Consider the following 236,852-nt stretch of genomic DNA (forward strand, 5'->3'; position numbering starts at 1 on the left):
TTTTTTTTGGTCGGAACTTTGAAAACATTTTTAAGTCTTCATTTTGCCTGTTCCTTGTTGGTGTCTTTCTTATGTCACTTGGTTTTATGTTCTGCCACAATGATCGAAATGACTTCGAAGCACCCAAATTACTTGTGTGGCAATTCAATGGATGACGAAAACATAGCACTAACCTGTGTGTTGTGCATTGAGCATTTGTTGCCTCCAATTGAGCTACTTATTGGCGTCCGTCTAGATTTCCAACAGCCGTTCTCCTTTCAATGCCTTATTCCTTTTGGTGATTCCCAAGCGTTAATCTTCGTTGTTCTCTTCTCCATCTTAAAATTGTCTAGACCATTATTGGGGGTGCCATTTGAGTAGAGCCAAAATCGAATAGTGTACTTCTCTGAACTTGAACTCAATATTTTGCATATAATTCAAACAAAATATGTAATCAACACTTCCCAATTCTCAAAAATAAACATAAAAGATTATATATATATATATATATATATATATATATATATGTATGGGTTTAGAAATATAATACTCGACCTCGACTCATAAGTATTTTTGAGTAGTTCATATTCGACTCGAATTCGGTAAATATCTAGCTCGAGTCAAGTAATTGATGGAGCTACTCGCCAGTTCGAGTCAAGTAGTTCGGCCAACTTGTAGTCCTAAACTAGTCTATATACTACGGAGTGTGATCTCGATCAATATGATTGACAAGTGGAATGCTTCTATGAAAAGAAAAAAATGGTTGAATTTCCGTGAGCAAAATAGGAATGCGAGACCACCTTACGAACCGCTCTTTGGCAACTAATATGTGTAAATCGAGGGTTATTTTATATCTTTATCTGTATATCTTAACTTAAGTAGTTGTACTACTTGATTTTTAATGATTTGAAGAATGCTTTCCGGGAATTCCCACTAGAAGAAAATATTTCAGCATCAATCTTTCTCTTGTTTCTACTCTCTCTTTTATATCACTTTGTCTACTTTCTTAAATCTACGACAAGTAGTAGGCGACATTTGCCAATTGCCATGAAAAGTACATCATTCGCTAATCCGGTGAAAATGCCAGATGATACACTACCATTTCAACCGGTAAAGGAACCATTCTGATTCTGCAAGGAGAATCACATTATACTCTTGTGCCTTCTTCGTTGCTGTTTCTTCCTAGATTTTATGGGCTCGAAACCCTATCAAAGTCGCCTTCTAAACGTTATTTTCTATTAAGCTCATAACATTGTTATTAACTCATTAATTCGCACCGAAAAGAGAGAGGGGGAAAATAAAATTTGTAAAATGTCTCTTTCTGATAATGGAAAACGCACTAAAATCAGATGCAGGCAGTTGGTTATTACTGACGTATGCTAGTCATTTGCGATCCAAATTCATTGATCCGGTTTTGTCACTACTTGCGTCCATAATGGTTTTTTTTTCTTCTTCTTTTTTTTTTTTTTTCCTTTTAAGAATGATAAGAATGAAGAAAGGAGGAGGAATTGGGTAGTGAAAATTGAAATCTCAATGTAAAACGAGAAAATAGGCTCCCTTGCAATGATGGAGCCAAGGGGCACAGAGGGGGGCCATGGCCCCCCCTAAATTTTGAAAATTTTAATTCATAATATATAAATATGTGTGTAAAATAAAATTGGCCTCCCCTAAATTTTTACAATTTTAGTTTATATTATGAGAGTTGAGATATATATATATATATATATATATGAATTAGTCATCTTTAAATTATTTTTTTTTCAGAAAAAGTTATTTATTTTTTATTGTACTAATTATTTAACTTTCAAAAATTAAACATATAATTTGATGTTCCGTAGTAAATTGACCCAATGTGATGTATTAGAATAAAAAGACCCAATTCATAATTGTTAAAAGCAAGAACTAGTACGTCTAAGAATAGAACTTCAATATTTTGAGTTCGACATTCCAAATCATCATGAATTGCAAGAATTATCTGGTATTCATGAGTTATGTCAAAACTTGGTGAAGACAAGAAAATCAGTGATATATCCTCTTATTGACAGATTTATTAGACTTGTTATTACTCTTCCTATATCAACTGCAACTATAGAGCGGGTATTTTCAATTATGAAAATAATCAAGACAAAGCTCCGAAACAAGATGCAAAATAATTTCTTGAATGATTGTTTAACTGTGTATATAGAAAAAGAAGTTGCTGAAAAATTTAGTAATGATTCAATCATAGATGAATTTAGTTCTATGAAAGAGCGTAGAGATTAATTTACTTCTAAGAAAAGATATTGAAATTTCAAATTATATTAACATAACTTTTATCTTTTTTCAATTGAAAATAGTTACATTTATATTATATGGTTATATATATATATATATATATATTGCATAGGTGATATATTGGAGAGCATCTTCTCATAATGTGCAAATTAGATGATTTGTGATGTTATAAGATATTTAATCAACAGTTATCTTTTTTGTTAATTTTTGTTATGACTATACCGCATATTTATGAATAGACATATCTTTATAATTAAATTTATTATTTGATATTTTTAGATGTCATATATTTAAATAAAAAAAATTATTTTTAACATAGTATATTAAAATAATTTTATTAGGAAAAAATTTTACCCCCCGCCCCTCCCTCCCTCCCACCCACCCAAAATCCTGGCTCCGTCACTGCTCCCTTGGTTGGGTTGGTCAGGGGCAACAACAGTGATCACCAAAAGTTTTCAGAATTCATCAAAGTCTTGCTATCATCATTTACTGTCCCTGCCAGAACTTTTATGACGTGAGCGTCTTCATATCTGATAATAGAGGCCAGCTAGTTTATTGTGTAAATTACTGCATAATTGCCAAGATTCTTTTGTCTCTTTCTTAGGCTAGAGGAATATCAATGCCAAAGAATATTCAAATACGTGCATATCCGTCGCCGATTCTATTGAAATAGGAAATACGATGTACATACATAACACGGATGATATATAGTTTAAGGATTAAAAATATATATATTTATTTATTTATATTGCCGTCATCCCCATATGTACACCAAAAAAGAAACGGCAAATGGTTTACACCTGCCGTTGAGTTCTCACATCAACGGAGTCAGTTCTCACATACCAACTTTTATAATAAAAAATAATAATAATTCATATTTACCACTTGAGCGATTGAGTTGACTTATATTAACAGTTATCGTAGAATTTAAATCGTGACATACAAGTTTTATCACCACATACATACATACAAGGCCATTTTCTATTACGTGTCTTTAGGCCACAAAATAAAAAGAGGGGATGGATTCACAATAAAAGTTAATTTTTTATACTCTATCAAGGTTGAATATATAATGCGCATGTAAAATTTGAATTTCAAATATCAATTTAAATTAATTATAATATATTTAGCGATGTCAAGCACATACGGTTTGATACACCAACATGGAGGTCGAGCACAAAATACCCCTAAAAAAGTCAAATTATAAAATGTCATGCGTTGCCCGAGTTAGAGCTGCAAAATCTGAAGCTCGTAACATCTATATATTCCCGTGTCCATCCATTCTCGGCTAGAGCGGTTAGTGTTTTGAATGCGGGAGGCATGATGACATATAATACCAAACAAGCAAAGGATTTCATGTCGTAAAACCTCAAAATTGCATGCAATCTAAAATCAACCGAAAAAGTAAAAAAAAAAAAAAAAAAAAACTAAAAAGAGTAGGCCTTATCCAGATCCAAACTGGTTGGATTGGACGGATTAATGTGGGACACCTGTCTTCAGCCTGCAGCACAAAAACAAAAATACACGGGGACATCTCCGTCCCACAAGGACCAATGGCTTAACACGACAGCATAGATATCCATTCAGGTTTCAAGAAAGATGGAACAACGTGACATTAACGATACTCATCGGATTTTTTTTGGGTTTGAATGAAATTGTTCACCTGTGACGATCGAGAGAGGCTGGACGCGATAATTGCACTGATGCTCATCTTTTCTTGTCTGTGGAAAAACCGTTCTTCTTTAACCTATTGTATTCATTCATGCCTATCTTCATCAAATGTGGGAGTTGACGACGGTACACATTCATTCAAAGTCCGGACGTGGAAGGATAGAAAACGTCTCATCACCAAGGTCCGTTAAGCTGGGGCTTGACTGTGAGAGACAAGTGTTGCAACATGAATGCGCAGTACACCGGGGCGTGCTCCCTTCAGTTGTCGGACGCCGCTGATTATTAATCACATCATCAAGCACCTATCACAAAAGGAAACGAAAGGGAGAAGGAGAGAAGACAAGTCAAAGCTCCTGTGACATGAAAGGGAGGATTAGTTTAATGCTAACCACGACGTACTACAAGCTACAATCACATTATATTTTAGTTGTCTTGAAAGCATCTCCTCTTAATTGTGTTGGGGTATGCAAGCAAAAGGCTCAATTACTTGTGCCATCGCTGTCTAATTTATAGATTGTTAACAATTGATGCGGCGATTTTGAACGAGTGTTAAACTCTTTTTTATTATTATTATTGAGAGGGGTTAAGCAGTTACATTCATGAAAGCAGATTTCTTACGGCGTCCCTTCGAGTTTATGCGCCCGAGTGAAGTCTGTATGGACATGTACCATCGTGGTTTCAGCATGGGATGACTGACTCTCCTAAAATAATCAATAATTAATCCACTTGTTGGTTGTAAACCCAAAATAACTGCTGTGGGTCGCGGTGGCGTGCGGCGACACGGTTAAGTTGCGTGCATAAAGTCCACACCGTAACATTAAATTAAAAGCCATTTGTTTTCCTGAATATGGATAGAGTCACCTCCTTTTGTGGGGCATTAGATGAGACCTTGAGATGTCGATGTCAAATCCTACCCCACCCCACTCGTTAACTTTTAGTTCAGGAATCTCCTTACTGCTGCTACGACCCGGCTCTCTGCAAGTACCAAAAAAATGGTGTAAGAATTGAAAGAATGGACGTGGCCCCTCGGGCGCAGATCGACCGGCTATGAGATAACCTCGTTAGGTCCCACGTCGTGTGATCGATTCTGGCTCTTCTATCGTCTCGTGTATTCTTGGAGGTGAAATATACGGGCGCAAAGAGAACACTCCCAGTGTTGAAAAAAAAAAAAAATTTTTTTTGAAAGAATGGACATGCGAGCGACGCCACAGTTGGAGAGAAGGGAATAAATGCCCAGACTTCATAAGCAGAAATGGGGGTGGAAGAACCTCCGGAAGCAATCAGAAAAGCTGCTCCGGGGAGACTGAACCCCAACTTGTTTTGTGTAATTCTTTTTTTTTTTTTTTTGGGGTCATGAGATGCTGAGGAAGTGTGAGATCAGTCCAATCAGACTTCTGATGAGACGTTTGTTTGTGGTAAGTTCATTCTCATGGGACTGTTTGAATCAGACGTCTCATGCGTGGGACGGTTCGTTTGTGATAGGTAATTCGTTGATGAATAGGACAAATTGTTTCGTGCTGATTGAAAGGGGAGAAGCCTGAATTGATTCTTCTTAATTGGAACGTCTCTAACGTCTTTTTCTTTTTTTTTTTTTCCAGTTGGGATATTCGGGCTACACCCAACTAATCCTCCAACCTCGAGGAGAGCGGATCCCACTGATCCTCAGAAAATTACGTTAAATTATTGAGTTCGAAATTAAATTCAGACCGTTTCACTCTAACGAGAACTACACGATTATCCGAGCCCGTCGGGGCTACGTCAGGAAGGTCTCTTACGTCTTTCATAGTAGGTTTTTTTAAGGTCACTGTAGTAGAAAAGAGGCTACTCGAATATTCGAGCACCACCGATGGTTCTCATCAATTCTCAGTATTAATCCAAACGGGCCTAAGATTTTCTTTTGCAAGTTTAGAGTCAAAGAATTCTACGGGACAACGAAAGAAGAAGCCGTGGAATATTCTGCCGTGTTATTCCATCCTTTGCATATCTCTCAATGGCGTCATCTATGAATCTACTCCGCTTTTAAGTCAGAGTTCAAATCCTGCCTATTCATCCAGGATGACAGGTATGTGGATGGCTCAATTGGGCTTGATTATTTGTCACTTTTTTGGGCCACAATAGCTTATGACTCAAATTAATGGGTTCATGATAGGCCACGCCCATCTATTCTCGCCTTGGCAATTGGTGCATTACGTTATTTTAAGAAAGGCAAAAAACAAAAAAATTGTCTCTTTCTTTCGTTTTAGATTCAACATTAACTTGACGTTGAACGCATAGGTTTTGCAGAATTTGATACTTGCCTAGGGGCCAAGCCACTGTAAGCTGACGCCATAGTGCCACTCTCCGTTCTAAATTGATAGGTATCTCTCGTTCAAGTTAATGCTTAACAGTACATTCTAATCTCTTCGTCCCATTGGAAATGTTACTTTTTTTGTCATTTTAGAATATTCCAAATCATTTGTCATGTTTGAAAAGTTAAAACATCTTTTAGCCTCTCTTTGCAATATAACCATTCTTTTTAATCATATACATGTTATCATTCAAATTTAAATTTTAAATTTGTGAGCGTAAAATCAAAAAGAGAAACACAAACATCACAATCAAATCACTATTATTAAAAAGTTGGATTCCCGAAACATGACTAAATAATTGTGACGGAGGAAGTACTAGTTTAAACAAAAGAACCCGAATCATATGTACTTATATTTTATGTCCTCGGATTAAGTCAAGACGGAGCATCGGACCTCAAAGTGTAATTGATACTACTATCTTTTTAGTGGAATGCGCGTTGCTGTTTCGCCTGTCCAAGCCCACTTTGATCTGCTCCTGATGTGCCACCACTTTGATAACTGGCCTGCTTAGTGTAGCGTTGGTGTTTTAACAAACGTTTGAGTCCATTTTGCTTTTGCCTATCATACAATCCTAAAACAAGACAGATTACCATCTTTGTAATGGGTTTAAGCTATCTTAAGGACAAGAAGGAAGACCCAACAAGTTCTGCAAAACCTAATTCATTATACTAATCCTTGCAACTTAATTCGTACGGGACCACGTCTCTGATAATATCAAGCAACAGTGATCAGCTATATAACTACAGCCCTCCCCTGACGAGTGTTTTATTTCTTTTCCCCCTTTCGTTAGGCTACTAGGTGCTAACCATGTATCCAACACTATTCCTAAATTCTCTATCACTACTAAATTCAAAGCAATGTATGATTCCAAAATTTCCACGAACACAATACTAATTTGATTAGTAGTATTTGCACGAAGAATAGTAGATCTAGAAAGATGGCTGGGCGTGTAAGAGCGGTAGAATTCTAACACTTAACTAACTCAGACCCGGTTTAATAACTCAGTTCAGCATATAAATTTAACGGATTCAGATCTTAATATATTCAAACCGTTTGATAACCAAAAATTGAACATCTAAATTAATTAACTCAGTTCAGCATATAAATTTAATGGATTCAGATCTTAATATATTGAGACCGTTTGATAACCAAAAATTGAACATCTAAATTAATTAAGTGGCACTAAATTTTCTAGACAAAATTTGCTCTCAAAATTAAGTGATAAGATATTCACTTATCACTGAATATGATAAACACTCAGATGTATTAGATTTAATACTTAGCAATTCATTAATTTAATGGATTCAAATTTCAAATTTTAATTTTATTAAACGCACCCTTACAATTCTAACACTTACTGACTTCCATATATATTCCATATATATATATATATATATATATATATATATATATATATATATATATATATGTATCAATTATATTTAAAAAAAAAAACAAATCTGTGGTCCCTTTAACAAACTATTTCCTTAATTTTTATTTATTAGTGAAAATAGTGATTTCATTTTTAAATGATTAAAATTAATATAGTATAATCTAAGGGCCCAAAACACTTACTTCACAAACCAGCAATGAATTAAACTTAGTTTGAAGGCATGATACTCAAAACGAACGGTAGAAGATAATGTAGGTTCGATAATCAGCCTTACAAATGGATTAATTGCAGCCAATGCATCTATTCCACTCAAACACGTTCTTGATATAGAAATCAATACTAATAGCGAGTAACAAAAAATCAACACATAATGATGTCGTTGGTGAAGTTAAGAGGACACGAAACGCGGTTTTGAAGATTAGTGGGGCTGTTAAGAAAAAAGAATGATGAGTAGGTAGATGGGGCTCTGATTGTGCTATCATTTTCTAATGATGTCAGTGTGTGTAACGGTCACCGCCTCAGCCTTCAGCATTCCATCCATCTGGCAACGGTAGATTCCCAAGCAGCTTCTGCTGCTACTGTTGAGTTGCAGACGCGACTCGTACGTATTGGCTGCCCGGTGAGAAAAGCAGAAAATAATCACGGCAAGACTTGAAAATCTCGGCTCTTGAATTGATCTTGTATCCAACAAGCCTCCATTTTCTTCAACGCATTGAGCACTCTTTTACTGGGTTTCAAACACGCATTACCGGAGCTTTTTTCTTTCTTTCTTTCTTTTTCAAACGGCATTGCTGGAGCTGGGATGTTCATATTTTTGCAAGTTTTTTTCCAATTTACACACTTTGTTGAAAGATCAAAAGGGGGCCCCTTTTGCTTTCATGACACCAAACATATCTGATATTCCAACAATTTGCAAACGAAGATCCACGTGGCATATAATGTAGGAGTATTTATGGTTGTCAAGTTGGATTAGCCCCAAATTTTTAATTTCTGTTTGGATTATTCAGTTTTTTAAAAACTAATTTTTTAAATACTATAAAATTTTTTTAAAAATATCCCAAAATATATTTTAAAAACTCTATTACTCTTAAATATTTCAAAATATTTTCTAAAAATATCCCAAAATATACTTTAAAAACTCTGCTACAGTAAACTTTTTTAAAAACATCCCCAAAAATAATTAATCCAAATGGATTGTTAATATTGACGAAGACTACTTCAAATGTTTAATAATGCATTTAACTAAAAAAAAAATTAAAAAAATAAAAAATAAAGCCTGGGCTGAGCTAGAATGAAGAAGTATCATGGCCAGAACCAGTTCACTTTGGTCAAAACCACAAGGAATATAAAATCAGGAATTCAGACTTCCTCTCTTCAAACGCGGCATGGGCCATGGACTTTACTTTGACTCCTAAGCAGAAAAGACAACACGAAAAGAAAAGCCCACAGCAATAGGCTCTCGTATAAATACCACCACCATTTCCTTCACTTTCCCTCTTTCTATCCAGGAGTCAAACAACCAAAGCAGCCTACAACAGAATCAGACCATACCGCAAAACCACATCATAGATTCGAACGTTGGAAGGAAAACAAAAGAATATGTCTTGCACCGTTGCTCTTTCAAACTCACCCGTTTTCTCCCCATCCGGTCGGGTTTCATCTTCTCTATTCTGCAAAACCTCTTCTGCTGCTGCTCCATCGGCGGAAACTATCAAAAACCCATCATCAACTTCGCCATCATCGCCTTTGCGAATACTCCGCCTGCAGAAGCCGCACCCGAGTCCAAGCGGGCTAATTGTGAATTCTTCGGATTTTTCGGCTTCGGGTTCGCCTTCGCCCTCGATTTTGAAGAGGAAGAGGCCCGCGAGGCTGGATATCCCTATGGTTTCAATGGGTTTTGGGAATGTTCCGCCAACCCCATCCGCGGCAGCGGGGAGGGATATGGATGTTGTGGAAGTGGAAGGGGATGGATACGTGGTGTATTGTAAGAAGGGGAAGAGAGAAGCCATGGAGGATCGTTTCTCAGCTGCAATCAATCTTCAAGGAGATTCCAAACAGGTACTGCTACTTAATTTTTTGCGAGTTTTAACTGTTTTTGGTTCTGCTCGTGGGACTTTCTTTTTTTTTTTTTTTGTTGCTAAAACTTGCTGAGTTTCTTATTACCACTTAACTTTATTTTGTTTACCTAAATGATGGGATTTTAGGATTATGGGATGAGGAAATAGCAGGAGCGTGATTACATCTTAGTTAAGTAGACTTTAATTAATGGCATTACAAATTTTGTTACAAAAGTGTTTTGACTTTAAACTATATACTCTGGATAGATAATCCTCGTACCTTAGACTTTAGTGGATGGATATCCAGCATCTGATGTTCGTACCTTAGGACTCTCACAATTTGTATTTGTTGATATTTGGAGAGATTAATTTGGTTCTCTATGCTTAAAGAATTCCATGACATTGAATTTGTAGGCTTGTTTTGGGATATTTGACGGGCATGGAGGTGCAAAAGCTGCTGAGTTTGCAGCAGAGAACTTGCAAAAGAACATTATGGATGAAATTGATAAGCGTGGAGATGCTGAAATTGAGGAGGCAGTTAAGAATGGTTATTTGAGAACTGATGATGAGTTTCTAAAGGAAGATGTTTGGGGTGGAACATGCTCGGTGACAGCACTGATCAGGAAAGGGAATTTAGTGATATCAAATGCTGGTGATTGTCGCGCTGTGCTGAGCAGAAAAGGCATTGCTGAGGCTCTTACTTCTGATCACCGGCCTTCAAGGGAAGATGAGAGAGACAGAATCGAGGCTCTGGTAATCAATCAACTTCGCGCTTTATTGTATTTGTTGATAACTTCTCGACCGTGATCAGTTTATTGTCAAATTCAGATGGCTAATGATCTTATGTCATGGTGCAATTTTGCAGGGTGGCTATGTGGATTGTAAGCATGGTGTTTGGAGAATTCATGGATCGCTATCTGTTTCTAGAGGTATTGGTGATCAGTACCTTAAACAATGGGTTATCGCAGAACCAGAGACGAGAATCCTCAGTGTAAAACCTGAGTTGGAATTCTTGATCCTTGCGTCTGATGGACTATGGGACAAGGTAAAACTAGTTACTTAGCATTATGAGAACTCTCTTTGTTGCGCAATAGTGTTGGTATTCGTTAAAGCATTTTGTGTCAAATAAAATGAGTCTTTCTCCTTATTTTGGCAGGTTAGTAATCAGGAGGCAGTAGACCTTGCCCGCCCTCTGTGCATTGACATAGAAAAGCCAGAGCCATTATCAGCTTGTAGAAAACTCGCTGACCTTTCCATTTCACGAGGTTCTGCTGATGATATTAGTGTCATGCTAATTCAGTTGGAGCAATTTCACTGACGAGGGCCCCTACGGTAGAATGAGAAATATCTAACAAATTCATCCTCTGATTCTTATTATTTATTTCTTGCTGGAGTTGCTGCTGTTTACTGGGTAGTAATGTTTGCTTAGACTTTAGAGAATAAAGAAAATTAATCTATGATGACGACAAGATTTGACGGGAAGAGCCCAATTTCGAGGCTTTTTTTCATCCAATTTTTTTGTTCTGTATATTAGACACTGTTAGAACACACTTCACATGACTGATGACTTTGATATGTACATGAAATTTATTGAGTACAGCTTGATGTAGAAATGATGAGGGAATCATGCACGCTGAGTGAGTTTGTCTTTTATTATTCTTTTATACCAATTTTCTTCTTCCCTGCCTTTGCTGGTGATCATGGGCGAGGGTCGAGATCAATTATGGTCAGGGTAACTGTTTATCTTTCGACTAAGAAATATGTTTCATTTTCTTTGCGCGTGAAAGTTCTGGCTAAAGCCTGGAATTTACAATTCTGAATGATCTCTTACATTTTAGTGTGATGGTTGAACATCACAAGCACAACTGGGGATCATTCCCAGTTTTAGACTCTATATTAATCGCTTGTTGCGTGCAACAAACTGCCTGCTAGGATTGTTGAGTGGCCTGTGTGTGTGCTCATTAGAAAAGCCGTTGTTTTGTTTCTGAAGATGAGGGAGGAGAGTTTGAGATGGGAAAAGTGGGTGCTTCGACAATGGTATTCACAAGGTGAAACCCGGATTCACTAGATACCATATTTCAGTGTAACCAAGTTGAAATGTGATTAACAAAGATGTAAAAATTTCGAGTTTGAATTCGAGTACAATACCAACTCTGTGATTAGAATTTTGCCCAACAGACTAAAATGTAGTAGTAGTTTGAGGAATTAAAAAAGTTACTGTAAAAGCACTATGTATGAATTCTATATACTCCCTCCGTGCCACTTTGATAGTCCTGTTTCTTTTTTCACACAGTTTAAGAAAAAGTAGTTAATTTTGTTGGAAAAGTAAATTTAGATTGCTATTTTCCTAAAATACCCTCACATTAAATATGATACAATTTTATGGGAACTTGAATTGATAGTAAAAAAAAGAATCAACTCTCATTAAATATGGTAAGTCTATAGTAACAACTACTTACGTTAAATAAGGGTATTTTAGAAAAATTAAAATACAACTACATTCTTCAATTGGAAAGTGAACTATAATTTGGGACAGATGAAAAAGAAATACAGGATTATTAAAGTGGGACGGAGGGAGTACTACATATGAAACGAATAATCATGCAAAAAATAGAACGTTAATTGAGCGAGCCGGAGTTAATGGGGATTGACTCCTGGGAAAACAACACAGATGCATTAATTTGTTTGCAGTTATTCTGCTTCTTGGTCCTCCATAACCTTTTCAAATAGGGCAAATTACACTTTTCCCCCTCTGTAGTTTAGTGTGTTTTACATAACCCCCTATGATTTCAAAAGTTATACATAATCCTCTCAGAGCTTGAATTAAAACATCAAAATAACGGAATTTGCAATTCATAATAAAGCCAACTAAAATGTCAAAAATACCTCTATGTAAAGTTGAAAATTATTTATTAACTACAAAGAGGTTATGTCTATATATTAAAAACCACAAGGAGGTTATATGGTAAAATATTAAACCATAAGAGAGATATATATATATATATATGGTAAAATATAAAACCATATTGGATTAGAGTGTCATGCATATTTCAAACTATGAGTGGGTTATATTTAGCTTTTAAAACTATAGAGAGATTATGTAAAAATTAGCTATACTACAGGGGGTAAAGTGTAATTTGGCCTTTCAAGTAAAGCGTGCAAGACTAAACTATTTGTCTTGATTTCTGGCCTTTCGGGCTCATCGATGTCTAGATCCGCAGTTGACCCGGTGAAGTTCTCGATGGTCAGTCTATGATGTTACTCTTTGACATCCAGTTCGATTTTCATTCATGGCTAGCTAATTAACCGCCAGAGGGATCATACGGTGCACATCAGAAAGGAAAATTTTCTTATTTCATTCACTGTAAGATGTCTTAATTTGTAGAATATTCATATTCGGACAGCCAACCCTTTCAATACTGAAAAATGCAGTTCAACCATCGAGGTGCTGGATTTTGAGCATGACCCACCAAGAAACTTACGCCGAATGCGCTCTACTTTCTGCCCTATAAAGTCTGATTTATTAATCTTTTGCACTTGCAACTGTTACAGGTAGAGTCCTGTGAATTATCCCATACATCTCTTCTAAAAGTGGAAATACAAGCTGTATTAGTACCCTCTTTTTCTGTTTCTTTTTCTTTTTCTTTTTTTGGGGGTGGGGTGGCGGTGTTGATGGGGGATGGAAGGAGTTTATCCGCGTACTGACAAGATAAAGATGAATCTTGAGTCACTTCACAAAAATTCAACGCGTTATGAAAATAGCAAACACTGTCTGAATTTGTCGATTGACTTGAATACCGAAAGACGTCCTATGTATGTATGTGTGTTGGTTGGTTCAAGCTTCTAGTAACATTTTGATTTTGTGCGTAAATGTCCTATATTTGATTTGGCATGGCATACCAAGGGAAAAAGGCTACGGTCTTTCAAAGAAAGAAGATTACCGATCTTAATTAATTAGTCAGGACGGCCATTTTGGAGGGCTGCGTACATGAGAACAGATACAGTTGCAGTATCCATGTCGATGCAGTGGTATCACGGGGTCGAATTGTTCAAATTAATAAAAAATAGAGAGATAATATCAAACATATGACGTGATATCAACATGTAGTGGTGCAACTCACAAGTTGTGTGCCTGTACCTAAGAATTTGACATGACCATGATTTGGTGCCTGCCTATGATTTCCCCACATCGCACGTTGTTTATAGCATCTTGTGGTGTAATTTGTTGGATATTCTTGGCAGGCAGGGACAACTTGGATGCCCTTTGGGTGGATTGTGTCCGCCTATATCACCAGACGAAATTTTTTCAAGCTCAAAAAAGAGAACAGAACAGACCAGAAGAAATATGGTTTCAACAAAAAAAAAAAAGGAAGCAAGAGAAAACGCAAAGAGAAAGAAGAGACTCTGAGTGCAAGGTAAAGTAATGTCGCAATTAGAAGAGCCAAAGCGAAAGATGAAAGCATGATTTAAGGAAACCAAGTCTTCTTATGAATCCCGCGGAATATCAGGAACAAGTCTTCTTGCATAATTGTAAATTGTTAAATTGAGACTTGTTATGTGACGCACTAATTCTGCCTTTAGGGACAATTGCATGATTAGCAGAAGGGATTGCGAGACAACTTCTTGATTAATGACGTAACCACCTTCCGACTTTAAATAAACAAATTTGAGTAATGACACGATGCATAGATATAAAACACCAAAAATGTATGATTATAAGCGGGAGTAGGGGTTGGTCTGCTTCTGCTTAAGATTCGGGGGACGCTTTGATCACGAAGATTTAGACATGTCGGACGATCTTATGGTTTGTGTACTTGGTGCTGTCTAGCCCTCTTGCGACACCGCACTAGTGCCCACAAAACTCCAGATTTCAGTCAAGACCCAAGCAAATATGCTGTTAATTGCCTTAACATGAGATTGTCTGCTTGCTGCCCCGTGAATTTTGATAGGCGGATGAATGAATAATTTATTTGATGAGAGCATTTTGAGATGCTGCTATTTCATTTCTTTAGTGCATGTATACGGTTGGTTGGGGATTGTCAGCCCTTCTAGCTAGACTTAAGACTTGGTACTTTTCAGTTTTAAATTTTGCTTGGGAAAGGCTTTTGTTGAAATATCTCGACTCTCTCGAGTTAGATATAAGCTTATTTATATATATGTATAAAAATTTTGTGAAGCAGCATAGGATCCTCTCGTGCTCTGCGGGTTGCTCTGTGAGTCCTCTTAGATTACTCGTTTCGGGTCGAATTTTCCGTTAACTCTCGTGCGTGCTTGTTCTAATTGTGTGCGTGAGTTTCTTACTATTTCGGTTAAAAAAAAAAAGCATAGGAGTCAGCATAGTTGTGGGCTGTATATAATAATATCCCAACTCACCTGGACCACCCACATAGAATTTGACCACAAATTCTGCAGTTCTTCATTTCTATTTTCTGGACAATTCACCAAATTTCGCTTTTATGCTTTTCTGTTTTCCCCTTTTGTTTTGTGCACTGAAATATGTGGCCCGCATTCATGCCAGCCGACCTTTTCCGGCACAGCAAGGCATCGTTCCCCGTTATCCAGTGTAGAACCCAATTCCGGTGTCTTTATCACTTGTCAGGATTCAAAGGATAGCTCTGTTTTTTTTTTTTTTAAATAATAATAATTATTTTGGGCTCCTTTATAAGTAGTGTTCCCTAAACGAGTTTGGACAGAGTCTATGTCGTTTCTCTTTTATGCTTCATAATGTGACCGCCAACATGAGCAAGGTTGGGGAGAGGAGGGACATCGTACCGAAGGCATACAATTTAAAAGATTCAACAATCATTAAAATTGTCCCCAGGAAAGAAGTTATTAATTCTGGACATTGACATTCTATTGCCATAGTCATAATTTTTTATTTTCATCACAATTTCAAATTAGAATAGCTAAAATATCCTTCATCAGGCACAAACAAGCGGTGAGTGCTAATGAGAAATTTTGCCGTATTATGGGAATGATATCTTCTTGTTATTAGCCCCGATGAACATTGATGATTGAGGCAAACAACAATAAAGGATTTGATCACCCGTGCCACCAGGTAAACCACCTCGTACGCCTCATTCCACACCTTGGTTCTATGATCTAACGAGTCACTATACCAGAATTTATTCCAAAGACAAACTTGCAGCGCTATAAATACTAGCTAATTCCGAAGATCATCGAAACTGCAGTGCCCATACCGTACTATGCTTTACAATCAGATTGGGAGCTGGAATGGAGTGGATTATTACCAGCGCATGCCAGGCAGGCCTTATCCTAACGTCTACCTAAAATTCTGGCTCCCAATTTACGGTAGCGTAGTAGTGTGTCATGTTGTGTGGTTGGCCAGTTAGTGCGTGACTGTGTGTGTTTCGAACTTTATTTAGGGGCGCGTCCTAATCTCATAAATAAATACGATACGCAATGGATATATACACACACAGAGAACAGAGAAGGGGAGGTGCAAAATAAGTATAGTGGTTTTATTATAGGCAGGGGCGGATTTACAGTGGGGGCACTGGGGGTACGGGCCCCCACTGCCCTCCTTAAATTCCTATAATACTCCTATAATTTTGATACAATTTTACTGGTGCCCCCAGAATTTTTTTAAAAAAATATGAAAGAATGGGTCACAAAATTTATATCATTCACTTTCCTCCTCTAAGGACCAAATATCAATTATATCAGTCATTACTTTTGGTCCCCACTCTCCAAGTTCCCTTTACTCGTGTGGTCCCCCATTTTACTTCACAACCCACGAACTCCTCTTCTTCCACACCCAACTAACTACTCTTTTTTTTTATTACTTCATCCAATCATCATTAATCATTTACTTCCTTTGTCCCCATTTCCCAATTTTCTTTTCCTCTTTTGCCTCTTGGTTGTCCCCACTGAAAATGGTCTCTGGTGTTGTTGACTACTTCAAACAGTGTTCCATTAAAGGAGTAGGCTTTTTGAAAACCAAGACCTGCTTTCTTCAGTTCAACCGCAAGAAACCAATCCTTGAAGCTGACTTCTTTCCAATTAAATAACGTGATACGGGGCACAAAGGAAGTAAATGGACCTAAGTCTGCCACAGTGCCACTGATTTGCAACTCTTTTCACCAATTTTGGGAAACCATTGAAATCAGGTTTTAAACAATTACTTCTTATTATTATTATTTTAAATTTGTTTGCAAATATATTTCTAGAGCATGGGATTATTACTGTTTTAGAGAAATTTGAAAATTGATTAGTTAATGTAATAACTAATAAATGGGTTATTTGATATTTGATAAATATTTTAACTTGTGAAATGGTGATCTTATAGATTTATAATTTATTTTTTATTTTCCATGATTAGTTTCTTATTTGGAGTTAATGTAATGATGAATAGAGGGCCATTTGACATATATTTTAACTTTTAAATTATTCTTATATGGATCCTGTTGTCTACTTAACTTGATTAGGTTCATATATTCTGATTAATGATTTGATATAGTAATGAATGAATAAGTTGTGATTTGATATAGTAATGATATGTTGTGATTAATGATTTAATAAATAACTTTAACTTGTAAAATAGTTCTTGGATAGATTATTAGATTTTATTGTACATTTAATATTTTAATTGGATTAGTATCTTATACATTGATTTTAATTTCTTTAGCTATGGAGAGATATTTCAAGAGGAAATCAATGGAAAAAGAGCCATCTAATAAAGAAGAAGCCAAGGATAATGAAGGTGCAAAAAATGACAATAAAAGAAGTTTTTAAATAAAATTATTATTACATTAATAATTTTGAGTTTGTCTTTTTATGTTTTTTCATGGAATATACGTATCAATTGTACTTGTTAGTGAATTTATTTATTTTTTGCTCAAAAAATTTAAAAAAAGAGTAGATAAAAAATTTTAGTATTATTTGTGCCCCCACTAAGATTTTTTTCTGGCTCCGCCCCTGATTATAGGGCCATGAAATTTCACTTGTCTGCGTGTGTGTTGAAAAGTTTGATACTACTACTATCTATCTATAATTGTAGAAAGAAATAGTTACAGATTATTGTGGCGGCTGGGTATGCACGTCTCGTCTCGTTCTGGTGGTTCAATTGCAGCACCGGCATATGTGCGCAAACGCAAAGCACGACATCCATAATCCATTTGGCATCTCCCCTCCGCAGCCTCTCGTTTCTCTTTTGCGGAGACGTGAACCTACCATTTTGCGCCACGTAAACCCGTTGTGGGTTCCGTTCGCCCCCCCTTAGTTCCCAAACCCAACCCCAACGAAACCTCAACAGATCGCTGTCTGCCCTTTCCCATGTCATGTGGTGGATTCGTACTTTTGGTGTTGGGGTCGCATTCGGATATCCATACAAACAGTAGCGACTGCGTACTACTACTTCCCATGATCCGCTGCGGCTGAGCTGCTGCCTAAACTACCCAAACCACCCCCCCGCCTATTATTGGTATTACTTACTAACCTCTAATGTACTAAAAGTAAGGTGGCCGTACCTAGAGCTGCAAACGAGCCGAGTCGAGTTGAATTTTGGACTAATCGAGTCGAGTCTCGACTAAATTTTACAAAACTCGAACTCGATCTCGAGCACGATAAGCCGGCAATTTAAAACTCGAGCTCGAAAAAAAATAAAAATATTTATTTTATTTTTTAAAAAATAAATAAAATAATATTTTTTTCTTAATAAATAATAAATTATTAAGGATATATATGTAATTTTACTATTAAAATAAGAAAATAAAAAATATATATATACTTAAAATAAAAAATTTAAAAAATATTATATATATATATATATATACTCTAGCTCGCAAGTTGGGTTTAATATTTTGAATTCGAGTTCGAGATCGATTTCGACTCGAGCTTGACTCGAGTCACTTGCGAGCCGCTCGATTCGTTTGCAGCCCTACCCATACCGGACCTTTCATACGCTTTTGGCTTTTTTTAAAAAAAAAAAAAAAAAAAAAGGAAGAAGAAGCCATAAGTAGTTTCTAACTCAACAATGCAGGAAAAATGTTTTAAGTTTCGGCTGCAAAATTCATTCATTCACACTTGAGATAACAATCCTTCAATTCTACTTTTTGAGCAGCACACACGCCAATTGCATGTTTCCGTCGTGTAGAATTTATATCGATCGACTTACAAAAAAAAAAAAAAAAAAAAGTAGAGTTTACGTTGAAAGTAAATCAAAGGTTAATTAAAGTCAAGAACAAGCGAAAATACTACCACCACAAAACTTGAGGAAGAATTAAGGATTAGTATGCGGGCGAAGAATATTCTTGGGCACCTAATAACGGAGCATGATCAATCGTTGAAGCTGGATGCGTGGGATTAGAACTTTACAATTAGTAGAATATTGACACCTAAGATATCCATAAATTTCTGGAGTCCAGGTCATCCATACAAAGAAGGTTGCAGTAACCTACCAGCCGCTGCAACCGATACAGTTATCGCCTGCCTTTTTGTTTTAGAAAGACCACACCAAACATATGTTTATTTTTTTAAAAAAATATATATATATACAGAAAGTAGCAGTAATAGTACCAAACTAAACCGAACGCAACTCCCAAAGGACAAAGACAATATGCCAAATCCTGCAATCAAACCACGTTTCCTAGACTGACTGGTTTCCCTTCCCTTCCCCTCCCCCACACAAAAACCAATTACGACTACATAAATCATCAAATCCTCTACAATAACAGCAGCATCGGATAAGGATAAAACCCAGTATCATAAACTCTCTTTCGCGTCAATTACCTCGTGTCTCCCTCTAGAAGTAGAACCCCGTTAATTCTTTACATACGCTAATCCCCAATTCGGACAGTATATATACCCCCTTTCAACTCGGGCCCCCTTCTTCTTCAAGAAACACAAGTGCTCTTTCCTTCTTCCCCCCGAGAGAAAAAACAAAACCACAACAAGTACAGTTCACCTTCCTTCCTTCCTTCCTTCCTTCCGTCCGTCCCTGCTCACATGGATAAAGTCAAAGTTCCAAACAGCTGGATGAGAACCGCCGTCATCGGCAGAGGCTCCTTCGGGACTGTCAGTCTTGCTGTCAACAAGTCCAACGGTGCCCTTTTTGCTGTCAAGTCCGTTGATACCAACTCTGCCTTGCCTTCCCAAATTGAGGCGTTGGAGAATGAAATTGGAATCCTCCGCTCGCTCTCTTCGCCTTACGTGGTGGAGTGCCTGGGTGATGACGTGACGGTGGAGGCGCCCAGTATGACGCCGCTTAGGAACCTGCACATGGAGTACTTGCCAGGTGGCACCGTAGCTGATGTGGCAAGATCATATACTCCCCGTGGCGGCGGGGCCGATGAATGGATTGTAAAGAATTACACCTTCTGCATCGTCTCCGGGTTGAAGTATCTTCACTCCCAAGGCATTGTGCATTGCGACGTGAAAGGTGACAATGTCTTGGTAGGTCCTGCTCCAGGCACCGCCAAGCTGGCCGACTTTGGATCGGCGATGGAAATCCGCCCCTGTAGGAAGGCGAGCATCACGCCGCGTGGGACTCCCCTGTGGATGGCGCCGGAGGCGGTTAGAGGGGAGTATCAGGGGCCGGAATCCGACGTCTGGTCCTTGGGCTGTACGGTCATCGAGATGGTGACCGGAAAACCCGCGTGGGAAGATAAAGGAGCGGCGGACACGCTCTGTAGAATCGGTTACTCGGACGAGTTGCCTCGGTTACCGACTCAGTTGTCGGAATTGTGTCGCGACTTTGTGGAAAAATGCTTGCGAAGAGACGTTAGTGAAAGATGGAGCTGCGATCAGCTGTTACAGCATCCGTTTCTATCAATGTGCTCACCGTCCTCCGATTTACCCACTTATTATTGGTCGCCGCGTTGCGTGCTGGATTGGTTCAAGTCAGATTCCGATGAAGAAGATGAGGAAGAAACACCGAGCAGCGGGAGTAGGATCAGTGACTCCGACGTGAGGGGTAGGCTTGGGAGATTGGCTGAAGGGAGAGGGGCAATTTGGGAATCGGATGGTTGGGTGGAGGTAAGGGGTTTAGCTAGCAGCAGTAGTACAGAAAGAGGAGAGGAGGTTTCGCTTCCGGTTTCGGAGGCGGGGCGTTGTGGCAGAGGGGGAGAAGGGACGAGTTCGGAATATGGGGAATTGATGCGGATGGAAATTTCGGGGGCAGAGGTGGGATATGGGGATTCCCTTGGGATTGGGGAATTCAGTAGAAGGACGAGCGGGGAATGTTTGGCAGATTCTGATTGCAGTGCCGTAGCAGAAGCACGAATTGATAGCCACCACGACGGCGTCGTTACGGACTCCGGACGGGTTGAGCGGCCTCAAGCTGGAGATTCAGATGGGGGATGCACATGTCCATTTTCAGCTTTACTTTGTTTATTTTTTTATTTTCAACCGACTCGACGACAGAATTTGTATCCAATTCCTTCATTCCGTGGCATATACGAGAAAGTTTTGCTACATTTGCTTTTGTGCAAGACAACAGCAGTGTATCATTTGAATTTTGTTAATTTTTACGAGTCACTCAAACTTCCCCGCCTCCCCAAAATTTATGAATACCCCGACTTACAACATGAAAGTAATAGCACCAACAAATCCGATTTGGTCCAGGCCGGTGGGTTTTTTGTTACACGTTCTCATGCATTTGCGTGCATCCTTCTTAAGAGTTCTCTTAATTAGTAGGGTATATACGTGTCAATATAATATATTAAAGTATGTGACATGAATTTTACACTTCATTTATGTGTGTGCTTCTTAAGAGCTCAACTTAATCAGGATATAAAGAAAACGGATGTCAACATATTATTAATGTATGTAACATGAATTTTACACCTGATCCAATGTGTAACAGAAGGCAAGTTGTTGTTGGGCTGACCAACTTTCTAACAAGGCAGGTATCAAGATTTCCTTTTCATCTTTTGGCCCTAATTCTCGTCCTAGTTTCTTGCATGTTATGGCAGCTGAATTTGCGAGTGAGACTCGTAATAGAATTAAGGCATGCTCTGCCATCAGCCTACCTCTTATTTGTTCGATTTCGTATCGTGTTTTTTTCGGCCCCGCTCCTTACTCCTTGGCCATAAAATAAAATTCACAATAATATTACATAGTTGACTTTCTTCTTATTTTACTTTTTTGGGTTGATCAAAATATTATAATGCCCCGTTTGGATTGGGATTTTCCTCAAAAAAAACTATTTCGTTTTCCGTGAACGCATTTCCCTATCACTTTTTTACCTCACATATATCAAATCGCTACAGTACAGAAAATTCAGAAAAAAAATTGCTGTTTGTTTTTGCTCGTTGCATCGCCAAGATAGAGGCAATGAAGTATGTTTTTTTACCAATAACGATACATTGTACTCTATCCTAATTTAGGGGGAGAGGGAGCCTAAGGAGGCTTGTGTTAAGGGCTAGTGGGTATATAGAGTCAACTAGATCAAGCGAGTACTATGGCACTACTCTTAAATTTTTTTTTCTGCAGGTGAGGTTTGAACCCTCACCGACAGTCGAAGGAGTGGCCACTGAGCTGCTGAGGCAACGGAGTATGTGAGTTAGAAGTTTCCAATTAAGATAGCTGCGAAACTCTGATAGAGTACAACTTTTTGGGTGCAATATGATTTGTCACGCTGATTGGATTATCAATTTGGAAAGAGGAGGACCCTGCAAACTTTTTTGCTTTAGCTTTTTTTGAGGGAGCGGTATCCAGACCTGACAAGGTCCGGCCGAGACTTATCTTGAGTAATTCTTAACGAACAAGAAAGAAGTTTCCCGCACGTAAAATTCTTGTCCAGCCCGCCGGTTAAATAAGCAAAGCAAAGCAACTTCCTCGAGGTAAAAGCAAACTTCACAAGCTCCAATTAGGTTGTAGCATGATCAATTTTATTAGCCCACAGATTGGATAATACCTCTAGATGGGTGTAGCGTGTAATCTTTCTAACTGTCTTTGACAAGTTTGCCTTCCAATTGCCTAGGAATAGAGATCAAACGACTGATAATTTAGTATCTCCAGCGAGGCTTTTCGAAAAGATGTGATTCTGTCTTCAATTGTCTCAAGCAAGTGATGCATGATTTTACATATAATTTATCTTCTTTTTTTTTTCAAGAATCAGATCACTCGTGATGTTGAGATTTACTGCACCTTTTGCGTCTTTAATTATAAATTGTGTACTCTGATTATATATATGTATGTATGTATATATACTTTCTGTGTAAATTAGATCAATGGTGGGCTTAAACTGAATTTTGGGGTAGGCAATCATGCACTAGCATTGCTCATTTTCACCCCAACAGGCCAGATTTTTTATTCCGCTATACAGTATTGGAGTTCTTGGCTTGATGGAGTATTTCTCCGGTTGTTGTGGCCGAATGAAGGGGGTTTGAATGAAAATTTAAGGTAAATCAAAAAAATATTCTAGGTTGTTTTATCTATTCTGTTTTATCCTCCTTTTCTGTGATTCAACTTACTCTGCATCTACATATTTTCTATTTTCGATAAAATGAAAACCAGATATTCACCCAGCAAATAACAGTAGTGTTGAAGACTTGAACTAAAGCATTTGATGTTTATCTCCTTACCTCGAAATCCCAGCTAATACCCTAAAACAACCAAATGGGATTTTACCTTCGTCGAGAACCTCATACCAAATTATGTCTTGGCATAATTAACATCTTACTTCTTGTGAAGTTGTGATTTGTCAGTTTTTTCTTGACTTAATTTTGCTTGTTAGCTTCTTTTGAGTGCGTAGTAAGATCTTCCCGTCTGTCCCCATTAGTCGAGTCCCCCCAAATCAAAATCTAAACGGATATGTTAAGCCACACCATGACAACGGAGTCCCTAATCGCTTGCCAACGTACCGCTGCATGATTGGTTGAACTTCTACTGTGTTTGGTTTGGATTAGTGCTTTATTCTTTATTAATGAAGAGATTGCTGATGGATTTTGGGAAGCAAAAAGAATCGTCTTCCCATTTGTTATTTTGTTTTCATTCGGATGACCTAAAAGTCCGGCTAATCCAAGGATTCTCATTCATTCCCTTCCTCTGTTCATCGAGTATAATAAACTAAGCTAATATATAAAAGGGATAATTTCATAAATCTCCCTTCAATTTTATGACAATTGTTGGAAGTACCCTCAAGATTTTAAAATTACATAGACCTCCCTTAGAAAATAGTTTGGGGCTCACTTTGCTGATGTGAGCAAAATGTCCCCATTGATAATCCTATTCTGCTCTTAGGTGATTTTTTTTCAATAGAAATAAAATTCCTCTGTAATTTTAAACTTAATACATTGACACGTACTGTAACAAAGCTATCCATCAATTTCATTTCTCTTCCCTCGGATTTTTAAAAAAAATTTCACATGGACAAAAGGAAAAAAAAAACCTTTGATACCAGTTGAGTAAGTAATAGATTTTTGTAAGAATATAGAAAATTTCTTCCAAATTACTACAATATCGAGTAAGACTAGATTGAAGTGATTTGAGTGGTTAGGACAACAAATAATCTATTGCTCTTGCTCTTCTTTTTTTTTTTTTTTAGCCGCCTGTCAACTTTGATTTCAAATATGCATTACTTTACTTCATGGAGATGTTAAATTAATTAATTTATGAAGGCCATTTTTGTCATTTTACATGATTAGAGGAGGTAGGTATAATTTTTTAAACACAGCAGGTATCATTTGTAATTATTATAAGTTTTAGGGGAGGTTTGTGCAATTATCTCAATATAAAAATCCAAACTGAGTTGTCTGAAGTTAGTACTGCAGATCTACCATATTACTGGTTCTACTACGCAGTCACCACCAATTCATTTAGATCGTAATTATGTAAAATAATAAAATGTCCTAAATCCCTTCCCGTCTGTTTTCTTTTCTTTTCTTTTTTTTTTCTCTCTATCTTTATCATAAACTCGATGAGTCGATGCTTGTCCCCAATTGGCGTCTAAAATGCAAGCTTTATATATGTCGAAGTTAAAGTGCCTGGTCATGTTATTAGACTCCTTTGTATATATAATTTTGTGAAATCCACTTGTTTGCATTCAAAGTTTCAAACCAGCATCAACAGCCACGATAAAAAATAAAAGGGAATTTACCTTGTCAAATTAAACTTTCTAAGTATCCATAAGATGCCAACTCCTACTATATCTTTTTCAAAATAATTATGGGACGGAAAATTTTGGAAAATGACTTATTACATCCCTTACTTTTCACAAAAATATTATTTTCATTCTTTACTTTTTAAATGAAATAAATACGTCTCTGATATTTAAAAATTGAAACTATTACATCCATGAACCCAACTTTCAATATGAATTAAACCATCCAATAATTCAGTAATAAATTTTAGAGATAGAATTAATGGATCACTAAGATAATTCTATCACGTTTACATGACATTCATTGAACCAAAAATGAAAAAAAAAATAAAACATTAAAAAAGACATTCCTATGTCTTGGAACAGTAGGGTTTCTTTTTTAGATAAATCTTTTCATGCACCATTAATGTATGCACTTGTGAATCTATATATATATATATATATATATATATATATATATATATATACCATACATACAAGTTTGGTATTTAAATTTAGATTGAAATGACGTGGTGGGTATTTAGACTCGTTAGTATATACAATGAAAGTATTGGAAAGATTAATTCTTCCTTTTTATGTTATAATTTTTTTTTTGGATTCATTAATTTTCCGGTGAATATTAATTTAAGTTAAACGAGTGATCTGTCAATTATACCCCAAAATATGTAATCACTTCAGTTGAGTTTAGGGATGTAATATGTTTAGTTTTTAAATGTCAAGAACGAATTCGTTTCTGTTTTAAAGTGAGAAAAGAAAATAATATTTTTGTTAAATACGAGGGATGAAATCGGTCATTTTTCCAAGAAATTGTTATCAGATTGGCTAGAGTTGTTATCTTTTAGCTGACTGCTTTTTGCAAATCAAATCAATTTATAAAAATGCCAAGTTAAAGGCCTACTCCAGCTTGAGAAATGCTCTCTCCTGAACTACTCCATCCATGAATTAGAACATTTAGCTCGTTATTGTTCAAAATCCACGGTTTAAGCCCGGAGCCCAATATCCATTAGGACCAGCGGCAAAGAGGGAAATTTCCGCTTTGGGCTCGTATGGTTCTGTTAGCGTCGGACGATGTGGGAATCGATTCCAAAAGAGATCGCCTTCGTAGATTGAACCAAAAAGAGAACGATATGTAATTCATGCAAAGGTGAATCGTTTATTTTATGTACACTTTCAAAATAGCAAGTTATGATGCATGTGTAGACGTAAAATGTCTATGCGGCGCAATCCAAGAATTCAAGGAGAAATGGGCATTACAGTGCAGAAATTTTGAAAGATGCGAATTTAATTTTCTTTTAAGAAATAATATATGCTAATTAACCCATGATATAAAGCGAGAGTTGAAAACCAAAAGCCGCAGGGATAACAATATGATTTTCTTCTATTTCCATCAACAACGTTGTTAAACTAAAATGTTTGGAAAGCCATTTTCCTTTAATTTTTTTTAAAATTTTCATGAATAGATGTTTCAATTACCTTTTTATCTTGCATATATAAAATAATTACAGTTTATTTTTAAAAAAACTTCAAAAAATACAGTTGAAATATGTGGTTATGCAATGACCCCATTCAAACTTTTTTCTGTTTCAAGTAAACTTTAGGATGGCTTCCTTTCATCTTCATCTATTTAATTTAAAATACTATACCAAAGCTTCAAGTTTTATTTCTCCATTTTATTCCTCAAATTAAAGTTGTTTACTTTCCTTTCATCGTTTTATCCTAAAATAAATAATACATTTTCCCCCTTTTGCTTTGTCTATTTTGAACGGAATAAGTTTCGTGACTCGCTCTTAAACATTTTCATATATACTCTGCTTTGCCTTAAAAAAAATCATTTCATAGTTCTCTAAAAAAATTGTGCATTTTTTCAAACATAGTTTTCGATCATCTTTTTATTTCACATATATTAAATTATTATAATATATTTCTTTTACAAAATGTCAAAAAATAGCAGTACAAACATCTATTTCCTATTTTATCCAATTCTTTTATATTTCCATTACAATCAGTACATAGGCATGGTGATTCATGAATTCTGAACGCTGTGGATTAGGAATGCAAACAAATCGAGCCACTCGCGAGAGGCTCGAGTCACTCGAGCCTTGATCAAACTCGAGGTCAAAATATTAAGTTCGTTAGCTCGCGAGCTCGAGTATATATATATATATATATATATATATATAATATTTTTTATTTTAAGTATATATATGTTTTTTTTTATTTTTTATTTTAATAGTAAAATTATATATATATCCTTAATATTTTATTATTTATTAAAAAATATTATTTTATTTATTTTTTAAAAAATAAAATAATTATATTTTATTTTTTTCGATTTCGAGATCGACTCGAATTGGGCAAGGCCCAACATTTCTTGATCAGATGGGTCGTTTAAAATATCATTGGCCCTAGTGCTTGGTAAAATTTTGTCAAGATTCGATTTGATTAGTTCAAAACTCGATTCGACTTGGTCCGTTTGCAGCCGTATTGTGAATACGTGAGATACGGGGAATATAATTGTTTATTTCGCATCCCACCGGCAGAAAGAAAAAAAAAAAGAAGAAGGGGTAATCCCCATTTTTTCAAGAATGACACCAGTTCAAGTATATACCACTGCTTCCGTTTCCAGTGCACCTCACTGACACGTAGATGCCGCTAAGGGGGAAAAAAAAAAGAGAAATTGCTCTGTATTTTACTAACGTCTAATTTAAAATAAAAAGAAAAGGTTCCATCGCCTGCGGCTCTCACTCTATCACTTCGCTGTTCCTCAAAGAAACCCTAAACCTCAACTCTAACCTCCACACTTCTCCACTTTCACTTCCTTACCGCCCACAAGCTTCATTTCAGGTAACATTTTCATCTGAAATGCTGGAAATTTGTTTTAGTTTTGGCGTATATGTATCATCAATTCATGCCTGATATTCCCTAGTTTTCTTCCCCATTTTATTTCTGTTGCAGAGCTTTTCGATTAACTATGTCGGACGACGAAAGGGAGGAGCGAGAGCTGGATCTCACCAGTCCTGAGGTCGTCACAAAATACAAAAGCGCCGCCGAAATTGTTAACAGTTAGTCCCCTACTATCTCTTCACTTATATGTGTACGGATATGCTTGAATTTGTTTTTCCGTGTGGATAGAAACTGTTGATGTTTAAATGGGTTAAATTCATTCTGAATTTTTCTCTTATTATTATCTTAGGTTAATAATTGATTGTGCGCTTAAAATATTTTACTTGTTAATGAATTTGAATTAATGCAGAGGCATTGCAGTTGGTATTGTCTGAGTGCAAGCCAGCAACAAAGATTGTTGATTTATGTGAAAAAGGGGATGCATTCATCAAAGAGTAGGGGATTTTTGTATATGCTTAGATATTCTTTGCTCTGTTTTAGTTAGCGTTTTATAAAAATGTTTGGCTGATGATTGACTATATGGGCTGTAGACAAACTGGGAATATGTATAAGAATGTAAAGAAGAAGATTGAACGAGGTGTTGCCTTTCCAACTTGCATTTCAGTGAACAATACTGTCTGTCATGTTTCCCCCCTGGCTAGCGATGAGGCCGTTTTGCAACAAGGTGACATAGTTAAGATGTAAGTGACGGTTTAAACCTAATTTCATTCTCTTGCTTTGTAGGGGAGTGGTTTCAGCTGGTATTACAAACATTTTTGTTCTTCGGTTTTATGTGACACTTGTAATTTGGCAAGAGAATGTGCATGGTGATTCATCTTTCCCTTTGATGGTTGCAGTGATATGGGGTGTCACATTGATGGGTTTATTGCTGTAGTGGCCCATACTCATGTACTCCAGGATGGGCCTGTTACTGGTAGAGCAGCTGATGTTATTGCAGCAGCAAATACAGCTGCTGAAGTGGCATTAAGGCTTGTTCGGCCAGGGAAGAAGGTAATAAGATGATTTACATTATTTTGTCTATTTGCCTTTGAGATGAACAAATGTGTTGTAATTTGACTTCCTGTGACTCCTATTTTAGTTAGATCTTCAATGCACTTGATAAATGTTTTCTTTTCATCCGCTCTTATCTGTGAAAGTTGATCTATAGTTCAAGTATATCTATAGTTCAAGTATACCACCATCTATATATTGATCAAATGTTTATGGCATGGTGTCATAAAGCATAAGTTGTTCAGTCATGGAAACACTAATTTGTCTACTTCTGCATTCATCTGCTGTGTCAATCACTTGGACATGATAAGTTGCTGCTTTTTTTTTTCCCTTTACTTTCCACTTCAAGTTGAGAAATGGAAGTTCGACATGTCTATTTTAGATGGGCATTGTGACAATTGGCAGTACCATGTGAGATTGTTGTAGTACTGTATACTTGCCAGATAATTGGCGACATGACCAATTGTAAATTTCCCTGCAAGTATTTTTTTTGGTTGCATTTAGATGAAAGAGGTGGGAGTTGGGTGGTGGGGTGAAATTGCTAGTTGGCATGTTCATGTTCATGATATATGGCGAACAGACAAAATTTTGTAACTGGAGAATAGAATTGTAACAGGGTTTTTGCTTTTAGAACATGTTAGGCAACATTGTTCACTGGTGATTTGAGTCCTTAAAATTTGAGAAGTTGGTTCTATCTTTTAACCTGTTCATAGTTTCCATGAGGAAGCATCTGTTACTTGCTGGCCCCATACATGGGTCACTTTGCATTCATTCATGCAGGAATGATGAAGTCTTTGAGTCACCTATGATTTTTTTTGGACCACCTATTGATTAATTCATACTGTCCTCCAGTATAGGCTGAAGTACATTTTCCGAACTTCCCATAAGTGCAACCAAATATTGCGGAATATCTGCCTAATTTGTGATGGGGCAATCTATTTTGGTGTATTCATGTCTATCAGCCATTTCTAGTGTTGTATGGCAGACAAGGGTTGGGATAGTTTACGGTTCATTATTTGTCGTGTATGAGGTTTCCTTTGACATATTTACCTTTTTTTTTTGTGGAAAATACAGAATCAAGAAGTAGCAGAAGCAATTCAAAAGGTTGCTGCAGCTTACGACTGCAGGATTGTTGAGGGTGTACTGAGTCACCAAATGAAGCAGTTTGTTATTGATGGTAATAAAGTTGTGCTGAATGTGTCCAGCCCTGAAATGAGAGTAGATGATGCGGAGTTTGAGGAGAATGAGGTTTATGCAATTGATATAGTTACTAGCACTGGTGATGGCAAAGTAAGTCTTATTTTGGATTTCATCCACAGATTTCTTAGATGATTTATCATCTTGTATTTACTTATTTGAGGTGTGACTTTGCAGCCAAAGCTGTTGGATGAGAAGCAAACAACTATCTATAAGAGAGCTGTGGACAAGAACTATAATTTGAAGATGAAAGCATCAAGATTTATTTTCAGTGAAATAAGTCAGAAATTCCCTATCATGCCATTCACTGCAAGGTTTGCCACCTCTGTTGTCTTGCAAGATTAGTTATGTAGAATAATAACTGCCTTCATTTTTTTTGTCAACTTTTTCTATGGTTTGCTTCTTACCCTTTTTTCCTTGAAAAGAGACTTGGAAGAGAAGAGGGCTAGGTTAGGGCTGGTTGAATGTGTCAACCATGATCTTCTGCAACCATATCCTGTTTTGCACGAGAAACCTGGTAAATACTCAACTGGAATCTACATGCTTTGTCCTTTCTTCTGTTCTCAAGTTTTTCATTTGCTGATTGCTATGAAAAGGCATGCTTGTTTTTACTTATTGGGGTTGCCATGCAGGTGACTTGGTTGCTCATATTAAGTTCACAGTTCTGCTCATGCCAAATGGATCAGATAGGATCACATCTCATTCTCTACAGGAGCTGAATCCCAAAAAGACAGTAGACAGTGATCCTGAAATTAAGGCCTGGTTATCCCTTCCAATTAAGACAAAGAAGAAAGGTGGTGGGAAGAAAAAGAAAGGTAAATTGAAACAGAACTTGGTAGAATTATTATATTGAGTAATTTAATCAAGGTGCTCTCTTATCCTAGAACAAGCACGGGCTTTTAAGAGTTTTAGCGAACTAGTAGTTCAAGAATATGAAAGAAATTATATCGTTGTTATGATTCTACCTTCCAGATTTCTTGGAGGGGTGGAAACCTTAATCAAAGGGTTATTGATAGTCTATGACATCTACAACTGTTATTTTAGGTAAGAAAGGAGACAAAGCAGAAGACTCAATGCAGACTGAACCAGTTGATGAAGCGGCAAATGGCGCATCTCAATAATGAGCTCCTGAGAGTGAGCTGCTGGTCTATTAACCAACCACCTGTTTCAAGTTTGAAGTTATTAAGCTGTTTCTGGGATTGAGCATATCAGCTAGTCGTTTTTCCCCTTGACTTGGGTGATGTAATACAAAATCATAGATAAAAGATATTTGTTATCCTTTCATTTTGACGCTTCACCATGGTCTCTGGTTTAAATTGAGCAGTTGGTTGTCGAGGAACGTAGCAGAGTTTTGCATCAGTTCAAACATAGGGCACTCTTTTATAATTTCCGTTGTTTTCTGCATGACTAGAACTGAGCAAGTTAGGATTGTAGTAGTTGACAGTTACCTTTGCCTCCTTGGAGAAGATGAAGAAATCCGTGAAAAATGTTTGTCTTGACATATTAATTGCTGATGTAGACTTAGACGCATCAGATCCTCAGGAAGATGATAGTCAGCTCAAGAGCACATTGCGTTTCTGGACATTTGAGTTAGGCTTGATTCTATGGCACGTGTGTGGACATGGAACTAATAAGGAGGGAGAGGGGGGCAAATGCTGTTAGTGCCAGAAAAACTTGAGTTGTTCGGCGGGGTGATAAAAACATTAAAGCTCAATTTTGGAGTTATGAACCTGTGACAAAAGATAGATCTGACAGAGTTATAAAGCATATAGAGAAGAAAGTGAGATTGGGTGACAGAGTTATAAAGTATATGGAGAAGAAAGTGAGATTGGGGAAGCAAGCAAAAAGGCGTTTTGCCCGTTTGCTTATGGTTGAAGTTGTTGCTGCAGACATCTTTTGTTTGTGAACGGTTAAAAGAGAAGTGGGTGGTGCTGTCAAGTGCCAAGGATCTGTAAGTGTCCGGCGATGTGTTGCACGATCAACATGACAACGGGTCTGTTTGGTAAAGGGCCGTTGGAAAAATGATAATAATTTGGGCTTTAGTCTACGATCCACGGGCTTTTAACTGCCTTCCACAACAGTTTCAAATATAGAGAGCTTCACGGCATTCTTTTTTTTTTTTTTTTTTTTAATTATTAATTTTATTTTTACGCTATCACAAATTAACTTAAGATTGCATGCGTGGCTTTGACGCAATAAACATTGCCACTTGCAACATTTTTAGTCCATATTTTTATCTTGTACGACTGAATTGAATTTCTTGAACCTTTAATTTGGCCTTCTTTGAATTGTTATGAAAAATATCAAATTATCTGAAGGCAATGAGGCTTAAATTGGCACACAATGATTTGGCAAGAATTAAGCACGGTTTTTCTATTTATGCACTTGTAGAAAATAAAATGAGAAAAGAAAAACATAAGTCTTCAACTTGTCCAGCACGTAAAGAAAGGAGAAGAAAATTCTAGAAAATTCCGTAGCTTTTTTCTTTTCCTTACCTATTTAGTAGTCCACCTTTAAAAAAAAAAACAGTTGAAAGCCACCACGACTTCGTAGTCCGTATACCTGTAGTGCTGCGTAAATCTCACGCCTTCTTCGCAGTTCCAATTCCCCAAACCAAAACCCTCTCTTCCAGCATTTCAATCCTCCTATCCCTCCGGCTACTATATAAACCCTCATACCTACTCCATCGCACCCCTTACAAATTTCCCAGTTCCCCACCCTCACCGCTCCATTGTCTCTCTTTCACGCCCAACACATACTTGCTTTCGAAGTTAATCAGCATTGGCATAGAGCTCGAATTTTCTCTCTCTCTCCAGAGCACTATTAAAATGGCGAGTAACGAGCCCGAGCACAGCAGAGAGGAGGAAGAGACCGCTGCCGCTGAGGACGAAGATACCGGAGCTCAGGTTGCCCCTATCGTCAAGCTTGAAGAGGTTTCCGTCACCACTGGCGAAGAAGATGAGGACGCCATCCTCGATCTGTACTTTCCTTTCCTTTCCTTTCTTTTTTTTTTTTTTTTTTTAAATCTTTTGCCTCTCGATCTGCTACAATTATGGGATTTATGTTAGAAAATTATAGGGTTTTTCATTTTTTCTTCAAATTGTTAATTAGGAAATCAAAGCTTTACCGATTTGATAAAGACGGAAATCAATGGAAGGAGAGAGGCGCTGGCTCTGTGAAGCTCTTGAAGCACAAAGAGACTGGAAAAGTTCGTCTCGTTATGCGTCAATCTAAGACTCTTAAGATCTGCGCTAATCATCTAGGTCCGTTTCTATTTCTTTTTTCTTTTTTTTTTTATAAAAATATTTGCAGTAGTTTACCTGATTAGTGTGTTATTAATTTTCTTTGGAAAATTGTGATCTGAAAAATTTTGTATTGATCTGCAGTTGGGCCGACCATGACAGTTCAGGAACATATTGGAAATGATAAGTCTTGTGTGTGGCATGCTGCGGATTTTGCAGATGGTGAACTTAAGGATGAGATGTTCTGCATTAGATTTGCATCTGTTGAGAGTAAGTATATGTCGCTGTTGATCAATGGATTTTTTTTGGGGGGGGGGACGTATCAATTGCTTAACATAGTTTGATGGTGATGTTATCTGCTTCATTTTCTACTTTTCTTTTTAGCATGCTGCGTGTTTTTATGTTGAGATCCATGCTTGTCCATTCTTTGTAGAATTAATAATATTTTCAGACATATGTAGTTTTTCTAATGTTTGAGATCATTTTATGCTTATTGCTGTGGCGATTTGATAGGTTCAAATTCTTTGCAGCATTTGGTTGTTTTTTGTTCCGAGCTGTTGGTTTTGTGTATCATTTGTATGCTATGTATTAGTAAAGTTTAGATATGATAGGCTTATTGCCTAGCTTAACTGTTAATGACAAGAATTGAGATATCTTGCCACATTTTGGTGGAGGGATCTTATGTCTTAGGATGGTTCAGGTTGGCTTTCCCATGAATTGTCTTCTGTTGAGTGTTTCTCTCTGATGTCATTGCTGTCGGCAGAAACCTGATAAAGGAGTCATGTAACACTTTCCTACACTTGAAGGGCAAATGTTTTGACTAAGGTTATCATTGAAGCATGCTTTTCTTTTTTGCCTATTAACATTAAATTTGCTACCATTGAAAACTTTTTGGCTTTTTAGGAACTAGTTGCTCTGAAGGTTAATGTCATTTAATGTGGCAGAATCATTGGGTTTTGATCTCATTAGATGCTTACTTTGTTGTAACCAATTTATTCCAAGGACGTGGCAGAGTGAAGGAAAGCATAACAACTGTAACTGACCCTTTTTCTGTTGCATGACCACTTGTTAATTAGTTTTCTATTTTCTAGGCAATGACTCGAGAAGAGTCAAAGACGAGAGTTCTTTTTTTTGGGGGGAGATATGAAGCTACATTACTAGTCATTGTGTTTTTGCAGAATTTCAGCTTTCTCTGCGTTACCCTTCACCACGTAATGCCCCACAAAAACATTCACCTGTCATTCTTTGTTTAATAATTTTCCCTTTTTGGTTGTTTTTATCCTTTCACTGGTTTCACGATTTGCAATTAGTGCTGGAAAAGGTAATTTTGCCAACATATGGATGACATGGACTCTTGTTTAGTTTATCTTCATAAACAAGTGCAAATGAAGAAGTGATCTATTTTTCTTTATAACCTACTGTGATAATGATTGGAAAATGCTGGAAAGCTTCAGTGTAGTGATCTGCTAGTTAATTTATAATAAAAGACAAACTGATGCTAAATAGAAGAGGAGATGCTTGTGTGTTTTGCATGATTTGTTATTTATATCTTGCCAGATTGGGACTCTCAATCTGGGAAGATGAAGTGTTTATACTTCCATTCGCTTCTTCTTGGTTACAGCTCTGTGAGAGTTTTCCGGTTGCCCATTAGCCACTAGGTATCATTTTATCATACATGGTTAATGACATACTTGACGAGGGACTAAAGACATTCATGGCTTTCCTTTCCCTCACTCTCCATCAGTAATTCTTTAGATGTTAAATATGTTAAAAATCAATTGATCACTCCTGATTATGTACTTATTATCCATTGATTTAGTCAACTTATTAAATCAGGAGAGGAAGTTTTGGGACCTTTTGGGCCAATACTTGAGAGTCGTGCCTTGTGATATTTCAAGTTGGTACTTGGTAGTACATTGATTATAGTGACGCAAGAGTAGTAGTTGTTCTACAATTGCTATGTTTCTATGGAGGATCAATTATTGTGGTTGGGTTGGTAGCTCTTGTTCTATTGCTTATGCAGTCGTTTGCTCCTCTGTTTAGATTGCAGAACCTTTATGGAAAGGGTTCAAGAAGTTGCTGAATCCCAAAGGAGTAAAGAGGAAGACAAAGATGCTTCTGCTGCTGCCGGAGTGCTTGAGAAGTTGAGTGTTGAAGACAAGGCAGGCAAAGAGAAAGCTGAAGAAAAACCCAAAGAGGAGACCAAAGAAAAGGCTCCTGCTGCAGGCAAGGAGAAGGTTTCGGAAAGTGAAGACAAGGAGACCGCTTCAACTTGAGAGAATACTGATGCCTTGAGTTCCCATTTCTGATTTGGTGAAGTTAAAACTCTCACTTCGGTCACCACCCATTCCATAGAATGTCTAGTCTGGAGAGGTCGGTGGAGTGTCAGATATGGGTGGCAATGGTGTGGGTCTTCTTGGTCAGGTGTAGAAGTCTGTCAATGGTTGGTTTAAATTCGAGTCCTCTTTATGTGGGGAGTCACATTGTTTCGATTTTGGTCTTGTGTGCGAATATAACTAGAGGTTTTGACCAGTGGTATTTATTTGCCTGGAGTAAGTTGTTTTGTTGATTTATATGCTTGATGTTACAAATTACAACGGCTTGCGCTGCCGAAAGAGTTTGGGGAAAAAAAATTTTCCATCTTGAATGCCTTATTCCTTCTATTATATCATTATATGTTTTGATTCCTAAACAAAGGCAGTTAGCTAGTAGTAGAAAGTTACCGTCCGAAGTATTTGCTGGTATTAGAAGAACTTGTGGCATGGCTGTGCATGCAGCCTTCCAAAGAATTCTTATCGAGCATTACGTAGACACTGGAATTCCCATAAGTATTGTGATCTAGTGATCGTTGCGAGAAGTGTAACAGCCTGAGTGGTTTGGGTAGTTCTAACGGGCTTGAATGTTCTTGTTGCGTATGGTGGTCAAAGCAGAGTCTTATCTTCGGCCGCTGGGGCAAACCAAAAGGATTGAAAGAGACCCAAAATGGTCCATTACTTGTGCTTTCTTTGCTCATTATAGCAAGGACAAAATAGCCAGCGAAGGAGGTTGATTCCCTTTCTTTTGAGGATTCCTGGGGCCAAATTTGGATCCTTGATGCGACTGCCGAAGTGAAGATCCGAACTGAGCTGGTTGAGCGTCCGACCTGCACGTGAGCGAGCTGCGGGGCTGAGTCCCCGGTAGCAACTCCGACGATCAAGTCAGAACTAGTTTGTAAGTAAAAAGAGTAGAGTCTGCACTATGAGTAGCGTACCTTGTGTTTCTTATGGGTGTGGTATTTATAGAACACCAGGTGGTAGTTTCCTGGTAGGACAAGGAGTCCTTATTGGAGAGGATAAGCCTCTAGGGCTCCACTACCCAGCTCTGGTAGACGAGGGCTCCGAAGCCCATCAGGCCCATCCGCCTGGGAGGCGGCGCTCGTCTGGTCCTGCAAGAGGACCTGACCCCTAGACCAGCCCATCACGTCAGGACTCTTGGGCCGAGCTGACGTGTATGCGGACCGGGCCGAGCTGACGTGTATGCGGACCGGGCCGATGTGCTCATGGGCTCCACTACACTAGCCCCCCCTCTAGTCTAGAGTCACCGAACAGGCGCGTGAATCTAGGCCGACTTTCAGAGCGTCGCGTCAGCTCAGTGCGGGCCCCTGTCAAGGAGTGGTGCAAGCAACCGTCGCGTCGGTTCGTGTCTGTCACCTCAACCGTCGCGTCGACTAGTTATGGCGGTTGGGAACGGTTCCCCATAAATAGTTCAAATAAATGCGCGCCCTCTCGTCTTCCCGTCCTGAGAATCGCCTATAAATAGGCCCCTTGGGCGTCATTTTCACTCCTCCTTCTTCGCTCTATCAGTTCGCTCCTTTCACTCCTAACTCGCTGCTTCAAACTTTTTTCTTTCAGAACACGTCGGGTCAATCTTCCTTAGGAGCCCAGGGTTAGTTCGGCCCTCCCTAAATCAGCTTTTCATCCGATCTCCTTCCATCAGTAAGTTTCCTTTTCCTTTTTATGTCTTCTTATAGTTCTGATAGCTCTGACGTTACCAGTTCGGCCCCTAGGCACAGAGCAGCTAGCCCCATACTCCTAGATAGCCCCTCTCCCGACCCCTCAAGTTCTTCTCCTTCCACTTCATCTGGGTCAGTAACCGCGCCTTCTCCCATACAATCTCCTGTCCAAATAATGAGCCCGGCCGAACAAACTGCCCAGCCTCTAGTTGAGGCTGCGGAACAGGCAGCTCCAGCTCAGATGGCCGCGGGGACCTCGGGAGGACCTAGTGGCGACTTTGGAGAGGTCGACACTATCCCCCCTGCCCTGGGACAGAAGGAAGTTGACGGGCTGGCCGAAAAATATGAAATTCCAGCCCAGTTTGAACCTAGGGCTGCCCTACCGGGGGAGGTCGCCAGCCGACCTCCTCCTGGCTTCGTGGCGATCTATAGGGACCAGCTGATGGCTGGTCTCCGCCTGCCTATTCCCAACTTCTTGTTCTTCATCCTCACCTTCTGGGGCATCCGCATAACTCAGGTCATCCCCAATGGTGTTCGCTCCATTATAGGCTTTTTCATCCTCTGCCGAGCACTAGAAATTCCCTTTTCCCACGACCTGTTCCAAGCCTTCTTCCAGATGAAGGTCAGCGGGAAGGTGCCCGGGTGGTTCTACTTCGCCCGTAGAAGTGGAGCAAAAACCCCCACCCGCGAGCTGTTCACGGGGGTACCTTCCTCCATCAAAGACTGGAAGCGTTACTTCTTTTTTGTGAAGAGCCTGGGCTTTCCCCCTCTGACCTGGAGGGCGGAGACTCAGGTTTCGGATCCACTTCCAGATCCGCTCCCTGTAGCCGAGCTCAGCCGCCTACTCAGCTCAGACGAGAAGCTGGAGGTGAAAGAGTTCAGCAATGCCCAACTCTGGGCGGCGGGGCTGATCCGAGCTAACCCCTCAGATCCCTCGCCAGAAAATAGGCCGCTCTCGCCAGACGAGCTGACCTCTTGTAAACGACCTGGCCCTCCTTTTCTTTCCTCTCTTTGTTTTATGCATCTACTGACCTTCTGGTCTTCTGCTTTTTGCAGTGAAGAGGTTTTCTTCCCTTCTAACCATCGGAGGAGCCAGCACTCCAGGTGCTACTACCCAGCCCTCCTCAGCCATTCCAACCAGCTCGGCACCATTTCCGACGCCTCAGCCAACTCCTGCTCAGTCCGCCAAGGCTGTCGAGGCTGGGAAGAAAAAGAAGAAGAAGACAACTGCCAAGAGGGCAAGAGTGGAGACGACCTCCTCCCCAGTTCAGGAAGAGAGGTCCACGCCCGAACCTGGTCAGGGCGGTCACTACGGCGTGAATACTGCCGAGGAGCAAGCCCGAGCTGACGCTCCTCCTAACCTGTGGCAACGCCAGAGTTCTACCCTGCTATTCGACCCACAGACGCGGCTGATCACGCACCAACACCCAATGCACTTCTGTCCTCAGTGGAAACTCTCCATAAACGACCGAGCTCAATTCCCAGAGGTGGCCAGGGAGCTCGCTCAGGGGGCCATCCTTCCAAGGGACCACAGCTTGGTCAAGGCCATGGAGGCGTCTGACCTCCTCGACTATTATTACACAGGCGCGGCCCAAGTGAACTTGGTTGGTTCCGAGCTGGCCAAGCGCTATGAGGGCCTCCTCCCCCTGATGAGCGAGACGAGGGCGGCCAATGAGAAACTGCTCAGCCAGAACGAAGCAGCTGTGGCAGAAGCTGAAGGTCTGAGGAAGCAGCTCGCCCAGGCTCACTCTAATTTTGAACTGGAGCTAAAGAAGAACTCCGACCTGACCTCTCAGCTGCATGGGGAGCAGAAGAGGAGCGCCGAGCTGTCTGCTCAGGTCGAGGCGGCTAGGACTGAGGGAGCCCAGGAGGGCGTGCGGGCCTTCCTCAGGTCGGAGGATTTTAGGGGCGACCTGGCCATCCTGAATACTCCCGTGCTGCATCATGGGTATTCTCAAGCCCTGGAGGAGGTGCAAAGGCTGGGTTTGCCTGGGTTTGATTTGGGCAAGTTTCCCAGCTACAACCCCCTGGCTGTGGAGCAGCTCGACCGCCTGGTGGAGGGTTACACGCATGGACGGAAGTTGGCCGACCTGGTTGCCGATCCTCAGCTGCCAGTAACCACTCCTGAAACCGATCAGGAGGAGGAAGAGGGCGAGAACTAGAGTAGGAACTTAGGATAGGATCTGAACTGTCAGTAGGCAGTTCGTTTTGTATGAGCTTTGCTCTTCCTCTGTGCAATTCCTTTTGTGCGAGCTTGGCTCCCCTTTGTACAGTTTTATTGAATGAAATGAAAAGGCCTTTCCCCTTGCTTCATTCTTAGTCTTATTTGCAAAAATCGTCACAAAGTGCATCAGGTCGGTCCAATACCGACCTGAGGAAACTACTCCCTAATGATGAAATAACTTTTTAGCCGAATACATTAATAACAAAAAGGTCTTGACCTTGGGACGAGCTGTCCTCTTAACGAAAAATCCTCAAGTTGGAATTGTGCCAGGTTCGCGGGAGCACTTCCCCGCTGAGGTGGGCTAACTTGCAGTGCCCAGCTCGATCCGCTTCTTTCACCACATAGGGACCTTCCCAATTTGGGTCCAGCTTGCTCGCGCCCAGAACCCGACTGACACTATTCTTTCGTAAGACCAGGTCCCCTGGTTTGAACGACAGAGGTCTCACCCTAGCATTGTAGTGCCGCGCGATCTGTCCTTTGTACTTGGCCATACGTATGGCTGCCTCCTCCCTTCTTCCTTCCAGCAGATCCAAATTAAGGCGCAGCTCATCTTCATTGTCCCGAGCTATGAAATTCTGAACCCTGCCCGATGGAATTCCTATCTCCGCAGGGATCACCGCCTCTGCTCCATAAGTTAGAGCAAAAGGAGTCTCCTGGGTAGCAGTTCGGGGAGTGGTTCGGTAAGCCCACAATATGGTTGGCAGCTCGTCCATCCACCCAGTTCGGGCGAATTCTATCCGTGTCTTCAAACCGTGCAGGATGGTTCTGTTGACGTTTTCGACCTGTCCATTGGCCTGAGGGTGGCCAACCGAGGTGAAGTGCTGCCGGATCCCGAGCTCCGAGCACCAGTCTTGAAGAGCGGTGTCAGCGAACTGACGCCCGTTGTCAGAAACCAGGACATGAGGTATTCCAAACCGGCAAACGATGTTTTTCCAAAGGAACTTCTGCACCGACCTGCTGCTAATGGTGGTAAGGGGCTCGGCCTCCACCCATTTGGTGAAATAATCCACTGCCACTACCACATGTTCATAACCCCCAGGAGCTCGGGGAAACGGACCCAACAGGTCGACTCCCCATTGGAAAAAAGGCCAAGGACTCTGAAGAGGGATCATCTCCTGAGTTGGGACGTGATGGATCGGCGCATGCAGCTGACAGGATTTGCACCGAGCTACCAGGTCGGCTGAATCCAAGAAGATGGTCGGCCAGTAATACCCAGACAGCATTCCCTTCTTGGCCAGAATCCTTGGGCCGACGTGGTTTCCACATATGCCCTCGTGCAGCTCCCGCAGGATGTAGTTTCCTTCCTCCGGAGTGATACACCTCAGCCAGGGGCGCAGGTAAGATTTCTTGTAGAGTACCCCATTCGAGAGCTCATATCCCCGCGACCTGAGGAGGACCCTCCGTGCCTCCGCCCGGCTTGGAGGGAGTTCTCCACTAGCCAAGTACCGCACGATGGGATCCATCCATGAGCCCAACACTTGAATAACAGCTGCCTCTACCTGGTCGTATGCCCGATTCCTGACAACCTCTACCAGGACTTCTTTGTTCAATGTACCGACCGAGGTGGAAGCCAGTTTGGACAGAGCATCCGCTCTCTTATTTTGGCTTCGCGAGACCTGCTTGAGTGTGAATACCTTGAACTGAGCTCTCAGCTCATGCACTTTGGCGACATACCTCCTTAAGGGCTCTTCCTTAACCTCATAACGTCCTCCTACCTGATTCACTATTAGCTGCGAGTCGCTGTAGACTTCTATTGACTCGGCCCCCAACTTCCGAGCTATCATCATCCCTGCGATTAGGGCCTCATATTCGGACTCGTTGTTAGAGGCCCTGAAATCAAACCTCAGGGCGTAGGCCAGCTCATCCCCCTTGGGGCTAGTCAAGAGAAGCCCTGCTCCACAGCCTTCCTTGCTTGAGGATCCATCCACGAAAAGCGTCCAGGTCGGGATGGTCCGATCGACCTTGCCCGTGACCTGTCCAGCATCAACAGCCTCTTTGACCTGCTCGGCCTTGGCTCCCTTTGTGGCCTGTGCGACCTCGGCAAGTCCCTCGGCCTGCTTGGCCTCGACTGCGTCTATGGTCTGTTCAGCCATGAAAGCCTTAGCACCCTTTGTGACCTCGGCAGCTTCTCCGACCTGTCCGGCCTCAGCCACGTCTTGGGTCGATTTGGTACCGGCGGCTTGTACGACCTCGACAGCTCCTCTGGCCTGTTCGGCCTTGGCTGCGCCTCTGGTCAGCTCGGCTGGCGACTGCTCTTGCCCAAAGGAGATTCCTTCAGCTATGAAATCTGCCAATGCTTGAGCCTTAATGGCCGTGCGGGGTTGGTAGCTAAGATCGTATTCAGACAACTCCACTGCCCACCTTACCATTCTTCCTGATGCATCAGGCTTTGAGAGAATTTGCTTGAGAGGCTGGTCGGTCATGACCACCACGGGGTGAGTTTGCAAGTAGGATCTGAGCTTCCGGGTCGCGTGCACCAGTGCCAAAACATACCGCTCAATTGAGGTGTACCTCGGCTCCGCCCCCTGCAAAGCCCGGCTGACATAGTATATGGGCTTCTGGATTTTGCCTTCTTCCCGAACTAGTACCGCACTGATCGCCTCCTCCCCAACTGCCAGATAGATGAATAAGACTTCTCCTTGTGCGGGAGAGGTCAAGGCTGGCAAGCGCGCGATGTGGGCCTTGAGCTCGTCAAATGCGCGCTGGCACTCTGGAGTCCACTCGAACTGGGGACCTCTCCGCAGGGCCCTGAAGAAGGGGGAACCTCGGACGGCTGACTTCGACAAGAACCTGTTCAGGGCCGCCATCCTGCCAGCTAGCCGTTGGACCTCTTTTACGTTTCGAGGAGGAGCCATGTCCATGATAGCTTTTACCTTGTCGGGATTAGCTCTTACCCCGTCCTTGGATATCATGTACCCCAGGAACTTGCCCGACCTGACCCCGAAGGTGCACTTCTTGGGGTTCAGCCGCATCCGCGAGCTCCGTAGAACGTCAAAGATCTCTCTGAGGTCCTTGATGAACTGATCCTGAGTTCGGCTTTTTACCAGCATGTCATCCACGTACACTTCCATATTTCGGCCGATCTGGTTTTTAAACAGCTTGTTGACCAGCCGTTGATAGGTCGCACCTGCATTTTTCAACCCAAATGGCATGGTGGTATAACAATACGTACCGTATTCGGTGATGAAGGCAGTCTTCTCCTGATCTTCCTCGTCCAGAGCTATCTGGTGATAACCTTTGAAAGCATCCAGAAAGCAGAAGATCTCGTACCCCGTGGTAGAGTCTACCAACTGGTCGATACGAGGGAGGGGGTAACAATCCTTCGGACAGGCCCTGTTCAGGTCGGTGAAGTCTACACACATCCTCCAGGCCTTATCCTCCTTTTTGACCAGCACGGGATTGGCCAACCAGGTCGGATAGTAGATCTCCTTCACAATTTTGGCCTCCAACAGCTTGCCTACCTCTTCTTTGACGACCTCATTGCGCTCGGGAGCGAAATTCCTCTTCTTTTGCTTCACTGGCCGGATGTTTGGATCAACGTGCAATCTGTGAACTGTCAGCTCGGGAGGGACTCCGGGCATGTCATCAGCACTCCACGCAAAAATCTCGGCATATTCCTCCAGCAGAGACTCCAGGGCTCTCCGTGTCAGCTCGCTCAGTCCAGCTCCGGTCTTTACCCCACGATCAGGTCGCTTGAGACAGATGGGCAGTTCGACCAGACTCTCATCCGTCTCCAACCTTTCCTCCTTTTCAGCAGGCTCCCAGGGCTCCAGACAGGTCGTCTGGGCCACCAGCTTCTCCTTGCCTTTGAGGGTTGCGATGTAACAGGCCCGAGCCACCTCCGGGTCCCCCAGCACCTCGGCCACCCCATCAGGCGTTGGGAACTTCATGCTAAGGTGCAGGGTCGAACAGACAGCCCGGAGTGCGTTTAAGGTAGGTCGTCCCAGTATCATATTGTAGGAGGACGGCTCCTTTACCACCGCGAAGTTCACCGGGACAGTTCGGCACTTGGGCGACTCCCCTACCGTGACCATGAGGGTTATCATTCCTTCTGGCCTGACTGGCGGACCTGCAAAACCTATCAAGGGAGTTCGAACGGGGATGAGCTGCTTGTCTTCCAGCTGCAACTCCTTGAAGGTTTTGTAATACAGCACATCGATGGCACTCCCATTGTCGATGTACACTTTCTTTACCTTGTAGTTACACATGATAACTTCTACCACAATTGCTTCATGGTTATTGGAGGCTAAGGGTACTGCGTCCTCTGGCCCATATATGATCTCCTCGTACACCTTTAATCGCTTATTCGAGCTCTCCCCGCTGGGAGGAGGCCGGTTGTTTCGCCGAGCAGTGTGGCTATCTCCTCCAGCAGGTCCCCCCGCAATGGTGTTGATCACTCCGGCTAGGTTCTGGACCCCCGGCTCCGGAGTACGATCACGGGGACCTCGAGGTCGGTCGTGCGAGCTAGTCGTCCGATCTCGCTTGAAACCTCCTTGCTTCTGATCTGCACGCCCGTCACGGACGAACTGCCCAAGATGACCTCTCCGTATCAGTTTCTCGATCTCCCTTTTGAGGTGCCGACAGTCCTCCGTGTCGTGCCCTACGTCCCTGTGGTACGCACAATACAAGCCCTGGTCGCGCTGAGCTTTATCACCCCCCAACGGCCGAGGAGGGCGAGAGATCCCTTGCTGCTCCATTACAGCCAGAACTCGAGCTCGGGGCGCGGTGAGCGAAGTCCAGGTCTTCTCTTTCTCCCATGGTTGGCTCCGAGGCAAGCGCTCGGGTATGTTCTTGCGGCCCTGACCTGTCCGTGACTCCCCCAGGTCGGAGCCCTTCCTGCGCTTGTCATCCCGCAGCCTTTCCTGGACGCCCTTCAACCGATTTGCTTCCTCGGCATTTGCCTTCTCATGAGCTCGGTCTAGCATCTCCCGGACGGACTTGGGAGGTCTCTCTACAAACTCCGTGTACAATTTCTGCTTGCGCAGCCCATTGACAAAGGCTGCCATCACCACCTTGTCATCTCGGTCACGCACCTGAAGGGATTCATTGTTGAAACGCACCATATATTCACGCAATGACTCCTCAGGCCTTTGATGAACAGTCATCAGGTGAGCCGTGGTTTTGGAATAAGCGCGAGAGGAGACGAACTGGGCCGCGAACAGCCGCGCGAGCTGACTGAACGACCGAACTGACTTGGGGGGCAAACCCTGGAACCACTGTCGGGCCTTTCCCTCCAAGAACATCGGGAAGGTCTTGCACCTAACTGCATCCGCAGCTGTCTGTAGGCGCATCTGAGTCAGGAACGCGAACAAGTGATCCTCCGGATCTGTGGTCGCGTCGTAGGATTTCATGGTTGGTATTTTGAACTTGGCAGGCAGAGGGTAATCTTCGATATCCGGTACGAAAGGAGAGGCAGTGTACCTATCCGCCTCCGGATCCAGCAGGAGATCCAGTTCATCCTGGACCTGATAATTCTCCTTCCTATGAGGGTCCTCCATCCGGGCAGGCCTCAGAACGGGCTCCGGATGGCTAGTTCGGGAATTCCTATGAGAGGGCTCTGGCACCGGGACCTGCTCGCGTGTAACTTCCCTTCGCGCCCTCTTCGACCTGGGGCTTCCAGATCGGGATTCCGAACTCCCTGTTCTGCCCGTTTTCCGCACCCGACGCTCCGGGCTGGGAGGGACCCCAGATTGTCCCTTCACTGCACCAGATTGTCCAGATTGTCCCTTCAAGTAGGTCACTATAGCCTCAAAAGTAGGCAAGTTCGCGGCAACCGACTGCACCAGTTGTTCCGGCGAGATCTGCGAGAGCTCGACCCTTGCCTCCCCTGTGTTGGCTTCCTGGTGAACTTGCTGGGGACCGCCCTGTGCGTTCCCCTCAGCACCATCCACATTCCTCTGAGATCTAGTCTTCGGCATGTTGTTCGCGAAAAAAGAGAATACTTGTTTCCCACAGACGGCGCCAATTGATGCGACTGCCGAAGTGAAGATCCGAACTGAGCTGGTTGAGCGTCCGACCTGCACGTGAGCGAGCTGCGGGGCTGAGTCCCCGGTAGCAACTCCGACGATCAAGTCAGAACTAGTTTGTAAGTAAAAAGAGTAGAGTCTGCACTATGAGTAGCGTACCTTGTGTTTCTTATGGGTGTGGTATTTATAGAACACCAGGTGGTAGTTTCCTGGTAGGACAAGGAGTCCTTATTGAAGAGGATAAGCCTCTAGGGCTCCACTACCCAGCTCTGGTAGACGAGGGCTCCGAAGCCCATCAGGCCCATCCGCCTGGGAGGCGGCGCTCGTCTGGTCCTGCAAGAGGACCTGACCCCTAGACCAGCCCATCACGTCAGGACTCTTGGGCCGAGCTGACGTGTATGCGGACCGGGCCGAAAGTCCAGCTTAACATTTAATGCAAGATAATCACTAGAAAGTACTATTTTATTCTGAGGTGGACAACAGTTATTAGGCAAGCAAAAGGCAAGAATTAGAATAGAGAAGCAATTCTAGAGCTAGCAGGTGCAGAACATATTATTCCAACTTGGCAATTTGGGTGCAAGAATTTGCAAAATGATAACTATTTTCCACAAGTGTTTTTTTGCAACTATATAGACTAAGTGTGAAAGCCGGGGATCCACGGCAGCGTGGTCGTCCTCCACGTGGCGAGAGGCAATTGGCTTTCTGGTGACGTGGCACGATGTGAGTGGTAGTCATATGTGCTTGGTTGCATCTGATTTTTTCTCCTCCTTCTTCGTCCCGTCTTTCCTTCCTTTCGCTTCTGTACTGTTTTTTCTTCCGCTTCCTTCTTCTCTATCCACTCATCAACTTCTTTTCTACCTACTTCAACTTGCTTCTTTTTCGCCACATATTGGTATTGTTTCCACTTCAAAATTTGCCTTTGTTACACTTGAGTTTTTCACTTATTTCTTTTTCATTCGTCTTTCCTTCCGTTTGTTTTTGCTACTGTGTTGCTTTCTGCCCACTTTTTTTTTTTTCCTTTTCGGCCATACACTCCCGCTGTTTCCACTCAAAAATTACTGTGCCTTCACAGTCCTTACACATCATTCCCACATTCTTTCTGTTATTTCCTTTCTGAGGATTAGGTGGCTGTGATGATGAAACCTGTTGCTTATCCTCCTTATTTCTCTATACAATCAGGTAATTGGTATGTTCATGCCTATTTCGCTGTTGTTGCTGCTCCTCATCGTTGCCGATTCCACGGTATCCGGTGAGCTCCCCTGCTCTTTTATGGACTCATTTTACTCTTTATTCCACATTTCCCCCTTTTCTCGTCTCGATCGATCTCTGGTTTTTATCGTTTACGTTGCCATATGGATATTTTGCTGTATACATGTTATTGTTTATCTTGACCTTGTGCTCTTTCTTTACTGCTTAGTTTCCTTTCGATTGCCTAAGTCACTTCCCTCGACGATTCTTTTCTGACAGGCTTGCTACATGTGCATTAATATAGCTAATTGCCTTTGTTTTGTCATAATTTGTGCATTTGCTTGCTTTGCTTTTGTTGTGATTTTTCCTTTGTTTCGGAGGCATTACTTGCTCTGCTCTATTTTCTCTTTTTGTATTTCACTTTTGTATTTCAAAGACTAGAACAATGGCTTTATGGAGCCTTGAGCCATCATGGTTATCTTACTTGGGAGGCTCGTATGAAAGTTTAGTGGCCTCTGTACAAGCGTAAGTCCATCTATAAATTTCTTCTTGTCTTTGAAGTTATTGTTAGGTTCCATTTTAAGTTCAAACGAGATATGCTTCTTGCATTCTTGCATATTAGCACGAGGCAATTGAGCCCAAAATAGCGCATCGAGATATAAAGTCAAGCAATATACTCATTGATGATGACTTCGATGCTAAATTATCTAATTTTGGTCTGGCTAAGTTGCTTGGTGCAGGAAAAGTCATATTACAACCAAAGTTATAGATTCCTTTGGATGGGTATTTATATCAGGCATCCAATCTCAATTGAACAAAGTCTTTTTTTCCTTACTGCTTTCTGTTTACAAGCTCTCTAATTAACCCAAACTTGGCTTTTCTTTTTCTAACATTCTCTATTTTTCCCCTTTTTTAACCCATATAGATATGTAGCATTTGAATATGCAAATAGTGGCCTCCTAAATAAGAAGTGTGATGTTTATAGCTTTGCGATTGTGCTTTTGGAAGCCATTACTGGAAGAGATCCTGTAGATTATGGTTGCTCTGCACCTGAGGTATGATAGATAGCAATGTTCGAATATATATACACATGTTTGTCTATAAATATCAAAAGTTTTGGCTGAAGAATTGGCATGCTTTTATTAATGAGTAAACTGGATTGTTTAAAATTAAAAATTCAGATAAAAATTGTCATGAATAATATGAAACTGCAATTCACAATTTTCAGCCATAATCAATCACAATCTGTACTTTATGTACTTTCCCTTCCTCTGTTTTCCAATGTTTTCTTGAACCTACAGTATCCAAGTTTGATATAGAAGTTTGAAAATACACATCATGATGATTGGTTCTGAGTATAGAAGATCTTCTCAGCATTATGAAAAAGATTCATATCTTTACTATCTTGATTTCCAGTCATTTGCTGTTTGAAATTGACCAATTACGAAGACATCTTGCCACTCATGTTGAAATTGACTCTATGTTTTGATTTAGATTTTATTTTCATAATTTCTACGTTCATATTAAAGCCTGAATCCTTTTCATCTAATAATCTGGTTGCAGGGTGTTCATCCATGCGATAAGAGAAGCATCAATCAGTATCAGTGTCTTTTTCTTGCAATAGATTTTTCACTGGCAAGTGTTTCAAATCTCTGCTACCAGTCATTTAGGGTGATATAGTGTTATCATTGGTCATGGACCAGATATTTCAAAAAGTTTTTTCCTTACATATGATTGGATCTTGAATCTTGATTTATGTTTAGATAGAAAGTGATGAGGATACTTTGTGGAAGGCAAATGTCAAGGAGACAAAAGAAGAAGTTGCAGGTAGAGGAATGAACTTCAAGAAATAGTAAACCACTTTATTGTTATTACATTAGAAGTTGAACTTTAATCACAACCACAAGTTTGTGTTCAAATGCATATAGGCTCGCACTTGTCATTTGTTGAAATAGATTGCAGTAGTTTCAGTTTTGAATAAGTAACCTCTGCTCAGGAGTACTTTAATAAAGTTTTTGATTTTTGGACATCTTGGTCCTTATTGCTTGGTGGCAAATGCATATGATAGAATGGGGCTTAGTCACAAGGTTGATTGGGAGTTAACCTTGGACTATGATGCAAAACATGGCTTCTCTTCCTCTCTCTCAACCATTGTTAATTCAAGGGAAGATTAAATACTCATATGCATATTTATGAGTCTTTATACAATATAGCTGCATATCAGTGAGTCATTGTACAATATATAGATATAGGTAGCCATAGTTATGCCATACTGTCTGTAACATATGTATTTAGATTGGTTATGCATAAAAACATGTGAAAGGTTCGACCCATCCACATGAATCATTTAGGAAGATTCTTGTGAATGAGATTGATTCTTTTCTGCATTACCTTCTCTAGAACACTCCTCTGAAAAACATATATCATGGATGCAGGTTATTGACATGAAGAGAGAGAGAGAGAGATGGCTGTTATTACTTATAGTGGATTCTTGTTTCATACACTATCCACATTTGGTAATGACTGTCACTCTTCAGTCAAGAAAGAAATCGCTCAGCAGTAAGTTCTCGTGCTATTAGTATCTATCTCCAAAAACTTTAAACTCCATTTGGATGATGTGCTATTGTTATATTTGATTGTATTTTGGCGCAAGTATTGATCAAAGCTTGTAAGCTGTGAAGCAAATCGGATAGTAGACTATTTAGCTAATGTATGGGATGCTAACAACAGGATATGTTTTATTATGATGTTATGCTCCACCATTTTTTAGTTGTAGCAAGATAGCTGTTTGGGGATTTTATTCTCGTTTTGTGTCTCGATATGATTGTATATTATTTTAAAGTTCCTTTATGCAAAAAAATTATGAAAACTGCAAAAGCTAAAACTGTAGCTTATTTTCACTATTAAATAAAATAACAAAAACTGCAAAGATATAGATGCACTTTTATGTAACTTTTTATATTTAATATCTGAATTTAGATAATTAAATATTTATGGACAAGATTGAAAATTAGACCGCGTGATACGCGGTGTCATCCTCCCAGTCTATTCTAAAGTTGTTAGTATTTCGTACGAAATGAAATCGAATCTCTGCTTTGGTGGGATCGTCATCGTATTATGGGAAAATAAACGAAAATGCGTTTCGGGCTTGATGTGACTGCAGTTGGGAAAGTACATGAATCCATGGCCGAAAGGATAATATATATATATAAATATAATATATATACTAGTATAATTAACAAAAACATTTCATCAGCTTCCAGAAGGGGAAGTTTCAGATTCCTCGAAGACAAAAACACGAGAAGAAGATACCTTTTTTTTTTTTTGTCAAGCACGAGAAGAAGATACTTGGAGGAATCTAACTGCAGTTTCCAAGGAATTCAATAAGATTTTTCACGTAAATTTGTCAGAAGAATATGCACATTTGGATGTTGAAGGAGGTCAGTATGAGAAAAGAAATGTGGCAGTTTATTTAGAGTGAAGTGACACGTGTATTCCAGGTGTCAAAAAAGTTAACGAGGAAGCACGCCTCAAAATGTGAAGCCAAGTGGTGTAACGAAAGGGAGAAGACATCTTACTTAAAGTCTTGAGGTCATGCACATACAATGGTAAACAAATACCAACCTACAACAACAAAAGGGTTTGGAATCTTGGCCGGATAAGATAAACACTGAGAAAAGCGAGCATAGGAGACGCGCCGCCGGGGGAAAAACCCCGTCCTTTCTTGTTTCGGAGCATTTGCCACCGGAGTCAACTTGAACTTGTCGGCAAATTGTTATCATCCAATTATTTACTATAATTGCGGACCCAAGCTTCTGCAGGTGTTGTCTAAGGAGTTCTAGTTGTTGGGTTTTAGGGACACTACGCGGCGGAAAAATAAAAAATTTTCCCTAAAACCATCCAGGAATCACCCTAGATTTTACGTATGATGTATAAAAAGTAGGGTTATAGGATTACCTTAATCCAAGCAGCGTCTCCCTGCAGCGTTGTTTGAGGATGGTCAGCCCTTGAGCAGTCCAATCGTCCTGCCTCTACTGATATCCACGCTAGAGCAACCCTGAGTCGTCTCACGAATTATGTATTGAAGAGTAAGAAAAAGTTGCTAGCCCTTCTTGCTCTTATTCGAAAAAAATATGTGACACTCACAGATTCTCCCTTTTTCTATTTGTTACCTTCACCCTCTCGTATCTGTATCTCAGCCAAAAAACTATTGGAGAGAGAGAGAGGGATACCTGATAATATATGATGATAAGTCTTCTTGTCTGATTCAAAATCAAAAGCCTAAGACTTCTCTTCACTCAAGACTCTATCTATCATCATCTGATAGATAAGAGATAACCATTTACTCTTATCTGCTCAAATAGGCCTGGGATTAATTTTCTTTTAAAATTAAACCCCAATAATTCACATAGTTTCAATCCAAGATTAAATCTCTATTGCGTGTGACCCAATAGGTTCCGAATGTATTGGTAATAATTATGGTTTAATAATTAGATAAAATAAACGACTTTATTTTATCATAACTTATAATAAATAATTAATCCATAATTATAAATCACGAGCGGTGTCTAGCAACACATCGTGATTGCCCAATTATTCAGAATTAGTCAAGGGAATTTGACCTAACCTTTCTGTGAAAAATTACCGTGTAATTATTATCCTTTCACCAAAGATATCCAATTAGTCAGGAATAAGGAATAGGTGCCAATTCCCTGATGACTAATTAAATTTTCTAGTTCCCGAAATTTACCCTTAATTAGGTTAAATTGAAGACATTCTTCAATTTACCTAACAGTCGACTTTAGGGTTAATTTCTCACTAGTGGCCATCCGGATATCAACTCCTTCTATCAGAGTGGTAAATCCTATCTTGATCACCCATTTTCTTTACGTGCTTCACACTACATCCAACTTCTACACTTTAAGCCATTCTCAAAGAGTAACAAGTAATTAGAGTCAAAATGTAGTGATTCCCACTCAAGATTCTATGGTGATCTCAAGTCGCAGGATCACTTACACAATTTTTCACTAGAGATACACCATTGGCACTAGATAGATATCCTAACGGGATCTCTAAACGGATCACTCCAATGCATTTGTACTTTTCAAATCATCTACACATTAGCCTAAGTATCTTCATACCATAGTTGATGAGAACAACCACTAATTACATTAATTAGAGGCTAACTGTGTACTAGTTTTACCGTACTAAAGATGTCCTATTTCATTAGTACAAAAACTAGGGAATTTTAATAATATTACTATAAATGCGATTGATATCTCATAGTCACCAACTCTTGTGACTATCATCACATTAGTAATATTATAAGGACTTATTGGTTGTATTTAATATTTAACAGATAAATAAGAAGTTATTAAAATACAAAACATATAATAAGGAATGTATAAAATAAAAACAAATACATTGTTTTAGGGCATACATTCCAACAATCTTCCACTTGCACTAAAACACATTATCCATGTTTTTCATCCCATAAGATAATACATGACTATCATGCTTCTTTTGAGGAAGAACTTTAGTAAGAGGATCAGCTATGTTATCCTCTGTGGAGACTCTCTCTATCTTTACATCATTCCTAGCAACGATTTCTCTAATCAAGTGAAATCTCCTAAGCACATGTTTGGGTCGCTGATGAGACCTAGGTTCCTTGGCTTGAGCTATAGCTCCATTGTTATCACAGTACAAAGTGACCGGATCAACAATGGTTGGAACCACACCAAGTTCAGTTACGAACTTCTTGATCCAAACTGCTTCCTTAGCTGCTTCCGCGGCCGCAATGTACTCAGCCTCTGTTGTAGAATCTGCTGTGGTGTCTTGTTTGGAACTCTTCCAACAGACAGCACCTCCATTAAGAGTAAAAATGAAGCCTGACTGTGATTTACAATCATCCTTATCTGATTGAAAACTCGCATCAGTATAGCCTTTGAGCTCTAACTCACCCTTTCCATATATTAAGAACAAATCTTTGGTCCTTCTTAAGTACTTAAGAATGTTCTTAACGGCTATCCAATGACCCTCACCTGGATTAGCTTGAAATCTGCTTGTGACACTCAGAGCATAGGAGACATCAGGTCTTGTACATAACATAGCATACATAATTGATCCAATTGCTGAAGCATATGGAACATTGTGCATCTTATCAGTCTCAACTTGTGTCTTTGGACACATGTTTTTAGAAAGGCTTATACCATGAGTCATAGGTAAATTACCCCTCTTAGACTGATCCATGCTAAACCTTTTTAGCACTTTCTCTATGTATGTAGATTGTGAAAGACCCAGTAGCCTTTTAGATCTATCTCTATAGATCTTAATGCCTAATATATAGGCCGTTTCTCCTAAATCTTTCATGGAAAAGTTCTTCGACAACCAACCCTTTACCGATTGTAACATCGGTATATTGTTTCCCATTATTAATATGTCATCTACATATAAAATAAGGAAAACAATTGAACTCCCACTAACTTTCTTATACACACAAGGTTCATCCGGATTCTTGAGAAATCCAAACTCTTTGATCGTCTCATCGAATCGGATATTCCAACTCCTAGATGCTTGCTTAAGTCCATAAATAGACTTTTGTAGCTTACATATTTGACTAGGATTTGGAGATGTAAAGCCTTCAAGTTGTGTCATATACACATCCTCATGCAATGTCCCGTTAAGGAACGCGGTCTTTACATCCATCTGCCAAATCTCATAGTCATGATATGCTGCTATGGCAAGCAATATCCGAATGGATTTAAGCATAGCTACTGGTGAGAAAGTTTCATCGTAATCGATTCCCTCTTTCTGCTTGTAGCCTTTGGCTACTAGTCTAGCTTTATAGGTAACCACATTACCATCCATGTCAGTCTTCTTCTTGAAGATCCATTTACACCCTACAGGTTTTATCCCTTCAGGTGGATCAACTAAGGTCCACACCTTATTGTCATACATGGAATTTATTTCGAAATTCATGGCTTCTAACCATTTAGAGGAGTCTGGATTACTCATTGCCTCTTGGTAGGTAGTAGGTTCGTCATCTTGAATGACTAGAACATCATTGCTATGGCTCACAAGAAATTGGTATCTCTTGGGAGTTGAGCGTGTTCTTACTGACCTACGAAGCCCTTGTGTATTAACAGCTTCAGTATCTACCCCATCATTATGTGGTTGAAGCTGTTCTTCATGAGATCGTTCAATGTTTGTTGGATGATCCTGAATTTCTTCAAGATCTATTCTACTCCCACTGCTTCTTTCTAGAATATATTCTTTCTCTAGAAAAATAACATGTTTTGAGACAAACACTTTTTGCTCAATTGGATTGTAGAAATAGTATCCTATAGACTCTCTTGGATACCCTACAAACAAACATTTGTCAGATCTAGGTTCAAGCTTGTCTGACTCTGCCCTCTTCACATAAGCTGGGCAGCCCCAAACCTTCATATAAGACAGATTTGGTTTCTTTCCTTTCCATATCTCATATGGTGTGGAGTCGACAACTTTAGTGGGTACTCTATTAAGAGTGTAAGAGGCTGCATCTAATGCAAATCCCCAAAACGATTTTGGGGCACTTGAGTGGCTCATCATAGAACGAACCATATCCAATAAGATTCGGTTTCTCCTTTCAGATACACCATTTAACTGTGGTGTACCTGGAGGAGTCCATTGTGGAACTATTCCATTATCCTTTAAATAAACTCCAAACTCGTCATTTAAGTATTCTCCACCACGATCAGATCGTAGTATCTTAATACTTTTATTGGTTTGTTTTTCTACTTCATTCTTGAATTCCCTAAACTTTTCAAAGGATTCAGATTTGTATTTCATTAAATACACGTAACCATATCTTGAATGGTCATCTGTGAAGGTGATGAAGTATGAAAAACCTCCTCTAGCAGTGATCGACGTTGGGCCGCATACATCAGTGTGTACTAGCCCAAGTAAATCACTGGCTCGTTCCCCTTTTCCAGTAAAGGGCATTTTGGTCATTTTACCAAGTAAACAAGCTTCGCATGTATCATATGATTCATAATCAAATGAATCCAAGTATCCGTGTTGGTATAACTTGGAGATGCGTTTTTCATTTACATGACCAAACCTACAGTGCCAGGTAGGTTTTATTTAGTTTATCTGTTTTCATTCTTTTTCCACTCACATTGAGAATTTGATGATCAAGATCTAGAATATATAAACCGTTATTCCAACTTTCAGAACCATAAAACACACCATTTTTAGAAAAAGAACAATATTTATTCTCCTGGGTTATCCGAAACCCATTTAAATCCAAACAAGAAATAGAAATGATGTTTGTAGTAAGTGCTGGAACACAATAACAATTCGATAATTCTAAAATCAATCCACTGGGTAAAGTGATATAATAAGTCCCTACAGCTAAAGCAACAACTTTTGCTCCATTGCCCACACGTAGGATGACTTCTCCTTTTCCCAGCTTTCTACTGTCCCTTAGACCCTGCATAGATGTGCAAATGTGAGAACCACATCCGGTATCTAATACCCAAGAGTCTGATTTGGAAGTAAACACATTAATCTCAATCATATATGTACCTGATGATGAAGCTTCAGCAAGCTTCTTTTGCTTCAGGCTCTCCAAGTATGACTTGCAGTTCCTTTTCCAATGTCCAGTTTGATTACAATGGAAGCAGGTTGCTTTGGACTGGTCCGCCTTTGCCTTTTTGGGCTTTTGGGTGGGCTTGTTCTTGAATTTCTTAAATCCCTTTTCTTGCCTCTTCCTCTTCTTAGATGAAGTAACGACAAGCACACCATTAGAGCCTTTTCCCTTTTTGATTTCTTTCTCAGCAGTTTTCAGCACATTCAACAATTGAGGCAAAGTGTGCTGCAGATTGTTCATCTGATAGTTCATAACAAACTGTGAGAAAGAATCTGGCAGAGATTGGAGCACTAAATCAACATTCAGCTCCTGATCCATCTTAAAACCTAATTCGGCCAATTTTTCAATTAGCCCAATTATTTTTAAGACATGCGGAGCAACAGGTGCTCCCTCTGCCATCTTGCACCTGAACAATTCTTTAGAGGTATCATATCTAACCGTCCTTGATTGTTGTTCAAACAACTCTCTCAGGTGTTGTACAATATCATACGTCCCCATGTTCATGTGCTGCTGCTGAAGCTGAGGAGTCATGGAAGCTATCATGATACATGAAGCTTCCCTATTGTCATCCTTATGTTTCTTATAAGTATTTCTAACAGCAGCAGGTGCAGTAGGTTCAGGCTCTTGAGGCATTGGACCATCAAGTACATACTCAATTTTCTCATGAGTGAGAACGATAAGGACGTTACGATGCCAATCAAGAAAGTTCGTGTCGTTGAGTTTGCAATCAGTAAGAATAGTGCGAAGGCTCAAATTGTTACTCATTCTACAACAAAATGAAAGATAGAATTTGTTAGAAAAATGTTTTGTTTAATAAAATCATAAAACTTCAAAATTATGATTTTATTTCCACTAATTTTTCAAATCAATTACCCTCTAAAATTGAATCAGGAATTTCTAAAATTCCATAGTGGCTAGGATCCTATCTTAAATTTATTTCGACCTTGAGTGTGTCCCAACAAATCGAAAATAATTATGAAAGGTAGGTACTTTTACCAATTACAACTTATTGTAATTCCTAGATCAGTTGGGTGTCAACTCTTGACGTTAAATCTCTATGGATCAACCCAACATTTGCCTCTAAAATTAATGATTTTGAGTGAATCCCAACAAATCATAATTTTAGTTAAATCAAACCCATCATTCTTGAGAACATTTCTCATAGTAAAAACACGTAGTAAGTAAGGCAGCCTTGGGTGAATCCCAACAAGCTAGCACTTAATAACTACTCTAGTTTCTTACTATAACGATGGAAGGCATTTTATTGATTTAATATTATCATTGAGGGATTTGTCTCTTTTTCCAAAAGTATTTTATAATTAAAAAATTTGGAAAAATTGCTCATTTGGTCTCATCAATAAACATGCATATAACCATATCAAACTTATACACATGAATTTAAATCGTGGATGGTTGTGGATATTCCTAAACTAATTTCCCCGGCCATCAGGGAAATTAGCATGATTCTAAAATCTTTAATACCGCGACGAACCCCTTCGTTGTAGTATGTCTCCTTTCTTCTTTTCAAAGTAACAATTTCTATATAAATAATATAAATTTTTATCATCTATTCCTATCTATTGTACATTACAAATAGTATAGAAGAAACCCCGAGTTACATTCGGGAGGAATTTAGATGAGAAAAGAAATTACAATTAGAAAATAAGAAAGGCAGGACACGCATGCCCTATTTTAAAATTAATTACAACCATTCAAACCTAGAATGATTGTAACCTTCCAAAAAACCACAATCATATTGCGCACTATATCCACAACCATCCACCATGCATTTTCACGATTTAAACAACTTTAAATAAAAGAAAAGCATGTAAAATAAGCAATCTCAATTCATGGATTAATTGGATTTAATTCCTAAGGTCCCAAACAAATTTTGGGTCCATGCATACGCAAGAAATATTGGTAAAATTAAATTTTATTAGGTCAACTTTATCCTCAACTAATTTGAGGAAAGAATGGGAAAATAATTCAAATTAATCAGATTAGTTCTAAATTAATTCCCAACCTAATAATATATGAAATAAATGATTCCATAATACATTTTAACAATTAAAATGGGATTTAATTCAGAAGATTGCCAAAAGTTCAAAACTTCAAGTTTTAGAAAAAAATATTTTAGTTTCCTAAACCACTCTTGCAATCGTTTTCTAGAATCACTGGCTACCACCACTGGCCACCATTTCTACTGTCACCATTACTGGGTTCTGCACTTATCACCAGTGGCAACGGCTCCCAGCAGTAGCTCCCAGGTGGTCGCAACAATGGAGCTCAGCTACAGCAGCAACCTGCTGCAACTTTTCCTTGCATAGGTTGCTGCTGCAATTTGCAGCAGTTTTGATGCATTCTCATGCCTTAAAAGCTCTTGGTTTGCTTACCTAGCAACCACCAAGAGCTATAGCAACTTTCCACTACCACCAAGGAAGCCTCCCATGGCCTCACATAGCAGCGGCAGCAAGCGGCAGCCTTTGGAAGATCGCTGGCAGCAATCACTCGCATGACCTTGCGGCTCCCATGGCCTGCTGCTGCTTTTGGTCGCCTGTTTGCTGGACAGCGGAGCTACCACCGCAACAGCCACCACCACTGGAGTCTCCACTGACCACCAGTGGCAGCGGCTCCTGGTAGCAGCCATCGGAGGTCATGGGCAGCAACCGTGAGGAGGCTGCTGTGCCCTGGCCGATGTCCACAGCAAATCTGCTGCGCTTTTGTCCCAGAGAGCTCATAGCTCTGTTACCCAGCAACCACCACCAGGCGTGCATCTCCTACTGCCACCATGGAAAAACCACCATGGTCTCTCATGGCAGCTGCAACTGGCGGCAGCCCTTGCAGCCGCAACATCGCAGCAGCCGCAGGTTTGTAGATGCAAACCTGCTATATCGTTTTTTTTTTTTTTTTTCAATGATCATCTTGCAACTTTTGCAGATGATAAACTTACATCCACAAGCGAGGCAAATCCACGGAAAGGAAAAAAAACATAATAGCTCCATCCGAGCTTCCATAAGAGCAGACGTACGTAGCTTCAAAAGCTTCGTAAGAAAACCTTTCCTTTTTTTTAAAAAAAAAAAAACAAAAAGAAAAACAATTCTCCAATAATTCCGCATATTCAATTAAATCCAATTAGGAATATTAATCCTATTAATCCATGAATCCAAAATTGCCTAAATCATACGTAAAATTCTTAGGGATGGCTCTGATACCACTGTTGGGTTTTAGGGACACTACGCGGCGGAAAAATAAAAAATTTTCCCTAAAACCATCCAGGAATCACCCTAGATTTTACGTATGATGTATAAAAAGTAGGGTTATAGGATTACCTTAATCCAAGCAGCGTCTCCCTGCAGCGTTGTTTGAGGATGGTCAGCCCTTGAGCAGTCCAATCGTCCTGCCTCTACTGATATCCACGCTAGAGCAACCCTGAGTCGTCTCACGAACTATGTATTGAATAACAAGAAAAAGTTGCTAGCCCTTCTTGCTCTTATTCGAAAAAAATATGTGACACTCACAGATTCTCCCTTTTTCTATTTGTTACCTTCACCCTCTCGTATCTGTATCTCAGCCAAAAAACTATTGGAGAGAGAGAGAGAGGGATACCTGATAATATATGATGATAAGTCTCCTTGTCTGATTCAAAATCAAAAGCCTAAGACTTCTCTTCACTCAAGACTCTATCTATCATCATCTGATAGATAAGAGATAACCATTTACTCTTATCTGCTCAAATAGGCCTGGGATTAATTTTCTTTTAAAATTAAACCCCAATAATTCACATAGTTTCAATCCAAGATTAAATCTCTATTGCGTGTGACCCAATAGGTCCCGAATGTATTGGTAATAATTATGGTTTAATAATTAGATAAAATAAACGACTTTATTTTATCATAACTTATAATAAATAATTAATCCATAATTATAAATCACGAGCGGTGTCTAGCAACACATCGTGATTGCCCAATTATTCAGAATTAGTCAAGGGAATTTGACCTAACCTTTCTGTGAAAAATTACCGTGTAATTATTATCCTTTCACCAAAGATATCCAATTAGTCAGGAATAAGGAATAGGTGCCAATTCCCTGATGACTAATTAAATTTTCTAGTTCCCGAAATTTACCCTTAATTAGGTTAAATTGAAGACATTCTTCAATTTACCTAACAGTCGACTTTAGGGTTAATTTCTCACTAGTGGCCATCCGGATATCAACTCCTTCTATCAGAGTGGTAAATCCTATCTTGATCACCCATTTTCTTTACGTGCTTCACACTACATCCAACTTCTACACTTTAAGCCACTCTCAAAGAGTAACAAGTAATTAGAGTCAAAATGTAGTGATTCCCACTCAAGATTCTATGGTGATCTCAAGTCGCAGGATCACTTACACAATTTTTCACTAGAGATACACCATTGGCACTAGATAGATATCCTAACGGGATCTCTAAACGGATCACTCCAATGCATTTGTACTTTTCAAATCATCTACACATTAGCCTAAGTATCTTCATACCATAGTTGATGAGAACAACCACTAATTACATTAATTAGAGGCTAACTGTGTACTAGTTTTACCGTACTAAAGATGTCCTATTTCATTAGTACAAAAACTAGGGAATTTTAATAATATTACTATAAATGCGATTGATATCTCATAGTCACCAACTCTTGTGACTATCATCACATTAGTAATATTATAAGGACTTATCGGTTGTATCTAATATTTAACAGATAAATAAGAAGTTATTAAAATACAAAATATATAATAAGAAATGTATAAAATAAAAACAAATACATTGTTTTAGGGCATACATTCCAACACTAGTCTCCTTCCCTAATTTCTACAAGTCATGGAAATAAATCGAGTAGTACTCTATTAGTTTTCAATAACGTGTCAATTGTTTGGTATCAGAAGCATTATTGTTCTCTATTAGGAAAAGTTCATAATGAAATGTGTACTTATGGGGTCATCATCATGATGAAATCGGAGTCGCTTTGTAGCATGATATTTACATGAAGAAGCGTAGGTGAAATCAAGAGAAAGATTAGGATTCCGAGAAGACGGGTGCCTACGAAATTTTCGTGAGAAGCTCAACTTGTTCGCTTAGAATTGGACATTCACATGGATTATTCACAGTTTCAATTTCAATCTCAGACAAATCGACAAGAATCCTAGGTTCCAGAAATATGCTCGAAAGACGTGCAAACTTCACAAAAACTTTCACTCTCATGAACTTCTCCAAATGGCCATCTTACCAATATCATCAAGATGAAATTTTTCGAAAACTATATGCCTAAAAGACTGCTAATTCAAACCCATGGGATCATCCTGCAGTAAACACTACTACTTACCAAAAATTTCCTCAATTATGATTATACTTAATTTTAGTTGACTTGACTAAGTTCTAAATTTTTTGACAGCCCAACAAAGTCCTAGTACACCTCTTGACCAATGGAGAAAAAAATGGAGATCCAAAAGTAGAAAGCAAGTAGTGCTGCATTAAGTACAAAGGATAAACGCAAGAAATGACCATGAGTGAGAGAGAGAGAGCATTTAATGCATTCTGCAACTTCTTGGCGTACACAGCATTTGCCTGTTTACCTGACTGACCGACCGACTGACTGACATTTGTATGTCCTCCACTCCCTACCTACATTCCCTGCTTCCTTCACTTCCTCACTCTTTTTATCTTTAGCAAGTCTTCTTCACTCTCTCTTCCTATCAGCTTTCCTGCTCTTCTGATTCATTCTCTTTAAATTGATTGCCCTTTCCCTTTCATTTGCTCACAACTCTTGAAAATTTCCTTATACAATCTTTTCTGAGTCCAGCTACCAATGAACTCACCACTCCACCAAGAATCTGTAGAGAATGGAAGTCCTAAGCAGGTAATACCAATTCCCCTGTTTTCTGAATTTGGCCATTTAATTCTTCCATTTGTAAGAGTCACTCCACCAATAACCAAAAGGGTTCACTACAATTTGCTGAGAATGACTTGTCATTGTCCACAGCATTGACGGAGGTCGGTGAATGACCCACTGTTAGATTTTCTAGTGGAAAGCCGACGATAAAGTGTGTAGCTTTTTTTTTGTTCTATGGCAAATTTTGCTGCAAGGACACAGCTTGCATCAATAATATTAGTAGGACAAGAATGTGATGATGCATTTTTGGTGCCTTAGAATTGGGGATGGGGCATTATGTATGTTCTGAGTGGTATTATGACCATTCTGCCTTTCCAAAAATGCAAGCTTTGCAAATAGAGTGTTTTTTGCCAGTTCAGCTGAAGTTGTCAATATAAGTGAAGTCAAGGCTGAATGAGTGAGGCCGGATATTATGGTTTTTTCATAGTACATTATATGGCTGGTGAGTTTTTTTTTTTTTCCCGCTTATATTTCCTTTAAATGATGATGCCCATATCAGATGAAGTGAATTACCTCAATCTTCAAGTACCAAGGAGTGAGGACGTGGAAGTTGCAATAAATTTCTGTTGGATTCGTGAATGATGGGGGATGACCATTTGAAAAACTAGAAATTTATCTCCTCTTTCCACTGGAAATTAATTCATGGACTTCATCAGAAGAGAAGGACATTGGCTTTCGTCTACAAAAGATTTTTTTTGCTTTTAAATTTGTGGGTTTAACATTTTTTGAACTTGGTCCAACCTTTTCTGTGTCCTGAATCAGAACTTGGAAAAGGCATCATGCATTTCTGCACTCACATTGGCTTATCAGAGCCTTGGAGTTGTTTATGGTGATCTCAGTACTTCTCCTCTCTATGTTTACAAGACCACATTTTCTGGAAAGCTTAGGGTTCATGAGGATGATGAGGAGATTTATGGGGTGCTGTCCTTCATCTTCTGGACGTTTACCCTTATTGCTCTTTGCAAATACATAATCATTGTCATGTCTGCTGATGATAATGGAGAAGGTATAGTTTGTCATCCTCTCTGGTCCTTTTTTATGAGATTCTTTAGAGATTCAAGTAAACAAAAAAACTTACTACAACCTAAAAATTTGGCTTACATAATCAAAGTAGTATCAATTATTTAGGAATCTGAATAAGAAACTTATTTACTAGAGAATTTTGTTCTTGAGCTATTACTGTCATGAACAAGTTCGAATGTGTTTTGCAACTAAAGCGTTATCCTATTCTCCTTTCCTATTGTTAGAGCTTCGAGACCATTTCAGTTGGATATTGTCCGTCTCGCATATTTCTATTAGCCCAAACATTTCCACGTTCCATTTTGTATATGCTTTGGAGGCCCAAGTGTCTGTACACTTTCATTTTGACCCTATAGAGATGATGCCTGCATTACCTTTTCGTGACTTTTTCTTTGGTGCAGGAGGCACTTTTGCATTATACTCTCTACTGTGCAGACATGCAAGACTTAGTGTTCTTCCCAATCAACAAGATTCGGATAAGAAATTGTCCTCTTACGCAACAGAAGGGTCAGCAGACACTTGGGATAGCGCTTTTTTGAAGTCTTTTGCTGAGAAGCACCAAAAGTTTCGGAATATACTCTTGATCTTTGTTCTTCTGGGGACTTGTATGGCCATTGGTGATGGCATATTTACTCCTGCAATATCAGGTAACTTGTTGTAGGCTCCAGAATACAGTCTCATAAGTTGTTAACTGGTGGAATTGGTAGTGAACAGACATTTTCTATATCCAACACCTGAAAGCGAACTGTAGCCTTAGATGTCTCAATATTACCCATCATCTTTTCCTACAGAATGTTGTTTCTTTTTTCAGATTGTAGCTATCGTAAATAAAGTTGTGATACATTTTTATTTTCAGTTCTTTCAGCTGTTTCGGGCGTTAAAATTAAAGCCTCAGAACTTCATGAGAGTGAGTCATTCTCAATATGTTAATTTGTAGATCTTTCTAGGGGTTCAATCAAATTTGAACTTTCTTTTTGTCCATTCTCACTACTCTATCTCGTGCAATATATTGATTCCAGATTATGTTGTGGTGATCTCCTGCGTCATTCTGGTGGTACTATTTTATATTCAACATCATGGAACAAGTAGGGTTGCTTTTTTATTTGCTCCAATTGTTATAGCATGGCTGCTCTGCATCAGCAGCATTGGTATGTATAACATAATCAGGTGGAACCCACACATATATCAAGCTCTATCTCCAATTTACATGTTGAAATTTCTAAAAGAAACAGGCTGGGAAGGTTGGGTGTCTTTAGGAGGAGTAGTTCTCTCAATTACAGGTATTCCCTTCACTCTTCTGATATACTCTTTCTGGTTGGAAAACTTCATTAAGACTTCACATTACTGAATTCTTTTCACAGGCGTGGAGACAATGTTTGCTGTCCTGGGCCATTTTTCGGCATTGTCAATTAAGGTAAACTATTAGTCTGAGGACTCTGCTTTCTGTGACTGCCAATTTGAGAACAAGAAGGCAATCATAACATTTTCTAATTTAAAATTTTGAATAAACCTGCAGGTGGCCTTTATATTTCTCGTATATCCATGTCTGATTCTTGCATATTTGGGTGAGGCTGCATATCTCTCTCAGCATCATCACGATATTGAAAGCAGCTTCTACAAAGCCATACCAGGCAAGATGTTTATGAGGGCTTCCATGTAACTGGCTATATTTCTCTGTTGTGTCTTCTAATTATGCTACTGATCTATGTACAGAACCCGTGTTTTGGCCAGTGTTTATAGTGGCCACATTAGCAGCAGTTGTGGGAAGTCAAGCAGTAATATCTGCTACCTTCTCCATTGTAAGCCAGTGCTGTGCGTTACATTGTTTTCCGCGTGTGAAGATTGTCCATACATCAAGTAAAATATATGGTCAGATCTACATTCCGGAAATCAATTGGATATTAATGTGCCTGTGTTTAATTGTGACAATCATATTGAGAGACACAAACAGGATCGGACATGCTTATGGTATAAACTTTGACCATAAATGCTTAAGTGTCACATGTAAACCATTTATGTCCAGACTGACCATAGTCTTTCATGTCCTTCCTCTGTGTTTTGGCAGGACTGTCGGTAACATCTGTTATGTTTATAACAACATGTTTGATGACCCTGGTGATGGTAATAGTATGGAAGCAAAAGGCTGTAGTGGCTGCTTCCTTCTTAGTAATTTTTGGGTCGATAGAGCTCCTGTACCTGTCAGCAGTCTTCTTTAAGGTCCTGGATGGTGGTTGGATTTCACTACTTCTGTCGTGGACTATCATGGCCACAATGTTCATCTGGAACTATGGATCCCTCAAGAAGCACCAGTTTGATTTGGAGAACAAGGTCTCAATGGACAGGATATTGGCTTCAGGACCTAGTCTCGGAATGGTTCGAGTTCCTGGGATTGGGCTTATTTACACCAATCTAGTGACAGGCATACCAGCCATTTTTGGGCACTTTGTGACAAACTTGCCTGCTTTTCATCAAGTGCTAGTTTTTGTATGCGTAAAGTCTGTTCAAGTTCCCTATATCAGGGAGAAGGAACGGTTTCTAGTAACCAGGATATATCCAGAAGACTATGGTATGTACAGGTGCGTCATCAGATACGGCTACAAAGACCTACAACAGGAAAACTATGATTTTGAGAACAGACTGGTGTCCGAAATTGTTAACTTCATAGAAACGGAAGGAGAAAATGAGCCAACACTAAGGATGCAAATTTGCACATGTTCTGGAAACTCTGATGATGAAGCCGTCGATGTTTCTGAGCAGATGCTCTCCTATCCAAATCAGGGAGAGACAACGATGCAGTCTAAAAATATCGGAGTGTTGATTTCACAAGATGGACATTGCAAAAGACCTCACCTGAAGGAGGAATCAGTACACATACTGAGAGCTAGGGAAGCTGGCATGGCTTACATCCTGGGGCATTCTTATGCCAGGGCAAAGAAATCATCTTCGATTTTCAAGAAAGTAGCCATTAACGTAATTTATGCTTTCTTAAGCAGGAATACTAGGCGACCTGAGGTGGTGCTGAATGTGCCTCCTACATCATTGTTGGAAGTGGGTATGATTTACCATGTCTAATTTCTGACAGAATCTGCAGAGAGAAGCGTCAGGATATGCTACATTGCGACTGACTTTTGTGATGGAAGCTGGTGAACAAACAAAATGTTACCCGAGTTGAAGTTTCCTCATCTATGATGAGCTTCAGGTTAAAAATTTAGCAGTGCTAAATGTACTCTGTATATACAAGTGCCAGAACATGATAAAAAAAGCAGTAGATATACATTTGAATACACAAATTTTCGTATCTTTTTGGGGTTTGACCACCGATTGTCAAAAAAGAAATAAAACTGATAATTCTCGTCATAAGGTTGGAAGCTCGGCCGCATAATTATATCCAAAATTTGTTGAGCGATTCAAAACTAAAACCACTGACCATATGGTCTTTTGTACTTCATTGTGCATAGTCTTGTATATCTCATTAGTGCAGGTGCCCATGTTTGCTCATAAAAAACAAACTAAACCCTTAATGGGTAAGATCTAAATTTAAATTTGGTGGTCCATTTTGGACAGAACCAGCAAATCTGGTTTATAAGCTATTCATCCATTATTAAAGACCTGAAGAAATCAATAATGATTTGTGTGCGTCAAATTGTTTCATGCGGTGATTCTCACTTCATGATCAGCCACAACCCCCCAACAAAAACACTTTGCACCAAAAAATTCGAAAAACATTATTTTGTGTGCCTTTCGAATTGCATAGCCAAAGGCCCCATCTCTTAACACAGATGACAGAGTTGTCATCATCAGGGCCAACGCAGACAAATGCAACAGTGAATTAGTAAAAAAGATCTAAAATGTCAGTCGCACTCATTTGGTTGGCTACATTCAATTCAATGTGGCTTTCAATTAAGAACAGACGAGCAGCGGCCGATTCCCTGCAAGATCTCAATAAATTAAACCCAAGAAACTCATTTGGTTGGTTGAACTTGAAAGTTCAAACTCGGAAACCCAAACAATTTCTTTGACTGATCAATTGTGACGGACGGCCGGAGCTTCCCTTGGACCCAAGGCAAGTAACACCTACTACTATTTATTTGATAAAAATCAGTGCTAGGAAGACTTTTTTGAGTCAAGGTCCTCAACACTCCCACTACGCGGACTTGGTAATCTGATCTGATACATTACATTACACGGCTGATTTTCTTTCCCAACAGCTGGGCATCACTTGGAGCAGCTGTCATGAATTCAAGCGAAGTAGCAGCACGTTTTCTTGCAGAAAGGACCTTGGTTCTTTCCCAGTATTATCAAGCGCATTCTTCTTTCAATATAAATTGACGACATTATAGCTACTTTCAAGTGGCATATGGTAACTTAAATTGCTTGATTTCTCCACTTAATCATGAGTTTTTTTTGATTATGTATTCTTCTTCAACCACCAAAGAAAGTGAGTGAGTGAGTGAACGTTAAAATCATTATAGATTCGGTCGGTGTAAATATAAGCCACAACTCCTCATTGATCGATTGAAGGGAATCAAATCAATGCAGATTTAAGTAAAAATTAAGTTAAGATTTGGGCGGTAGCCTGTAGGAAATAATAGGGGCTACACTTTTTCTTAATTTCCCCTCCCTCCGTCAGCATCAGTCACAATACACGCGCCCCTTTGTTTACCATGCTTTTCGACTTCTTCACCTAGCCAGCTTCACAAGCAAAGAATAACTCCCGATATTGAAGACTTCAAGTGGCAGACATGTCACAAATTTTTCCACATGGACTTTTGAAATGCAACCACACACACACACACAAAGAAAAAAGGAAAAAAGAAAAAAGACTACTGCTGTTCTTCCAAACAAATGATTTAGATCCCCCCCCCCCCAATCCATAGTTCATCGAGTTTTGTACGTGTGTCTAGACTTAAATCATGCGGTTGCTCTTTTGCAATCAAGAAAAAATTTCGTCGGTTGCACCCCGTTGAGGTTTAATTAATGATCCAGACTAATTATTGCTGACTCTTGCGAGTAAATCAAGTAGTAGAATTTAAACATCAGAATAATTTATACCCCCACGCGCGGTCGCGGTGTTGATCTCACTGTTGGAGTTTCATTGCCTCTCTACCCTCCCTCACAAGTCATGGCCAAGACCACATGAAATATTGGGCAGAGAAAAAGAAGAGCACATTGGGCAGGGAAAAAGGTTTAATTTCTTGGAGAGTGTAAGAGGAGCAAAAGACTAAAATACATCAACCGGTAACATCCGTTGAAAATTAAATGGCACCTAACTTGACAACTTAGAGAAAGCTACCACACAAATCTCTTTTCCTAATATTCCTGCAAACTCTTACAAAACCACTCCTGGGCTCAGCTCTCAATTAGACTAGGAAGTGAGCGGAATTGGTGCTTGCGTATCTGCAATGGCCCAGACGCCCTCCCAACACGACAGAATTCCTCTTTGAAGTATGAAGCATGCAGGGCTCAGCCGTAACAAACTGCAAGCTGTCCAGCCATCCCTGACAGACCAAGACAAGAAGATCAAGCTATCTGTATCTCCTGCTTCTCTAATCACGAGGGACACAGAAATGTTGGAGGAGATAATGCCGATGGATGGCGGCATCGCGAGGAAAGAACTTGAAGCTTCTCAGGTAAGGATCACTTTCCTGGAGAAGGAAAATTTGGAGCTGAGGCAAGAAGTAGCCCGCTTGCGAGCACAAGTGACTACGCTAAAAGCCCATGATGTCGAGAGAAAATCCATGCTCTGGAAGAAGTTGCAGAGTTCCACGGACGCCAAGACCACAGACAGATCTCAGCACAAGCAGACTTTCGCGGTGGAGAAGCCAGAGCCTAATCTCGCATTGGAGGAGAAGAAAGGCGCGAGAGAAGATCTCATAAAACCTGCAGCTCATAGAGAAAGACAAGCCAAATCAGTCAAATTAGCATTGCCGGGGCCAATACCTGAATCAAATGGAAATAGGTTGTTGCATGCCCCTGCAGCCGCGCCGCCCCCTCCCCCACCACCTCTACCATCAAAACTTCTTGGTAGATCAAAAACTCTCCGTCGCGCTCCAGAGGTGGTGGAATTCTACCGAGCGCTTATGAAAAGAGATGCCCAGAAGGAGAACAGAGCTGGTTCAACAGGACATCCGCCAATCCTGAGTCCGAAGAACATGATAGGAGAGATCGAAAATCGATCAACTTACCTCTTAAATGTGAGCGCAGTAATATCCATTTTCATCACCTTTTTATATCAGGAAGTTGGCATGACTCCTATTAACTGCACTTGAGCACAACTCAATTGGATTTTCATTGTTGTTTTATCAAAATTTACAAATCTTGATTTTTTTTCTCGAGGATTTTATTTTTTACTATACTACACGTCATGTCCTCGTGATGCAGATAAAATCAGATGTGGAAACGCATGGGGAACTAGTGAGTTTCTTGTCAAGGGAAGTGCAGGATGCAGCATTTGCAGATATTTCCGAAGTGGAATCATTTGTAAAATGGCTAGATGGGCAATTATCCTGCCTGGTCGATGAGAGGGCTGTTTTGAAGCATTTTCCGCAGTGGCCAGAAAGAAAAGCAGATGCACTGAGGGAAGCCGCTTGCAGCTACAGAGAAATGAAAAACCTGGAATCTGAAGTCTCGTCATACAAGGACAATCCAAAACAGCAGTTGACAGAGTCCCTGAGAAAAATGCAGGCATTGCAAGACAGGCGAGAATGTACACACGCTTGTGGTTACTACAATCTGCTAGTTTTTTAGATCCCTTGAAATTATAACATGTTTAAACTGATCCGAGCGCAGATTGGAGAAAAGCACTAACAACATTGAAAGGGTGAGAGAAGGCATGAGCAAGAAATACAGAGAATTGCACATTCCTTGGGCATGGATGCTGGATACAGGAGTGATTGGACAGGTAGGTGGAAACACCGGAGAGCTTCAGTGAAAAGCTTTTAGTAGGCACAGTAGTCATATTACTACTAATCTTTCTTCAGCTGATAATGACATTTCAACGGCTGAATAATAAAAATACAAAAATTACATACCGCCTAATTAAGACTAGCGAACTCCTGCCACTTGACTTGACAATCAGTAATTAATTAAAGACGACACGAAAGCCGTTTGCAATTTGCCCTTCTTTTAACCCCATTCCCATCGCTTTTCTCTAAGCCACGGGGCTTCTGAATCCTAATTTACAAAACATGTGATTATTAATGATTGATTGTTTAACAATATAGTCTGTATTCTTTGCAGCTAAAGTTCAGCTCAGTGGCGCTGGCAAGGCAGTACATGAAGAGGATAGCTAAGGAACTGGAAAGCAGTGGATCCGTCCAAGACGACGACCTACTAATCCAAGGGGTTCGCTTTGCCTATCGAGTTCACCAGGTGTGCGGGGCTGTCTGTTTAGTGTTTATATACCCATCCTTAACCTCCCAAGATTCCCATGGAATGGAACTTCCCCTTGCTAAACTTTTGCTGGGACTTTCTGATTGATTTTACCTTCCGCCACGTTCTATTCTACACTAACAATCAAAATCGTCCAGTTTGCAGGCGGTTTTGATGCAGATACTCTGCTCGCATTTGAAGAACTACGGAGATTTTGTACGACCGGCCCAACACAATAGTGAAATTACAAGCTTCTCTATAAATGCAGATTACAACCGAATGTCGCTAGATAATGCGAGATTTTTTGTGCAAGTGTGATCCATTTACAGAACGATTGAAAGCGCTGTATCACTACCATCTCGCAAGTGCAATCCATTTGCAGAATTACTACCACTGGTGCTACTCTCTCCGCTTAGAGACTTCACTAGGACCATGTAAAATATTGACGCGGAAGTTCTTAAACAAACGCTATTAAATTTTTTTTTATTTTTTGGTACCTCCTTATTATTATCTTCTTTGCTCCACCAAGCCCAAAAGTTTAATCGAATGATTTTGGCATTTACTCCGTATTCTGAACCAACAAATCATCGTACCCCTGCTACTAATTTTCTAGTGCTTCCCATCCGAAATAACATACTAGACGTATTTCCCATCCAAAAAGCTATATATGAGGATCCATGATGGCCTTGGAAAAACCAACCAACCAACCAAAAAACAATTTCTTCTACCATACGAGGAGAGATTCGCAGTAAATGTAGTATTGTTGGATGTCTATGTGATATGAAACTAGAAACTGGAAGATTTGCTCCATTTCAATGCTCATCTGCAAGCCACAATCACCAATGCATTACTATGAAATATTCCATGGACATTCAGACTTTAAAATGGACTACAATGGAGCTATCCAGTGCATTCATGTATGATGCAAAAACTGCGACTCAAGTTCTTTTAGCACCAGCATGGCAACATACATCAAAAATGTATTAGAGTACAACCCCCAACAAAAGTTACGACGAGTGCACCAAGGAAAATTAACTAAGCAGAAACTTTGATAGGGTGAGCTTTAGAAAACCAAAACGGCACACGCTGAACAATTTCCAGGCATCTTAGAACATCCAACTTCTCTCAGCTTTAGCAGAATAAAATGCCTCGTCAGAGGGCCATACATGCCCATAATTCAATGCCAGAAACCTAGAAGTATACAAATATTTCATCAACTTTTTCCTGGCAAAGGTCGTGTTTGCAGTTATAGATGTCTACTTTGATATCCTTCTAGGTATGATGAACTGCTTGATCACCTTCAAATGAATCCTATATATGCAACGGGCACAAGAATCAGGCCATAACCCTGACCTAAACAGAGAATTCCACCCAGTGGGATTGTGTCAAAATCCGTGAACACGGAAATGGTCTTCCTGGGAGTTGCATTACACCCCGGAAATTGCACTCAAAAGTTTTATTTCGTTTAGTTTGACCCCTGTCCAGATTAGCCAGTCAAGAGTCACAAGCATTCAACCCAATTGCAAACACACCACCGTCCAACCAAATCACAAAAAACTAAACAAAACTAATAAGCCGAAATCAACACGAAAATTGATCTGCCCAATATCACAAAACCACTTCCTAAGTCGGACTTTCACATAATAATCCCAGTTGCAGAATTACATCAAGTACCATAAAAACTAAAACTTGCAGTTTCAAGTTACAAGTTTAAGTCTCAACACATCATCATGACACAACACGATATCAATTAAAGAAAGATTAAAATTGCACGTTTATTTGTTGCGGGGTTACTTCGATCTCTGCCTCATCTTTCGGCGCTTTCTCTTCAACCTCCTCATCCGCTTCTTCTTCCACTGTATATGCAAAATAAAAATCACAACAAATCAATATCCTTCACTTCCCAGCTAAAAAATCAAACCAGCATATGAGCAATATAAATTAATGATGAGTTGATTAACAACCTTAGCTCTCATTGTTGCAGATTGACGAGGATTTCCTTACTTCTTCTTCCCCTTCCTTTTTTCTTCTTTTGCAGTCCAAACAATTTGCTGCGGCGGGGAGCAGAGTAAAATAATGAGGGGGTGGGGACGATGCGATAGGAGCTTATAAAGGAAACCCTAGACCAAAAACTGCGTATTAAGAGTAGTTTATGAATTGGGCGGCGAACTTGGGGTGGGTCCCTTGTAAGTGAAGTTTGGACCAAATCCGACTCTCGCTGTTTTGACGAAGCGATCCGAATACTTGAACCCGGCATCCAAAGCCTGTACGGGCTAATTACGTTTTTCCACGCCAATACTTTATATAAAATTATAAATTTTTTTTTTTCAGAGACGACAATTATTATATAACCTATTTATCCTGAACTACAGGAGAGAAAGAACCTAAAAAGCCTTTGTGTTAGGGACTAATAAATTACAGACCTTATTAGATCAAGAGAATGATTTGACATAATTCTTGAATTTTTTTTGCTGCAGGTGAGATATGAACCCCCACCTACAGCCCAAACAAGGTCTTAAGACCCACCTAAAATCAACCTTGGTGTTATTTTGCGCCCTATTTTTTTTTTTTGGGGTTCGAATGTTTTGCGCCGTAATGTGTCTGAGAAATTGGAGGTTACTCCTAATAAAAAACGTAGAAGAAATTTTGTGTGTTGCTTTGCGCGACCAAATATTAATTAATTCTCATTCATCAATCAAATGTATCCAGACGTTGTCCCCACACAATACAGGGAGTTATGGTTTTTGTTCATTTCTTATATTATCAAAACATTCCTTTTTTTTCCCCTAGGATCTCTCTTAAACAAAAAAAAAAAAAAAAAAAGAGAAATAGATCGAGAATGAGACAAGATTCTCAAGAACCATCAATTATTTTTATACCAGAGAATTCATGACTGAAGTCTTACGGTTCAAAATTTGCATAATGGATATTATAATTTGGAGGAACTTTAGAATTGTTATAGAACTATGTAGAGATATACGACGCTAATCTGAATTCACTAATGTGTGTGCAATTAATAGGAAAAATATTTATAAAATTTTTTATTATATTTATTGAAATCATTTTGAGTTCATTAGACGATAGCTTTAATGAGTAGTTTATTATGGGTGATGCTGAATAGAAAGATGTTTTCAACAATCATAGCAATTATCGTGAGTTTACAAAAGATGCGACAATAGTTATCATCTTTAACAATGTACGTGAAAGTTGTAAAATTGTTTGATCTTAACATGAAGGAACAATTTTGGTAAAATAAAAGGTAACAGCAAAAGTTTACACCAAACCAAACCCTAGCTCCTACTTTATAGAGTATTATTTGAAATAATTACTGTGCACTTTTTGTAATGTGATGTATGTGAAATAAAAAGGTAATTAAAAATATAAAAAGGTAAGTTGAGAAATGTGTTTATGATACAAACGAAATATTATTTGAGATATTTGTACTATCCAAACACTCCCGCTAATATTCATTGGTTTACTTATAAGGGATATAATCAAATTGAATTGAACTCAAATTTCGCTATACTCGAGTTTGAATTTAACCCCAATAATTACATTTCAACTTCAAGCTCAAACTCATTGAATTTTTTAATTTCATAACTTGAGCTCGTCTAGAGTCATTCGAACTCAAGTCGAGCAAATTGCAAATCCATACACAATTGTGTCAATTTGCACGTAATACTTTGGACTCAAATCTAAAACAACAATGAAGAGAGTGACGAAGAGATATGGGGAGAAGCAGTGATAATAAAGAGGCATTTAAGAGCTAGAGATGGGAGCAGAACAGTGATGATAGAGAGGTATTTAAGAGCTAGACATGGGAGTAGAAGAGTGAACAGGCACATGGAAAGATAATTGAGCCAGGGAAGGGGCAAAAGAGTGAGTGAGCAAGCAGATGGAAAGACAATTGAGGGATTTCTAGGGTGGTGACAACTCAAAATGATGGAATTAAAGTGAGAGAGAAGAGTTGAACATGATGAGTGGTGTGTGTACTACTTAAGGTTCTCAATGTAGCTTGAAAGTCAGCATGCCTTTTAAGTTGGACTGTGGATTTCCCTTAGGTAGCGTGTGTGTGTGTGTGTTATTTGCGGTTGTTGGTAGATAAGAAAAATCATGGAGTGGTAAAAGCCGTTGGTGAGCCTTTGACAATAGTCTTGGTGTTTTCCTTCCCCCTTTCCCTCTATCCCACATCGATTTTGAGTGGTGTGTGTGTGTACTATTTAAGGTTTTCAATGTAGCCTGAAAGTCAGCATGTCTTTTGGGTTGGGTTGTGGGTTTACCTTAGGTAGTGTGTGTGTGTGTTATTTGCGGTTGTTGGTGAGTTGAACATGAAAGTATATAATTTTGGAAAGGATTTACAAATAATTTTATAAATAAAAAAAATATATATATATATATATAAAATAAGCTGATATTTACAAAGTTCGATAAGAAGGATGAAAAAAAATTATAGCTAGAACTCGACTCAATTTCTTAATGATGATGCTCTACTTGAGATCAGTTTGTGTACGAGCCAACCCAAGAATGTCTTGAATGGAATGCCAAGTTAGTTGTGACTGCGTTGTAGGTGGGTTCACTTGCACATCCATTTTGTCATTGTCAGTGAATAAATTGCCCCATCTGGAGCGAGTAGTTGAAGGTTGAGTTCTTGACCATAATGGCTAGTTTGGATGGAACTTAAGATTTGAATAGAAAATATAAGAAAGGAAGGAAAAGTTGACTTGTCAATAGATTTTCGACAGATAGAAAAGAAAAATTCGAATGAAAAACGAAAAAAAATTATTGAAAGCCTACTAATACTTGTTAAATAATCATGTTGCCCTGTTAGAATGACTTCCTTTCTTTCACAATTTATTGTAAGTTTTCTCGTACTTTCCTTTCTGTCCTAAACTCACAAACCAGCTGAAAAGAGAAATGCAAAACGCAAAATAAAGGGAAAAAGAAAAGAAAAGAGGAGAGCGAAGAAATCAACGCCAAACCGTCGCTATCCTGTACCAATCCTTCATCATCCTATTCCCTTCTTATCGAAAACGCAACAGAACGCACGCTCGTCTCGCCTTTGCACTTTGCAGAGGAAACCAAACCAAAAAAAAAAAAAAAAAAAAACCAGCAAATTTTGCAGCCATATATAAACAGCTTGGAACTTTTCAATATCCTCATCTTTCAAATCTCAGATTCTCAATCCTCCTCCACCCTATCCACTATACCAACAGGCCCAACTCCAACGAGCAACAACAACAACTGGTAGCAGTGGTAGTTTCTTTACTTTGCATATTCCTATTCTCAGCTCAGAGCCAATACCAGTAATAAATTCAACGGTAGATGAAACCACCACCTCCGTAGTTGAATCCCTACAAATTTTTCACACCAGTAAGAATTAGAGAAGTAAAGAAGATAATGGGGACTGGTTCATCAAAAAACCCGGACTGCAGCAGCTCCCATGGCAGCGACGACAGGGAAGACCAAGGCGGGGGCCAGCTCTACGTCTCCCTTAAAATGGAGGAAAACAGTTACCTCCTCAAATCCGAACTCATTCCCCACGTCTACGGCTCCGTTCCCCTCGTCGGCTCCTGGGACCCCTCCAAAGCCGTAAGTCCTCCCCACTTCATCTATATTAGCATTAGTTAATTGAATCACCTAATGTTCAATCCATGCGTCGTCGTCGTCGTCGTCATCATCATCACCATCCTCATGAGTCGGTTAATCATTCCATTCTTTTATTTACTTCATAAGCTTGCGATGGAACGCGAATCCTCCTCAATGTGGGAATTGAGCTTCGTTGTCCCACCTAATCACGGTAACGCTTCTCTCCACCTCGTTAACTATCGGTTTGATTGGTTGATGAGTTCAGCTTAAATTGGTGATCAATTTTGTTGTAATGAAAATGTAGAGACATTGGATTTTAAGTTTCTGTTGAAGCCCAAGTACAGCAATTCGCCATGTGTAGTGGAGGAAGGTCCCAACAGGCTGTTAACAGGGGGAACATTACAAGGGGATGCAAGGTCTGCAGTGTTCCGCTTGAGTGGAGGTGAGGTTCTTCTTGAGTATAGGGTGTTTATAAAGGCCGACAGGGTTTCCCCATTTGATCTTGCGGCTAGTTGGAGGGCTTATCAGGAGAATCTTCAGCCTTCTACTGTTCGTGGTATACCGGATGTTAGTATGAATTCCGTACCAGAGTCGGGTACCGAGGTAAGAATGCAATTAAGAGTTCGTACAAATAGAATTTCTTTAACTACTTGCTGTTTAGTGGAGCTTTATAATTTTTATTTGACGCTGGATGAAATTAGTTCTGTATATGATTGTGTTGAGCTGAGATGTGGAAATTGTAATTTTGGAAAGCTTATGATCGATTCTTTCTCACAAATTTTATATAAAGAGTTCAGGAAGTTACATTATGTGCATTAAAAAAAGGGAAAAATATTCTCCCGAGGCATGTGCATTCTCTCCCTTTTTTTTTTTTTTTTGGGTGGGGATAAGAGTGCGTTCCTTTTATTGCCCAACTGAAGAAATGGGGTAGCAAACCTATTATTAACCTCCTCGGCAGGTAATTGAGAGATTTCCGGATTGACAAGAAATCAGATAGTAAATGGAATAAACAAGTGCCTGGTTGGAGAAACTACATAAAGCTCATCCTATATGTTTCGTTCAAGAAGGGAAGAATCTTGACTTTCCTGTCTTGAAAACAAGGTCAGAAAGATGGAAATTGATCAGCTAGCAATATGACTCCGGCTTTAAGTAGTTAGGGGACTGAAATCAGAGGCTAATAGATGTTTCTGATTAGCGCAAAGAGGACGGAAAGAGAATTATCTTTGTGTTTTTTTATTTTGTTTTGGGGGGCGGGGGTGGGGGAGGATGGAGTAAGTCTGAAATCATTCACATTATGAAAGATTGTGATGGTCAGTTTATTTTATTGCCTCCTGCAAGCTAGTCTGGTCCTATTGTCCTGTCCAAGATTGGCACAGAAAACACGAATGTGGTTAGGTTAATATCATTCGCATTAACTTCCAACCAGACTGTCAATAGCCCTTTTACATCCACCATTAGTGTTCCACCTTTATTAGGCAAGACTTGGAGATATCTCCTGGTAGTCTTTAATGTTTCTCAAGCAAAGTTGGCTTCTACTAGTCTTCTTAGTGATTGTTGGTTAAAATTGGTTCAAGTTGTAGGGTATCTGTGGAGCTATGTAGTTCTACTTTCTCTGCATTCAATAGATTGCTAGAATCTCAATTGGATGTTTGGTTGTTCTTCTGCTCAGAATTGTTCTTCAGCAAGTTTGGAGCTTGATCTTGAACACTATGTTGTCCCGGCTCCAACAACGTCTGCAAACTCTGGATTGCTTTATGCAGCTAATATGACAGAAACTCCTAGGTCACTGAGTCATGCTAACGCATTCTCCAAAGCAGCTGGTGGTGCATCGCATCCCGTCAGTATTGGTGTTCCCACTGAAAGACCAGCAACTATCAAGGTTAAAAATGATACCTGAACTTGTGATAAATCTCATCTCATCCTTCAAGTTCAGAGAATAGCATATTCTGCATCTGAAGTTAGAATATCACAAGCAGAAATTTAATTTAATTTAGAAAGTAGTTGGAATTTAGGTCTAAGTTTGAGTTGGAAATAGCCATTTTCCTGCAGAGTGTTACGCAATTTGAGTCACACGCTGCATCATTTACCATCATTAAATGACTCTTTTTCATCAGATGCTGCGTGTTCTTCATGTCTGACTCATGTGTCTAGGATCTCAGGTTTGGTTTTGAGTGACAGAAATATCTATGTTATTTCAGTCATGTTTTCAATACTTATACTTTTTGAAATTTGTTAATATTTGCATCTTAAAATTTTTTATGGCATTTATCCTATCATTTCATCAGGAGATGGAAGTCATTGTTCCAGACCCAACTATAGTGTATTCAAGTTCTGGCATTGTTGAATCGAAGTCAGTAGGAACATTGTCATCATTGCAGAAGCAAGATGGTCAAAGAGGACTATTTGTGGATAGGGGTGTAGGATCTCCAAGGCTAGTCAAATCACCTAGTTTAACTACTTTTACTGTTGATCAGAATGTTCATTCAGAAGCCAAGGTTTGTATACAGAGACCTTGTTTTCTCAGGAATATACGCTTGTCTTTCACTCATTGCTTGCTCTTTTGCTGGAAACTGTGGGTTTCATGATCTTGATACTTGCTGTGATTGTAGGACCCAATACCAGCAGCTGCAGGCGCTGTTGCTGCTGCAGCTGTAGCAGACCAGATGCTAGGTCCAAAGGAGGATAGACATCTAGCTATTGTCCTGGTACATCTTGAAAAATTAAATAAGGATGATTTATTTGTCTAGAAATTTAACTTATTGCTTAGAGCTTGATGATGAGGACCCATCTGACACTGAATTATTGTCAGCAGGCAACATTCATTTTAAACTTTTCATGATTCTATCAGTTAAATCTCAAAGTAAATAATCAGACAAGTCTTATGCTTATTTTTATTTATTTTTATATAGTTATTTATTTACGTATATTGTGGGTACTGCAGGTTGGCTTACCTGCTAGGGGCAAAACTTTTACGGCAGCTAAACTCACTAGATATCTTCGTTGGTTGGGTCATGACACCAAACACTTTAATGTGGGAAAGGTGATTAGTGCTGTCATCAATGCTGTTTCTCTTCTACCTGCAGACTTAAGGTAATTAAATAACTTGGTTTTGTTTGTAACAGTACCGAAGACTAAAGCTTGGGACTAATCAGGTAATGACAATTTTCTCAAGGAATAATTTTTTTTTGTTCAGAATGTAGTTCAGTTAAATATTAACAAGAATTAGCCTTAGCCAATAAAACAATTCATAAAATCTAATGAAGAATGCAATCACTTTAAATGGTTTACTGCCTTTGAAGAATATATGTGCTCATTCGATGATGCACTATCTAGCACTCTTTTGCACACAGTTCAGTTTTTATTTACTAGTTCATCTGGAATGCATTACTTGTGTTGCAAGCGTGAATGGAGAAAGCTGATATGTACTCCATGAATAATTCAAATACTGTAACGATTACATCTTGGCAGCAGTTTCATGTGAATAAGTTGAATCAATGTATTTTTGAGTGGAAAGAGGAACTTATTTTGTTCATCAAACTTTGGAAGTTCATGAGGTCAACCAGGCCAAATTACCCTGCAAATTTTCACATGTATTTGTTATCATTCTTCTGCAGTTTCTTGAATAAAGAATAGTGTTTGATACTTATTTAACTCTTCATCTTTTGTGAAGCTTCCACGTGCTTGCTTGTAAAAGTTTTAGGTTTTCCTGAATGGCAGTTTTAGGTTTTCTTGCTGAAATTAGTTGTCATGATTTATCAAAAGTAGTTATAATTGTTGCTCCCCTAACTTCAGTGGCTATTTTTGTTAATCCCATTCACCAAATCAGCACCTACTCTCTCCAGCTGCTCTTCTTCAATGATTTGCATACTTCCTTTTTACTGTTAGATGAATATCATTCCACATCCTCTTATTACTATAAGAATAGTTTATAATGACGCCTATGTTCTCTTCCAAAATTGATTCATGTAGTCTGCTGACTTCTTCCGAGGAGATAATCCAGAAGGCATAGAGGCGCGCAATGAGGTAAATATTTATAGGAGCATTTGCTGTTAGAAAATGCAAGTTTTGTTGGTGAGTTTAGCTTTAGCTTTTGTTGTAAATCTGATGCTACATTTGATAGTATCCTCAAATGGGGAAACTTGATTGTGTGAATAAGCATTACGATTTTGGATGAAGATGGAGTACCTTATCTATGAAAAATCATCATTGGCTACAATGTCTAAGTAGCTTGAGAATGTGATGTCATTGGCTGATGCTACTATGGGTTTTTTTCCTTGGATTTGCTCAATGCTTCTTCCTTCTATATGTCCTCTTCAAAGTCCACATCTTCATTATTACAATACACTATGCTATGGCATGGATGTCAGATACAGGCAAATCTGGCATGCAAATGAATTTGAAATTATATCAAACGTGGTTTGTAATCAGCCGTGTACTTCTATGAGTTGTGCTGTCACTCTCACTGATGGCATTTGGGTAATAGACCTCCAATTAAGACTAATCTATTGTGAAAGTTTGATCTCTTCTGATTGCTTTGATGTTTTTAGCTGCCTATATCTTAATTCATTGACTAAATTGACATTTTTGTCTGCTCATAGTTTTAATACATGACCTGCAACTAGGTAGCAGCTTTAGCTATGGAGGATATGATAGCTTGGATGCAAGAGGGTGGCCAAGTAAGTTGGGACTTTTTGTTGTAGCATTTATCTCTAGTTCTTATAAACTGGTCATTCTAATCAACTGTAGGTAGGGATATTTGATGCTACAAACAGTTCCAGGAAAAGACGGAATATGTTAATGAGAATGGCTGAAGGAAAATGCAAGGTATGTAACTAACTAGTTGCTTATTCAAGAAGCTCAAGTTTCACTTTTGTTTGTTTGGCGGAAATCCACTATCAGCACTGGTCTTCAACCTGAGGTGCGAGTGCATCAAGACTTGTAAATACACATTTTGCTTTCGGATGACCATCTTCTTCTTCTTATTAAATGATTGCCTTGCTGTTATCTGAGTGTCATTTTTGTCTTCAGCTGCCTGAACTCCTATAGTGTTACATGCCTGTAGTATGTCACATGTTTAGGCAGTTGGTTTGCTGTTTTAATAGCCTATTCTTTTTTTTTACTGCAGATTTTTTTTTTAGAGACAATATGCAATGATCGCCAGATAATTGAAAGAAATATCCGCCTCAAAATTCAACAGAGCCCTGACTATGCTGAAGAGTATGATGCTTAATTTTTAGTTAGTCTTAGTTTGGCAGATGTTATCATGACAGGATAATCAGTGTTATTTTGCAGACCAGATTTTGAAGCTGGATATCGGGATTTCAGAAGTCGACTTGACAATTACGAAAAAGTAGTTTCCTGAAGCATTCTTTTGGCGTTTAATCTTTAGTAATGGGATGTAATGGATCATATTGATTCTTTCAAGGTTTCCAGGTTTATGAAACTGTAGAAGAAGGTTCTTACATCAAAATGATTGACATGGTCAGTGGTCATGGTGGACAAATACAAGTGTGCAACCTCATCTCTGTCTTTATATTATTTATTTTAACATCGCCCTATTTTCTTTATAAAATTCTACTAACTCTATGTACACCCCAAAAAATAAAAGAGCCTTTCACATCAGTTGTTTACTTTTATAATGTACTCAACTAAATCTATTTACAGATAAATGGAAAAACAAAAATTCTGTTTTATGTCTTGTGTGCTGTGTATTACAGGCCAACAGAGAAACTTTCTAGTGATAACCGGAATCCATAACCCTTTTGCATCTTCTGAGAATAAATAAAAAGAGTAGGCAGCATGTGATAAGTATTATGATGGGTTTTGTGAATGAGTAACTTTAGAGACGGTATTGCGCTATAGACGCTGAAGTTTTAGGGTGTTATGGAGTGTAAATTTACTAGTCTAGGGAGGTAAGTCATCTGTCAACATATAGTGGATGTTGTAAGTGTCTATATTTGGAACTTTATAATTGACACCACTTTGAGAGAAAAGCATAATCATTAGCTTGATCTTACTTTATGTGCAATATTCGCACATCAAATATGAAATTTAAATGGTTACTGAAGCTGAATAGACAATTTTATTTTCAGGAAATGCACCTTGGTGATGGTATTTAATGGATTATCTGTGTAATGCTTTTTTTCCCCCTCTCCGAACTTGTATGATATTTACAATTCCGTGACGGAAAAGCTTCACTTGCACCAGTTATTGCAATATCTACTATTTGAAGGGGAATCAGAAATTGGAAGATTAACATGCATGAAGTGTTGAAGTTCATATGAGATCATTTCATATGTTTGACTTAATTATTTTTTAGAAGAAATGTCACGTTGACTTCTAATCTTATTTTGAAGTTCTTTTACATTTTTTAGATAGCAGTTCACAGTCCTTTCATGAACTTTTCATTATAAACTTTAGTAATAAGTTTTTATGCAGGTGAACAATATTAGTGGCTATCTTCCTGGGCGTATTGTCTTTTTCTTGGTATGTTGATATGAGTAGCATTATTTCTGTCTACAGAAACCTGTTAATTACATTATGTACTTGATAAATGTCTGTTTAAGCACGTCTGGCAGTTAAGTGTGCCAGGTCCTCTGTGTTATTTCATGGAAACACCTGAGTCCTTTAGATGTCATCCAGGTGAATACACACCTAACACCTCGTCCAATCTTGCTGACGAGGCATGGAGAAAGTCGAGACAATGTCAGGGGCAGGATTGGGGGTGATTCTGTTTTGAGGTTTGGCCTTATGCGTTCTTATTCATTTTCATACAAATACTAAGGATATATATAACTTGATTGACAATCTTCCATCAATATTATGTAGTCGTGTTTCTTTTTCTGTGAATGCAATCTCTTTACTTATATAAATTTATCCTGAGCTTGGAACAGCAAGTTTGGCTTGTATGAGTTTTTCTATGTGAAGAACTAGATGCTTTATGAGAAGACCGTTGGGTTAATAGATGAAAGTACAAGAGGATTTTGGCCCTGTCTGCCTCTAGGAATGAGTTCATGTGTAGAATAGGTCGAAAATGAACTCTGTAAAGCTTGAATTTCATTATTTGGGTGTTGAACCATATATAATGCTCTTGTACTGTTGCTTTTAATTAAATCTTAGATACAACATCCTCTGAGGCTGAAATTGTCCTAGCATGTTTACTTTGAGTTTTTGCGTCTCTTTAGAAATATCCCCACCTTCATGGGAACTATTCTTGGCAGCTTGACATTGAGAACTAATCTATTAAATTCTCATTGCTGTGTAATAGTGATACCATCATGTACTGCTTTTTCAACTAGAAGTTATGTTACTTTCTCATAAACAATAGCTGTCCCTAAATTGGCTGCTAGCGTAGGATTAAGAACCTTTTGTTATTATTGAAGTACATGTTAATCTTTGACCATAGTTGACATAATGTTCTAATAGTATGTTTCAAGTGTATATAGTATTTCAATCTTGTTAAAGGTTGCTCCTCCTGTAAGAACATTGGCGTTTGTGGACAAGGATTTTGTCTCTAGTCTGATATGATTGGATTGATTGCTTCACTGTTAAATATTCATGACGTCTTATTTTCTTCATGTGACAAATATGTTCTCATACCTGCTTTTTATGAACAGTGATACTGGAGAGGTTTATGCTAAGAAACTAGCTAATTTTGTGGAAAAGCGTCTGAAAAATGAAAGAGCGGCTTCTGTAAGTTCTGTTATTCCCCTTATATGTTGCTTCTAATTCAATGGAAGTTGAACCCTATCAATGCAGTTTTAAATCTGTTCTGCAATGAACATTCGATTTCTTTTTCCTTTATCGAGCTCTAACTTCATCGCTAGTACACTGTTGAAGTAGTTTTTTTGTGATTGACTTTTAAATGTTTCAATGTTTCTTGGGGCTCAGTCAGTAGAAGAAGGTGTTTGAAGCTTAATGTTGGCATGGTGATGTGACATGAGTATTGACACCGCATTTCTTTCTATTGTGGCTCAGATATGGACCAGCACATTGCAGAGAACAATTTTGACTGCTAATCCAATTGTTGGATTTCCCAAGGTTAGCATGTGTGTGGAAACCAAAAAAGGCAGTTTTCTCATCCTAGGAAGAACTGTGTTATGTAAAGAAGTTTGGTATATCATGATATTTTGCCTTGAGAGTTCTGCCAAGAGTTTTCTCATTTTTCCCATCTTTGTTTTAGATACAATGGCGTGCACTTGACGAGATAAATGCAGGTGTATGCGATGGGATGACATATGAAGAAATTAAGAAAAACATGCCCGACGAGTACGAGTATGCCTTCTGAGAATTTTATTTTTTTCTTAAAGTAACTCGTATACATAGAATTCAATAGCAGGTTGTGAAAATGCATAATCCGATTGGACATTTTAAACCATTTGTGTTTGATGTCTTGCTGACAAAGCTCTGTTCCTCGTGGGTGTTATGTAATAGACTGTTAGAAACAGAATTAGGGTCTTCTTCCTGCAAATAATGCCCAAGGACACAACTTTCTGGAACCGTATTTGCTCAAAATCTGTATCTTTTGTATGCTGAATTTTTATAAGGCTCATGGCATTCAATCAATTACAGGTCACGAAAAAAGGACAAGCTGAGATATAGATACCCTCGTGGCGAGTCTTACCTGGATGTTATACAAAGGTGTCACTCTCAAATTTAATGAGTCATCTGATTATTTAAAGCACTCAAAACTTGTTTTTATGCTAGTTCAGTTGACTCTCAACTCATTGCAGGCTAGAGCCTGTGATTATTGAGCTTGAACGACAACGGGCACCTGTTGTGGTGATATCTCACCAGGTTATACGTGGGGACATTAAGTTGCATAAACGCTTAAACATAGACTCGTCCTAAAAGCATCGACTTACTTTCTTTGTAAAATTCTATTGTAGGCGGTACTGAGAGCTTTGTATGCTTATTTTGCGGATAGACCATTGAAGGAAATTCCGCACATAGAGGTGCTTATGTTTATAAATATGATTCTATGCTTATCATAGAATCATGCAATAGCACTCATGAAATATTTTGCAAGATTGGTTTATATCTCAAGTTTTGCTGGTGAGGCTAGTACCTATACTTAGATTTGGAATTTAATTGGTTTTGCATTTTCAGGTGCCGCTTCACACAATTATAGAGATACAAATGGGAGTTAGTGGTGTCCAGGAGAAAAGATACAAGCTCATGTAAGTTTAGGTTCTATTAGGAAGTTCTTTGCCTGACTTTTGCTACTCATGATGCTTGGTCAAGGCTTCATTCCTTAAAACTCTTATTGGATGCGGATGCCTATAGCTTCAATTGTTTTTGAGCAGCGATTCAATTTTCTCAAATAGCGATACGGGTATAATCATGAATTTTGTCTTTGGACTACTAAAAAAAAATAAAGGGAAAGAAGAACTGTCCTTTGATTCCATTTCTCGTGCCGTGCTATGTTCTTCTATCCCCTGCTTATGGCTTTTGCTCGTACTTATTTCTAAATTAAGTCTTGGTTATATGATACTGCTAGAGATATCTTTTTCTTTTATACTTGTGTGTTTTTCACGAGCATATATATATATATATATATGTGAGGCCTACAGAGGTAAGAAAGGCGACCATAGGTGATGGGACTCGTTGCAGCATTGGACTAGGCGTAGAACCTCCCCCTCTCCTCTCCATCTTCCCAAAGAATTCAGCTACAAAGCTGGTCTATACATTTATATTAAACGAGGCAAATGAGTGGGCCAGGTTTCTGACCCAAAGTAAGAATGCGTAGAGAATTTAGGTTCGAATGGGCTGCTGCTTACTGTGTGCCGTATACCTGCTAGCAGAAGTTTGAAACTGTTTTGGGCTCGTTGAAAAAGTCATTGAAAAAAATGTGATCACGAAAAATATAAAAACTTTTCTGCAAAAACTCACGATCCAAAGTAAAAATTTTTCTGCAAGGTTGGTTCCCCCTTTTATTTTGGCCGGTTGATTTGATTGCACTGTGTCTCACCAATAAGCTTAGAAAGACACCGCCAACGAATCTGATTTCCTCAAATCCCCCGGTACAGTAGGAGCAATTCCTAACTGCAGCCGAAGGAGGAAACCTTTGGTCAACGACCCGAAATCCTAAATAGGTGGGACTTCGCCAGCTGTTCGTGTTCGATACGAGTAGTCTTTGCCTTTGACTGAGGTCAGAGGTCGCGAGGCCACCCGCACCAAAGTTGAGGCAAATCCGTCTTTGCCTAAAACATGCACCAAAACCTGGACGTAGCCACCAAGCGCGAGCAGTAGACTGTGGGTGAGAGGGAGGGATATAGGCTTGCCGCACATTAGGAAGGAAGGTATTAGGAGGGGGCGGAGGACGTCAAAAGTCGTTGGGCCTCCGCTCTTTGTTTTGCCCAATTCACAGGGGAGAACCCCTGAGCAGGGCCCCTGTTTCTGAAATTAACGATAGACACTAATAAGATAACACAAATTATTAGGCGCAACGCACATATCTTCTGTATTATAGACTACATGCATGGATTTGGGATCACCTCCGCGGGATAAAATGATATACTAATACTACTAGTAGGTGGGAATAATCCAGTTTTATATTGGCATGGTAGTAGTAGTATAACCAAAAGTACTGACCTGTGGCTGCCGTCGCCTTCACGAGACCTTTATTTCAGGTCCCTTTGCCATTTTTCATGCATCCGACTCCCTCTCTGGTCTCTAACCTCCTTGGTCTAAGGGTTCTCTTTTGACCTTGTGAACTGATCATATCAGAAAAAATACTAATTGTCCGACAGCAATCCAAGGGCACAGTCCCCCTTTTGTTTAATTCGTTCACCATAACTTTAAATTCACGCAAACGCGTACGTGATTCCATAATTGATAATGCTACTAGGAAGGAAAAGTTGGACGAGATCCCGTGCCCTTTTCCTAAATTCTTCCCGATAAACCCTCATTCATACTTTCCCCGGAAGCTCTACTGCGCACGTACCATAGAATATCACTCACATCGTTCACTCGGCCCTTTTTAACCTAAACCAGCATGTTCGATACGGCATCCACAAGGTCAAACTCCATTAGCAATCCGGTGAACAATTTAGTTCATGGCATCCTCTCCCACGACAGTAATGTCATGCTCGCCGCGGTCATCTCATTGCTTCTGGTGATTCTCTTTGTCTTACTGCTGCATGTGTATGCTAAATGGTTTCTAGTAAAAGCCCGTCAAAGGAGTAGAAGGTCTGTTTCGGTTCCACAAGTTTTAGGAGCTCGTTTTCATCACTTTCCTTCGATCCTGGTTGACACCACAGTTAATTCTGCTGCCTCCCCGACGATGGGTCTCGAATCTTCGGCCATTTCTTCCATACCGCTTTTTGTGTTCAGAGCTGATGACGACGACGACGACGAGCATAATAAGCATGGACGACTGAGTGAATGCGCTATCTGTTTGAGTTCGTTCGAAGATGAGGAAATGGGAAGGAAACTGCCCCGGTGCAGCCATGCGTTTCACGTCGAATGCATTGATATGTGGTTGCATTCTCATTCAACTTGCCCAATTTGTCGTTGCCCAGTACTGACGTTCGAGGATCGTAAATCTCCTGATCAGTCCAAATTGTTAGGGGACGGGGAGGCCGTTGATCGAGAAATAGCTGAAACAATAATATTGTTGGATGAAGTGGCCGCCGAAATGAGTGAAGACCAGACCTCATCAAGGTTGGAGATTATAGTCGAGGAGGTTCCTAATACAGAGAATGGAAATAATTGCAGGAAAGACATAAATTCCGTGTGCTCGACATCGTCGGCCCCCCAGTCAAACGCACATTTGGTCGTCGTCGGCGACTCCTTAAAGAGAATTATGAGCAGCAGGAGTAGATCTGAACGTCAGGTCCATCCCTCTGCCTCTGGGGGGGCCACTGAATTGGACTTGTGATGCAAGAAGTCTTTAAGGGTTCTATCCATGGGGATAGTGGTAATGATCGAGGAGGGCAATCGTATCCTACCTTTTGAAATGTTTTCCGTTTTGGGTTTGAACGAACGAGTCTGCTTCATAATGGTTCTTCTTGTCAATTTCTTGTTTCTTAATAATAATAAGGCACTGTTTGGATTGAAGGAAAGAGAATGAAAGGAAAGGAGAAAAAGAAAGAAGTGCAGAGGAAATCGGAGTTCATCCATATTATTTGAATCGCAGAAGGAAAGGAAAGACAATTATCACGAATTAGCTGCGTTTTTACTCATAATTTAAAAGTTTAATTTATAAACACATAATAGGTTTTTTCTCAGGAAATTTTATAGGAATAATTTTCATTAAATTTGGTGTATTTTTCCTTCGTTTTCCATCCACTCTTGGACAAAAAATAATTAGATTTTATCCCTTCCTCAAAAACCAATCCAGACATTAAAAACCTTATCCCTCCATTTCCGTCCAATTCTCTCGGAGCAAACACAGCCTCAGGCCAAATAAAATCCCAACATAACCCGTGGAGCTACAGGCATTGTTTATCAAGGTATGGCTCAAATTCAGGTGCAGCTATCAAGAAATTATTTGCGCCGTCAAATTAGTGTTCGAATATATTCCAGTTGCGTGCGTTGCGATACAGTAATTAATTTTCTGCTTCACAATCTGAATTAATCATCCGACACCGACACAGCGAGCTAACAATTGCAGTGATTCAATATATACGTACTTTAAACCGGGGAGGGAAGGCCAAATTGCCGGTGAAATTTTTCCGAGCTTGTGATTGGACCTAAATTAATGGGCTTTGTGGCCCACTATGCACATTGGGCTCAGAATCATTTAAAGTGGAGTATGGAATTAATTGGGTTACATACCGCATTTTCACCTAAAAAAAACACTACTATGTTGGATTACAAAAGGAATGAGCGGTTTTCTTACTGTTTTACTGAATGCAATAAATTTCATGCTAAAGTGAATTAGATGCCCCTTGCTTGATTTTTAGAGAACCAGTTTTGAAGATGGAAATAATTGGTATGCGTTTTCCACTTTGAGCAAATGTAATGACCGCTTCCGCTTCGATATGAGAGAGACTAACACCACAGGTTGGGTCATCGTGTGTACATAATATAACTTGTAAAGTTCTCCTTATGGTTACTTTTAACAGCATCTGATCATGAGATATGAAACTTTCAAAAATTATGATATCCTCCATCTAAGATAAACTCCTGTAAATTTTATTCATAGAAACAGAGATTTTTTTTTTTTAAAAAAAAAAAAAGAGTAAATTGAGAAGAAGAATTTTTTTTTTTTTTTTTTTAAAAAAAAAAGGAAGGCCATGCGTAGAATTTTTACATTTATGCAGCAATTAGTAGCGAAGCAGTGGTAGAAGAAGAAGAAGGACAGAGGTTGGATCGACAAAGAGGACAGCTTGCCTTGTTTTGCAGCCATTTATCAACGCATTCAGAATGGAAGACATGCATGCATCCGGGAATCACCTTTACCCTTTCATTTTCTTCGAACAAAGCCAAGCAGATTGAGCACTCGTTATTATATTCTCCAACCCTAGTACTGCTGCTGCTACCCACTGCACCTTCCAACTCAGAACTACTACTACTTACCATAGCAGTGGTACTGCGCAATGAGCTATGCAAGAAAACGGGCAAGCTATTGATTGTGGCTTCATCAAGTCCCTTGTTGTTGTTCTGAGCCATCGAAACGCCAATTATTCCCCCGACTCCGAGTACTGCAGTATAAGCACTGGTACTTGTGCGGCCGGACGACGATGAAAACTGGCGATGTTGGCGAATAAAATAGAAGAAAAAGATGGTGATGAGGATTGTGATGGACAAGGCTAGAATGGCGATGATGGCTAAGCTGTGATTGTGAAACTGCAGACTCAGGTTGAGGTCAGAGAGATACCAATTATGTGTACTAGAGGCCGGTTCTACATCGTCTTCCAAGGCCATAAATTAAAAACTCTCAACTTACTGCTACTAATCAACGAACTGGATGGAAGGAGGTTGGAAGCGTTTTTGAAAGAGAGATCAGATATGAAGAAGAACAAGTACTGGTGTAGTTACTGGGATGGACATGGAGAGATTTGAGTGAGTTATGGAAGTTATGGGGATCGAAGTATGGGGCGCCAGTACTCTTTAATTGTATATCACAGGCACAACCTCATCTTCTTTTGCTTGTTGATTGGTGAGATAGCATTTGTTATCAGTTGGCCAGTAATGGTTTCGAGTTTCAACTGCATGACAACTCACCATCCCAGGAAGCCAGTAACTTTGCCTGTAAGGACTTGGATGGGTAATCAGCCATTCGGCCCCAATTTTCTGTATCTTTTTCGACCCTTGAATATTTGGAAGCTTTTAGACAGAAAGCTCTTATATACTAGCCAGAAGAATTTTATAGACAGAAATGTTTTGAAAATTTTACATGGAATGCAACTTTTTAATTAGTACACGATTTATGGATTCATCCCTATATATCTTCGGGCTTGTTCTCAACTACTCTTCATCTTGTAAAAGCTGATTTTCTACAATTGATTCTTAAAAATTGGATTTCTGAGAACAACTCATGTGTTCTCATTTCTTGTTAAAAAAAAAATCTATTTAAATAAATGCATGGGTGTTCTAGAAAAAGTTGCAAAGCTTATTTTGATTATTTAATGACCAAATTGCTCTTATACGCTGCAGGGATAGACTTCAAGTGTTTTAGTGATTATCTTAAAATTTGATGATTTTTTTTTGTTAGCAAGCAAAAGTAGACCAAAATCAAAATTTCAAAACGACATAAGACTTGCTTCTAGTTATCAGCTTTTTTAGGCCAAATAGTGTAACATCATCAGAGCACAAAAGATTGTTGAGAATACCAAAAAAATAGTTTTTTGAAATTCAAAAGGTAAATTCATATCTGCGGAATCAATTGAGAATACAACCATTTTTTGTCTGCTTACGTGACTACCTACTAGTACAAATCAAGACTCAAGAGGGTACGTCAAAAAGTCATCGAGGCCAAATAGTCTAACATCAAAATCATACAAAATTATGCTAAACATTATAAGAATTACAATAATTGGATCAAATTGGACAGAATCAACTAGAGAGGTCCTTTTTTTTTTTTTTTTACCTAGGGGTGTCCGGGCCTTACGGGCCCAACTAATCCCTTAGGGTCCGAGGGAAGGCGTCCAACCTGAACTCCGAGCGAGGTATATTTGGGATTCAAACCGTGGTCGACATACATATTCTAAAGAGGGAGACCGAAACCAGTCGAGCTATCCTAGGAGGGGCAACTAGAGAGGTCCTGATCTATTAAAAAAGTAACTTAATGGGAAGGTAGAATTTTATGGGTACTGGTTACATAAGCCTTCTTACAATTAAGGACGCAAAAGTGTTTTGGTAGATAACTAATCCTGCACTTAAATATTACTACTGCACAACATCCTCCAGACATCACCCTGAGTAATGTTTGATTGGGCATGGAAGAGATCTGCCATAATGTAATTGAATCCCTCTCGCAACTGTGCTCTATGTCCCACAAAACTCCCATGACTTTATGAGGATTAACGAATTTAGTTTGGCTCTAGGTTAGTGATTCTGTTTCGTTTGACTCCTGCAAATCGTAGTATTGCCTAATAAAAAGGTGCTGAAAAATACCTAATAAAAAGGTGAAGGTAATTGATCAACTTTAAGTAGACATGTGTTTTACAATAGTTATGGTCAAGTTGTCAAATGATCAAAAGTAATACTAAACGACCTTGAAAGATTTCGCCCATTCACTCAACTGTATCAATAATTGCATACTGAAACGTCAGAGAAATTTATCTAACTTTTACCATGCTTTGATAATCATTTTTTAGCATAAATTTAGACTGTATTTCAGTTCAAAAAGTTCAATTCCAGTTAATGTTATTTTCCAGGAATTAATTTCGACCCGATGATAGAATTGGAGATCAAACAATTCGCCATGCATCTAATCAAGCCAAAAAAAATTGGAAAAAGAAAAAGAAGATGGACATTTAGAAGCTCAACCACGACCAGTTCTCAACCTTGGCAATATACATTGACATATTAGACATTTTAATTACACTCAAATTTCGCTATATATTAACTAAATGTGCATTGGATGTGTAAGCGACACCTAAGAAAATATTCACTATCAATGTTACACTTCATCATAGCTGCCGATCTCTCTCTCTCTCTCTCTCCTAATAGACATTACGATAATGTTATACAGCCCAATTCGAACCAATCGGTCGAACCAATTGAACCGTCAACCGGCCTTCACCGTCCAGTTCGACCATTGAACTGTTGACCCGAAATGGTTTTGTGAGAATCGGCTGGTTCAATATCCAACCTTAATTAAATCAATAATTTTGAATTTGGTCAACTAATTTCATTAATGACATTCCAAATTTAATATTTTACCAATTATCCATGCATAATTATCTCCAATTAATTGGGCAACAACAATCACTGCTTTATTCTACTCATTTCTCTTTCTCCTCCATATTTACATATTAACTCTTGTTTAACATTTATAACATATAATTGAATATATTAGTTTTTTTTAAAATCTTGAATGCATTTCATTTATTTGTTAATACCTTTTAAGTGTTTCAATTTTTATCATATAAACTAGTACTCATATAATTTAGAAAATTTAAAAATATATGAAATAATACTATTTAAAATCCTTTAACTAATAAAAGCTAGTTTTGAGTTTCAAACAAATAATATTACTTAGAATAATAGAATGAGAATTGAAGTGATTACATTTGACCATATGGCTTAAGTTTCTACAAATATTTGTTTATTTTTTAGATGTTTAATATTTATTAATAATATTTATGATATCACGAGTTAATAACGGTCAATTCAATGGTTGAACCAGTGATCTTTGACCCATTCGTTTTTCTGGGTCTATAAATGGTTTGGGTTTTCAAAACCTTGCATTACGACTACTAATCCGACTTCACTACTTTTAATTGTTACGAATACTCCATACAATAATGACTACGTTTGAAGTGGGGAATTTGACTAATGATTTCAAATCCTCCGAAATCCTTCTAATTATTTACATTATTTAGGGGGTATTTAGATTTATAAATTGTATATTATTCTTGTATCTAATATATACTATAATAATTGTTATATTGTGAATTCAAATACTTATTAAGCAATTCAAATAATCAACGATTTGGATGAATTTCAAATCATTCGTCAAATTCTTCAATCCAAATAAATGAAGCTGATTGATTTATGGACAAAATGTAAAAGTATCATAAGTAGTAGTTATATGCCCTTGTTAATTAACCTCAAGATGCACGTGCGTATGCAAAAGAAATTACTAGTTGAACAGCAAAACTCCCCGCGGGGCTAAGATCAGCTGCCATGCGCTCCAGCCCAACTAGGACGCGCCAAGTCTCCGAGTGGTTTTGCAGAGTCATGGCACGACTGGTTCAGCGGTGCAGGAGTCAAGAGACGATCGACAAAGGGGACATGTGGGCCGACTCCTTAGCCACTCGTCAACGCAATCGGAATGGAAAATATGGAGACAGCCGGGCATAACCTTAACCACATCTTCATCTTCATACAATCCTAAACATATGCAGCATTCGCTTTGTTTGAAATTATTATGATTAATGCTGGTGTCAATATACACGGACGATCGATGTGTAAACATTGGGAGGCTTTTAATGGTAGTGGCATCCAGGCCTACTGCTACCGGTGCTGCTGCCGGTATTGCAATTGCATGTTGGCCGATCATCGTCGGACCAGTAGCGCCTGTTGCTGCGACGACAGAACCGCGGCCCCAAGAGCACGCTAGACGGAACAGGGCACAAGCTAAAAAGACGCTGAAAATGAAGGTGAGAAGCACGAGCGCCACGGAATGGGCTTGGCCCCGGAGATCGATCAAGTACCTTTGAGAAGGTTCAACTTCTTGAAATTCCATGATCGATCATCAAGAAGAACAAGCTAGCTGTACAATTGATAATGCAGCGTAATGAAGTAATCTCCTAATGAGTGATTATGAGAACTATATAATTCAGGAATGGGAATTCGGCTTAATTGAGTGAGAGATCTGGACCTTAGTTAATTTATAGTACTAGTACTCTGTAGTTTGCGACAGGGTGCTAATGTTATTAACGTAATTTAACATGGTTTGCATGGATGGATTGCAAGGTGCTAATTGCTATTTCTGTGTTTGGGCCAAACTCTAGATGTCCCTTGGAGCCTGTCTACATTCCCAGACACGCATAATTTTTTCCACAGATTAGAAGAATTGGATAAGCTCAAGCTGGGGCTGGTCGCAAAATGCGAGTTAGCAAACTTAATGAAGCTCCTCTGGAATTCAGCCCCTTTGGCAAACAATCCAAAGTTGGAGGCCAGCAGCACATAGTTGGTGGAAGTGTTTGACATTTTTGCTTGGACAAAACTATGCAAAGCTGAGGATTACCTTGAATAGATGGATCATTAGGGTGGGCATTTGTCTCGTAAAGTACTAAGAAGCACAGATATTTCGATTAAGAACGTGAACTTCTTTGACTGATATCTGTCTTACATTTGTGGGATTATATTTGTAGATATTTTTCAAACATTGTCATTAACTAATTAATTGGTTTTTCTTTTCTTTTCCCCTTTAAATCAGTGGTAACAATTTGATAACTGCAACACTTACCCTTCAAAACGCAGATTTTCAATGTCTCACGCGTAAGGGGGGAAAATTCTGGGTTCAATTTTTGTTTAACCGTTTCAGTTTAGAGCACATCTTCAAATTTTGAGCCTTGTTGGCAGACAAGTTTTTTGCCAAGTTTGATTGCTACAAGTTTTTTAAAAACTTTAGTTACAATAATCTCAAAAAACTTGTCAAAGTTTTTAAACTATACACTTCAAAATATTAAAAAAAAACACATTTTAAAAAACTTTTACAGTAAAGTTTTAGACAAGCACTCAAAAAACTCACTTGCCAAACGGGTTTCAGCAATTGTTTCTCGGGTAAGTTTCTTACAAGAAGCCTTGCAAATTCCTCTTTCAAACATATCTATTAATAGAAAGAAAAAGAGAAAGGAATAGAACTAGTGAGAAACGTCCCGCATATATCTTGGATTGACAAACTGAATTAGACAGAGAAGACATAAATTTGAAGGTTGATAACAATAGTACAGAGGAAGAGAAACAAATAAATACTCCCTCCGTCCCACTTTGATAGTCCCGTTTTCTTTTTTCGTCTGTCCCAAATTGTAGTCCACTTTTCAATTGAAGAATGTAGTTGTATTTTAATTTTTCTAAAATACCCTTATTCAATATAAGTTGTTATTACTATAAATTTATCCCATTTAATAAGAGTTGATTCTTTTTTTACCGTCAATTCAAGTTCCCATAAAGTTGTACCATATTTAATGTAAGGGTATTTTAGGAAAATAGCAATTTAAATTTATTTTTCCAACAAAGTTAACTACTTTTTTTTAAACTGTGTGAAAAAAGAAATGGGACTATTAAAGTGGGACAGAGGAGTATTAGAAATGGAATTGAAAATTTCAAGAGAAAGAAATGATGAGAACCGGAAGAACGAATGGTCAAACAAAATTATTGATAACAATAGTAGATTTCAAGAGAAAGAAATAAATATTAGAGATGGAATTGAAATTTTCAAGAGAAAGAAATGATGAGACCCGGAAGAAAGAAGGTTATATAGTAAAAAAAAGTTAAAAGATGGTCCCGGCGGGGCTCGAACCCGCGACCTTCGGCTCATAAGACCAACGCTCTAACCAACTGAGCTACGGGACCTCGTTGTTGGCATCAGTTGTAATCATAGATGATATTCTGGGATCTGAGCATTACGAAATACAGCATAATCTACGAACGAAAAGTATATAATATTCCACGACTTAAAAAATGGGATGTAGCAATTATGGTGAATAACAATAAGGAAGAAGATGAAAATTTCTTCTACAGTTTGGATTGAAGTGAGCTGAATTGCATGTTTAAGATAATCGACCTGGTCATGCCAGATCTTTGCCTATTCATCCAATTTCCCATGAAATCTGCCTTGCTTCATACATCATTAAATCCAACTAATCGTCATAGCCCAAAAAGCAGAATTCGCATTTCAGCAGTGGACCGATTCCATGTTAGTTGTTGTGGCTTCTGTGTAGACATCCAACTCATACCCTGCGATTTGCTTTGTCTGATTCACTTTTTCTTTTTCCTTCGCCACCCAATTCACATGCTATGAAGGGAAGGAAAGAGTTTTTGAAGAAATGGACAATCGTTTATCGGTTTATGCAAATCCCACTTCAGATTCCACTGCCTCAACATCCAATACCAGTTCCGTGCATTTCCTTCATTTCCTCGGAGAAATACAAGCAGAGAATGTTGCACTCTCATAACTTTTCTCCATTTTGTTACTATTAGTTTCCTGTTTTTCTGCTGGGAGTTTTTCTAGTGTCTACCATTAAGATGTTCAGATTTATTTTTGGGTTCGCAAATTCAGAGATTCTACAGATGAAAATTGAGTCGACAGTTGAATCAATGCATGAGCAAAGAGGACATCGCGACTTAAATCAACCTACACTACGTTCATCAGAATTGGACAAGAAGCTGAAGTTAAGGGACGACCTAATTTACCAATCACAATCATCAGAAAGTATGCGCAACTCATATTGCTACTTTTACACAAGCTTTCAAGCCCAAAGTGCAAGGATTGACATTGAGGTGGAGCCAAGAAGAAGGGCAATAAAAGATGCCCTTTTCAAAAATAGCTGTGAATTCATCAATTTGTTATGAAAGAAATCCAGAGCTACGAGGTCTACAAGACCCATATATATAAGAATACCAGAAGACAGGGACCCCAACAAGCCCTCCAAAATCAATGCATTTGGACTAGTGTCGTCGTAACCTGTCACTGAGAACATAATCATGCCCAAAACTATTCCAATGGGTGTAGTCACTGCAAACATGAAGCACATGTAAGCAGTTGTTCCAATGCTGAATCCCGCCTGTACACAAGAAATGATTTCGTTAACTAGAGCGGATTTCTGGGCTGTAGAATAGCTTCAAACCATCTCAAACAATGCGTGATTATGCAGCAGATGACCAGCGTGCACCTATACACATATAATGTTTTCTGATGTTTTTCATCATTCATGTTTTTAGATTTACATCGAACAAAATCAAATACTAATCAATGTTCCAATAGAATGCTTTGATGAAAATCACACGTTAGTTCATCCAAAGGGGACAAAGAGACCAGCAGGCTTAGCCTTCATAGATGTGACTGACCATTATTAACTTTGGCTTCAAGAACCACATAAACTTCCAGTGCCAAATTGTACAAGAGGGGGGAAAAGAAGCCCTGAAAATAAAGTAGTTTGCAATTCTACAGAGATCCAATTTGATTTCTTCTAGAACAACATTTCAACAGACGGTAACTTTTCCTTCGGAAGTTGGTCTGAGATGAGACCGGGAAATTATTGATGTTGAGTTAGGGATAGCAAGGATCACTTGATTAGAGTCATCTTCCTGCATACTACTTAAAAGAACATTTGAAAAGCCTTACGAGAGGAAATGGCCTCACAAGAAAAGCAGTAAATTCTCTTCTGAGGTGGCTTGCCTGATAGGTATCTGATACATGTTTCCTGCCTCAGAAAGGAAGAAAGAGGTTTGAATGTGCTCCACTAAAGAACCTGGTAAGAGATGCAGTGGGTAGAATGCATTTGGTTGAGGCAAAGCGGAGAGAGGAAACCTTCTCAAGTTGAAAGCTTAAATAAGAAAGCAAGCATTCCCTTTGGAAAGAGAAAAAAGATTCTGCCCTGCAGGGGCAAGCTACTAACAGGAACAGAGTGCACATCGGTTTAAACTGAAGAGAGGTGAATTAATTTTCCAAGTTACAACGGATTACCGCACTTGGGATCCTCGGTGACATGTTTTCTATGCCAAGTCAATGCCACCAATAGTGTTGCGCCAAGTGTTTTGTTATTAATTACACTTTAATTTTTTAATAATTCAACTTGGTTTGATTTAATACAAATATAAATAATAACAAGACACTTGGCGCAATACTATTGGTGGCATTGGGTTGGCATAGAAAACATGTCACCGAGGATCCCAAGTGGGATTACCGAGGTGTTTATTTCAAGGCTTGAGCTTGGCCGTCACCAATGGGTTAAAAAGAGTACATTCAGTATTGGCTTTTCTTCCTTATTTTTGTGGAATAACAGTTTCCCCAAAAAAAAAAAAGGGTGAATGGAAAGTTCTGCTTTTACAGCTTAATGCACAGATCCGATCCTTGTCAAGAATCTATCCACTCAAGATATTAGCAAATTTTTTCAAGTTTCAGCTTCAATCAAACTAATATTGCGGTCGTAATATACTGTGAATTTGATGCGTCTGTTGCTGTTAATAACCTACACAACTACTGCTGACACTTCGTTCATCATATGTATCAGAATTGGCAGTCTTTACAACTTGCATTCATCTGAATCCTCAAGGTACTTGGCACATTTTTCAGCATAACAAAGGAGATGACAATTCTTCACAACAGTAGAATTATTAACTTGTTAGTTGTTACCCATGTGCAACTATGCAGATTCTAAACAATAAAAAAAAGACGATACCAACATAATTTCAGCCAGTCAAAAAATCAACAAGTAACAAAGATGAAGCAGTAAAAAAAATTACCTGAGCTATACAACCTCCGAGCCCCATCCCTTCAAAAATCTGGTGAAACGAGAGCGCAGCAATCAGCGGCCTAATAGTGCACTTGTTCTGAGACATCCCCATGGTCACCCCTATTATGACCGAGTGAAAGATTATCCCTATCTCCAGCACTTGCGACACCAATCTCTGCTTCAATTTCAGCAGCTCCTCCGCTTGCGCCTCCACATCCCGACCACCATCCTCACCCCCCACCTCCTCAACTGACGACTTCTTCCTTTCCAATTCCTCCCCGCTCATCCCAATCGGCGTATACTCAGCACTCTTGCTCAGCTCCAGCTCGCCTCCGTGTCCGTGGCCCTGATGACCCTCCACGTGTGAACTCGCTGTCAAGTCAACGAACAGCGCCGTCAAGGCCCCGATCAACGTTATGAGCCCCGAAAAGGGGAAATCTTTCCAAGGATGGCGGGAGGCCACCTGGCAATCAGCGAGCGCATCGAAGGCGTCGGGCAGAACATGGACGAGGGAGGTGGACAAAATGACACCCGCCGCAAAACACTTGATAATTAGCACCGCCTTGTCATAAGCGGGCTTTCCTTGGAACAACCGAGCCAGGAATACCGGTAGACTGATGCCTATGGCGCTAGTCAAGAAAATCACCACAATAGAGATGAGTTTGAGGTAAGCTGCTGCTTTTCCATCCCTGCAAGAACTAGCCCTGCCCGACTCCGCAGCGCACACAGCCATAGCCAATCAGCCCAGTTGAAATGTTGAATAGTAAACAGTAGCACTAGTATTCTCTATTCTGTAGTAAAATTTTGGGAGGTCCAGACTTCACTCACTCCAGTAAGAGACGCTCAAGACTCAGTCGTAACGAGTCACGGGTGGTGGGTGATAGGACAGAGTTTGTAAGTACCCTCCTAGGTACCAGGTGGCGATGACTTCAACCAGATGGGGTGCCGGGAAGGGGACGACGGGGAATTTAGAATTTAGTACTACTACGTCCTACTATACATGATATTGAAGGTTTGGAATGGTGCTGGGAGTCCACTAGTGAATCCCTTCTACCACGAGAAAAAAAAAAATTTCCACTAGTGAATTTGCCAAGGGAGCGTTGGCTGGGGCGGGGCATTGAATGTGGTGGGACTTCTATCATTGTTGTTAATGTATGTGGAGGATGATTAAACGCATTTTTTGAGATTTGTCATTTGTTTATAAAAACTTGAAAAAAAAAAATGAGGTAATTTGGCTGCATTAGCCGAACTTCAAGACTTTCTCTACGGTGAATCACATATTGACTTTGCGTTTTATGATGAGGATCTCAAGTGTCAAGTGTTGTTTCCCCATGCAAGTTTGCGGCCAAAAAAAAACAATTTTTTTTTTTGGAAAAAAATAAAGAGACTAGAAGTAAAATGTTGCAGGCAAAAATAGGCCAAGGGTTTAACTATCATAAACACCCCGTAACATGAAAGGATTATCTGTGTGCGATTTATACAACTGCAAACTTGATAGTACTACCTTTTGGAATTTAGTCTTTCCTTGATCTCATTTCTATATATACAAAAAAAAATTTTGTTAAAAATAGTTTTCATATTTTGTTAAATGAATTTTTTCGTCTTTCACTTTTAAAATGTTAATTTTTATCTTCCATACAAATTCAAGCTAGCAAATTTTCCACTCTTTCAAGGAAAAAATTAAAATTGGTTCACATCGAATCTGAATTTCTTTTAGAAGTAAAAAAAAAAAATAGACCGGACCATTTATTTAATAACAAATGGAATCTAAACTTTTTATTCCAAAAAAAAAAATGCATGTCACATGATGGATTTAAGGTAAAACAAGTGTTCAAAAATTTTGATCCTATCTTAAAAGTAAAGTTACTATCTTAAAAGTAAATGGTTGAAAAAACTTTATTTGACAAAATATGAGAAATGTTTTCAACAATTTTCCTTAGTTAAGAACTTCAAGCAATCCTAGTTCAAGTATAGGTGACCTCATTCTACATGATAGGGACAACTTTTACCTAACCTATCATTGTAGTTACTTGAGTATGATATGCTGTAATTTATGACGAATGAGCAGTTGAAAATTAATAGCAAGCGTGTAAAATTGAATTTGGGAATTTGCTGTTAGCACAAACAATTCCAAGAAGGTGTGAGTCATAAATGCCTAAATCCTATTGATGTTGGGCCTGGTGTGATTTTTAGATAGGATAATGTACATAATTCTGACTTTCATTACTTGTTCAAGTTGGTGTTAAAGTTTTGGGTTCAATGTTACACCTAAGACCCTGGATTAACAAGAAGTTGAGAAGAGGCAATGGACCTCATGCAGATTAAGCTCTCTCCAGGCCCAGATTGGCCTGCATTAAAAGGACTTATACTAGCCTTCTGAAATTCGCATGGATCAGAGATGTGTGAAAATCACTGAGCTCGCGGACGCACCACGCACTCTGGACTCTCTCGAATATGTCATGGACTTCAGTAGATACTTAAAGCGGAGGCGTTCGCAGCTAAAAGATATTGGCTCGTGGGCTGAGAGATGTTTGTTGCTCATTCACCGCCGCCACCACCATTGCCCTGAGTCTCAGGGCCTGAGAGTTGTTTGTGTCTAATCTTTTATGCAAGGCTGATTTATTAGTGCCAGCTACAGCCTATAGTAAAAGAAGAGGAACTTTTCTTTTTTCTTTTTTCTTCTTTTTCTTTTGTGTGTGTGTGTGTGTGAAGACAGGGACTATAGTAAGTTGTTTTGAGTGTTTAAATCTTCCGGGTTATGATTATTGTTAACATGATGATTTTCATTTTATGCCGCCATGATAAACTCATAAACACGATACATTCATTAAATAATTCTGTAACATTCTTACCACAGCAACAGAATCAGGGTAATTTAATGATCCTAAACACCTTCTAATCTTTTTTTTTTTTTGTCAATTATCATCCCTATTCCTACTTCTACTCTAACTACGGAGAGGCTCAATTGAGCCTACGAAGAACCGATGGGGATAGAATCACCACCGGACCAGACGGGTGCACTACGCACCCGTCTGGATTTGAAGTAGAGCCACAAGAGTGGCATTCCAAAGCCTTAAGGGTTTAGTGGTGGCTACCAGCCCAAGAGTTGGTGGTTAAACACCTTCTAATCTAATAAGGGTAAATTAATGACTCTTGCCATATCACTGATATTCCGATGTGTTCCGACGATCAGTTTTCTGCATGTGAAAGACAAGACATAGAAGTGTGGTTGTGCACTTGACATTCTGCCCTACTTGCTTCCAAAACATGAATGGACGTGTGAACTAAAATGAGAGAACTCTCTATTGCAGAGAGGCTCTGCAATTATTTTCTCGTACCCTTTTATGAGTCTGCATTGTGATTGCTCTGTCATCCTAATCAGTAGACTGTTTGGTACATACAACTGAGGATCCGTTCATACTACTTGTGATGCATATTTGACAAAAGGGGAGGGACGGGTTGAGTGTTTCAAAAAGAAAAAGAGGGAGTAGGAGTGATAAGTTCGGTATTCGAACCTTGCCACTGCCATGCCATTGACACTAAAAAGAATGCTTCTTTGAGACGTTGTGTGGCATTGGCAATTAATGTAGAGGTAAACATGCAGGGGAAAAAAAAATTCTTAGATTTCTGTTTTTGATTTTCATCTTTGGCTGTCATTATTTGCATTTTACATTATATAGTGTGGTACCCAATAAAAAAATTTTTTTTTTTTACAAAACCTGAAGTTTGAGCCTTCTGTTGTTGAGTTTTCACCGACAACTGCTGTCCTGTATGTTTCATCACATTCTATGAACACAACCTGTTGCTGCTGAACTTCAGATTCTTCATCGGGGATCTTTTTTTTTTTTTTTTTGGCCATTTCTAGTTTAATTCTACTAGTACTAAAGTATCCGCCATTTTGGGTGGATAAGATTTGCTAATTAGGCGATACAGTACCCTCATGATAACAAAAAGAAGGCGAAAGTGTGGATATATGTTCATCAGCAGTATTTTAGTAACATATTTATTCTTGCTTTTGTTTCAGACTACTCAAGTATCATAAGTTCATAAATTGGACTGCTATTTTCTATGGAAAAATTTTTATAAATATATCTTTTAATCATCTTTTCGCTTCACACACACGTCAAATAATGATTACTATACATTTTTTCCGGAGGAACCGACTTCTGCACAGAAGCCAAAATGGTCATTTTTTGGTGGGTTCTACTTCTACTTCTTCCATTGGATTCATCATGTTCAGTGTTTTGCATTTGGATTTTCCTTTTCAAATAATAATAGTCTCTCTCTCTATGTGGTGTACTCTCTGCAGTACATAATTTTTTTTTTTTCGGAGACGACAACTGTTATATAATCTAATTCATTCTACACTAAGGGGGAGGGAACGGATCTAAGAAGGTCCAGAAATAATCCAGAATGAACTAAATCATCATCGAACCAAATGGGTGCAATACTAAATTTTTTTTTGAAGCAAATCACTTAAACGTGACCAAGTTAGGCGGTGGCCACCAGCCCAAAAAGGCTGCACAGTACATCATTTGGAGAAGGAAAACCATCGCCAATCTGTTACCCCCGGGCCACCCGTACTTGACAGCCACCGAGTTAGTGCCTTTACTGCAACACCTTCATGATTGAATTACTTCGAGGAGTGAGATTGGGTTTACAAAATAATAATAATATTATATGAAAAAATATTTTGTCTTGTTAAGGAAGGGACTGTAGAGTTTTACTAGTTGATTCTTTCTCTGACAGAGATTACAAGTGAGAATAAATAAAAACATATAGCGACAGCGCGACACTAGTATTTAATATTAACATTGACATCCAAAAGCATGAGAAGAGGATCGTGAAAATGCTTATACCAATAATATATCATGATTAAAGGCGCTAATCACATCAACCATTGCAGATGATCAATGCTGCCCCACTGAGCCCAAAGGTGTTCCAAGTAACGACGAAAAGCTCCTTGGAGTCTGTCCGGTCCGGCCACCATAAGATGAGATGATGGTTCCAGGAGTCGGTCAGTGCAGCAAGCTTGCTTCGCATCCAGCCAATAAAATCAGCAGGGCCGATCAATAATTTATTCATCATCTATGTCACAATCGATTAGTACTATCATACTAATCATCATTAACATTTGTTAGCAAGTTCCTATCAAATGCACTTATTTAATGTCACGGCAAAAGGCAAATCATGGTAGTGAATTCTTTTTCTTTTTATTTTTTTATCTTTTTCCTTTAAACAAATCCACGCGGCCTCGCTCGCCCGCCTGCCTAGCTTCCTTGTTTGGCAGGCAATTCCCACTACTAGAAGTAGAGTCGGGATTTAAGCTTTTGCAATTTTGACCGGATTTTTCTAGACCCGATTGTTCTTGGGTGTCGTCAATATGCTTTTGGACGTTACTGCACAATTTGCAACGGATATTCTCGCACTCTTTTCTTTTTTGTTTTTACCAAAATTTATTATTGAGGTCGAGACCGAGACCCAAAAATGGGGGCGGATGATCTAAAAGTAGACATCTACTTTTTACCGGGATATGCATGATGAGGAATGATCAAATGAGACAAATGTGGAGCGAGACAAGTGACTGCATGATTAGTCCAACAACTCACGAGGCTGAGGACCTTCACTTGCCAACAAAGGACACGAAGAGGGAGGCACCCAATTAAGGAAATCTGTAAAGAGATACTCGGATCACAACTACGAAAGCAACAAGACAAAAGCTTCCACCACAGGTCAGAGACTGTTTAGAGACACAGCAGAGATGGATGGTCTTATCGGACACAGTACATACAAGACGTTTCGCAAATTTTGCCGTTTTGCCCAAATCCGAGAATTGCAACGCAGGGTGTTTGGGGAAAATTCTCCTCTCTTATAATAGTTATGGCTCAGACCTCTCTCGGGTCTACAAAAAGAGGATTTGACTTTGGTGGCGGGGCTTCATTGCCGAGGGTGGTTTTTGCGCCTTCATAAAATTTCAAGGCCTTTATGCACCATAAATCTTCAGGACAAGACAGTAACTTCCAATGCGGGATGTGAAGTTTCAGCTCATCGCTGCCTCCAACTTCCGTCACAATCACCTTGCACTCCTCCTTCCCATCAGACTCCCTAGCCAAATTGTGCACGAATCTGCAGAGCGTCCGGACCAGCTTCCCCGACGAAGGCCCTTCACGGTGAAATCCGTAAATGAAGTAAAACCCAAAGGGATTTTCGGAGAAATCAGGAAGTGACGGCACTCTAAAGCATGGGAGCACACTTTCCAGCATTCTTGAGCTCTTCGCATAAAACATGCAGGACAAGGTTGGTTTTCCTACCCTCAGCTTTATAACTTCCGTGCTTCTCCATACACTCATCATTGCCCAGCTATTTGGAATTCCTCCGTCCAATCCGAACCCCCCCCGGCTGGACGACTCGTGATCACCTCGACGAAAGTAGGCCACCCACGTGCCCAAGCTCAGCTTGTTTCTCAGTATTCTGTTGATGTCGTGGGGGAAGAATTCAGTCGAACTCATGAACTTTCGGTAAAGAAACTCGGCCTGGTCGATCTTTAACTTCATTATCTCAACACTTGATGATAAACGGAAGGAACGGTTGTACACCGGGTGGACGAGGATAGCTGGGGTTCTGAACTCGACGTAGCCGAGTTTATTGACGAAGAGGTTGATGGAGGCTTGGTTGTCTTTCTCCGTAGCCATGTATGCATACTCGACCTGATGGGTGACGAACCATTCCTCCATGTGATGCACAAGGCTTAGAGCTATCCCTTTTCGTCTGTGGCGCGGCGCCACCCTCAAGCCCAAGACATAGCCCACCTTGGCCAGATGATTCTTTGGAGACGTATGAAGCGTAACAACCTTTATGGAGCCTTGAATCACACCAACTATCTCATCGTTCAACTCGGCCACCTAATTAATTACCATGTCACGCAGATTAAGAAGTACGACTTGTTAGTATTGCGAAGAAGAAAGACGCACTGATCTGTCGCCACGAAGATCAATGCTATCACAAGTTGAAGGGGAGCAGCAACAAAAAAAAAAAAAAAAAAGATGATGAAAACGCACGCTGGAGAGGATAAAAAAAGAGAAAATTAAACGGTGTAGGTACCAGCATGTTGTACATCGGACTATTGCGGATTCTAGAGATGGGGTCTCCCATAGTATCCGTGAAGAGGAAAACATGTTCTGCTGGCCCTACCTCGCATCCTCTTTCAAGATCTTCGACCCTAACTTTATCAATTTCCCAGTCATAGCTTCTTATCTTAATCTTCTCAAATATTGCCATTATGAGATTTCTTTCACCTCAAAAATTAGACTCTCTGAGCCTCGAAGATCTCGCTATAAATGTGTGATCAGGCGGATGGATGCGTGGAGACTCGGACATTAACCTTAATCGTCGTTAGTAGATGAAAAGGAAAAAATGGGCTTTTTTGTTTATTAGAAGCCATACCGGAGACTAAATCAGACTGGATGGAGTGGGAATATATATACATACATACATATATATATATATATAAACATGTGTGCGTGTGCATTCGCTCTGGGCCCCCTTTCACTACAAACAACTACTACTGTGGGAAGCACAGATCTTGAAAATCATATAATTGTCATGATCAGCACGTAAGTAGTAACTCAATATTTACATGTACAAAATGGAATAGTCCTTTTCTATCGTTCATTGTTTAAAACGACGGGAATGTTTAGTCGCTGTCTTTACGTTTAAAAAAAAAAAAAAAAAAAAAGAGAGAGAGGAGGAGGAGGAAGTGGAGAAAGAAGAAGTTATTGGAGAATGAGAATGTTCCAATCTATAATCATCAACGTCCTCGGATCTACAATAGGCCTTAGGCAAATGATGATGCTACCCTATACATACAAAAGTTGATTACTTACAGAATCTGTATTTGTTTTTGTCCGCGAGCCTTTTCATCGCATCAGCGTCGCGATTTACTCTCCTGTACACGTTAAGATAACCTCAGGCTCACGACACGATGCGCGCCTAAGCAAAGCCTATGTATGCGTTATTAATTTTTTTATGTACTAACTCTAATCGGCACTACAATTGTAATCCACATTCTGATTAGTCACCGAATTTATTATTGTTTGTTATGGTGGGTAACTATTTTATTCTTCCGAGTCCGTCGCGTGCCCTGATACTCAGAACCTGGTCTGGTCCGGTCCGATACACTTTTTTTTTTTTAAATCCGTACCAACAGTCAGACCAAACCATAAATATCTTCGAATCTAATCATAGTAGTAGAGTTTGTTGCGATAAAATAAGAGGATAACTGATGGACAGGTAGCGGTGGTGAGATTAGCGGATGGAATTAACACATGCCTGGTCTAGAATCCAGATAACGTTTAACCCGATTATGTCTTTTTTTTTTGTCGGCAACAGTAAATATACTATAACCTAATTTAGCCTAATCTAGGGGGAAGGGGTAAGGAGAGACAGTCAACTAACACCAACCACATATTGTGACAAATTTGAGGGAGGCAGGGATAGAACTCCTGACCTCCAACGTCATCAAAGAAGATGATGACCACTGAACCAAATGATCAGTCGCGATTTATGTTTAACACATGCCTGGTCTAGATCATGTTTAACTCGAGTGGCGGCGAAGACGTGTAGACGCTATAGTCAAACTTTTGTTTTTGATAACTGAGAGCTCTGGTCTCACGAACCCTCTCCTTTACCAGTTGATCCAATCCTCTCCCGACCGTACGGCTAATCTAGCCGGGGTACCAACAAAATTAATTACAGTGGTGTGTTCTTTAGTTGTTGGATTGAAAAATTAACCTAGAAGGGTTTGGTTTTAGATTGCAAAGAATAGTAGTGCCGGGCGGCCGCTTTCAGTTGGCACTAATCTTCTTTAATTATTGTATTTGTGGGCGATAATGGATGGTCTTGGCTTGTCTTCAGCTTGGTCCCCCCTACCTCAAGAAACACTCAACTCAAGATTCGAAAGTGGAAGTCCACTGTTTCCATCGTCTTCATTTTACCCATATTGATTTTACCCATATCAATATATATATATATATATATATATATATATATATATATATATATATATATATATATATATATATATATATATTGATAAATTGATTTTACCCATATTACAAAATTAAGAATCACTTTTTGGAAATACTAACGAATTTTATATTTCTATTTGTTCGACTCTTTGCTAGTACTGCCAATGGGCCAGACTAATTCAAATCCGACCCGTCAATCAAAGAAAAAGCCCAATAAACCCAACCTTTCATTGAACTACGTTGAACCTGAATCTAAATATATATTATACCCAAATTAAATGTGAGGCGAATTTTGATCTTATTAGACTCAAACTCCATATAGGTTCAATCCTTTAATCTACACACACACACATATATATATATATATATATTACTACTTTATACTTTTGAATTTTGCGTCAAAATATATAAATACATATAAGAAATATCAAACATACAAAACTATGTCAAAAGATTCAAAATGACAAATCTTAGTACTAGTACATTGAGGACCTTTAAAGATTTATTGACGGTTGATTATGTTTCGTTACTATTTTCCATGTGCTTTGAACTCATTGGATATATTATTATTGACAAAAATTCTCGATTTATATATTTTTTATCGAAATGTTACTGATTTGTGTGTAGTTTTAATGTTGTAGTCCTATGGATGTTAAATTAGCTTTAGAACTTAATAGTTATAGTAATTAATTAATGAAATTAAGAAGTAATAAGTGAGTTTGGGCTAAGCTAAACTCAAATTATGCTCACAATTTGAATATTTTGTGAGTCAAATATGAGTTTCACATTTATCAATTCGAAACTCATAACTCGTATCCCTAAAATGATAGTACTAATTATATGAATCGAGCCTAAGTTTGTTAAAACCTGGGTCAGATCACTCAATTGACTGCTGTGTTTAAACCCTAGGCAGGGCTTGGAAGGGATGCCGGGATGGAATTGTTGTTTCTAATATTGCTGTCTTAATATCACAAGAAAACTCCTAAACCGATTTTCCTGCATTAAAGATGCAAGAATACGTTGAGGTGCCTTTTTCTTTTTCCTTTTAAATATTTTAGGTTCCAATGAATATCAAAAATTTTTTTTTTTGGGAGACTGTAAAACTTACCTGCTGTAATTTACATGTCATTCTCCTGTATTAAGAATTTCAATTTCAATAACTAATTAGAATATTTGGACGCCAACTCCTACACTCGAATTGTGATTCATGGATACTGTTATTCTAAGGAAACAGCCCTAATCAGTAAATTAAGGAAGAGTTTTCTACGTCTCTCGTTAAACTGTTTGTAGTTTTCGACCTTTTGAATCTTTAATTACTTCATACCATTGCAACCTGCACTATCAAACTTATTGCTCCTAAATAAGCAGATTTTTACACAGTAGTAACCACAATGCGGACTCATACGTCAGTTTTCTTTCTCGATCAAAAGGATATGATAATTGAACATTTGGTTATCATTTTCTTTTTGCCAAAAAACCATTTGGTTAAGCTTAGAAAGGTGGCATGGATTACTCACACTAAAGATCGATCCTTATTGTTTACTTATATAATAGCAGGAAATTGATTAGTGGATGGCATCTATAGTCTTTTCTTTTTTTTTTGGTAAATAAAGATACATTGAAGTAAAAGTCAAGTCTATGGCATCTATAGTCTATGCGTTCTTGAGGCTTGGCTTTTGGCAATCAAAGTAGACTCGATTGATTTGCTTATAAATCACATTTCAAGTTACCTCCCTTGTTCCCCCGAGTTGTGCGAATTTTTTTGTGACAGGGTCCTCTCTTTTTTTTTTTTTTTTTTTTTTGTGACAGAGGATCAGAATTATTAAATTTGGAAATTTGTTACACGTACGTACAAAAATGTGTGTGTAGAAAGGTACCATATTCTTGATTTTTAAGTCCAACGAAGTTTTGTTCATTCATTGGTGATAGAATCGGAGTCACTTCAAGATGGGATTGAATGAAATGTTGTTGGGAAGCATCTGCATCAGTCACGGGTGACATTATGTATGTATGGGTCTCAACTCTCATGCCAAATTCCAATGAGCGTTTGACGGAAAAATCTGAGTTCTAATTAGTTCCTAGCTTCATACAGCATTAATTAGCACTCAGCACTAATTTTGCGCCTACTAATCATAATCTCACGAACAACAAATGGGCTCTCTCGAATTCCTCCCTATCTGTCTCCATCTCGACTTTTTTCCTTTGCACTTTAACCCACTAATTACTTCCCAATTTCGACTGCCTAAAATTTTTTGTTTCTCCCCTCTCTCTTCTCTAATCAAAGCACACAAACACTGGGGATTGAAAGATGAACCAACCTACTCGACACTCGAATTGAGTTTAATTCGGTAAGGGTTCGACAGAATTCGGTTCGCCAACTGCTCAAACCAAACTTGAACATCATTTTATGTTCGTTAGACTGAAAAAAAAAATGAAATAAATTGTAACACTTGAACATTAAACTTGATTAAACTTGTTTACACCACCACCGATTGCAAAACCGTTGGTGGCCCCATTATTAGAGCGAAAAAGACACGTGCATTTACCAGTTACAGGCGTCCAAATTCCTCTTGTTGGACCCCCACCAGTAGTGGTCGACATTTTACTCAAGTGGGCACGGTGATTAAACCATCATGATTTCTCTTCCAAAGTTAAGAGAGTGCTCAACCAAATTAAGGAGAGACTACAGAAGCCTACAAATACAACCAGAAGCTGTCTTCTCGGTGTTTTTCACCTTTTCTCTCCACGCATGATGTTATTTCCTCGGGATGAATTCCTAAATAAATGTGGGACTCCAGAGTTTTACGTGGGGCGAATCTTTCAATTCGGTTGGAGTTTCTCCATTGGCTTCTAGCTTTTTCCATGTTTCTCTGCTGTTAACTCTCCACGTCTAATCTTATCTACCACTTTCAAGAAAAAGGGCTGCTTCTCCATTGCTTCCGCTCATTTCCTCGTATTTATCCAAGTGGAGCTCTTAAAATCTTTTAAAACTCGCAAGTGTTCTATAATGCAAACCCCATTGTGACAATACAACACAATAATACTTATAGATGTATTCTAAGGATCAAGCAACCACGTGCATATCAACTGACTCGCACTAGCAGATTTTTTTGGTTTGAAGGTAATAAATAATAATAACCCCATGAGCTTATGAAATTTATACCGTTAGATGAGCAACAAAACCAAGGGGATTATCCACAGTACCACAGCGAGGATATCCATTTTTTTTTCAGAAATTATTTTGCCAGTATCACGAACAGATTTTTCAATCTTTGTTCTATATCTTCAATTGTCTTTTTATCTCGCACATATTACATAACAAAAAAGTGTTATGGTATCACTTATTGAGTAAATTTTATATACACCGACGGTATATATATATATATACTATTACAGTTAGATATACGACACATATACAACATTTGAATTATGCATCATGCATCTATGTGTGAAAGTGTATACACCGTCAATCAATGTATAGAAGATTAATCCTTATTTTAAATGACTCTTTCGAATAATCTCGTGTCCAAACACACGACGTTGTGACCCAAGAATTCTAGTGGAAATACAAGAAGCAATCGGATAAATCTACAGCATCATCTACAGAGGAGGGAGGGACCTACATATGTTGTCGGGCAACTTTTTATTATTTTGACAAATTCTTTCGTATAACATGTAGTGATAAAATTTCTGATGATTGCAAGTGGATGTTTCCTAATTTCTTGGGCCACAAGAGCTGCTGCAGAGACTTGACTAACAGAGTCTGCAAGAATTTACCGGGTCACATGCAGAGCGCGGTATCGAGCCGCCGGAGGCGCGGCTTGTAAAAATTGGAGTGTTAAAATTTGTTTGTAAGTGGATGTTTCTAATTTCTTGGGCTACAATCTCGTTTGGACTGGCCACAGGGTTTTATATAGGGCACCTTATTCAGACACTGTACGTGGGGCTAGTGAAATTTGGCCTGGTATACTTTTCGGCCAACACTGGAAGTGATAATGGCCCAAATGCGCCTCCACTGTTTAATCCAATCCCTCGTAGGTCGTACTGAAGCGGCCCAATAATCATGATCCTTTACAAAACAAATCTTGATCGTCCAATGCAATAATCTTTTTGTTGAACACAAAAGGGTTTGTTTGGTTCATAGGATGACATTAGATTTACTAATCTATATCATTCCATGTTTAGTTGCGTTTCATGTATAGAATAATATATCTCACCTGGTCGAATTAATTCCCATATAGGAGAAAGAATAATCTCGTGCGAGAGGTGGTATGAGTTATTCCAAAATGAGTAAGAGATGGAATGATGATAATTGAAATTTATTTACCTCTACTAATAGAATAATGTTCTATTCTAACAACTGTATAGACCTACTCTCACGCTATAATGTTAACAATTGGAATTGGATTTTATTGAAGCCTACTAATAGAATAACGCTCTATTCTACCAAATGTATATGTCTACTCTCTCGCTATAATATTATCTAAATTTTGGATTAATTTGCTCCTATTAATCGTATAATAAAAATTCGAACAAATTTGCCCCTATTAATAAAAAATTAAATTTTGGACTAATTGGCTCGCATTAATGATATACCATAATTTTGGACTGATTCGTCCATATCATTAACAAAACTAAACTTTTTACTCATTTGCCCATATTAATGAAATAGCTCAAGTTTTGAATAATTTTGCGTCTACTAATAAAATATTTATGTTTTGATCTAATTTGTCCATTTTAATAAAAATAACTAAATTTTGGACTAAATTACCCTTATTATTAATAAATTAATTTTTTTTATTAATTTGGCCCAACTAAAATTTTGGACTGATTTATCCCTATTAAAAGCAAAAGTAAATTTTATACTATTTTGGCCCTCCTAATTAATTAGATAACCATATTTTATTGGTTAAATTTAATTCATAGAAGGTTAGACATGTAAATTGAGATTTGTGAAGCTATTTAATAAGGTCGAACTTAGCCCAAAAGCAAAAAACTTATACATTAGTACAAGCCTAAATCTCACACATGTGTGCTCTGCTCACGAATATCAAGCTCGTGTTCAAAACAATCAGCCTATACTCATATGTATACGTGTGTGTGTGTGTGTGTATTTTTTATAAGTTGAATTTGAGTTTACTAAAATCTGAAAACGTCTAATTATAGGCTTCTCACAAGGGACATTTTAGTTTATAAATGAGTAAAATCCCATATCATGCTATCTCAAACCAAACATAGGATAAGGATACTTTCTAAGACATTCCATTTAATATAAAACCAACCAAACACTTGGTAATAATATTACTCATTTGACGATAACTCTACTCTACTCTACTCAGGATGAATAATCTGAGGATAAGTAATCCACTCTCCTCCTCTAATCCGAAGACCAAATACATCCAAATATAATATACACACAAATTCATATACTACAAAAAATACAATTTAAATATCTCTTCTACCCATGTCTTAAAAATCTAGTCCGGTCAGTCAGTCTTCACGAAATGGATCTTTGCATGAGCAAGGAAAACATTTTGGAGATCGGATCTATTGATGTGATTATTTACATCACAATTTCAAAAAATAATTGTATTCGAGTAATCATTTGACACTTGTGATGATAACAGTGACACAACATGGAGAAGCATGGAGGGGCCAATCGGTCCTAATTGGCACGTGTGCGCACAATTATTCTTCTAATTTCAGGCTCCGAAAAAAAATGCGATTATTGCACATTTTGGAGATCGGATCTATTAAGGTGATAAATTACATCAAAATTTCAAAAATAAAAGTTTGTTCAAGTAATCAGTTGCTTAGACATACCGGCCCAGAAACAAGATTTGGTTGGAGTCTCCCAGAGCTGTTTCATGATTATTAAACAAGATTTGTCTATCTTGGTTCTTTTATTGTTGTCATAATCATCATCGTTATTTTTGTTATACTACTATAAGCATCCATATTTTATCATACCCCATTAAGTACTCTGAAAAACTTGGCAAAGACAATAGGACTTTTTTGTTTTGCGCAAACAAAATCAGTAAAAAATTTGTGTAAAAAAAAAAATCTTAAAAAGAAATTATATATATTTTTTAAGATGATAACAATTATGTAAGCTATTTTATCATAAACTACAGGGGATGAGAGAATTTAAAGAGACTTGTGTTAAAAACTAATAGGTACACAAATCTTACCGGATCAAATGGTACTTTGGCATCATTCTTAGAAAAAAAAAAATTTTTGTTGCAGGTGAAATTTGAATTCTCACTTACAATCCTGGAGAGCGGGACCTTTTTTTTTTTTTTTTTTTTTATAATCCGTGAGGGACTTAAAAAGAGGATACATGATGGTCCTGTAATTTTTGGTAACTAGGAGTAAGTATATAATAGTGAGAGGAGGGCTTGCCTCCTCAAGGCACCTGTCCTTAATTTCACGAGGACGAAGCTCATGTCCGCTCAAAGGTCACTTTCCAGCGTCCCAATCAAAGTGGTTCGTTCACCCCCTCCCCCTCCCCCAGCCTTTTAGTCTTTTTTCTTTTATGGTCGTCACTCAATTCTTCTTCCTCTCATTATACTCACCTCTGCTCCTCAGTCATCTCAATCAAATGTAACCTCGCACCTTTTTCCTTTTATACATTTTTTTTTTAAATTTCTTTGAATTATTCTGGGCTCTGGTAAAATAGCACCGTCTCTATTTTATTTTGAGTATGAAAAGATCATCATTAGTATCTTCAAAAGGTAGAAGCTTGAGGAGGGAGAATGGGAAGACGAACAATGAAGAAGTGGTTGTGATCGAGTGGGAGGTGAGGCCTGGTGGTCTGCTTGTTCAGAAGAGAGGAGCTGGTCCTGTAAGCTCTGCTGGTCCAATGATCAAGATCAAGGTTTCCCACGATTCTTATCACCACGATGTAACTGTTCCATCTCAGTCAACTTTCGGTAATTACGTACTGTTTTCGCCTGACCATCATTTGTTATTTTTAGTGTAGCTGTTCTTTCCTTTTAGTGTGGCGTTCCCGTGCATACGTGCTTCGTCCCTCGGTTCAATTTTTTTCTCATCTTTCTTTACTTACATTTTGAGAAAATTCTTACTTCCTTCCTTCAGCAGACTTTCATGAGCGTTCTTCATGATTTGAAATCTCATTTTCAGTATTGAAGTGTGGTGTTTTTAGCCAAAATTAAAAATTTTACTAGATTCTTTGCCCCCCGAAATTGTCCTTACTTTTTCCTCTGGGATCTTGAAATTAAGAAACCCAAGATTCTGTCCTTTTTTTTTTCTTCCTTTCCTTTGGTTGATAGGGGTTTTTTGGGGAAGTGATTATGTTTGCAATTCTTATTTCTGTATCTCTATATTGAATAAAAACTACGCGTGCTCTAATTGAAGGGGATCTAAAACGAATTCTTGCCAGTAAAACTGGCCTAGAGCCTATGGTGCAGAGGCTGTTGTTTAGAGGAAAAGAGAAAGATGATGATGAATGTCTGCATATAGCGGGCGTAGAAGACACGTCAAAAATAATACTTCTGGAGGATCCGGCGAGCAAAGAGAGAAAATTTGAGGAGATGAGGAAACACCAGGATCCAGACAAAGCATATGAAGCTGTTGCCAATGTTAGAGCAGAGGTCGATAAACTCTCTGACAAGGTCAGTGTTTATTTTTGTGCAGAAAACCTTTTGTTTTCATTTATAGAACTGAATTTCTGTGTGTTCTGTGCTTTAGGTTGTTGACCTGGAGAAAGCAGTGCAAAGTGGCAATGATATTGCGGAGAAGGAATTTGTAGTCTTGACAGAACTGCTGATGATTCAGTTGCTTAAACTGGATTCTATTGAGGCATATGGAAAAGCAAGAGAACAGAGGCGGATTGAGGTTAGTCGCAGCCTGCAATTGTGTTTCACTAATCAAGTTAATTAGCTTCTTTGGTTCCAATGGTCATTTATGGGGACATATCACTTAGATTTTGAATTTGCATGTCTTCCAGTGCTGATGAGTTGTCGCTATTTACTACTGCTACTTTCCAAGTTTCCTTTGGACACAATAATATGATCTTCCATAGCAGGGAGTTAAATTTACCTTTTGCTTAGTTCATCCAGCCTCGAAATAAAATAATTTCTCCCACGGGAATCTTTATTATCATCTGAAAGTTGCTTATCGCATTTTAATCGCTTACAGGTGCATCGCGTTCAAAGTTTTGTGGACAAGCTAGATAATTTGAAGGCAAGAAATTGTATTCCCTTCAGCAACTGTGGCAATGCTTCTTTTGTGACTGCCAAATGGGAGACCTTTCATTCTGGATTTGGAAGCCTTACTGCACCAAAACCCTTCCATCATTCGCCGAAAGTTTTTGAGGACTGGGAATCATTTGACTAACTCGAGAGATGGTTTCTATCCTTGAGTTCCCAGAGACGGAGTGAAGGCTGCTGCAACATTTTTCAGTCTGAAATCCGATCAGCATATCCTGTCACTTTTTGGTTCTTGTAAGATGCTATTTCCCAGGGATCATCTGCTAGACTGTTTCTTATTCTGTGAGATCATGAATTTTGCCATCCTACAATGTGTTCTTTAACTGGTCGGAGCCTGCTTGCCTTGTGCCAAAGACAGCTGCATTCTGTGCATACTTTTTTGCTAATGAACTACTGTAAACCAAGGTTGGAACTGTCGAGGCTTTTCTTTTAATTCACTTAGATCGTACTTGTACCAACATACAGTATATTATTTGGATAAAACAGAAACCAGATTCCGATGAGAATACCTAGTACGGATCCATGTGTCCTTCGCTAAACAAGATACACGAGCACAAAGAAGTGAGAATACCAATGTTGAATTGGTAAAGAGGAAAATAGAGACGAGCTAGGGATATTCTTCTGAGGACAGCTATGCAGCCTGTTAAACAGAGAAACTCTTTGCCTCTTTCATCCTGGACTCGATTAATACACATGGCGAGGACTGAGGAGGAATAATAACAACAAAAATAAAAGAAATAATACCAACAATAATATATTAGTCACATATCATAATAAAGAAATAATACCAACAATAATATATTAGTCGCATATCATAATAACGAGGGGTATCAAATTTCACTTTCTGAAAACTCACCCTTCTCAAGAGATAATAATAATAATAATAATATGACTCCTTATATCTTATTCCCTCCCTTTTTTTATAATTGACGTTTAAAGTTTTACACACCAATTAAGAAAAGTTTTTCATTGTTTAAATCTATACACTACTTTCCTTTTGTACCCTCATTAATTATCCAATTCACCCATATTTTCTCTCACTAGAGTATTAAATGGTACTGTTTTACTAAGCCAAAAGCAATGCAAACTAACTCCCACCAATTGTGAAAAGAGAGATAAAAGGGTAAAATTGTGAAAAAATAATTAATGCTGCATGGGGATAATAAAACGACAGATAAAAGTACTTAAGAGCAAATTTCTTAAACGTCAGTTATAAAAAAAGGGAGGGGGTATTTATAAACCAGACCGCCCCGATAGACAAGTCTTAACACCTTCTATTAATAAACAAGACACAAAAAATTTCCTAATCCTAATAGGAGTAAAATAGTAGTAGTAATTCTTAAACAGTAAAACTATTATAACTGACAATTATTAAAACCTTAACTTGACATCTTTCCTCTCTCTTCCTCTTAACTGTATGAAAATTATCAAGCCTTCCTAGTACTCTTCATATCTTAGGGAAGATAAATAGTTGGGCAGACAAACACATTTTGTGATTTTAATTCCTTGTCTACTACCTATTCATCGAGAATGATTGATGGCGTCTGTTCATAAATATGAGAGAGAGAGAGAGAGAGCAATAAAACGAGAAAGACGTGTCTACTGGTATGAATCAATGCGGTAACATTAAGAGGGAGTAATGCGGTGAATTGCAATCGGATCTTATTATTAAGTGGTAGTAATAATTACCAGTCGACCTTTCATGTTTCCTCTTCAGCGATAGAGGCGTGAGTTTTTTTTTGGCTAAAATAACACTTTTTCTAAAAAATATTTTCAATATAATTAACTTTTAAACTTTATTCCCATAATGATGTTATTATTGCCATCTAATTATCCTGATTTCTACGTTGGATAACAAGAAAGGAAAGTTTTGATCTAGTTTATAGTTTCCAGCATGAACTAAAATTTTTAATTTTTTCAAAACATAGAGGCACAAGAAGATTGCATAACTTTGATAATTTTCTTATAATTATTTAAAATAAATTCTACCATTATTGACCTTACTATGATTAGTCTCTACATTTTTCTTGAAATGTATCAAACCTATTGCATATATTTTTTCAAAAATTAAATTTCAAAATTTCAAAAATTGCAACAAAAATTGTAAGTAATAACAAGAAAAAGATACAAAAACTTCAAGGGTATCATACTTGTTTATATTATCCTTCCTACTCGTTGAAAAGAACTTTTACAAGATGTAATAAAACTAAAATTTTCAAATTTTCAATTGCAAACTAAAAATTGCTAGATTATTATATAAGTAATCAAAGGCAATGGCATCCCACTACTTGAAAAAAAGTCATGTTGTAAAGGGAAAAATGACAAAAACAAGCTTTTATTAAACTTTAAAAATGCAGTGAAATTCTGAACATCTATATCTTATGCAAAGAACTAAAAAACAATATATTTTGAACTAAAAAAAAAACTTAGTCATAGTGTAATTACAATAAATTTGCAATTGAAAAATGTCTTACAATCATTGCCAATTGCAAGCAAATTTGAAATATTTAAGCCAACACTCTTGAAGCTTCCTTAAATGTTCGCAAAGATGGAATGAATATACGAATGTCATTAGACAATCAACTAATCCTGTGTTCAGGCACTTCAATAATGCTAAGTTCAGACACATCATTGATCCTATCTCCAGAATAGTAAGCTCTATTTGATCACTGCAAGTCACATATGGAGAATGAGAAAAACAAAAAGGTATCACAAGTTAGAAGTAAAATAATAGAAAACTAAAATCCAAAAAACGTGCTTGGATGTTTTATGCTTAAATTGCAAGCTTAGAGTCTAGAGATGTGATCATGTGATAGAGATGCATTATATCTGAACATGCTCATGTATGTGGTGGAAATCAAACATATTGAGCATGAATCTATGTTGTTATGTAGTTTTTCTCCTAGACATTTTATCAAACACATGGTATGAGAAATCATTTGTTAGACAATTAATATTCAAAAATTTTTTGAACGCCATAGTAATGTTCCAAAACTACATAATAGAAAAGATAAGAGAATAATGTTTGTTTACCTTGATATTATCAAGGATGATAATGAAGTTTTGGATACTGTTAATATAAATATTAACTTCTCAAAATTATGTTTGACAAGGAAAAGATAATGAAATGAAAAAATATGGGAGAGAGAGAATTGGGAAAGATATTAGATGTAAAAAAGAAATAGAGTGTATTTCTATCTTTACTCTAACACATGTACAACCTATGTGGCAAAAAAAAGATCATAAAGGTAATAAATTTTAAAATTATGTTACTTTGGGTATATGTTTTAGAAGGTGAGTTTTTTGGCAATAAACTCTAGAGGCGTGGTTCCAAAGCTTGCGAGAAATTAATGCCTTTTCATTGTAGGTTAAAGGGCGTGATTTTTGGACAGAGCCTTAAAATAGAATTTAAACCGCCAAAACCCTCGTCATCGTCCTCAAAACCTCAAACAGCCCAAACGGAGGGAGCGGCGGAGTAACATTTAAATCTTAATCATGGGCAACCTCTCCGACGTCGTATACCCCGAACTCAAAGCTACCCAAAAGTTGTCCTCCACGGGGAACAACTTCCTCATTTGGAAGCTCAAACTCGCCTTCGTCCTCACCGACCATCAACTCCCCCACCTCCTCAGCCCAACCAGGGAGGACCCCAAATGGCACGACAAAAACGACGCCGCCAAGCTTCTCATCCTCAGGACTCTAGACAACGATCTCCTCCTTGAATTCTCCGACTACCCCACCCCTTCATCCATCATGGAAGCCCTCCTCCACCGCTTCGATAATAGGCTGAAAGCCTTCAGAATTCTCCTGCTAAGGCGCTACAGGGACCACCGGATGGCCGCGGACGCCCACATTTATCAGCATGTGTTCAGGATGCGGGCTATGGCGAAAGAACTCGAGTATGCAGGGATCAAGATTCCTGATGAGATGCAGGCTGTGGCTTTGTTGAATAGCCTGCCGGATGATTGGGATGATGATGTGGAACGGTTGGCAATCGGGTTGGATGGAGCTTCCACAGAAAAGTTGAGTTTTGATTGTGTGAGCCGGCGGTTGAGGATGGTTAGCGATGTTAGATCGTTGAAAAAGTTAAACAATGCGAAGAAGTTGAAGAACAAATTCAGGGGTAGTTGTTATAATTGTGGGAAACGAGGGCACCACCAATCAGATTGCCCTGAGCAAGGTATATAATTTATCTTGGTATGACTGTCAATTTTGTTTTAAAACTTACTTAACTCATGATGTAAATGAAATTTCTTTCGAGAATGAATAGAATGGCTTTGCAATCTATTTCTATCTTTGGTGTCGATTTAGTGCGCAATGGTTTTGGACTCGGAATGCAGTGCAATTTAGTGGAGTTTCTCTTACTTTTATATGGCTTTGTCGAGCTGCTTAATCTAGTCCTTTTAGTAGCTTTTTTGATAAAGTTGAAGTGCTTAATTGCTTCCAACCTATATATGATGGACTGGATGAAGATGGTTTAACTCCCTGAAAATTGAACTTGTGAATACACTTGATATAGCCAGAGATAAAGGAATAAATTATTTAGATAACCTGTTGTGATTGGATACATTCAGCCGAAATGAACCCCCTTTAATTTTCTTTGTACTTGTCCATGCTCGTTAACAGGGAATTTCCTTGTCTGCATCACCCAACTTCCTTAAGCTTGTATAGTAAGGTTATTGTGGATGTCTTCACCCCTTTGGAAGTCCTAGCCCTTCCTCTTTTTGCTGATATATAACTATTTTGGAGTCAATGACCTCTTAAAGTTGTTTTATTTATTTATTTTTTGGTGCTGTAAATTTGGCATTCTCACTCTCTCAATGCAGGTTCGTCCAAGCAGAAAAGTTCTTCTTCAGAGATTTTCACAATCCCTGGTGCATCTGCAACTCTATCTGAAATAATATATCCTCAATTGAAGACCTATTTAAAAATTAACTGCAAGGGATCAAGATTTTCTATGTGGAAGAGAGAACTTTTTGATGTCCTCGAAGATAACCAAGTTGAATATGTCCTCAAAGACCTAAAACCTTCTGAGCCTACAGATGCTGCATCTGAGGTTGATGCTCAGCTTTATGATAAGTGGCATGCAGATGATTTCACGTGTCGCCACCTTATCCTTGGAGCAATGGACGATGATGTCTTCCTTAGCTTCCATGACTATCCAACTGCCAAAGCTCTTCTATATTCTCTTGAAGCATTCTTTAATTCTCCTTCCACTGCTCAAAAGTTGGTTCTGCTCAAGAAGTATATGAACAATCATATGTCAGATGATACACTGATTATGGATCACATTTTAAAGATGGACTTGATGGCACATAAGCTGAAAATAGCTGGTGTCAACGTCCCTAATGAGATGCAATCTCTTGTTTTGCTGGACAGTTTACCAGAGTCATGGGGGGACACTCTAACATTGTTGAATATAAACATGACTTTGGATATGGAGAATGGTTTGAGCCTGGATAATGTAAGAAAGAGGGTGAGAGATGCTGGTCAGATGAAAGAACTGATGGCTCAAGCAGATGACTCATTGTTCGATGGCAATGGCAATAGAAATACAAAGAGGGTTTTCAGGGGCAAATGTTTTTCTTGTGGACGGCCAGGTCATTACCAATCTGATTGCCCTGACCAAGGTATGTGTCAGCAAATTCATAAAGAAGTTTAAATTAGACATTTATTTCTATAATCACTCACAAGGTGTGCTTGGCTTTGGCATTCTATGTCTGCATCATCTTAAGTTCTATGTGTACTGTTTGCCTGTTTCGTAGTTCAAGAAAATTACGTGGTGTTCTTGTGTAATTGAAAGAATAGGAATTGATCCATTATCTTGGAGTCTCTGCATAAGCTAGGAAGTAGTTGTTTGCTTCCATCTATGAAGGTTAGGCATTTGTGTTTATCTAATTTAAGTAGGAGAAGAATTCAAATCGAAGACTTCCATTCTTCATACTTTCAGAGATGAGTATTAGGAATTTTCTCTTTTCAGCATTTTATTCCCCCCACCACCACCCCCCCGGGCGCCCCGCCTCCCTTTTCCTTGGGTGGTCGGAGATTGGTTGTGAAGGGGGCCAGGAGATGGGATTGTACAGGCTCAAACTGTTGTCCTCGTCTTTCTAGAATTCAGTTGAGAGATTTTGATTGTGGATCCCATTTACGGTTTCAGAATTCAGAGTTAATTACATTTCCATCATTTGCTTTCGAAGTTTTTTTTTATGCTTGTTTGTGTCTCTGCTTCAGATATCACAGGCCAGTGGATCCCAGCACATTTTGCTATGTGCTTGAAACAACTTCTTATTTGGTCCTATTAATTTAAGAAACATCCAGTGCTTTTTAAGGTATACAGGCATGGTAGAATGTATATCCCCTGCCGAATTTGTGACTTTAGAACTAAAGCTCCATTTTTACCATTGCCTATGATGGCTTTTGAAACTAGTGCAGAACTTGAAAACTAGAATCTCCCAGAACATGTGTATTTCGTTTACAGATTGGTAGGGTTTCTGGTGAGAATTTTGCAGGCCATTTTACTTATTTCAATTTTATCTTGGAATATGATCATGTTTTAATCTCTACGTTCTTCTATTATGCATGAATTTCAGCCTTTGGCTTTGTCTTGCAATGTAGGTAAAAGGTGAAGTACATGGCTGGTAGATGTTCAAGTGCCCTGTAAATGAGAAAATCTACTCCTTCAGATTTTCTCTATCCTTTTCTTGTGCAGTACATTTCAAGAGATGATTTTGCAAGCAAATGAGAAAATGCAATAGTAGACAGTTTACACTAAGGGTATGTTTGGTTCCCCATGGAATTGGGGTTTAGAATTGGAATTGGGTCCTAAATTCCAAATCTGTTGTTTGGATACTGCTTCGCTCACAGAATTAGAATTGAATCTGAATTCTATAGAAACCTAATTCCATGAATTGAATTCTTTACCGGAACAAAAGAATTCTAATTCCAATTCCACAACTAAGCGGGTCATACGCGGATCTAGTATGGATCAAAAATTAAAATTGGGTCAAGGATATTGGCACCCCTCTCTTCCTATCTAACTCACCGTGTTTCCTCAGCTGCTAGTGCTCTGCTCTCCACCATCACTTCCACCTGCAACCCTAATATTATCGTATTAGAGAAGTGGACGGTAGAGAAAGGAGCCATTATGGCTAAATCTTTCTAGTCTTGAGATTCACTACTGTCAAAGATTAACCATGATTCCGGCCCGAGGGATTGAGGTTCATTGGTTCACTCAAAAAGTGTTGGCAATCCGTGAAGAATTTCAGAACAGGGTTCGAGGAGAGGATTTCGACAAAATCTGCCACAATATTCCTTCAGTAAGGATCCTTCCACCTCTAAATCGTATTTTGATACAGATATGTCTTGAACAAAAGCTTTAATTCTGGAAGCCTTTCATTCAGTGATGTATTTTTCTCCGCCTTCTTCTATTTCCCATTGTTTTTGTTTAACTCCATTTTATAGCTTCATATATCAGAATATATAGTGAGTACTACACTTTTTATCATTTACCTGCTCCTTCCTTCCTACTCGAATCCATGTTCTGAATACTGTGAGATCCAAGCTGCTTTTCGTATTTACTACTGCAGATGATGCCAAAGAATCTGTAAAGAAGGGAATTCGCTTGAGGTGAAAACCTTCTGAAGTTTTTTGACCATGGGCTTATTTTTTGCTTATCTCTGCTGCAGATTGCTGTTAGTTATCTTGATAATTGATATTTTAACCTTTCTGGTCAAGTTGTGCATTTCTTAATGATTGAAGGCCTGCTTTTGTTTCTGCTTCCTCTCACTAATTTGTTCTATTGTGACTGGAGTGGGTTTGAATTCAGTTAGTTAAATTGAGTCCAAGTTGCTTCCTCTCACTAATTGAATTGAGGGTTGATATCAAAGTGGGTGGCATATGATTCTAGGTAGTCAATGAATTGTTTCTTGGTGGCGTAATCAGGGTAATAATCAGGGAAGGGGAACTTATTAGCTATCCCGAATAACAAGACAGAAATGAAACCATATCCATTTTATCTTTCATATCCATTTCTGTTCAGGTGGACTCGTTCTAGTTTTGTTTGGCTCATTTCTTGTCTTGTTCATCAGATGTCTAATGACAAAAGAAGTTCCTTTGCACCTGTTTCTCTGGCTCAGTATATCTGATGCTGTCTTCCATACAAACAAAAACTTGGTCCTTAAATTAATCCAGGATCAATAGAATCTTCCCTTGTACTACTATTATATATCATTTGTCTAAATTATACTACTGCTTCATATGGATTGCTGGTGGTAGTATTTTAGCTTCACTCTGATGGATTTTCTGAAAAAGTTTAAATGAATCAGAAATAAGAAATTTTTGGGTTCAATTCCACCAGAATTTGGTTTATTTCTTGGTCGGAATTCTGAATTTTTACTGGATTGTTACTGGAAATGATGGAATTGATGACCCACCCCACTAGTTACAATATGATGTAGTTTTGCAGCATGATATTTATACCAGTTTTCTTCATTGAAAGTGGTACTGAATTCAAGAGAACCAATAGTGCAGCAAACTTTGGCTACCTGACAATAACTCCGTACAACCATATAAAAATGTTGATAGTTTTCTAGAAACTAATTAAGTTTCAGCTTTTGTTGGTGGCTGGAAGATTCTCCACAGGCTTTTGCTGATGAAGGTGGAGTTCTCCACAGGCTGCAGGAAGACTTGGCTTTTGGTGAAGGTGGTAGCGCAGAAGTTGTCCCCAAGGTGCTTGCATCTCCATGTAGGAGGAGGAGAGGTCTGCCTGACAAATTTGCTGCAACATATCAAAAAGATTAGTAGAGAAAATATAATTTCTGCACGTAGTCCCTTTGGATGATTATAGTTAAGTGGGGAACAATTTATAGCATTTCTTGGGATCTAATGGTTTTTTTTAAATTGCTTTGCATTCTTTCTCAAAATTAAGGAGCTTTTGTATAAGTGCTCTTCCTGTATTCTATTTAGCAAGTACTTGACTGTGTGTGAATAGGTCATCTGACAGTCTTAAGTTTTGTATTTTCCAACATCTCCTCCAAAGAAGCTGGTAAATATTAGTACAAAGGTTCGGTCGTGTATTTATCATATTGTGTTACAAAAACAAGAAGCCTCGGGAATTTGTCTTCATGATTGAGATCTATTCTACATTTTTTCATTTTGTGGTGCACAGTTCTTTATTCGGTAGAGTCATAAATTTTACCCTACTCGATTATCACCAAAAAAGTCAATTTGTATATTTTGTCTTCTTTTTCACTATTTTCTTGGGTCAGGTAATTTGTGAGTAATTAACTGTCCGGTATTCTACCATGTTTTAAGAAATATGCTAGTGTCATTGGGGATTTACTTTTACGGGGTTGAGGTCCAGTTTTGGTTGGATGCCAATATCTATACCATACGTTGAACAAAAGAAGGCAGTCAGATTGACATGTCTCGCTAATGCTGTGCTTAGCACAACCTACGTCTGGAAATGGTCACCAAAGAAATTGATACAAGAGTGGGAAAAAATAAATTATTAAAGGCGCAAATTGGTTTTTACTTTTAAATCTTTAGTAAAAATTAGCTAAATATAAAGAAAAAAAAGTATTATATAGAAAAAAGAAAAAAAAGAAAAATTTTATGTAAGTAAATGTTTCATGAAAACAATTCTAATTCCTAATGAATTCTTCTCTCATGCAAACAAAGGATTTGGAATTCCAAATAAATTCCGTATCAATTCTATGCATTTCCCAAACGAAAGAATTGGAATGACTTGGAATTCCAATTCATAGAATTCTAATTCTATAGAATTTCAATTCTAATTCAATTCTAATTCTATAAAACCAAACGCACCCTAAAAGGTTTCAGTCGAATGCAACTGTATTCTAGTCTCTAGTTGTCAAATTTGGTGTTGCTATGTGTGACTGTCAGAAATTTATACAGCAGACCCTGCACATCGGACATCCATTATTTCGCTTTTGCTCAATTTTTTGGTGGCATCCTTTGTCAAAGTGAATTTATAAATTTTAACCCGCCGTCTCGCTGTCTGGTTCCAGGAAACCTTCAAGGAAAAAGAAAGTTACTCCATTAGAAACAGTGATGTGTTACATTGGTAAATATTAGCTGTCAAAGTCAATGACAAATATGTAACATATCATTGATAAACCAAACAAAAAGTAGAGTTGTTAACACGTCAAGTCGAGTTTTTGGCTTTTGAGCTCAGCTCATTAAGTTGTCAAGCCGAATTTGAGTGTGGCTGGATTATTCAACAAGTCAAAAATTGTATTCAGACTCGATTTATTAAAAAAATTTCGACCTGTATGATACAAATGAATCAAGTTTGAGCTTGAGAAAGTTAAAATGTGTTTGAATATCTTATACAATATTAAATGGCTTTTGAGCTCAGCGCATTAAGTTGTCAAGCCGAATTTGAGTGTGACTGGATTATTCAACAAGTCAAAAATTGTATTCAGACTCGACTTATTAAAAAAATTTCGACCTGTATGATACAAATGAATCAACTTTGAGCTTGAGAAAGTTAAAATGTGTTTGAATATCTTATACAATATTAAAAAAATTAACCAATTTAATTAACCTATTAATTGAGAAAAATTTCTCAAAATGTAAGATGTTCGGTTCCAAAATTTTTTTTTTAAAGACTAAATCCTAAACAATCAAGAGAATCTAATTCTACATAATTATTAAGAAAAATTAGACACACTAAATTGAATAAATATATAAATGAGCCTAAATAAACATAAATGAACTATTTGTTATCTGGGTTTAGTTTAATTCATTTCGAAAATGAGCCTAATTTGATGTTTAACCTTGACTTGTTTAAATAAACGAATAAGTCGAACTCAAACCTATGCTAGCATAGCAAAATCAAGCTCATGTGCATCGCGGTTCGTTTAATAGCTCTAAACAAAAATAATAGTTAACCATCTTTCTTAACAAGAAGTTAATATGTGACACTGGTTTACCGCAATAAACTTTTAACGGGACATTCGCTTTTGAATTTTTATGCCCGGGCGTTTACAAGTCACGATATCCTCCATTAAATTATCGGTGTTTCAACTCCACATCAATCCGTTGTAGTCTAGATGGTTAGGATATTCGGCTCTCACCCGAAAGACCCGGGTTCGAGTCCCGGCAACGGAATTTTTGCGTTTTTTTTGCGTTTTCGACACGATCGAATCAAGCTTCAAGACTTCAACTAAACACACAGTATAGGATTGTATTAAGCGCCTCTTAGAGCTACCTGAGACGCACCCGAAAGCTAGAAAGTAGCAAAATCAGCTGCAGCAGCTAGAAGGAGAGGAATACATGCTCATTATAAGTAGATGCTTATATCTCATTCCAATCAAATATAGTGGCTTGCCATATGTTAATTAGACAGTGGGGGTTTGTCGAAAGACAAAAACCAGCCGTTTCTTGAAGTATTCCTCAAATTCCTAAGAGGAACGGCTATAGGCCTACAAATATTACTGCATCAGCTGAGCAATGAGGAAAGAGGACGGTAGGGAGGGAGGGAAGGGGATGATGAGCGTCTCCTCTCTATGGGCTGTGCCGTTGAAGGGGAATTTAAAGCAAGCCAAAAGTGATACTGTACATCACAATTCAATAAATTGGTTGCCATTGATTTGAACTGCTGCAGCTGGTATGCTTTTTCTTCAAATAACATGTCATGGCTCTTCTATGGTACCATTTGAGTACTCGTAACCAGCCACATGGGAGGTTCCATTTGATAATCGGTTCATGCTATTGGAATTTGAGGAAGGGGAATGGTTGGAAAGAGGGTTGCCTCGTGAGTACCGGTTCTGTGCAGCAGTGCTACTTCTTGTGGCCTTGAGACGTGCTTTTCTGCCCTGCAGCCATGAAGTGCATTTTAAGATGGACTATAATTTCAAGAATTAATATAGAAAACTAAAAACTAGCCACCCAGGTCAAACAGATAAAAACTTGGAAAACATATGGCAACCAAAACAAGATGGCCAGATCAATACATTAATGAATTTAGCTTGAATTGATTTGATAAGAGATCATAATAGAACTTGAAGGACTACCTTTCCCATGCACTTTTCCAGATGAGGAGCAAAACGTCCAGCCATAATTGATCGGCCACAATTCATGCAATCAAATATTTCATTAGCTACAGGAGGATGTGTTTGTCCAAATATATCAAGCACATATTTGCTAGTCGTTTCACCACTACTACTAGGGTCTGCTACCCGGGCTCGAGCCTGTGCTGATAACCTCAGTTCTTCTTCCTCGTCATCTAAACTACGATCAAGTCCCAATCTTGCTATTCGGTGACATTCAGATGCAACATCAACAATAATAGAATCCAGAAGTTCTCCAAAAAATTGAGATGAAAGCTGCCAATGCAACCAAAAACAAGCTAGCCATTAGTATCACATCACCTAAATCTTGCATATCTAGGCATTTAATTGGAAAACTAAGAGCAAATAGAGCAAGGACAAACAAGTAATGGGATCTCGTTCGCATAAAACAACATTTCCTGCTAAATGCATGTATATTGCGCAAGCTCGGATTTAGACGTCTTCACTAGCAAATATGCATAAACGGATACATACAACCCCATCAAGTCATCAACGAGCACTTAGTCATAACTTAAAAGGTGGGAGAATGTAGCACAGGAATGAAGGAAGGAAATAGGTGTCAAAACAATACCATTAAAAGAGTTGATGAGGAAGTCAGACCATTCCATTAAATCTAAACGAATCAAGAGATGGGGGAAGAATTACATCCATTAGCAACATCATACTAAAAGTAGAATTCAATATGGACCATAGTTACCTGAGAATGAGAAGACAGATTATCCTCATTTGGTGCTGCCATGATCTGCCCAGAGCTCTTGTCCTACTATCCTATATCCTATCAAGAAACATTCAATAAATTAAAAAAAAAAAAAAGAGAGAGAGAGAGAGATAGAGAGAGAAAAGCTTCAGCTGGTTTATGTCATAAAGTTAGGTTGGCTAACAAAAGGGGGGCAAAAAAATGCTGAATCCAGTGGAAACCGAGTTTACCCGAAACCACAAATTAGGGATAACAGAAAATCTAGGGCAACTATGAATATAGGAAGAAACAAAAAGACAGAAAAGGTGAAAACAGAAGCCATAATCACCTATTTAACAATCCTTCCGAGAAAATTTACTTTTCGGAAAGAGATGTTCCAAGGGTACTGGATAAACAATAAGCAATGATAATCATCAACTCAGAACTGAATTAAGATTTCCATACGTGCTTGAATTTTATGTTCTTATTTCTAAAAGCGAAGAATTATAAAGCAGTAATTGGAAAACAAAATTCCAGTTTCGTGAAAGGAATACTTACAAATCAATACGGCGTCGTGTCTAGCTTATGAGTTCGGGGTGAGGATGGTAGGGATTGCTGGCACCTCTTTTACCCCGGGACCGAAGCAAGGGGTCGTGGATTTGGAAATGTATACGGCGTCGTTCTAGTGTATGAAGTCCTCCTTGTTCCACGCAACGACGCGTAACACGTTATCTTAATATTCGTGCTTGATAATAGTTGCATTGACGTGATTTACTGCCTTTTTTTTTGGTAAGACAAGTTTAGTTTGGATCATTACCACGGATTAGAACATACTTCTAAAACATAAGCCGCTTGTAGATATTTTTATAGATCACTCATCGACATAACTTTCACATCGGTCGCGAACACATAACTTTTTCTTAGTAAATAATCATTTCTTATTAATTGAATTAATTTATGTTGACACCTAATTTTCTTTCCTAGGGTCTCATCTTCACAATTGCTCCTTAGAGATGGCAAATGGACAGAGTGGATAGGATTTATGTGGGACTCAAATAAAATTGAAAAATATGGACATTTTCTCAAACAGTCTGGTAAGGAAGAGGTAGACTTGTTAAAATATGAGAGTTATTTTTGGTTTAAAATAATTACAAATTTCTTTTTGATAGAGAAAAATTATTTAAGTTCAAAAATAATAGGTTTGGAATCTACATTGGGACCCAAAAACAAACTTGTGAGTTTGTGTAGCAAACTGCATGCTCCATATATGCGCAGTGAATTTAAACAGCACCTAAGGGACTTCCTACTTGTAGAAGGGCCTCACAAGTGAATGAATTATATTAATGTGTAAATACAATATAGATAGCGTATAAATGAGTTGCAGTATAATAAAAAAAAAAAACTTAAAATGATCATTTCATCTTGAGATACAGCGAAATGAAACTTGTGGTCTTCGAATCTTATCTATTTAACCCCTCAAGATAATTATGATTTTTTTTTTTTTTTTTGTATAAAGGACTCAGCTAGGCAAGTCAACGAGGCAGGGTGGCTTGGATCCTTTTAATCTAGATCCAAATGCATTAAATTTAATTAGATTCAGACCTAAACCCTAATGGATTTTAGTATCCAATTGGTATTCATAGATATTTTTTTGAACAACAAAAGTAAAAATATTTTGACAATATATGCAGTTCAAAAATAATATAAATACCATCCAATGTTTATTTTCAAATAATAAAATTAACATTCAAGTTGTTGAATGTAATATTATGAATTCAAAAAAGAACCAATCAACTAAAACTCTTTATTTTCAGAGATTCATCTACATCTATATTTAATCTTTCATTTGTTTGCTTCTATTTTTCTCCTTTTCTTGAAAAGATTTGTACCAAATATAGAATATTAGATTATTTAATAAATTTACTAATACATATATTTTATTAAATATATATTAAATTATTTACTGATATATATATATATTTAATTTTTTGTTTATACATGAGTTTTGGTAGGGTTTGGTTTGAATCTGGATCATTAAAAATTAGATTTTATCCAGACCCATGACTGTTTTACAGGATCTGAATTTGGGTAGGTTTGAGTTTAATTTAAATCTTATCCAAATATATTTGATGTAAATAAAATTTGACCAATTGATATGTCTAAACTCAACGTTCAATAATGATTGCATTATTTCTCAATATTCCGCAATCGGGACAATAATGGTTGAAGTGCCCAATTTGTTTTATGAGTATTTAAGTAGTGAAGAAGTCAAAGAAAGGATTGGATTAGGTGATAAAATACAAAGGATCATGAGTAAGAGGTTCCAAATTTAAAACTATTCATGAAAAAAAGAAAAGTGAAGAAGCCACGTTTAGGTGCTTCTCCCGTAAATGAGAAACTGAAAAGCAGCCCGAAACGGAAATCATCATCAATCCATTTGTTCTTTTCCCCTCTGAATTTTGATGGTCTAACGACCGATCTTCGATAGGTTGTGGCTAGGGCTGCAAACGAGCCGAGTCGAGTTGAGTTTTGAGCTAATCGAGCCGAGTCGAGTTGAGTTTTGAGCTAATCGAGCCGAGTCTCGACTAAATTTTACCAAACTCGAGTTCGAGCTCGAGCTCGACGAGCCGGCAAATTTCGAGCTCGAGCTCGAAAAAAAATAAAAAATAATTATTTTATTTAAAAAAAATAAAATAATATTATTTTCTTAATAAATAATAAAATATTAAGGATATATATGTAATTTTACTATGAAAATAAAAAATAAAAATATATATATATAATATACGTAATTTTATTATTAAATAAAAAAATAAAAAAAAATATATATATACCCAAGCTCACGAGTCTAACAAGTTTAATATTCTGAGTTTGAGCTCGAACTCGACTCGAGCTTGACTCGAGCCGCTCGATTCGTTTGCCGTCTTAGTTGTGGCCTGTGAGGTCTGATAGGGGAAATGCCAGTAGTATTTCCAAACTGAAGAATTTTCTATGGCTTTCAATCTTCTCAGGATTTGGGAGTTTGCAGCTACTTCATTTACTTCCTTACTTTTTGGCGTCATTTCAGATACTTTTCCTCCAAAAAAAGAAGGAAAAAAAAAAGATGAAAAACTTCGAAATATGACACAAACAATAAATATAACAATGTTTAGGGAAAAAAAAAAAAAAAAACTTGGCATTGGAAAGAGGTACAAGACGAACAATGAAAAAAGACAAGTGAGGGAAACGATATATAGATTAAAAATAAAACGAGAATAAAAAGTCCGCATGAGTCCCAACTAAACGTCGCGTACACATATTTCTTTTTCAGCCATAGACAGTGACCCTATCATAGCTATTCTACAGTGTCCTCTCCAAAACTATCCAAGAAATGGAGAAAGCAGCATTGACAGGGAGTTGGGAAGCAAGCAGCCTGCAATCATCACCTGCCAGTCTTCCTCCTAATTGCAGCCCACAAATAGGAGGAGGAGGAGATGATACTCAGCTTCACTTCACCGGTGACCGACAGTACTTCATGCATGGCGAGATTATTGCTTTCACAGCTATCAGTGTATTTGTTATCTTCTTTCTCTTCCTCATCTTCCCTTGGATTAGGCGAACCACCGGTTCAGCACCCACTGCAGATTCCGACTCTGGAAATAACAACAACTCTCTTCCAGTACTGGAACCAAATGATGATCAGAAGAATAATACCCTAATGGGTCGCCTAGATTAACATTGACCGGAGTTCTTCGTCCAGATTTTCTTTATCTGCTGCCGCTTTCAAAATATCACTAGTAGTAGATTGGCAAGAATTCAGATCAAGATCGAGCCGGCCCCGCCATGTTTATACATCTCATTTCTCAAAGAGTCAAGATGGATACAGCTTCCGTGTATAACATCGTGGCCGTTCATTCATATTATTAACCAATTGTAAGTTCAATTTCTTAGACAATCTCATTTGGAAGTCGAAACTTTTTTGTAGAAGTTTCGAATTTGGTTTCCAATATTAATTTCTTTGATGATTTTAATGTCTGGGTGGTTACAATGTTGGTGCCTCATGATGGCTTTTCCAGTGTGAAATTTTGTCGGACCAAAACTTGAACTGAAGCATAGAGCTAAACATATTTTGTTCCACTTGTTAGTCGTTGCACACTTTCTACGTATTCACATCGCACGGTTAGAGTTTTTCTGCTTTCAGATTTTTTTTTTTTTTTTACTTTATAGCTGTAACAAATGTGCAGGTAAAAAAAACCTACAGCCTAATCCGAAGTTTTGAGGTAGAATTTCTGTCTTACAGCTATATACTCCAGGAAAAAGAAAAAGAAAAAGAAGAAAGAGCAGTTCCGGACTAGCTTTCATGCTCAAAGCCCATAAATCGAAGGAGACCGAACTTGGAACGAAAAAATCATCAGCTTTTAAATTAATTTAGCACCCAATAGTCCGCGCAGAGGCCATTTTCTATGCCTCAAGCTTAATGGATCTTTAATTTCTGGCCATGTTTTATGTGAGCTTAGCAAATTGGAGTATGATAAATTGTCAGCTATTGGATGCCTAGCGGTTGAACATGATTGCAAACTAACCACGAAAAAACGTAGCCAAACACGTCCGAGAATGACCATTTAGCAGGTGCTGTCCTTTTTGATATTATGGCACTCAGCAAGGACTTCAGTTCTTGCCTGTTTTCGTTTGTCAAAAGAGAAGGGAATAATAATGTATTCCATCAATTGGCAAAGTTTGCCTTAAAATTAGTTTCTGAGATTGCTTGGAAGGAGTCTTTTCCAAGTTGGCTGAGTAGTATAGCCAAAATGGATGTAGGGGCCTTTGCTCCAAACCTTGTTTCTTCTGTTTTCAAGTAATGCAATTTTTATCGTTTGGAAAAAGAAAAAAAAAAAAAAAAACACGTCCGAGAAGAGAAGAGGACAAGTAATCGACTCGAATGGACGGGAGCTAGCCGGGATTCTCGACGGTGCAGAGCTAGTTGTAAGACGTGAATCGGTTTTCACATGCACGTAAACGCTTTTCAATGTGTCAAAACTTAGATTAGGTATATCTGCTCTTCAAAGATCATCCAATCATTCATCTCATTTTTTGTTTCGCTGCCTGCAGCAGTTAGTAAGTATTAATACAGATCAGTTTGTTAGCTTAGACTCTTTTAGAGAATTTGCAGATTGAATTTAAAGAAATTTTTTAAAAAAAAAGCTCGCAAATCACAGTCGATGATTTTATGACTGCACACTACAGATCAAATTATTTTTATTGAATTTAATCTTCCGTGTAATATTAAACTGTAAGTTCAATGAAAATAATTTGATCCGTGTGCAATCATAAAATCATCAGCTGAATCGGAAGTCAGTTGTGCCACTAATTTAAAAAGCGACGGTTGTTTAGGGGGATGGTGGAATCCACGTGGAGGTCCCTTGCTGAAGCGATCGAATTGCAGCCCCATCCTCATGCAGAGTGAGGAGCGGATCTGAAGCCCCATCAGTTTCTTATCCCCACGCAACTAAGTTTGGCTGGACACGTTCAAACCATCCTCATCACCAGCGACTGCTGCAGCCAACATCCACCCTACTCGATTTTCACCGCTCACACCATTTGGACCCTGGAATCCAAATCCTCATTAGCCTTCCTTTTGACCTTAGTCCAAGATCGACAATAATATGTTTTGGTTAAAGCACAAATGAAAATCTATATCTATATCTATAAATGTATTCAGGAAGGAGTTTTAACAAAAACCCTCTCAACAGTTTCTAAATTTCTTATCTTTTTTCTAGAATTTTATATTTATTTTAATACATAAAAAGTAGTTGGTAATCAACCCTATCACCAATCAAATTGACATTCAAAATATTCCAACTATCTCTTAACTCATCCTACAACCACTCCTACAAATCCTCTAATCATCATCCCACGTTTATCAAATTGAAATTTAAAATATTTCCACTATCTCTTAACTCATCCTACAACTACTCTTACAAATCTTCTAATCATCATCCCACATTTCCCACTCCAATTAAGAGTCCATTGCAATTTAACAATTACACCCCAATTAAAACTCCTTCAAACATAGAATCCTCATTCAATTTCTTGCATGCTCATTCGTATTTTTTAGTTAACCAAAACAAGAACCTATTATCTCTTTCATCTTTCTTGTGGTGTCAATCTTAGTCTTTAACTTAGTTTCATTATGGAATATGCCCGCCTACAAGCATTTCAACAACAACTAAATTTCAAACTTGCAAGATTGCAAATGTGAAAACATTTGCTTAAAAAACGAAATGTACGCCGCAAAGATTCCACACACCAGTTGGAAAAGCTTCAACAATTTTGCGCTGACGAAAGAGAAATTTCAAATCAAATTCGAAAGACAAAATTCAGGCTACACCGATTAAAATGTCGTTCACATCAAATTAAACAAATGATACTGTGTATTCTTTAAATATTGGCATTTCCATTGTAATATTGGCATTTCAAATATTATTCCCAATACTGTAATATTTTTTATTATTTTCGATTATTTCCAATACTATAATATGTCTATAATTTTTTTCAACCTTTTTACTGATCGAGTGAATTCCCCCACACACTCTCTCACTTTCTTCTTTGTTTTTGGTTCTCTATTGATTTTGTTTTTTTTTTTTTAGCAGTTATGGAAGAGATTATGTGCAGAGATTTCAACGGAAATCAACCTTCTTGTAGAGAACGGGAAGTATATTTTTGCCAACTTAATTTTTCGAGTCGGTCCCTTTTGCCCCTCCTTTTTGTCATGTTTTGCTTTTCTTTTAAGGTGATTTGGTCTTTACTTTCTTTATTTTTTCTCCTTCATATTTTTGTCAACCTTCATGTTTTACTTTCTTTTTGTCATGTTTTACTTTCTTTATTTTCTAGGTGGTGTTTGCTGCCGGAGTTTATTGAAAATTTCCAGCCCAACGATTCATTTATGTAAACCACTTTAAACAGAGCGTAAATATAGAATACATTTTAGTTAGCTCCAAACAACACATTGAATTTGATGTACAAGACAAAATCTGAATCTCACAGTAGTCTTTTTTGTTTTTCTTCATTTTCTGTGGCCAATCCTCACTTCCTCACCGTCATCCTCGAGAAACGCTAACTTTTCCTGCTGCAAATTCGTTACGTGATTGATAAATTTCTCCCGTACCTAGGACCTCCAAGACTCCTGACTCATCACCATCAAAACCTTTTTGTCATTTAATGCGTCTGTCCTTTTACTTCTGGTCACGAAGATGGTAAAAAATCTCATATCTTGAACTGGCTTTTTTTTTTTTTTTTATCAAGACGACGATAACTGTTATATAATCTATCCTACATTGGAGGGGAGGAAAAGGCTAAATAGATTTATATTAGAGATTAGCAAATATATAAATTTTACCAGATCAAAGGAGTGTTCTGGCACTATTCTTAAATTTTTTTCGCTTACCTGCAGCTCAAGAAGGGACTTAAGTCTCACTTGGTGGGCATTGAACCAAGCTCATATCTTGAACTGACTGAAATAGTAGACTTGAGGGAGACCGGGAGAGACCGTTGAACTGGCTAGTATTGGTCAGTAAACATTTCATCCATCTGATGGCTTCCATAGCATGTATTCTCAAAATATCCTCAAAGCCTAGGAAGTATTTGACACGGCAGCATTTTGCAGCGCAGATTGTGTATTCTCGAACATCTTCAAGGACACCTGAGCATTTGCAGCGGTGTCGTCTATTGAGAGTGCGTGTGATTCAAAATGTGAACGGCAATAATAATGTTGGATATCGGGACAGAAGGATAGCTTTCAAAACAACCGGGCAACAACGACAAAGTTCAACTGGGACCTGATCCAAATAATTTAGAAAAACTTTTTCATCTGTGATCACGGGGCTTTCAAATCATCAAGAAGTTGCGATACAAACACTACCCTGTTTTTCAACTCGAATTGGTACGTGAATCGGTTCTCGTTTTACAGATTTAACCAGTGAAGTTCAACCAGATGGTTCACCGGTTTATTGCTTTTCCTTTTCATTTTTATTTATTTATTTTTGTAATCCTAAAACACACATGGAATTAATTACAAAGAAACAGTTCTAATTAATGAAGATCCTCAAGTGCAAATGGTAAGACATTACTCAAAACTCATCAAAAAAACAAAAACAAAAAAAAAAAAGAATTTCTGAATCTCATGTCTTAAATTACAATAACCAAATAAATTTTTGAAATCTGAGTTGAGAAATAGTAGAAAAAGAGCACTATTTAAGAACAAATTAAAAAAAAATTGGGCCAATTAGTCACCTTCATCTTCTTCCTGTTCAAATAATTTCAAATCAATATTTTCTTCAATTCTAAGCAAAATTATCATCTTCATCTGAACGGGCCCAGTAAAAATGCTATATCATTTAACCAAAATAAAAAAATAAAAGAGAGAGAAGGAAAATGGATCCAACTGGAAGAAAAGCACAAGGCTTGTAAACAAATAGAGTGAGCAATAAAATGCCTTTCTTCAAATGATACCGAACAAAAAAGGATAAAGCTACGTAGATAATAAAAAAAGAAAAAGAAGAAGAAGATGTAAATGATGCTACAAGAACCGCTGATGAAATTAGCCCTAGATTTGTTGGATGCATCGCAGCATTCGTAGACGTTAGAAAGGAATACGTCGTGATCCATGACAAGCAAGCGCCCAAAGGAGAATGATCAATTAAGATGTATTTGGAAATGGCCCAATAATCAGTAGGCCCAAAGTTGGTTTTTTGAGGTGTGTTTGGCAATGGGCAGATTATCAATAAAGCCCACAATTGGACCAATTTTTGGAGGATGTTGCAGGTTCAACCGTTTCTTGCTGGTTCCACAGTTTTGACTGGTTTTTATTCATTTTCCGGCGTTTGTATACAACCAGACTGGTGCAATGGCCAGTTCCCGGTTGAACTGGCTGGTTTGGTACCGGTACTGTTTTATACACACTGGACATAAATTGAACTGAGGATACATACCTCCAGGTTTTAACAGCATTTCCCTGTTAATATCAACAAAGATTTAGAAAACAAGAACTGCCACAATATATCCTGCGATTGATCGCTATGTAAAGCTACATGATGTTATACAAGGAGTAACTATCGGCTTCTTCTTTCCTCTTGCATCAAAAAACAAAACTACCCACCAAAACAGAGGTTAGGGGAACTGTCAAATTGTCATCAAGCTCAGTGCTTATAGGGTGGGATTCAACTAATGCAGCAACAAGAGAAACTACAAAGAACCTGTATGCCATTTGCCAACTTTCCTCAACATACCCAAATGTCGAGAAGTAGTGCATGTACCTGTTAAGCAAATTGTCAGGGAAAAGTCCAGCAAGTCTTTATCGATAGATGCTCTTGAAGAGGCAAAGCATAAATTACCCGATGGATGCTAAGAAACCAGCAACAACCATTGAAAAAGTGCCAACAATGGATTTATTTTTATTGTAGGGTAACTTTTTGCTACCAAACCGCCTCCCCATAATATCAGCCAAACCTGTAGCAGGTTAAGTATACAAAAAACACTCCTGAGTTTGTATGTGAGGTTTAAAAAGTATGAGATGCTCCTGTTTGTTCCTCCTCGTAAGCAAGTTATTGGTTCTTGCAGACATTTGGGGGAAAAAAAAAAAAAAAGAATAAAAATGAAAAACATGTGCATAGAAAATAACAATTATTTGGGTGATCAGATTTAATATTTACAGAAAACAATATGCATAATATTGTACCATCTCCAGCACAAAGGTTGCAGATTGCTGCAATCGCAATTGGAGAAGTTCTCCAACAGAGAGCACAAGCTAAGGTAATTGTGGTTGCATAATACAGTGGTCCCTTGAGAAGCTCCCTAATGCCACAATTATCCAAGCACAACATAAGAAAACTTCTAAAGATGCAGATAATTAACCAGCTTGTGAAAAAGAATATTGTCCAACGAGCTCCTAGGAGTAAACAACAATTGTGTAACACTGTTTCTATGTATGTGCAAGGTGCAAGAACATAAGCCTGTCAAAAAAAGCATTAATAAGCCGGTTGAGGTTCTAGTACCTGTGATCTCCAAATCTGCTCATGGACTTCACAGTTGCCTCATCTTCATACACTCCAAGTCCTAGAAGAAGCACCTTAATTATGTTGACACCAGGAATCAAAGCTGCTAAAACAGCTCCACGGCTACCAGAACTGTCACAATCACCAGAACTCAATTGCCAATGCCATTTTGAAACAAATTAGAGTATCTCTTCTTTATTTACAGAATTTTAAGTTACCTGAACATTGGCCAGCAAAGCATGAAAACAAGTCCAATGCTAACATGCACAAGCTTCCTATTTAGTTTCTAGAAAGAGAAATTTGCAGAATAAGAATTAACAAAAGTTGAGATCACTAGAGAGATGTTCAAGTAACTTGTACTTACAGATACTGTATATCTCTGTCCAGGCTGAATCTAGAAAAGCTACTGCTTCTATACAGGTATATATTACAGAATATGCAATGGGCACGTGATAGAGCTCTTCCTGATTCAGAAGAGATGGATTGTCTATAATTTCAATATGTTCATGACATTGTCATACTGAGCACGTATCACATTAATATTAGTTTTTACCCAGATACAAGTCCTTCATGACATCAAAATTAAGTTGATGCATAAAGTGAATCCCATGTTGTTTGCACTTAGTTGTAAACAACGCATTCACGTAATTATAACTGCTAAGCTTCAATTGAATTTCGACCTAGTCTTGAAACTAGCCTAAGTTGTATCAAGTCCCCCTTGCGTTTTTAAGGCCATGATCATAACATTTGCTCGCATTAATTACACAGGCATTGCAACGATACAGATTTACCTAGATATAAATCAATCGTCACACCACAAATAAGTTAATGCACAAAATGAATCATGGCTCGGTGTGAAGGATCCCCACGCTGCCATGCTGGACAACGAGCCAGGTGCCAATCTAGAATTACAAACCAACTTCAAGAAGACACTTTAATTCACGACACTGGTTTATCATTTAAAATGGTTAGGCAAATCAAACTCGAGGTATTCAATCTAAATTACAATAGAGTTACTAATTAAATTTTTCCAAAGCCTCTTCCAAAGAAACGCTATCGAAAAATCCAAGCAATAGAGCAAGCATTTCTATTTTATTCTCAGGTTTCCTTGAAATCAATCTCCTGATAAAGAATTAAAGTTTAAATTCAAGTGCAGTCTGTCAAAAACAAATGCTTTCTATCATTTAAGAATTGAATTGGGCCTAACATACTTTTCTCAGGGTTAAAGCCCGAAAACTAAAAGTAGTAGTATTGTAGTAAGCTCCAAACATTCTTACCTTTTCCCCAAAAAAAAAAAAAGAAAAAGAAAAAGAATGATAACTTTGTAGTTACGCATAATGCAATACAGCAGCAGTGATACAGTAGCAAAGAGAGAGATATGCTGGGTCAACAGCATTTCAAGAAAGAAACAAAAGTCATTGACCCACCTGATCAAGAACCCCCATCTTGGCAATCTCTCCCCAGAACCGGAGCATGGAGAGAGCGATCCCGCCGGTCAACGCGGCGGCAACGACATCTCCGACAACTGGGTTCTCCGAAAACATCGGCAAAGCTGCTGCCCTGGCTGACCTGAACCTGGGGGAAATTCTCCGATAGGGGAACCCAAACCTGAATTTAGTAAGAGTATTACAGACCGCAATCGCAGGGGAGGAAGAAGAAGAAACCGGACAAACTCTAGTCGCACGAAGAATGTTAGCTGAAAAAGAGCGTCGAAGTTGCTGGGGTCGTAGATCTGTTGGGGAGTTAGGGTTCACTCGATTGAAGGAGAGGTAAATTACTGCTGTAATACTGGCGGCAGCAGCAGCCATCTACAGGTGGGGGAAAGCTTCTGCTGGCAGAGGTGCGAAGGCATTTTGATGATAGTCAAACATGGGTAAAATGTCTTCCCACGAGCGCACGTGGTAGTCACGATCACGAGTTCTCTTGTTGGAGTTCCACGTGAAAAACGAAAAGTCAAGTCCGGTTGATATCTTCTGTTTTGGAAATGTTTTGTATGCTTTCGGATTGGGTGAGGCCAAATTGCCAGTAACAAATCACATGTACGTTGAGATTGAAATAATAGAATGGAACATGCATGCATTAAGCAAGCAGCTCGATGTTTTTGTAAATATAGAATACTTCTGGTGTGGATGTCGTCAATCACAAAAGGAGAGGGAAAAAAAAAACATCGACAGAAATACCAAACGTAATTTGGTTTAGTTGTTATAGTTAATTCAATCTTTATGCATGAATCGTATTGTGGTATAATTATTAATTAGGGTTGCTTAAAATCCTGGAGTGTTTGGATACCAAACTTATCCCAAATAATATTTCGCTTGCATCACAAACACATTTTCCAACCCATCTTTTTATATTTCCAACCACTTTTTTATCTCACATACATCATATCACAAAAAGTACTACGGTAATTATTCCAAGTAATATTTCAAATAATAACCTATCCAAACAAACCCACAGTTCGCGAGCATAATTTTGACTAAGATACTTGAAAGAAGCACTAGCAATTACAATTACAGAGTGTGTTTAAATATGAGATCATTTGGGGGAAAAAATCATTTCAAATAATACTACTATAACGCTTTGTGTAATTTGATATATATATGATTTTTATAAAAAAAATTATTAAAAATTACGTTTGTGATGCAATCAGAATAATATTTGCAATTTTTTTTCCTTCAAAGTAGACTATCCGAACGGATTTTACTTTAAGGCTTGATTTTGTGCCACATATGGATCCGTGTAAAAGACATATTTGAAAAAGCTCACGGAATACGTGTGTACCTAACGTCTATAGTGGTGAGGTCGCATTAACAAGTTCTCCAAGGTGCCTTCTTGTTGACAGCGTGCAAAAGAAAAATGAGGGAGTCAGTTTATATTAGTAACTTCATTTTTTTAAATTAGACATATTTGTATTTAGTTTGATAATTAGTTGTATTATATAAATTAAAAGTATTTTTCACCAATTTAGAGGAGTAGTACATGTTAGTCCGCTTTTATATATTCGATACCTTAAAAAATTAAAAAAATCAGCAGCCTAGTGACGACGCGAATAGGCTTTATAGTTGGTCCTATTATATTAAGTCATTATCCGAGACAAGATTTCACCACTTAACTTTTATATATTTCTATTCCTATTTTTCAGAGTTAATGAGAGCTGTTGTTTGAAGATATAATTGAATTATGCATATTTATAAAAATCAAATGAAAAAGACATAAACTTAAACTTTTCTTAGTGTTGGAAAAATTGGCTGTTAATGGGTCAGACCAACTTGAAATTGATCCGTCCAACCCCAAAAAGGCTACCTGAACCTAAGTTTTAATTGAGCCAAGTAGAGTTTGGTCCAAAATATTAGACTCGAACTAAATTCGAGTCTAATTTGGGCCACATTAGGCTCAAATCCAATTAAAATTCGGTCCATATATGAGTAAAATTGTACATACATGCATGCATATACATCCACAATTTATAATTATATGTATATATTATGATATAAAATGTTAATGATTTATATATAAATTTATAGTAATTTATAATTATAATATATATATTTTTATATAATTGTGTATTTAATTACGAGTTTGGGTCAAATCCGATCTGAATGGAAACTTATATAATAGTGTGAATTGAGTTTGAACTTTTTAATTTGAGATCGAAGCCCAAAAGTTTAAAACCCGAAAGCTTGTATCATTCGTGAGTCGAGCCTGAACTTGTCAAAACCCAATTCACAAAATCCAATTGACGCCCTTAATATTTAGGAAAGCTTGTGCAGTTTGAAATTTATAGACCAATGCTCTTAGCTTCTAATATTGGGCTCGTCAGGTAGAGAAAATTGAAAATTTCTTTTCCTAGTTGCAAGCACGTGGGATTGGGATCCTCAGTGTTGTTTTTTCGTTTGCAATTCAGTAAAACTTCTATATTTATGTTAAATATTCTATTTATTTAACTTGTCACATGTTGTTTATTTAAATTTCTTCTTCCATTACGTGATAAAGTGGGATTGACACTAAATTTAGCACCGAGTAGTTGCATAGAGGATCCCAACAGAGTTGCAAGGTGCTGGTTTCTCGTATTCTTTTTTGTCTTTTCGAATGGTAGTTCATAGTTTTTTTTTTTTTTTTTTTTGAGGGTAAGGGTAGTACATAGTTCAAAGCTTCTAGGACTTCTAACGCAGTACGTGTTATAAGTTGCACAATGGTCCGTTTCCTTATTCTCAACTGAAGCTAGTCCAATACAGAACATCGGAACATCCAAGTTTCTTTTGCAGCTAAATTGTAACACAAACACCCAAAAAAAAAAAAAAAAAAAAGTCAAATGCTGCCCCAGTATCCACAACATGTACATTGTAGGTAGGTGGTTGGGGCACACTATCACACAAGATACCCTTCCAAAACGGGGATTAATCTGGAGATTATATCGCAGTTTCCTCGTCAGAATTATACATTTAACATCAATAGACAGCCAAATATTGTGTTTAATGTGATAACAATTTTCTGTTTATTCATTAATAGGCACTTTCTTAAAGATAAGTGCCAGGGTTTCCACCTCATTAATCTTTTCAGACATCAGCAGCTGCATAAGATTATCCCAAGGAATTGAAGAAATCCACAAGGTATTAACTCAACAACTGCCAAGGCAATAAGGTCAATAATCAATGCGGGCAATCTCTTTTCAAATTGTAAACCTTATTACGGTAAGGAAATAACTAATTTCCAAAATCATGATACAGTAATCAATTTTGGGGAAGAATTCAACTGGGGAAGAGCCGTAAGCAGTAAATATGGTAGGTAGATTTTCTTTATGTTTTTTTTTGTATTTATAGGCCAGGTGGGCTTCTTTCTAACATCCCCACAAAATGCAATGAACACCTCACTCATTTCTAGTCGGTGCATGCTCTTGAACCCTATCATGTTTTCCTTTCCATCTTTCCTCTGAGAAGATTTTTTTTTTTTTTTTTTTGGCTTCACTTGGTTTTGCAGGTACAAGCATTGATAACAATGGAGGATAAGGTATCAAGGAGTGCATCAAGACCCCCCATATACCCTAAATTTAATTCCTCCACCCCCCTCCCCACCTTTACGATGATGTTCCCATCAACGTTAGCGGAGGCGTTCGAAAACTCTTCTCATGGAGCTGGGGCTGGGGCTGGCCAAAATGGCAAAAGTGTTGCTATTTCTCCTGAACATAGGGTTGACCTTAACGCACCGCCTTCCCCTCATGTCACCCTTGATGCTGAGGAGGAGGAAACGGACAAAAATCAGATAGAGAACACTCCTCCATCTACCAGTAAAAAATGTCAAATCAATCAGGATGATGAAGAAGAAGAATTTTCCCATAAGGCTAAGCGTATAATGACACTTGATGAAGCCATTCAATTTGAAAAAAATGATCGTGACCTGTCCCTCGAGGATGAAAGGAAGCTCAGAAGGTGATTAAAAACAAATCCATCTTACGGATTATATTTCCTCCCCTTGGTAGAAAAGCTTCGATTTCTAGAAATGAACTGAAAAACCCTTGTTTCCTCTCTTTCCCTTGTTATTAATATTATTATTTGCTGCTTCCAGGACTGTATCAAACAGGCTTTCCGCCCAGAGATCTCGACTGAAGAGGGCTCAGTACATTGATGAATTGCTTAAAAAGATTAAAGATTTACAGGTAGCTAACTAGGGTAAAGAACTAGCGAACAATCTCTAATTAGGTTTTCTATTTGTTCCTCGATATCTTCTAGACGGTCCGTTTTCTTCTTACACGTTTTTAACTCTTTTGAGATATATCGTTTTACTTTAAAAAAAAAAAAAAAAAACTCCTTCTGGATATTTCAATTCATATTATTGATACCAACAAACCAAAAAAACAGAAATAAGTCTTCTTTGTTTACTACCTTACCTCTTTTTTATTATGACCTTTTGTTTTTAATTTTGGTGAATCACAATTGCAGGATTATGTTGAATCCCTGACTTCCCAGTTGGAGAGCTGCATAGAGGGACAGAAAATGCTGAAGATGCAGAAAGCCATTCTGGAGCAACGATTGAAGAACTGCATCGACAAATCTGCTTTGTGCGACAGTACGAATCATGCATGCAACCACTGTCACTAATTAAGTAAAATGTATATTCTAATTATTTTTCCCTTTATTATCACTATTGTTTTGCTTGAATTTGAAGGGGAAATTGAGGAGAAACAGGCTGAAATAAGGAGGCTCAAATACTTATACGAGGCCCTGCAGAAAGAGGGGATGATGCTGAGTTCTGCTGCGCCCAGTGCAGCAAGCTCAACAAGCAGCCTCCCCATTTATCCACCTGAAAGTGAGAGTAATTATCAAAGGGTTCTCTCCTTCAATTCTGCAAGCTTCTTTCAGATTGAGCAGCGGGCCGCAGTTGTGGAAGTTGTAAGCTCAGATCAAGGGGGGATTGAACAGTATCTGAACTTGGATGCAATGAATGTTTCTTCCTTCAATGCAACAGATGCAATGTGACCATATCTACCATGAAGAATTTTTCTCGGCAGCTGTTTGGGTTTAATTTTCCATTATTTGTGTAAGGGATATAGAGGCCGAATTTAGTTTCATTGTTTTAGTTTCCATTGTGATTATGTAGCTTTTAAGCTCTGCGAACAGAATGTGTGCATTTTCTGCTGTAGAGAACAGTGACTGAAGTATGATTTTCCGCATGTGAACCAAGAACTATTTTAAATCTTTTCACTTACTCTTATAAAAAAATAAGGGGAAAAAAAAAACTTCTCACTTAACTATTAACTATCTATGTTTCAAAAAAAAAAAAAACTATAACTATCTCAAAAACAATTCTTTTGCATTCCCCAGTTGTGTAACAAAGATCTCTCGGTGTTGAATGAGCAGTGTCAATCAGATTCATTTTGCATCCAGCAGTCAATTTTACTACTCCTCGAGTTTCATGTGGATTTTGAGGTAGGGTTATTACTACGAAATAAGGGTTTGATGCAGTGACAAGTAGTCTTGTGCGGCCAAATTGCCGGTGCCTACCATCAATCTTGTAATATCATTTTAAGAGAAACAAGAAAATTTCTAACTTTTCATTTTTTTTCTTCAAATTTTTGTTCACTTTTTCTGTTGCTCTATCAAACTTGAAATATGTTTGAAACATTCCATTTGACATTCTAAAACCCAAAACTAGTTCATAGGCAAACTAATTTGCATCCTCTCCTATTTGATTGAGCCACAATGAATATACGCACAAATAGAAAACCTTTTCCCATTCAATTTAGCCAACGTCTTGCAATCTAATCAGGCTTCAAATTCTATGTCATGCGCCCAGGCTTCTATTTGCATTATCTTAAAGACAGTTTTCTAAGGCAAAATGGAACCTGACCTGTACTCGAGAGAAACAACAAAGTAAATTGAAAAACAAAAAAGAAGACCCCAGAATCCGCAGCATTAAGAGATCCGAAAAGAAAACTTTCCAAGGCAAAAGAAAATGTCGGGAAGTTCATCAACGAGTCCATTGGGTAAGATAACATTATACAGGCGGGACAAATATAACAGGCTAATTAAATTGCAACAATGTACTCCGTAATACACGCTCTGATGCCTGGAAATGACCAACTAAGCAAGAGGACAATGACAAGTTTGACATTTAGATTAATGTGCTAAGGTTTTAGATTCTACAGAACTGAAATGTCGTTTCCTCTGCAAAAGTTACTAGAGAAACTAAAATCAACATGTTAAACAAGAAAATCATGACCACAAACCCTTAAGGTATATGAATTCCTTTGAAGTCTGAATAAAAAAGATTGCACTGCAGCCCTTATATTGAGTTTTTCAAGATAGTCAAATCAAAATTCCAGAATGAAATGTCCGCATAAATCATGCTGTTGATTGAAACATGTTCTTATATTTAGCCTAGAACATAAATTGAGTAAAAGAGGAAGAATCTTTGCATCCCCCAAGCTCCGAATATTGGAAGACTATTGACCGAGCCCACATGACCTCATTTGTTTTAGAACACTAAAACGGATTTTTACTTCGTTCAAGACTAAAGAAAAGGACTTTTCTAGTGGAAAGAGAGAAGGGGAATTGACAAGGATGAGAATGGACAGTTTCAAAGTGATCAAAGACAAGGAAGATCAAAACAAAATACCAGACAAAAGCATAAATTTGATTTACCTTATAATCCTTGTCCTTACAAAACATGCTATCATCGGGGAATCCTCTTGTGCAAGTACCAACAAGATCTCACTAGAATTACATAAATTCATATAGTCAGATCTAGAGTACTTGCCAACATTGGATCCTTAAACTTATGAGTATCTTCATTCAACCTGTTAAATGTGGAGCTCATGTTCAAATCGATGGAACATTTTTCTGCGTTCGAAGCAGAAAACAAAGAAAGAGACAAAGTGCTGTCCTTTTCTTCCTCATCCCAATTATGTGTTCTTTTGCTTTCCCCTTGTCTCAGGTTCATGCTCAAAGACAGATTGAGGTCAACGCCATTATCCGGAGCTTTTCTCTTTGCTGTGTTTGCCTTTTCAGTCTTTGTACCACTGCACTTTGTTTCTGGGCTTGCAGCATTGACGATGCTCTCAACTCTTTTTTCTTTATAAACTTGTGTCAACTCGGAATTGGTTTCTCCACGGGATGGCCAGATACCTTTGTGATTGATTTTGGTGTCGGGTAACCATGTAAAATCTTCCATATAATTGTAAGATTTCCTCCTTTCTTGTGTACCAAATAGAGAACCATTGATCGCGTTTGCACCAATACCCCCATAGATCCTTCCCAACGATGTATTGTGGAAGACAGTTCCTCTTTTGATATTTGTATCATCAACTGTACCAGGCATAGCTCTCCAAGTCATATTGCTGGTCCAATTGTCATCACTGTAGCTGTAGCTGTTGTACCATGTTAAAATGCAGTATAGGATTATATAGTACTAATTTTTTTGCATAAACATAAATAAATTTCATGATAAGCATTAATTACCTGAAGCTGGACCGAATCCCGCGATCAAGTGTAGCAAATTGCCAACCGTTTCGAAGAAAATGATCCATGCTACGAAAGGGATACCCTCTTTCATTGATTACTAGGTATACGTGAAAGTTATACCAAGGTGTAAATTAGTTAAATTGCCCAAAACACTAAAAAGAACAAACAGAAAATATGTTTCATAAACGAGTTACAAAAACCCCCAATTAATTCTAGATTTCTAGTAGGAATAAAAGGAATATATATACCTTGACCGTGGTCATCAATATTCCTACTCCTATACATCTGTTGCAATAAAAAGAACAAAGAATTCGGGAACTCAATTAATCAATTGGGTTCTCAATGCTTAAAATATCAAAATAAGGAGAAGAAACCAAATATTGACATTCAAATAATATTGTCTTGGTTATATTTCAAATAATATCCTATCCAATATTGTCTTGGTTATATTTTCTTTCCAAGATCTGCAAGAAATATCTTACCTGTAAGTGGCTCTTGACATGAGCAATACTAAGGCCCTTGACATTCATAAGCTGCAAAACAAGCTTAGGTGTTGCTCCTACCAAAAAAAAAAAAGAGAGAGAGAGAGAGGTAAGTCACGGAACCTTGAGTCAGATTTTCTATAGTAAATAATCAAGTCAAGTAATTTTGAATGATTAATCACTTACTTTCCTGGCCACCTAATTTCTCAACAGCTTGAACAAAGCAACGATGAAGATCCGGAGTCCACCTTAACCGTGGCATCTTAGATCGTACATACTGTCTAACCCCAGTAGCACTTGAGCTCAACTTTTTCCCAGTACTCTCCTCAGCCATGCTGTTGCTTGAGCTGCTTCCACTCGTTTTAGGCTCATCTGAACCCCCTCCATCTTTCATCCCATGATCTGAGCTATTCACCTCAGGTAGTCCATCAGAAAAGTTTCCCTTTTCTTCCATGGATCCTTCCAACCTTTAAACTTTATTACGACGACCAACACTTCATGACCAAATACTAATCAAGGTGTGAAGCACTAGGTAGCTAGTAAATCTCCCCACCTCAATTTGTATCTTGTCTCAACATACTTAGGCAGCAGTTAAGCTTACAAGACTGTGGATGATGTGTAGTGTCGGACAAAGTTCTCTTTCAACCGATCACTGGAGCTCATGTATTTCTTTAACTTATATATTGCAATGAAGGGAGAAAACAAGCCTAACTCTGTCAAAGTCCAACTTAGAAGTAGACCTGTCTAGAAGGCAGCCCCCTGTTGTGTGCTGATATATGCACATCTATTCATGCATGCATCTTCACATACATGCGTGTAAGTAAGCATACATATATATAAATATATATATATATATATATATATATATATATATATGCGTGTGTGTGTGGGGCCTATAAAAATGAAATTAAGACAATAAACATAAAAAGATGCTTTTTGGTGTAGAAAGTGAAATTTTGGACTGGTTTAACCTACATACGGTGGTAAAAAGGTTTGGTGGAGACTGCAATCAAGAATTTTGGAACATCAGCACTCTTGGATGCAGGTCAGGGATCAAATCTTTTGACTTGCATTCTTCTCCAGGATTTCTTAAAAGTTTTATCCACAGGTACAGAGGTATTCATTTGATCAAGTGGTGATTGAGTTCACCACGAATTTTTAATTGAACCGTTAGATTCATTCCCTCCCCCTAATATAAAGTAGGAGTAGGTATATAATATAAACAATTGTGTCAATAAAAAAGATACATCAACACTTTAGTAGCTAGGGTTTACTCCTCTCTAAATTGGGTTGTTGGGAAGCAAAGTTAATATATTTAGAATGAAAAATTATTCACCGTAACCGGGTTATTATTATTAGAAAAATTTGCCAAATTGGTTCCTTACATTTTCAAAAAAAAAACTTTTTAGTTCCTAACATTTAAAATCAGCTAGAATAGTCCCTCGCATACAAATTATGTACCAACTTTCTCCTAATACTTGTCTTTGCTCATTTTTCCGACCAAAAATCGTACGCCTCTCTTACGTGAACATAATTTTAAGGGCAAAACTAGAAACACAGTATCTAATTAATTTCAAGGGCAAACTCGGAGTGGACCACAGCATCCATTAATAAAATAATGAACATTCTTCAATTAATTAAAGTAAAAACACAGTCTTAAGCAAGATTTGGCCACAATAATTACTTTATTTAACACATTGGTAAAAAAAATTCACTATAATGCATTGTGAAGTTCCATTTTCCAGATTCGTTTTGCATCTTTTTGAAGGTTTTCTTCACAATTTTTCAGCCACAGTTTCGATCATTCATCAATCAGATGCCTACACTTTACTCATGGTCATCATCGTCAACAAAATTCCTAAGGTTATGCTTGTTAGTTTGGGGATGCAAGCATTTAGGGTTTTTGTGACTATAAAATGAAGGGAACAGTGAAAAAATGGGGTGGTGGTCCTGTGCACTTTTGATTTAGAAGGGAAACGAAGTGTGTTTCCGATTTTGCCCTTAAAATTATACTTACGTGAGAGAGCCGTGTCATTTTCATTCAAAGAAATGAATAAAGACGAGCAGTAGGACCAAACTGGCACATAATTTGTATGCGATGGACTATTCTAGCTGATTTTAAATGTTAGGGGCTAAAAATTTTTTTTGAAAATGTTAGGGACCAATTTGGCAAATTATTATTATTATTATTATTATTTAATGAAGTAATGAATAGTGGAATTGCAAAGCGGTGGGAAAAGTACGTATGTGCAGCTGATACTTCTTGTCGGTGTTCACGGATTTTATCTTTGCCTTGTTTTGTTTCCCATCACAATAATAAAGACAACGGTGAAACTTCATGTAGATGAATGAAGCATACGTACGTTTAAATTAATTATCATTTGTGGAAAAATCAAGAATCCTTTGCTTTTGTCTTTGGATGATAAGATTTTCGTGATATATGAAGATGGAGGAGTGGTGAATAATTTCATGCATTTGGTAATTCGTCAGCTATATATATATATATATATATATATATATATATATGGAGATTTAACTTTTGCATGGGAGACCATCTTTGATCAATCATCCAGCAATCAAAGTCTTGAATTGAATGGTTCTTCGCAAAACAGAAGAAATTGCTTCAACGGTCCAACACGTGCTTTGGGCGACTATATATTTTCATGCGTTGCAACGTAAAAAATTTTCCTTCCCTTTCTTTATTGCGTTTAGGGAAGTTCTTTGACGACTAAGCAAGACATATTGGTAACTAAAGTTGTGGTTTTCTCATTGAAAGGAAAACTAAGCGAATATTTTCAATTGTTAGTGTTGGCATAATTAAGCCAAACGTTCTAATAATTAATGTTTCCTATTTCTAATTTAGAAGTTCAAGTATAGTCAAATTTTAGTAGTTTATGTAGAGTAATTATTTGATAGTTCCTTGTCTTAGTAGTTCTTATTTGCTAAATCATACTGACTATATATTGGGTGTTTTAGTATTGTACTTGATTGAGAAAAATGATAGAAAAATTAGATAGAGTTATAGTTGTTATAAATGCAATCATGTCTAAGATACATGTCGGTGTTTGAATATGAAAATCGAATGTGCTTATTATTTAATGTGATTGATAATAAACTTCTCATTTCTCACATTTTTTTTACACGTGTCAAATATCCTTCGCTACAACTTTTATATGCTAACAATTAGCCCCATTGTTCATCATTTTTTGGAAATTTTCCTCCCAAGAGGGGAACAGAAAGAGCCGATTGTAATAAAAATGAAACAGCCTTAATTTGACCGCGGTCGTCCAAATTCCGTAGGCTTCATAGACTGACTCTTTGTAATGTTCAAGTCTATGTCAAACTAGCTGTAGCTTCTTTGACAACTCGGGCTTTCTGATAAAGCTGGTCACCCAAATTCCTACCCCAGTCAAGTACATGAGGACAATGATCAAACATGTTTTTCCAAAGCCTAGCAATGGATTTTCAATTTTTTGCTTTGTAAAATGGAGATATTCAAAGTCAGTAGCCGCATATCAAACAGTCTACTGTAAGTATAAGCAGCCCTACTTGATGCAGATGACGCTCAACAGCTGTCTGCAAATCTGCAAAAAAAACAAAAAGCATAGACTTCAATACAAAAACAAGCGTTTGTTTATTCGATAGAATGCCCAGAATGTCTGTCTCTTGGACCGCGCTGCAGTCGCCAAAAAAGAAAATTTAGATCACCAATAAGCCATTGAGATTCGATCCTAAGTAGGATTACAAGTAATCAATTGCATTTTGCGCTGTATTTTTTGGAATTTGGAGCAACGTACTCCTAAACAAAAGTAGCTAGCTGCACCGCGAGTGGAGTTAGGGTTTGTGTCTTCCAATTTATCTAAGTTCTTTAATTAAAATGGAGTTTGTTCTGCATGCATATTTATTTGATTTTTCCTAACACTAAAATTTGTCCCATTTATGCAATGGAGTCCACTGACCTTAGATTTATCGTGTTTCCACACCAAAACAGTTCTTGATATGCGAAGGTTTATCAATAGTCAATACGACAACTTTGCCCTTAAGAGGAAAGCTCAAGAAAATAGTACGTGCGTAGTAAAACAAATACGACAGTAATGATGATGCTGGATTCTTCATCTACCCAAGTTTTCTACCCCTCGCATTGTACATAGACTTTTTCATCCTTAAAACAGACACCAATCATTACTATTAAGCCTACAGTAGTATTTGTCAATTTCAACAAAGTCTGGACACAATGGCGGAAGCAATTGCAGAAAAGTCCCAGACTTGCAGGATACACAAGCAGAGTAGTGACTCTGATTGGTATATTTTTAGGCATGGAAATACACAAGTTTTCTTTTCTTTTCTTTTCTTTTTTTTTTTGTGGGTGCTGGAACAGGACAAAAGTTTCAATGAGATGGATGAAATTACGAATCTTTGTTGGTAATCTTTTTTGTTTTTTGGTAATCTTGTAATCAGTAAATGCAAAGCCAAGTTTATTGTCCAAATAATTAGAGGAATAAAAACCAAGGTTGGACGTCTAGCAAGTTGCAATTTGAAGAGGTTGAAAGTTCCAGCGTTGACAGCAAAGACTTGAAAGAGAAGGAAGGGCAGATCGAGAAAGAGTCCCGCTTAGAATTTGATGAACCGCGCGGCAGCACAAGAAAGAAAGAAAGAAAAATAATTGCAGAAAGGCCACACAAGAAAGAAAGAAATAGTTGCAGAGAGGCCAAGAGAGGTTTTTGGAGTAAATTGGCCTGGCTGCAGAGTAGGGCTGCAAACGAATCGAGCGGCTCGCGAGCGGCTCGAGTCAAACTCGAGATTAATCGAGCTCGAGTCGAGCTCGAGCTCGAACTCGAGCTCAGAATATTAAGCTCGTTAGCTCGCGAGCCGGCTCGCGAGCTTGAGTATATATATTTATATATATTTTTTATTTTTATTTAATAATAAAATTACGTATATTATATATAAATATATTTTAATTTTTTATTTTCATAGTGAAATTACCTATATATCCTTAATATTTTATTATTTATTCAGGAAAAAATATTATTTTTTTATTTTTTTTAAAAATAAAATAATTTTTTTTATTTTTTTCGAGCTCGAGCTCGAAAATTGCCAGCTCGTCGAGCTCGAGCTCGAGCTCGAGCTTGGTAAAATTTAATCGAGGCTCGGCTCGATTAGCTCAAAACTCGACTCGACTCGGCTCGTTTGCAGCCCTACTGCAGAGTGTAATTTTGTCCGACGATGTCGTCTACCTATAACCAATGTTTTAAAACTCTTACCGGTATATAAATAGGTGTGGAACCACTGAGCCAAATTGGACGATAAGTCGGGGGGGGGGGTTTGAATCCCACCTGTCATGAAAAAATTCAATGGTGATGTTAGAGTACTTCTTTAGTCTAGTCAAATTTGTATACTTGCTATTTTCTTACATAGTCTTTTTAGACTTCCCTTCCAATAGAATAAAATAGATTAAATTATAAAATGACATTGTTGTAGCAAAAAAAAAATGTAGTGTTTAGATCATAGTTCAATCGATCTGACCGGTTCAACTCCGCATGTTTCCTACCTAAAATTAGATGTGTCAAAATTGGTGATTCTGATGAGTTTGAACGGATCACAATTCAGTAATGGATATTAGTGGGTTAACACATTTATGCCTATTTAATGAATGAGTCAAAATGAATTAACTCATTTAATAAATGGATATTGATATACTAAATTGTCCATTTATTACTCACTTCACAATTATATATTTTTATTTTTTGCATATTATTTGATAAGAAATAATAATATTTTATTATTATTATATTGATAAAAAATTTAAATTTATCTACGTAATATCCACTAAAAAATAAATTTAAATGTATAATTATTTTAAAATAAATATAAATAAATGAATCTAATCAATCTACTATTCATCAATTAATTAAATTTAATTAAATATCGATTTAGATCCATTCAAAATTCATTTTAACTGGAGTCCACTTGCATAATTAGGTTGGCATCGACACCTGTGCTTACAGGACATGAACCTTGAACAAAGGTCAACTCTCAACAATCCCGTCCATTAATTTAAATCAGACCAGTCCACCGAAACCCAGTTATTAATTGCATGCGAATGCGTACCCTCCCTACAAATGCGGATCAAACCATTATTCGAGAATGAGTATGTTTGTCCTTTCTCTAGACCCCCACAGCTCTCATCCATGCCATCATCATCATCATCATCATCATCATCATCATCATGCATGCTTCCATATTAATCATTGCCGTAAAATACTACGTCATTCCCTCTGCCATGCTCCTCCATTCAAGTTACCAAATTAAGCTACAAATCTTCATCACTAATTTCTCAAACCTTCAGTCAAAGTTAGATTTTGACGAATCTACTTCGGAGTTGGGGTAATATAAAAATCTATACTACATACACTATGTATAAAGGAAGAAAGAGGATTTGAAATTAACAAAATCTTGTTACTTGATATATTTTCATAATTAGCAACTATCAATTATGGTTAAAAATTACTACCAGATAACTATTTTTTTTATAAATTTTATTTTGATAAGTTTTCTAGTATGTATGGTCAAAATATAAAAAACTAATTGTCTTGAAAATGATTTCAATAAATATAGTCAAAATATTTTACAAATACTCCCTCCCTTTTTTTATAACTGACGTTTAAGAAATTTGCTCTTAAGTACTTTTATCTGTCGTTGTATTATCCCATGCAGCATTAATTATTTTTTCACAATTTTACCCTTTTATCTCTCTTTACCAATACAGGGCTCTTAATTACTACTCCTAGTAATTATTACTTCTCTCCTTGCTTTTGGCCTAGTAAAACAGTACCATTTAATACTCTAGTGAGAGAAAACATGAGTGAATTGGACAATTAATGAGGGTACAAAAGGAAAGTAGTGTATAGATTTAAACAATGAAAAACTTTTCTTAATTAGTGTGCAAAACCTTAAACGTCAGTTATAAAAAAAGGGAGGGAATATTATTCAGTTGCACACACATCGATGGGTGTGTGTCTTGAAGACTACTAAGATTGAAAAGGCAGGTCCATTTTTAAGATACTAAGAGTCGTTTAATAGTACTCCCTCCGTCCCGTTTTCTTAGTTTTGGTTTTTTTTTCACACAGATTAAGAAAGTGTAATTAATTTGGTTGGAAACATAAATTTAGATTAATAATTTCCTAAAATACCCTTATGCTAATCAATGTAGTCAATGTATTCAATGTATTGGAAAAGCTCAATGTATTCAATGTAATGGGTTAGTATTTAATAACAATGTATTAATAACAAGATATTTAATAAGGGTATTTTAGACAATTTGAAAGATTACTATATTTCTTAATGGGAAAGTGGACTACAATTTGGGACGGACAAAAAAGGAAAACAAGACTAACAAAGTGGGACGGAGGGAGTATGACCTTTACTTTAGTTAAACTCCTTTTAGTGTGCAAATTACTTGTATGAGAGAGCTAATTTTTATGAATTAGTTTCCCAAAAAACTTGCTGGTGCTAAGATTTATACTGTTGCAAACATATCGTTCAAGTTAGACTCAAAGATAGCTCTTTCACGGGACTAGTAGACAAAGACCAGACAGGCTTGGGCTTCCTCAGCCGGCCAATATCCTAGTATGAAAAGTTTAGAACCCCTTTGAATTGCTATTTTTAGAAATGTTTATAGGAAAATATATCGTAACAATTTGATGTATTTGAAATTAAAAAATATATGGTTTGTCTAGAGCACCCATTAAGATGTATTTTAAGTGTTAAATTTTTAGAAATATAAGGATGTGTTTGGATTGCAAATTTTTAAAGAAAATTTGTTACGTTTTCCGTAGACACATTTTCCAATCACTTTTTTACCTTATATGTATCAAATCGTTACAGTAATTTTTCTACAAAAAATTTTAAAAAATGCAACCCAAACAAAGCCTAAGATTAATTAGAAAAGTGTCCAAATGCAAGGAAATTAATTAGGAAAAATGTATAAATACAAGAGAAAGTAGTAATTGTTAGTATGTACATATACATAATAGGTTAAATGGAATGTAGATGTATTAACAGTGCTCATAGAACATCCATTGGAAAATTCCAAAAATATATTCCTGAAAAATGTTTTTTTTTTTTTTTTTGCAAAAAACTATAATCCAAACAAGGGCTAATATGAGGACAACACTAACTTCAAATAGACTGACTTGTGGTCCACTTACTGGATACCTAGTTTCTCGTTAGGATTGACATTAAGACTTGAGTTCTGCTTGGGGTTGCAGTACATTTACAAAAAAAAAATAAAAATAAAAATAGTGCTTTTAAGGAACTTAATTAACTTTTGGTAGCTTACAAGTGCCTTTTTTGTAAGCTACTACAACTCCAAACAGGATCTTAGTAAAAAAAAAGAAAAAAGAGTATAAAAACAGATAAAAAGCTTCACCATGACTTTCTTTTTTATTGCTCTCTTGGAAGTTATAAAGTTTTAGAGTATTCTTTTTCAAATAAAAATCTAGATGATAGTATGTGTACAACTTTTGAAGAAAAAAAAAAGATATTGGATATGACTTATGGCTTATGAGATGATCAAAACCATCGGAGGAAAACCAGTATTGTAATTAAGTGGGTGAAATGAAAAGAAACAAAAGAAGTTGGTGTGCGATGTTGTGAATAGATGAAACTATAATAGGGATATTGTAAAACCAACAAAATCAACCAAAAAACTTATTGGAGATATATTTCATAAAATAAACATACATGGAAAGGTAATTTACACTCATAAAAGCATATGTGAAAGAAAATGAATAATATTAACAATAATCACATCGTATTAATCACATCGTAAGAGCAACGCTCTTAACCCTTCATTTTTCTCAATTAAAAACAATAATATGATTCCCTATTTATAAACTAGATGACTTGATAAAAAAAATTTATAACCAAAAGACAATTTTCAATTAAGATACTTATTTCTAAATAATAAAATTATCATAATTTGGTGCCAATAGAATTACTAAAATCCTAATTTGATTAAAACACTACTAAATAATAATATAAAAATTTCTAATTTTGAGTATTGATTTAATACACCAACATTGTCTCCCTAAAATCAAACTGTCTCTTGGATCAGGTTCACCACTACGATCAATAATCTCCCTTGCAAAATTCTACTAGTATCACTTTGATTTTTTTGTCTTTAAAATTTTTGCTGCTGCAATATTCCACGCATTTGGACAGACTTATATCGTCGCTCAACTTATTTTTCACTTGTGAAAATAATCTAATTTTTTGGATAGATTGTTTTCGTCGCTCAACTTGATGTCAATTTATTGACAATTCACTTCGTAATTTTTATAATCACAATTCAACTGACAAGATTCTTTTCCAATATTTGTCGTAACATTTGCAATCAATTTGATAATTCTCGAATCAATTTTATGGTCCAATCCTCACAAACTAAACACTTTATGGCCAATCTTGTGGTCTAACTCGATCAATTAATTTCTTGAATCTTGGATTCTGATATCAGATATTAGATATAGAATCCAAAAAATTCATCAGAAATATATAGGATATAAATTTGATAAAATCAATGTGTATTGGGAGGCAATTTACACATATAAAAGTATGTGTGGAAAAAGATAAATAATACCAATAATAATCTATCAATCACATCATTAGAACAAAACTTTCAATCCTTCACTCTTCTCACCTAAACACAATAATATGATTTCATATTTATAAATTAGATGACTTGATAAACAAGTCTTATAATTATAAGAAATTTTTAAATTAAGATACTAATTCCTAAATAATAAAATTATCATAATTTAATTCCAATAAAATTATTAAAACTCTAACTTGATTAAAACACTACTAAATAATAATATGAAAATTTCTAATTTGAGTGTTGATTTAATATGTCAACATTAAGGAGGTTTGAAATATATTGGAGTAAACATACAAAGGGATTAATAGGATCCGGTAAAATAATTTGATGATATTGAAGAAAAAATTTAAACTTGTGACAACGGAAAAATTTGAATTCTTTGCCTCATATATTAAATTATTGTGATTGTTCCTGTGAGTTTATGATTTATTATCAATTTGGATCCATCAGTATGGTATCAGAGTTACGATAGAAGTATGATAAATTTTAACTCTAATATTATTTGTTGTGTCAAAAAATTCGAAACAAAGGTGGAGTTCAATTTTTAGCAGAAGCAAATGATAACCTATCTCAATGCATGAATTATATCGTTTTATTGAACCTACACTTGCCGAAGGCGCTAGTAAGGATCACGAAACAAAAGATAGTTTAACTTTGTTACAGATTTATCAGACAATTAACATGTTAGTTTCCAAAAAATTGGTCCATCAATATCATTTTCTTCTTGAACAAACCTAGCTACTTGCCGAGAAAAACCTACATAACATGAATGATTACACAAACTTAAACAATAAAATGATCAACTTCTAGCTAGTATTGGTGAATTTTATCGTAAAACTTCTTTATCATTACTCCTCCTCTTCTTCTTCTTCTTTTCCCCCCATTAATCTTCATGAAGAATTCCCATTTCAAGAACATATAGAAACATAGATAAAATTCAGAAAGCCACCTTCCAACGATGACGAGTTTGGTATTCATCGACCTATGAAAAATTGAAAATGACCCGTGAACAAATAAAGAAACTTGGTCCTCTAATTAATCTTCCCGTGCCGTACTCTTTTATATTCTCTCCAACCGCTAGTTGGTCATGAACCACACAGGAGCGGGAGCCAGCCAATTCCGCTACCTTCATGTTCTCAACTCTACTGAAATCCCTCCCCTACCCTCTGGACAACTCCAAATTCCTGCATCAAAACAAGGACAAGGAAGTAAAATCAATCTCCGGGGGATTATTCCTTCATCCGTCGCCATTGGAACACGTCTCGATAGTCAACACCTCAGCACTGTGCTCTCTGCTCGCTTCGTCTCTTTGTGCTGCGCGTGGCTTCACGGCTACTGCAAGAATCGTCCAACGTCTCTACATGATGATACCAGGACCAACTTTTATCCCTTTTTTTAATCGCTTCTTCCTTTTCATTTTATGGGCTATTTTATTTACTTGAAATTACTTTCCTTCCAAGCTGCAACTGAAGAAAAAGGTCGGAGAGGAATTTTCTTGTTCTTAGTTTTTCTTCCTAAACTTTTGTTTCTCCTTTCTCCTGCTTGGTTTGGAAGAAATGTTTAGGTAAAGCTCAAGAAATTTCAATTCTTTGCGTGAAAAGTTGGATATTTTTGCCCCCGCAACAATGGTGACTTTCTTTTGCTCAAATTTCTTAGGTGGATAGATCACTCTTAATTGAACCCGTGAGAGTCTAGCTTCGTTGTAGCTTATTTTGTTGAAAAATGGCTAGTGCTAATGCTTTTGCTATCTTTGCCAACCTGGGTTGTGCTAATTCTGGCTTATCCAAGTTTAAGGTTCAGTTTTGTGGTAGAGGTTTAAGTGTTAATTGTAGTCAAAGCCCAGGTTTTATAGCGGCAAAAGGGAGCAAAATTCGGGAATTTAGACTGTTTAAATCAGTGGAAGTGGATAGGTTCATAACCAGTGATGGTGAGGACGAAATGAGTGAAGGCTTTTTTGAGGCGATTGAGGAATTAGAGCGAATGGCCAGGGAACCCTCTGATGTTCTCGAGGAAATGAATGAGAAATTGTCTGCCAGAGAATTACAGCTGGTATTGGTGTATTTTTCTCAAGAGGGGAGGGACTCATGGTGTGCATTGGAGGTGTTTGATTGGTTGAGGAAGGAGAATAAGGTGGATAAGGAGACGATGGAGCTCATGGTTTCGATAATGTGTGGATGGGTTATGAAGTTGATTGAGAGGAAGAGTGATATTGGGGATGTTGTGGCCCTTCTGGTGGATATGGATTGTGTTGGGTTGAAGCCGAGCTTCAGTATGATTGAGAAAGTTATTTCACTGTATTGGGAGACTGGTGAGAAAGATGGAGCAGTTTTGTTCGTCAAGGAGGTGCTTCGGAGGGGGATTGCATATTCAGATGATAATAGGGAGGAGCACAAGGGAGGTCCAATTGGTTATCTTGCATGGAAGATGGTGGTAAAAAATGTTTACCTGTATCCGCCAACTTTATGTTTTGTTTTGTGCATTAGCTTGTTTTGTTGGACGTTTAGATTATAACACACATAACCAAGAAGGATCGGGAACTATTCTGTTTCTGTCTTGCATTATGTAAATTTACGCCAATTTATGTGATTAACATCTCAGTGTTAGTATACAATGATATCTGGCAAAGAATGTTGATTTGCTGTTTCTAAATAATTTGTTGCAATTTCTTGGCTTGGGTTATGATTACGTTAGTACTAGAACAATTTATCTAGTAACTTATCAAGTTAATTCAAAGGATATAAAGAAATAGGTATAACTTTTGGATTTGTTTCGATAAACTGGCCTTGACCAAGTAATGCTGGAATTTGACCTATGATGCTAAATGGTGACATGTTTTAGGTCACAATTTATATATATATTTTTTATGTGTCTGTGTGTTTTTCCTCTCGTGGAAACATCTGAGAGCTTCTGAGTGGTGATAGTAGGGAAATCCGTGCTATTGCCTTTGCTGAACTGTTCTCCCGGACAGAATTATGAACTGCTCTCTACTTCTGTGAATGCAGTCACAATTGTCTTCCTGTTCAATCTGGACTTCATCTTAAAAAACCCTTTCAGCTATTGAGCTTTTGTACTGTGGACATTAATTCATTTAGCATTTTCATGCTTTCTTTTTGGCGATGCTCTGCCTCTACATATCCAGATTATTTCGACTTTGCATATGCTTGTCTCAGATTTTACCCCCGGCAAAAATAGTTTCCTAAATAGAGAACGGTTGCACCTCTACCAGAAATAATGCATATTGTCTTACTTGAATTTTACTTGGTTCAAGTGTACAAGTTTGTTGAAAAAGGCATTCTTTTTGAATAATCCAGATGGGGAGCTTTTCTTTTTCTTTTTCCTTATTGAATTCTGGTTTGGCACATTGTGGGATTTTGAGAAACTTGAACTTAGATAAGAAAAGCTCCCCAGCAGAGCTCAGTTACTTGACTGCTGGTGTTGAGAAGCAAAAGATCACTTATTTTTGTGCTATTCTCATCATCGGATGTTGAGTTTGAGTTGTTTGCTGGTTGCTTACATATTTAACATAAAGCACTGATAAAAAAAAGAAAAGCGTCAATATATAAAACTTTGTGAAGAAGTGCATGATTGAAACAGATTATTGGCTCAATGTAGAAAATCAACTCAAGATGTGTAAAACCAATTTAATGACCATAGAGATTGCTTATCTCAAAGTATTTTGGTTTACTGGATCAAAACTAATTCAATTTGGCATTGCTTTTTTAAGTGTTATCATCCAGGGTTGACCTCTTAAGTCTTAACAGGCTCTGTTGAAAAGGTTAGTGAAGTTGTATATAGCGTGACCATGGATTGAGGCGTTAAGTTAGTTTGTCTACCCGTTCTGGAAATGCACCCAGGTGCATGGAGATGCTGGTGCTTGTGTGTCAGACATCCCACCTATTCAATATTTATCTCATGTGATATGCATGCCATTTACATATTCATTTATTTATTTTTAATTTACATATTCATTTATTTATTTTTGACTTCTTTGGGTGTGATTTTCCATCTTGCACTGATGAAATGTTAAATCATTTTGTTAGGCTGAAGGAAACTACAAGGATGCGGTAAACCTAGTAATCGATATGAGAGAATGTGGATTAAAGCCAGAGATGTATAGCTATCTAATTGCAATGACAGCTGTGGTGAAAGAGTTGAATGAAGTTGCAAAAGCATTACGAAAATTGAAAGGTTTTACCAAGGCTGGTCTGATTGCTGAACTGGATGCAGAAAATACTGGACTTGTTGAAAAGTATCAGGCTGATCTCTTGGATGCTGGTGTACGCTTGTCTAATTGGGTAATGCAGGAGGGAGGCCCTTCTCTTTACGGTATTGTCCATGAGAGGCTTCTTGCCATGTATGTCTGTTCTGGCAGAGGAGCTGAGGCTGAAAGACAGTTATGGGAGATGAAGCTTGTAGGAAAGGAGGCTGACAAAGATCTCTATGACATTGTTTTAGCCATATGTGCGTCACAAAAGGAGGCAGGTGCGATTGGGCGATTGCTGACCAGAATGGAAGTCACAAGTGCCTTACGCAAGAAGAAAACTTTGTCGTGGTTGTTGAGAGGTTACCTTAAAGGCGGTCATTTTGACGATGCTGCAGAGACGGTAATTAAAATGCTGGACTTGGGTTTGTGCCCAGAGTTTCTAGACAGAGCAGCCGTCCTACAGGGACTCCGGAGAAGAATCCAGCAATCGGAAACTCTAGAAACTTACCTTAAGCTTTGTAGACGCCTGTCTGAAGCAAGTTTGATTGGACCCTGCATGGTATATTTGCATTTAAAGAAACACAAGCTCTGGATCATGAAAATGCTTTGACTAGCAACAAGTGGAGTAATCAGAACCCTACTGAAGGATCAGGGTCCTTTAGGGTAAGTTCTTGTTCTCCGCAATACTGTGTGAAAGTGTATAGTTTTTTTTTTGTTGTATGGGGACTTGAGAACAGCAAGTAAAATCTTGAATCTTGTTCTCAAGCTTCCAGTCTTGTGTACATGTTTTTTCTTTATCCACTTTTTCGAACCTAGATAAGAATGCCCAACAAGTTGTACGTGTAAAACACTCAAAATTCTCCCCGGTAATGTGTGTGTTTTTCTGAAGCTGAAGCCTTTCTCAGTCTGCAGTAACTAAGATTCCTAATGGCAAGTAACGAGCTCTAAGATTCATAGCAAATTCCAGCTGGTCTCCTCAGTGCAAATTGGATGCTTGGTTGCTTTTTCCAGTTTCCATATATGAACTGAAGAGTACTATTATTACACCCCTCCATCAGTTGACCAACTGTGTCATGGTGTTGAGCAATTTCCTGTTATGGTGAAAACTCATGGCTGTTGGTATTGTAGTGAGGATGGTCATTTGCCATCCTTTTCCTCTCGGAGACGATTAGTACTAATCGTAATTGGAAACTAGTGCACATTAACCTTCTGGGATGTGAAACTGTAATAAATAGGAGTAAACTTTCAGCCCGCCAATTTTCGTTCCCTTCGCAAGGCAAAGCTTTGCCCAAGCAAAAGCCAGTTCTTCTTCTTTTGTTATGCATCAAGACCCAGCGCATGAAATCCTGATTTTTAACTAAAAACCTCAATTTGAATCTTTCTTGTCCATAATAAAAAAATGTGGCCAATCTGCTCTAATGAATGCCTTGTCTATTAGGGACCCTACCCCATTATTTGTAATTGCTGACATCTTTCTCCCAATACAAGCTTAGAACTATCCTCTAGCAGTTCATATGATATGAGAGAAAATATGGCTGTAGGATTTATACCAATTAAAGGGCTCCATCCATTGGGGGTGGGGGGGGGGGGGGGGGCATCACAATGAATAATGAATGGTGCCGTGCTGCTCGGTGCACCCTCCTCGCAGTCGCAGCATACAGAAAGATTCGAAATCACATGCACTTATCATACTACTCCTACATCTTTTGGATATTTTTCCCTCTTCTTTTTCTCTTTTATTCTTATACTATATATATATTTTCCTGCAACTCTCTCCGTGTCTGAAATATTCCATCTTAAAATGTTGGCTTCTATCGAAACAAGGGGGAAAAAGAAAGAAAGAAGGAAAGAAAGAAAGAAGATCTCAAAATGTTTGCGAATTGCAGTCAACCTGGACATGGTAACCTGCGCAAGCATAAACAAATGCATGTATACCAGCTCAACAATACGTGGAAGAAACAGTCGCCATTATGATGAATTAGATCTTACAAACATGATACTTTGATCAGATCTGAAATGTTTTACCTAACTGTGCAATTATTTTGTCTCCATGTCCCTCTCTGATGAGTCAATAATGAAGATGTTATCCTGATACACAGATGCCAAGCACATGTATTGTTGAGTTTTAGTTGGAGATTGAATTATACGGCGTCCGTATTTTGGAATCTTGGAGTTGGTCTTTAGTTACTCAATCCTCTAGCTAGCTAGCCATGTTCCTCTTCTCAAAGCACCGAGGAATCAATGACGATTCATTTGGTTATTTGGTGAACTATGAAAAGCAAATTGGTTTTGAGTATGATTGTAGTAGGGGAAGAAGCTGGTATTTCCTACCCCCACCCCCCCCCCCCCCCCCCCCAAAAAAACAAAAAACACCAACCAAAAAAAAAAACCTTCTTTTTTCATTGTTAACTTTCTATTTCTTGCAGGGATCGAGTTTTTGAACCAGTAATAGATAAATGGATCAGGCTAACAATTATAAACCACATCAGATTTTTGGATGAAAAATGGACTAGACGCTAGGAAAAGTGTAGTGTAGTACATAACTCAGTAGCAAGGATTGGCAATTGTCATTCGGTTTAACTTGGAGAGGAGAGTTTTGTCTTGGAAGAAACATTATCGACTTTGCAGCTAAGGATAAACCATATTTGATTAGTCTAGATAGACATGATCCATGCATGCTTACCTCAAAGGCAAATGCAAAACTATTGACCCAAATTTGCACAATATCCAATACGATGAGCAAGAGATATAGGTGCGTGTACCAATGCATTTATAACGTTCACATTGATTAATTCAGGGATTAAAGTTTAATTTGTGCACAGGTCCTAAAAAGATAATCTTAACACTTTGGCATTCGTTAAACTATGGGAGATGCCCCCGCACTGATTTTGGTTCAAGAAATGGTCAGCGCCTATGTTGAAAAGTGAGCAACATGTGTTAAAAGTGAGCAACCATTCCCTTTGAGCTCAAAATGTTGAAAATCAGGTCATTATTTCAAAAACAAGTTTTTTAAATACATTACTACAGTAATACACGCTAAGTACAAAAACACCTCATCCATATAATATATCAAAAAATTTTATAGTAAATTTTTTTTTATATACATACTATTACAGTAAAATTTTTTAAAAACATTCTCAAAAACTGCTAATCCAAACGGAGCAGATCAATTGCTCATGTACACAATAGAAGACAGATTTTGTGTAGCATGCATGCTCATGAAAGCATCTCGAGGATTTCATCTTTTGCTTTGCAGCTCAAATACTGCTTTGCTCAAATACACAACAACCGTCTATGTGCTGGTGCGAGTGAGTTGATTGTTGAATTGTCTCGAAGTAGCAGCAATTCACTACCGTCCAAAAGAAAATGGAGAAAGAAAAATGAATACTAATAAAAGCAATCAATTTCAGACGCTATTCTTAGATTGACATGGCATTGGCCTCTCTCTTTTTTGAGTCCTTTTTCCTGCCGTCACGCATGCGTCCCTTCAACTAGTTAACTCTTGCACTAATGTTGTCTCGATGCTTTTTTTTTTTAAAAAAAAAAAAAATCTATTTGCACAGAAAATTCATTGGCCAAGATGGAGAAAGGGGAAAAAAAAAAAAAGCAAAAAAAATAGAAACCCTGTTTGGTCCTTTTGCTGAGAAATACACTTATTTTACTTGGAAAGAGAGGGAGAGGAAAGGTGCAATGCTAATTAGATAGAGACTCCGGTCCAGGATGGTCAGGAGACACGATAACCAACAATTAAGGCATCCCAAGGTCATGCTTATCTTTTCATGATATTGAAAAGATTATAGTGAGTAGTCCTGCGCCACTTTGCTTAAGATGCAATTTCGTCTTAACCTTTCCTCAATGGTGAGGTATCAATTTTGTGGAGTTGTTGACCATAAATGGAGTTGATTGCCCACATGCACAACGCCCATTTCTTATCAATTTCTACATTCATGGCAAGGTAACCTACCCGAGTCAAAGAGACCTACAAACGCTGATGGATTTGTTAGCCTAGGGAGACAACGTTCTTTCATTGATTTGGCATCCTCTTGGTTGGATTAAGTTGCATGTCAGTTTGTGACGACCAAGACGCAAAAAGGGCAATTCCAATTGATGTTTCAACACTTAATCTAGATCCTAATAAATATCATACGCTTAAAACAGTCGGACAATTAGCAATTGGGAACTGGTTTCAAATGGGAACTTCGATTGATGGAACCCAACTTTCTGATTCAAGAAACTTTGTAATTCAAGAAAAGAGGTCTTCTTATCAAAAAAAAAAAATTGAACCCAGGGCGTATTTTATTCTAGTCCATACACATTACCTTCACTGGTTCATCCGCATCAATGGATTTAGTTGTAGCAGTGTTTATTTAGGGCAGTTCTTGTGTAGAAGTTTACTGTACCATATAATGCGCTGTATTGTTAAAAGAAACCCGAGTCTCCTCTTCAGGCAGGCAATCATCTTGAAAGTTGAAAGACTAAAACAATATATATAATTGTAGTTATAAATGTATAATTACACAAAGAACCTGTTATGACTTGTGCGTATCACCAGTTGGCATTCTCGTCTAACACAAAATAAATAAATAAATAAATAAACAAATTTAAATGAACATGTTGAAGAAGAGATCCCTCACCCATCATATACACCATCATCCACAAGTTTTATCGCCCCCTTTCCATTCTTTTGATGATAAAGAAAATGAAAAAATCACTCCATTGTTGAAACCTTTAGCCTGCATCACCACCGCCTCCTTGCTCCCCATGCCCAATCTTACTTCCTTTTTTGGTGGTGACTGCAGGCCAAAGATAAAAGCTACTAATCTAACATAGTATTATTTATAACAACCAAAAACAGGGGGGAGAAAAAAATTAGTTGGTTGGATTCATGTCATGTCTACTTCAACAGATAATGAAGGTGGTCAATCACAACAACAGCAGCAGCAGCAGCAGCCAAATTTAGCCAAATCAAGATTTGTAAATCTCATCCGCCAATATTCTCTGCAAGTTTCCAATACTATGCGTGGTCTTAAGCTCAAAGACCGTTCCAAGATCACCCAAGTTCACGCCTTTAATCCTTCTGACACCTCTACTGGCACCACCACCACCTCTTCAGCTGCCACCACCACCAAGGTCGCCCACCAAGGTCAAGCGGGATATCCCACAATCAGCTCTGTACTGTCAAATTCTGTTGACCCCATTTCAGTGACACCAGCAGAGGTTCTTCTCCCATATGGATTGCCTGCAACCGATTCTCTTCAGCCCCCCATTGACCCGTTTCTCAAATCTATTGATTTTGTTGAATCTTTAGCTGAGCTGTATAGGAGAGTTGAAAAAGGTTCATATTTTGATAAATCTTTAATTTATCTAGAACAGTATTGTCTTTTGAGCGGCCTTGGTGATCCGAAATTGCTTCGTCGATGCCTTCAATCCGCACGCCAACATGCTGTTGATGTTCACTCTAAGGTTGTTCTGTCAGCTTGGCTGAGGTATGAGAGAAGGGAAGATGAATTGGTCGGTACATCTGCTCTGGATTGTATTGGGAGAAATCTTGAATGTCCAAAGGCTGCCTTGGCACATGGTTATGATCCGAATTCAGTATTTGATCATTGCAAATGTTTTCAGACAGCTAATGAGAGTTCTGAAGTTGGCATCTCAACTGAGGAGGAGTTAACCATCTCAGAAGAGGATGGAAATGTTTGCTTTTGTATTGGGGATGAGGAGGTTTACTGCTCAAGAGGTAAAATTGCTGCTCTTTCCTGCCCATTAAAAGCAATGCTTTGTGGTGATTTTTCTGAATCAGAAAAAGATAGAATTGATTTTTCACATGTTGGGATATCTCGGGATGGAATGAGAGCTGTTAAATTCTTTAGTCAGTATGGAAGTTTAGGCTCATCTTCCCCCAATGTGGTTTTGGAGCTGCTTTGTTTTGCAAATAGATTCTGCTGTGAACAAATGAAATGTGCTTGTGATAATTATTTAGCTTCTTTGGTTTCTGATATAGATGAGGCATTGGTTCTTATTGATTATGCTCTGGAGGAGAGAGCGAACATTCTTGTGGCCTCTTGCTTGCAGGTGTTGTTAAGAGAGCTCCCAGGTTATTTATACAATTCAAAGGTTATGAATGTGTTCTGTAGTTATGAGGGTAAGGAGAGATTAACTGTAGTTGGGCATGCTTCTTTCTTGTTGTACTACTTCCTTAGTGAGGTAGCCATGGAAGACAACATGACGTCAAATGTGACAATAATGCTATTGGAACGGCTGAGAGAATGTGCAACTGAGAGGTGGCAGAAGGCACTTGCATTGCATCGATTAGGTTGTGTGTTGCTTGACAGGAAGGAATATAAGGATGCACAGAGTTGCTTTGAGGCAGCTGCTGAGGCTGGTCATGTCTATTCAATAGCCGGTGTTGCTCGATCAAAGTTCAAGCAAGGGCAGAGGTTTATGGCATATGAGCTGATTAGTTCCCTAATCTCTACATACAAGCCTGCAGGATGGATGTATCAAGAGAGATCATTGTACAATTTGGGAAATAAGAAGATTGCAGATTTGAATGATGCCACTAATTTGGATCCTACTCTTTCCTTTCCATATAAGTATAGAGCTGTTGCAAAGTTAGAAGAGAACCATATTGAGGCGGCCATTTCAGAAATAAACAGAATTGCAGGGTTTAAAGTCTCTTCAGACTGTCTTGAGCTGCGGGCTTGGTTCCTCATTGCCCTTGAGGACTATGAATCTGCTATGAGAGATATCCGAGCACTGTTAACTTTAGAGCCAAATTACTTGATGTTTCAAGGAAAAATGAGAGGCGAGCATTTAGTAGAGCTTCTCAACCAACATGTTCAACAATGGAGTCCAGCTGATTGCTGGATGCAACTCTATGATCGATGGTCTTCTGTTGATGATATTGGTTCACTTGCTGTTATACAACAGATGCTGATAAACGACCCAGGAAAAAGTGTTCTTCGGTTCCGGCAGTCTTTACTTCTCTTACGGTATGCAATCTACAGACTCGATCACATGTCTGGATTACCAGAATCTTTTACAGATGGTCCAGACATGCTTACCTCCTGAAGTTTAGTAACTGTTGTTATATAGGTGATAAAGCTGAAAGATTTATTACATATAAAATGAACTTTCTGTTGTAACTTGCTTTCATGTTGCTTTCTGTGTTAGGCATTATGCTGCTTTCATGTTGTAACTTGCTTTCTTAAGCTTGGGTCTGACTAAAATAGTGAGTTAATTTAATAACAAATTAGTTTCTTATTTATATTCTTTTTACGCTAAATGTAGTCAACAAGATGCTAATACTCACTCCCGAATTGGGTATAGTAGTTTGACTAGCATGAAGATAAGATTTCAATTGCATGTTTGACTCTTATGGAGAAAGTGGAAAACATGTGTGGGTAAGATTAGATTATTGGAGAGGTTGTAGCTAGATGAGTTTCAAGTACACAATTTTGTTTAGAGAAAAAGTAGGGGGAAAATTTGAGGTCAATAAGTAAGTAATATAGAGCTGCAACCGTTGTCTGCCAGAGTGGATCTAAGGGAATGTTACACTTTCAATGAATACAAGGGACTAATGCATTATTCCTACTCTGTGTCATCTGGAATATAAATGTGTCTCTTCCATGATAAAAGATTCAGTTCTGTTGTCTGACCTTTGGCATGATTAACCATCTTCCATAGACAAAACAGCAGTAAAATTTTCCACAATCTTGTAGGCTAAATTGTCAAAAAGCTGCAATGCGCAGTTTGAGATTGGCTCGAAATCATTCTGGCTCCAAGTATGAAAGGCTCGTGTATGAGGGGTGGATTTTGTATGATACTGGTCATCGTGAAGAAGCACTCTCTAAGGCTGAAGAATCTATTTCCATACAAAGGTCATTTGAAGCTTTTTTCCTCAAAGCCTATGCATTGGCAGATTCCACTTTGGATCCTGAAGCTGCATCTTACGTAGTGCAACTCTTGGAAGAAGCACTTAGATGTCCCTCAGATGGTCTCCGCAAAGGACAGGTAGATTTTATCTTTGCAGAAGTCCTTATTATTTACTAAAATGTTCTCATACATCTTTGTTTATTTAATCCTTTATTTCTGCAGGCTCTAAATAATCTGGGTAGTATCTACGTTGATTGTGGCAAGCTGGAACTTGCTGCAGACTGCTATGTAAGCGCCCTCAAAATCAAGCATACAAGAGCTCATCAAGGGTTGGCACGGGTTTATCATCTCAAAAATGACAGGAGAGCTGCTTACGATGAAATGGCAAAGCTGATAGACAAGGCACAAAACAAGGCATCAGCTTATGAAAAACGATCTGAATATTGTGATCGTGATTTGGCAAATAATGACCTCAGTATGGCATCACAATTCGATCCTCTGAGAACATATCCTTACAGATATAGAGCAGCAGGTATTTTTTCTTTTTTCTTTTTTTTTTTTTGGTTTCCTCATATCCTGGTCTTTCCTGTTATTAATGTGATTATACATTCTCAACGAATGGAGATAGGAGTAAGACAATAGGCTTAACAGAAGTGCAATAGTTTGAATGGCCATCTGAGTCACTGTCTGGAAAGAGCATGGCCACGTTAATGCCAAAAAATTTGTAATGCATGGCTCTGCTAGAGAACCTACTATTATCCTTAAAAACACAAATGTAAACATAGCAACACAGATGCAAACTAAGAGATTCAGTTAAGATGGCACCTTTCAATCAATTAGGATAGAATGTTTTAGTGTATACTACTGAAACAAGAAAGATGTTGTTGACATAATCGTTATTGCATTTAATGTTCCATTATTTGCATGCAAGCTTATGAAGGATGGAAGCCCATGTTTTTCCAGCAACTCATATTCAAGGCATCCATGCATCCACCCACACTGTATTTTCCAACTATTTCATCTCCTTTACTTAAATCATAGCCAAAAAAAAGTTTTCCGAACTGTGATAACTTCCAGCAGATATGGTCATCTACTGTCTATCACCAATTCAGTATGTTTAATTTTCATGTCACACCTTTTCTGTTACATGAGATAGGTGCATTTAGGCTCTTAATCTGGAATACTAGATCATGTCTCATAATTATGGCATTGCGGTTGACATGTTTTACGCATATATTTGTGGGACAATGACATGAGAGTTGGACCTTTCTTGACTGCAAAAACATTTGAGCATTGGCTGTTGTCTAAGAGCTCCTGATAGTAACAGTATCGCAGATCCAAATGGAGATATAATGACTTCAAGAGTGTCTGACTTTTATTTATTTTCTTTTCTGTAAATGAGTTTAGAATGAGCTTTAGTGTGTTTGGGACTATATGCTTCCTTGTCTAACTTAAATTTGTCGGGTTTTGGCAATCAATAATGATACAAATTGTAATCACCTTCTTAAGAACATTTCCATATACTTTGTTTGTCTGGGCTTATCAATTTATTACTGTAATCTAATCTGTATGTCAACTTCTAGTTCTCTACCATGCTTTCCTTGTGATTTAATACCATTAAATCTCGTACTTCTGTATTGCTGGAATAAATATGTTTGGTGGAATTCATTTCCACTAAGTTGGGATTTAGGTAAGTTGAGGACTGATTTTTTTAATTTGAATGTGGAGATTATGAATAAAAGTTTCTTTTTACGGAGAAATATCCTTTTCTTTTGATGCTGAGTTCTTTTAGTGTTCCTAGGTGTAGAATAAGTCTTGAATTGATATCAAATTAATTTTACGATTCTTATTGGACTTGAGTGTTGAAGGTCATGATCACGTTATGTGTCTGGCAATAATTACACGTACATCCCGGCTCCTGAGTTGGCTTATTGTATCATGGATTTGATTAGAACCTAATATACAGGATTCATAATAGTTTCGTAGCATTTATGCCACATAAGTATTTTTCCAATGAGAAAGAATTAGTGCTACTTGTCATGTAAAGGAAGACAACAGTGCCATCTGATAAGGAAATCAGTAAAGAATGTATGTTTAAGTATCTATTAAGACTGAAACCCTGCCTTTAGGCGGTTTTCTGATTTGGTAGGAGAAATCATTTAAGTTTCTCAACCTCTCTGAATTTGATGAAGTTGCGCAAATTTGAATTAAGTAGTTCATTACTTGGGGAATTATCAAGATTGACAGGTTAGATCATAGTTAGGACGAGTTCCTTTCAGTAAATGAAATCAATTTATTACTGGATTCATACAATGCACCCACCTGTGTAAGGGGTTTTTTTACACAAGGAACTCACTACATAAGCATACTGAGATTTGACAAGATAGTATGGTACACTTGCTTAAATCTAGACCAGCTCATATAAAGAAATATTTAGATTGATGAGCTTTTTAGTTATCCTCCCAAGTTTCCACCCACCGTCTTACACCTAGGAGATGATCACTTTTAGTCTGAGTAATTCTAACCCATATATGTGTTATCATTTAAAAAAAAATTGTCTACTTGCACTACTAACATTCAAAATCATATGTATTAGTGCTTATGGATGATCAAAGGGAGAATGAAGCTGTAGAAGAGCTTACCAGAGCCATAGCCTTCAAACCGGACCTACAGATGCTCAATCTACGAGCAGCTTTCCACGAGTCAATGGGTGACTTCAGTTCTGCTCTCCGAGATTGTCAGGCAGCCCTCTGTTTGGATCAAAATCACAAGGACACCCTTGATCTGTATAATCGAACACAAACACAAGCTATTGATCCACGTACTTAGCATGTTCAAGTCAAAGTGATTCTTTGTGGAAAAAAAATTTGGGAAAGAAAGATGAATTGCTCGAGCAGTCCACTTGTCTACATTATTATCAGAATTTGGCTTGTGCTCAAGGGTTTTAAGCTGTCATTGGTTGTGGCATTCGGGAAAGGATGATGGAAAGAGCAACTGGATCCGCACATGCAGCAATTCATTATGGACGATGGCAAAAACAAAATTTGTATAGAGCAGGAAATGGTCCTAATGAAAACGGCCAGGCCATATGAACAATCTGGGTTAATCATGTTGTATCTTTTAATTGCTTACTCTGGCAGAATGGTACAAGCTTCATGAAACTTTCTGAGTTTCAGAAACAAGTGTTCTTTTTTAAGTTGTGCACGGCGAGAAATGGGATTTAGACTTCCAATTGTCTTGAGAGAGAGAAGGTGGAAAAGCTTGAATTTTCTTTCTGTTGCCTATTGGTCTGTGTATATATTTATGGCCAAACTCCGCAAGACACTCCAGTGTTTTATTTGATCCGTTGTAGTTGCTTTTTCTATCTCTTCGTCTCTTCCATTTTCGCTTCTCGTTTTTTACCCTGCGTAGTGCAACGATCAAAATTCATTCCTGACCTTTGCGCGAGGTGGTTCGTGAATCTTTTGAACGTTTTAACGTGGGCAAAACTACAAAAATACTGCAAAAGTTGTACGATTATTGAGAACCCCGCGGAGCAAGTACATCTTTACAACTTCAGATCGGCTGCTTGCCAAGGATGGCGCTTAGTATAAACTGCAGAATCATGGGCTATTAAAACTCAGTTGAAACAGTTTTAAGATTAACCACACAAAAGTAAAATATGTATGAAAGCACCAGACAATTCTGAAAGGTGTCGGTAGTCTAATACTCTGTACAAATTTGAGCCCAGATTACAGACAAGCAACGGCATAAATAAAGCACAGAAAAGAAGTTTAAGAAAGTATTAGGTACACCTAAGATGAAAAGAACTAACCAATCACTTGATTTACAAAAAGATATACAGAAAGAAAAATTTTTCGAAATTGAAAAAAGGTTCATAGACTGCAGCCTTTTAACTTGATACTGTTGACAAAATTTCCAATTCAGCCCACCAAAGAGGTGATGATTTTGGTGTTGCTCCATCAGGATCCAGAGCCGTAATTTCCTTCAACGTCGCCGCAATTTCTCTCATTCTTGGTCTCTGTTCTGGATTAGGAAGCAGACAATCTTTCACCAATGGGATTAGTTTCTCTAGCTCTTCCTCCCGAAAAGAATATAAAGTAGGGTCCACAATATCTCTTAAGGGTCTCCCTATCCTGAAGTAGTTCAATGCCCAGTCCACTATATAACCATCAGTTACCGAGTATGGAAGCCTGCCAGTAATCATTTCGAGCAATATTACCCCAAAGTTGTAAATATTGCTCTCTGGATCAGCTGATGTAGTTTCCAGAAGCTCCACGGTTGCTGCTTTTCCAATCTTTGCTGCAATTACTTCATTCCAGAAGCTTAAATCCGAAATTTTGGCTGCATAGTCTTCAGTAAGATATACTGATGATGATTGTAGGTTACAATGGGCTATAGGTGGGTTAAGTTGGTGCATGTACTCCAGGCAGTAGGCCATGCCCACAGCAATGCGCAACCTTGTAGCCCAGTCCAGGTGCTCTGATTCTTTAACTGCACAGCAGAAAATAGAAGATGGACAAAGTTGAGTTCAATCATTATATACTCGCAAATGTCAGTTCCTGCTTTCAACAGTGTAGCTCAAACGTCCCACTGATTAAATACATTTCAATTATGATATAGGGTGAATGGGTAACTAAGAGCTAATTCATGGTACAGTGATGCAGAACTGCAACCGTCACGATCCAGTAAAATGTATAGAATACTTACTGTGCAGGTGTTCAAACAGCGTTCCATTTGGAGCATACTCAAATACCATCATTCGAGCAAAAGGCTCCTGTTCTTCACAAAATCCGATAAGGTTCACAAAATTCTTGTGGTTCACTTTCGATAAGGTGTCTATCTGGGAGAACGAAAGAAACAGGAATAAGTCATAATCTGCAAGCCTGCGAAACATTCCAAGAAAGTTTATCTTCAACGTGCCTTATTCCGGAACTGGGCTTCTAAATTCTTTGACCAGTCTTTAGCTGACTTTACTGCAGTAGATGTCACTGCTATTTCAACACCACTTGAAAGAGTGCCTTTGTAGACAGTACCATCAGACAGGGAAGCAATAATGTTACTGAAATCTTCGCAAGCTGCTTCAAGTTCTGATCGCTGGAGCTTTGGTACACCTGGAATGCAAATCACTCAAACGGACTAATTATTCTGCTTGTGCTATTACCATGTTTTGAATTGTTTAAAAGCATCAGTCACTAATTGCCAAAACAGACACAAGTTTTCCCATGATACAAAATTCCAAAAGATTGCCTCATCTGACTCATACGATAAATGAGCAAAAGAATAATAACAGAAGATGATGGAGTTGGTTTCTAATTCATGAAGCCAAAAATGTGTTTTAAGGATTTCAAGGTTCCAAAGCCTTTGACTAGTTTTATACTGTCAGGTAACGCAGGGTTTGATTAGTATTCAGGCATTTGATATCCCTGACAAGCATATGCATTTTTATGTTAAGTAGTCAAAGTGGAACCATATAAAATAAAAGAAAAAAGGAGAAAAAGAAGAAGAAAAGAATAACATGCAGCCATTTTTCTTATCAAATTTTGTAATATAACCAAGTAACTTCAGGAGGGCAAGGATTTTACCTGTTACAAATGCTTTCTGCAGCTGTCCACTTAACCCCGTAGCCCAAGGTTTAACAGTAACAACCTTATTGCTACGGCAATAAAGCAGACTGAGAACTGAAACAAGTACAAGAACAGAACCACCTATTACTCCAGATAATATAAAGATTGTATGGTTGTTTGACTTTTTTTTATTCTTTAGTATATTGGTGGGAGCTAAAGCAGGTGAAGGGGACAGAAGAGGGGAATCCTCAGGTATAACAACTGGTGGAGATTCCAGAGTGGGAGGAGCTGCATTTGGTGAAAGTACTGGAGATTGTGAAGGAGTGGATGCAGATGGAGATGGAGCCTCTGTCGGCAATAATGTAGAAGTCGAGGGGGGAACAGATATAGATGAGAATGGTTGTTCTGGTGATGGTGATGGCGATGGCGACAACGAAGATGTTATAGCTAATATTTGACCCCGACTATTGTGCTTATTTTTCTCAGCTTCAGTTGGATTCAGGAAATCGATCCCTTGTAGCAGCCTCCGCAGAGCTGTATATCCATATTGCACTGTTTCCCTACTAGAAATGAAAGCAGAAAGCAGACATAATGAAGTGGTGAAGGCTCAAGTGATTGTTTAGTGTTCAAAAGGAGGCTGGATAACCTAAATCTCATGGCACAAGAAACATTTTTCAAACTTCCAGCATCACATCAAGCTCATCTTCTTATCGCTTACTAGTAGGTTAACTGTATCAGGTCATGGTTTTGCTTTGGATAACCACAAGAAGGCTTGTCACAGAAGCAGCCATACTATCTTAAAACAAAACTGCACAAAAACTCTCCAATACAATTCATGTAGACAATTTAGTTACAATTGCAGGATAAAGTTCTGTAACACAATATTTACAGACTATTTGGTTAAACTATTGTGTATTTTAGCTTTTTCACTAAGTCGACATTTATTTATGTAGTTCCAAAATCTCATGAACCCAAGTAAGAATAAGTATAAATTTTCTGCCACAAGTAATAACACCTTGAGTTAAATTGAACCATAATACATACATGTGTTGGCGCCCATTTGGTTTTGTAGTTCCCTTCAACAATGCCCAATCTTTTCAGTACAATGTATGCTTTCCATAAAAGTATCAGAAACACATGGCTTGGACACCAATACTAGCAAAAATAATGGATTACAGATTCATGAAATATGCTGATGAGAATCCAAATTGACTTGAACATTTTACTATCACTATATCATAGTTTCTGGCTCAGTTCCCACGGACACAGTGTAAAAGAAAAATGGCAAGTAGAAGAAGCAAGACGTACCATGCATTAGATAGCCTGTTCGAACTTGCTAAAGCAACACTGCTTATCTGATTTTCGTCCACTTGAGATTCAGAAATCACCTTAAGATCATTGATTTCAGGAGGCAAGCCACTGATAAACTCATTATTATCCAATAAGCTGCAACAATGACAATAAGTTAAGTTTCACACAAGGTTAGTGTTTGGTGAATATGATAGACTGGACACAATGAGAACTAACAGAATTAAGAGGGATATATTGTTGCCAGTATCCAAGGGGAATGGCCCAGTAAAGTTATTATATCCCAAGTCTAATACTTCGAGCTCCTTCAGTTCTCCAATTTCTTTAGGAATAATCCCAGAAAAGGAATTATTGCGTAAATTTCTGCATGGAGGACAGCAGCAATAAGGCTGATGCATAAAAGAGTGTTGACAGAAATGACTGCTTTTAGATTGAGAGTTGCATGAATAAATGCTTACATGTATCTTAGATACGTCAGCTGACCTAGTTCTGGTGCCAATGTTCCTTCAAGACAGAGATCTCTCAGTGTCCTGTTAAAGTGATAGAGATAATCATTTTTTCCTTATATAGCATGAAGCTATGCTCCAAGTTCTCAAGTTCTCAAAAATTATTTCTATATCTTTCTGTTGCATGCTGTGTTTCAACTAGTGCATCTGGAGCCCAAATAAACTACAGGTTTTACATGCTACAAAGTCTAAGCAAGAAACTGCTTACATAATTCTTTATTTATCTGAATGCAATATTGGTGAGCGTGCTTCTAAATGAAAATCAAGGTGATATACTAAAGCAGAAAAAACCAGACTGTTTGAGCGAAAAAAAAAGGTCAAAAATGTAAATTGGTGTAAGGAAAGATGCCAACACAAGTCCAGTAGCATTAGTGGCAAGTAATAACTGAGTACTCCCACGAAAATTAGAACAAACAGCTGCATGTCAGATTAGTGCACTATTTAGTATCATTTGATCCCTACTTGTACTAACGACTAGCAAAATGAAACTACTAATGGTACAGAATTGACCCAAACAAGTCCATAAATCTATCTAAAATTTGTTATATCTCAGTTAAAGGAGAGGCTAAATCAACATCCCTGTATGCTAAGATCCATACTACAACACTTAATGAGTAATAAATTGCTAATGCACGAAAGATATAGATTTAGGATGTAAAGGCATATCATAAAAGAGTAATTACCTCAAGTAGCAGAAATAAATCTGAAAATTAGGACGAAAGCATCACCTCAAATTCTCTTTCTACACGAATTCTTAGTTTTGGATTCTACTTCCACCCAATTATTCAAACTAATAACAAGACTCCGTTAATTAGAATATTTGAATATACATTCCGAGACAAACTAACATTAACCATCAATAATAGCTTTGGATACAAGTATCATGTTAGCATGATAACTGCATTATATTATCCAATCTAGGCAAACAATAAAATATACACTACACGAAGGAGGATAATAAATAGTACCAGTACTGCGGAGTAGAATTTACGGACTCAAAACTCACAATGTAATTACGTTTCCATCAGAGCACTCGACGCCAAACCACGAACATGGATCCAAGTCTCCATCAATGTACTTCCAGCTCCGCAAAGCATTAAACGGATCATTTACCACTCTCTCTTTAAATCTCAATAGCGCCAACCCTGCCACCAACTCAACTCAGTACAAGAAAAATTGCTCTGACAAAAATTTAAATTAAAAAAAAAAAACGAACCTTCATTATTGAGAGACCAACTGAAGCTCATTTTGCACTGAAAAACGCTTAGCACCGTGGAGATTGCAATAACGTGTAGCAGCTGAAAACTTGTCCATTTCCAATTCCGGACCATTTTCAAACCACAGTTTTTTACTTTTTTTTTTAGATAAGTAAACAAAAATAAGGGAAAAAAAGGTCGAGATTAACGAAAAGAAAACTGTAACAGTTAACGAGTGTGTGTTATATATAGGGCGGGAGGAAGAGGAGGGAAGCGGTTTAGGCCGGTGGAAGGTGTGAAGGTGCAAGCTAATTAGGACGGTTGGAGAAGTAAGCGCGTGAAAATGGGTGATTTTTTTTGAGGTTGTAAAAAGTAGTACAGTTTAATGGCAGATCAAAGAAGAGTCCAACTTACCATGCGGGGGAAAAGAGAGACGAGGAAACGAGAGGGAATCGGCGAGGAATTGAGTTGAGCCTGAGAGAGAAAGAACGAGATTTGAATATTAGAATGGGCTCTGCGGCGAAGCGAATCTCTGACTCTGTCCTTATAGTGGCGCCGTCCTCCGGGGTTTGCCTCCATGCTTGTTTCTTAGGACGTCCACGTGCTCCGCCACGTGATAATCATTTTTATTCTTGTCCCTTTTTTTTCCTGTTTTTTTTTGGGGGGGTTAAATATTTGTTTGAAAACCCTGCTTAAACCTTAAAAAAGAAAAAGAACAAATTTATTTTCACGCTTTTCATTTTTCCTATTGAAGAGTTTTTTTTTTTTTTTTTTTGGCAGTGACAACATCTATCCTCCTGTTATACTAACCTACGCAATGGAAGGGGTTACCTACTCCTGCGCTAACCTACATTATAGATGGGAGTGCACGGAAGAATTTTAAAGATGCTTTCCTTGATTATTAGACCAAGGCTCAATGGTTCCATTGGAGAGTTCGAGTCACATATGTTTAAGTGTGTTCTTTTATCCACACAAATACAGTGACAGTCACCCTTGAAAAGCACTTGGGATTCTCGGTGACATGTTTTCTATGTCAACCCAATGCCACCTATAATATTATGCCAAGTGTCCTGTTATTATTACACTTGTGATAAACCAAACCAAGTTGAATTATTAAAAAATTAAAGTGTAAATAATAACGGGACACTTGGCACAATACTATAGATGGCATTGAATTGGCATAGAAAAACATGTCACCGAGGATCCCAAGTACTTGAAAAGATGCTACATTGAATAGCAGAATTATTCGGATAATATTTTACTTGTGTCACAAATATAATTTTTAATTAACTTTTTATCTTCTCAGCCACTTTTTTGTCTTATATTCATTATATTCTGAAACGTATTACAGTAATTATTTTAAATAATATTACAAATACTCTCCTATCCAAACATATTCACTATTATGGTTTGATGCATGCGATTGTATCGTATCCGATTGTTGTTTGTACTTCTTATAATTTATATGGTATTTACTAGTTATTAACTATTGCATTTCTTGCAATATTTAGTGTACACAAACAAAATTCACATTTTTGAAAAATTGTTTTTTTTTAAAAAAAAAAACACTCATACAACAAAAAGATATGAGTGCATATCAAAATATAGAACAAGTACAATAATAATATACAACCGCACCTAAACATGAAGTACATGAGGTGATATAAGGTACAAGCAACGTTTGCCAAAAGGGAAAAAAATTATCTATTTAAGTAATAAAAAAAGAAGAAGAAGAGAAAAGAGACCAATCAATTCACTATCACTCAACTTCACTTTACATTCGTGATTCACGTCCAGTCGACTACTCTATAGTGTTCGTCAGAGAGAAAATGTGATCTTAAGCTCTTTTTTTTTTTTTAACTGCATTCGAGAGTCGTTATTTTGTTCCTAGCGCAAGTAATTGTGTATTTGCGTGTGTACGCCTACGCTAAGAAGTAAATTTCATTCCGACATGCATACCATAACCATTTGTGTTTGTGGGTCGCTTTTAATAAATGGATAAATGGATCGGCCGGAAGGTGTCAATTCAAATTGACTGTTTAGATTTGACATTTATTATTAACACGCATAGATGTGATGTAAGTACAGTGTTACAGTAGGAAATTTATCACCAGAAGATACCCTTCTAGTTTGTTTTTTTTTTTTTTTTTTAAACAAGAAAACAACTAGAAAAATGAAAAGGATCAGGAAAAATATGAAACGCGGCAAAGTCCAAGAAGGTGGAATGAAGTGATGGATCATGCTTTGTTTTTGGAAGAATATGTCGTCGACTTATCATGGTCGATCGTTTCAGCCCGCAGAAAGCTACTAATAAAAGTAGTTCCTTGTACGGATGGTTATATTAGAAGTGGCAAAATGGATACATATCCACCAATCCATCCATATAAACCAACCTTAAATGGATTTGGATGATCCATATAAATTCAATGGTTTTAAATGGATAACCATTTAAATCCAATTATATTGGTGGATTTAAATGGATTATCCATCTTATCCATATACATCCATTTAACTTAAAAAATAGAAAATACATTTATAAAAATGTGAGATAAAATCTTGTGGGATCATCTATTCTTTTCTTCGTAACTTTCTCATATGTCAAATTAATTTTGCAGGCCCACCTATTCTTTCCTTCATAACTTCCTCACATGCTAAGTTGCCAATAACATTAATTGCATTTTATTTGCTTCTAGTTCCTAGACTTCTTCCATCCTTTTCAAAATTATATTTTAGTCTCTACTCTTGTTTTATTTTAATTAAACTCTCATGTAGTAATGATTGCAAACATTTATATTCTTAAATAAAGAAAAAGCGAGAATGCATCATGCAGTGTCAAAATATGTAAATGACACCTTTTTTTTTTTTTTTTCCAAATTCTCATACTTGCAATCCCTCTCCCCTTATCACCCAACCCAATTATCCAAAAAAAAAAAGACACCTAATTTATTAAGTAATATAAGGTAGCTTGTATATCAATGGTATAATAAGGAGTTTCATACATTTTTAGGTACTACGTTCACATGTGATGAAAATATTTTACTTGTCAAATAACATAAGATTTCTTATTAGAATTCACTTTTATTTAAGGCATCACTCTTGAACAGGAGTGCAAAAAATTAGAAACGTAAACTTCTTTTCACTGTAAAGCCATATTCAATTCATTCAAAAGTTATAAAAATGTAGTCAAGTTCTTAATTGTTCATTACTTTTCAAAATGATACTTAAAGTAATGACAAAAGGTTAAATTGACCACAATAGTTAAATTTTCTTGGAACTAAACTAATTTTATGAAGAACTGAAATAGAGTAGTAGTACAAGCATTTGTTATTACTAAAAGGTTTTAGGTGATTTAAGGATAGAACTTTGGGGATCTATATTTTTTGGAAAAAAACATTTGAATCTTAAATTTAGAATTTGGGAGAGTAAATGGATAAATGGATGGATTATGGTTTACACTATCCATTTAAATGACATCCATTTAGATCCATTTATTAAATAGTTTTAATTGGATTGGATCAATTTGATCCACTATCCATTTAACTAAAACCATTTATCAACCATTTATTCATTTTGCCACTTCTAGGTTATATCATACAGGATTTGATTGTATCAAACTTCAGTCAGGCAGCGAACTGCGCATGTAATTTCCTCAAGGTGCTTTCGAAAGCACATTGCCCTTTGATTTCATTACTATATTCTTGTTAACAATTAGGATTAGCTGTCCTGCCCCGACAGTATGCATGGTCTAATTAATTAACTAGTCAGCAGCCTCTTCTAAGGTTTATTTGGACCAACTAAATTCATTGACGCAGGGGGTGCCTGCGAAAATAAGGTGAATTGTGACGCGTTCATAATTAATCTCATTCATGTACTTTGAATAGGTCCGGTCCTCGTCCGGATCTTTGCATGGCCTCCATGAGAGTTTACTGTTTATCTAGGAGGCAGTAAATTCTCTATTTTTACATATGTACACAACTAAAACTTTTTGTTTTTTTTTTTTTTTGGGTTTTGAGATCTTTTTTCAGCGGGATAGGAGATCGACGACCATCAGATTTTTAACATGTTGTTCGTAAATTCGTGCCATTGTATTCTTCTTTTATTTTCGGAATTAAAAGAAAAAGAAGTTTCTCGAAAATTCACAGTTTCTATGCCAGAGACGAGGGGACTCGCCGTCTATCACTACTGCATGCTATCCATCAGCCAAAAAAAAAAAAATTGAGAAAGAAGAATATACCCTGAAATGAATTTTAATTTTTAAAGGCCGAGATGGCAGATGAAGGAGTAAAAGTTAATGCCGACGACAACCATAAAGGTGAAGAAAGGGACAAAGAGACCTGGGGAATAGAAAAATCAAAGCAGAAGCACCGCACAGAGATGATAGCTTTCACAAGTGGTGGATCAGTTAGATACACCGATTATGAAATTTCTTTACTCTTTCTTCGAACAAGATGCGGTGATTATGACGGCAAGACAACACATCTTCTATCAAATATTGTTGGTTCACTACTATGCTATTCTACTTTTTGTAGGTGTATATTTTAATGAATTAATTATTTCTATACTGTCAATATATACATAAACGGATGTCACGGTATCTGAATTTGCATTTGAACATCAGATTTTACATTTCTAGAAATCATTTTGTACTCACGTTAAAATTAGCTATTAATAAAACGGTGTAACAGACTAATCAATTAAATCCAACAAAAAAAAAAATAGAGGAAAAAGGGAAGAACATATAGAATAGGAAAAACTAGTTATTTTCTGGATAGGTGTGGTCCAGTCACAATGGAAGAGGTTCAAATGAAAGCGGCCGTTGATTACCTTCCTTGGAAGAGACATGGTAATAATGGTGGATGATCAACTGAAGCAAGGTCAGGGGGAGAATGGATTTGATATGCGCTAAAGCAACCGACGGGACACAGAAATTGACGACCCACCGCAATAATTAACCGAGAATGCTTTAAAAACAAAAAACAAAACAAAAATCACGCCTTTACAATGTAGGAGCTGGTTTCAGTATGAGATCACGTTGTAATGGAAAACGCTTTCTGTATGGAGCCTTTCTAGTGGGATCCCAAGAATCAGGTTGGACCACCGTCATCGCAATTACTGCTGAATGAATTCTTGCGGGTGTCTTCTACCGTGTTACTACTAGACTGTGGAGCGGAGACTGGTCACCTCTTTTGTTGCCAATAAAAGGGGCCCTGTACCTGTAACTTCCTGAGCCGCTGGAATTTTAGCTTTCATAATACAATGATGGTGGATGGATAACGTTTTCTGAATTCTGACCCGTTCAATGGAGTTGAGTACATGATAAAGTATGGCGTCGCATTCAAGCTTGTTTCTGTCTTACAGTTCCAGGGCCCAAGTCAAGAAGCCATCCTTTCGTTTTCTTCTCACTCGTCGACAATCACAAAGTACTTATCCGCTGCCCCATGTCTGATCGTGACCGGGCACAAATGTTTGGCACTTTCCCAGAGATTCTGGCACAGCACGGCGTGTGATAGTAATTCATAATTACCAACTTTGAGTAATCATATCCTATCCTGCTTAAGAGATTAAGCTTCAGTAATCATATCCTGCTTAAGAGATACTTGGAAGTAGGATGATTATCGATGTTTATAGAACACCAACTCTCAAAGGCTAATTTATGCACTCTCAGTTCGATTATCTCTTTGACTACTAGCAGTTCAACAACTAAAGACTATGAAGTCTAGAAGTGCGAACTGATCAACCGTAGGGATGGCAACAGGGCGGGGTTGGGGCGGGGAACCCCTCCCCCGTCCCCCACCCCGTTGCCTATTAGTTCCCCCCGTCCCCCGCTCCCCCCGCCCTGTTGGGGGGAGCGGGAGGCGGGGGATGGGGGATGGGGCGGGGGTATACTCCCCTGTCCCCCGCCCCCGCCCCAACCCCCGCCCGAGAGCCCCCATTGCCATCCCTAATCAACCGTTGAACTCATGCACTGACTGACCCAGTCATGAAAGCCATAAAAAACCCAGTCATGAAAGCCATAAAAAAAAAATACACCGTAACAATTTGATTTATGTGGAATGAAAATGTAATAATTGAAAAAAAAAAAAAAAAAAAAAAAACTCCAACCCAAATCCATGTCTGGCTTGGTCATGGGTCATGACCAACATGAAGGCCTAAATCCATGCAACATTTTCTTGCGGGGCATGAGTACCATTGTATCCAGCTTAACCTCAAACACTAACAAACACTAAATGCCAAAAATTAGCGTAGTTTGTTGAATTGGAATGGCCGCTAAGTCTCGCTCGCCTGATCAAATGCACATACCAAATTTCTCATGCACTGCCACTAGAGTTTGCCCAAACAGGTCTGTGGTCAAAATCGAGGGCCAGGCAAGGCCCAGGCCCAGAGGTGCTTTTGCCGTCTTCTGAAGCTGAAGATGTGTCATGGAGCTTTCACAGCTTTTTCGCTGGTCATCCTTGACGTGGATCGAAATACAATGTTTATGCTACCAAACTTAGGTGCAAGAAAAGTGAAAATGTAAAAAAGAAATTAGGTCTGGGCCGGAACTTTAGCTTTAACACGCATGCTGCGGGAAGATTACCTGCTTGAGTTGCCAATGTGGAAATGTAGTTGGACTTTTCAGGTAGGCCCACAAATGGCGAGGGTGTCAATTTTGAAAATTGTTATTAAGAATGATATTATTATTAGTTATAAGTATTATATAATGTATATGAATATATATGATATAATTAATATTATCACTTATACTAATAATTTTCTCTAATTTGGAAACCTACACTATAATTTCCTGTGATTTTGACTAAATTAAAAATTGGACAGAAAGTATCAAATCTAACGGTTGTGTATGAAATGTCAATATTACCCCTATTATAGGTGAGATGCTTTCCATTCAATTTTCAATTTAGTCGAAATCGTAGGGAGTCATAATGTAACTTTTTTAAACCAAAGGAAGTTAAATTGAACGTCCAACAAACCATAGTAAGTTCATATTTACAGGGGCAATATTGATATTTCACGTAACCATTAGATTGGATGCTTTCCTTCCAATTTTCAATTTAGTTAAAACTATAGGGAGTTATAGTGTATGTTTTCAACTCAAAGAGAGTTAAATTGAACATTTATCAAATCACAAGGAATTTTTTCGTATTTTACCCTTATGCTTAATACAATAACATTTTTATAAACCCTTACGGATGCCCTCTCGGGAATGGGGGCGGGGTTCAGAGGAGAGGTCCCTGCCCTATTGCCATTCATAAGTGGGATTGAAGAAAGTAACTGACTAACTCAAAAAGAGGAGTTTGAAATCGGATTCTTTTGTTCCTTTTTTATGCATCTCTGATACAAAAAATTATCAATATTCCGATTACAGAAATTCGACGAATTCATTTCCATTAACTTGTAACTAATTTTTAAGGTATCCTTCTTTTTTCACAAATAAAAGAGAAGTCAAGAGGTATAGCGATTAAGATTAAGATTCCACAAATTATAAGTGTTGGATTCAAATTATTTTTCTCTATTTTTGTTTTTAAATTTCATCATTTCTTTATTAAAAAATTTAAAAATGAAAACAAACAAACAAAAAAAGAATGCCATGATGGTGATTTTGTTTTGTTTTTTATTTTTATTTTCTAGGCAAGAACTCAACCAGTTGGTTAATCTAATGTAGCCTGATCATTAGGGTTGTAATCAAGCCAAACTGCTCGCGAGGTCAAAAACATAGCTCAAACTCGGGTTGACCGAGTTCGAATATCCAAAAGCAATGTTCGAAAGCTCGTCCAACCTTATCAAGTTTTTAAATTTAATTCTTTAATATATTATTATTATAAAATTACTCTTATATCCAAAAGAATTGTTGAATTTACTAAATATTTTAGGTGCTATAAAATTTTTAAAGGCCAATAATGTCTTTTCGCTCAAAATTTGTTTAAAAAATAAAAATTTTTAACTCGAGTTCGATAAGGCTCGCATTGACTCAAGCCCATGCGAATTAAACTCGAGTTCTCTGAGCAAGTATCGAACTCGAGCTCGAACGTGAGCTCCAATAATACTACTTGCTCGAGCTCAAACATTCTTCTTATACATCGAGTCGAGTTTGAGTATCGATTTGATTATATCCCTACTAATAATGATGAGAAGTTCAAGAACGAGATCCACGATGAAATGATTCAAGCATCAAACTCGAGCTCGAACGTGAGGTTCAATAATACTACTTGCTCGAGTTCGAACATTCTTCTTGTACGTCGAGTCGAGTTTGAGTATCGATTTGATTATATCCTACTGATAATGATGAGAAGTTCAAGAACGAGATCCACGATGAAATGATTCAACACTGACAGGGATTAAATGGTTCACATAAGTATGGGCAGACATGTACAAACAGAAAGCTTGGCAACCTTTTGGACTTTGAATGAAAGAGGAGAATCCAGCCACATGTCCCTCAACATAACTAGCCCAACCCACTCTTTGACATATGAGTACTTGTACATGGTCACCGTGCCTAAAACTGGACAGTTGGAGCCTTCCAACAGTTACAAGCACTGACCACAGTAATAAAGTCGCCAAACAAGTTCATTGGGGGAAAAGAAGGAACCAGAGCAATCTTCCGTCACTCCGCGGGAGGAACATGCGTAAACAGGACTGTACTACTCAATAGTGAACCTCACTGGCTAGAAGCACTGCGGATCCAGTTGATGACAGTTTTGTACATGAGATACTTGGTCCGCGTGCATCAGCACACGAGGTCGTGCAATTAGAATAGTAAACCTCAGATGAGTAGTCCAAACTCCTTTGATTTCCACTTAAAAGAAGACGAGCCTTGTTTCTGAAAGCATATTTGAGTGTCTTTGTACTGTTTCCTAAATTGTGGTTACAGATTCTTGGGTGCCAATAAACTTGAATCCTCCAGCGGACACAGCACTCAGATGTATAACTGGAAGTTTATGACGGAAGACAACATCAGGAACACCTTGACAGGATTGACAATCCTTGGCCCAGATATTTACAGCAGATTGCATGGTGAATACCTTCAGTCTTCAGATCAAACTGGAAAAAGGATACCCTCCATAACATCAGGAGCCTCAGCTAAAAATCCTCTTGAAACAGCTTATGAGATCCCTACTACAAGCTATCTAAGCCATGGCTATCAGAGGAATGCTCCACCTCTGCTGTTCCTAAGTAAACTATCTTCAGCTAATCCATTGCAGCAGTTGAAAAACATGTCAATTGGGTCTAGAAACACTAGACAGTTAACAAAATGACATATTGTAGATATCTGTCCGATATCATCAGCGTGCTATTGATAGCTGTACTAAGCAACAGCAAGTTGGCTGTTCTTTACCTGCATCATTCCCTTGAAGGATTTCCTGAACATTTTTCATGAACAATGGTTACAGCTAATCTTAAAAGCACCAGAGCACGTAAATTATCACATATTCCGGGATAACATCTCTCACCTCATCTTTGGCAAAAATTTTGAGTTTGGGGAAAAAAAAAATTGCTGGCCATGCATCTTAACAACACTCGCTTATTATTGCATTCGAACCCAGCAAAGTGACTACTGCGTGTTTTGTCATTATGAGCACTCCAAGACCGTGTGTGTCGCAGCTCAAATTTGCATATCTTGACACAAACCAATGCAGTAATTCTCCTTAAAGGTGATCATAGCAGACTGAAGGTATCAGATACAAAATATTTCGTGTGAATGATACTTCAGAACTGGTAACTTCTAGTTAGAACCAAGTGGGAAAGACAGCGGCAAAGAAAGTACGGACTCTATGCAAAACCTTTGATCAGATTCAGGAATTAACCTCACACTGACAGATGCCTTTCCTCACTGTCATTTAAGTAAACTAAATGCAGGTTTTTGCGCAAAAAATGTAGTGGGTTGACAACATTGAATATGCAAGGAGATAATTAGAGCGTCAGACCTACTGGCTAATAATGGTCTCCAGCAGCTCAAGATGATTAAGATGCAGATAAAAAGCTGAAATTAGAACGCTTAGGAAGTTGTTTCTGGGTAAGTAGACACCAAGAAACTCGTAAAGGGCGATCCTTCATCCGAAGCACATGCACCATTATCAATTCAAAAGGCCTGCCTGCTTAAGCTCATTAATCAATATGAACAGAGTAATGCATGGTCTAAAATTTAAACCTAGTAGAACCGGAAATAATCACCAAAAGATCAAAATAAGAAGAAACACATACTAAAAGATTAAAACTTGATAAATAAAATAAAAAAGTGAAGCTGGAATTTGTCCGTTGCTCCCAGAATTTTCAGTTTTGTAAAGTCATCAATTTAACTGCATGACAAAGGAACATCTCATTATCTCTTGATCGTTGATCCCCAACATGTTGGTCGCTACTTTACAAGACTAAAGTTAGAAAACAAAAAGGAATGTCACATGAGCATTTGGCACTAGCACCTTCCTGCATTTCCACTGATTTCATTTGCATTTGCACGTTGCACCTAACTCAACACAATTACAAAACTGTCCCAAAGAAAAAAAAGAAAAGAAAAGTGTAGGAAAAAAAGCCACCACTTTTTCACCCTGCCGACCTTCATCATCTATTTAATCCTTAATTCCTTATCTTTCTAAGAGAACCTAATTAAAGTAGTATCAACGGTACGAATCATAACATTGATCACTTATCTAATCGGACGGCTCAGAAAGCAGCGCCGGAGCAAGAAGGGCACCTGATCAGACCGTTCTCATTGCAAGTTGTACAGCTCTTGAACCCACCTTTTTCACTATAACATTTGTGGCTTCCGCTGCACTGGTGGCAGAGGATAAATCTATGCCCACCACACACCTTGCACGTGCCGGGGTCGGCGGGGAGGCCCAGGCCCTCCACGTATTTCTTCAGCTCCCCCGTTTCATTGAGCCGCCGGATCTCCTCAGCGCCACCAAAGTACCTCCCCCCGATAAAAACTCGAGGGAGAGTCAGTTTCGTCTTTTCAGAATGGCCCAGAATCCTCTGCAGCTCCTCCATGAAACCGTGGTCCATCGACAGATCTCGCTCGTCGATTACGACCCCCAAGCCGCGTAAGATGGATCGGACGTTTTTGCAATCCTCAAACGTGGAGCGGACCACTCGCAGGCTCGTGAAGTACACCACTACGCGCTTTTCAGCTCCTGGCAAAGAAATCGACGGCTCTGATTCGTTTGGATTCTCAAATGAGAGTGATTTTGAGGAGGGCAATGGGTGGTGGTGGGCGGCGGAGACATTTGATTCGGGAAAAGGGTCGAGGGCGGAGGGGGAGGAAGCGAAGGCGCGGAGGACCGAGTTGGCTAGTCGGACTCGGTGGAAAACAGATTTCTTGGGCCGATTGGTTGGGTCGGACTCGGAATTATGATCTTCGGCACAGAGACTCTGGATGTCTTTGAACGAAGAGCAGGAAAAGTTGGGGTGCTGAATCCGAATATTTGACTTAGTTCGTCTTAGCCACATGGGGTTCTTCTGAAAAAACTGATGAAATCTATGTACGGATATTGTCCTTCAAAAATTCCTCGTAATGCGCGTATAATACCTGAAAATTTTTTCTGAGGTTCTTGGAGAAATGAAGAGGGAAAAAGGATGCGGTAGATGGAGGCTAGAGAGGCTGTTGTGTTGGGGAGGTTGCGATTTGCGAAGCGGAAAGGGTATGCCGCAAGGGAAGTGGCGAGTCAGCTATGTCGTCCACCGGTTTTTTGATGTAGTTTACGCGTAGCTTCTTCTCTTGTCAACTTGTGTTGTTGTTGAGGAGGGGAGACTGGATTTTGCGGAAAATAAGAAAGGCAGCAGCTGCCAAGGGGAAAGACAGGATGGGGTTACCGGTTAGAGCCTAGGTGGTTGTAAAGGAAGGTGGTCAAAATTTCCTAATTTTAATTTCCAATAGCAGTAAATTAATAATGGAAGCTTAAGCACAGAGGGATGAGCTGGTGAGAGGTCTTAATATTAGAAGTTGGGATAATTTTTTTTTTTTTTTTTTTTTTGGTGTTGGTGTTCGAGGTTGGGATTGGTAAACCTGGCAATTAGGCTATGTGAACTGGGTTTTGACACGCTCGAACTTAGCCCCCATGAACTATCCGTTGATGTATTTGAATAGCAATAATTTTGATTAAAAATTATTTACGTGCATTAGAAATGGCAAAGGGAATCAGAATTTGCTCCCAAAGAAAGAATGGGAGGGAGGTTGGAGCGAGGGAAACATACTCCAGCCTGTCCCCGCTCTATATATATTAGTGCCTATAATTAAAGATGATTAATAATTATTATTTGATATTTTGTATTATAAGAACTGAAGTATGACAATTTTAATATATGATATTAAACAGAAAAATCATAAGTTATGTATTGAGTTAAAAAAATATATTAATATGTAATGAAGCAGAATTATAAGATATGATCAACTACTTTGCACCTAACCTAATAAAATAAAAGACCTGCTTATATCTGCTTATGTACTTTATGGATATTAAAATTTATTGTTTAGTTTGAATTTGATCTTAATATAAAAGCAGTCCATCACATTATCTTGTCATATAAATGAGATTTAAACAATTAGCATATTTGAAGAAAATTATTGCTAGTAGAATTTTGGTTCTTGCAAGCCAAATTCTTGAATTTATATTGATTCCAATAACATATCATCATGAGACCTCCACATGCACCAATCAATCAATTATGATTTATTGTATAATTTAGAACATATAGTAAAGCATCTCCTTCTCGATAGGGATTATAATCACTAAACATCAGTTTTTGATCCAATTGCAAAAATATACAACAACTAACATGCTAATTTAGAGGAATAACCACATCAAATAAAGTACTAAAACATCTTAGACCACTCAATTCAAAAAAATAATTAAAAGTAATAAAGTGCATACTTTAGATTTGCAGCCAAATAGTTCTAAGTAGATAGTTAAACCTATTGGCAAATCAAATGAAATGAAAAATTTGCCTAAATGGAATCATCAATAAAATAACAAACAATTGAAAATTGTCATAACTAATAGTTAAAACAACAAAAGTAGATGCAATCTGCATATGGAAAAAATTTAAGATGATAAACTTACTTTAAACCACAAATAATAATTAACAAATGTGATCTCCTCCCTATCATATCTATCTAACATGGACAATTGAATTAAAACATTAAAAAATTATCGCACATTCAACCATCAAGATTACAGATTTTTTACAACCAACAAGTAGATTGGTTAAAGAAAACATACCTATTAAGATTTCTTACAACCAAAAAGTAGATTGGCTAAAGAAAATACACCTATTGAGAAAGGTGTTGCAAAATGGGGAAGAGGAGTAGCTAATGTAGCAACATCCGAATTTGATAGGCTCCATGATTGTGGTTGAAAGAAGTTATAAGTAAATGAAATAAATTTGAACAGATGGGGGTAACGGCCAATAAAGCAAACTTCTCTATATATCATAAGTTTGTAAATAACTGATGAGAAATGCTTTAACAAACTAATAGACTTGGATGTTAATACAATTAAATGATTAGAAGGGTTTTTATGTAATTTCACTAAAACACAAGTTGAATTTAGTTATACCTAGTGTTCAATCGAATATCTGTCACCCCTAGCTTTAAATGTCTAAAAGGACATCTAAGTAATTACAACAAAACTAAATTAGCTAAAATGACTTATATTCAATACTCCAATTGCACTTCAAATACTTTTATATTCCCAAAATAGCCCTACCTTTTCGGTTGAAATCCAAAGAACATCTTTACTCTAAACGCATTCTTATATAGTATAAGGACACATGCATATGTAGAGCTGTTAAACTTCACGAGTAGATCGAAAGCTCGTTAGAGCTCGGCTCAATAAGCTTCGAGTTCGCCTCATTAGTTGCGGTAAACTAGCCGAGCTCGAGCTAAAAATGTATTCTACTTGTTTGATATCCGAATAGCTCGTTAATAAAGGACATATTTGTTATTTTAGAAGTCAAAAGTATAAAAATTGAAAATTATAGATTTTATTGAAATTAGTTTGTACGAGCTCGAGCTCGTACAAGCTCCAAGTCGAGTTCGAACTCGAGCTCAAGCCACATATACATTTGATGAGTCGAGTTCGAAGACATTTTAAATCTCGTTTGCCTAATGAGCTCGAGTCGAGCTCTACTCGAATTACACTCGAGTTGAGCTCGGCAGCCAAATAGCCGGCTCGACTCGACTCGATTAACAGCTCTACGCACATGTATATTTTGCATGGCTGGTCATTGTAGTTTGCTTTCTATGCCAAATTTGATTTTGTAATCATCTTAGGTACTACTGCTTGTGGATATTAATTGATTGTCAAGTCCAGTGATATTCTCCACTTTCCAAGAAAAATAAATAAATATATTAATCTTTGCTCTTGTCTACCATATTACCCATGGTACATAATACTTTTGGATATGCCAAAAGGTTGCCATTGGATCAAGATTTTGTGCCGGCAGGGGAGCGGGGCGGGGTGAGACGTTGGGTGAGGAAAGATATTTGGCAACGAGGTGAAGGACGGACGACAAGGTGTGCCTGTTGTCATTTTTTAACTTGTATTACAAACATATTTTTAATATATTTTTTAAATTTTTTAAATTATGCTTTTATCTCACATACATTGCATTGCAAAAATTGTTATAGTAATTATTTTAAATAATCTCTCATCTTTTTTTGTAATTTTAAAATCAGCTCAATTAATTTTATATTGCTGTAGTTCATACTTGACTCACAAAAGAAGTCGAGCCAAATTCGAGCAGGCCCAAACTCATGTTAGGTATTTTTTAAGTTAACACAATCTAGTTAAACGAAACAACCAACTAATCCATAAACGTTCTATAACATCTAAATAAAGTTGCAATATCAATAAAAATTTGAATTTCATGACCAAATTTAATATAGTTTACTATAACATCCATAAACTTAGTAACTAGAGATTAAAAAGAATAAATTATCATAAAATTAACCATCTAGAATTCAATCATTTAACAAGATTTTGTTAAAAAATCTTCTTAATTCCTACATAACCTGTAAAATTCTAGAAAATGAAGGATGATGTTTTCTTCTTGTTAAGATTGGAGATTATTAAGTAACTAGGATTGAGTAAATAGTGAAGAAAGTGTGGAGAAAGATAGAATAATGGATCTTTGATACCGCATAGACAACATTGTTGCAAAGGGAGAAATGACAAGCTATATGTTAAATGGTTTATCTAACGGGTGTCTATAGGATACTCGTTAAAATATATTTCAGATGTTATATTTTTTGAAATATAAAATTAATTAGAAAAAAGTAAATAAATATAATGGAGGGTAAGTAAGATTAAATAGGAAAAATATATAAATGTAAGAGAGAATAATAATGGTTAGTATGCGTATTTATATGATAAGTTATGTGCGTTAACAATGTGCAAAGAGTACCTGCCAGATGTTACAAAGCCATTATTCGATAGAGAGTTAAGTGGATTTAGTGTAACCCAAGCTTTAACTCCCGTCCAAATCAGCTCAACTCACCCAGCACAAAGGCACGTTCCAATAAATTACGGCAGAATGAGCTGAGCTTGGGGCCAGCGCAGCCCGACTGGGGATGTACTGACGGCTAAAACAATGGGTTGTACTGAAGGAATGCCCAACCCAAGCATCCGATTGCGCTAATTTATCACCAAATCGAGTTTAAATGGAGGAAAATTTTTCGAAAACAATGGATTTGATTTATGGCAAACTGAGAAGATTATGGAGAATGGTGAAGAATAATTAGGTCCCTTTTGGATTGTTCTTGTTTTAGCCATCATCTTTTTTTATCTGTCAAAATTACCCCTCACTTCATGAATTGGAGTCTACAATATATGCTTCATCAATGTATTTCTTGAAATTTTGAGATCCAATCTGATTGCAAGGGAGTTGTGGAAAGTATCAAGGCAGGATGCAGGGGGGACCCGAATGTGGGAACCATAGTAACAGATATTCTTAGGCTGAGGGATACGTTTCAGCAGTGTTACTTTTCCTTTGTTAAAAGGGAAGGGAATTGTGTAAGTCATAATCTGGCAAAATTTGCCATGCAAATGACTAATGATATAGAGTGGGAAGATTCTTTCCCAGTTTGGCTAGTAAACTTAGCCAAGAAAGATGTAAGAGCAGTTGCTCATCTAGTGTAATCTTTGACTATTAATGAAAGATGTTATCGTTTGAAAAAAAAAAAAAAAAAAATCCCATATCAAGGATTCTTTTTTTTCCATGTTTTAATTTTTTTTTTCTTTCTCTGAGACTTTCGTTATTTCCTTCTCTAGACCATCACAGCGTCACGAATCAATTTGCACAAATGTTAAATCAATTCATTTTTCAGTTCGTGCCAAGTAGATGACGACGTTTCTTTATTCCCCTCTCTAATTCACACGACGTTTCTTCAACTTCGTAGGTCGCAGCTGACCGAACTTAAAAGGGTTCAAGGAGCCTTGAATACGAGGCGATTAGGGCTATGTTCCATTATAGTTTTGAGTTTACGGTGGCATGCAAGAATTAGTAATTACACGAAACTGCTCTCACTCGCCTGTTAGTATCCGTTTTCAAAAAAAATGGAATTGTTATACGGATGATTTGAACGCTACTGTCTGTTATGATTAGACTGGAAAGGACGGCAAAAATGGTCCACGAACTGCCTTATCTTTTATTTTTTTGGGGGTCCAAATTATCTTTTATTGTTTGGTTTGATGCGACAATATCAAATATACTTGGATTGTTCATGTTAATACAGCTGCCCGTTATCATAAAGTTCTTGGAAGAAATTCATGCCCAATATACTTTAGTTGCTTGTATATGAACTGAAAGTCAACAAAAGGTTTCTGAATTCTGTACAATTGCCGTGGCCCAGAACTCACGTGATGATTTCAAGTCGCAAATCTTAAAAACAGGCTGTCTTCTAATCTAGTAATAGCAGATAACAACACAGACAATAGTAGTGGTGGCAGTATGCCTAAATCACCTTGGACTCGGGGCAGGGACGGTTGCACCTGCAACCGTCCCTGACAAATTTCCTCTTCATCAACAGCGCGTAACTTCTTTTGTTCACCGTGTAACTTTTTTTCTACAGGTTGTATTTTCACAACAGATAGTGATGGACCCCACACTTAGCGCGAAAATCAAGTTACCACTTATTATCTGAGCCGCACATTTTTTTGAGGTCCAATCTGGACCATGAACCGTGCAGGGACGGTCGTCCCTGCCCCAAATCCAAATGACCTTTGTTCCCAACTAACTGTTTAGATGCCACGGGAATAATGGTAAGAGTCCTCCGCTTGATTGATTGATTAATTTTGGTGCTGCACTGGAAGCTGGCCAGTCCCTTTTCCGACTCATTTTTCTTCAAAGTGGGTGTGGACCAGATACAAAATTACTGCAAAAGAGACATGGCAGTGTGTTGATTTGGGGATGAAGTACGGCGCAAGTCTTTTGCTGAAAGCTAAAGGTTAAATAATTCGTGTAGCCAAGGTTGGTGGTCTCTGAAAAGCTTCATGTGTGCCTGAATAATAGACAAAGGAAGTGGAAGCCTCAACTGAATTTCACTCCACAGCTTCACCAAGAAATCAACAAATTACTCGAATATTCTCTACTGCTTCTGGACCGCCCGGTCATTTACCTCCTGAGCCGAGGTCGACCCGCCGGCTTATTCCAAAAAATTGGTAGGCTGAATTGACTGTTTACCACCCATTTCCGGCGCTTCTCTCGATTTTAATCTTTTTTTTTTTTTTAAATTTTGTTTGGCCTTTCTTCGATTTCAAATTAATATTGGTATTGCTTGACCTCTAGGGAATTCTTGTTTACATTAATTAATAGAGTGTATTTTAGTACAAACTTACGACCTTCTTCTATTGACGCCCTCCAAAAAAAAAAAAAAAAAAAATGTTTCCATTCGCACGAGTCTATCTACTTCTGTTGAAGGATTGACTCATGTCTAGACATATTAATAGGTCGGATATTACTCAGATCCAATCCAAACTCAATATATTTGGATAGGAGCGAACACCCTCCAAAGAAACAAAAAATCTTCCATTGTAGTGAAATGTTTAATAAAAGCAGTTAAGATGCTTAAAAAGGAATAAAAGCAATTAAGAAACATGAATATTGGGTCTGACAGATTTTTAGGCCCCCCAAAAAAAGTTATAAGTTATTTGATGAAACCCTAATTGAATCAAAAGGTCAATTAATTTAATGACAAGATATATAAATAAATCTATGACTGCTTTAATCGGTTAAACACTAGTGCAACTGCCAATGGGGCCCAAGTGAATAATGGGGAGCCCATATCTTGCTTCTGTCCTTCACTAAGACAATTGAGCTAGGTGTTGGGCCAAACAAAATGACAAGCATAATTGGGCTAGGTGTTCAAGATCTAAATGTTAGTCCATTCAATATACGTATTTATTTAAACAAAAAAAAAAGAAAAAAGAAAAAGAAAAGAAGAAGAGGAAGAAGAAGGCGATCGGGCATTTGCGGGGAAGGAAAAAAATTTAGAGAAAGATGGAAGCAGGTAAAGCAGCTGGTACCGATTCCGGGGAAGAGAGTAGGATGATCAAAGTTAATGTGAAGTTCGGTGGACGGTCTATACCGGTGGAAATTCCGTTGGACTCCACCGTCAGAGACCTCAAGTCTATCCTTCAACCCCTCACTAATGTCCTCCCTCGTGGCCAAAAGTTCATCTTCAAAGGTGTAAATTTGTTATTGGACGTTTTAGACAAATAATCCGATGCCTTTAATTCTTGAAGAAGTGTAATCGAGTCAATTCTTGAACTTTTTTTTTTTTTTAGGCCGTGTATTATGATTTGCAGGGAAAGTTTTGGTGGATGAAATGACAATGAGGTCATCGGAAATTATCAATGGTTCTAAAATCATGCTCATGGCTACTCAAGGTCTACACCAAGGGGTATCTTTTGTCGATCACTATGCTTTATTATTCCATTTTAGCTATGTTTTGTCGATTGTCTCTGCTAATTTTGAAAGAGCTGATTCTAATGATTATGATGTAAATGTATAGGATGGCCCCATTAAGCAGGAAGCTCCGGCTATAGAGAAGAATTTGAGGAGGAGAACAAGTGAACTGCTGAAGGCAAACAAAGAAGTTTCTGTTCCAAAAAGCCAGCTCGAAAGATGGAAAGCTACTGGGGTTATTGCACTGTCTGAGTGCAATCTGAAGGTGTTGAGGAACAGTCTTTCTTCTTGTTGAATTAAGCTAGCACTACTGCTCCTGCTACTCTTGCTTTTCTTGATGTTTGTGTACTTAAAATGATTCGTGTTCCTTGATGTTTGTGTCCTATTTTCAAGAATAGTAAGTAAATTAGTGATCCTTCCAAATCTTTTGGGATTTATGTCGGTTCTGTCTGATTTTCTACTTGATTGTATTCAGTTAGAGTGCACGAGTTTGTTGTTTTTTCCTCTGTAAGTACTGAGCTAAATCAGTAGACCTTGTCCTAATACTGAAGTGGAAAAACACGATAACTGATGAGTAAATTAAATTGTACCCTCTTCGCTGTTTGCTTAGTTTTCAGAGGTATCTAATGTAGCTATTCCAGCGTGCTGCTTATTATGGTGGATGCATAGTGATTTGTTCCGAGTTAGCATTCTCACACTTATAGTGGATGCATAGTGATTTGTTCCGAGTTAGCATTCTCACACTTATAGTTCATGGATTATCTTATTATTAGTATTTTTTTAAATAATCTGCTATATGGTTCTGTGAGCTCTGCATCTCTGAATCTTTAGTTTGTTTGGTTGAGAGCATGATTAATATATTTTTGGTGACTGAAAGGCCATACCTGAGGAAGTCTGGATGTGTGGACCTTCCGCTAGACTCCTTGATCTCAGCCACAACTCGCTACTACAACTTCCAGATAAAATTGCCTGTTTGAGCTCCATGCAGGTTAGACAAAACTCTTTCAGTGGTTGCTCTTTACTAGTTATGTGAGGAACTTCTCCTCAATATGGTTCTGATTTTGCTTTTATCTTCATCTAATTCTGCAGAAACTGCTCCTTAATGCCAATGATTTATCAGATAAATTAATTAGCTGGGAAGGGTTAACCTCACTGAAGTCTCTTACCATTCTGTCGTTGAATCAAAACTGGTACTGCAACTGACTTTTGTTGCGAGAAATTGGGTGGATTTCATTCACTTTATATGCTGGTTTACCTATACTCTAATAGTATGTGACAAGTAACTTGCATTGGTGGTGAACATTCTTTGGATCTTTTAGTGCACTGTCATAGTATCTACTTGTAAAATTTCAGTGTTGCAAGGCTTTTAAGCTGGTAGTGTCAGATCTCAGAGTGCTTGCTTCTCCTGAAGCCTGACCAAATGCACTCCCCCTTCTCCAAAAAAAGGGGGCAAAAAAAAGCAAAGGGACAATGCTTTCGCTGGTTTCTATTTTGGTCTTTGCAATCTGTTGTTTAAGTGCTATCTAGTACTGATTTAGTAACCAGTAAATGCTATATAAGACAAATTTACTACTGTGCTGGAAGTTGTCCCTCATGCACTGGTGATATCTTTTTTATGATGATAATTTCACTAGCCATACAGAAATTGACTTGTAGTGCAGAGTGTTTGTTTTCTGTAAAATCCAATATGAAAGAATCTATTTTTGGTCTATTAATGTCCTCCAAGTATTGCGTAAGTTTCATTTATCATTGCTAGAGTACTTACGTATGTCATTGTGGTTGTGCTTGTGTTACTTTTTTCTTTTTCTTTCCATTCTGTTTTCCTCTTGGTTAGACATGCATGTGTGCTCTAGTTGGGCATTGATATTATTATGTGAGTGAGTGCAGCATTATAACATTACAGGCTTTGGTTTATTTTCAATGTTGTTGTACTGCAACTGCGAGCCTCGATTATGTAGTTGCATCAATCCAGTTCATTGTATTCACTTATTTTCTTTTGTTTCTTATGTAATATGATCAGTTTAGCAGTGCTGCCTTCTGCCATCGGGGCTTTGACGTCTTTGAGGCAACTTCTTGTTGAAAATAACAAGTTGACATGTCTCCCAACTGAAATAGGCCTTCTAACAAATCTTCAAATCCTGAAAGCAGCGAACAATCGGTAAAGTGTGAAATAATTTACTTGTGAAATATCTGAATTTTATTCTTTTACTCGAGCAATTTAACTCGTAGAGAAATTTATGGAGATAATTGTTTTTTCTTTCCTTCCATAGTTTTTGGTTTTGTTGTTTCATGTTTTCTTTACATGATTACGAATGTCATATCCTGAGCTTAGATGGTTGACTCTGACACTTCATTTGCTTTTTTTCCCATATTGGAAGAAGTAGACAGGATTAGTTCCAAAAGAAAGCGTAAATATACCACTCAGTACTATGAATTCTAAAGAACATATTTAATGCTAAATGCAGGATAAACGATATTCCTGCAAGCATAGGGGAATGCATTTCTCTTGTTGAGGTAAAAGTCTGCTTCGTCTCTACCAGTTTTTCTCTCATTTTTCCTATCTTTATTTTTTATTTTCTATATATATTCTGTAAAGCCATTTGCCAAACCCAAATAACAAAGAAGTATGGAGAGAGAGGGAGAGAGATGCAAAGTTTTTGTCTCTTACTGATCAGGCAGTCAAGCTTTTCATGTTTCCTATGTTTGCTTTTCACAGTTCCCTATCTCGGAATCTCGTTGTTTGTTGTTCTGCAGGTTGATCTCTCATCAAATCTCCTGGTAGAATTACCAGAGACATTTGGGAATTTAAAAGATTTGAAGGTCTATCTGCTAGCCTTTTTTATCTTGGAATTTCTTTATTCTCAGATCCCTCTTTATTTCAAATTGGAAGTAAAAGTAAAATACGGAAGTACTAACATCTGGCCTTAATATGCGAAAAAGAGGGCAAGTAATGCAATTTATGTTATACCAAAAATGAATTTGATCTTTTTCAAGTATATGAATTTGGGATTTGCCCTTGTTCAGTGAAGCTTGTAGACGCTTTTAGAACTTCCAGATGTATCGGTAGATTGCCTTACTATAAAAGATGTACAATGTTTCTTAAATTACCGCGATAGTGACACTCTAGATTTGCTCCCATCTTATTCTGTGTTGCAGGCTTTGTATACAAGTAATAATGGACTGAGATCCCTCCCCAGTACCCTATTTAAAATGTGTAGCCAACTTTCGATTCTGGATCTGCATGGGACAGAAGTAACAATGGATGTTCTTCGCCAGGTTCTTTTTCTTCTCCAAATCATATGTGATTCAGATCCCCTCACTGTATTCAAATTTATGTATGAATCCATTTTGTTTCTTACAGTTTGAAGGATGGGATGATTTTGATAATCGCCGCCGCTTGAAACATCAGAAGCAGCTGGATTTCCGAGTTGCTGGGTCAGCTGAATTTGATGAAGGTGCTGACAAGCGCTACTGAGCTGCTAGTTGAGACACTTGCCGGTTGGAGACCTACACAACAGTAACGTAGGAAAGTCATAGTCTGTCCATTCAAAGTTCTCAGCTGCCAACGGATTTTGTTGTCTGATGGTTCCAAGGCTGAGAGTATGCATATATACAATCACAATTGAACGCATGATTAATATCTACAAAATGGAACTACTAGTGAGTAATATCAACAACCATATTTAAAGTAGTATTATCTGATTCCTGCACTTTTCCTATTGGGGTAACAACCTTAATTGCGTGAGAGGCCCCCGCCCAACCTTGCATTTGCCTGCCGTGTCCAAATAAAAGAACGAAATTTGAGTTAAACCAAATAAAAGAACGAAAAAAAAAAGCAGCTTTTTTCGTGGTTTTGTTTTTGTCTGTACTCTGTTTCACCATCTTCTGTGTGGATTGCTTTTTTGAACACATATTTATCAATCAACAGCGTAGTGAGAGATTGCAAACTTGTTACCATTCGCTGAAACTTTTACACGCTTTTCATTACCCACAATGTTTTGTCGCCTGCAGAGTACCATGGAGAAATAATTGAAGCACAGTAATGTTTCAATGTCACTTCGCTTATAGAAATCCAAATGGTAAAGAAAGTAGCTTGCAGAAACACACGTAGGAAGGCGAGATGAAACAAAGAAGCTCTTTTGAGATGCAAATAGGCAGACCACAGCCATAAAGGACATTCTCAAGGTCTCTGAATGAATAAAATTTTCTCTTCGTTATAACCAAGGCGACGTCCAGAGATGGTCTTTTTCTTTCTTTCTTTCATTTTTTTGAAGTCTGGCCATACCTTTCACAAAGCCATGCAAAATTATACCAATTATTTTCGAATATTTATTTTGGAATTTCCTGAACTAATAAAAGAAGTTTGTGAAGAAATACGCCGTCCATCCCATTTTGATAGTCTTAATTTTTTTCGCAACTATGTAAAGTTATACCAATTATTTTTGAAATTTCCTGAACTAATAAAAGAAGTTTACTAAGTAATACTCCCTCTATCCTACTTTAACAATCTTGGTTTTTTTCTAGAACAATTTTAAAAAATTAGCTAACTTTGTTGAAAAAGTAAATATAGCCTAATGTTTTTCTAAAATACCCTTACATTAATATATGAAGTGTCACTAATCACTACACATTTACATTAATTATAATACCATTCAAGACATATATCAAAACAATTATTGGTGGAAAAGTTGACTGTATTAAATAAAGTAGGTTATATTTACTAATAACGAAATATATTAAATAATGGTATTTCAGAGAAATTAAAAGTTAACTATATTATTCAATTGGCAGGTGAACTATAATTTGAGATGGATGAAAAAGGAAAACAAGATTATCAAGTAGGACTAAGGGAGTAATCAACTTATGTAGGTGGAAGGAAGTATCATCTTGAAATTTCAGTTATTGAAGGATTCTCTTGTAATTTGCAAATTCTGCTTTTGTTTTAACAAAAAATTGAAGTTCTCTTACCAATTTTTTAGCATATATTTTTAATAAAAGATGGAAAGATAGAAACTTCTTACGATGGAAAGATAATTGAAGTCTAAATTATTATTATCTCACCTCCTACTCATTCTGCGATAGCTCATTTAAATTCTCTCATGGGATTAATTTATCCCTCATATGGGGAATTAATTCGGTTAGGAGTGATGTAATAATCTTATATATAAAAAGCAACCAAAATGGGATGATATGGGATTAATATTTCAATCTTGTATCATCTCATGAACTAAACAAATTCTAAAGCACGAATATACTTTCGGCTACCTAATGTATAGAGGCACTTGTGTAGTAACTATAATTTTCCTCATGTTTACCATAAATAAAATTAGGAAGTTTGTCTTAACAATAGAGACATAGTTTTGAATTATAAAATAAACATGTGATAGTATATTTTAAATAATTATCATGTAATTTGAATCTCAAAATCTTAGAAGGAACCTAACAGTTTGAGGAGTGAAAGTGTCTGAACAATACATCCACTGTCTATTTACTAATTCTCTATTATACTCACTCACTCTTATAAAAGTTAAGAAAATATCCATCCCTATGATCTCTGTTTTCGTAGTGTATTCTTTCTTTTCAACTTGAATGGTCATTAGTCTGCCGTCTGCCAGGCGTGACGAGGAACCAGCGTTATTAAGATAGTAAGGCAAACTTCAATGCATCAATTAATTTATACAAACCAACAGCCCTTTGGATGATTGGCCACTCCCATAGATTTTTAAGTCTCGATGGGATGAGAGGTCAAAGATTCAAACATTACTTTTCATTAATGTGTCATTATACGTGATTTCTTCTAAGACGGTCGGCCCAATGTAGACTAGAGTAGGAATAAAAATAGGCCAGACTAACTGATGCCGTCTGATTAAAAAAAAAAAAAAAAAACTTGTTTACACCTAAGCTGTTTCATTGAGCACATATGAAGTTGGATAAAGAATTCACCAATACCTTGGTCAAATACAAGGATGACAATGGAGGCGGATGACCGTGGGCAACCGCCCCGCGGGGCGCTAATGGGGCGGGGGCGGGTGGAATTCCTCCCCTCTCGCTTAGAAACGGGGTGGGGGGCAGGGGAGTGCACAGCCGCTCCATCCCCCGCCCCGCCACCCGCTTTAAAAAAATAAATATATAAAATATATATGTATGTAATTATATATATAATATATAATTTAATTAGTTACAAACTTATGATAATGATATTATTAGTTATATGTATTATATGATGTTTATTAGAATATATAATATAATTGATATTATTAATTATACTAATAATTATATATGTGTACTAATACAAATTATTAATTGATTATACTACATTTACAAATACATTTATACTAAATCCTTAATTACACTTAATACAATAACATTTTTTTCTTAAAAAAAGCACAAGCACAATAACGAATTAGTGATTGTATTCTGCCCAATTAGCGATGCCTTCTGCGTCGTTTGCGTTGAGTGGTGTGTGTGCGGTTTCTCTAACATTTGTGAAAGAAAAAAACTTCTTGGACACAATGCGCGTCACTGTTTTTCATGATTCAACCTATTAGATGCATCTAACTACAACTGATTCGATTATCGGCACTAAATACCTGCATGTAACAAAACAAAACACAATCAAACAATCCCGCACAATAGACGAGCATAATCAAGAACGACAACAAAAGGGTGCGCAGCTCAAGTGTCCCAGCTGTAACATCTCATTCTGTATTTTATGCATGAAAGTTGGAAAATACTTGTACATGCAGCTGACTGATTCATCAGTAGACAGGAATTACATTTGCTTAAAACTAGTAGTCCTAACGAAAGTAAATGGATATGAGAGGGATGTCAATGTCATTATCTTCATCATCCTCGCAAGCTACTACAACATCCAAGTGCCCGCGATATGCTGGAATCTCCACCTTGGCCACCTCCCTTGCCAGATCCACTACCTTCTTGTCCATTCGTTCTTTATGCCTAGGGAACATGCTGTTATAGAGCAAGCAACTTCCACACGAGATGCTATAAGCATTTAGGCCTTTGTCAGCAAGCCATTTAAGCAGTTCCCTCAAAGTAGGATTGTCCTTTATTATCCACCTGTCCCAAACAGTCCAGCTCATGTCCTGATGCTTGATAACCTTTGGCTGAACCGGTTCAGACATGGAGAAGAACGGCAGAGCTAAAGTAGCATAGGTGTTACGATAATCCTCTATCTTGTGTCCCCCATTTAGCACCTTGTAGAGCTCAAGGCAAACTAATCCAGTAGCCATTGCAGTGGATGTGGCAATTGCAGGAATAATCCTTCCAGCGATGAATTTGGCTTTCAGCTTGTCAACTTCAGGTATAGAGTAATTTCTTGCTCTCATGTTAGCAAGTGCTGCTATCACATCCATATGATAATTTGTATCGTCATCCTGAACATTTAATAACAATGTCAAACATCAGCAGGCACATATAGTTCAGAATGGATTCACATTCGTGACACTTGCTCCAATCTCATGGTAGTGCAAAACATAAGTACAAATTCTCTAAGAGTGCAATCAAACAACAACTAGTAAGACAAATACTCATGCATGTGCCTGAGACGTTAAGGTCAACAGGTAAAATGCTTTCTAAGAAGTAAGATTGCACAGAAAGAAATGTAGTGTGTAAAATGAGACAGAGAAAATAAACCTTCTCAAACTGAATTGGTTTCATCCTATATCCTGGAGTTAGGTTCTTCCGACAATGCTCCAGCTTCATTATTAATTCATTGATGACAGCAGCGTCATCTATTGAAGCAGTAGAGAGACTTGTAGCCTTTTCATCTGTCACAATTTTCACATCTTTCTTTGGCTGAAAGTCGGGAACCATGACTTTGTTTACAGCTTCAGCCAGTTTCTTTGGGTTCTGGGCCCAGTCAGGGACAGGAATACCAAATGTCTCAGCACGCAGTATGGATGCTGCCATGATGAAGTGGAGATGACTTGGATCAGCATCAGAGAACTGGAGGGGTCGAGGGAACCGTTTGGGGGCTGACCAGAATGGTGCTCCAGTACTGGTTGCAGCATCTTCAGGGAAAGTAAAAATCAACTGTTTCACACGGTTGGAAAAATAATCTTCAAACCTACAGATACAGATTACCAGTCAGAAACCGCAAACAGAACAAGGCACTAATTCTATCCTCACAAATTTGAAAAGGGACAAACTAAAATGACATGAGGCATTACTTGAGTCTAGCCCATGTAATACAATCTTGGAATGTTTCACATCTTTCCCTGTTGAGGCACTCAATAACACGTTCCAAATTGTCCCTGGCCTGCGCATCACCAGCATTTCTCATTGCAGATGTATATTCACTTGGATTTGAAAGGTAAGCATTCACCTCGGCTGGTGTTTTTTCAAGCAGGCCCTCAAACTCTGATCTGGCCCAGGTCAAGCAATGGTCAATGTTGTGGGGGAATGAATGCACAGTGCACATAGGTGCCTGTTTCTCCGGAGGATCTCTTGATGCACCATAGTTCTCAGTCAAGTGGGGAATGACCATTTGAGTATTGCACTTGGCACCAAGAGTACCAGACTCTAGAAGTGGCTTCTGGAAATACAAACATCTCTGATCAACATAAAGCCTGGCATTGACATTGTCAAGGGCATTAATAACAAGAGTCAAGTTCTCCCAAAAGGTGTCATCAAACACATTCTCCGTCTCAGGGCCAACACGATTCTGCAATGCTTCAATGTGAAGGCGAGGATTTATTGATGCAGCAGATGAAGCAGCAACGGTTGATTTGGCCTGGCCAATGTTCCAGTCGCGGAACAAGAATTGCCTACTAAGGTTACTCTTCTCTATAACATCATCATCTGTGACTGTTAACTTCCCATCACTGCCGCAAGAAACTCCCATTAGAGCCAAATTCTTGAGGAATTCACAACCCAGTGCACCAGAACCTACAACAAAGACTTTAGCATCTTCTAGCTTTTTCTGGAGTTTAGCACCAAAAACTGAAATCTGGGCATCATAACGAGTGTTCAATGGCTTGAAATCACTAGCTTCCAATGGCTCAGTGGGAAGAGACTCAACAGAGTCAAAGTAGAAGAACTGAATCAACAAAAGGATAAAGTGTCCATTAGCTCATAATAAACGAGGTTTAGAACGTCGACTTGTTCACCAAAAAAAAAAAGAGGAGCAAGAATTGGAAAAAAAAAAAGGAAAGGAGGGATTTGCAGGTGCTCATGTTAAAGATTGATCATAGAAATACAAGACCCTTACAAAATAATCCAGTAAGAGGACATGAATTAACAAATACAAATTATATTACCTGCAAAAGAGGATGAAACTTTCCAGAGCATGCCTTGACAACCTCCTGACCAACAATACCACCAAACATGGCAGCCATGGGATTCAGAACAGCTCGGGCACCAAAGGCAAAATGCTGCAAAAGTTTTGGGTTGATATCTTCCAGTTTCCCATCCCCTAGTGCTTCATTTAAGTCTCTGGCAATAGATATAAGCTTATTAGCATCCTCCTCTGAACCTGCAACAGGGAGGCGTCCATGCCCAGCCACAAACTTGTCTAGTGCTATAAAGGCCAAATGCAGAAGAGGCGGGCGATCAAACTTGGAGAAATCACTAAGAAGAAAATCACCAGGATCTTTTAGTGCTTCTCTCAGTGGTTTGAAGTTCAAAATCTTGGGTTGCTTCACCTGAGTTACAATGCCACCTCTCTCATATGGACCAAAATTAGCAGTATCCTCCTCAAGGATGAATGAATAAGGCCTTGTATTTTTTATCTTTCTTGGCTTTCCATCATTAAGTTCTGTCATGCCTTTAATTTCTGAGAACACAACAAGATCCCCATCCTGAAACTCAAGCCTTTCATCGTCCACACATGACACCATAGCTGGATTATCATTGCTGATAGAGGCAATAATACCAGTATGAGGCTCCTCACCATCAACATCAACCACAGTGAACTCAGGGCCAAAATCACAGAACACATTGCCAAAAAGGCCTCGCACTTCTGTCTTTATAAAAGCAATAGGAGGTTGATGGTTGTGACAAAAATCATTGAATTCAATTGCCTTGTCTAAGCTGATATCAGTAAAAACTACAGCCTGTGCCAGTCATATACATAAATGGTCACTTCAATGTCAAATAACAAGTATCTGAATGATTCTAAAAAATCCATAATAATAATAACAATAGAAAATAAAAACTACCGCAGAATGTGTCAATGTATGGTCAATGTATGCACCAACAGAAAAATCAGCTTAAGAATTCAAAAAATTCATGAACAAAACAACTCCACCAGGAAAGACCACTTAAGCTCCGTATGACATAAGATGTATAAGTATCTAAAAAAGAAATCACCAACCCAAAATCCATAAAACCTAGCAAAAGATAAGCAAGTTACCTACAGAAATATCATGAATTGAACACCAATCACAACTCAAATACTGTGCTAATCTAATCAGCTGAAAGGCATATGCAATTATGTCCTGTTAGACCACCTATGTAGCACTAGTTAAATGGTCCTAAACCAATCACATCTTTACATCAGCGGACAGCAATGCTCTGAACAAGGGATAAACGGGGGATCATGAGCACAATATAGTAATGCATGTCATATGCAAAAAATGCCGTAAGATATAGCAGACACCTATATGTTGCACCAGTAATCCCAATTTATACCCAGGATTAATGTAATGCTCATGTACTTAAATGACAACAGGGAAAAAAAATTGGGACTGATAGACAGTCCACAATGCCATGCAGGGCAATACAAGAACCTCAGACAGCACAACTGCCCATCACACAACACATAACAAGAAGACAACATGCTTTAAAGATGGATATCTCTTCCAAAACTAACAAGTACATGGGGTAGTTATTAACGAAACATTGAGTGTTGATATCCTTCAGAGACCAAATTATTTAATTCTACCAATATATTTCCTGTGCACCAAACAAAGCATGCAAACCAAAAAACATTGAGAGATAAGGGGGCACCTGAAAAATGGAAAAAAATTGATCTAACCAAATAAAAGTAGCAGAATGGTCATCTCATTCTAAAAAAAGCAATCCACTGGCTTGTCATTAAAATTAATATTAATAAACCTGTTACTTCGATATAAATACGGATGAAGTAGCTGACAAGTAAAAACAGAACAAGTACCTGGAAATCAGAAAGTTGTTCTTTAGTCAATTGAGTTGAAAGAGCCGTAACTACTACAGCATTGTTAAGCTCCTGTAGCTTTTGAACAGAAGCAAGTGCCCTGTTTTTACCGATATCATTCTCTGTAAAAACAAAATTGCTGGACAGATCCCATAAATCCACTGATCCTTCATCATGTAACGTCACAGACTTCACACCAGCAAGTATAAGGTTCTTTGCTGCAGTTTATTAGAGTAGAATCATTAACTTTCCTTTTTTGATAATGCAAAAAGTAGAACTGTTACCCGACATTATCTATGAACTCAGAGTGCAGATGAATAGCCAGGTCTTCTCCCAAAAATAACTATGCAAGTACAGTCACGAAACAATCAGAACAAAACCTAACCAAAAGAAAGTCTCAAAAGGCTGGCAAATTTGACTAGATAATATCAATTCTGATTTACATGTCACCTAGTTAACCAAAGGTTTAACTCCTAACACCTTAAAGGATCAACTGTGGTCAGTCAATTGCATGTCCCAATAGTATTTGTGTAATAACAATTGAAGAAGACTTGAAAGTTTATAATAGAACAACTGAATGTAAAAATTCTTAACCACATCTCCAATAATATAAATTTCATCCATAACAGATCTTAAGTATTCTGAATCATTGGTTAAGCTACATAATGTTATCGCCCACTTGTAATACACACTGAACATATCACATGGAATGGGAAAGCAGTAAAGCAACAGCAGAGAAATAAATTGATAGATACACAAGAGGTAACAAACTGTGCTCAAACTCACGGGCTTTTGACTTTAATCCAATACCATACAATAGAGTAGCAAAAAAAAAATAACATTAATCAGAAGACCATTAAAAGATCTAATATTAACAACTGGACCAATTCCAGGACATTTCAGAGCATTCCAGAGTGGAGAAAATAGTCCTTACCAATTTCAGCACCGAGGCCTTGCATCCCGGAGACAAGAACATTCGAAGCGAAAAGCCGCCGCATGGTCTCGCGACCATACACGGCAAGCTGCCGGCTGTGGAGATCTTCATCAATATCATGCGGATTACCGTCATCAAAGGCCATCTCAGTCAGTGACCGTTCACCGCTGTCCTTACCGTTACTGGAACTCCCTAAATCAGCACCGGAGCCGCTAATTTTTACTTCGCCGCCGCTGGTAGTGGTCTTCTCGGTCGACGTGGAAGAAACCGAACCTTCGATCCGAAGCTTCTTGAGAACGCTCTCCCTATCGCAACTGCTACTGCTACCAAAATCAATTTTGTCGTCGCCTCCGTCAACTGCCTCGCCTTCAACAGTTCTCTTTCTAGGAAGCATATAGTGCAACAAGCTGCTGAACGCTCCACAATTCCCCATCAAAACAACAATCAATATAATTATCGTCAAACAAACAGGTAAAAGAGCAAGATCGGAGGATTTAGAAAGCAAAATTCCAATAAAAACAGGTGAAACAACACCGACGATGAACCCTAACCCTAGCCTGATAAATAGTGCCATCTTTTGGTAGATTCCAAGTAGAAACTATGAAGAAACGAAGCTTTATTATTGTAATCAAAGCATAATGGAGTGAAGAAAGAGGGAGGGCGTACCAGATTGGAGCTGCGGAGAGGGAAAGAATGGAATCTCTGCTAATGAAAGTTTTTAGAGAGAGAAAGTAGCGGAGAAATGAGGATTAGTAGTGAGAGAAAGTGGTATTCGGAGTGGGGGAGTGGCTATGGCATATGGAACCAGTAACTTGGAGAAGAATTTTCCTGAAGGGGGTAGTGAAAGAAGGGAGGGAGGAAGGGTATTTAAGGATTTGCGTTAGTCCGCCTTAGGGTTTGGGGCAGGGGACAGGTGCCAAGCCAAACGGCCCTATTCTGAGGAGAGTTTGGGTACATGCTTCTTTCATCATTTGATGTCTGTTCCAGAGAGAGAGAGAGATAATAGAAGAGAGAAAGGAGACGGGGAAAGATAGAGGTCAGTACTGACAAAAACGCGGAAGGAGGCGCTGTTGCGTCCGTTTTGCGCACGTGCTGATTCGGCGTCGTCGGGGATTTGCTAAACGGTGGTACTACGTCGTTTTTGCGTTCTTTTAGTGATATTCCTTTTTCTCTTTTCGCTTTTTTGGGATCCATAATGCATTGAGTGGATCGCTAATTGTCATGAGAGAGAGAGAGTAGTATGTGTGTTTGTCTTGAGAGAGAGAGAGAGAGTAGTATGTGTATGTGTGTTTTGAGCTTGAGTTCAACTTAATTAGTTCAAACTCGACTCGAACTCGATATTGATCGAGCTCGTACTCGATCAGCTCGCGAACCGATTCGTAAACATCCCTAATCTCGAGAGAGAATAGTGTGTGTATATGTGTTTGTCTTGAGAGAGAGTAGCATGTGTATGTGGGTTTTGATAGGACGTTATTTGAAATATTTTTAAAAAAAATTATTGTAACACTTTTTTAATGTAATATGTATATATATAAAAGATAAAAAATATTTTAAAAATATATTTACAATGCAAACGAATAAATTGTGCAAATAATAAACCATGTTGTTGTTGCCATAAATGTCCCATGAAATTAATAACACTACCCGGGGAAGTATGGAAATGAAATGATTGGAATATGGTTATTTCTATTAAATACACATATTCACATCCAATAGTATTTTGAGCGATTCGTATTTAGTTTACTTGTTACGGTGCCTGGACTTATTTGGTGAAATGCCCATTCCACCCTTTGCTGTTCAAGGACGCGAGAAGTAAGCACTTGTAATTATTGATGGGTAGGGCTCGAAGAGTTGGATCAAACTGTGCCTCTTGCAATCAATTGCAAGAAAAACTCAAGAGGTTTGGCATTTAGCAAGGGAAAGACTTGTAGCACCTTTGAAATTCCAAATTTGACAAACAAACTAAATTCTTCACTTTGCTATGACTCATTGTTTGGACTGTAGCTTTTTATGAATATATTTTTGAAGTACATTTTTATTATACATACATCAAATCAAATCGCTCGCCACAGAACAATTATTTTTTCAAACAAAAACTTTTTAAAAGAGTAATCCAAACCGACATTTACGTATTAGTTGCGAGGACATATGACTGATCTTAGGTTGACGTGAAACTATAGAATGGGCCACAAAATGTTGTTTGGGTTTGTCTTTGAACTGATATGGGCCACAATATGAGCAACGAAGTTTCTGGCAAAGGATCTTCCAAGTTTGTCGATTCTACTGTGTCTGTGTCTATATATATATATATATATACACATACCTTTTTTTTTTTGGGGTAGTCATATTGCTAATTTCTGACATCGACCCAACATGTGGTTCAACAAACATTTGCAACATTTTAGTAGAAATACCTACTCTCTCTTCTTTTCTTCTTTTCTTTTTTTAATTAATTGGAAGTTAAGAATGGAAAATATGTTTGTCTACTGCATGACCACAAGCTTTTGAAACTGGGGTAAATCTTTGTCATGTGGGAAGACAGGCTCAAAGCCCTTGTATTGGTTCTTGGATCAGCGGTCCAAACTCCCAAAAATCCCCAGACACCCATTTTGCGGGATGCATGTCTAAATCAGCGTGCATTTTCTGTGTGTTTGTGTACGAGTCGTTGGTATACAAACTCTGGAATTGAGCAACTCCCCTTTTATCGCGTCTTTGTTTCTTTTTTACACGGCAAATATCGTCATTAAATGATAAAAAGAAAAAATCAATCAATTATTTTTCTTATTATGAATAGAGACAAACTAAAAAATCTAGCAAACTGAAGTTGTTTAATCAGCACGAAACACAAATTCCCGATATCAAGCAAGTCGCCAGGCACAAGATCTTTCTTATTTTGATTAGAGCACTTGCTTTTTCAAATCCATTAGAGCATTTTTTGATCGAATACTAAAGAGATTTTGGATTATAACAAATGAACTGCGTATGAGAAGTATTGCTTCCAGAGTTCCACCTAATCCAAGTCTACCGATTAAAGGAAAAACAGTTCCGATAATGCAACTTATGCAAAGTTCAAAGCTGCTTCCAACTCAAGCCACTGTACTTTGGTCCAGTTTACCTATCAAAAGCTACAATTGCAGGGAATAAAAACACGAGTCAGGAAGACGATTGCACATGGGCATATTGGCTTTTTCAAATAATCAGTGCAAGAACCTTAGCACGTGCACCCTGATAGATTAGGTTAATCATGTGCTATAAGCCATCCAAATTAAACTTCCGATTCTAGCAGTGGGTTAATTACTGCGCATCCTAGACAGCTATGGTAGGTTGGAGAATACATGACGTTGTTAAACCCTAACAACATAGGGTTGCAAATGAATTGAACCGCTCCCGAACTCGATCAACATTGCACTCGACTCAAGTTCAAGTTGACTAAGTTGAATTCAAGTTTAAAGATATTCAACTCGTTAATACACGAGTCGATTCGATATTATATATATATATATATATATATATATATGCACACACATATATTATTTTTTTATTTTAATAATAAAATTACATATATATTTTAAACAAATTATAATTTTATTTATTTTTAAAAATAAAATAATTATTTTTTTAAGCTCAAGGTCGAGCTTTATATTTTGAACTTGTCGATCTCGAGTTCAAGTTCAAGTTTCATAAAACTGGGCTCCGTTTGGATTGCATTTTCCATGAAAAAATTACTGTAGCAGTTTAATGTATGTGAAGGAAAAAGATAATAGGAAAATGTAATCATGGAAAACGACGCAATTTTCCGGTAGAAAATGACAATCCAAACAGGACCTAAGTTAAGACTTAGATTGATTAGGTCAAAACTCGACTCGATTCGACTCGTTTGCGCCCCTAATTGAGGGGACCAACAACAACATTTTTCATTCCCTAGCTAGCCTCCCCAAACCAAGAAATGTTATTAGAAAAGAATAATACGTATCCTAAAATGAAGCATCCAACATGAGGATTCAAGTTCTATATTAATAACTTCTTATAATTGGAACCTAAGATGCGGTTTCTCTAGTATATCTATCAGGCATCTCAGCATATACTCCTGTAAGATATCTTGTACAAGCAAGTACATTAGGATGGCTATATCATTTTTTGATGAAGAACATTTAATTGTTATCACAGTTGTTAACAGGATGCATGAATTAATGTTGATAAAATTTCAGAGAAATGAGGACGCTTGGAAGGGCAATTGTTCCAACACTTGGTCATCAGAGTGCGTAGGATTGGGGGGCAGTCTCTTGGGATATCAGGTCTAAGCCCACAGGCAGCTATTCCAACAGCAGCTTGAACCGGTGAATAAGCGGAATATGCCATCTCACCACTAACCATTTCCCATATAACCATGCCAAAGCTATACACATTACTCTTCCATGTCTCAGTAACACACTCAGGGTCACCTGCAATGATCTATCATGACAACCAAAAAAAAAAAAAAGGAAAAAAAAACATAATGTTAGTAAACATCATAATCTTGAATTGACTTTCGTATTTGCATCACATATAAAATCACTGAAAATGAAAGCCTTTCTAATCCATCAAGGTTTGGTGTGGGGTAAAGAACTAATAAAAGTTTGTTTATGATTACTAGGTTTGGTCGTTTTTGTCTTCTCTTTGTACAATTTTCCTTGGTAAAGTCCATATCAAGGAAGAGTGGCAGACAACTTCAGCAAAGTTTACTTCAATTTAAAACCATCACGTGATATAAATCCTTCAATAGTTGAATACAGAAAAAATGGGTATAACATTCCTTTTCTCCCTCCCAATAATAAGGGATAACATTCATTTGTAGAAGGTTAATGTGGATGAAAAGCATCCAATACTATGACTATGAGGAGCCAAGGAAGCTTTTGGCCAACCACACAGCCTCCACAACTAATGAAAGTGGAAATAAAGCTAGATTAAAGAAACCTTTTTGTTCTCAGTAGAGCACTATAGATATCCTGTCCAAGGTAAAGCTATAAAGGCAAAGAATATTTTTAGGTGTGAAGCAAAATAATTATGAAGACAAGTTACGCATGCTCACGATGATGCTCCTAATTATTGGCATAAGATATCGAAGAAACAGCCTATCATGAGAAGCACATCCAACAAAACTCTAAATTATTGTAAATGCACCATTATTATACTCCTATCCTTTAATTTTACATATATCTAATGATAATACAGAAGTCCAAAAACCATAATTTGTAGGAGATCTTCATCTCGTACAAATTCAATTAGCCAAAAAATGCTACATGAGATGAGAGATTGAATCATCTACTCTGCGAATGAACAAAGGAGTAAAATTTAAGTGACATGGAAAGAGGATGTGATCAACCAACCTCAGGAGCTAGCCACCTATAGCCATCAGTTTCATACTCCATAGGTTCACCACCACTCCTGCAAACTGTAACTATTCCCATGTCTCCCAGGCAAGCATTTCCCTGTTTATCAATCAGAATCCTTTGTGTATTAAGGTCTCTATATGCTACACCATGATCATTCATAAACTTGATCGCTTCCCCTACATCAGCAGCAATCCTAATAAGTTCTTTAATTTGAAGTCTCTTTTTCTTCAGAATCAAATCATGAACTGATCCACCTTCCATTAGTCTAGTCACAACACATAAGCCATGATTTTCATGAATACAAACGCCATAAAATTGCAAAATTTTCTTGTGCCCACATGTCATCAACTCCAATAAATCTTCCCTAAGCTCAAAGTCAGCTGCAGTCCCCTTGTCGCACCCCTTCAGCCTCTCAACTCCCACCCTTTTCCCCTTGTAAACCCCCTTAAACGAATTAGGCCCAATCTGATCGGTAAACTCAAGACCATCCGTGTTCAGCAGCCACTTCCCAATCTCATTCCCACCTGCTCTCAAAGTCTGCCACTCATCAACTGAAACCATGATAGAACTATTTGGTAAAGGCATTTTCAACTGAATCTCTGGGCTTAAACTTTCAATTCCATTTCTATGATCCTGCTCCCGGTTATCTTCATCCATCTCTCCGAACTCTCTACATCCAGTATTCTCCTTCTGACTGCCGCAAAGCCTAAATGGGAGCTTCATGGTAGTACCTTTAGCTTTCTTTAGAGACAATTTGAGTGCATTTTCTATCCGCATTTTGAACAACTTTTGTAGCCCAGAATGAACCAAAAGTATAACAATTCCCAAAGTGAAATCCTTCCTCTCAAATATCTGAACTTTCTTGCAACAAATTGAAGCATTATCAAGCGCCCCTGACATTGCTGGCCATGAAATTGAAGATTTAGAAGCAAATATCAGCTTAAATACAACTGAACCACTAACTTCGTTAACAGACACTTCTTGTATCGTTATCGCTGGATGGTCCTCCTTTATCGCTTGCTCGATCAATTTCATATGCAGAAATACATCCTTCATCTCGAATCCAGCTTGTGCATAGCTAAATGTCAAAATGACACGATTAATCAGAAGAAAAAAAAAAGAAAAAGAAAAGAAAGGACCCAATCAAAATCCCAAAAGCAATGAGCGATCGATGTTCTAGAATGATAGCTCGGAAACTCCGTCTATGTGATACTAATTTGAATGATCGCATAAATTCCAAACACGTGATGTGAGACAGGACATCCAAATGACGTAGATATTCAGAGTACAAACTTGGGAAAACATGCAAGAAACTTGAAAAACAAATAGTACTATAAGAATTGGTTGAGCTTGGTGTACCTTATTGGTAAAGAATCGTAATGTTTGCGAATATTGTTAACGAGCTTTTGTGGGAGCTGACTACATGGATAAACTTGAGTTAAGCTTCGCACAACATTTGCCCAAATCTGTTTTCGGCAGCTTTCGGGTCCACCCGATTGTGCTGAAAACGCGGGCTGGCGGGCAGAGTCGAGGTTGAGGGAATTCTTGAGCGAGGCAATGGCTTCAGACACGTTGCGGCTTAGCCTCTGCAGCCGCTTCTGCATTGCGGAGGATTCTTTAATACCATCACCAGTTGTAGTGGCGGAATTTGCGGTCTCCTGTGAAGCTTCGGATCGGTGGTGCGTTTTCATTAAGACTACTTGCTCCACCATGTCCTCGTCCGTGCTGGCTCGGCTCGACCAGCACTCTAAAGCTGCAGCCATGTTTAAAGTTTGGATTAATTTCAGCAAGCTAGCAATGGCTGACTAACGTTGCTCTGTTTCAGCTTTCATGGTTCTGTACCGTTTGCCGTCGTCTGACATAAATGGAGAATGAAAAGAAGGCGATTTGGGGCCCGGGGAGAAGGGGGGGGGGGTGTGGGTTGTTTGACTTGTTTCAGTAATTGAGAGAGCGGTGAAGGACCGCGAGGAATGTGTGAATACGTGTGTGATGATGGAGGCCGCGAGATGCTTTGGCATCATCATCATGATTCGTATTGATGTGTGTGTGAGATTTGAGAAGCATTTTATGCGATGTCGTTGGAGAATGGGGCAGTTTTACGAAAGTGGGTCCATTGGTTTTCTTTAAAACTTGCACTACGGGCCCACCTCGTTCTAGCTGTTGAACCGTCGGGTTGGAAGATGAAGATCCAGCCCACCGATACTTGCGGCAGATCGGTGGAAGGCTGGAAGCTGGATAGAGCCTCAAAGCCTTGATGACTTATGAATATTGTCCACTAACGGCCCCAAAATCTTCCACACGCAAAGGCGCAAAGAACAAATGAGCTGCTTCGTTTTTTTTTTTTGTCCTGCCTTGCCATCCAATTCAATCCTCACTCTAAAAAAAATAATCTTAATCATATTAAATTATGCTTGGATTTGTTATTATTTTCTTCCTGGTGGAACTCAATATGGGATTTTTGAGTATGAATCAAGCTAGAATGGACATTTGGCAAAAGTCGAGTTCAATTGGAGGTTATGAGTTTATTAAGTTGAATTGTGAATGAACTTGTAAAAAATGGGCATTTACTAAATGGAGGTTTCTAATTTTATTATAAGTTGAACCTACAAACTTAATGATTCGTATTTAATTTGACGATTCAAAGAGTTGACGAGTCAATATTGATTTAGTCGCTCTTAAATATTTCATTCATTAATAAAATTTACATAAGGAGTCAAGTGTTGTTCCAATAAGATCACCACTACAACCGTCATTTCAAAGGAAGCAAGATTGTAATAAAGATAAATACAATCGCGGTTCTTATGTTTAGACGCTAAAACCCAATTTTTTTGTTGTCTCACAATTTTAGCAATTTTTGTAAGAAAGTTTTGGTCACCCAAATAATATGATTAAAATGTAGGACCTTTACACGAGAATTGACTAAAGTTTCGTTTGATAAAACTGAATCTGAATTCTGAAGTCTGAATACTGAAATAATTAATTTATTGAATTTTAAGCACTGAAAAGAAATATATATATATGAATGTCTGAATATATTTATACTATTTGATAAACATTTATAACAGAATACTTAATAAGTTAAATTTAATAATTTTGCCCTTATATCTTTTCATCCAAAAAAGAAATAGAACCTATGATTTAATTAGTTTCAAATTTGTAGGTATGAAAATGACAATATTTATTTTTAAATCAAATTAATATAAAAGATGAAATATAGTATATGATGAGCATGGAGAATATGTGAAAGTCATTAAAAAGACAGAAAAGAGAAATAGAAAATCATTAGATAAAGAATATTAAGTTATTTAATTGGATAAGAATTTTGAATATAATTAATAAACAAGGGTAGATTTAGTAGATAAGATAAGATAGTTGAAGTAATTCTATTGATTCTTATCAGAATTAAGCATTCAACTAGGATTCTTGTGCTGAAAAAAATACACACAAGTTCAGCACTACTTAACAAATTCAACAAATGAATATTCATTTATCAAATACTCAAAACATCTGAATGTCTGAAAAAGTTCAGATTCAGCATTTTTTTTTATGTTATCAAACAGACCCTAAGTTGTTGATAACTAAAATACTACTGTTGATGTGCTATAAGCGAGGGGAACAAAAGAAGTGCAATGCTTTCTCAAATTGGCAACTTATAAAATAGTGCTGGCATGTTAGAGCAGCAGAGCGCTATTGCAATTTCTAAATTTTTTAAACAAAGTCAGCACAATACCTTTTCCTTTTTTTTTTTTTGTAATTTTTGGAACCTCTAACTCAGCGCACGAGAGACCCTAAGAAGGGCTTCTTAGCCATTGTGTCAAAAACGACAATAGACGAAATTAATTTTTTGGAAGGTAGGGACCGGAAAATCTGGAATAAACTTAAGCGTGCTCCAAGAGCAAGCATTGAACCAGGTTAGGAAGCGCGGATCGCATACAGCAATGTGCAGAATTACACAAGCATCTCTTTTGGGAAAGAACAAAAATCGGCAGTAGACGATCAAGATTTACAACGAACGAGGCTGGCAGTTACAATTCTTGACTTCAAAATATGATGTGGCGCAAAAGGTCCCGTCTATTCTACACCCAGCCGCGTACGATCCACGCCGCGAAAATATAAACGCCGTCGTTTTAATTTCTTTTCTCTTTCATCGTCCGAGTGAAAAAAGTTCATCCGAGAACCGAGATAGATCTCTGATGCGTATAATCTCAGGTGCGGTTCATATTTCCTCCTGCTGACTGTTCCTCCTGCATTGCGTTCTTTAGATCCCCCCACCCTTCTTTTTTTCTCCTCTTGGTTTCAAGATATCAAAAGTTTGGATATTGAACAGATTGAAATTTTTCAGACTGGTGTATCTCTGGAATTCAGGTGTTTCCTGCCTCAGTAGCTGACGTTCTTAGGTGTATCAATGGCGTCGACAAGTAACAGTCAGAGCAGTATTCAAGATGACGATGATCAAGAAGAAGAGGCACTTCTTTCTGTCTTTCTTTATCTATTTCTTTCTTACCATAAAACCAAACGGTTAAATTTGCTACTTAATGTAGTAGTGCAGTAATTTTTTTTTTTGGGTGATTTTGTGAAATTGAAGTATTAGTGGCTGGCGATATTCATATTGAGCACACCTGAACTTAAACTACCAATTTTCTTCCTATACACTGAGAATGAATTACTTCTTTACAGGCATTGCCCGTTTATGAAAATTTTTTCCCCATTTTGTTGAATCCCTGAGCTAGAGAGATATATACTTTTCTTTGGTTAAATTTCTGCAGATTGAGCATTTTGATGACTTTACTCTAGCCTCCTCGTGGGAAAGGTAGCCTTTATCAGCTATTGGTGATCGACTCTTCACCTGCTTCAACTCTTGTTAATTTAATATCTTGCTCGTTGCTTACATTTATCTGGAGCTTAAATTATGTGTTGGAAATGATGTGTTTTAGACTAATTTTGGGTGAACGTTGCAGGTTTATATCTGAAATAGAGGCTGTATGTCGGCAATGGTTGGCTACTGGTCCCAAAAATTTGGTGGTATGATTCTTATCACCTTTTTGACAAAGCTGTTCCCATGAATTACATTTATGTAATTTAGTCATGATCATCAAATCAACTGAGATTTCTCGTGTTTGTCATATTGAGGATCAACTATCATTTATCAGCTAAACATTGGAAACTATTCAAGACAGAGAGTTAGGCTGCAAAATCACATTCTCAAAGAAGATACTGCAGGCTCAAAGAAAATCTCTTTTTATTGTCTTCTTTTGTTTATTTTAAATGTTTTGGGACAATTCAACTTACAACAATCATCCTTTTACTAATTTGCTTGTTACCATGTCCGAGTTAGGAAACAAGTAGTTATTGGTTCTCAGGAAGTGTTTTCTCTCTGCTGGTACAGTCTAATTTTTGTTTATCTGTCTTTATCTGCAGAATGACTAATAGAAACTTTTTCATTTTTTAAATTCAATCATATGATCCTTTTCAATTACAAATTTAGGGGCTTTCTGATTGCATTATAATTTTGGACCTCCATTTCTCTTGCCTTTCAATAATAGAAAAAAGATGCAGTTTGTTTGGATTTCTCCAAGAACATATATAAGGTCAGATCAGAGTTGAAATATGCTATGAAGAACTACAGCATGGAATACTATTTTGAACCCTTTAATGATGGTAAGAATTATGACTTTCCCATGAAGTTTAGTTTCAGCTCACAAGCAGAACCTATTTCGAGCTTTTCCTAAAGTTGGAATTATTTCAGGAAAAGTTGCAGACTGGATTTCTACATCGCATGATCTGCAGCAATCTTTTGGGGTGAAAGACTTTCTGGTCTGTCTGTCTGTCTCTCTCTCTCTCCCCCAGTAATGTTTCTAAACTGCTGGTTTTTTCCTCTAAACATAAGTGCTTCACATTTGACCCTGTGTTTTCTACAGGTGATTGCTCCTCAAAGTGCTAGTGGTGTAGTTCTTGATGCACCAGAGGCTAGCAAGCTCTTAAGTGCAGTTTCAATAGCTATGTCAAACTCTTCCAGGTGTCTTTCCTGTAAAATTCTTTGTCTTCTATGACTATTATGAACAATGTTTTGGAGTCTTTCCTGCTTTTTTGGCTTACATCTGAATGTTGTTGTTGAAATAATCTGACATGATAAAGGGGTAATCCTCATGCAAACTTTATAGAAAATATTAGAATTGGGTAACCATACATATCTAAGAATTATGGTTAAAAAAACAACTATTCTGTGACCTAAGGATAGATGGACCTTAAAGCTTCAAATTGCTCTTTTGACTTAGTTGAAGTACTGCCACTGAAGAGCTATTTTTGGGACTATGCTTGTAGTAGACTTTGTTCTTTGTAGTAGGCTGTCAGATTTAGCAGAAAAGTAGTAAAGGACTTGCTTGAACATTACCAATAAGACAAGCTACCATCCATCACATGAACTTTTTGTAGCTTAAAATTGCACAAAATTGGAAAAATTTACAGTTAAAGCAGAGCAAGATTAGTTGGCTTTAGCAATTTGGAGATATGAATCAATTTAAACATAGGATTCTCCTTGATGCAGTATCTGATATTTTTGACGTGGATTACTACAGCAAGTGCAAGAATGTCTTTGAAAAAGAATAGTGCAATATTCCTCTGTAATCTTAAGAAGGCTCCAAGCTGGTGTCCTGGTATAAAATCTAGTTGCTGGCGTTTGTACAAGATTCCTTTCCTCAGTTTGTTGATGATTTTTTCCTTTTCTTTTTTTAATGTTTGTTTCACTGATGTTGGCATTTAATGGTTAGTCATATGCTAACCAAATTAAGGAACATAGTGTAAAAGGCTTGATATAAGACTATACATTAAAGTTGCAGTTGCCTTAATTTTATGCAGCTTGTGGCCAGCATTTGTTCCTGTACATGATCCTTCTCGTAGAGCTTACATTGGAATTCAGAATATGGGAACCATTTTTACTAGAAGATTTGAGGCAGACCGCATTGGTAGCCAAGTCCCAATAAAGCTTATGCATTTGGAGGGTTTGTACGAACTTTTTGTTTCTAAATTTGTAAGTTTTTCTATGGTCAGATGTTATGCTGGTATTTTCTAATATGAGAAGTTAGTTCTTCTATTGCTTTATTAAGAAGTTGCAGCCCAAGGGCATACATGGTACATTGTCTTTGATCTGTTGGCTGTAATCTTCTTTTTACTATTCTTTCTCTATTCCTGTACCCTTTTACTATTCTTTCTCTATTCCTGTATAGAAAGAAGAAATTGTTCAAAAATTTGTCATGCCAATTGTTTGATATTATTTTTTGTTGCATGAAGCGTCATTTTTGCTTCTAAGAGAGCCACCTCTTTCTACACACCTGCCATATAAATTCCAAAAGTTTCCTTTGATCATCTTCTTCATCTCTCTCTCTCTCTCTCGCGCGCTGTTTGCTATCTTCCTTTTCTGTTTAGACTTCATCATCTGTATTGGCATCATTTGTTTTTTAATGTGTTTAGCAAAAGCTTACGTTCCAGCATCAGTTTTTGGATGTTTAACCTATATATATACCATGTGTTCTCCATCCTGAAGGCGTATTCAACTGTGGACTTGTCAATGCATCTTTTCAAAGTCCATTTTAGGATGAAGCTAACCTACAGAACCCTTCCCACTGATGATGACCCTGAAGTACAGCAGGAATCTGAATTCCTGGAATCTGGCGGGCATTCTGAATTTGAGACTCATAACAAAATACAGTGGGATGATGATTGTCCTTGGAGTGAGTGGTATTCTGCAGAAGATCCTGTAAAAGGTGAACCTTCTATTATGAATATTTATTTAATTTTGTTGCTATTTTTAGCTAGTCGTGCTAAAAAGTTGAGAATATTTAATTACTCTAAACCAAGTCAATATTTACCAGCTACTGTCAGATTTACTTGCTATGTGATCAAATGAATGCAATGTGCAATTGTCTTGTGGCCCAGGACGCTTGGTAGGTGATTGCATTAATTGTTTGACTGTTATTGTGTTTCTCAAGACGATGGGAATCTCCAATAAAAATATGGAGCAGAAATCATAAGAGAATAGTTTTCTTTCTTTTTTGCTCTAGCTAGTTTTCTCATTTAAGCTGATTTTGCTTGGTGCACAGGACTGGAGCTCCTTGCTATATGGTCTGAGAGAACAGTTGATAGTTCTCTAGATATGGCTGAACTGGAAAACGCTTCACCTCTTGAAGCTGACAAATGGTTCATATTTCCAAATTTGTCTCCTCACCTGTAAGAACTTACACAATAGATGACATTTGCAACATTTTGGTTCATTTTTAACTCAAACTTATTAGAACCCTTCACAATTTTAGGTTTAGTGTACAGGACTTCTTTCTATTTGTCTCTTTTAAAGGGTTCAATATCATCTTTTTTCTGCTATTCTACTATTTTGAAATTAAAATTTTACTGATATGGATTAAAGTTTGACTTAAAACCTTGTTATCAACAAATATATGTTCTGCAGAGAGAGTTCTGATGGAAGCACCATAGGATTTGCTTCACAATTGCGCCTACTGGTTAACGCATTGGATTCGTCCTTGGGGGCTCAATTTATGGAGGATTTTGTTTCAGGTCTCAAAAACTTATATGCTGTTGTTAGTTATGTTGAAGGAGGAATTGATTTATGTCTTACATCTGAATTTACATATGTTTTACATATTTCTTTCTGTACTTTGCTGGACAATGTTGAAGATATACAGTTAATTTCTTTTTTCACTTTTTAGCAGTTGAAAATTCAGGCTCTGACAATATGAAGTCTTCAGCTGTTATACCTCCGCCCACAGTTCTTGATCGTGTGCTCAAAGATCTCTTTCATGAGGGTATGTATTTTTGTCTTTTTGCCAGCCTTTGGCAGCATTTTTGTGGGACAGCTATTCTAAGGTGGATCTAACAAAATCTGACTTGCTTTTTTGGGCAACTCGCTATGTTGAGGTCTTCATGGTTATCTCTCTATCTCTTATTTAATATATCCTTTGAGAGATTGCTAAACAATTTTATTTTACATTTAGTTGTTGAAGGTGAAGCCATGTAAAAGGAATGGGTAATGGGGTTTGTCTCATTTTACATTTAATTGTTTTTGAGAGATATATCCTTCAACTGGTTAACCACTATCTGAATATGAAATAAAAAAAAAATTGAATGCTAGCAAAGAGAAGTATGTTTTTTAACTATAACGGCTGGGAAGGCCAAGGTTAGCAACAATCAAGAAAATTGGTCAACTCCATTTTTTGACAATTTAAGTTACATTTTATAGTCTTTGACAAGGGACTTTATCCACCTTTTCTTTCTTTTCTCTTTAGTCTTAGAAAGCTGGGGTAACAAGACAACTTGCTGTCATTTTGGTGGGTCTCATGTTTATATGCATCCAGTGGAGTTTAATGAACTTCCATTATATGTTTGTAGATTTTTTGCTTATTCTAGTGTGAATTTTATCTTTAAAGTTGTCTGCATATGCACTTAAAGGTTTCTATAATATCTATCTTGAATTGTTCATTGCGCAGATGCAGAAGTAAAACTTGATTTTGCTGATGCTGAGAATAAGAACTCTCGAGCTATTAAAGGAGCCCCCCTTGAATCTCTTTTTGCACAATTTTGTTTACATGCCCTCTGGTTTGGCAACTGCAATATACGTGGTATAATGTGTTTACATTAGTTCTTTTAAGATGTAACCTTTTCAAATGTTGTTGTCGTCTTCCTCTATTCCTTTCCATCTTAACTCTCTTTCTTCACTGTACTTTGATGGTTTTTACTATTAGCCATTGCTGTACTCTGGATTGAGTTTGTTCGAGAAATTCGTTGGTGTTGGGAAGAGTCACAGCCACTGCCACGAATGCCAACCAATGGCACAGTTGATCTGTCTACCTGTTTGATCTACCAGAAGTTACACATGGTTGGTTCGATTAATTTAGATGCTTTACAAACAGATAAGGAATAACCAATCATTTCCCCTATAATCTGATTGGTTTTGATAACCATTTGAATTTGTTTCCATTTTAATCCTCCAATAGGCAACCATGGTAGCATTGTCTTCTTCAGTGTAATATTGTCCTAAGGATCTCTGAGACACTGAAGTGCATGTGGATTTATTTTCTCCTTCCTTTCATAATCTTAGCAGACCTTGCTGAATCATCTTACTAAATTGTTAATCATGATATTAGCTTGCAATATGCATTGAGAAGAAGCATCAAGAGAACAAAGAACATCCAGATGTTGGGGACAAGAAAACTTCTCCTTACATTGAGGTACAATGATTCCCTTGTTTCCCTAATTTTTTCTTTTTATCATGATTTCTAAAGCATTTGACATCTTTAAAGCAACCCCGCTTCAAGCTTCTTAACTTTCTTTTCTGACTGAAATGCAGGGCAAAGCTCAGATTACTAAACAGTCATCTTCTTTACTTGAAGTGACTGAGGATTCTAGCGGAGAACGTGACAGGTAAAACCAAGTGGGAACTCCTATCTTATTGGCTTCCCAGCTGACCTTGTTGAGGACTAGAGTTCTTCGGACATTTACTTATAATTTTGTCATTTTTTGGTAGTCTTCTCAACATTAGAAGCTCCGAATTTTTGGTTTTGGAGTTTTTTCACCATTGCTAGAACTATTATACTTGATTATTTTGCTCATCATCATACTTTTCCGTTTAAAAAGAAACAAAACAAAAAATATTGCTGTAGTCTTGTAATGATTCTGTTGCAAGGTATTGTTGTTATGCCAAAGACACACACTAGGGATGCTGGGTTTTTTCCCCTGGGTTACATGGTAAATTTGCCATTTTTTTAAATTGATGCTTATCATGATGGAAGTAGACTTAAATTCTGGTGTGTTACAATTTCCATATGTGCGAAGCATTTTTATTCTACTTTTCAATATGTGCTCTTTATGAGGAATGCATATTTTATCTTATATAATTAAATGAGAAGTCAAACATGCTACATGAAGCTCCTGGGATTTCAAAGTTATTAGTGTCCTGATAGCATTCCCTTGTCTGCAAGAAACTGTTGAGATCAAGTCATACCTTGCTAACAGAACATTGGTCATTTCCTTAGTTTCATGGATTATAGATCCATTATCAAATAAGCACATATTAAAATGGATGTAATGGCGTGCTGACTTAAATATGAGTTAGTAGGTAAAGTAAGGGCGTCATAGAGAGCATTAACAACTATCTTTTTGAATATTAATTTAAGAATTGAAAGGAATGTCATGCTTACTCATCAATCATAGTTTTGAAATTGTTGCACTATAGGCAAGGGAGCTAGATATCATAAAATTTTTTGTACACTATGGTCTTTAAGATTGTTAAATGCTTGTCAATCTTGAGGTTCTAGATCTTTCTTGTATTGATGTTTTGGGTTTATTTCCCTCAATTAATATGATGCTAGACATCATTGACTTGAAGAAATGCTAGATATATCTCAAAGGAGAGATAATGTTTCATTCTTTTGGTTGCCGAGCCAATAAAGTATGATGACTAGTCTAAAAAGTTTGCCCTTCTGTATGAATAGTCTTAGGTCCTACTTTTGGCAAATGAAAGTGAATCGTAGATTTAGCTGTAATGGTCTCTCAGAGCAACTACATTTTAAGTTGTCTAGTCAGTCTAATATGGTCTTAGTCTTGTATAAGTTATGCCTCGTCATGTTTAGTTATGGTTGTTCTGCATTTTCAATTTAGTTTCCTTGGTTTTGGTGTTCCCTTTTACCGTTCCATTGTTTAATAGCACTTTTGTTTGCTTGGCTTGCTCAGCTCCCTTTCACTCTTTCAATATAAGTAAAAAAAATATATGTATATACTGTCTGAAGAGTGAGAAAAAGAGTAATTGATCTGACTTTTTCAACACATACAGCTTAGATTAACTTTGATGCTGATACTTGCAGCACTTAGATCTGCTTGCAGCACCTGAATTTAATCCAGTAATTCATAATTATCGTGCAGCCTAACAGCTAGAAATGATTTGGGAAGCCATGGAGTTGCTACATCTTTGTCCAATTCTGAGCAACAGAATTTTGCAAGCCCTACTGACACAAAGTTGTCAGAATACATCAGGATGGGATCAGCTGGCGTTGTGGGGTCCACGATGCTTTTGAATTCATGCCAGCAAATGCATGCTCCCTTCACCCAGGTTTATTCGATTTAAGTGGTTTTCTTTGTCCTATTTGCATTTCACTTTCCATCTTCTCTCTTGTAGATACTAATGCTGAAGCTATCATAGGATCCACCTCTTATGACAGAAGACATGCACGAAGAACGACTCAAAGCAGTTGAAGCATTTGGCGATTCATTTGTAAGCTTGAAATTCTCTTATTTAGAACTTTGTTTCCTCAAACTATCCTCGCACTTGCATGAGATGGAATTTCTGTGTGAACTTGAATTATTATTAGCATTATGGGGATGAAAAAGGAATTCTACTTTCAGTAGATAGGTAACACTTATGGCATTTATTATTTGTTGTTTGGATACTTTGTCCTCTTTTGACTTTGTCTGTAGGCACAGATTACAGATGATAGGTACCTGGAAGTCCTCTTATGAATTGATATGTCCATGTACGTTTTTTAAACAGAAGAAAGGGGGGAAAATCAAATTCCAACTGAATATACAGTGTCTTACCTGTCATGAATAATATCAAGCTAAATAAGTCTGTTTGCCTAATGTTCAATATTTTGTGGCTGATAATAATATATTGTAAATGGTATCCCTTGATATGTCTAGAAAATATTGATACTTACAGATCCTAATAATATACTTCGATGAAGATTTTTAAGCAATTCTACTTTTGTTGAACAAGTCACCAATAACCTTGTTTCTGTTATGCTAATTTTGTGTAGTTCTGAAACTTTATTTCATATTCAATTACATCATCTTTTATAATATGCTTATGTTCTTGTTGCATGGTTAAGAATGTGTAAAATTAGAAAAAAATATTTGCATAACAAATCATTGTTGCGTTTTGATTACAGAGCTTTTCTGCTCAACTGGAGAAGGAAATCTTGTCTTCAGGTAATAAAGACACTATAGTTTCATTCTGCTTTCTGAGCACTTCAGTTGGTCAAATTGTTTTGCATCTCAATAAAGAGAATTTGGAGAGATGGTAATTTTCTCAATCACTTGGAAAAACAAGGTTACTTTTTTCACTAGCAGGAAAAAGAGTGAACAGTAAAAAGAATTATGAAGCATTTAGGTGTTTCCATATAGTGATGTGGCTACAGGATTTTGGCTTTTGGTGGGTTGTAAAATTTTTGGAGGCATTTTGGAACTTTAAATGCTGAAAGAATAGTTGATAGCTTGTTAGAATGTCATCTCAATCTTCGAGTTCTCTTTCCAAGTTGTGGTTTGTTTTAAAAACAACAAACATAAGCTTCTATTTGCTGGAATAATCCTGTACATACATTGCTGCTGTGTGATGTTAACTGCACTTTATATCTCTTCCACTATGTGATTCTGAAATTTCTTGATCAGCATGTGAATATTTAAAGTTGGTGTTTCATCATTATTTTACCATTCAACCAGTGCTATATGTTATCATTCTTCACACAATTTGGTGCTATGAGGCTATTCTTAAATGGTTTTGTCCTGGGTGTTTGAGTAACATCTCGTTGGCAAAGAAGTTCATATCCTTGTTCTTTCTAAAGTATTTTAGCAAGTGGCATGTCTTCTCGTCATGCTGTAATTAATTGATCTTTTGAATAGCTTCAGAATGGTAACTTACTCTTGAACATTATCAGAAGCAATGAAAATTACAGTCACAGTGAGAGACGAATGGCCAAGTTAGATGACTTATTCTTGGAGTCTGCTGTATAGATTGGAAGTCATGGTACATCTTGTGGATTTATACTTTCTGAGTTGATTTCTTTCTACAATCTGAACCAGACATGTCAGCATTTAAAGCTGCGAATCCTGATGCTGTCTTTGAAGATTTCATCCGATGGCATTCACCTAGAGATTGGGAAAATGATGATAATGGGGAGCTTGCAGTTTCTCAAGCTAAAGCAGGTGAAGTTTCAAAGAATGAGTGGCCTCCTAGAGGAAGACTTTCAGAGAGAATGTCTGACCATGGGAGTTCATGGCGAAAGATTTGGAATGAAGCCCCTTCATTGCCCGCTTTTAAGCAAAAGCCACTTCTGGATCCAAACAGAGAAGGGGAAAAGGTATCTTTGAATTAATGATCAGATGTCATACTCCATGCATGTAGCATGTGTTAAAACTACATTTCTGCTCTGTGGACTAGTCTGATCATCTCTGACTTGCTGGAACCCAGCTGATTTTTCAATTTCATAAATCTCAATGATGCAATTTCATGATGATTGGTTGTATGCCTGGTCAATTGGAAGCAACATTTACTGGGTAGTGTTCATATTTGTCTATGCTACAAGAGCTCCAATTGAGCTTGAACTAAGGTTTTTTTTATTTCCACATGTCAGTGCAACTAGGATAATATAGAGTTAAGGCAGTTATCTCTTGCATAGTTTTATTTGGAAATGCAATAAATATGTGGAAAAGAAAGGTTTCTGTGAATAAGGAGATTCTCTTGAAGCCAAGGTCCTGTAACTCCTCCAAGAAAGTTGTTTTCTTTGTTTACCTAAGCATCTAGCACTTCACCAGTCAGATTTGTCTAAAACAAGAGGCTGTTACCATTTTAAAGAACACAAGAACAGAAAATTTCCTTGTTTCACCTCGTGGTGTAGGATCATGATGCTCAACTGTTTCTTTGTCAACAGAACATGAGAGAGAGCATTGTATTTTTTGGATGCTCCTTTCCTGAGACAACGTGATTTTTTTATTTGTTGAGGATTTCTTTAATTGTTGAGAAGCTATCATCTTTCTTGAACTCAGGTTCTTCATTATCTGGAGACCATGCGTCCACACCAATTACTGGAACAAATGGTTTGTACTGCTTTCAGAGCAGCAGCTGACACACTAAATCGGACTGCATTTGGGGGCTTAAAGCTGATGACATCCAAATTAGGGCAACTTTGCCTTACCATGGCTTCTACATTGAAATCTTTGCAGAGTATGCTTGTTTCTGTGCAAAGTCTATGCCTGTTTTTAGTAAATTTGATATGTGCAAAGCCTATGTCCTAACATTACTTATTGCAGGAAATAGCTTATCTGTTGACAGTGAGATTATTGAAGACCTGACACGGCTATGTGTCATTTTTGAACACGTTGAGAAGTTACTGACCGTAGCAGCTTCACTTCATCGCAAGTTCTTACAAGCACCACGGCTATCGGAAGCAATTTTCAGTGACTTCTACAACTTTTACCTTCCAAAAATGGGAACGGGTTCTGGGAGCCATGATATAGACAAGGTAAATTTCTTTGGAGCCTCTCTTTTCTCACACAAGCTTTTTAAACAGGTTTAATTCTAAGATAAGTCTTTGGAATAAAATTTACTACTGCAATTGCTTCTCTCAGGTCATATGCCTTTATTATTTCTCTTCTTCTATTACTCTTGAATATGAGATTTTAGTTAACGATTCTTAGCTATGCTTATTTGCCCCATCAAATTGGCCTTTGTGCAGTCCTTGGTAGTATCAAACTTTCTTAGTTGCATTACCACAATGCTGACGCTAACACCCACTAACCTTTATAGCTCCTCTTCCTTCCTACTTTTTCCCTTACCTTTATCTCCTACTTTGTGCCATCCATCATCTCTGATCCTGAATTTTGCCATCATGTAGTCGCAGGAGTTCACTAAGAAGCAACAAATAATGGCACGGGAGAAGGAAGTGGTCGCAAGCATGTTTACTCCGCCAACTGCCAATCAGTCTTGGAGGAAGGTATTAAGCCTGGGAAATCTTCTCAATGGCCATGAGCCAATTTTGAGGGAAATAATATTTTCCAAGCGTGATCATGTTAGCGGAGGTTATTATGCTGGCAGCTATGCTGGGGGATATCCACAGGAGATAGAAACCTATCGGATGTATTTATGTGGCACCTCTAATGATCTCAGGGTTGCACTAGCCGTTGCATCATGTGACTGATATGTAACTGCAGATTCCGCCTTGACAGTGAGTGTAGTTATAGTATTCTTCGGTACCAGGCATGTAAATACCATTCTTTGGTGCTGTGTATGTATTTATATTCATTCTAAATGTTATGATAGGTAATTTCAAAAATATAAAGAAAATGTGAGGAGATATATTTTAACCAAATCCCTCCTGGTGCAGGCTTCTAACAAGAAAAAACAAAGAAATAGCAGTCTTGGTGCGTAGTAATTGAAATTTCGCATTCTTTTGGTGCGTTATCAATGCATGATTCTTCAGATCTCAAGGCTCACTACAAGATTGAACGTAGGAGGAGGAGTGATGGTCAATTATGGGTGTAGTTGAACAGTGTGTAGGTGTCAGCAGCCTCCAAATGCTCCCCCTATCGGTTCAAAAGAATTGCCTTCTTTGGATATGGAGGAGGATCAATATGTACAAATAAGAATGCTAGAGAGAGGATCAACGGTGACTGACAAATTTGGACGTGCTCATCGGTAAGATAGAGTACGTACTCGTCAGAATCCGGCCCACATGTACACCAACTACGTATACCCGTGGATTACTTGTCTACTTTGATTAAAATCTGAAAACCTCCCCCAATTCATGGGACATGCAAGCTACCAGCCACTTTCATTGATCCGACTTCACTGGAAGGTGTCATATTTCGGGCGAAAGATTATTGCTTCTGTTAAATGATTCATTCATTAAGAACCACGCAGCGGAATGAAATGGAGTAGTTATAGTGGTGAGTAATCGAGCTTTTTTTTTAATCTTTATGTTCTTTGCTCTGATTAGAAGAAAATCTACCGATCAATTGAATTTCGTCGAGGAAGCGCTGGTCAAGTTGTCAAAATTGAAACTCTAAAAATTAAAGATTTTGGACAAAAATCCCCTTCCTCCTTCCTTTCCCAATTTTTAAATCCTATGCCTTTCCTCCATAAAAATAAAAAAATAAAAAAAAAGGAAAATTTTGAAGTTCGAGTTATGTACAGCACTATAACTTTCCCTTCTTCGAAATTGCATTTCGAGGTCTCTTAGGATGGTTTCTTGAAGTACGAACGCGTCCCATATGGAGTATGATGCCTCTCTATGCCAGTAGTGTCACCAAGCGAAGAGGAACTTTAATTGGTGCGTCAATTGGGCTCTATCCAAACAAAATGTCAGCATCTACTGATGGCACAATTCTTATAAAGCGAGGCGAGGAACGATCAGAATATCTCTACTGAAAGAGGACTACTAAGGACCCTCCGGCCCTTAATGGGCCCAAGGCGAAAAGCTTAAAAGCTTTTGTTCGACGACTAAAAACCCACCAATTCGCACCCATTCACGACCCGGCGGGAATGCATATATGTTGTGCATGTAACTAAATTTGAGTAAATCTTGTATATCATATAGATGAAATTGAGATTTGAAATTCAAATTTAGCATACATACATGTGACATTCATCCAATCATCACAATGTATACATTGCTGTCAGTATACGGAATATTAGACCTTTAAGTTTTCATATATTTAATGCTACCGAAGAAGTTCTTGATTTGATTGTAAAATTCTAAAAGTTAGATGTACAGAAAGAATAATGGCAGTGCTATCTTTTAGGAATTTTCATAAAATTTGTGTGAAAATTTGAATTGATTACACCAATTAAATAAGCATCACAATGCAAGACGATTTTACTTTTCAAAATTGACCAAAAACATACTAATGAAATTATAATTTATAAAGACCTTCAAAATTTCCAAGTAGAATTCTTTCACCTGCAAAGGTCGTTTGTCCCACTTTCTATACCATTTTCTGTCCCAATATTTATCAAGAGAAAATACTTCTAAACATTTTCCATTTTATTTGTCCTTTCAACTTTGAAAGTACCAGTAAAGGATAAAATCCACGGACGCCCAATTCAAAGTTGTATCAGGCGCTCAAGGTATCGCAAACTCAAGGGTCTGCAATTTTTTTAAACAGACGTTGAATGTACTCCCAAAATTGCACTCGAACATAACATTTGTCTTATGCTTCCGGAGAGCAAAATATCATATCATCTTACTTCCTAAAATAATTCCCTTTCCCTCTCCCAGAATAGATCCATTAGTCTACTAAGCTTTCATGGCTTTTGGGTCACCATCAGAAGGATATAGACCCAACATAAAAATGGGAACACCAAACATGAGTGGTGGGTGGGAGGTATTAAATAGAAAATGACGTGTGTATATGTAATATGTAATGAGATCCCCATCCAAAACGTCGATGCTTAGTTACAATTCATCTGTTTTATGGATCTTGATTTTCGCTAAATTCTTTCTCAAACACCCATTGTCCCAACGGACTAGAAGACACAGTCCATAGGGCCATAGCCTGTTGTTGCTCAATTGGTCATGGAGCCACAGCTGAAAAGTCATTTCATGAATAATTCCAAAAGTCCCAATTCTCCTGTTCCTGCAAGACTCGTAATCTACACGTCTAATCATACTCTCACACTTCTTTTTCCATTTGACGTGAGAACACTCTTCTTCCACCATCGTCTGCTTGTTGCAATAAGCAGTTCTTTTGCGCAAACCATTAATTACCATATTTAGGCGATTGATAGTAAAGCTAGCTATTGAAAGTGAAGTCATCGGGGTAAAGAAATTATATGTTACTCAAGTCAATAGCAGAGTGTTTCATTGATCTTTTCTTTTGCAGAAAAAGGATCGATTCTTTTTACGGGAGACGGGTTGTACATATAATTGGATGATTCTTTTAAAGGGTATGAGTTAATTAAGCCGTGATAATATCTTAAAATGTGTTACAACGCTCCGTTTGAATTAACTGGTTTTTAAAGTGTTTTTAAAAAATTTTACTGTAACAGAGTTTTTAGAGTATATTTTGAGATATTTAAGAGTAAAAGAGTTTTTAAAATATATTTTGAAATATTTTTTTAAACATTAAAAAAAATTAGACTACTTTTTAGAGTACCTCTTAAAGTACTTTTTTATAGCATTTGAAAAACTAATGAATTCAAACAGAGGGTATATTTCAAAAAATTATTACAATATTTTTTTTTTTTAAATAATCTACTTCCACCGCAGTGTCATGCCTTTCTTTTGGCACGCATGCATGATGCTACAAAACAAAATAGCTTGTTTTAATTTTCATACATTAAGCGTCCCTCATGGTGTATACACACATTTGTATGTGTGTGTATGTATGTGTGTATATATATATATATAATAACACTACGTTTAATGAAGGTATTTCACCTCTCAGTATAAAATTAGTGCTCTGTTAATCAATGAATGTGGGATTTGTGGAATAGAATTAGTGTATGAAATTGATAATCATTAGGGTGAAGAAGAATAGTAGTACACGTTACGTGCTTCCTTAGGATAGGACGTACCCACCCAATAGGGCCTAATTTGGTGCGATAGAGTGGAAGTGCTTAATTGGACGGATAATCAAAAGGAATCATTCGTGGTGGGGTGGCGGGCATAAATGTATCTCAAATGTACGAATAATGTATTTAATTATCATATGAAGAATAATGATTATGTGGGGATTACGGAATTGACGCCTCCGTTGTCTCCATTTTGCGATTCGGGGGAAGAATTATGGGAGAAGAGGCATTTCATACGCTTTCTTTTGCTTTCGAAAAAAAAATAAAAAGAAAAATTGTAGAGGTCGTACGACGAAGCCACCATCTCAATCTTTATGACACACTCAGTCAATTGTAAGTAATCCATAATTATTGTAGTATTAAAGCACTCGTGTATCTTTTTAGTGAAAACATTAGTCGGATTTGATCATAATTGGATGGCTCAAAGCTTATCATTAGAAAGCTGTAATGATATAAAAAGGTGAAATGATTAGAACTGTGGTGGAACAAACGGGCGGGCAGGATCGGATTTGCCTTGTTCCGTATTAGAAATTTAAGAGCTAGACCAATGCATGCTTGAGAAACACATATATTCCATAGTTATAGGCTCTAATAATTATTTTCGTGACAGTAATGTAATCTATTTCTATGCATCTCTTTGCATATGTATGTATATACATGCGTTGATGCACAAAAAAGTACGGTTGCATAAGTCTAGTATATATGGATTTCTAGTAACTCTCCAAGCACATGTAATTACACTAGACGCGACAACGAATCGAGTCAAGTCAAATACTAGTATATTTGAGCTCGACCTCAAAGATATTTGATTAAATTTGAACTCGATGATTGAGATCGACTCGACTGAATTTTAACGAGCTTGAGCTCACTTGAGAAAACAAAATTAAGCTTAAACTTGAGTGGATGTCTCGTGAAGATTTAGGTAATTACTTATTATTAAAAAAATGAAACAAAAAGCACTAAAAGCTTGACATACTTTGTTTTCGAACCACGTATTTTTTTTGATGTTTGATTTCAATCAAACTCTAGTTGGAATTGGACGGTTGACTGAACTAATCGCAAATTAGCTTGTATGATTGTAGTAGTTAGTATTCATAGACTTGGAAATCAGGCAACATTTGTAACACGTACAATCTACATCAGGGCAGTTGTTGCGAGCGGTGTGACAATCCTGCCCGACAACGGTGGTTCTGTAAGAAAGAAGGCGCGGCGGTAGAGGGCACAGGCAATTCCTCATCGTATTCCCTTTTGTGGGAAATAATTGAAGAGAGTGTAGGTCTGAGATGGGCGAATGAATTTGGGGGGCAGAGGTTATAATAAGATTCACACGAAAAGCCTCATCCCCCAATACTCACTGGCCACCCGTTCCTTTTGTCCATCTTTTATTAAATATTTTCTCCTTCACTCATTCAAGTCAGTGAGTGCTGAGTGCTGACATTTCGAATCCCACTGCAAAAATTTCATTGGGCCACACTGCTCCTCTGACCCCACCCCCCCCCCCCAGGGGCTCGCTGCTCCCAGAGCTTTTTTCACCCATTCAAGAAAGCAGAGACAGAGAGAGAGAGCAACTTTATGGTCACCTGCCTGTTTCCTTGGAAGCCAATATTGCAATTTTTTTTCTCATTGATTGAGGAAGAGACAGTGGCAGAAATCAAGAACCTGTATACTGTACTGCTTGTTTGTTTGCGACGACGGTCTGGGATTTTGTACGGTCTCTCCTCCGGTCTCCTGCATCAACTACTCGTCGTATATTTGTTTAGCAGTAGAAGATTTAATCTTTGGTAGGATTTATTTTAGTAAATCACTAAGAGAAAGTGTAAAAAAAAAAAAAAAAAGGTTTCATATTACTCCCTCCGTCCCACTTTGATAATCTTGTTTTCCTTTTTCGTCTGTCCCAAATTATAGTCCACCTTCCCATTAAGAAATGTAGTAATCTTTTAAATTGTCTAAAATACCCTTATTAAATATCTTGTTATTAATATATTGTTATTAAATACTAACCCACTACATTGAATACATTGAGCTTCTCCAATACTAACCCATTAGCTGTAACTGATATTAATTGGCACTCTTTGTGATTAGCATAAGGGTATTTTAGGAAATTATTAATCTAAATTTATGTTTCCAACCAAATTAATTATACTTTCTTAATCTGTGTGAAAAAAAATCAAGACTAACAAAACGGGACGGAGAGAGTACCTTTTAAGCTCATTGAAGAGGTGATTTTTGACCTGCTAAGGTGACTCGAAAATCAGAGGTATTCTGACTTGAAGAGGTCCCCGTGATAAGGTCACCTGCTCAAATTACAAGAGAGGCTGAATCCCTCGATGTAATTCCAAAACTTAAGTTAGTCCAGAATATGAGGAGTAATCTAGCAGTTATGAAAGGCAATAGTACTTATTTTACCAGAGCTTGGTCGTCATTTTCTTAGTATGAGTTTCTGGTATTTATAAGAGACAGACAGAAGAGAGGAACTACAGGTTCGGGTCCCTAGAAAGTTGATACGGGCAGTGTTTCAAGTTGATTTGACTGGTTCCTAAAGAGTCGTGTAAGGGCAGTCGTCAGAGTTAGGCGGCGCATGTGCCAAAGCAACTTTCTGTCAGGTGTGTGTCAGAGTTCGCGTCCCACTCATCGGTTGGCAGATCCCTTAACATCACCTCGGCGATATGGGTGATATCTCCCACCGGAAAGAGAACTTAGGTTGAGACCATCTCGGCGTATAGAGCGTACGAGGCGACATTTCTAGAGGTAGTGCAGGGGTGAAATCCCGCGCGATCCGGGATCGAATTGACCATACTCACTCATTTTATCCCAGTTTTTGCACGGTCATATATTTTTTCTTTAAATCGCATATTACTCTGTCCGTTACCTAGGTTCGAATTTTCTACTTGATTATGAATAATGTGTGGTTTATGGCCTTTGACTTGTCTCCATTATTTTTTTTTTTTAAAAAAAGAAGAAGATATGGCTACCGGAGCATGGTTCTCTTACGTTCGTTTCAAGAAAAAACATCTGGTAGTATTAAATAATACGTCTCAAGCTCTTTAATGAGCATCTAGCATCAAGTTTCTCCCATTTAAAGTTCTTTTAATGCTGTGTTTGGATCCATGGTTCTGATAAGAGATTTGTCTTGTTTGGATTGCTATTTTCTATCAAAAAATTACGTCATTTTTCGTGATCATATTTTTCTATTACATTTTTCTCTCAAGTACATCCAATCACTATAATAACTTTTTCATAAAAAATCATGAAAAATACAATCCAAACACAAACTTAAAATTTTTTAAAATCTCTCTAATTATTTAAATTATTTATTTAGGAGGTCTCTCACTTGTCTGCAACGATCAGTCAAGTAGTCAATTAATGCAGAATTTCACCGCCGCAGTCGAAGTTCCGCAACGCTGCAGTAAAATTTGCACGCTGCTTGTGGTTGGAGCATAAAATTCTGAGCCTCAGGTAAGTTTCTGTCACTGTGACCGTATCAGCAGCGTACGATTGCCGACGAATTGAATTGAAAGAGGTCAAGTCCACTGGCGTTGCTCCCAATTCATTTATTTTAGACCTCAAATTTCACCGCACTCGAAGAAAACACTCTAAAGTAAGGAAATTATTGCGTCCACTTCTACAGGAACAGGAGGGAAGAAGAAATACAAATAAAGCATGCCTTGCTTAATGGCGAATCTTGATCATGAAAACAAAAAAAAAAAAAAAACAAAAAGTGTTGTAAATAAGATATGGAACCTGGAACAATTAGAGGGCC

The 236,852-nt window shown here is 37.7% G+C and overlaps 26 protein-coding genes, 1 long non-coding RNA gene and 2 other non-coding genes across 70 annotated transcripts; 16 read left to right on the forward strand and 13 right to left on the reverse strand.

Moving 5' to 3' along the window:
- The first annotated feature begins 9,150 nt into the window (after nt 1-9,150).
- On the forward strand, nt 9,151-11,452 carry LOC113730678 (probable protein phosphatase 2C 25). The gene is made up of 4 exons (XM_072079476.1): nt 9,151-9,723; nt 10,137-10,475; nt 10,588-10,767; nt 10,879-11,452. Exons 1-4 carry the CDS (start codon nt 9,265-9,267, stop codon nt 11,038-11,040), a joined length of 1,140 nt encoding a protein of 379 aa, XP_071935577.1. The 5' UTR covers nt 9,151-9,264; the 3' UTR covers nt 11,041-11,452.
- Nucleotides 11,453-19,287: 7,835 nt separating this feature from the next.
- On the forward strand, nt 19,288-21,374 carry LOC113730686 (mitogen-activated protein kinase kinase kinase 18-like). Its single transcript, XM_072079486.1, has one exon. The coding sequence runs from the start codon at nt 19,689-19,691 to the stop codon at nt 21,372-21,374; it is 1,686 nt and encodes a 561-aa protein (XP_071935587.1). The 5' UTR covers nt 19,288-19,688.
- A 6,113-nt stretch (nt 21,375-27,487) lies between these two features.
- LOC113730695 (ERBB-3 BINDING PROTEIN 1-like) lies at nt 27,488-31,216 on the forward strand. Of its 2 annotated transcripts, none has more exons than XM_027255559.2 (10): nt 27,488-27,630; nt 27,742-27,848; nt 28,040-28,124; nt 28,221-28,370; nt 28,527-28,680; nt 29,755-29,970; nt 30,055-30,191; nt 30,303-30,394; nt 30,510-30,692; nt 30,922-31,216. In XM_027255559.2, the coding sequence occupies exons 2-10, from the start codon at nt 27,758-27,760 to the stop codon at nt 30,996-30,998; spliced, it is 1,185 nt and encodes a 394-aa protein (XP_027111360.1). In that variant the 5' UTR covers nt 27,488-27,630; nt 27,742-27,757; the 3' UTR covers nt 30,999-31,216. The 2 variants fall into 2 exon arrangements, with proteins under 2 accessions (XP_027111360.1, XP_027111367.1); XM_027255566.2 differs by having other exon boundaries at nt 27,491-27,630; nt 27,713-27,848.
- Nucleotides 31,217-32,433: 1,217 nt separating this feature from the next.
- On the forward strand, nt 32,434-35,773 carry LOC113730707 (ran-binding protein 1 homolog b-like). Its single transcript, XM_027255579.2, has 4 exons — nt 32,434-32,857; nt 32,989-33,140; nt 33,264-33,389; nt 35,163-35,773. Exons 1-4 carry the CDS (start codon nt 32,706-32,708, stop codon nt 35,393-35,395), a joined length of 663 nt encoding a protein of 220 aa, XP_027111380.1. The 5' UTR covers nt 32,434-32,705; the 3' UTR covers nt 35,396-35,773.
- A 3,797-nt stretch (nt 35,774-39,570) lies between these two features.
- Nucleotides 39,571-45,252, reverse strand: LOC140005995 (uncharacterized). Its single transcript, XM_072047468.1, has one exon. The coding sequence runs from the start codon at nt 45,250-45,252 to the stop codon at nt 39,571-39,573; it is 5,682 nt and encodes a 1,893-aa protein (XP_071903569.1).
- Nucleotides 45,253-55,482: 10,230 nt separating this feature from the next.
- On the reverse strand, nt 55,483-55,885 carry LOC140005997 (uncharacterized). Its single transcript, XM_072047474.1, has 2 exons — nt 55,559-55,885; nt 55,483-55,512 (listed from the first exon to the last, which is right to left on the reverse strand). The coding sequence occupies exons 1-2, from the start codon at nt 55,883-55,885 to the stop codon at nt 55,483-55,485; spliced, it is 357 nt and encodes a 118-aa protein (XP_071903575.1).
- Nucleotides 55,886-60,589: 4,704 nt separating this feature from the next.
- LOC113742910 (potassium transporter 1-like) lies at nt 60,590-65,343 on the forward strand. Its single transcript, XM_072079492.1, has 10 exons — nt 60,590-60,753; nt 60,952-61,008; nt 61,804-62,047; nt 62,463-62,708; nt 62,918-62,968; nt 63,081-63,341; nt 63,423-63,475; nt 63,578-63,692; nt 63,775-64,029; nt 64,127-65,343. Exons 2-10 carry the CDS (start codon nt 60,958-60,960, stop codon nt 65,131-65,133), a joined length of 2,283 nt encoding a protein of 760 aa, XP_071935593.1. The 5' UTR covers nt 60,590-60,753; nt 60,952-60,957; the 3' UTR covers nt 65,134-65,343.
- Nucleotides 65,344-67,241: 1,898 nt separating this feature from the next.
- On the forward strand, nt 67,242-69,918 carry LOC113730715 (INCREASED PETAL GROWTH ANISOTROPY 1-like protein 1). Of its 2 annotated transcripts, none has more exons than XM_072079498.1 (5): nt 67,242-68,255; nt 68,443-68,759; nt 68,851-68,962; nt 69,301-69,432; nt 69,598-69,918. In XM_072079498.1, the coding sequence occupies exons 1-5, from the start codon at nt 67,509-67,511 to the stop codon at nt 69,748-69,750; spliced, it is 1,461 nt and encodes a 486-aa protein (XP_071935599.1). In that variant the 5' UTR covers nt 67,242-67,508; the 3' UTR covers nt 69,751-69,918. The 2 variants fall into 2 exon arrangements, with proteins under 2 accessions (XP_071935599.1, XP_071935602.1); XM_072079501.1 differs by having other exon boundaries at nt 67,248-68,255; nt 69,591-69,918.
- A 1,122-nt stretch (nt 69,919-71,040) lies between these two features.
- Nucleotides 71,041-71,788, reverse strand: LOC113730723 (uncharacterized). Its single transcript, XR_003458388.2, has 2 exons — nt 71,397-71,788; nt 71,041-71,288 (listed from the first exon to the last, which is right to left on the reverse strand). It is a non-coding gene; the product is annotated as an uncharacterized lncRNA (long non-coding RNA).
- A 2,584-nt stretch (nt 71,789-74,372) lies between these two features.
- On the forward strand, nt 74,373-84,424 carry LOC113742916 (6-phosphofructo-2-kinase/fructose-2,6-bisphosphatase-like). 8 transcript variants are annotated; one of them, XM_072079508.1, is made up of 23 exons: nt 74,378-75,021; nt 75,166-75,229; nt 75,323-75,621; nt 76,688-76,897; nt 77,304-77,513; nt 77,628-77,723; nt 77,960-78,058; nt 78,141-78,170; nt 78,988-79,041; nt 79,641-79,694; nt 79,765-79,842; nt 80,144-80,235; nt 80,311-80,368; nt 80,452-80,526; nt 81,457-81,504; nt 81,661-81,758; nt 82,635-82,710; nt 82,996-83,058; nt 83,201-83,286; nt 83,590-83,658; nt 83,751-83,814; nt 83,907-83,972; nt 84,127-84,424. In XM_072079508.1, exons 1-23 carry the CDS (start codon nt 74,830-74,832, stop codon nt 84,199-84,201), a joined length of 2,256 nt encoding a protein of 751 aa, XP_071935609.1. In that variant the 5' UTR covers nt 74,378-74,829; the 3' UTR covers nt 84,202-84,424. The 8 variants fall into 8 exon arrangements, 6 of the variants coding, with proteins under 6 accessions (XP_071935624.1, XP_071935612.1, XP_071935619.1 ...); XM_072079507.1 differs by having other exon boundaries at nt 74,380-75,021; nt 83,201-83,292; XM_072079511.1 differs by lacking the exon at nt 81,457-81,504 and having other exon boundaries at nt 74,374-75,021; nt 83,201-83,292.
- A 1,286-nt stretch (nt 84,425-85,710) lies between these two features.
- LOC113728913 (RING-H2 finger protein ATL64-like) lies at nt 85,711-87,059 on the forward strand. Its single transcript, XM_027253285.2, has one exon. The coding sequence runs from the start codon at nt 86,015-86,017 to the stop codon at nt 86,897-86,899; it is 885 nt and encodes a 294-aa protein (XP_027109086.2). The 5' UTR covers nt 85,711-86,014; the 3' UTR covers nt 86,900-87,059.
- A 7,583-nt stretch (nt 87,060-94,642) lies between these two features.
- Nucleotides 94,643-94,716, reverse strand: TRNAI-UAU (transfer RNA isoleucine (anticodon UAU)). The gene has a single exon. It is a non-coding gene; the product is annotated as a tRNA-Ile (tRNA).
- Nucleotides 94,717-95,530: 814 nt separating this feature from the next.
- LOC113730729 (zinc transporter 6, chloroplastic-like) lies at nt 95,531-98,762 on the reverse strand. The gene is made up of 2 exons (XM_072079533.1): nt 97,609-98,762; nt 95,531-95,927 (listed from the first exon to the last, which is right to left on the reverse strand). The coding sequence occupies exons 1-2, from the start codon at nt 98,329-98,331 to the stop codon at nt 95,613-95,615; spliced, it is 1,038 nt and encodes a 345-aa protein (XP_071935634.1). The 5' UTR covers nt 98,332-98,762; the 3' UTR covers nt 95,531-95,612.
- Nucleotides 98,763-103,251: 4,489 nt separating this feature from the next.
- On the reverse strand, nt 103,252-105,088 carry LOC113711415 (probable N-acetyltransferase HLS1-like). Its single transcript, XM_027234585.2, has 2 exons — nt 104,700-105,088; nt 103,252-104,500 (listed from the first exon to the last, which is right to left on the reverse strand). Exons 1-2 carry the CDS (start codon nt 104,874-104,876, stop codon nt 103,484-103,486), a joined length of 1,194 nt encoding a protein of 397 aa, XP_027090386.2. The 5' UTR covers nt 104,877-105,088; the 3' UTR covers nt 103,252-103,483.
- A 7,983-nt stretch (nt 105,089-113,071) lies between these two features.
- Nucleotides 113,072-115,361, forward strand: LOC113730739 (BAG family molecular chaperone regulator 4). The gene is made up of 4 exons (XM_027255621.2): nt 113,072-113,556; nt 114,002-114,258; nt 114,335-114,481; nt 114,785-115,361. The coding sequence occupies exons 1-4, from the start codon at nt 113,328-113,330 to the stop codon at nt 114,980-114,982; spliced, it is 831 nt and encodes a 276-aa protein (XP_027111422.1). The 5' UTR covers nt 113,072-113,327; the 3' UTR covers nt 114,983-115,361.
- A 2,878-nt stretch (nt 115,362-118,239) lies between these two features.
- Nucleotides 118,240-124,006, forward strand: LOC113730747 (uncharacterized). 13 transcript variants are annotated; one of them, XR_003458394.2, is made up of 5 exons: nt 118,240-119,035; nt 119,682-120,485; nt 121,471-122,171; nt 122,442-122,481; nt 123,485-124,006. XR_003458394.2 is itself a non-coding variant. In XM_072079557.1 (3 exons), exons 1-3 carry the CDS (start codon nt 118,351-118,353, stop codon nt 121,479-121,481), a joined length of 1,500 nt encoding a protein of 499 aa, XP_071935658.1. In that variant the 5' UTR covers nt 118,240-118,350; the 3' UTR covers nt 121,482-124,006. The 13 variants fall into 13 exon arrangements, 1 of the variants encoding a protein (XP_071935658.1); XR_011840349.1 differs by having other exon boundaries at nt 123,496-124,006; XR_003458397.2 differs by having other exon boundaries at nt 123,528-124,006.
- Nucleotides 124,007-125,915: 1,909 nt separating this feature from the next.
- On the forward strand, nt 125,916-125,988 carry TRNAE-CUC (transfer RNA glutamic acid (anticodon CUC)). Its single transcript has one exon. It is a non-coding gene; the product is annotated as a tRNA-Glu (tRNA).
- Nucleotides 125,989-126,154: 166 nt separating this feature from the next.
- On the reverse strand, nt 126,155-128,351 carry LOC113730772 (SAGA-associated factor 11). Of its 4 annotated transcripts, XM_072079572.1 has the most exons (5): nt 128,185-128,351; nt 127,976-128,032; nt 127,648-127,718; nt 126,894-127,205; nt 126,155-126,695 (listed from the first exon to the last, which is right to left on the reverse strand). In XM_072079572.1, the coding sequence occupies exons 3-5, from the start codon at nt 127,687-127,689 to the stop codon at nt 126,513-126,515; spliced, it is 537 nt and encodes a 178-aa protein (XP_071935673.1). In that variant the 5' UTR covers nt 127,690-127,718; nt 127,976-128,032; nt 128,185-128,351; the 3' UTR covers nt 126,155-126,512. The 4 variants fall into 4 exon arrangements, with proteins under 4 accessions (XP_071935673.1, XP_027111505.1, XP_027111488.1 ...); XM_027255704.2 differs by lacking the exon at nt 127,976-128,032 and having other exon boundaries at nt 128,185-128,350; XM_027255687.2 differs by lacking the exon at nt 127,976-128,032 and having other exon boundaries at nt 127,648-127,725; nt 128,185-128,350.
- An 8,218-nt stretch (nt 128,352-136,569) lies between these two features.
- On the reverse strand, nt 136,570-139,567 carry LOC113742923 (probable phytol kinase 2, chloroplastic). The gene is made up of 6 exons (XM_072079579.1): nt 139,082-139,567; nt 137,873-137,940; nt 137,655-137,786; nt 137,339-137,454; nt 136,995-137,109; nt 136,570-136,916 (listed from the first exon to the last, which is right to left on the reverse strand). Exons 1-6 carry the CDS (start codon nt 139,460-139,462, stop codon nt 136,739-136,741), a joined length of 990 nt encoding a protein of 329 aa, XP_071935680.1. The 5' UTR covers nt 139,463-139,567; the 3' UTR covers nt 136,570-136,738.
- A 2,958-nt stretch (nt 139,568-142,525) lies between these two features.
- On the forward strand, nt 142,526-144,322 carry LOC113742932 (uncharacterized). Its single transcript, XM_027270965.2, has 4 exons — nt 142,526-143,080; nt 143,217-143,307; nt 143,591-143,717; nt 143,817-144,322. The coding sequence occupies exons 1-4, from the start codon at nt 142,650-142,652 to the stop codon at nt 144,125-144,127; spliced, it is 960 nt and encodes a 319-aa protein (XP_027126766.2). The 5' UTR covers nt 142,526-142,649; the 3' UTR covers nt 144,128-144,322.
- A 1,441-nt stretch (nt 144,323-145,763) lies between these two features.
- Nucleotides 145,764-147,706, reverse strand: LOC113730823 (uncharacterized). Of its 2 annotated transcripts, none has more exons than XM_027255796.2 (5): nt 147,280-147,706; nt 147,094-147,170; nt 146,860-146,896; nt 146,609-146,708; nt 145,764-146,517 (listed from the first exon to the last, which is right to left on the reverse strand). In XM_027255796.2, exons 1-5 carry the CDS (start codon nt 147,545-147,547, stop codon nt 145,881-145,883), a joined length of 1,119 nt encoding a protein of 372 aa, XP_027111597.2. In that variant the 5' UTR covers nt 147,548-147,706; the 3' UTR covers nt 145,764-145,880. The 2 variants fall into 2 exon arrangements, with proteins under 2 accessions (XP_027111597.2, XP_071935694.1); XM_072079593.1 differs by having other exon boundaries at nt 145,764-146,511; nt 147,280-147,700.
- A 10,132-nt stretch (nt 147,707-157,838) lies between these two features.
- Nucleotides 157,839-161,843, forward strand: LOC113730872 (pentatricopeptide repeat-containing protein At2g30100, chloroplastic-like). The gene is made up of 2 exons (XM_027255836.2): nt 157,839-159,181; nt 160,792-161,843. The coding sequence occupies exons 1-2, from the start codon at nt 158,474-158,476 to the stop codon at nt 161,563-161,565; spliced, it is 1,482 nt and encodes a 493-aa protein (XP_027111637.1). The 5' UTR covers nt 157,839-158,473; the 3' UTR covers nt 161,566-161,843.
- A 3,694-nt stretch (nt 161,844-165,537) lies between these two features.
- LOC113730854 (ethylene-overproduction protein 1-like) lies at nt 165,538-172,194 on the forward strand. Of its 2 annotated transcripts, XM_072079609.1 has the most exons (5): nt 165,540-166,692; nt 166,957-167,947; nt 168,677-168,968; nt 169,053-169,362; nt 171,427-172,194. In XM_072079609.1, the coding sequence occupies exons 1-5, from the start codon at nt 165,846-165,848 to the stop codon at nt 171,657-171,659; spliced, it is 2,673 nt and encodes an 890-aa protein (XP_071935710.1). In that variant the 5' UTR covers nt 165,540-165,845; the 3' UTR covers nt 171,660-172,194. The 2 variants fall into 2 exon arrangements, with proteins under 2 accessions (XP_071935705.1, XP_071935710.1); XM_072079604.1 differs by having other exon boundaries at nt 165,538-167,947.
- A 318-nt stretch (nt 172,195-172,512) lies between these two features.
- LOC113730864 (probable inactive receptor-like protein kinase At3g56050) lies at nt 172,513-177,954 on the reverse strand. 5 transcript variants are annotated; one of them, XM_072079624.1, is made up of 10 exons: nt 177,822-177,954; nt 177,428-177,509; nt 177,218-177,356; nt 176,164-176,235; nt 175,925-176,068; nt 175,706-175,843; nt 174,416-174,960; nt 173,754-173,944; nt 173,541-173,673; nt 172,513-173,324 (listed from the first exon to the last, which is right to left on the reverse strand). In XM_072079624.1, exons 1-10 carry the CDS (start codon nt 177,822-177,824, stop codon nt 172,723-172,725), a joined length of 2,049 nt encoding a protein of 682 aa, XP_071935725.1. In that variant the 5' UTR covers nt 177,825-177,954; the 3' UTR covers nt 172,513-172,722. The 5 variants fall into 5 exon arrangements, with proteins under 5 accessions (XP_071935725.1, XP_071935734.1, XP_071935729.1 ...); XM_072079633.1 differs by having other exon boundaries at nt 174,416-174,957; nt 177,428-177,516; nt 177,822-177,938; XM_072079628.1 differs by having other exon boundaries at nt 177,428-177,516; nt 177,822-177,938.
- A 9,743-nt stretch (nt 177,955-187,697) lies between these two features.
- LOC113730894 (uncharacterized protein At5g39865-like) lies at nt 187,698-189,246 on the reverse strand. The gene has a single exon (XM_027255878.2). The coding sequence runs from the start codon at nt 188,850-188,852 to the stop codon at nt 188,067-188,069; it is 786 nt and encodes a 261-aa protein (XP_027111679.2). The 5' UTR covers nt 188,853-189,246; the 3' UTR covers nt 187,698-188,066.
- A 6,559-nt stretch (nt 189,247-195,805) lies between these two features.
- LOC113730879 (LRR repeats and ubiquitin-like domain-containing protein At2g30105) lies at nt 195,806-200,001 on the forward strand. Of its 3 annotated transcripts, none has more exons than XM_027255848.2 (10): nt 195,807-196,086; nt 196,208-196,302; nt 196,414-196,572; nt 197,185-197,295; nt 197,397-197,497; nt 198,328-198,465; nt 198,773-198,821; nt 199,062-199,127; nt 199,464-199,583; nt 199,669-200,001. In XM_027255848.2, the coding sequence occupies exons 1-10, from the start codon at nt 195,900-195,902 to the stop codon at nt 199,780-199,782; spliced, it is 1,140 nt and encodes a 379-aa protein (XP_027111649.1). In that variant the 5' UTR covers nt 195,807-195,899; the 3' UTR covers nt 199,783-200,001. The 3 variants fall into 3 exon arrangements, with proteins under 3 accessions (XP_027111658.1, XP_027111649.1, XP_027111666.1); XM_027255865.2 differs by having other exon boundaries at nt 195,946-196,086; nt 196,187-196,302; XM_027255857.2 differs by lacking the exon at nt 199,062-199,127 and having other exon boundaries at nt 195,806-196,086.
- Nucleotides 200,002-202,987: 2,986 nt separating this feature from the next.
- On the reverse strand, nt 202,988-209,214 carry LOC113730902 (ubiquitin-activating enzyme E1 1-like). Of its 4 annotated transcripts, none has more exons than XM_072079678.1 (7): nt 209,042-209,214; nt 208,376-208,792; nt 207,442-207,659; nt 205,586-206,380; nt 204,497-205,365; nt 203,961-204,393; nt 202,988-203,701 (listed from the first exon to the last, which is right to left on the reverse strand). In XM_072079678.1, exons 2-7 carry the CDS (start codon nt 208,767-208,769, stop codon nt 203,105-203,107), a joined length of 3,306 nt encoding a protein of 1,101 aa, XP_071935779.1. In that variant the 5' UTR covers nt 208,770-208,792; nt 209,042-209,214; the 3' UTR covers nt 202,988-203,104. The 4 variants fall into 4 exon arrangements, with proteins under 4 accessions (XP_071935779.1, XP_071935777.1, XP_071935768.1 ...); XM_072079676.1 differs by having other exon boundaries at nt 208,376-208,782; nt 209,042-209,182; XM_072079667.1 differs by having other exon boundaries at nt 208,376-208,785; nt 209,042-209,182.
- A 3,133-nt stretch (nt 209,215-212,347) lies between these two features.
- Nucleotides 212,348-215,774, reverse strand: LOC113730911 (uncharacterized). The gene is made up of 3 exons (XM_027255902.2): nt 215,107-215,774; nt 213,742-214,825; nt 212,348-212,827 (listed from the first exon to the last, which is right to left on the reverse strand). The coding sequence occupies exons 1-3, from the start codon at nt 215,508-215,510 to the stop codon at nt 212,546-212,548; spliced, it is 1,770 nt and encodes a 589-aa protein (XP_027111703.1). The 5' UTR covers nt 215,511-215,774; the 3' UTR covers nt 212,348-212,545.
- A 1,874-nt stretch (nt 215,775-217,648) lies between these two features.
- On the forward strand, nt 217,649-229,889 carry LOC113730918 (uncharacterized). Of its 7 annotated transcripts, none has more exons than XM_072079704.1 (23): nt 217,649-217,956; nt 218,113-218,212; nt 218,514-218,557; nt 218,706-218,769; nt 219,291-219,405; nt 219,494-219,561; nt 219,666-219,763; nt 220,603-220,774; nt 221,288-221,507; nt 221,844-221,970; nt 222,206-222,312; nt 222,465-222,560; nt 223,242-223,373; nt 223,497-223,630; nt 223,899-223,982; nt 224,102-224,175; nt 225,673-225,859; nt 225,950-226,021; nt 226,695-226,734; nt 227,605-227,882; nt 228,568-228,745; nt 228,832-229,043; nt 229,416-229,889. In XM_072079704.1, the coding sequence occupies exons 2-23, from the start codon at nt 218,153-218,155 to the stop codon at nt 229,716-229,718; spliced, it is 2,865 nt and encodes a 954-aa protein (XP_071935805.1). In that variant the 5' UTR covers nt 217,649-217,956; nt 218,113-218,152; the 3' UTR covers nt 229,719-229,889. The 7 variants fall into 7 exon arrangements, with proteins under 7 accessions (XP_071935805.1, XP_071935814.1, XP_071935823.1 ...); XM_072079713.1 differs by having other exon boundaries at nt 217,652-217,956; nt 218,090-218,212; nt 222,468-222,560; XM_072079690.1 differs by having other exon boundaries at nt 217,816-217,956; nt 218,090-218,212.
- The last annotated feature ends 6,963 nt before the right edge of the window (nt 229,890-236,852 follow it).

This window comes from Coffea arabica, chromosome 1c (assembly GCF_036785885.1).
Source record: "Coffea arabica cultivar ET-39 chromosome 1c, Coffea Arabica ET-39 HiFi, whole genome shotgun sequence".
NCBI classification, from domain to species: Eukaryota; Viridiplantae; Streptophyta; class Magnoliopsida; order Gentianales; family Rubiaceae; genus Coffea; species Coffea arabica.

Bases quoted from the DNA above. Each gene is read 5' to 3' on its own strand.
- LOC113730678 (XM_072079476.1), top strand. From the start codon at position 9,265: ATGTCTTGCACCGTTGCTCTTTCAAACTCACCCGTTTTCTCCCCATCC. The intron at 9,724-10,136 runs GTACTGCTACTT...TTGAATTTGTAG, and splicing joins TTCAAGGAGATTCCAAACAG to GCTTGTTTTGGGATATTTGA. The intron at 10,476-10,587 runs GTAATCAATCAA...GCAATTTTGCAG, and splicing joins GAGACAGAATCGAGGCTCTG to GGTGGCTATGTGGATTGTAA.
- LOC113730686 (XM_072079486.1), top strand. From the start codon at position 19,689: ATGGATAAAGTCAAAGTTCCAAACAGCTGGATGAGAACCGCCGTCATC.
- LOC113730695 (XM_027255559.2), top strand. From the start codon at position 27,758: ATGTCGGACGACGAAAGGGAGGAGCGAGAGCTGGATCTCACCAGTCCT. The intron at 30,395-30,509 runs GTAAATACTCAA...GTTGCCATGCAG, and splicing joins TGTTTTGCACGAGAAACCTG to GTGACTTGGTTGCTCATATT. The intron at 30,693-30,921 runs GTAAATTGAAAC...CTGTTATTTTAG, and splicing joins TGGTGGGAAGAAAAAGAAAG to GTAAGAAAGGAGACAAAGCA.
- LOC113730707 (XM_027255579.2), top strand. From the start codon at position 32,706: ATGGCGAGTAACGAGCCCGAGCACAGCAGAGAGGAGGAAGAGACCGCT. The intron at 33,141-33,263 runs GTCCGTTTCTAT...ATTGATCTGCAG, and splicing joins GATCTGCGCTAATCATCTAG to TTGGGCCGACCATGACAGTT. The intron at 33,390-35,162 runs GTAAGTATATGT...TCCTCTGTTTAG, and splicing joins TAGATTTGCATCTGTTGAGA to ATTGCAGAACCTTTATGGAA.
- LOC140005995 (XM_072047468.1), bottom strand. From the start codon at position 45,252: ATGCCGAAGACTAGATCTCAGAGGAATGTGGATGGTGCTGAGGGGAAC.
- LOC140005997 (XM_072047474.1), bottom strand. From the start codon at position 55,885: ATGAGTAACAATTTGAGCCTTCGCACTATTCTTACTGATTGCAAACTC. The intron at 55,513-55,558 runs GTTAGATATGAT...GCAAGATGGCAG, and splicing joins TTGAACAACAATCAAGGACG to AGGGAGCACCTGTTGCTCCG.
- LOC113742910 (XM_072079492.1), top strand. From the start codon at position 60,958: ATGAACTCACCACTCCACCAAGAATCTGTAGAGAATGGAAGTCCTAAG. The intron at 62,048-62,462 runs GTATAGTTTGTC...TCTTTGGTGCAG, and splicing joins TGCTGATGATAATGGAGAAG to GAGGCACTTTTGCATTATAC. The intron at 62,969-63,080 runs GTGAGTCATTCT...TATTGATTCCAG, and splicing joins AGCCTCAGAACTTCATGAGA to ATTATGTTGTGGTGATCTCC.
- LOC113730715 (XM_072079498.1), top strand. From the start codon at position 67,509: ATGAAGCATGCAGGGCTCAGCCGTAACAAACTGCAAGCTGTCCAGCCA. The intron at 68,256-68,442 runs GTGAGCGCAGTA...CTCGTGATGCAG, and splicing joins GATCAACTTACCTCTTAAAT to ATAAAATCAGATGTGGAAAC. The intron at 69,433-69,597 runs GTGTGCGGGGCT...TCCAGTTTGCAG, and splicing joins TTGCCTATCGAGTTCACCAG to GCGGTTTTGATGCAGATACT.
- LOC113742916 (XM_072079507.1), top strand. From the start codon at position 74,830: ATGGGGACTGGTTCATCAAAAAACCCGGACTGCAGCAGCTCCCATGGC. The intron at 75,022-75,165 runs GTAAGTCCTCCC...TTACTTCATAAG, and splicing joins CCTGGGACCCCTCCAAAGCC to CTTGCGATGGAACGCGAATC. The intron at 78,059-78,140 runs GTGATTAGTGCT...TGTTTGTAACAG, and splicing joins AACACTTTAATGTGGGAAAG to TACCGAAGACTAAAGCTTGG.
- LOC113728913 (XM_027253285.2), top strand. From the start codon at position 86,015: ATGTTCGATACGGCATCCACAAGGTCAAACTCCATTAGCAATCCGGTG.
- LOC113730729 (XM_072079533.1), bottom strand. From the start codon at position 98,331: ATGGCTGTGTGCGCTGCGGAGTCGGGCAGGGCTAGTTCTTGCAGGGAT. The intron at 95,928-97,608 runs GTAATTTTTTTT...TCTTGTGTACAG, and splicing joins TCGGAGGTTGTATAGCTCAG to GCGGGATTCAGCATTGGAAC.
- LOC113711415 (XM_027234585.2), bottom strand. From the start codon at position 104,876: ATGGCAATATTTGAGAAGATTAAGATAAGAAGCTATGACTGGGAAATT. The intron at 104,501-104,699 runs GTACCTACACCG...GTAATTAATTAG, and splicing joins GTCCGATGTACAACATGCTG to GTGGCCGAGTTGAACGATGA.
- LOC113730739 (XM_027255621.2), top strand. From the start codon at position 113,328: ATGAAAAGATCATCATTAGTATCTTCAAAAGGTAGAAGCTTGAGGAGG. The intron at 114,259-114,334 runs GTCAGTGTTTAT...TCTGTGCTTTAG, and splicing joins TCGATAAACTCTCTGACAAG to GTTGTTGACCTGGAGAAAGC. The intron at 114,482-114,784 runs GTTAGTCGCAGC...AATCGCTTACAG, and splicing joins GAGAACAGAGGCGGATTGAG to GTGCATCGCGTTCAAAGTTT.
- LOC113730747 (XM_072079557.1), top strand. From the start codon at position 118,351: ATGGGCAACCTCTCCGACGTCGTATACCCCGAACTCAAAGCTACCCAA. The intron at 119,036-119,681 runs GTATATAATTTA...CTCTCAATGCAG, and splicing joins ATCAGATTGCCCTGAGCAAG to GTTCGTCCAAGCAGAAAAGT.
- LOC113730772 (XM_072079572.1), bottom strand. From the start codon at position 127,689: ATGGCAGCACCAAATGAGGATAATCTGTCTTCTCATTCTCAG. The intron at 127,206-127,647 runs GTAACTATGGTC...TTGCATTGGCAG, and splicing joins ATCTGTCTTCTCATTCTCAG to CTTTCATCTCAATTTTTTGG. The intron at 126,696-126,893 runs GTAGTCCTTCAA...TCATGGCTGCAG, and splicing joins TGGAAAAGTGCATGGGAAAG to GGCAGAAAAGCACGTCTCAA.
- LOC113742923 (XM_072079579.1), bottom strand. From the start codon at position 139,462: ATGGCTGCTGCTGCCGCCAGTATTACAGCAGTAATTTACCTCTCCTTC. The intron at 137,941-139,081 runs GTGGGTCAATGA...TTCTCTTTCTAG, and splicing joins AGATGGGGGTTCTTGATCAG to AAACTAAATAGGAAGCTTGT. The intron at 137,455-137,654 runs GTACTAGAACCT...TTGTGGCATTAG, and splicing joins AGCAGATTTGGAGATCACAG to GGAGCTTCTCAAGGGACCAC.
- LOC113742932 (XM_027270965.2), top strand. From the start codon at position 142,650: ATGGAGGATAAGGTATCAAGGAGTGCATCAAGACCCCCCATATACCCT. The intron at 143,308-143,590 runs GTAGCTAACTAG...TCACAATTGCAG, and splicing joins AAAAGATTAAAGATTTACAG to GATTATGTTGAATCCCTGAC. The intron at 143,718-143,816 runs GTACGAATCATG...TTGAATTTGAAG, and splicing joins CAAATCTGCTTTGTGCGACA to GGGAAATTGAGGAGAAACAG.
- LOC113730823 (XM_027255796.2), bottom strand. From the start codon at position 147,547: ATGGAAGAAAAGGGAAACTTTTCTGATGGACTACCTGAGGTGAATAGC. The intron at 146,709-146,859 runs GTATATATATTC...ACGTATACCTAG, and splicing joins TATTGATGACCACGGTCAAG to TAATCAATGAAAGAGGGTAT. The intron at 146,518-146,608 runs GTAATTAATGCT...ATGGTACAACAG, and splicing joins GGGATTCGGTCCAGCTTCAG to CTACAGCTACAGTGATGACA.
- LOC113730872 (XM_027255836.2), top strand. From the start codon at position 158,474: ATGGCTAGTGCTAATGCTTTTGCTATCTTTGCCAACCTGGGTTGTGCT. The intron at 159,182-160,791 runs GTAAAAAATGTT...TCATTTTGTTAG, and splicing joins ATCTTGCATGGAAGATGGTG to GCTGAAGGAAACTACAAGGA.
- LOC113730854 (XM_072079604.1), top strand. From the start codon at position 165,846: ATGTCTACTTCAACAGATAATGAAGGTGGTCAATCACAACAACAGCAG. The intron at 167,948-168,676 runs GTATGCAATCTA...ACAATCTTGTAG, and splicing joins CAGTCTTTACTTCTCTTACG to GCTAAATTGTCAAAAAGCTG. The intron at 168,969-169,052 runs GTAGATTTTATC...TTATTTCTGCAG, and splicing joins ATGGTCTCCGCAAAGGACAG to GCTCTAAATAATCTGGGTAG.
- LOC113730864 (XM_072079613.1), bottom strand. From the start codon at position 177,542: ATGGTCCGGAATTGGAAATGGACAAGTTTTCAGCTGCTACACGTTATT. The intron at 176,236-177,217 runs GTGAGTTTTGAG...TCACTTTAACAG, and splicing joins GATGGAAACGTAATTACATT to GACACTGAGAGATCTCTGTC. The intron at 173,674-173,753 runs GCACGTTGAAGA...TCGTTCTCCCAG, and splicing joins AAGCCCAGTTCCGGAATAAG to ATAGACACCTTATCGAAAGT.
- LOC113730894 (XM_027255878.2), bottom strand. From the start codon at position 188,852: ATGTGGCTAAGACGAACTAAGTCAAATATTCGGATTCAGCACCCCAAC.
- LOC113730879 (XM_027255848.2), top strand. From the start codon at position 195,900: ATGGAAGCAGGTAAAGCAGCTGGTACCGATTCCGGGGAAGAGAGTAGG. The intron at 198,822-199,061 runs GTAAAAGTCTGC...GTTGTTCTGCAG, and splicing joins AATGCATTTCTCTTGTTGAG to GTTGATCTCTCATCAAATCT. The intron at 199,128-199,463 runs GTCTATCTGCTA...TCTGTGTTGCAG, and splicing joins GGAATTTAAAAGATTTGAAG to GCTTTGTATACAAGTAATAA.
- LOC113730902 (XM_027255889.2), bottom strand. From the start codon at position 208,949: ATGGCACTATTTATCAGGCTAGGGTTAGGGTTCATCGTCGGTGTTGTT. The intron at 206,381-207,441 runs GTACTTGTTCTG...TGACTGGCACAG, and splicing joins AACAACTTTCTGATTTCCAG to GCTGTAGTTTTTACTGATAT. The intron at 204,394-204,496 runs GTAATGCCTCAT...CTGTATCTGTAG, and splicing joins ATTACATGGGCTAGACTCAA to GTTTGAAGATTATTTTTCCA.
- LOC113730911 (XM_027255902.2), bottom strand. From the start codon at position 215,510: ATGGCTGCAGCTTTAGAGTGCTGGTCGAGCCGAGCCAGCACGGACGAG. The intron at 214,826-215,106 runs GTACACCAAGCT...TTTGACATTTAG, and splicing joins TACGATTCTTTACCAATAAG to CTATGCACAAGCTGGATTCG. The intron at 212,828-213,741 runs GTTGGTTGATCA...TTGTCATGATAG, and splicing joins ATAGGTGGCTAGCTCCTGAG to ATCATTGCAGGTGACCCTGA.
- LOC113730918 (XM_072079704.1), top strand. From the start codon at position 218,153: ATGGCGTCGACAAGTAACAGTCAGAGCAGTATTCAAGATGACGATGAT. The intron at 218,770-219,290 runs GTATGATTCTTA...TTTCAATAATAG, and splicing joins CTGGTCCCAAAAATTTGGTG to AAAAAAGATGCAGTTTGTTT. The intron at 222,561-223,241 runs GTATGTATTTTT...TTCATTGCGCAG, and splicing joins CAAAGATCTCTTTCATGAGG to ATGCAGAAGTAAAACTTGAT.